Raw genomic sequence first — 275969 nt, 5'->3', positions numbered from 1 at the left:
AGCAGAGTTTTTTTTGACGATTTTCAACGTGGCTACGAGCATGTTGTGGGGTGGGACTGTAGAGGGGGACCAGAGGGATAGCCTTGCAGCTGAGTTCAGAGAGACAGTTTCCGACATGACTGAGCTACAGGGAAGGCCTATTGTTTCTGACTTTTTTCCAAGCTTGGCTCGTTTCGATCTCCAGGGCATTGAAAAGCAGATGCACAAGCTTGCTCACAAATTCGATACCATTTTCGAGAATATGATCAATCAACGATTGAAAATTGGCGGTGGGGAAGACGGCGAGAGTGCCAAGAATAAAGATTTTTTGCAGGTCTTGCTTGAGGTGAAAGATGTTGGTGACTCCAAAACTCCTTTCACCATCACCTGCTCACTCTGGCAATTCGGACAACCATCGTCCAAAGTCGCCGGAGGAGATGTGACAACGATAAAGAGCGGAAGGGAGGGGAGAATAACGCTCCAGTACCTATTATTCACGAAGGGTAACTACACAACATTGTTGATAAAGATGCGTGTTAACTTACAGACACAAGGTGTGTGGGACGCCATTGAGCATGATAACGACGTCGAGCAGCGTAGGGACAGGATGACCCTTGTTGCCTTCTACCAAGCAGTCTCGGAGGACATCATTCTCATGTTGACAGAAAAGGACTCTACAAAGGCAGCATGAGAGATCCTACAAATGATGCATGTGGGTGTGGAACGTATCAAGTTAACGAAGCAAAAGTGAAAACCTTGAAGAGTGAGTTCAATGATATCCACATGAAGGATGAGTCTAAAAACGTTGAGAGAAAAGAAATTGGTGCTTGATGAAAGGATTCTAATTTTACACTATGTTGTGGGCTGGAGATAGAGAAGCTCTATGAAGCTGGACATTCAGTGTGATCGTAGGGGAACCATACTAGAAAGAGATTAGAAAGGGCCTGAAAAAGAGAGCTAGTGAGTTATGGGCAACCATCAGTCTATACGTTGTTTGTGAGCCGCCAAGTACCAGTCTTGCAATAGTACTAGCGCAAAAGGATCAGTCCTTCACTTGCCATGAAGTTGACGATGATAGTCAGCGACATCCATTTGTTAGGTGACAAGGTGGAGAAGATTTTCGTCGCCAAGAAGTTCCTTCGAGCTGTTGCCCCAAGATTCATGCAAATTGTTACCTCCGTTGAGCAGTTCGGCGACCTCAAGAACATGTCAGTTGGGGAGGTCATTGGTTATCTAAAAGTCCATGAGGAGAGCTTTTGGGGCTACGAAGACAAAGAGGAGGAGAAATACCTCTTACTCACACATGAGCAGTGGCTCACACGGACGAAAAAGAAAGATGTGGTTGACTTTTCTTTTTCAGGTACAAGGGGACGTGACAACAGCCCTGACAAGGAAAACAAAGATTGTGGACGTGGTCGCGTACATGGCCACAGACTTGGTGGCAGAGGAGATCAAGATAATACCTCACAAATTCATGACCATTCCAACCCCTAGAAGGATAAGAGTATGATCAACGGTTACTCTTGTGGAAAATACGAGCATTATGCGGCAGAGCACCGTAACAAGAAGCACGATGAGAAGACAAACCTCATGGTCACGGATGATGAAGAACCCGCATTAATGTTGGTCGAAAAAATGCCCAGCTTGTTAATGCTCAATGAAGAGAAGGTTACGGCGAACCCCTTCATAGATGGAGAAGACCAAGTGGAGACGAGCATGTGGTACCTAGATAACATTGAAAGACTATCAACGTCTTATAAAAACATCCATTGGCATTGACAACAAAAAAAAAAATAAAGAAGAAATCAATGGGTCGAGAGACAAAGGGAGAAAAAGGAAGGGAAGAACAAATTTAAGAAGAAACCAAAGGTTGCTTCAATCTATAAGTCTATGTGTTTTATCAAACTTATCATTACCTATAAGGCCATGTGTTTTATCAAACTTATCATTCCAACCAAGGGAGTCTAGAAGTAAACCTAAAAAGAAGGTTGAAAAACAGGTACATTACAACAAACGTGTCACGTTTTAACCCTTTCAATATTATATATAATACAAATTTATCATCATTTAATTTTAATATATAATTTTAAAAATTTAAAGAGATTTTTTTTCCTTAAACGGTACTGATTGATCCCACTGGAAGATGAGAGCAGAGCCAAAGATTCCTGATCTGTCTTATCTCCACCGAATTTCTACGGTGACCAAAACTCTGCCGCCCTTCGCCAACATTACAAAACTCCACCCAATTCTCCCTCTTTTGCCACTCCGCCATGGAAACCACCTCCAATTCTCTTCAAACCCTCATAGATTCCCTCAATTTCTTGCTCCCATGGCGGTGGATTCACGCCGCCGATAACCAATCCCGTCTCCTCTTCACCGTCTTTTTCGCCGGTCTACTAATTTTCCTCTATACTAAAGTTACGCGTCGGCGCGTGACTCTGCCACCAGGTCCTCTGGGAGTTCCTCTGCTCGGAAACCTGCCGTTTCTCGACCCGGAACTTCACACCTATTTCAGAGACTTGGGGCAGAAATACGGGCCAATTGTAAAGCTCCAATTGGGTAATAAGGTGGGTATAATCGTCAATTCACCCTCCGTGGCACGCGAGATTTTGAAAGACCACGATGTCACGTTCGCCAATCGTGACGTTCCTCAGGCTGGGAGAGCCGCCACGTACGGTGGTTCCGACATAGCTTGGACCCCATATGGAGCCGAGTGGCGAATGTTGAGAAAAGTTTGTGTGGTCAAGATGCTGAGCAACGCCACTTTGGAGTCCGTATACGATCTCCGCCGTAGAGAGGTCAGAAACACCGTCGCTATCCTGTACGGGCGAGGCGGGTCGGCGGTGAATGTTGGAGAACAGAGTTTTTTGACGATTTTCAATGTGGTTACGAGCATGTTGTGGGGTGGGATAATGGAGGGGGACCAGAGGGATAGCCTTGCAGCTGAGTTCAGAGAGACAGTTTCTGACTTGACTGAGCTACTTGGAAAGCCTAATGTTTCGGACTTTTTTCCGAGCTTGGCTCGTTTCGATCTCCAAGGCATTGAAAAGAAGATGCATAAGCTTGCTCACAAATTTGATACCATTTTCGAGAACATGATCAATCAACGATTGAAAATTGCCGGTGGGGAGGACGGCGAGAGTGCCAAGAGTAAAGATTTCTTGCAGTTCTTACTTGAGGTGAAAGATTCCGGCGACTCCAAAACTCCTCTCACCATCACCCACCTCAAAGCCTTGCTCATGGTAACACTCATTTTAATCCCTCTTTTTATGTTATATTACAAGTTTATTGTGCTTTAACTTGTATAATTTTTAATTGATTCCTTAAAACAAGTCGGTAAATTATGGATCTTAGATGTATTCAACGAGTCTATAGCTTTGACCAATCTTTGAAATTTCATCTTAATGGGATAGATCATTACAATGGTTGGTATTCAACCCGGAATTCCTAGTACGCGAGAGTGATCAGCTCGTGTTGGCTATGCCTCTGCCCTTTGTACACACTGCCCGTCGCTCCTACCGATTGAATGGTCCGGTGAAGTGTTCGGATTGCGGCGATGTGGGCAGTTCGCTGTCTACAATGTCGTGAGAAGTCCACTTAAACTTATCATTTAGAGGAAGAAGCCGTAACAAGAATTGTTAGTAGATCTAGTAGAATAGAGTAACTAGTAGAATTATTAGCAGACTTAGTACAATTAATGCCTAACCTATACAACCATTAGTAGTAGTTTACAAATTGTGACCAAATTTTAGGTTTGTGGACCAAATTTTAGGTTTGTGGACCAAGTGCTTTAATTGTGAAGATTGTCGGTGATTCTTTCACTTCCTTAACTTCTAGTTAATGTTTGTGGACAAAAATTTGAGAAATGGAAATGGGGTTGTGTGGGCAGGATATGGTGACTGGGGGGACAGACACATCGTCAAACACCATAGAGTTTGCGCTGGCAGAGATGATAAACAGCCCTGCAACTCTGAAGAAAGCACAGGAAGAAGTAGCTGCCGTGGTGGGAGAAGACAACATGGTGGAGGAGTCCCACATTCATAGTTTGCCATATTTAAAAGCCGTAATGAAAGAAACATTGCGTTTGCACCCAATTCTACCCCTGCTAGTGCCACACTCCCCAAGTGAGACCACCATCATCTCCAAATACACAATCCCAAAGGGCTCTCGAGTGTTCATCAATGTCTGGGCCATTCAGCGAGACCCCAACCAATGGGAAAATCCATTGGTGTTCGATCCGGAGAGGTTTCTGAACAACCAGAAGTGGGATTTCGGCGGGAGTGATTTTCGTTACTTCCCGTTCGGATCCGGCAGAAGAAACTGTGCAGGGATTGCCATGGCGGAAAGAACGTTCATGTACTTGCTTGCTACGCTCTTGCATTCCTTTAATTGGAAACTGGAAGAGGGTAAGAAACTGGAAATTGAGGAGAAATTTGGGATTGTTTTGAAGATGAAGACGCCTCTTGTTCTCATCCCGACGCCCAGACTATCCGACCCTACTCTGTATCAGTAAGCTTATCCATGGCTTCTGCTTCTGCCATTGTTGTTCCTTCAAACCTTACAATTTATACTCTATCTAAGTAACTATAGAATCAAGTTTACGATTAGGGGTTAGATGACGAACCTCTAATTGTTTTCATATGACAGCTTTATTATTACATATATGAACAAATCGTGACATATTAAACATGAACTTTACAATCATTAATCTAAATCCAATAAATTAAGAATACTTTGACTATAGTATGATTACTTGAACTATACGTTGAGACATAAGAGTGGATCAAGTTCAAGTATATAGTCAAAATGATCTATAGTATAGAGTACCTTATTCTGAGGACACTATGGATGCGGCCCACTTTTGTATATGATATAAACAATGTGATCACTAAATTGTACATGTGGAGACATGTGAGTGGGGGCGTCCTATGCAATGAGTATTGCATAAGATCGGACCATGAAGAAAATCATTCTCACTTTATAATGTCATTTACGGTTGAGACTGATTTTCTTTTCATTCGATGACCTAGGTAACTCGATATTAATCCTGAGCTAACCATGAACTCCTGTTTATTCGGAATTATCCTTAGATTTGCATGGGTGAGAGTGACTCGAGTTTGCTAACTCAATAGGCCTCCCATTTCAGGGGTAAGACTGGGTGAATGGCTGGGGATATGAGGTGCAAGACGGAATTCACTCCTACCCACTTTTAGGGATAGAAGAGAGGTAGTTCCCTTAAGCACTGACTCTAGGTCTTGAACAAGGGGCCCCACCCTCTCATTGGCCTGAGAGGGATTTGATTTACTAGTTGGACCACAAACCAATTGTTCATTAGAGGATCAGTGAGACATAAGGAACAAGCAGTAACTTCAGGGGTAAAACGGTAAATTGACCCAGCTCTAGCTACGAACAACATGTGAATGATCGACTTACTAATCATAGTTATATCAAATGGACAGAAATTTATCTATAGTGAGGGGAGTGCAACTACTAGGCTATAGTGGAGTGTCCTAGTAGTTAACGAATGTTGGTTAACCAGGTTAATGAGTTTAACCGGTTAATCTTGGATCGTTGGAGCCCATGATCTATAGGTCCATTAGGTCCCTCTGCTAGCTCATATCGGACTAAACCATAAAACAGCGTGACGAGTGAGTTCGAAGTGTTCGAATTCAAATTAGGGAATATGCGCTACATATATATATGATATATTTAACCGCATTTTTGTTTTATTTACGAATTAAACAAAAAGAGAGAACCTGAGATATTTAAATAAGATTTAAATATCTTAATCAATTATGTGTCGGAATTGATTGAGATTGGCATTTGAATTAATATTAAATATTAATTAAATAGTTTAATTAATCACTTTAATTTGAAATTAATTATTCAAATTAATGGTTGTATTAAAATGAAAAAAGTCAAAATGTTGACTTCGTTTAATGGAAAAATCCATGTTAGTGGAATTTTGAGGTGTCAAAATTTGGTTTAACCAAACTTGCATACTTGCCAAATAAACCTCACAAGTTTGAGTGAAATTTTGAATGTCAAAATTTGGTTAACTCAAACATGCATGCTTCTTCACATAATCCCAAACATTTGAGTGGGATTTTGAGTGTCAAAATTTGGTGATCTCAAATTTGCATGAACATGCAAACATGACTCTTTAAATAAAGTGATCATGGTACACGGAAGGTCTTCTTCTTCTTGGTGAAAAACTTTGAGAAAAACTTTTCACAAACACTCACTTCATATATACAAAATCCCTCCCAAGTTTAGTAACTCATCGAATTCCACAATCCCGTTCTAAGGTTGGAGGATAGTGAAGAAGACACCAGTGGTGGTTCGAAACCGGTTCGTGAGGAAAAAGGAGTTTGAACTACAAAAGGTTAGTATTCAAACTCATTAAGTTTTAATACTTATGAACATACTAGTTATTTACTATAATTAATGTTGTAAAAGTGTCTAAGATTCAAATTGCTTTGTTATATTAACACCATCATTATTTATTATTTATTTATTATTTATTTTTTTTAGATAAATCAGAGGAATCAATTAAATTTTTTTAGATTTAACAGTATTTTTAGACAAGATATTTGGATTAATTTAACCTTATAACAGCTATCGCTTGAATTATTAAAAATATAATTCAAACAACCAACCAAACTTAGGAGTTAATGGTGTCTAATAAATTAATATGTCTGGAGGCAGACAAATTATCCCCAGTCATTATTACCTTTTAAATTAATAATTAAGAATATGATTGGTCATTTATTTTAGTATTTTAAAAATATAGTTAAATTACAAGTTGTTTTGTGTTTTTTTTTTTTTTTTAAATTAACTTAAAAAATGTTTAATATATTCTTACACTTTCAAATTTTTTATATAAAAAATTCCTAAAAATTAATTTTTTAAAAAAAAATAATTACTTTATTAAACATAAATTTAAAGCATATGTCAGACTAAAATTATAATTTAAAGATAAATTTAAATTTGAAGATTAAATTTATAATCTTATAAGAAAAATCGGTGTACGTCACATGTGCTTTTATGACGAATAAAACAAAAGTAGAGGACGTGTAGTGCCAGATATTTAGATATCTTTTAAATTATAAAATATTACATTTACGTAATCATTTATTTAAATTGGATAATGATTGTTGACAAAAAAAATTTTAAATTAAATTACAAAATTTAAAGTTTTTAATTTTAAATATTTTTAATTAAATAACTTTAAAAACTCAATTTCAAAATCTTAAATTTCATATCTAATTATTTTTTAACTATTTGAAATTTATAAATAAACTCAATTCAATTTATATAATTTTAAGAGATCATTCAAAACGTTTATATAAGAAATAGTTATAATTTAATCGCAAATTTATTCAACTTTAACAATATTTTTACACTTGTTAGTAATAAAATTAATTAAAAGTATCTTAACCAATTGGTTTCGCTTATTAACCCAGTATTTCAATAAATTTGTTACGACTAGGTCTCTTACAAAGTTGTCACATTAAATTTACTGTAGTAATAAAATTTGATTATATTATAATTTCGTTTATCTTTTTCCAACAAAAATTAAAAAAAGTAAATCAATCTTTGATTAAACAATAACTATTTGAAGAAAAAAAAACATGAACCGTTGTAAAAATATATCGACTTATGACTGCTCTATTAAATTAAATATTCCATATAAAGTCTAGACTTAAAAAGGATATAAGTTGCATATTGACTAAAATCATTAATTAATTAATTAATTAGTTATTAATTAACATGAGTTTGCTTAGAAAAATTGATTTTGAATAATTATACTAATCATTATTAATTATTTATTGTTCTTAATTTTGATGACGTTAATCTGACTAAGTATAATTTATTGATTTAAATTATAATTATAATTAATAATAATGGCCTATAATTAATTGATTTAAATTAGAATTAACAATAATTATTATTGTTTTATTTATATTTTTTCAAATATTTTTTTAATTTAGCTAAAAAAAAAACTCTATAAAAGGCTACTACTAGTTCGACATTTTCAAGTTGGACTCCAAATATCGGTAATTACAATGTCAATCTCTGCTTTCCTCTGCTCATTTTGGTCCCTTGATTCGGATGAAGTCAAACAAATTTCAACCGCCATTTTCTTAGTCTCCGTCGTCACTTTTGCTCTTTTCTGGTTCCGATCAAAAGTCCGGCGTCCCTCTTTGCCTCCGGGCCCCCGTGGCCTGCCGCTGGTCGGATACCTTCCATTTTTATTGCGAAATATCCACCGCACATTCGCCGATTTGGCCGAAATCTACGGCGCTGTTTTCAAGCTCAGGATCGGAAACAAGCTGTGCGTCGTTCTTAACTCCCCTTCCTCCATCAATGAAGCCTTCCGCCACCACGAAACTGTCTTCCCCAACCGAGATACCACCGTTTGTGCTCTTCTCTGCAGCTACGACGGCTCCGGCATTGTCTTCACCCAGGACGGCGACGATTGGAAGAAGCTGAGGAAAATCTTCGTCCGGAAAATGCTTAGCAAATCATTTCTCGATGCGTCTTATTCTGTCCGAAGACAAGAGGTGAGAAAAGTGATTAAAGGCGTGTTTGAATCGGCCGGAACCCCAATAGACATCGGCAAAGTGGGTTTCCTTGCTACTATGAAATCGGTTTTGGCAATGACATGGGGCGACTCCGGGCGGCTGATCGGAGAGGATGGGATTGATTTGGATGTTAAGTTCAGGGCAGTGATGGATGAACTGGCGGTGCTGCTTGGAACTCCTAATTTGTCGGATATTTTCCCGATATTGGGTTGGTTTGATTTGCAGGGAATTGCGAGTAGAACGAAGAAGGCGATGCGTGTTTGTGATGAGATTCTGAATACCGCCATTGAAGAACAGAGGAAGACGGGAGGAAATGGTGTGGTAAAGGGAGGATATTTGCAGTTGCTGTTAGAGCTCGAGGACGACCAAGATAATTCAAACCCCATTACAGATGACCAACTCAAGGCTTTGCTATTGGTACGATTTTAACTCGACTTAGTAGAATAAGTTACTAATTTATGGACTAATTTATGGAGTAAATTGAGTAGAATCGATAGCACTAAATAGATAACTAACTTATGGAATAATTATAATTGTCCGTAGATTTAATATAATAAGTTACTAATGAATAAACTCCAATAGAATTGGTAGTAGTTGACGAGGATGGTTGGGAGAAAGTCTAAGATCATCTATAAGTAAGGATATTATGAGGCTTTTTGAAGTCACAAGAGTTTATGCTCAAAATGGACAAACCATTGTGGAGGTTAGTAGTCTTTAACCGTTACTAAATTTTTGGTATTAAAAAAAATTTGGAAGCTAGTTAGTGTTTTCTACGTGTATGTTCACAACAAATACAACCGTTGATGCTCATATTTGGCTACACCAATCGAGTTATTAAGGACATGTCATTTGTGTATGGTAACAGGACATGGTCATTGGTGGAACCAAAACAACAGTGACAACAATTGAGTGGGCGATGGCGGAGCTAATGCAGCATCCAAACACAATGAAGAAAGTGAAAGAAGAGCTAAGAGAAGTGGTGGGTTTAGACGCAGCAGCAGAAGAATCTCACATGCCCAAATTAAGCTTTCTAAATGCAGTGGTCAAAGAGACGATTCGTTTACACCCACCTATATTTCTCTTGGTGCCTCGTAGCCTCACCAGCACAATCACCCTTGAGGGCTACTCCATCCCAAAGGGTTCCGCCATGTATTGCAACATTTGGGCCATTCTAAGAGACCCTAAAGTTTGGGAGAACCCCTTAAAGTTCATGCCAGAAAGGTTCTTGAATGAAGGTGGTGGGAAATACGAGCTTGGTGGGAGTGCCATGGAGTTCAGCCCGTTTGGATATGGCAAGAGGTCATGTCCAGGGATCCCTTTGGCTGAGAGGATGTTGATGCTCATATTGGCGTCGTTGTTGCATGCTTTTGAGTGGGAATTGCCTCAACATTCAGTGCTTGATTTCGATGAGAAGTTTGGAGTTGTCAACAAGAAGTTGAACCCTTTGGTTGCTATTCCTACGCCAAGGCTATCCAATTTGGACCTCTATTTGGTTTGAATAACGTATTAGTGTGCAAGTAATTTTAAATTTAGTAAAAATAAATCATAATGTTTGGTGTATGAATATTAGATTGTTGTGATTTGGCTATATGATGATCGAAGTATACAAGCATTATGATCGGGCAGAAGTAGCAAGTAGGCTTCAATCTTGTCCCGTTATAATGGTTGGATGCAACGATCACTATTTATTTGTAAACGCTCTCTCCCCAGCGGTGGGTCCAAATCAACAAGTTGGTGGCAGGAACTACCTAGATGACCCACCCGAATTTTCACATAAGGATTAACCGCATGAAACTTCGATGGGTTGTACTCAAGCCATGAACTATCACTAACTGATATGAAAGTTGAAGCGTGCTTGCATTTAATGAAATTTATGTAAAAATAGAAGAACAATAGGAGCACAATTTACAAATTGATAGACGACAAACTGGTAAAAATATATAACCGAGTTCATAAAAATATAAGGTATGAGAAATACAAGCCACTTATCTATCTTGATCCCTAAAACCCTGCATTTAGGCATGCTCTTGATCGCTCTATCTAGCCTTCATTTGAAAAAATAAGTAACTTGCTTATAGTTTTCTTAGTTCTTTCCTAAATCTTATTTTTATTGATCCATTCGTCGTGTCTTATTCATACTTACGAGTACATTCCTAAGTTATATATAGGCTTTCCTATGCTATTCCCGAGGTTCACTTAAGCTCAACTTAAGAAAAAAAAAAAAAAAAAAAAAAAACAGAAACTATAAAATTCTTTTCTCTTTGACCTTATTGAGCCATCAATTCTCACATATCAATTCTTCTAAGCTCATCTTTTTTAGAGGGTTTGTTTGTAAGGTTCTAAGGGTTTCTTGTTTACATATTCTACCAGTCCCTTTCATCATCGTTATCATCATCATAGACTTATAGCTAGTAGGCCCTCCAGGCGCAACCCCACCGTTTTAAGGGTTTCTTTCCATTTCTTGTTTAAACAAAAAAAATTTCTATTTCAATAGTTTTTGTTACCATGAATTTAACGAATATCTTTATTAAATAAATAAGAAAGAAATTTTTTTTTTTAAAAAAAAAAAAAAACTTCCAAAACGTGGAAGATAAAACAGGCCCATTTAATCAGGTAAGAGCATCCGGCCCAAGCCCAATACTTACCATTTTCTTTTTTTTGAAAAGAAAAAATCCATTTTTTACTCTTTAATTTCGATTTTGCCCTATATTCTGTAAACATTATTGGATCAACTTTCCTAAAAAGTAACAAATAAACATTTTTATAATCAGAGGGGCTAAAAATAAGTTTTTCAAAAAATGGAAGACAGTAAATAAATAAATAACTGGGGAGGAAATTGAAAATATAAAAAGTTGGAGGAGTGGTTTGATAAGAAGAAAGTATCCCAATCATAATAAATTAACAAATTTGGGGGATATTCAGAAACGAGAAGAATAAAAAGGTGTAAAAAGCAAATGCAAGAGGCGGTTAAAGGAAAGGGGGAAGGGGTTTTGTTGTGAAAAAAGAATGATAGGTTTGGAAGAGTGGGCCCACCCATCTGGCTTTCGCTTCGCTAGCTATCAACCCGAATTCCTCCTCCCAATAAAATCCAAGAATTTCTGAGAGGAAGAACAGAGAGGTTTTAGAGCTTTCAAATTATGGGAATCAAAGGCGTCTCCTCGGCGCCCGGCGATTTCATCTACTTCAAATCTCAGGTCCCTCTTCACCGGATTCCTGTAAGTTTCTCTATCGATTTTCTCCTCCGATTTCGAATTCGTAGGGTTTTCTTTATCCCCTGTGATTCTACAATTACTTGCATTGATTTCATTCGACGACTTTGTTTTCTCCTTTGTTTTTGTCCAATTATGATAGTTATTGATGTACGAAGGTTTCCGGATAGCTGTTTTTGAGTTTAGGAGTGAGGATTTTCTTTTCTGTTGCGGTTTTAGGTTTCACTCGGCTTTCTTTTGATTCTTATTCAGATGATTATGTCTACTCTTGCAGATTGGCACCAAACAATGGCGATACTATGATTTTGGTCCGAAAGTTGTACCGCCTCTTATCTGTCTTCCTGGAATAGCGGGGACGGCAGATGTCTATTACAAACAAATTATGTTTTTGTCAATGAAGGTACTGCTGCTTCACGTTGATATTTTCACCAAAAAAGTATATATATATATATATATATATATATTTGAAATATGTTGGGAGTCTATTCCACTGTCCCCGTCCTCGATTGCTATTTCGATTCGTGGTCTTCTATTTCAGTGTTTTCCGCTGCTCTGTCGAGATCAGAGAACATCAACTATGTAGGGTGTTTATTTTATGCTATCCTTCAGATTTACTGTCGGCATGAGCTAGAAATGCTCCTCAAGTATCAATGCAATTGGTCCTGCATTTTTTCCTTCCCTTGTAGAGAAAAGAATTTAGTATAATAAAGCCATTAGGCTAATGTCTCTGGGCAGTGTATACCGCTGCACACTAGGTTGTTAATGCCATAAGCATTTTAAGTAAAGCCGCCCTAGAATGACCTTTACCTATTCCTTACGAGCTCAACCCTTTCTCCTGTTGTGCAAACAGGTCTCTGCGTAGATTATGGCTTATGATAACTTGACTGTAGATACCTTTACCCAAATCAATTAATTTTGAAGTAGATAACGTTTGTGTCAAGAAATTTCATCCTGCATAATAATATGGAATTGCTGCTATCTGAGTGGCATTATTGAATTTATGGATTTCACGTATATATTTTCTTTCTTTTTCTTTCTTTTAGTTTTTGCTCGTGAATCTAAGGTGTTCTGTTATTACCATTACTTCTGAAGTTGTGCATTCAAATATATTGGGCGAATATTGCTGAATTACATCATTTCTTACATACAGGGTTATCGGATAATTTCTGTTGATATTCCACGTGTATGGAATCATCAAGAGTGGATTCAAGCATTTGAAAAGTTCTTGGATGCTATAGATGTTCATCATGTAAGGTTTTTGCTTATGTCAATCTCATAATGTTATTTTATTTTCCTTTGTCTTTCTTGTCATAAATACAACTCTTTTCTATTCTCTTGTATATTATCTGACTCATATTTTATTTTCTGTGTGAATGGGTGCATTTGCTGAGGTTGTTATATTTAAGTTGAAATAGCTAAGCTGTGATTTAGAAACAAAATTTTGCCGAACATGAACCACTATTTAGGATTTGTTATGATACATAGCCATAAACCTATGAGCGGAGTAGAAATATTTCTAGGTTCCATAAAGTTGAGCAGATTTTGATTTTAGAATGTATGAAAAGGAAAATTTTTGTAACACCAACTTCAGCTTATGAGTATCATTTGAATTTGGTTATTTATAATGTAATATAATGGATTTGGCTTATCCTAATGACCTCTAAAAAATTTGCATGATTAACTTTCTTGACTGATTTCATCTGTGATAGATTTGATATGGGGACAAAGTGACAATTTTGTATGATGATATAGTAGACGTCTTCTATGATGATAGCAGGTCTCTTCTGCTTCTGTTAATCAATTTGGTATAATAGATACTGACTTTATTGTTCATTATTGCAACTTATATACAATATTCATGGTTTTGAAATGATTGGCAAACTAAAGACTTCTAAAGCTTAACAGCTGTGCTTTTAACAGATACATCTCTATGGCACTTCACTCGGGGGCTTTCTAGCACAACTTTTCGCTCAACATCGGCCAAGACGTGTTAAATCTTTGATATTATCTAATTCGTTTATCGAGACTAAAAGTTTTTCTGCAGCAATGCCATGGGCTCCAATGTACGCTCCTGGTGCCATTTCTTTTCTTTCTAAATTTATTTTATTCATTACTGAGTACAGATTTATGAGATCTATAACTTTTGTTATTATGTAAGTTATTGATGCCAAAATATTTTCTATGCTACTACCATAGTCTCTGCTACTATAAACTTGGAAATGCAATTTTGGACAAATTAGATATGTTCCTATCTTGTCGAGTGGAGAAACTTGAGACTTTTTCCATCGATAAAATTTCAAGTATAAGAGAAGGACAACCACAAGGGAAGGGAGCTTACATGAAATGTCCGATTCTCATTCCTAAGTTTGTAGGGTTACAAAACGATTTGGAAAGAATGCATCATTTAGATGCCACAAAATTTGACGAAGTTGTAGATTTCTTCCTAATCTCTAGATGCTTCCCTGAAAATCCTATGGTTCCTCCAAAATCACATTTCCTAAAGAAAAGTTTTGTGGCATTGGACCACAAGCCCCATTTTCCTCTAAGATGAAATCCACATGGAAATTGCTCAAGTTCCTTTGCCAGAAAGCGGGAACACCAGCTAATTGCAAGTAACGGAAGCTTCTTCTGAAAACTAATTTTACAAGGACAGTGGCGAAAACAGTGGGCTTGTCTTTCAGACTGTTTCTACGAAGGTTTGCCAAATAGAAATTAGGGCTAGATAAGGATAGCCATTTTTAGCATTTCTGCCGTGTATAATTTCCCCGAAGCTTCTTTTCCGAGGAATAAATTTAATTGATTTTTTGGGCATTTTCGGCTTGTCTTTCAGACTGTTTCTACGAAGGTTTGCCAAATAGAAATTAGGGCTAGATAAGGATAGCCATTTTTAGCATTTCTGCCGTGTATAATTTCCCCGAAGCTTCTTTTCCGAGGAATAAATTTAATTGATTTTTTGGGCATTTTCTGCTTCCAGATTATCTCCATTTTGTGATACTAATAGATGCCAAAGAATAACGATTTACATGATAAAATGCCTGGCAGGACTATATACTAGCCATGTTCTAATCTCTCTCTGATTACACAGCTGGAAGTTTTGAATCTCGAATCAAACAGTCTATTCAACTTCTGAGCATCTTGATCAGCCCTATTGTAGCAGATACTTCCAACACATTGCTGGCTGGAGGATGTTTTAAACTGCTTATGTGGGCCCTGCGAGCCTCTCCTTTAGTGAGCCATTTAAAAACTAGTCATCGTTGGTTGCATTTACAGAATAATATTTTTGCCAATTCCTATCTGAGAAGGCTAAAAAAGCACCAGCCTGAAGGGAATGCATTCTGATGTGTGTCCCTGGGCTTTTGTTGATCCCCTATCACATTTTGGACCTCCATCCTATCTGGAATTTTCTGTACCCATGAAGGTGGAGACCTCTATAACTCTTTGGAAAGCAATGCTACGATCTTTCTATCCTTTATCCCCAAACCTCCGTTTTTGGAACATAAATCCTCGTGTGCGTTGATACACGGGAGATTCTGTATAACCATTTTCACTCTCAAGTTGCAATATCTGATCTGAAAGTGAAGGCATTGGCACACTTTACTTTATATTATACAATGGATTTAATACTGGCGACTTGGGCATATATATTTATTTCCTTTGCCCTTTCCATCTCCCTCAACTTTTTTCAACTCTCTCCAGAGAGTGTTCTGCTTTATTTTGTCCAATTTTTGTAGCCTTAGCTTTAATGCTGTAACAATATGTTGCTGACGTACCCTAAATTTGTAAATTACATGTTCCCGATCCAAAATCTTTCATTCAAATTTTTTGTTGTTATTCAGTATAAAATTTTCCTTCAATATTAACTCGCATGATTTTGGTATTGCTTTATGCAGTGTTAGTTGGGCCCCATCTTTTTTGCTGAAAAGGTATGTCTTAACAGGAATTCGTGATGGTCCGCATGAACCTTTTATCGCCGATTCTGTAGACTTTGTTGTTTCTCAGGTACTTCGAAGTTTGAAACCTTATTTTTAGTTAACTATTATCATGGTTTTTAATTATTAGTATCATTTATTTGATAAGATTGATTTTATGAAGCGTACTCAACTTTTCTTTTTAGCATTTAGCATCCATTTTGGCAAGTTAGTGATGTTGGGTTGGTTTCTGGTTCTGAAAACAATGCAACCATCTCAATTAAGCAGTTCATGTCTTAAACCTTTAGTCGCAAGTTTTTATTCCTCCTCCACTCTTTAAGAAACTATGTGTTGCTTGGGATCTTTCTCTCGCTCTCTCTCTCTCTCTTCCCCTCACAGTTCAGTTGGCAATGGATTAGTTCTATATGGTTCTCTATTTCTTGTGGATGTCAATATATTAGTAATTCCAATGAAGTATGTTGTGGATCCCTAATATTCTGTGTCATGGTATTAGCTCCCAGTATAAAAGTTGCATTTACAATAATGTTGTTGAACCTTCTCAGCTGTAGTTACCAAGTTCTCCGAGATTTTTGGTCCCTTATCTACATATAGACACCTCTTATGGATACATTAGCAGCTTTATTATTTGTGATATGAATTGTATGTATGTTCCTCTCTTCACCTTTAGGGCCTCATTTTTTTCTCAGTTAAAGATGATGGTACTTGTGCAGATTGCTTATACAATTTGATTGACTAGTTCCTTTAGCCCTGAATTTAATATCATCAGTTCAGGTGGAAATGCTTTCTAGAGAAGATTTGGCTTCAAGGCTGACCCTAACAGTTGATGATGCCTCAGTTGGACCTCTTCTTCTTCCAGATTCGTCTATTACCATAATGGATGTATGCCTTCTATACTTCCGATATATTCGTTAGTTTCTATTTGTAATTTGATGTCCTGATTAGATGATGCTATGTGCTTTTAACTTGATAATTCTGCCTATTAGCATTGAAAGTTTTATGTAAGGTGATTGAATAGCTTGTTTTCTGCCTCACTTTGTCTTTTTTTTTTCCATGACACGGTTACCTGACCCTCAAAGACAAATGACTATTGTGCGGTTCCACTGCAACTCAAAGATCAACTGAATGAAAGATATTCTGAAGCCAGAAGAGCATACTTGAAAACAGGGGGCGATTTCCCATTTCTTTCACGCCCTGATGAAGTAAACTTGCATCTTCAGGTAAATATGACGCCCAGTACTGCTTCTTTTTCTTTTTCTTTTTCCATTTTTACATTCATATGTGCTCCCATCTTATCTTAAATGGTCTTTGACAGCTGCACTTGAGACGTGTTGGGGTAGAAGCACGGCCAGATTTAGTTCAGGTTGTCCCAAAAGCAGATAGTGATAGTGGTCCTAGTGAAAAGAAGGATGAAAGAGGTGGTGATGATGATACACACGAGGATGACAATGAACGCAATGGAAGTTCACCTTCCGAAAACGAGACACCTCCAGCCCCAGAGAGTTCTGAATCTCATAGTATAGAGGATCGTCTACTTGTCAATGCTGAAGCTTGTTATTTGGCTAATGTGATGCTTTTATCTACTCACGGAGAAAATAAAGTGCTCGTGGCAGTATTACTACTACATTACATTCAGATGATTTATGTAGGTTGTTTGATGCTAGGCATGAAGGATGCTGGTTCAAGTCACCTGTTGTCATTCATACCGAACTGGTAGGAGTAGTAGACTGGTATGCTGCACATAGTCTTGGGTATCAACGTTTTCTGGTGCTCAATGTCGTCACGTGTTTTGTTTGTTTCACGCTGCCTCTAAATTCATTTGATTTTTTTTTTTCTTTCACATTTGTGAACCTTATTTGCTGTAAATTTTAATTCCCATGTCCTTTATTTCACTATTGCTGAAATATTGTAGCTCTTGGATAATCGGCAGTCATCAAAACAACATATATTAGAAGTGTTCCTCGATGAAGTGTACATTTCCATTGTTTTTCTTCTGGACTGTCATGAATTATTAAAAAAAAAGAAACAGAAAAGAACTATACAAAATTGATCAATAGTTCCAAAAATGGTGCAAAATTTAACTGCTTGGATGTAGGATTTTTCATCATATTGATAATTATATAAATAGACAACCTTGAGGCGTTAAATGGTGTGCCAACCTGGCAAGAATTGGTAGTCGTGCATCAAGAACAAAATGGGGCAGACTTCAGAATTGGTTGTCATGTATCAAGAACTCGTTAATAATTTTCGTTATAATCATAGAAAACCCTTTTATGAATAATTCAACAAAATCCATATAATTCTGAATCCAAAAACAAAATATCAAAATATTTTTCACAAGGATAGTTAACATAGGTGGGTTCGGTTGTTTCCTCAAAAGATCAAAGTAGTGCATGTCCATAAGAAGAATACTTGTGCTAGATTGATGGTTTCGATCGTATTGGCCATCAAAAGAAAAAATCCAATGCGCTTTCTTCAAACTTGCCTCAAGAAATTTATTAAAAGATCCACCATCTAAGCAACACCGTGTTTACTGGTTTTCTTTTCAAATCTGGCTAAATAAGTCTACAGATTCCATACTAAATAAAAACAGAAGTCAAAATTGATGTCATAAATAAAAATTAAGTCACAACTCTCACTAAATCACCTGACCTCACAAATGACTGAAGTCGATCACAGATTGAAGCTACAGATTCCATAAATAAAAACCAACTCACAACTTTCACTGATCCACCTGACCTTACAACGACTGAGTCGATCACAGATGGAGTCATATAGCCACCAATCACTCTAACTGAAAATTATGCAACCAGGGTGCTGGCAGTTGTTGACTCACTGCAACGAAAAACAAATGTTATAAAGCAGTTGATAATCAATCATGGACACATGTAAGCATATCATGAAATACCATATGTCTACACTTTTCTTAAGAAGCCTATATCCAACAATTCATAAAAGGAAAGAATCCAAGAAAGGCAAGTACACCAGTTATGGACCCATGAGGGGTAATCTTCATCAAAAGTTGAATCTAACCAAAAGTTCGAAGTTACAGAAAAATTAAAGCTGGATGAAAACAAAGGTCTAAATCCTAATTTAGTCAATAAGCTTTGGACGTTTTAACTATAATCTTGAACACAAATAAAAGAAAATTGCATCCAGCCCTTGATAATAAAACCACATATTGCAAATTTGATATCCACTCTGTTAAACATAGCAGAGAGAGTAGAAGTCCACTCATTTCATATGGTACATGAATATGTGACTTAAAACACAAGCCTAAAGGGAAAATTCATCAAAAGTTGAAGCCAACCAACTTTGCAATGATTGATTAGCAACTGGTTATTAAAAATAGTTGGCAGATTCAGAGAAACTGAACTCACATGAAAACAAAGGTCTAAATCCTAATTTAGTCAATAAGATTTGTACATGCATAAGCAGAACTCCCTATTGCACAAGTAAAATTTGAGGCCATCCATTTCCAAATTTGATATTCACTCTGTTAAACATAGCAGATAGAGGTATGCCGAACAAACCCCAAATTCTTTTTAAAAAAATGCTAACAAATCCACACTACTTTCCCTTGGATAACAAACAAAATATTCTTCTTTTCTGTTTCTTTCAAATTCTTTCTTCTTGTCAGATGTTTGAGTAATAGTTTGTGAGCCATAGCACATGTCAACATAAAATTTTATCTGGTCATATAAGTTAAATGATTCTCGATCAGTTAGATAAAGTAATAAGAACCCAAACTATAGACCAGGCTTAATACCAGGAGCTTCGGTGCAGGATAGTTCAAAATTAGAATGAAAATAGTTATAGTACAAAAAAGAATCTAAATTAATCATTTGATAGTTTCAAAATAAAGCACCACATCAAAGATAATCCATAACCATGAACTACATTCTTTAGATTGATCATATGAAATGTGGAATGACTCTCAGTCTAACCAAACAGCATACGAAGTAAACTTACTATTTCCAAACTGGTGGAAGCTTCTTGGTTTTCTTGTAGTAGCGAGCAAGTCTGTGGATTCTGCTCTCCACAAGAATCAATCTGAACTTGGAGTCCTTGTCCTTCCTGTTCCTCTCCAAATGCTTGCGGATGGAGACAGCTTTCTTGATTAAGTGATACAGATCCTCTGGAATCTCCGGTGCGAGCCCTACAGAGACAAGAATGCTCGTAAACAAACAAAAATCCCAGACGCAAACGTCAAGCAAGATATGGAAAAGAAGAATACCATGGGCCTTAAGAATACGCAAGATTTTGCTCCCAGTAACACTTCTGACCTGAGCGATACCGTGAGAATCACGAAGAATCACACCAATCTGAGAAGGGGTTAAGCCCTTCTTCGCAAATTTGCAGATATTATCTTCAACCTAAATTCAAATTTCAACAGATTTAAAAAAAAAAAAAAAAAAAAAAAAGACTCAGAACTTTCCCACAGCATTCACTATCAGGCAAACAGATAATAAGAGTGTCAAGAAATCACGTACATCAGTAGAAGAGATCTTGAGCCAACTCGGCGGCGTCCTCTTGTAGGGCAATGCAGAGGCAGAAATACCCTTACTGTAAATGCAAAAATGGAGTCAATGTTGTAAATAGTTTCATCCATATTCAACAAATGAAATCGAATTGAATCAGAAACAAATGGGGGATTAGAAACAAACCCACGACTGTGCATACGACCCATGGTTATCGTCTACGGCAGCGTAACTCTGATGGCCCTAGTTCTCAGTTCGACAAGAGCTGCTCTTCCGCGACGGCCGAATAACCAAAACCCTAGAAGGCCTTCGCAGAGCCTTTTATACTGTCACTGGAATGTGATCGGTCTGTAGCTCCAAGTATTGGGCTTTCATTTTGAAGCCCACATTTACATCACCGCTCCTTATTTATTTATTTTTAAAATATACATTTAATTTTATTTCAATTGAATAATTATATATGAAGTTTTGTTTTAAAAAATTATTAATTGTATTTTCAAAACTTCAAAATAATAATAATAATAATAATAATAATGAGCAAATTCGTTTTATATTATTTCATTTTCGTCTTTATATTTTGAATTTCATTTTATTAAAAATTAATTTTAATTTTCTTTAATAAAATTTAAATTTATAATAGACTAACCTACGTAAGTTAATATAAAATTTTATTATATGTATTTGCCATCGGTAGTGCATTAATATTAAAATAATAATAATAAATCCATTGCTTAAAAGGTAATTATAATAATTATTGATTAGACACCCTACATGCTTACAAAATTTCCAATCATAATTAAATTATGCTAAATTTACAATTAATTCAACTTTATATAATAAAGTGTTAGGTTTATGACATAGCTTATTGGGTCCCAAACTTTATTATTAAATCTAAACAAATTTTATTATATTAATATGAAATTCTATTAATTTTTAATTTTTAAAAAATACCACCGAAAGTTATAGTATCTCAACGTTGATCGCACAAAAAAAGTAGTATTTTTTTCTTACAGATCTCCTCAATAGTATGTTATGTCCACTTTGCTCTCGTATTTTTGTTATTTATATATTCATGATTTTCTTCTTAACCCGCTAATCAGGGACTTTAATAAACAGTTCTATTTAGCTAATAAGCCCGTGAATATCGAGGTTCGACAAGCGGTACTTCCTGATACTATATTTTAACTAGTTGTTGTCCATCAGCATCATACAACTTGAATTAATGTAAGATTACAGAAAAAACATGAAATGTCAAATAGGAAATAAAATAAAATAAAGTATATATAATTAATGTGTTTAATGATATGGAACATCATAGGATCATAGGATATGGTTGAATTGAGACAGTGACATGTGTTGTTGTAAATTTATTAGGTTTGGTTTTGTGAACTAAGGGAACAATGGGCGGTCTGTATACTTAGTCAAAGTTTGATGATGAATCTGCCTTTGCCTTTGCCATTGCCAGCCCTACCGACCTGAATCTCGTGATTAATTTGTTATTCAAAATCTTCAATCCTCCCAAATCTCTCTCTCTCTCTCTCTCTCTCTTCCTAGAAACTTCTATGTATTTTCCTCGTCACTATCAAATTTATGTTCTATCAAGATTTATGTGTGGGGTCTCTTTCGTTGACTGTATGCATGGTTTGTCGTTTTTTAATAGGTGGATCGAAAAGTAACACCCATTTGATTTATACGTGTTTTAATAGTAAATTTGAGAGTTCACATCGCTACGTTTAAATTAGATCTAAGTTTTGTGAATTATAATGATGTCTGTAATGATTCTATCTTTCATTCAACAGTAAGGTTGTTACCGTATGCATGATCTGACATTTCTTATATGGAAACATTCATTAAAAAAATCATAAACGATGTCATGGACTTACACATTCAAAACAAAAATATAATTCATCTAAAAATATTCAAGAAAAACGATATGAGAGCCACTTACTTGGTTGGCCTTAGCCCGTCCCTTAAGTTTGTTTCAACCTTAAATTCCTTTGATAAGGTCAAAATCAGTTTTGGAAGGATAAAAAATGTAGGAATCGATGTCAAAACCTTAGACCCGAGTTGTTCACGCTGTTTTCATGCCGCTAGAGTCATTGAGTCGAGTCGAAAATAAGTTGTCAATCAAGCCACTAAGTAAGTCGAGAGGGGGCACGCGCGCACGTGTAAGGGATGGGTCGTACAGGTTATCAAGTGGGTCGGTCACGTCACTCGGGCGCTCGGGTCATTCTTATGTCTGCATGGGTCTAGCGCACTAGGCTAGGTCGTGCGTCGTTCATTGGGTCACGTTGACGATTCACATTTTGGATTGCAGCGACGATCATCTTGGGTCATACGCGCTGGGTGGAGCCTGATTCCGCTCTGAGTTTGGATTCGAGAAGGATCCATGAATCCTTTCCTCTTCACCCAACAACTTGGAAAACATGATGATAAGAATCACGGTGTGTTCCAAATGTTCCAATTATACCTATTACACCCAACAACTTGGAAAACATGATGATAAGAATCACGGTGTGTTCCAAATGTTCCAACTGGACCTATTACACCCAACAACTTGGAAAACATGATGATAAGAATTACGGTGTTCCAAATGTTCCAACTGGACCTATTACACGAATCTACAAAATTGGATCGGCTCTGTTGAAGTTGGAAAACATTTAAATGTTCCAACTTGACCTATTACACCGAACCTATTACACCCAACAACTTGGAAAGGGTTTGAACCTATACACGAGTGAAGCCAAACAGATTTCAAGTCTGTCTCCTTAACCACTAAAACATACTAACGTGTAGGTTCAAACCCTGTTGTTGACATTTTAAAGTTTTTCAACTTCAACCGTGCAAATATTCAATTGTCCTTCGTCAATCGTATCAACTCCTAATTCTAGAAATGGTGGTTGAACCGAGTCGATCCAATTTTATAGATGAAGAATGAATGTTTGTTGAATCTTCTTTGTCTTAGATCGTGTAATAGGTCCAGTTGAAATATTTGGAACACCGTAATCCTTATCACATAATTCAACATATATTGGTAGGAAAATGGAAAGAATCCGTCTTACATAGACAAATTCTTTGAAGATAATTAAGGAAAAATGTTTTTTAAGGAAAAAAAAAAGTCAAGGCTGCTTAGTACTAACGCATGGGTCGGCTTAATTGAACCGGCTCTACTTTGAATATTTATAGGAAATTCTCTCGATGCTTCTACTCTATTTCTTATTTTCTATTTACTCTTTTAATTTTTTTTTTTTAGGTTTTAAATATATATATATATATATATATATATTTTCAACTCATAATTTGACTTTTCAAAATATAAAACTAAAAATGGTTGGAGCATCAATTTACCCCAAAAAAAAAAAATGAAATTTTAGTTTTCTAATATTCATGAATATATAATATTTAAAATAAAAATTACAAATTCTATAAGGAACGGCTCCCATTATTTTTATCGTGGGTAGAGACACCAAAGATCTCGAATAACCGATCAGAAAGTAATTTTGACAATTCAATAATATTATTACTTTAATTCACGATCAAATGCATCTTAATTTCTAGTAATATAAAAGGCTAAATTAATAAAAATAATATTTTCATATACTTTATACAAATTTTAATTTTTTACTAATTTGGCCCGTGTGATACAAAAAGGTGGGTAAAAACTACCTAGAGGCACGAGACAAAATAATAATACAGATTATTTCATCACATTTGGAAGGATATCATCTCATAACTATCTCTGATAATTTCCATCTCTAGCATGAAACCAGTTAATGAAACGGAGAGGAAAATGGGACAAATGGCGGAGACTATTAAAAATTTAGTATTAAATACATTCACTGTATTCATCCAAGCCTATAAGCATATTTTAGGTCACCTCCCATAAAAGTAGAATCTTCACAAGTTTTAATTGATTTTAGTTATAAAACAAATCTTACTTTTAATTTTACATTCTTAAAATTCGGCCACGTTTGCAACTACCCTTTTTTAAATTAGGTAACCTAACTGTTTTTTTTATTTTATTTATTATTATTTAAAAAAAAAAGACAAAAAAACATAATTTTGATTTTTTTAAAAAAATAATATATAATATTAAGTTGAAGGTCGGCGATATATTTAAATTTAGTACAGCAATCCCACAGTGTAATCCAACAATTTATTTATTTATTTATTTTTGAGATATTGGTTGACAAATTTGGGGGAAGAACGAAGAAAACCACGGTGGTAATCTAATCTATCCACGTCGGAAAAAATGTGGCAAAAGTCAACGGTCAACACATATATTATTTATTTATTTATTTATTTATTTATTTGATGCGTTAAGAGAATAAAAACCCTACCCCCGAATTGGTATCTTTCTCATTCACAAAAGGAAACTCGTTCCTGTTTTCACTATAACGGAACCGGGACTGCGACAGGGAGCGACACAAAACCCTAGATTTTGAATTCAATCGGCGGAGAAAAGAATCGCACCGGTGATTTTGATATGAAGCTTGTTTGGTCCCCTGAGACGGCTTCCAAGGCCTACATCGACACCGTTCAATCTGTAAGAGATTTCGTTTCGGATTTCCGATTTCTGTTTCGTTTTTTCTTTTTTGCGATTTTCTGGAGCTTATGATTGATTTATTTCAGTTTTATGTGAAGTGTGATCTCCAACAAGAATCTGGCGTTGCGGAACTGATTTCTGCGATGGCGGCGGGATGGAGCGCGCAGTTCATTGTGGAGACGTGGTCGAGCGGTGGAGCGATTGCGACGAGTATAGGTCTGGCGGTGGCTCGACGGCACGTTGGAGGGAGACATGTGTGTGTGGTTCCTGATGAGAGATCGAGGGGAGAATATTGTAGAGCGATGGAGAGAGCGGGATCGGTGCCTGAAGTGATTGTTGGAGAGCCGGAGGAGGTGATGGATGGACTGGTAGGTATAGATTTTATGGTGGTGGATAGCCAGAGGAGGAATTTCAGTCGAGTTCTGAAACTGGCGAATCTGAGTTCTAGAGGCGCAGTTTTGATTTGTAAGAACGCCAACTCGAGAAGCGATTCGAGTTTCAGATGGAAGAATGTTACGGATAACGGCACGCGGCGGTTGGTTCGATCGACGTTTCTGCCGGTGGGAAAGGGTTTGGATATAGCGCATGTGGCGGCGGGCGGAGCGAATTCAGGTTCCGGCGAAGGGAAGGGAAAGTGGATTAAGCATGTTGATCGACGATCAGGGGAGGAATTCGTCATTCGGAAGTGACTTCTCTTCCACGCCAAACGGTGTCGTTTCCACCCTTGTGAATACAGTTTTGTCATTTGTGTATAATAGAAGTTTTCTATTTTTCTTTGTCATTTTTTTTTTTTTTCAAATTGTATTTATCAGATTCACTTTAAAATTTATTGCATCATTATATGATTTTTTTTATATATCTATTTTAGATTAACATAATGCTATGTTAAATACGGCCATATAATTTTAAATGATTTAAATGTTCGATATTAAATTAGATATGTAATTATTTAATGTTTGAGAATTAAATGTATTATTAAATTTCAATCATTTTTTTTTTAATTAATAAAATTCCATCATGATGAATTTTCTACCTAATTTTTCTTCATCTTTAACTTTACTTTTTGGCCCCATATTAAACAATTTGAAATTAACATACAAATTTCACTCTATATTTTTAAAATTTTAATTACAAATAAATATAACAAAACCATCAAATATTTCATGCACATTTCTTAACTCTCTCCTAATAAGATAAATATATATGAAATTATTATATAGGTTTATCTTATGCAAAAATAATTTAAATTAGTAGACTTAATTTAAAAATATTTTAATTAACTAAACTATTTATATTAGACAATTCACTAATAATATAAATAATAAATTAAAGTAATTAAAATTAACTTGCATGTTAATAAAAAAAAATATTCAATGAACAATTTATCTCCTCTCTCTCTCCAATCCATTTGCCAACGAGAAAATCTCAAGAAAAAATTGACATCTGTATTATGAATCACACCTCTCCACAATGATATGATATTATTCCATTTGAGCATAAAGTCTCGTGGGTTTGCTTTGAACTTACCCAAAAAGACTTCATGCCAATGGAGATATATTCTTTTACTTATAAATTCAAATTCATGATCATTCCCTAAATTAGCCAATTTGAGACTCACTCTCAACAATTCTCAACAAGTTCATCGTTTAATAATGGTCAGAAATTTTGGAGATTTTGTTTTTCAAGCTCCAACTTATTGACGCCAGTTCTGTCTTTCCTCCCTTCACATGCACATGGAGGGAGCCAGCCGCCGCCCTGGCCATCCTTAACTGACTCACTGTAATATGAGGTTGAATAGATCAAGCAATTTAACAAATTATTACTAATAATAATCCGCAAAATCATTGGGATTGAACTCTGAGATTGATTTTAGAATTCCTGAAGTAGATTCAAGTCTGACCTTATTGGATATTCGATGCCTTGGAGATTATGCTTCTGCTTTAGGTCATCTTGAGAAGCTGCAGTGATAAACCAGTACTTCTAATCCATTCTGAACACCTGAATCATGAATTCATTTAGCATCACTGGCAAAAGAACTCCAGCATATTGCAAGAGATGAGAAATAGGGGGAGTTTGATCTGCTGAGAGCAGTAGAGTAAGTACTAGAGGAAGCAACGCTGGTGAGAGAGTAACAGCCTCTACAAACTTGGGTAGCTTGTAACTAAATATGGACATCAATATGGTAAAATTAGCGTCTAGCTACCAACAGAGAGATCTACCATCAATAAGTGAATAAGTGAATGTCAGCAAGGAAGAGGCCAGTGAGTTGTGAAGAAGATACCAGCTCAAAAATTTTCGGTGACCAAGGCCATGGTGCCATTTTTTAGTGGTTTTCTTCTCATATGCTTTAGTGGTTTTCTTCTCATATGCTTGGTGTCACAATCGCATTCTTACAAGATGCTTGCAAGCGGTTATGCGACACTTACTCTCACCACTGAGTGAGTCAACCAACTCGAAATCGTGTCGTCTTTGGTCGGGTGACGTATACTCAAGCCTCTGGTCCCGTTTTAAAAAGGTTTTAGAAAACAAAAAAGAGATTTTAGAATGAGAGTTTAAAAGCAAGATTGAGAGAAATGAAGAAAGCACTGTTATAGGATATAAGCAAAGAAGGCAACACAACAATTTAGATACTATATAATTCCGGGTAGGAAGAATTGACGACTAATCACATCCCCTATAGTACATTCTAAGGCATTTCTGATCTACCAGGTGTGGATAATTTTTTTTCGAAACGTCATACACTTAGAAAATACAATAAGGAAACTATACATCATGAATACGGTGAAGGAAAGCAATAAAGTGGTACAATACAAGGGGTTTGCCATGCAACCAAGGGCAAATATGCCTTGGACAAGCATGACCGTGACACCTAGCAATGGTGAATCAAATATCCAATAGACCAATTCAGCCCCTGTTAAATGTTTAAAAGCAAAGCAAACAAAATACTACTTCTAGAAGGCCTTACCTCAATTCTGGTGGTATTGACTGCTACCAGTGATACGTGCAATATCAGAAATCTCATAACACTCGGTGCAAATGGTAAATTCAAGACTGTATGGAACAAGCAGCTAAAATTAGAGATGAATGTTGAAATATTTTAACTATTGAAACAAGAAGAAGAAACATTTTCAACTACTCAAAGGATAAAACGTTGTTGTCTTACACAGATCATAAAAACAAACGTGATGCTACCATAACGCAATCAGAAAACATCTCTAAAGAACATTTAGAATATCTATGATGTCAGGTTACGTCAACGAAAAATTGCCGAAGATCTAGAATCCACCCATACACGATTATATAAGAGGCATCGAATGGGATATTATATGTAACAGCTCAAGTCCACCACTAGTAGATATCTCTTCTTTGGGCTTTCCCTTTCGGGCTTCCTTTCAAGATTTTTAAAATGCATATGCTAGGTACAGGTTTCCACACCTTTATAAAAAATGTTTCGTTCTCCTCCCGATGAGGGATCTCACAATCCACCCCTTCGGGACCCAACGTCCTTGCTAGCACTCGTTCCCTTCTCCAGCAAAGGCACTTTACAAAGTTTGAGGGGAAACCCGAAAGGGAAATCCCAAAGAAGACAATATCTACTAGCGGTGGACTTGGGTTGTTACATTATAGGTATCATAAGCGAGCATCCAACACAATGAGAACCATGGAAACAAGGAACTAGAGATCAGAAGGAAGCCAATAATCTTGTTGTGCCTACAAAATATAGCAGGAAGTACTGATAGTTCTTTGCTCCAACACGATTGACGACCAACACACAATGATGGTCCAGTTTCAGTACACACCTTCCACCTACCAAACAAAACATAATCAGTATTTATATCTTGTTTACCAGCTAGAATCATAGTAAACTTCTATAGGAAAACATCGAAGAACTTACAAACAAAACAGTGATGGCAACGGGGCGGTGGAACACACCTAGGATTTGTTAGAACAACAGAAAAGTAGCAACAGAATAGCATCACCAACTACATAAACAGATAGGTAAATTGAAGGTTTAAAGCTTTATGAAATATACATTTGCTATTCTAAAGATGAACATACAAATATTACCACAACACATCATTCCAACTTCAGAATTAGGCAAAGTGTTCATTCTCTTTTGTGTTATTCTGGCAAACCGAAAAGAAGAATCCCAGAGATACTCTATTCTCTGCATAACGCTATTCTACAAGCTAATAAATTCGTCTCAGCAGAAACAAATGAAGAAAAAAAAGCAAATGTAGAAGCTAATCTTAAGTTCGTACTCTTAAGAAATTGGAAGAATTAGGTCCGTAGAACTAAGAGAGGCGGACCATAGTTGACGACGAGCAGAGCGTAATAGGAGAGATCGACTATACCTAGAACATAGAGGATCATAATCGAAACCAATGCACCCAGCGCCGTGCAGAATTTGCACGCATTGCAAGACATTGCTGCTCCTGAATCCTGATCTCGCAAACCGAACCGATTTGAAAAATCACGGAGGGCGGAAATCGGTATCGAAAACAAGCCGCAAAGATGATCGGAATTCTGATTTCAGAGCCGATAAGAAACATTTTGGAATAATTAGGAGAAAAGAATTCAAAATGGAAGAAAGAAAAAAGAAATATCCGACGACCGACAATGGGATACCTCACTCAAGATTCTACAAACATGGTTCCTTATATTTGCTTCTTTATTATAATAAAATATTTTATTCTTGATAATTTATTTGATAATTATAAATAGAGAACTTTCACAAACAAGTACGTGTAGTAATTTTAACAAACATTTTCAGTTAGGACCACAATTTTTAACTTGTTTGTTTCAAACCTTAATCCGATTAGGACATTGCCTCTGTATTCTCAATATTCCTTTTATTTAGTTAATTTTAAGATTAGTCGCATTTTTAACACAATAGCTAGAAGCAATCGTCTCAAATTTTGTTTTAGATCACTTTCAACTTTTGAAAATAAAGACGTTCGCTCCATACTCAAACATGTATATATGCATGACAATTAGTGTTTATACGATAGGCGATCAAGAACGGTTGAGAATTGTTGGAAAGGATTTCCAAGTTGGCTGATCGTTAGAATGATCATGAGTTTATAAAGAAATCACACGTCTCCGTGGTAGACTTTTCCGAATTTGAATGGGGTTGGTTTGCATTCGTTGGTTTGTGAGATGTGGGGTGCCGTGAGGGGATTACGTGGGAGTCAAATGCAAGTGGGGGGCAGTGATGCGGATGCGGGAGAATACAACAAATATCCAATCCAGGGTTTGGGGGGCAAAGGCTGGTTGCAGTGGCAGAAGGGCTGGGGCCTGCGTCTCTGGGTGGGGCTGGGTTCCGTTATAAATTAGGACCAGCCGCGAGACCCAAAGGCCAGGCAGCTGCGTCAGAATGCAATGCTGATGGATGAGACGCCCACCCAATTCTCTCATAATTCTTCTCCTACAACAGAAACTAAACATCATAATTTAACGCTCTTAATTATCAAAGTCGTAGTTATTACCCATCTCTTTGATTTCTCGAGAATTAGTTATAATGTAGCGATCAAATTGAATAATTTTTATGGGTGAACTCTAATTTAATTAGAGATGAGAAAAAGGCATAATATTTTCCTTTAAGGCATTCTATTCTTCGTCGGTGTTTTAGTCAGCCCTGTTTATAGATACTTAGACGTTAGTTCGTGGGTATCCATCTTTTGTTGATAGTTTTTATGATTCAATGCATACTTTATTTGTTTCTAAGTCTTTGGTTTTAATACCCATTTTCATATCGAGAAATATCACGACGTATGAACATCATGAACTTCAATGACTATTGAATATAGTTTTTTGAAAGTGTAATTTATGTAATAGAAATGTTGAATGTTGTCTATTTATTCATTTTCAACTAATTCAAATTTTATTAAAATAATTTGAAATGTTAAAGAAAAATTCAATTAATTAACATCGAGTGATAAACCACATTTTATATTCTAAAAAATTAACATTTACTTGAGCTAAAAAAATATTAATGACATTTTCATCCAGCTAATTGATTTTAGCTGAGTTAATGAGCAAATGATTGAAGTTAATTAATCTTCAATTAATATTACCATTTATTATCCATCTTCCTTTCCAATTATATTTGAGAAGAAAATTACTAAATTGACGTAATTAACGTAAAATAATTACTTTTAAGTATAATAAACCAAAGGAATTAAAAAAATACATGTTAATTATCATTAAAATTTGAAAATATATAATTAAAAAAATATCAAAAAAATTAATTAACCTTGGCATTTATTTTTATTTCTTAAAATGTTTATAGGAAATAATTAAGTCCTTTTTATTATTTTTAGTGATATTTCTTTATATCTATAAAGTAGCCTCTTGAATTTTCCAAGGAGATATTTTTTAACTTTTGCCTCATTTTAACTTATTTGTAGATTAATAAATTTGATGAAAATTGACGATTTAAAGAGGTTGATGTTTGGGTTGAGGCGTAATATTTTTCGATAAAATTTTTAATTCAAATAATTTTTACTAAATAATAAATTCGATTCAATCCAATCATAATTTTTCTTTATCATTTTTTTTTATTAAGATTGGTTCCAGTCATTTATCACATTTTATTTTAAATAAAAATAAATATATAGTTCGTAAAATATTTATTTATTTATTTCTAACCTTTAATTCAATATAATAAATTTATATTTTATATTTTGAAATTATCCTTTTATGATAATATAAACGTATTCATATTTTGGGAGGAAAAAAGTGGATTCACCAAAGGTATTGTTGACTTTTGGTATAAATAATTAGTTTTTAAATAATGATCCATTGATAATATAATTTAGAACCTAATCGTACCGTATCTTTTCAAATTGGTTCTTCATATAATATATATATATAAATTTAATCTCCGACCACTTTTAAAACTATTTAGAATGTAAATTGAGTTGATAATTAAAATTAAATGTATTAGATGAACACGACTCTACACAGTGATATGATATTGTCCACTTTGAGCATAAGCTCTCGTAGTTTTGCTTTGTGCTTCCCAAAATGTCTCGTACTAATGAAGATAAACTGTTAGAATAATAAATGAGGAGAGATGGAGGGAGAAAAGCAGTTGTTTACATTGAATGCTTCCCAATCCCTTTTCATTTAACACTTCTACCATCCTCATTTATTTCCCTATCCCACCTTCCCCATCTTCTTTCTTACTAATAAATTTAATAATATTTTATAAATAAAAAATATAATATAATAAGTTCATCATCTTCTCGAACCAGCTACTAATCATCCTTGTACCTTCCTTCACCAATGTTCACATTTTTTGTCGGGATATACCCAAAAAGTGAGGCGAAGAAAATCTACACTTCTACTTACGAAAGACTACTTATTACCCCACTAAGCTCAAGGGAATATAGCTTAACTGGGTCATTTCGATTACAGGTTGGATGTCTAATGTTCATGTTGTCCCTAATTTCTAAACGTTTAGAATTTGAATATTAAAAATAAAACTTAAACGTGATTCCTTTTGTATGAATGAATGTGGCAAAATGAGGGATTGGGGGAATATTCTAATCTAGCGTGTAGCCGAAGCGGCCTATATAGAATCTCATTATTGAATCTCTTATTTTTTTTTAGCTTTTCTCAACTATATATCATTATTTAATTTACGGAATACTCGTGCACTTAAAGTTTGGACTCATTACATTTATCCAAAAATTCAAATTTAAATAAAATAAAACTTTGGATTCATTCATTACCTATCAAAAAAAACAAAAATATAATATTTTAAAATCACTTCAACTATTTCTTTTCAAATTGTTATATGAACACGAGTCTCCACAATCGTGTATGATATTGTCCACTTTGATTTGTGCTTTCCCACAGTTAGTATTCATCGCTTATAAATCCATGATTAGTCTCTAAATTAGTGGATGTGGGACTTTTATCTTTCCACACAAATTATTATAAACATAAAGAGAGTATTCCTTGATTATAAATTCAGGAGGAACTAAAATTTTAAAATTTAAATATATATTTTTATAAATTTAAGGATAATAATAATTTGGATTTTCCCATTGTGTGGGTTTTGGGGAATGGAAAATTGGTTCCATAGGAGTTATCATTTTCCGGTCTTCGGCGCCCAGAAAATTTCAGAGCGTTTTGTTTTTAATCTCTTAGGGTTGAGAAGCTCTCTTATCTCTCTGCTCTCTGTGAATCATAATCATGATTACAACACGACGAAACTGCAGCCCGAGAAAATGAGAGACAACCAAACGCCGCGCCAATGCCCTTAATTCCTCCTCCTCCTCCTCCTCCTCCTCCTCCTCTCCCACCAACCTCTTCGTCTTCTTCTTCTTCATCCATGGCGCCTCCTTCACCCACTTCCTTCCATTCCTCTCCTTCCTCCTCCTCTGCTGTTCCGACACACCACTCACGCCCCCACTTCACGCCGGTGAGTCTCTCAAACCATAAATTCTAAGATTCCCCCTGTTTTCTTCTACGGAATATCATGAGTTTCATTGCAGATTCAAGAATGCGAGAGGGAAGAACGGGAGGATGAGTTTGCTGCTCAGAATCGGACTCAGAACACTGCCGCTGTCGGATGTACGGACCGGGGAACGAGTCCGAACCTTCACTCTACACCGCTCAATCGTGAGACGGTTAAGAAACGGTCCGAGTCGGAGTCGGATTCCGTGTCGAGTTCCGATGGTCCGGTCTCCTGTAACCGGTGTCGTCCTCACGCGCGGGAGAAAATCTCCGTCGTTCCTTTGGATAACAACAATGGCGTTAATAAACAGACGTATTTCTCCATGGCGAGCCCTAATGGGATTTTCAAATCATTAATTTCGTCGTTGACGCGAAGGAGTCCGAAATCGATTAATGAATCTTCTGCTCTAACGGCTCGAGAGGAGCAATGGAGGACTGCCGTAACGGAGCTCTCGCAGAAGCTAGTTCAGGCGACGAGGAAGAGAGACGAGGCGATTATGGAAGCTTCTAGATTAAAATACGCCATGGCTGAACTGGAGAAGAAACTGAACAAACTGGAGACGTATTGCCACAGTTTGAAATCCGGAATCGAAGAATGTAGCGTCAATTCGCCTTGCCAAATTGGGAATTATCATCAAATCCAGGATTTACAACAGATGAATCAGAAGCAAGTAATAGAACATTTCTTAGTTTCAGTATCGGAATCTCGATCGTCGATTCGGCTTCTTAGCCGGTCACTCACTCTGCAACTCCGTCACGTCGGAGCCAAAGTATATGAACGAATATCCGTTCTTCTTCAACCTTACGATATCAAAATCTCGTTCTCGAAGAACCCTAGAAGTTTGCTATTCTACCTGGAAGCTCTCCTCAACCAAGCTTTCTTCGAGGATTTCGAATCGGTAGGGTTTCAAAAGAACGCCTCGACTCAGATTCTCAATCCGATTGAAAGATGCGACGCGAATTTCGGATGTTTCAATTTTCTCCATGAATTAACGTGGGAGGAAGTTCTAAGCAAGGGCACGAAGCATTTCAGCGAGGATTTCAGCCGATTTTGTGACCGGAAAATGAGCGAGATCGTGGCGATGCTGGGATGGAACAGAGCCTGGCCGGAGCCGCTACTCCAGGCGTTCTTCGGCGCGTCAAAGAGCGTGTGGCTTCTACACCTTCTGGCAAACTCCGTACATCCGAATCTGCCAATTTTCAGAGTGGAGAAAGAGGCGGATTTCGATTCCGTTTACATGGAGGACATGAGCGGAGAGAAGGCCAGAAAGCTGATTCCGTCGGTGGTCAGAATAATGATCGCCCCTGGTTTCTATGTATACGGCAGCGTAGTCAAATGCAAGGTGTTGTGCAGGTACAACGCCGCCGCCGCAACCGCCGCCGCATTGTCACCGTAGTCTGGTTTGTCTGTAGGTCATTTTGATTTCTTTGTAGTAGCAATACGAAGATGATTTCTTTGTAGTAGCAATACGAAGATGTGATTTCTAGAGTTGGTAGTGTGGTGGTCTGCTAATTAGTGTTGAAGACTAATAATAATAAATTAATGCCATTTTATTTAAGAACAGAGATCCTCCAAGGAAGAAGAAGAAGAAGAAGAAGAAGAAGAAGAAGAAGGGGGCGCCACCATGTGAGTGAAGCTGCGGTCTCTTCTGCAACTCTGTTCAATCTTTTGAAACTTAGAATTCATAATTCTCTCTTAACCCTTGTCTTTTCTTGTCTTTTCTTGTCTTTACTGCTTATGTCTTTTTTCTCTCCCATGGTAAAAAAAAAAAAAAAAATCATCCTTCAACCAAGGGCTCTCCTTGGTTCATTGGTTCCGAATTTATCTTAGGGTTCCAAGGCATCTCCATTAACTTATATATCATAGGTACTCGATGTGCCACCTCGTTCTGGTTCCAACTCATGATTCTCGTCATACCACTATGAACATTGTCAGTTGAGACAATTTTTATGATAGGTTTTAATTGGGGTTTCCCTATTAATCTCGGGTAGGGGAGAGTCATCATGCCTGAAAATGTTCGTTTACCAATGTGGTCCTTGTCTTTATCTGAACAAGTTCACGACTAAGAATTAGTGAGAGATCTTGTAATCAACCCCACTCATATTTATGTCTCTAAAAGGTCTATTTGTTTTAAGACCCGCCCTGTCTGTACCACCTCATAGTATCCTAGTTGATCAGAATAGTAACTAGCAATGGGCTAATAGTTTCCACACGGCACAAATCATTATAGGTAGTTACTGAAAATGCTGTGCAGACCCTCAATAGTTGAGTCAAGTTCACGATTAGAGGTACTCCTAATCGTTTTTGCCTAGCAATATACACATATCATTCATGGTTCACGTCATCAATAGAGATGACAGTAAAATACTAATCATGGATACCTAATCATGCTTTTGAAGGGAATGAACCATTCATATAATAGAAATATTAGATCCTAATTTGTAAGAATAAGAATAAAGTATGTAAATTAACCACGAATATTAAAATCGTGGATATGAAGTTTCTTCAATGTATTTCAACCAAACGAAACTTCATTTTTCCACGAGATATAGAACTTTCTCCACAAGATATTCTCGACTATAACTTGAATAGTGACAACATCTTCCTAGCTAACTTGAATAGTGACAACATATTTTCAGCTATTTAGAACCCAATAGTTATATTGGACTTTAATAAAATCTTTATCAAATTTTAAATAATATATTTGAATATATAAAATATCGAAGATATCTTATATACATTAATTATTAGTCAACTACAATAAATATATATTTCTCATTTTATATTTAATATAATTAATATATTAAATATTAATTTCAACTTTTTTTTATTTTATAAATTAAATATATTTTTCTTCTTTTATACATAACATATATATAATATATTGAATATTAATATGAACATTTAGAAGGTTTCTTTCAACTAAATCGATCATTTTAATATTACTATGAGCAAGAAGGAGACCTTATCGACCTACAAATTATGAGCCATGAATAAAAAAATTATTTAATTAATCAATTTTCATTCATGCACTCTTATACATGGTAGGATAAATTGTGTCAAATGATGTAATTATTACGAGCATTCACAAGTTATTCGTAATTGGGTCAAAAGTTTGTTTACCCTTGTAATAACATTTTATACCTAATGAACAATTTGGTCATGATCTAACCATAAACTATGCTTCTCTTGAGTCAATGACAGGTGTTTCATGGTTAAAATCCCAAAATCAGTACTTAGAGAACTACTAATTTACTTACCCTATATGTGAAGTAACGATTTACATGTGATGAAATTATGTTTCAAACTTCTTATTTAGTCGTCGCCAACTGATAGGTTTTTTGAATTGGCAACAAAAACCACTCACCCATGTGAGCGAAGCACACACTCGTAGACAATAGTTTATAACTCACTCAAAATTAAGATTGATTCATTTATGATCATCCATGAAATATTAATTTTATCTATTACCAGATTTATAAGGAGAGATTAAATATTTTGTGGTTCAACCTTATATAAACTCACCTCACATGTCTCCAATTAGTATACCTAGCTGAATTCATATGCTATAGATCTTTTGGGTTATTACTGGAACATAATCTTTTTTTATTATTATTAAATCATTAATCATCAGATTTTATAACATAAATTCCAAGAAAACAACTGTACCCGCTGTTTCCTACCATCTGCAACCCGATTCTGGCGAGCGAGCATCCAACTTCATTCCCCGTCTTCGACTCTCTCAATTTTTTACCTCAATGGATCGTTTCGTGATTCCTTCTATAAATATGTAGTTCTCATTGAACAAAATCAACGAGTCAAGATGAAACACTTTCAACTTCAAGAACAATTCCCACATGAATCATTACAAACCCATCTCTCCAATCTTTCCCTAAACTTAGTACCCCGTCTGCTGCCATTCCAAGTTGAAATCTGGCCTATGGTTATATCATTGCTTTGGTACAAATACTTAATCGTCATCAGCAAAAGGGAAGGATTGACACAACTATGGCTTACGAGTTACAAACTACAATGAGTAGTTAAGGAGCTATATATGTTCTCTTTCATGAAACTGTCACTACGGTTACTAGCATCGGAGTTCCTTTGCCTTTCTATCCACCACAACCTCCCCTGCTTTTCTTTTCTTCACTTCACCCACAACTCTCTTCACATAAGCAATGTAGCCATCCACATCGAATTTCCTCTTGCACCCAGCGAAGTTCATGTATCGTATCTTCCCAAATATGGGTCGCTCTTTCCAGCCCTTGAAACACCAAACATTGCAAAGGGAAAAGAATATAAAATCAAATATATGTTTCTCGTGTTCAAACTGAATATAAAATATATGTTGGTTATGTTAGAAATCACGAGTCTCCACAATGGTACATGGCTTTGCTTTTGGTTTCCCCGAAAAGCCTCGTACCAATGGAGATCTGTTCCTTACTTATAAACCCATAATCAACCCCTTAATTAGCCGACATGGGTCTCCACTCCCCAGAATCCTCGACAGGTTATATATAAGATGAGAAACAAAATTCTTGATTTCAGTGAAGCTGGGGTTGCTCAAGGAGAACAAGAAGAATGTGCAAGAAAATAATGAAGAAGAGTAGCTGATAAAATATAAACAGTGATGATAAACCTGGTCGTGAACGCCACAGATCGACCACATGCACCCGACGTATCCATTTGGATCCCTCCCATCAATTTCATACTGCACGCCGCGTTCTTGATTAGCAATTTTCACCACTTCAATAGAAGCACATAAAAGTGTAGACTGGAAACAATATACCTTGTCATTCAAGTATATGCAAATTTCCAGGGCTTCCTCAGGTCCTCTTGTCCACTCCAAAATCTTTTTGGCCCAGTACATCCTGTGCATGAATTTCACTATATGACATTCCAGGACTTCGGGAGCACAAAATTATCATCAAGGAACAAAGAAAGAGGAAAACAGAACAATAATGTTTCAAGCAGAGCATATAGCAGAGAGGTAAAAGGTAAACAATGCGTGTCATTGACTGGAAAATTCATTAATACTTGCCTCATAAAACCATGCATCTTTCCATGGAAGACCATCTCCAACTGAGAAGCATTCCAGAGCTGAAAAATGTTATGCCAAATGTGAGTTTTTTAACAGCAAAAATTGAAAAGAAAAGAAAATAATCTAATCAGTTCATATACTAACTGGGTCAGCAGTCTGCGCCTTCTCCAGTTGCTCCCTCCTGAAAATTCAACAGCAACTGCATAATTTCAAAACCAGTTACAATTGAATATTAGCACCAAGGCTCACCTACGTGTAAACATGTTCTCGCTTATCGGAAGCGTGATCCATCAAGGTTTTACGTGCCCATTCCCAAGCCCCGAGCAGTGAATCATAGTTCGGTTGGTAGTAGCAGTAATTATCAGCAAGTTCCCTTCTAACAATCAACTCCTCGAGAAACATATCAACGGCCTTATAAATGATGCAAAAGAGAAAACACAGAACGAATCATACAAAATATCAATTTTTTGAAACAGATTCACAAAAGAAACATTTTCAAGAAGGAGCTAACAGTGATATGAACATATACTTCCAAGCTCACACCGCCACCATAGTATTGCATTAAATGATAAAAATGGATCGACCAAACCCTTTTCTTTGCATTACCTGTGGATTGAGTTTACGAACATTACGAGCTTCTAAGGCACAGCGTTGTGCGGATATTTGACCAAAATGCAAATATGGGGAGAGGCCAGAGAGCCCCCTAGGTTTCAATGGATTGTTTCTATCTATTGCATAGCTCTTCAACCTCTTAGTCAAAAACCCATCTTTCCTGCCCATCAATACTTCCATTGCAGCCTTTTCCCCTGGTTTACACCATTCAATTTCAGGAACATCTGCTCCTTTCCTGGTAACAGGGAAATGTCAACTTAAATAAACTTTAAGCAATATAAATCAAAAGAAAACAATGCTCTAACCTCATGTTATCATCAATAAGTCTGTCCCAATCAATAAACTTATGAGTGGAAGGCCATTTTCTAGTTGGTATAAGCAGAGCAGGGAAGTCAATAAGGTATTCCGGGAGCTTTTTATTTATCTTGCCCCTTAAAGTTTTTGCACTATACTCCAATTTCTCAGACGCAATCCAAATGGGTACCACATTGTGTGCATCAACTTCATGAACTTTAACTGATTCATCTACCCTCTTACAAATTTCCTCTTTACACTTTCGAACTTCTCGTAACGGCGAGAAGTCTGTAACCAGTAGTGAAGCCTCACATTCTCTAATGAAATTTGGTATAGTATGTTCAGCTTCCCCCTTAAGAATGCCAACCCTGAAAATTATTAGTCATAGTGATACAAACTTGAAGCAATCAAAGATAAAGCTCTTCTGATTGCACCTCCAATGGCGCATGGCAACTTATCTTGCTAGCAGATTATCGAAATCTCAAAGAAATTAAAGATACAAAACCAGAAATCATGGTGATTTGTAAAGCATCGACAATCGCACAAATGTATTTCAGGAATTTAAACTAAATCAACAAATTAGGTCTTCCCAGGTTCTCTAAAACGGGATAATGATGAACATTTACGGCAAATTAACTCACCTGGAACAAGAAGAAAGGGATTTGAAGTGTTTCTTCGAGATCATACTGAAGTTGTTGCAGACCTCTAAGCATAAACCCTAACTGCCGAGATTTTGCCCCCAAAAATTGATCGAACAAATTGAAGGCAACAGCAACAGGAACTTTGGCTCTGTTGGCTTCATCAACGGCGTGCATCAACGCCCAATTGTCTTTCACCCTTTGATCCCTAAACATCCAATAAACCACCGGACCCACAGGTCGATCGAGAGAACCCGTTACATCTTTCAAAACCCGAATCCGACCCGATTGAACAGAGTTTGAGGGGGTTGAGGCCATAATGGTACGATTTAGGAACAGGCAAGGGAACTGGAAGAGTAGTCCGAGTCGCCGGTAGTTTGGTCGGAAAAACGCAGCGGTGGCGCGGCGGAGAGAGAGTTGGGCCAGGGTGCAGAAATTTGGAACCTGCGAGCGGTCATCGGTGCCCAGCAAAGAGGAGGAAATTGGAGGGAAATTGAGGAATGAAAGTTGTGGTTTTAAATGATAAAACGTGGAGTTTTTATTAAGCGACACGTGTCTGGTGGACGTTTTTATAGTTGTTTCATTTTCGAATCAGAATCCGCAAGAAAATAAATTATTTCCGTGTAAAATTACAGTTTTATCCTTCTACTTAAGTCTTTATATGAAATTTAAAAATAAATAAAATAAAATAAAAAATGTCGGTCAGTGTCAAAATGTTAACCTTAAACCTTAAAAAATATTGCAATTTTTAATATTCTATTTCATTCCAATATATATATATATATTATAGCTTTTTTATTATTATTATTATTATTTTATTTTATAAACTTTAGCAAAGTTATTCATAGGATAAAACTTATTTTAAAGTAAAACTTTATTGTATTAAAATTAATAAGATTATAAAGATTTTTATACTAAAATTCGTAGACGAATTAGCCGAAATTGATAGGAAGGTAACATTATAATTTAAGTTTAAAATTCAATTTAACAAAATTGAAAGTTTATAATTTAATTCAACCCAACTCAAAATATTTAGGTTAAAATATTTTTTTTTTATAGAGAAACTAAAGATGGTTCCGTTTGAAATTTATGATATCTTTGAATTTTTTTTATTAAATTATGGCGAAGTAAAGAATCAAATTATCTAATAATATTTTATTCACTGAACTATACTTAATCATACAGAATTAACCATACTATATTTAAATTTAAAAATAAAAAAGTGTTCTAAATTCAATTTCTTATAAAAGTTTGTACGTGATGCTTGTTGTAATTTGTGATTGTGGTGTTAGTTCTTACTTTTTGTGAATTTAAACGACACAATAAATTGACAAGCAACTAGATATAGAAGCACGAATTGACGTTCACTAATGTTTTTTTGCTCAACATGTGAAGATTTTTTCTGATACACAACTAGGGTTAGACCACACTTCTCTGATACCAATTGATATCGACACAAACCTCCACATATATTTCAAATTAATATGATATTGACATTTTTTGACATTATTCATACTAACAAAGAAACTAACGTGAGACTTTGTTTGCACTCTTTAGGCATTGAGCGACGCTCGTGGGCTTGGTCATCCAATCTTGCAAGCGCACCCTTCCGTTTCGGGTTTCTTGGGCCGTTCGGGAATGTCGGCCCATATCCACACCTATAACAACATCTTTGCATTATTAAGAGAGTGAAACATAGATTCTATCTATTTCCCCATAATGGAGGTGGTATTGAGAACTTTGACCTTGTTATAAAGCATATGTCCTTCAATCAATAATCAAAGGAACTTTAATAGTCCTAACAACCCTCTGTTCATCTAATCAACTTTTAACCTTTTCTAAAGATGGTCCCTTTAGTTTTCTTTGTCGTTTGATTCCGACTCAAATTTATTCTTTCTTTATAACGAGTTAATGAAGTAAGTATTATTTCTCGAGAAAATATAATAAACTAAGAGTTACCACGATCAATGTTGCGAGATTTCAAAATACTATAAGGTTTTTATAAAGTTGATCGTTATTTAGTCGAACTTGGTGAGATGCTGTTCAACAAGTTTGAAGGTTGTGTTTTGGTTTCGTCTAGTCAATAATAACTTTGTTACTTTGAAATAGTAGTAAGTAGAAACTATTATTTTATAAATCATTTAAGTTTATTTAAATTATTATTTTATAATTAAAAAAAAAAACAAAACAAAAATAGCCTCATTTATTGTAGATAGCAAGATATTTGATTTTTTTAAAAAAATATTTCGTTGGATTATATTTTCAGTAAATTTGTGTTTGAATGACCAAAAAGTAGTTTTAAACTAGTTAATTATTCTTCTCAAATGAAGGGTAGTTTGGTCATTTTATTTTATTTTTTTCTCTCATTATTATATTTCGATTCTGTTAAATATTATATTATATTTTTATTTCTACTTATAATTTATTAGAATGTTTTAAAAATTTTAATAAAATTTATCATTGAGAATTTCGACATGATTCCAGTGTAACAGTTCAAGCTCACTGTGAGTAAATATCATCAAATTTGGTTCATTATGTATCATCGTTAGCCTTACTATTTTAAAACGTATCTATTAAGGATAAGTTTTCATATCATTCGTTCTCCTCTCTAACCCATCTACGATCTTGCTCCCGTAAACTCAATCTCTAATAGACGCGTTTAAAAATATTGGCTAAAAAATGAAATACAAAAACATGAAACATAGGGTAATTAAGAGAGAGAGAGAAAAAAAGTATGATTAAGAAAACATTGGAAGGGGGAAAAGATTCTTTCGTATAAAGGAGAGGCTGTCGTCCAATACTAATCATTATATAATATTTTTATATATTTTTTAAATAACTTTTCTTAATAAATAAATAAAAAAAAAAGGAAAAAAGTGAGCTGGTGAGCAGTCAACGTTAGAGTGAGGTTTGCCGACAATTATTTGTCTGTCCACTAAAATCAGTAATTACAACCCTAAACCTAAAACATTATATTATTACTTTTTTTACTTCACAGTAAAAATGAATTTTAATAGTAATATTCACACCATTTTATTAGTTTTCATCTTTAAATTAATTTTTTTTTAAATCTTGGTATTAAAAAATAGAGTTTTATAAGCTTAAATTAAAAAAAATAATAATAATTAAAAAAATAAAGGATTGTTGGTTTAGAAAAAGAGATTGAAATTGGTTGATGAGTAGCCATTGTCAAATGACTCAAATTCTGTGTTTTGCTGTGACTCAAAGCATCAAAAATAATATTATTTACATTTTTATTTAATTTAGTGGATAAATTATTTCCCTTATGTCCTAAGCATAGGGCATTAGGCCCTAAACATGATTAGCCCTAATAATGCAATTCTTGAACTCAAATTAGAAAGCATCCATTTTTAATCCCATTTGAGTTTTGTATGGTAGTGACCAAATTGAGATACTTTCACGTGTTCAACAAACTACAGTATGACGTTTGAATAAATTAAAAGTACATGAATGAATTGACACTCTGAATATTATTAAGAACTTCAAACGTAAGGATGAAGTTGTTGATGATATTTAGCCTTCAATTACTATATATATCATATTTGACCATGGATCATAGGCTAACATCGTATTTCCTGTTTCCATTTATTGCTCTCTATTTGATTCTATAAATAATTATATATAAAGAACTTTCACCACCATCGTTTAGGTGGGGTGATTTTAGCAAATATTCTCAGAAATAATCTTATATTGGGCAACCTCCTGAAATTTTTAGCATGTGAGTAAAGACAAGATATGCTGAAGAAACTTGTGTTGGTATGTGGAGATAATATGGTCGTATGATGTAAGGGATGTAGAGAAATGTCAAGGTCATCGAGTATTAATAGGTAACGTGGTCATGTTGCAGGAGACGCAAGTGAATGTTAAGCGACCCATGTTGCAGATGATGTAGAAAAATGTCGAGATCATAAGGTGCTAGTAGATAACGTGCGCATGAAAAGAAACCGTCAAGAATTGAGGACTTGAGAATGTTAAAAGGCTTTGATTTGATGGCAAAACGCTTCCCTCTCATCCTTTTTCCCTCTGGTTTTTGTCTAAGCTTCGAAAATGACTTCCACTGCTTGATTACAATGGTGGGTCTCCACTGTCTTTCACAAATACACACAAAAAAAAAGGGACAATTTTGGACTCAGCTTCTAAAAGTATCAACACAATCACTCCCCAAGTGCTTCTCCAGCTAAAAAGCTTCCTCCTTTGCTTTTTCTCTGCCTTCCCTGCCCGTGCTACAGCCTCTCCCCCGTTCGCCTCGGCAACGATACCGCCTCGGCAAATGCCAGAATGTTCAACTTAGATATGAACAAGATATGGCTACTCTAAGGTCGAATGCGTTTCGAGGAATACAAAAGTGAATCTCATATGAACAACACTGTTGGTTCCACCCCTACATCCCCCAAAAATAGTGAAAAGAATTCAATAAATCCTAGGAGTCTAAAAAAAAGTAAGTATGGAAAATGGTTACACCGAGGAGGAATCGGCGAAAACTTGATTAAGCATATGATCGTCGTCGCCGTTGGGTAGGGAGAATAGCTGGGCATCCTTGTCTTCGTCGGTGGAAAAGTCCCTACGGTCGAGCTTGGAATGAGCCGAAATGAATATCAACTTGTGTGCCATGTCCATAGCAGCAGGGCTTTGGTGAGTATGAGAATGAGAAGACACCCATCTCAACAAAGACCAGTTGCATTTGAAGCCACAGGAAGTGGCATGAAGGAATATGAGGCGCACTGCAACCTTGCCCAATGACTTGAATTCTGTAAGGTAAGTTTCCCAAACAAGCCTACTGCTTTGTGGATTAGCCACTCTCATCTTCCCACTTACAGGGTCTCTTTCCTTCATTTGTACAGCTCTTGCATATACTGGATCAAGCCCTTCTGTCCTCCATTTCATTAGCTCCATCAATGCAATGTGAGCTTCCTCCCTCGACACGAGTCGAGTTATGAGCTTATCGACGTCCTTCTCTTGATCCGGGCTCAGGCATTTGAATGGTGGCAGGTACTTCCCGCTCCTCTCCCTTATCAAATACAACGGATCGAGTATAAACGACGCCGCCCATGCCGGGTGGTAGTTCTTTTTGAACCTCTTTTCAATCACTTTCTCAACACCCCCTTCACCAATCTCATACTTTGAACACCAATCTTTCACTTTCCCCCTCAGCTCATCCCACAATCCAAGGCATTGCCCAACCAGTGGCCTCTCTGTCTCTATCTCAGCAGCCATTTCTCTGACCAATTTAACCAAACTATGAACTGCCTCCAATTCATTCCAAAACCCCACATTCCCAATCAACTCTCCCACTTCTTTACCAATTGGGTCCTCCATGGAACCATTTTTCCATGCCTCATCCAGCACAACCAGCTGCAGAGCTCGAGAGTAGCTCAGAATGTCTTCCATTAATGTGAAGACAGCCCCAAATTTGAGGTTGTCGTGGTCTCGGGGTGGCACTCGGAGCAAAGCCGCATGCCCGTATTCTTGCAGCTGAAATTTATGGAAGGAATTACGAACCTGTGACTTGTAGTTAACGAAATTAGCAAGCTTTATGCAATTCTCTGTCGTTGTCTTGAACAATGGGAGCTGTTTGCTGAAATCCTTAACTAAACTGGAAAATCCCTGGAACTGACATGAGAGATTAACCATCCAGTTGTGTTGATTCTCCAAATTCTTCAGCGCTTTAGCCTTGAATTTGTCTGCTACGATCCCTACACACTGTTGAACGACATTGCCACTGATATCAGCGATGGTTTCCAAGAAGATTTCTTGAGCGTACGAGGAAGGAACAGAGCCAGTGACGAATACAGCTCGCCGGTACAAGCTTGTACCATTTGGGAGATTCACGGTGAGATTTACAAGCTTGTCGATTCCGACAAGGGCGTAGTTTTTGTCGTTCCACCCATCGGAGGCGAGCTGGAAAAACATGGCGTCTCGAATTTTAACTTCGGACTCTGTTTTAGCTTCCTCGAATTTGGAATTCAGTCGCGAAATTCTAAACTCCCGGCGAGGAATTGTGGGTATTCCAACTTGATTGAGAAAAGCCTTGAATTTGGGATGTTCGAGGCTTGAAAATGAGACAGAGCCGCCGGATTCGAACACCCAATCGGTGAGAAATTCAAGTGCGGAGTCAATCTGGGTCTTGCTCAGCGTTGGCCCAGGTGAAGTTTTTGGACTCTTCAGCTTCTTTACACTGTCCTCCAACATAGCCAGAGCCCCTAAATCCTCCTTCCCTCCAGATAACATCAAATGCGGCTGCTGAGCCAACAGAGCCCCACCTCCGCCACCGCCGCCAGAGAATCGCGAGGGATCCACAATTGCAAGAGGTGGGACTTGGTATGAAGACCCTCCTACTCCACCTGCAGCGGCGGCGGAGGAGGTTCGTTTGCGGTTGTTATGGTGAAGAGGAGGCGGAGAAGTGGAATTGGGCGTTAGATACGAGGAAGGGGAAACAGAGGAAATGGGTTTAGGGAGGGAGTTGAAATTGGGGCAAGTGCCGCGTTTGAGATGCTCGGAGGCGGTCCGAGATGGGTTTGAGGCGGAGAAAACGGCGTCGCATAAGGAGCACCGGAGTTTAACAGCCTTGGGCAAACCAGTGTCAGTGGAGTGGACGAGAACAGGTTCGAGGTGTGCCCAATACCAAGCCCCTTTACCCTTTATAGCCTTCGTCCGTACCGTCACCAGTCCTTCATATCGCTTGTGTACGGCTTTCGCAGCCACCTCATCCGCAGAGGAACTCCCAGACTCCACTGCCGGAGCCGCCGGAGCCGCCGGCGATGTAGACGCCATTGCCACCCAACAAAAAAAGCTTCAAACTTTCAAAAATCAACTCTGTTTCTCTGTCACGATCTAGACTTCATTCATTCCCCCCCCCCCCCCCCCCCCCCCCCTCCGACGCCGCCTCTGTATTTCCCGGCGAGTTTCCATGGCGGAAGCCGCCGATCCGGGGGTTTTGAGAAAGAGGGTGAATCTCAATTTTTGATTGATAATAATAAATTTTCAAAATGTTTTGAGACGAAATTCCAGAGGAAAATAATACTCCGAGGAAGAGAAATAAGAAGACCGAGACGATAAAAGAGCTCTATTTAAAACCTCACGCGTCAACGCGCAGACCAATGCGCGTGGAGAAACAACGCAGTGAAAGGAAAACTCTCCCATCAGCAATTACAGCATCTCAACCTCACGTACGAGAACACTGTATAAGTGTCATACTCACCAATCTCTCCTGATTGGAGAGTGTACTCCACGCGCTTCACTGGGTTTCGTTATTTTAGGCACTCCATTCATGTTTTCTTAATTAAAAAAAATAATAATAAATAATAATAATAATAATAACATTTTATTTTCTTTTATATTGTTGTTGTGGGTCTCGTGGGGTAGGGCTTCCTTTGTCCGTTTCTTCCTTTTTCATTTCTTTTATAAATATTTGTTTCATTTTTTTAATTATAATAAAGTCATAATTTGATCCTTTATTTTATTTATTAAAAAAAAAAGAATTTTGGAAATGATTTCTTTTAATAAAGTCATAAAATTTCTCCAATTTCATTTTTCCTTTTTCTTATTTTTTAATAAATCGGAAATTAAATATTTAACGTTAAAATTAGCATTATTCGTTTAAAAAATTAATGGTATATTATTAAAACAAATTAGAAGTATATTATTGGTATTATGATATTAAAAAAATGTGTCAAATCAAATAAAAGTTGTATATAAAATCCTACAAATATGATGACGTTACAATTTCTCATCCAATTATTATTTTAAAATAATTATTTATATATTATTTAAAAGTAGAAATATAAGACTTTTTATACGAACTTATACTTTTTTGGTATAAACACTAATTTTGACAAAATGAAATATAACTAAAATAGCAATGAGATCTTTTATGATGAAAATAGCAACATTTATTGAGGATACCTTATTGCCACGTGAGTTGCACGTGGCTTTCAAATTACTTTTTAATAAAATAACTTTAAACTTATTTATTATATTATTTAAAAATTTGCATTTTTTTTTTAATTATATTGTTCACCGAAAATACCAACTAAAAAACTGAGTTGGCTCATAAGTTGACATTTTGCCCGACCAACCAAAAATTAGGGTTATAACCCAACTGATATTAGTAAAAAGTTGACGAGATTTTACTTATTAGTGTAACATGTATGGTAAATAAGTAGAATTTTATTAAATAATTTAATAAAAAAATAAGTTGATTATCCAACTCAATCCGATCTGAAAAATATAGGGTTGGGTTGAGTTGGGTTGGATTGTGAACTCTATTTGGATTGCACGATTCACTAATACAACCAACCTAACCTAAAATTTTGGGTCGTGGTATTCTGACGCCCAATAAATAAATAAATAAAATAGATTAATATTTTTTTGAAAGTTCTAATATATTAAGATTGGGTAGTGAAATAAGAGGAAGGAAATGACTATATTACCCTTAAAAGTGGGACATAAAAAAGATGATTATGTAGAAGAAACAAGAAAGCAAAATGAAATAGAAAAATGGTAATAGGTAGATTTAGAACTAATCTTTGGTAGGATGTCTAAAATGGTACTTTCATAATTATCTTCTCTCTTTTTTCAAGTAAAAAATATTAATTGTTTATAAAAAACATAGGCTCCTAAATGGAATTGCATAAATATAAACAATGGTAGATTAGCCTTTAATTATTCTACCAAACAAAAAGTGTTTTAGATAATAATCACGATTAGACAACACCATTAACTTATAATACCATATAAATATAAATCTTTAAATAATTAAAAAAAAAAAGAATAATCCGATAACTAAACCTAACTCAACCCAACTTGAAAATAGAGGGTCAGATTGAGTTGGGTTAGCAACTCGAACCTAACCCAACCCAACTCGGGAATAGAGGGTCAGATTGAGTTGGGTTATGAACTATGTTCGAGTTGCTGTAGTCACCTATCCAACTAATTTAAAATTTCGGGTTCGTCGTTGAATAAGGGCGGTTAAATGGAGAAGGTGGAAGGTGGGAGTTAAGTAGGAGCCCTAATTGTAATCCACCTGCCTTTGTTGGCTGAAAATTGGAAGGCATTAAGGCATTAAGGCAGATAGATAGGACACTTTTTTTCCCCTAAATTGACTCCTCATTAACAAATCCCAACCATTAGAGACAGATTTATTTATAATACTCTTAAATATTTCACTTTTTAGTTACAAATAATAAATAAAAACTACTTTAACCTAGTTTTTGTAATTTTATTATTAGAATGGCTATTGACGATTTTGCCCCCACGAGGTTGGGCCGACATTTTAAACTGGGCTTTAACAACACTCATTCGGCCCATTAGATCAAGCAGACGTAGACCCATAAGCTCCATGGACCGAAGAAGCCCATTCTTCTTCTTTTTTTATTTTTTTACAAGAACTAAAAAATTATTTCTGCCAGCTGTCACAGTAAAAATGCCTGTATATTATTCTTGATTTCAATAATATTAAATTAAAAAATAGACCAACTTCGAGGTTAAAAACAGGTACACGGATCCACTTAAATTGGATTGGGAAAATCTGTTGGACCAACTTGAAATTTCTGTTTAGTTGGGTTGATGACCCGAGTAACATGGATAGAGTTCACAACCGAGCCCAACCCAACTTTTTATTTTCGAGTTCGATTGTCGGGTTATTTTTTTTAATTATTGAAAAAATTATACTTATACTGTACATGTTAAATTAATCATGGTCTCGGCCCATTATGATGGTTCTTAATTGGGCTTCTCTCTGTTATTGGGCTCCGATTCAATAAAAGAAGTAGGGCCCATTACCGTACATGTCGACTAGATTACCAAAGAGAAAGACACGTGTACGGCAATGATGAAGTAGCTGACATTATCCATGATAGCCTATAGGTAGAAATGCCGTAAAAAGTTCGGCAAATGATTAAAATAAGAGAATCATCTTTTATAAATCCGGTTTCTTTTATTTATTAATGTGAGGGGGTAATAATCATAGGATAAATAAATAAATAAAAAATAAATTAAGGGGAATATTGGCCATCCACTAGTTTATTTACCGCGCGGTTACAATCCCACGTCATAATTGCAACTTCCTACTTGAACAAGTGGATACCATTTTTAAGTAAGGATTATGATGATATGCGAGAGTATGCTTATATTTTGGTCGCTAATTTCTTTTAAGATTAAAAAAAAAATGACTTTTTTACCTTATCTATTATTTTTATTACATAAAATAAAAAATTAAATCTATTATTGACAATACTTGATTACTGTTGCCCTAATACATTTTATGTCGGGTTAGCGTGGCCCAACTTAAAAAGGAAAAGCCCAACAGGTTAAAAAAGAATGTAAAACCAATCAAAATAAATATATATTATAAACGCCTACCGTGGGGTTCGAAACCACGACCACAAGGTTAAGAGCCTTGCGCTCGACCAACTGAGCTAGACGGGCCCACACATAATGTACAACCATTTTTAATTAATAATCTAATTAGTGTCATTAATTGCAAAAAAGAATGAACGCCCACCGTGGGGTTCGAACCCACGACCACAAGGTTAAGAGCCTTGCGCTCTACCAACTGAGCTAGACGGGCTGGTTGATATGATAAATAAAATTTATTATTTATTTATTATCTAAGCAAGTATTATTTAATATTATTTAAATATTGACAATTGAAAATTTTATTGACTAATTCAAAATTTAGGTAGTCACTATTTCCATAATTACATATGCATTCAAATGAATTTAACTTATTAAAAAAAAAAAAAAATCACTACTTTTTTAATATTAATTAGGTAAAATGATTTAATTAAATAATAATAGTCACTAAGCTTTTATCACTCCATCAGTTGCAGTTGCTAGAATGTATTGCCCAAGTTTGCGAATTTATGCAATCTGCTCTGTCCCGTTGAGCGACGACTCAGATGAACGCAAAGCACGTAAATTCAAGAACTGCATCCAATTTTGATGCTCGCTTCCGAGCTAAAAATCTTCTTGAACAAACCTGTAAATGTAAAGCAGGCAACTCAGATTCATGCCCAAATTCTATTCAATGGGCTTCGAAATCTCGAGTCTTGCTTGGTCCGTCAAATTACTTGTTCTGAGTTCTCTTGCGCCAGAATCGTATCCCGTTATCTCCAACGGATCCTTCGTCATTCGCAAAACCCAGATTCCTTCTCATGGGGCTGCGCCGTTCGGTTCTTTTCCCAGAACGGCCAATTCATGGAAGCAATCTCCCATTTTGTTCAGATGCAGAGATTGGGACTGCATCCGAGCACCTTTGCTGTATCCTCGACTTTGAGAGCTTGCGGTAGGATTACCTGTAAGTTTAGTGGGAGCTCTGTTCATGCTCAGGTATATAAATTGGGGTTTTGTCGCTGTGTTTATGTGCAAACTGCCCTTGTGGATTTTTACTCAAAATTGGGTGATATGGGTTTTGCTCGGAAGGTGTTTGATGATATGACTGAGAAAAATGTGGTTTCGTGGAATTCAATCTTGTCTGGTTATGTGAAAATTGGAAACTTAGATGACGCTCAGAAAGTGTTCGATGAAATGCCTGTGAAGGATGTCATATCTTGGAATTCAATGTTGACGGGATTCGCCAATTCTGGCAATATGGATCGAGCGTCGTGCTTATTTCAACAACTGGGGGAAAGAAGTTCCGCTTCTTGGAATGCAATGATCAGTGGTTACGTGAACTGTGGAGACATGAAGTCTGCAAGAAACATGTTTGATGAAATGCCTAACAGAAATAATGTTTCCTGGATAACATTGATTGCTGGGTATTCGAAGCTTGGGGAGGTTGGTTCTGCTTGTGAGCTCTTTAATAATATGGGTGAGAAAGAGATTCTCTCTTATAACGCCATGATTGCTTGCTATTCACAAAATGGCATGCCTAACGAAGCATTGAAGTTATTCAACCAAATGCTTCAACCCCATGTGAATATCCAACCCGATGAGATGACTTTTGCTAGCATTATATCTGCTTGTACTCAGCTGGGAAATCTGAATTATGGTGCTTGGATTGAATCGTACATGGAAAAACTTGGGATTGAATTAGATGACCATTTGGCAACTGCATTAGTCGATTTTTATGCGAAATCCGGGAACATCGAAAGGGCCTTTGAACTGTTCAATGATCTGAAAAAGAAGGATTTAGTCTCTTATTCAGCTATGATCTTTGGATGTGGTATAAACGGTAAAGCATTTGAAGCAATCAGGTTATTCGAAGAGATGCTAAGTGTAAACATCTGCCCAAATCTTGTGACATATGCCGGGCTTCTTACGTCATATAACCATGCCGGTTTAGTCGATGAAGGTTACGTTTGTTTCTTGTCCATGAAGGACCATGGACTTGAGCCACTGGCTGATCATTATGGAATCATGGTGGATCTGTTGGGCAGGGCAGGGCGGTTAGAAGAAGCGCATGAGCTTATACAAAGCATGCCAGTGCAGCCAAATGCTGGTGTCTGGGGAGCTTTGCTTCATGCTTGCAGGTTACATAACAATGTTGAGCTCGGGGAGATCGCAGCTCGAAATTGCTCGAAGTTGGTGACCGATACAACCGGATATCGGTCTCTTCTAGCCAACATATACTCTTCTGTGGAGAGGTGGGATGATGCTAAGAGGCTGAGAAAAGCCATGGGTAATAAAGTATTTGCCAAGATATCTGGGTGTAGCTGGATGGAGCAATCTGAAATCTGAACATCTAAAAGTTTGAATCTTGAACACAAATTTTTAATTTACACGCTTTATAGTATAAGTTCACATATATAAGTTCGCTAAATTTTGACTTTAGGCATGCAGGAATGTGGAAATAGAGTTTAGGTGTAAAATATTCTGTGATATCGTTCATGGGTTGGGAGAGAAACTAAATATTTTTTATAAGGCATTGGCTGGGGAGAGAACTAAACATTTTTTACAACGGCATGAAAATCCCTCCCTAGCATACCTTTTAAAATTTTTGAGAGAATCTGTGATGGCGAACATTGGTTAGGGAGGACAACACAAACCACCGGGTGTGGAAACCTTCCTCTAGCAGACGCATTTTAAATCCTTGAGGGGAAGCCCGAAACGGAAAGTCCAAAGAGGACAATATTTGCTAGTGGTGGATCGGGGCCGTTACAAATAGTATACAGTAGCAACCTTAAATTAAGTGGAAAATTTCGGGTCGTTTTAGTTGGTATCAAAGCCAGACACCGGACGATGTGCTACAAATAGTATACAGTAGCGACCTTAAACTAAGTTGAAAATTTCGGGTCGTTTCAGTTGGTATCAGAGCCTAACACTGGACGATGTACCAACCTTCTCGCTGTTCTTTGAAGGGGGTAGACACGGAGCGGTGTGCCAGTAAGGACGACGATGTGCCAACCTTCTCGCTGTTCCCCAAAGGGGGTAGACACGAGGCGGTGTGCGAGCAAATGGGGGTGGATTTGGGGGCGGTCCCACATCCATTGGAGGAAGGAAAGAGTGTGAGCAAGGACGCTGGACTCCTAAAGAGGTGGATTGTGATGTCCCACATTGGTTGTGAGGAGAACAAACCACCATTTATAAGGGCGTGGAAACCTTCCCTTAGCATAAGCTTTTTAAATTAAACTAGTATACAGTAACGACTTTAAATTAAGTTGAAAATTTGTGTAAACATGCGTCATACAATTTATTATTATTTTTTATAAGATTACGTTATATAGATGTATAATTTAAAAGGTACTAAATTGCATTATTATGATATATCGCTATCACGTAAAGATTCATTATTTTAATTCAAAGTAAAAAAAAAAAAAAAAAAAAAAGGAATTTTCACTATCCTTCTCTCTATGTTTAATAGCAATAATACACATTCCTTGAATAATAGATTATTTTATAATAGATTTAAATACTCATAAAAATGTATTTAATTAAAGTCAAATATGCAATAATAATAATAGTAATAATTCGTTCATGTATAAAGAACCATTGTATTTTCTAACGTTCACACGTTAAATTCAAAAAAGAAAAGATTTTTTTTTAATACGAATATGACGGCACGGTCGGCTAGGTGAGGGGTCCACCTGGATGGTTAGATTAGACGTTAAGTAAACGACGGCGTTTCGGACCAAAAACAAAACCCCGCGGATGAAGGCAACTTTCATGTAACTCCCATTTGTCTCAGAACTGTCAACTACTTCCGCTTTCCCTTCCCGCAAACTTCAACTTCCACTCCCCCTTCGCCTCACAAACCCACCGGAACCAGTTACACCGCCGCGATTAATGTCGACCAGCAGTTTCCGTCGGAGAATTCCTGCTATTTCTCGTCTCACTAACAAGTCGTGCCGGAATCTCTCTCCGTCTCCCCACCGGAAAACTCCCCCGATGAATCGCGCTCCTTCTCTGTCCTCCAAGTTATCCAGATGCTCATCGGATCCCCAGTTTTGGACCGCCGCCGCCGCCAGTGGAGATGATCGGAATATGACGTCTGAAAAGGAAGGGGAAGAGGTTATTATTTTCCGTCCTCATACGTTTTCGGAAGCCTTTGCTTCATCCCCTCTGTTGATTCCTTCCCCCGCTCAAATCGTCGAGGTTAGGGTTCCGAATCTTACTGTTCAAGATTTTTTCTAATTACCTAATTTATCAGTCTCCGCGGAAAGAAATTCTTCATCAATTTCAATTGATTTCAATTGATTTCAATTGATTTCCAATTACGAATCCGTGAACTCTGCTTTTGATCAAATAGCCAGAAAAGGAGGAATAGATAATGCGTCATTGTTAATCTTACTCTTCGTGTTCGGTTTGTTTATTTCATTCTTCGACATTAATTCCTGAGATACATAACCTTTCTTCCTGTCTAAGTAATCATCTGATCTTGCCTTTTCTGCTCTGTAATCGTGTGTTCGGATCAATGATTGATCGGCTGCTTAGGGCTTTTCTGAAATTAGCTTCATAAATCCATTGTTTATTGAGTCAATTTTAGCATAGAAAAACACAGAGATTGAAGCGCGATTCTGCAATGCAGGGCTACAAGAAAGACGCCAAGGTAGTGATCAATGTGACTGTTGAAGGGAGCCCTGGGCCAGTACGAGCCATGGTTAAACTCGGATCCAGCGTGGAGGAGACGATCAAGCTTGTTGTTGCTAAATATAGTGAAGAAGGAAGGACTCCAAAACTTGAACGAGATTCAGCATCTTCCTATGAATTGCATCACTCATATTTCAGCCTCCGGAGTATGTCAAATTTTGTTCACTTTCAATTCATTGGAAATCTCTTACACTCTCCTGAGAAACCCCATTGAGTGGCAGTCTGAAGTTGATCCAATGTGTACTAAACGCTTCTGTTTTCTCCTCTGCCCAGGTCTTGACAGGGCAGAAATAATTGGAGAAATTGGTAGCAGAAGCTTCTATCTTCGAACCAGCAATAGCTCTCATGCCAAAAATGGCGGAGAATCAGCTGGCTGCACTCAAGAGATTACCAAAGAAACCATAATTGCTTCACCAATTCCTCCTGGGTTCTTGCTTTCTAGCTTCATTGCAAGGAAAATGGGCAAAATTGTAAGAAGAACAAGAAGGCTCTGGAACTTCATAATCTGCGTGAAATGAGTCTAACCCCAAGAATTAGACATGTTTCTGAAGAGTAACACAGAATATTAAATATGTCACTCTTTTCTGTATTGTATCCTCTCTTTTTTTTCTTGTCCACCAAACCCTTAGATTTATAGGAGGGGAAGCCTAAAACATCTTCAAAATAAACTGTACATAGTATATAGCATATTATTCTTATTTATAGACATTGTACTGTTGCAAGATTGTAATGGTATATAGAAAGTGAGTTCTATACCAAACCTTTTATTCACATTCTTTCAGCAAATTTTGTAATTGTTGGCCCGGGTCCATTTGGGAGAGGTTTCCAACCAATACTAGATCTTACAATCCATTTCCATAGGGGCTCAACCATTTGTAACTGCTCAATCCACTGCAAATATTATCCACTTTGTCCAGTTATCAACCTTACGATTTTAAAACCCTAGTGAGATGTTTTTGTTTTCACACCCTCATAAAAAAAAATGTTTCGTTTTCCTATCCAATTGATGTGACATCTAATTGATGATATAAAATAGGTAAGATTCGAACTTATGATCTTTTGGTATATATTTCAGCAAGTTAGAGCTATACTCAGATATTGGTCATTTTGTAACTATCCAACTTTTTCAAAATATGCATATTCTCTAAGTATATATAATGAACTTGTAAAATATGGACGTAATACACGTTCTTACCCATAAAGAGCAAGAATATAGTTCACATATGTTATCATCGTGTCAAAAGTTCAAATCTCCAATAAATAAAAAATGTTATAGAAAATATCCGATAATACCTCTAATTTTTTAAAATTATTATTAATAACTTGATGAAAAACGTTCATTAATACTTTTACCTTTATTTTTCTTTTTAAATACCTTCATTGAAAAACACTCCATCTTCCCCTCTTCCTGAATTCTTGGAATAAATGAAAATATTAATGTCATTTTGTTTCTTTTTCCAAAATTTTGTCTAAATTCATTTTTTAAAACCGTTTTTAGTATATAGTATAAATTATTAGTGTTTAAGGTTTCATTAATACAAGTAAAAATTTTATCTAAATTTTATTTTTAATGGAGTAATTATTAACATTAAAGGAAAAAAAAAAAAAAAAAATTCAGGAGGAATCGCCTCTACGACAAGGAAGCAGTTGAAAAAAAGGTGTTGTCGGAGACCTCCGGTCGCCTTGATAAATTTAGATCATCCAGAAGCGATCAGTCCTTTGCGCGTCGGGATTAGGCTCCGGCAGGGTTCACTGTGCACGGTTTTCTTTTATAATTCCTTCACCGCCTCCTTCAATCCATTTCCGCTTCCGCAGGCGCATGTGGGCCGGTAACGATGTGGCGGCGTTGAGGTTGATTTCAAATCGGACACACAGGGAGAGCGACGAGACACGGGCAGTTGGTTGAGGGTATTAATATGGCTGATATCTACGTCTGGCTCCTCTCCTTCTTCATTATCATTGCGCTTCTTATACTCGTCGTTTTCCAGGTTCTCTCTAAACCCTAAAATTTCTGTCTCTTTTTCTTGATTTGCTATTCGAAGCTCTGTTTGTTTAATTCTCATCTACAGACTTACCTGAATATTCTTATGTCATGCTTTCAGATTGATTTTTGATTTGAAGGCCCTTTGATTTCTAGATATAAACACTAGCTACACTTTCTTTTGGATTCTTACATGTGTTCATTGGGCTAGTTCTATAGAATTGATATCGTAATTCCCTACATATGAATAATTGACATACAGTATTGTTAATTGCCTAAAACAAGGTTGGAACTGAGGAACTTATGATGCTTTTGAAACTTGCTGCAGCTAATGTGCTTAGCTGATCTTGAGTTTGATTATATCAACCCATATGATTCCTCATCACGGATAAACAAAGTTGTTATGCCTGAGTTCATCACTCAAGGAGTCTTGTGCATCTTCTATCTCTTAACAGGGCATTGGATTATGTCATTGTTTTGTGTTCCCTACCTCTATTATAATATAAGATTGTAAGTTTCTCTAATTCTTACATCTTTGATCGGACTGTTTGCTATATTAGAGATATGGTTGCATAGTTTGGGGTATATGCATTATATTGATTGCCAATTTGACCTATCAGAACCTCATTTATCATTCTGGGCTTTGAATTCAATGTTTGAAAGAGAGGGCCTATCATGTTTTATAAAACAATACTAATGAGAGAGAAGGAGAGCTTATCATGCCTGCTAAACACTCGGTGGCCAAGTGCTGAGTGGATAGCTGGGGAAAGCATCTAAGTAGTGAACTCGCAACCTTTTTTTGTTTGAATGTATGTTGTGTTAAAGCACCAACAGTCTCTTCTGAGATCTAGATTAATAACATTAGCTTTCAGATAAGTTATCGTGTTGGGATGGTTGAGAATCTAAGGTCTCATGGCTAGTCTCCTTGGAGATTTATATTGTGAGATCCCACATTTGTTGGGGAGGAGAACGAAGCATTCTTTGTAAGGGTGTAGAAACCTCTCCCTAGCATACGCAAGAAACCCGAAAAGGAAAGCCCAAAGAGGACAGTATCTGCTAGTGGTGAGCTTGGTTCGTTACAAATGGTATAAGAGTCAGACATGGGGCGATGTGCCAACGCAAAAGGGGGTGGATTGGGGGGGTTCCACATTGATTAGAGAAGGGAACGAGTGTCAATGAGGACGCTGGGCTCCAAAGTGGGGTAGATTGTGAGATCCCACATCAGTTGAGGAGGAGAACAAAACATTCTTTATGAGGGTGTGGAAACCTCTCCCTAGTAGACGTCTTTTAAAAACCTTGAGAGAAAGCAAAAGAGAATAATATCTACTAGTGGTGGGCTTGGACCGTTACAAATATGTAGTATGACTGGAACTAACTTACGGTGGATATCATTTAAGATGAGCCTAACTAACATATTTGAGATTGGGTCATGAGCATATGCCTTAATACTCGAGTTTTTCGTTGCTGGTAATTCATGGCAAGCTTGTTGATCTGTCTAATGTGTGGTGTCCTCATGATCAGGTACACTCAGCGGAAGCACCTGGTAGATGTTACTGAGATATTTAACCAGTTACCTTGGGAGAAAAAGCAAAGACTTTTCAAACTCGTGTATCTTGTTTCTCTCATCTTCCTCTCCGTATTTTGGTAATCCAATTGGAGAGAGCGTTTTCTTATTTTGAATCCTAGTTTTTAACATCATTAACATCTTCTCTCTCTCTCTCTGCTTTGCAGGTTAATTTACAGTGCGTTGGAGGATCATGAGTCTTGAATAGATCAAGCAAAGTGTTGTCTTGTAAGAGATAAAGCCACTGTGCGCCTCACTACAAAGCTTGGTGTACTTACTCCCTAGGGTATCTTCTTGTGTTGTTATTCTAAAGCTTTTTTCTTCTTCTTCTTTTCATTCCTACTATATACTGATATCTTTCTCTGCTGCCTATAAATGAAAATTTTAAAATCTATTATCATGCTGTTCTTGTTATGCTTATAGAAAGCATTTATAAACAAATACCGGAGATCGGAGGTGGGAGAGGAGAACAAAGTATTTCTTATAGGGTGTGGAAACCTCTCCTTAGTGATGCGTTTTAAAACCTTGAGGGAAAACCGAGAAAGGAAAACCCAAATAGGACAATATCTGTTAGCGGTGGGCTTGAGTTGTTACACACGGGTCATATGGAATTGGCGTACATCTAAACTCTCGTTAGTATTCCTTATCGGTTGGAGAGGAGAACAAAATATTCCTTATAAGGGTGTGGAAACCTCTCCTTAGTAGATGCGTTTGGGTTGAGATCGGAGGTTCAACCTCCGACATTGTCTTTATTATTATTGAGTTATGCTCATGTTGACACCGTTGTTAGGGACATCTTGGTTTCGAATTATCATTATGTTTTAGTTAATGGAAAAAGGTTGAAAACAATCTTGTACCATCCACTTTGTGAGATCTTACCTTGGTTGGAGAGGAGAACAAAATATTCCTTATAAGGGGGTAGAAACTTTGAGGGAAAGCCGAGAACGGAAAACCCAAATAGGACGATATTTGTTGGCTTGGGTTGTTACACACTGGTTATATGGAATTGGCGTACATCTAAACTCTCGAGGCTCTTTCTTAAAATTTCAATTAATTTCTCTGATTCTTCACAAGCTTGCAGTTAATGCTTTCACGTCCATATCATGAGTACTAACTTGATGGGACGTTCAATAAAGAAACGTCTGCAACTCAGGTGTATAATCAGTTTATGTTCTTAGTTAGCCGTTTCAAAATTTTAAAATTTTAGAATTATTGTTCAAATACAAAACTTTATTTGGAAAAAATATTGGTTACTTAATTGAATTAAAAAAAAAAAAGAAATCAATTGAAAGGCTTATGGGATATGGGCCTCTGAAGCCCACCAACCATCTATCGGTCTTAGTGTCTGTCATAGAATACCAAAAGGCCCAATTTAGAATTCTGACTCCCCCTGTTCCTTCGGCACTGTCTCATCTTCTTCGGAATCAGACCCAAAAGGGGTCTTCCTCTTTCGCATTGTGTGCTCTGTTATCGACTAGTAATGGCAGTCTCTTCTGCTCAGTTTCTTCAACCTCAGATTAATGTTTCCCAGCCTTCTCTCAGGTTCTCCCTCTCTTCCGATTAACAGTTAAAATTGATGCTATTCGCGACGCTTGCCTGATTTCGTTTTGGTTTTTTTAATTTTGCAAGCGTTGCGACGAAGGTTTTCTCGGGACTAAAGCTTCAATCTGCTAGTGAGCTTGCTATCCTTTCCTTCTCGTGATGTCACTTACCTGTTTCACCGCTCGTTAATCAAATGCTTCTGTTTTTTTATTCAAATTTTAAGGTCCATTCGGAGGAGCAAAACCTAATATAACTGCTGAATTCTATGGAAAAGTTCATAAAAGTTTACAAGCCAGGTAATTGTAGCGCTATTTTTTTTTTTTTTTTTTTTTTTTGCTGTGTTGGAAGCACATTCTTCAAAATTAAATATCCTATTAAATTATGGTGATATTAAACAATTGAAAATCTTGGATTTCATGACATCTATGCTTTTCAAGGATGAAGAAGTGGAAGTACACCGTTGTAGTACTTATTTTTTATGCTGAAATGGCTTGCTTTATTACTCTCAACTCCTACCTCATATGACGGCTATTTACACATCATGTTTCACAGTTTGAAAAATCTTGCGGTATTATTGCACGGAGTCAGGAGAGATTGACTTGAAATCCCTTCTTTTTGCGTAGTGTGCAGAAATGATCGAATATTACGACTGTTCTACTGAATATAGGAATTGCACTACTTTTCTTGGGCCCTTTGAATGTTTTTTCTTTTCCTTCAGTTGCTGAATTTTAGTGTTTGGAGTAACGTGGTCATATGTTATGTACCTATTTGTGAACATTTAGGCCTCTTGGATAGTGCTTTCATTTTTAGCTTTCTGCTTTTGTAATTTATGTTTTTTTCTCACATTTTTTAGTACGGTTTTCACCTTTCTTAAACAAATATTTGAATTTTTAGTAAAATTCAAAACGTTGACAGAAAGTTGATAACATCAAAGAACGTTATAGGTGAAAGTAGTGTTCTAAATTAAAAACAAAATTATTATCAAATAGATCTTAGTTATTTTTTTATATTTTCCATTCAAACCTTTGTTAGTGTTTGAAGGGGATTCCGATTCTACTGGTTGGTGCTTTCGGTATTAGGATTACTAAAGTTAAAGAGAAATAAAAAGTTTTAAGACAAATGAAAAGAGAAGGCGTTTCAGTTGCATCCTATCCTACTTGTATTCGTATGGCAGTCAATGCATTTCTTCTATTCATACTTGACATGCAGGACGTATAACACAAAGACGACTCGTGCACAATTTCAGATGATGCCTATAGGGACACCGCGGGGTGCCTTACAGAGTGCCTGGCGAGGGAACTTGGCAATGGGTTGATTTGTGGAATGCCCTAGTAAGTGATAGATCTAGTTATGTAATTTTGCTCCACCTGAGGCTGAGCGAAATCTTAGATTGACATTATGGGACTCACCACCATGACACATGAGTTTCAATGGCTTCAATTAATTCATCACAAATTTACTATTAACATCAGTGTAAAACTATTCACAGTAGAATGCTGCTGCTGCAGGTCATATCATTTTGTTACTTCATTTCCTGTTTCTTTCCTGTCCAATTATACCAAAGTAAACTTCTTTTAGCTAGAAGTTATGAATGTCAAAATCAACTCTTTTTTTTTTTTAAAAAAAAAGAGAATAGAATGTACTGATTTTTTATAATCTCAACTTTCTTCTTGTGTTCAGTATCGAGAACGAGTTGTCTTCATTGGGCAAAACATTGATGAAGAGTTTAGCAATCAAATTTTGGCCACAATACTATATCTTGACAGCATTGAAACTTCCAAAAAACTCTATATGTACATATTTTGGCCCAGGTGGAGATGTGAGATACATATCTTTTATTGGGACAAGGTTCTTCGTAATTCTCTGTTATATTTCCTTCTCTTTTGGTTATATTCTAATGGTTCGTTTAGCATTATTTTCCTAATGAAACCATGCATCTTTGCAGCTAACTCCAAGTATGGCCATCTACGACACAATGCAGAGCTTGCAGAGTCCTGTAGCTACCCATTGCGTGGGTTATGCCTATAATCTGGCAGTCTTTCTTTTAGCAGCTGGAGAAAAGGTAAATACTTCAATTTGTATTGTCAAACAAAATTTAGTGCCGTAAGGCGGTAGGTATTGCACAAACTATGCCTTCGGAATTTGTAGGGAGATCTTCAGTATGGTAAAAGTGACCCCTATTTTTCAGCCGGTTAAATCATTTTAACTCCATCAAGAAATATTTTTTTGTGACTTGATAAACAAATCTCAACCCTTTATTTGCATCCAATAAACTTGGAAATGCTCATTACTTGTGTCTAGCTGCCCCCAATGTACGGATTTTATGGAATTTTCATGCTCTTAATGAAAACTGTCTCCCCGCTTGTTAGCCTCCCTTCTATCTGTGTGGTTGAACCTACTTTCTTGTTTCTTCGCTTTTCTCTTATAAATCAAACCACACATTTCCTTGTTTAGGGTAACCGCTCTGCCATGCCTCTATCAAGAATTGCTTTGCAACCCCCTTCCGGAGCTGCACGTGGCCAGGTATCCTTAATTTGTTATATAATGTCATGCAAATTGATCACATATGCCCGTCTTAAGTTTTGAACATTTTGTTCTGATACATTTTTGTTTGAAAATCCTTTTGGCAGGCTGATGATATTCGAAATGAAGCAAATGAGCTATTGAGAATCAGGGATTATCTTTATGATGAGCTTTCTAAAAAAACAGGCCAGCCTATTGAAAAGGTCAGTTCGTCCACACCTTAGCATATAGCATATCTTTATTCATAATGAAACATATTAGCAGGGAGATGACCAACACGGTTTCTTGTTTATGAAACTTGATCTTCTACGTTCATGCAAAATTATCACATTCATAGTTGAAATGTTTCTGAGGAATGTGAAGACTTTTGTTTGAACACGACTCTCCACAATGGTACGATATTGTCCACTTTGAGCATAAGCTCTCATGGCTTTGCTTTGGGCTTCCCCAAAAGACCTCATACCAATGGAGATAGTATTCCTCACTTATAAACTCATGATCTTCCACTAAATTAACCAATGTGGGACTCACTCCCAATAATCCTCAATCCTCAACAACCTTGTCAATGAATAAATGCAGATTAACAACGACATGAATCGAATGAAGCGATTTACTGCTCAGCAAGCTCTTGATTATGGACTCATAGACCGTATAGTTAGGCCACCTCGCATTAAGGCTGATGCACCTCGCAAGGATACCGGAACAGGGCTTGGTTAGAGTTAAACCAAAAGTTCACATGCTGTTCTTAGCCTCACATGGAGCACACAACTAATTAATTATAGTTTATGTCTGAAAGTTCATATCTTGTTAAGGGGGTTGAGATTGAAATCGGAATGCAATCAATGAGAATGAGAATACTATTTCTTTTGATGTTGTTTACGAGGTGTTGCTCTAATATATCTAGAATTGGAATGGTAATAGATAATTACCAAAATGTCCTTTTATATTTCTAATCATTTAAAATTCATGCAGCGAAATTTTGCGTATGAAGGTGAGAATTTCCTAAAAAGTGAAAGATTATTTTGCAATTTTGAAACTCATTTCGTATCTATTTTTGTGTCCAGTTTGACCAATAAATCAACAGAATTGTGCGTTTTCTTATTTAAATTCTTTTTTTCTATTTGGTTGAGTTATTTTTTAATTATTTAAAAAAATTATATTTATCAGTCACAACACATCACTAACATTAATGACAAAGTTATAATTGGACTCACAAAGTTATAATTGGACTGAGTTGAGTTGTAAATCTATTTTCAGATTAATTTGACCAAAAAAATGTTAACCCATAAACCAAATCAAAATTTCGATTTTTAAAAAACTCAATTCAGTCCAACTTTTATGATTTGAGTTTGATAGTCCTGGTTGATCCGTCATTAAATCATATAAACACGTAAAAAAAGAAATAATGATATAATAATAATAATAGTAATAATAATAGTAATAATAATAATACATGCATGGATTCACTCTTACTTAATTTGCTTAATCAATCTTTATAATATTGATTTGATTAGTTCAATCAAATTACGTAATTACACCAATCAAATCATTAATATATATATATATATATATATATATTATTGATGTTGATTATAGTTGACTTCATTTTTTTTTTTTTTTTTTGTTAATATTTTGAAATCAATTTCTTATGTGATCCTTCATAGCTTATGGATTGGCTTTTTGTTCATTTTAACGGTTTCTTTCGCTTCATCTTCTTAACTCGACCAAAAGAGTTTTCAATCTAAATCTAATGTGAATCCAAGCAAAAATGAACGAAATTTAAAATCACAATCCATTAGTATGAAACAGAGCAAAAGTCGTTCACATTATATCAAACTATTCTACTTGACTCAACTCAACACAGCTGCATCGGGGAGCCTATAACTACTCTACCAAGTGAAAAGCTAACCGAGGGGGATCCACAGGGGACGTGGGGCGGTTCGAAATTCTACATAGGAAGTACAATGGTAAGTTACAGAGAGCATGAACACAAGATGAGGAATCCACCAACTAGAAGCTTGTTGTTGATGGCAAATGAGGTATGGAGCTTAGATATCAAGCACTGGGTAGGGATACATTGATATCAGTTGGCTTATTATTCCTCGAATCGGTTGGCAGCGTCGACCAGTTATCGCCACGAAAGGGACTGGACGGCGAGAGGTTCGACTTAGGGTCGACGCAAGATATTGGAATGGCAGCAGTTGGCGGAGCAGTTGAATTAGTATCTTGTTTTGGCTTTTTAGGTTTCTGCTCATGTTGATTTCCAGAAAGAAAACTCCCTACTACAACCTATTTTTGCAAAGAATAAGCGAAATCTCAGTTTTTCGTAGCTCATAGGCCATATCGATAACGGATCGAACATAGAAATACCGTACCTGAATAGGACTTGCAGCTACTAATAGACCAGCAACTCCACCGCCTACGACACGCCCGTCTGGACTTGCTAAGGAAACACTCATTCCACCCGATCTACTTCTAGTTCCTCCATTGTCACTCGGCATGAACGAGCCAGATAAGGATAGTATTTCAAATCGACCCTGTGAATAAAAAGTGAAGAAGATCGATATGAGATATTTTCGACATTCTAATCGTATACTTTATCCTCTCTCAGCTGCGTTTTCACAGAGAAGTACGTGAGACGAACAATCGTGATTCGAACCCCACATCAGTTGGAGAGAAGAACGAAACATTCTTTATAAGGGTGTGAAAATCTCTCCCTTTTAGACGCGTTTTAAAACTTTGAGAAAAACCCCTCGAAGAGAAAGCTCAAAGAGGACAATATCTACTGGCGGTGGGCATGAACGGTTATAAATGATATCAAAGCTAGACACCGGATGGTGTGCCAGCAGGGACGTTGGCTTCTAAAGGGGTGGATTGTGAGATCCCACATAAGAGTGTGAAAAATCTTCCTAGTAAACGTGTTTTAAAATCTTGAGAGGAAGCCCTTAAAAGAAAAAGCACAAATAAGACAATATCTACTAGCAATGAGTTGTAACCTCGTACGGAATAAGGTTTTTACTGCCTATAACATGGGAAAAAACATTAAAGCCCCATGAATCAACTCGTAAACAGTCCCATGAACGAATCAACCACCTAAGTCAGAACATAACAAACATGATCGAACCAAGAAAAGCATACCAAGAAGATCCAAGAGACGAAAAACATCACAAACTTCATGAATTCATTCAGAACTGATTAACCAAGAGGATACAATAAATGCATCACCTCATATGTTAATGTTCCTCCAGACGAATCAGGCTGACGAAGAGTGACACTCGAGATCACACCATTAGCAGATAAAACGCATATCGCTCGAGGCCCTTGTTGAGAAAACGATATTATCTTCATTGTAACATCCTAAGTAACAAGAAAAACTTAGTCACATAGTTCATCCACAAAAGTATGGATCAAAGAGTTAAAGAAATGAATGATTTGAATGAGCATTTTACCTCGCCCGCATCGACAGTGATGATATGAGGCGTAAAATTTGCACCAACAGAACATGGAACCACCCAATCGCCTGCAAAAGACACGACACATTTAGTGACAAATCATGGAGTCTAATCAAACAAGAACAACAAAAAAGAAAAAGATCCCGACATTCTCAGATCAAATTAGAAAGCTATCAATCTTTTAAGAATCAGACCAACAAGAACTAAATCAAAGAATCCCAATACAGGACCCACATCCACTCCCATTACCTAAATTATCCACTTCGAATTTGGTTTTGCTCACACCACTCGCCAGCCGGACTTTCCCCTTATTCTCCGCCGAGAAGTCAATCACCGGCGGCGGCACCGACGACGATATCGGCTTGGGAGACAGAGCCATATTAACAGAGCCATCGGGTCCATATTTTCTCGGCCTCCCTCTTTTCTTCTTTCCCGGAACAGAGGAGGCCGCCGTGGGTGGCGTAGGCTGCGCAGGTACCTGCGCCGAGGCCGACAGCGTGGAAGTTGGTTGAGTCGCCGGTGGCAGCGTTGCTCCACCGCTCTGCGGTGGGCTATCGGAGGTCCTGGGAGCTATTTGGTACTTGGACGGAGCATCTGATCCAACTACAGTAACCCCACTACTTGCACCACCGTCCCTTCCCTCCATTACTTAAAAGAAAAAAACAAAAATAGGGAAAACCCAACAAATATTTCCTCAACTATTTATCAAAACTCATTTTTCATTCTCTAATTTCCATCCCCTCACGAAGAACACGAAGAACACGATCCTCAAAATCAAAACCCAGAAACACGAATATTAATTTTTTTAAAAAAAATTTGAAGAACGGAAGAACAGAGCAAGGAAATTTGAAGAACTGAAAAACATCAAAAAAAGACTGTTTACTTTAAGAGATTTGCTAAAAATAAACAGTTAAGCTCAACACAAAGCCTACAGCATGCTGATCTATTTTCAGGAAAATAAAAACATTAAAACATTAAAACATTAAAAATAGAATTTAAGAAAAAAAAAAAAAAGAAAAAAAAAGAAACTCAGGTTTTGATTTGAATGGGAAAATGGTCAGAAATGAAAACTTGTTTGTGCAGATTAGATAATTAGAGGCCTAACTTAACTTCACCAAAGACTGTCGAATTTAGATTCAAAATATTAATTAATTAATTAATTAATTAATTAAAAAGAATATTGAATTATGGCCATAAAGAAACCAATTTTCTTAAGGGTTTATTTTTTTATTTGTTAAAAAATTGGTAATTGAGTATAGTTGGGAATCCGGCAGAGGAATAATAATATAAAATTTATTTGATTTTTCAAAAGTGGGTGGGTGATTTTTTTAATTAATTAATTAATAATAATAATAATAATAATTATTATTATTATTATTTTGTTTCTGAAAAAGTAGCAATTTGAAAGAATAATATTAATAATAACTGGGACTACTTTTTCTAGAGAACCAACGCTTAATAATTATCGTTTTAATTTTAAAATAATATAATAATATTTGTTTTTATTATAATAATATATTGTTTTGGTAAAGAGAAAAGTAAATATGAGGTTGCCAAAGCCTGAAGGAATTCTCTTCCCTTATTTAATTTTTGTCCTTTTTTTTTTTATTTTTTTTATACTTTTAAATATTTTATTTTGATTATTATGTAAAAAGTCTAATGTGAATTTGAAGAATAAATTAAGTTATTTTTTTTAAAAAAATTAAATTTCAAATTATTGGAAATTTTATATTTTAAAAACATAATTTTCTCATTTTGTAAAAAAAAAATTAAATCAAGACCATGTGTATTGTTGTTATTATTATTAATTTTTCATTCATTTATTATAATTTACAATTTAAAATAATAAATAAATAAATTGTACATAAACATTTTCTTGGCCGACCGAACACGAAACGATTATTGGAGGAAAAAAGGAATCTGTTGACACTTTTTTATATATTAAAAAAATCAAGATTTATTTATTTATTATTATTATAAAAAGAAGCTTTTTTTTTCTTTATTTTTAATACAGCCATAATTGTTTGTATTATTAAGGGAAATAAATAATATAACTATTTTTTTTTAATGTAAAAAATAATTCGTGGTTGAATTGTCAAAGTACAGTTGCCTGAGATTGAAAATAATATTTTAAAAGTCGGTAAAAATATATATATTATTTAGGAATAAGACGAATTCCCATACTATTAATTAATTCAGATTTTAAATTAATCAATTTTTTTTTTTTTTAAATTCCTAAATTAACCAAGAAAATTAATTTTAATGGTTGCAATTTCATCTTAAAAAAGAAATTATAATTTAAATGTTTTTTTTTTATTATTTTAATAAAATTTCATAAATACCTTGTCTGGTTGGACGAGTGAAAGTTAGGTATATACATATTAATCAGACAATCTTTATATTTAATTGATCGTGTGGGTCAAATGGATGATTGAGAATACGGATTTAAGTGGGTCTTGAGTCAATGGGTTTAGATAGTAAATGAGATCTAGGGTTTGACAATCTAAGACGATGAAGATATGGAAAAGTCAATATGTTCAAGACCCCACCCATATTACTATCTAAACTTATGGACTCGAGAACCATTTGAATCCATTTTATATCAAACATTTTTTTATTTTTATCGAGTAAGCTACTTAGCCCACATAATTAGCTAAATACAAAAGATCTTATTGACACGTAGATAGTTCGTATGAAGTTTTACTTTAACAAAAATTAATTTTTTTATTACATAATTTAATAAAATTGTTATAAATACTTTTTGATGTAACACAATTTTTTTTACCGTTATTTGACTTTTAGATATTCTATTCTCGTACATTCTTTTTACTGACATTTTTTCAGACGTCTTAAACAAAATCTTTAACCAAACCGCTCATAAGTGTCACTCTTTTGTATTTTCAATATCATACGTTATTATTTTTTTAATGTATATTTTTATTCAATATAGAGTTTTGAAAATTATGATCTCAATTTCTTTTAATTATATATATATATATATATATAATTGAATTTTATTTAGTTTTTTTCTAATTATTTATTAATTATCTTTAATATTTTTAATTACTTTGATTATATATATATTTTTCTATTTACTTAATTTTGTGGTTGGGTACAATCATTTCTTTCACATGATTTTTAGCAATTAAAATTACTAAAGTGGTTATTATTCAATAAAAACACGATGTTTCATTAATTAAAACAAAAGCAACATAAGTTGTGGTGTAATTAAAAATTATAATCCCTAATAACCCAATGTCTATTTTAAATTACATGCCACTTATCCCGGGCACAATTTTGTATTGTATTGAATAAATTAGCGAACTTAATAGTCATTAGCTATTAGACATAAAATTAAAAGTTTAAATTATAATCCTACGAGCGTGTATAGTCGTTACTTCCTTATGAATGTTTGAAAAGACGTATAAATCTAAAACTCGTGATTAATTTAAAGAAATTAAAATAAAACAATAGTCAAACCACCCGAGCAAGAGAATGATACAACTTGCAATGACAAACACTTTTAACGATAGATGCTTTCAATATACATCAAAGTTGAGTCGGTAAAAAGCATAGAAATACGACATACTTATCTAGTCTAACCTCTATAACCCTGCAGCTCGTGTAAGTGCTCTGGCTCGACCACTTTGTCAAGCTTCATTTGAAATGGAAATTGAAGCAGCAAGAATGAGTATAAAAACATTCAGTAAGCAGTTTGTTGATTGTTCTTAGTTTGTTCTTAAGTCTTATGGCATTTTGTTTCGTTTCGTTCATTTATCCGTTAAGTATTTTATTCTTACTTTATTCTCAAGTACAAGTTTGCGAAAGGTATCAAAGTCTAATTTCTTGGTTCTATCTGAATATCTAGCTCTCAGAGTTCATCTTAAGTTCTTAAGATATCTTAGATCATCATTTTGTTAGTCCCTTCATTATCACGTCGTTTTAGACCTGTATCATAGGTCCTTGAGACGTGTCCTTGGCGTTAGTTCTAACCCATGATCTTGGTCTCACAACGGAGGTAACGACACTCTACTAATAGTTTTTCATCTAACTATGTAGTCTCTCACTCTTATCTGAACAAGGTTAAGATTAGGAAGTGAGGACTGGACAATTCCAACTGAACAACGTTAGACTTGTTGTCTTCCTCTTCTAGATTTTGGTTCTCCTCTTTACGTGTGTCTTTTTGTTTATATTTTGTCTTCTTCACGTTTGGTTTGCACGCTCTAAGTAAACGTTTGGTTCCTTCACAGAACTCTTAAGACTAGTCAAATAGAACCTATCGATATAAGAATCAAGTGATTTTATTGAAAAATGAGAGAGCTATCACTTATGAAAGTGTATAAAAATTCACTATTACCTTCTTTTGTTTTAGGCTCAATATTGCCTCCCCGACAGTACAATGTTCAATCAAGTTCAACCAAGCTTTGCTTTGTTCTCTCACGACGTCCCCCATCGAGACGAGTTCAAGTGTGTGTGGATGCCCTTCAAATCGGCCAACAAATCAACTTCAGCCATAATGGTTCATTGGTTCAATCTTTGACACTAACTTCTCCTTCTTTGAATGTCTTCCTTTCACACAGTGAAATTGTTGGTCCTATTTGTTGAGCATTATTAGGAGTGAGTCATGTTTAGCAGAAGATCATGGGCCTTTTGGTTAAGCCCAAAGCAAAGCCATGTGAGTTTATTATCATACTATCGTGGAGAGCCATGATTTCTAACACTAGCAATTTTTGCAACACGCCAGAGGACGATAGAGTTGAAAGGAGATACGAATCGACAAACTCGAGGTCATTAAGGATGAGTGGAGAGGTAGCAAAGTCCTCTTTCTTTTATTTATTATCATTATTTTATTTTTTAAAAAATAAAATATTAGAATTAGATTAGGTAAAAAAAAAATTAAAAAAATTAAAATTTAATAGATCTAATTTACAAAATAATAATAATAATATATCAAATCTAAAAGATCAAAACCTTAGAGACACCAAATAAACATAAATTGTAAATGTATATAAACAAAATTTATATTTCTTATTTTAATGTTTGCTAAAATTATTTTTTAAAATAAAGATGGGAGAAATCCAATTTCAATTATATAATAAAATATTTTAGTAATATGGCCATTACCATTGACGAAGTAGATATAAATATAAATATATAATAATAAATAAATAAATAATGTGTCGGTTTTTTTTATACATATAAATATTATCCAAAAAGTATCTAACTTATTTTTTAGAAAAAATAAAAAAGAAAAAAGAAAAAAGAAAAAATCCCCATACCCAATAAAATAATATTACTGATAAATTTGAATTAAAGTGGATTTAGATAAGATCGACGGTAGTTATTTTATTAATAATTATATCATATTATTAATATGTTTTATTAATCTTATTATATTATATTTCTTCCTTCTCACTCTACGTTACATTTCTTGTTTTTTTAGAGAAAATAAGGAGAGAAGTGTTTAATAATCATATCTTTACGTTTTTTTTTTGTTCTTTTGTTTACTTTATAATAAATATATAAAAATAAATTTGATAATCATTTTTGTTAAAAGAATAAATATTCACAATTTTATGTAATATTAATAAGAATAGAAAAAAAAAATAAATAATATTTTCTTTTTTTGTTATTTTTTCCATCTTAGCCATCTTATTGTAATCCTACCTAACATTTAATTTATTTAACTTCACAAACCCACCTAATTATTTATAAAATAAACCAGGATAATAATTAATTTATTAATTTCGATTAATTAGTGGAAAACTTTTCTTTATGAAAGAGAAAATCATTACTTGAAAAAGATTAATTAATTACATTTAAAAAAAAAAGAAATTAAGTGGTGCTTAGACTATTAATGTCTATTTCATGGCTATATAATAGCAATATCTTGTGGAGTAATTAACACAAATTCATAGTTATTTTATTTATTTATTTATTTGTAGTCTATATCAATTGCAGAAATTGGCCGAGGTGATGTTTTGGGCCTTGAATTTGAAATGAGCTTATGGGCTTTCAAAATATTTATCCAAGGCCCATTGTCTATGGGCCGAGGCCCAAAATCTAAATTTATTTTTAATTTTAAAATAATACATTGTAACTTAGATTTAAAAAAAGAAAAAAACAAAAGGTAAAGATTGATTCAAGTACTTAAAAAAAGGGTGTTATGTACAATGTGTTAAGCTGTATACAACCTATGCAAGCAGCAGCAGATGGCAGACCTATAACAATCAGTTCTCTTGTTCTTTCTCCTCTTCGCCGACCAAACCAGCCCTTCCCTTCCTTCAAATGTTGCTTCTTTTATGTACACAATATGACCAAACTTCAAGCAAAGAATATGCTAGGCTAAACTAGACATATGGACAAATCTGCTTTTTCCTTTTAACTTTCCATGCTCTGCTATTATATTATTCCTACGAGTATGACCTGATCAATCCCAAGTTGTATAGATTCCTTCTCAATATGCTCCCAAGAGATAACAACACGGCCCCACCAACACCCGCCGCCTGCTCCTCCCCTTCTGTCTTTTGTTGAGAAATCAACGGCAGTTCCTTCACTTTCAAGCTGCTCAACCCAATTTTCTCCCGAACAGACTCGATGGTTTTCGCATCTGCAGCACTCCCATGTGCATTCGTTACGTAGAAGAGGTTTAGAGCTACCTCTGCTGAAGTCGATACCTCTGCTCTTGTGACGTTTAAACCGTTCTCTCTAAATGTTCTGGTAACGTCCGCTAAGAGACATGGCCTGTCGGTTGTGCACAACTCCAATCTCACACCCTGTAGCATACACACATCATAAACAGTTAAGATGCCTGCAACTTTTGTATAATGTAACGAGGAATTTGGTTAATAACACGATCGAATAACGCATGTACCTGTGATGTCCTCCTCTCCACGGAAGCTTGTAAGCATTGGATGACACGCTGCCTTTCAGCCTCGGAGCTAATTGGAGTTCCATCAGTGTGCCTGATGTAAAATTCCTGATACGAAATGACGGATAGTTGATGTGAATAACCGGATGATTCAACCATCATATGAAATAATATGAACCCAGAAAGTAGGAAAAACATTTACCAGATATGCTGTATCCATTGCTGTAGTGATGGTGCCATGAAAAACTACATAATCCATGTCGGTCAACGTGCAAACAACGTCAAATAACAGCTTCATTCGATCTTTACATTGAACATTCACAACTGAGTAACCCCTCTTAACCCAATTCTGAACTGTCACTACAGGTGAATCATCATCACTATGCTGCAGAACAGGCTTCCTTTCATAGTCACGATCAGCAAACATCATCTGGTGTAACCTTCTTTCAGTATGGGTGACCGCCATGGAGACCGAGGTCTTGGCATATAGAATGTCATCATCGCCTTTCAAAACATTCCTCAAACGTCCAACAATGGTGTCTATTTTCTGGGAGTCATTGATAGGGGAATCAGAATTACAGTCCTTGACATATATTAAGGAAGCGATTCGGCCATTATGAGTCCACACTTTAGCCTCAACAACATCGCATCGAAGCTCAGCCAACACTGCAAATATCTCCGAAAGAAGCCCGACACGGTCTGTCCCAGTTAGCTCCAGGGCTGTGAAATCGTTTGAGGCAGCAGCTTTGCCACAGTGAATCGTTGCAAGTGACTACAAGACAACCCATCAACGCAAGTAAGTTACAATACATTAATGGAAACAGATCAAAATTAATTGGGGTTCGGATCCTATTAATTACCTTCTCAAGGTAGCTAATAACGCCCTGGTCGGTTAATTTATTTCCCTCAATATCAGTCACATGAAAAACTGCAAGCAAAATTAATAGAATGAATTTATTAAAAAAAGACTGAATCAAATGCATATTCATTAGCATTAAATGCCATTTAAGCATACCATCCATGAACCATCTTCCATCTGAAGAAATGTAAGCTTTCTGAATTGAAAGGTTCAAGTCCGTTAACACTTGTACAGCTTCCAAGAGGATTCCATGTCTTCTTGCACTGTCGACCTTGACCAGAGTCGCAGTTTCGCATACGGTATTGTCGATTATAACCCTGCAAAAGAGGTAGCAATCGGTCAAGTTACGTCAAGTTTAATTGTCATCTATATCCCTAGTTTTGAAGTTTCAAATACGAAGCCACATGGATCTCTGAAAAGTCTCGGGAAAGATGTTTGAATGATGCCGCTGGACAGGGTCAGACAAACCATAAATTAATCAAGACTATATGAAAACCGGTGCTATGTCTAGAATAGAGGCTTCCAAAATAGTCTAGAAAGTTTGAAAAGTTCAAAGATGGAAGAGAGGAGAAATTTCCGGTCGGTAATTTTAAATTCCTCTCAGTTGGAAGCATGTGAACGCAGAAATCGGAGTCGGACCGAATCTGAAAACGTATGGGGAAAGAAACCTCTCACAGAAGGGAAGTGAAGATTACGGTGCTGAAAATTAGCAAACGCTGTTCACCGATAAGGAAACCAGCAGATTTGCAAATCGAAAACTAATTAAACCCTAAAACTAAAAGATCGAAAGAAACGAGAGAAATCCCAAAGAACGATAAAAATACGGCAAGATTAACCTACTGTTGACCAGAAAATCATGCTATTACAGAAACAGAACATTCGTAAAGTGAACGATTGGCAATGGTTGCAACTGCAGGCAGGAGAAATCGCAAAAGATTGAAAGAAAACAAACCTGGGCGCGTTCATCCGATTGATAAGCTTTGAATATTCATCAAGACTCCCAGGCCACTCCATCTCCACCATAGTAACTTACAATTCAGGCTGTTAAGGAGAAAACAAGAGAGCAATTCAACCGCTCAAAACGCAAATTTCGCTCGTGATAATCTCTAGAAGCAGCAGCGAAGACAGCGATTTCTCCAGTCGACCGAAACAAAACGCTCTCTCAAAAATAGCTTAACCTTGGAACTTCCGTTCGCGTTACTTGTCCTAGCCGTCGGAGCAAACCACGATCGACAACAGCAACAGTCGCCGGAAACCTCCCGTCAATTTGAAAGTATGTTTTTCTCTCTAGAAGAGTCAGTATTCTCTCTCTTAGAAGCGCAAAGCACGCCTAGGCCTTGACTCCTTGCCTCCTGGATGGTCGCACTTATATTTACAACTAATTTATTATTTTCCCTTTTTTAAAAAATATATTTTTATATAAGGAATATTGGCTTGGGCGCTCACGCGTCAAAGGCGTGAGAATAGCCGCAGTGACTTGCGCGTGGCACTTTCATTTTAAATCCCCACGCGCGGCAGGGGACCACTCTCTTTTCCTAACCACGAAGGAAAGGGTTAGTGAGTCCAATAGGATTGAAGATTGAGTCCACGTAGGACGCCGCGTGGGATTTAATCAGAGACGTTTTCGCTTGCATTTGACTCAAATTTGGGGGGTCGGTACGGTACCAAAATAAGAAAATAAAATCGTGGCGGATTTGTAGAATTGAAGGTGATGGTGGGGATCGTCCACGTGGTATGAATGGGTCCCACTGTTCCCTTCAAGACCCTCTTTAGCTTCCTAATTAAGTTGGATTTTCTAATGACGTCCCCACGTGACAACACCGCCTTTTCTTTGCCCCCGACCCCTTCCTTGTCGTCCTCTTGCCCCGTTTATTTAATTTCTTTGATCTTACCAATACAATTTAAATATTAAAAAAGACATATGGATAAAAATAAATAAACAATTACAACTTGAATTGAAAATATGAATCTTCTCCGAGGGTAATTTCGTAATCTTACACACATTGCTTTCATTTTCAACGTGGCAGGTTTTGATTGGCTCGACGGGAGAAATACTACTCATTCTCGCTGACGTAACCCCGTTTTGCATCCGACGTGTGGAGAAGAGTGGGTCCGTTACGGCGCCCATTCCGGTTTCTTGAAATTAACTGCGAATTAACGAAAGAAACACGGCCGTTATGTGTCCGGACAATAGGACACGTGGCAATGAATGAGTGGCTGGCGTTCAACACAAGAAACTATAATAAAATAATAAAAAGAAATTGAGTTGGCGGGAGAATACTAGGTTGGTTCCCGCTAATTAAGGGGGCCCACAAGCTGAAGGACCCGACCCCTGGTGGGGGGTTGAGAAAAGATGAGCTGACAGGTAGTCAACAGCTAAGACGATGGAGGTAGTAGGTCCCAGTGGAGGTTTTCTTTTTATATATATATATATATATAATATATATATATAGGAAGTCCCGCCATTATATGCGGGTGGCGTGGACGACGGCACGGCTTTTTGACCGTCGATGATGGGAGTGGCGCCAAATTCGAAAAAACGATGGCGCCGCAGATTTCTCCCTATCTCACCATGTTTTGTTTTCCCCTCTCAATCACGTGATCAACGCATGCTTCCACCTCCGCTCTTTCTTGTCCAAGTGGCAGGCTATGGTTGGTTGGGGTTCGGATTGGGTGATAGAGAGCACTGGGGCGTTATCGTACGTACGGAATGATGGACCGTCTGATGTTAACAAGATGGAGGGTGTTGATTCCCCGTAAGAGAAGAAGATAGTAGAAGACGGGTGACGTGAGACTACTCTACTGAAGGAATGAAAGAAAGCAAATTCAGAAAACGTGTAACTCAAGCAAACTGTCACGTGCTTAGTTGCAATATTGCTTCCTTGCCTTCTAAGCTTCCATTACAAACCTAAATTATTAACATCACATATATTTTTCCATCAATAAAAATTATTTCAATATTTTCAAATTTAGATATTAATCATAAGAATAATTACTTATATATATTGAAAATTTAATTTATAATTGTTGAGTGGATTTGTGAATGAAAGTTGAAAGGTGTTGTTTAATTATATTATATTATATGGTGTGAAAGTATAGAGTAAAGAAGTACCCCCTTGCAAGCGTGACAATATTGATTAAAAATAGGAAGGTCACGTGACATTCACGAGACTAAGGTGGCAGTGGGACCAATTATGGGTGTGAGAAATAAAATAAAATAATGAAAAGGAAGTTACGAGTTTATCCATAATTGAGGGCATGGGCCAACGGTGTTTAAAGCCCATAACGTATTGGGCTTTCAAGACTATTAGCCCAATTGATATCTTTTTATTTTTCATTTATTTACAAATTAAACTTTATTTTTATACACGACGTATAAATTTAATATATGGTTCATACTTTGGCTTAAATTATAAAAATTGGTCACTTTTCTCCCAAATTAAAATCTCTCTCTCTCTCTCTATAGTTGTAAATAGATTTATAATATCCAACATAAAGATATGATTATTAAAATATTTCTAGAAATTAAATGGTTTTTTAATTGAGATTTCCAAATATTGTAGTTTTTTTTTTCTTTTTGGGTGTCCGTACAACGGATTAAAGATTTTGCGGCCGTAAATAACTTTTTCCTTTTTGAAATCCTTTAATTTATAATTTTTCTTTTCTTCGTTTATTTTATTTTATTTTTTATTTTATTTTTCTCTCCCCCAAATCCAAGTACAAAGAATGAAGCGTATCTTAAATAGTATTTTGGAGCTTTTAAGGTTAATTAATTGATTATTTATTTAATTAATTTAATATTATATGAAACCTCATTTTTTAATAAGTTAAACTATCAAATCATTATAATATCATTATATAATTGATTTGATAATTTCTATATTTCCTCTGTGTAAATATTATAAATAATAGTGGGAAACTAATTTAAAAATATTTTTATACTCTATTAATTTTTTTTTTCAAAATTGAAAATATCATTTTTTAGTATACTCGAGCATTAAAAAATAACATTAATATTATTAAACTTTAGTCATCATTAATATATGGACAGAAAATTATGCTTATTTTCTCACCATTTTTCTTAGGAATGAAGCGATAAGGACGAAGTTGGAAAAGAAATCATGTGGGTTTCTTGAGCTTTCAGTGTGGTGTAGCGGAAAAACGAGGCATGTTAGTGATAAGAACCGTAAACTCCCACAATGGTACGATAATTTAGTGTTTGGGTTATTTTTTGTATTCATTGATATGATACTTTACGAATAGAGATGTATTTCTTACTAGATCATCTTTTTAATTAATTAATGTAAGGCTCTTCCTCAAAATCTTCCACACTCAAAATATTATAATATACAATGTCTTGAGATGAGGAAGGTGCAGATAGATAGAGAAGAGTTGCAGAAAGCATCCCATAATTGCAGCCATGTTGTTGTTGCCTCTCACATGCCCACCTTTCCTCCATCTCTTACCTCTTCAAATCCACTTTTATTATTTACCCTTTTTAATTAATTACTTGACCCTTTTTTTTTTTTTTTTTTTTTTTTTTTTTTTTTTTTTTTTTTTTTTTTTGTAAATATGGATTCCTTTGTTCATAAATTATGGATACTTTCTTAATTCTTATGTTCAAAATTTAGTCTGTTATGTTTCGTCTTCGGTTCATTGTTTCCACGCTCTTATCAGAAATGTTTTGTTCCTCTCTCTAATTGACGTGGAATCTCACAATAATACAACTCAAATCTATCTCATTTTTAAAATTGTTATACAAGTTAAGAACCTTGGACGTTCGTAGAAGATGTTAGTGATATGTTGTAACTTGTAAATACGTAGTCCACGATGATGAATTGTGTGTTTAGAAAGTGTAAATGATAGGGGCATTGGAGGATGAGAAAGAGACCGACAGAAGGCATCTTTGTGGTGCATGAGTTTGCGTTCATGGAAGTTGCAGACACAAATAAAAGAGATATTAGTTTTAGGTGGAAGGAGGGTGGGAGCTTTGTAATGTCCCCCCTTTACATTGCTTTTATTCCTCTACTAATTTCGTATATTTGTTACCTGTGTACACGAGAAATTTTTTGGATCAACTCTAAATTTCAAGTTGGTTGGATGAGTGACTCGAACAACTGAAACAGAGTTCACAATTCAATCTAGTTCAACCTTTCTTTTCTGGGTTAAGTTGGGTTGAATTGTCCCGTTTTTTTTTTTTATAATTATTTTTAAAGCTTTAATATCCGAACAACAAAACTCAAATATTCTTAATGTTATAAAATTTTAAAAGTAAGGTAGGATTGAGTTGGGTTGGTCTGTAACCATATTTTTTGACTAATTAAGTAAAATATCAAGATAACTTATCAAAATTATGTTTACCATGATATATTGACGACTTTTTACTTTGTGATGTACGATAAAGAGCCCGTTAGCGTGTGTTGGTTCAACAAGCCAGATGTGGAGAGAGTGTGCGAGCCCGTCTGATAACGCATGCTCACACACGATAATCGAAGAAGGGAAAACAAGGCATAATTTAGGGTGGAGGGAATAATTCATTTGTTCGGTTGATAGAGATATAACAAAAATATATGAAAATTTAAAAATTATTAGACGGAATTCAAAATTTGAAAACTCAATAAATATATTTTTTTAAAAGGTGAAGAATCTATTGAAATAAAATAAAAATAAAAACAAAAAATTAAAAAATTTGTAAAAGTATTAAGAGTATTTAGAAAGAAAGGATGGGAGGGATTAAAATTAATATTTTAATATAAGCTTGGTGTTTGTCAGCGCACCCCACGCGTCTTTACCTCCCCCAACACTCTGGATTATGCGGTCAAACCCCCTCCCTTTCTCTCTCCTCATAATTTCCCACCTTTTTTAATATATATTTTAAATTCTTAAATATGAAATATATATTTATTTCACGTAATTAGACTTACAATTTTAATTTTCTATTTTTAAAAAGAAACCAACAATAATTATTTGATGATTGGAGTATATAAATGAAAAATATAAACAATTAAGGGACACAAAATAATATTTTAAAAACTATACGACTTTCCTTAACCAAATTTAGATTCTCTTCAAATTCCAACTTTACCTTTAAATTATTTCATTTTATGAGCAATTAATTAAAATTATAATCTCTCGATAAATGAACTACATTATCTCGAAAATTTGGTAGAAATATGCCTTTTTCGAGCATGCTGATAAAAAATTAAATTCATATTTATTTATTTGTGCATGGTAAAAGTAGATAATGTTATTTAATCTTTTTTAATAACGGGTCCGATATAAAAATTATAATTTTATATTTTATTTTAAAATTGGATAGAAAATTAAACAATTAAATTTAATATATTTAGGAAGAAAACAAACCGCCTATTTTTTTAAGAGAAGGAAAGAAAAAGAAAAGTTGTGTGGGGGATTCCGGTTACCGTGAAATAGACCCGAAACAAGCGGGGGATATTACACGTGGCAAAACGTTTATGTGGACCCAACTTATTTAATAATAATTGTTTTTAAAAAATAGTTTAATTACTGTTAAAGCATTGTCTGTACCCAGTGGCTTGACTTCGTCTAGCATTAAATTTCCGTGATGGAGTATTAATTGAAATTAAAATACATTAATTATTATTATTATTTTTTAAACAATCATTTTCTACTGCAGTTTAGTTATGTCTGTTTCATTAAAAATAATAGTAAATAGCTATTTTTTTTTTAATTCTTGAATTATCGACCTTTAAAATGATAATTGATATATTTATTTAAGTGATGTTTATAAGACGTTTAATCAATTAAAAGGTTCGGTGGAACGGACTAATTTAATGTATTTTTTTCGAAGAAAGCTTTATCGAGCATGTGCGAGCTACTTCTATATGGAAGTTTGTTGTCATATCTGTCAAGGCATCTCTAAGTTGTTAGTTCAATTGATATATTGTGGAGATTTAATTATTATTTTTTTAATTTTAAAATTTTAAAGCATGGATATTATATATATATATATATATAATTTAACTAAAAATTTGGGAAAAAACAATATCTAAGAAGAACAGTCACGTGGCAGTTGAATTGTTCACATTAGATGCACGTGTTTTCTGTCGTTTTCTTTAAAATATGATAGTGTTGTAACTTAATTGTAGCCATGTGAGGGTCTCCTTTAAGAAAAAATGTAAAAAATTAAAAGTAAAAAAATAATTTTAGGGGTTTTATTCTACAATATTTAACTTACGTGTCAACCGGAACCGTGGAGTTTTACAGTTTATAAGAGGACTTTTTGATTTGGATAAGGACTCCTAATATTTAAATACTTCAAAAAATTTACTGACCATGTGCCAGACGTTACATATGGTATTAGAGCGAGTCCTATCCTAATAGGATATGGCTCCAAGACAAACCAAGTTGGAAGCTAGTAAAAACATGGTAACACTTGAGTTAACGAGGATATGACTCGAAGGTGAACCTAAACATCATGCGTTACATATGGTATTAGAGCGAACCCTCTCCTAATAGGATATAGCTCGGAGATGAACCAAGTTGGAAGCTCGTACACATATGACACTCGAGTTAAGGGAAGTCGGACCCGAGATTAAGAGGTTGATTAGAGAGAGAAAAAGGAATTAACGTGAGGAGAGAGAGAGAGAGGGTCCCATGAGGCATAAGCACGCAGCTCTAACGAATCCCAACACATTTCCCATCTAACCCTAACCCAAAGCTCTTTCCTTTCTTGTTCTTCTTCTCTTCCAAATCTTCAACAATTGGGATCCTTTGTATGCATTTTGTACTAACTCCCAATTTGGGGTTTCTTCCATTTCTATTTCAAGTTTCTAAATTAAACCCTAAACTCCATGGATGCTCACTCCCTTCCTCCTCCCTTCCACACCCGAGATTTCCATCTCCAGACTCCGTTTCACCATAACAACAACAACCACAACAACAACAATTCCGAAGAGGAACATAGCGCCACCACCAGCCGTCTCAAGCGTGATCGCGACGACGACCATCACCCCAACAACTCTGCCCCCAACAGCGGTGGAGATCCCGACGGAGAAATCACTCGTCGCCCTAGAGGCAGACCTGCCGGATCCAAAAACAAACCCAAACCCCCTATTATCATTACTCGTGACAGTGCTAACGCCCTTCGGACCCATGTCATCGAGGTCACCGATGGCTGCGACATCGTCGACAGTGTTGCTACCTTCGCTCGCCGCCGACAACGCGGCGTTTGTATCATGAGTGGTACCGGCACCGTTACCAACGTCACTCTCCGCCAACCCGCCTCCCCCGGTGCAATTGTCAACTTACACGGTCGTTTCGAGATCTTGTCCCTTGCCGGGTCTTTCCTCCCTCCTCCGGCTCCTCCTGCCGCTACCACCTTAACCATTTACCTCGCCGGCGGCCAGGGTCAAGTCGTCGGCGGTAGCGTCGTCGGTACTTTAATCGCTTCTGGCCCTGTCGTCATCATGGCTGCCTCGTTTAGTAACGCCGCTTATGAACGGCTCCCGTTGGAGGAGGACGACCAGCCGCCACTTCCGTCGATGCAAGGCGGCGGCGGAATTGGGTCTCCCGATGAAATTGGACAGCCCCAACAACAGCAGCAACTCGTCGGCGACGGAAATGGGCCGTTGTTTCAAGGTTTGCCTCCGAATCTGCTAAATTCAATTCAAATGCCACCATCGGAAGCAGCTTATTGGGCAAATTCCCGTCCACCGTACTAACCCACAAAAAAAAAAAAAAAAAAAAAAAAAATGGAGATGAATTAATTTGGGTTTGTTTTTGTTTTGAATTATTTTTCCATGTCTCAAGTTTGTTCCTTTAATTCTCAGGTTATTTCTTGATCTTGTAGGTAATCATATTAGATTACATCCCAAATTTATGATCAAATTTAATGCACCCACCTCCCAATTTAGTTTACCCACATGAAAAAATTGGATCTTTTTTGAAAATTTACAATTTTTGGGATGTTTGTGAAAGACCCATGATGGAAAAAAGGAAGCTTTGGGTAGAAGAATTGGGGAAGTGAATGATTTAGGGTTTAAAATTATGAAGTGGGTCTGGTGTTGTTGAATAGTTGGGGAAGTGAGTTGTTGGTAGAGAAACAAAAAATGATAGGCATAGGTGTTGGTTGATTTTGAGAACTCTTAGCACAACTTCCTATATCCTTGCCGGCTCAAATTATGGAGATTGATTCTCTTGGTTTCTGTTTAATATTTCATCATTTCCACACTTTTAGTTTTGTTTTCATTTCTCTTTAATCAAACTTCTTCAAAAATAATTGGTTATCGAATGAAAAAGATTGGATGGATCGATGTATATAAACAGACGTGCCATTTTAGTAATCGATCATATTGTAATTTTATTTCATGTTTTGCATCTACGATGAAATTAAAAGTTTAGGGACTAAATAATACAAATTTCATAGTTGTTAAGAAAAAATTAGTATATGAATTTACACAGTTGAAGTTTGAAATTAGAGATGAGGCCAGCTTCCAAGTGTTCCTCTACACTACTTTGATGACAAGAATTGGGCAGCTGAGTTTGGTGCCATTTCAGAAATGATTGTGATAATAAAGGAGAATATTTGTGTCAAATCAATGATCTATTTGTAATCGTCTCATTTCAGCTTGAAATGTGGGGCTGGATATTAATGTTCGATGCGCAAGACTCCTTATGTCTTCCCGTGAGCAGTCCCGCGATATCCGAACCAGTTCCCACACTGCACCTCCATTCATCATGTCCCTTGCATTCACTTCTGCATTATCACCAATGTCGTGGGTTTGCTTCAAGTTTATGTTCTTTTTTTTTTTTTTTTTTTTGAGGTTTCTGGTTCAGCTAAGCGACATAATTCAGACAAGACAGAGAGATCGAGGGATTGAGGTTACCATGTTGTGCTAAATGACAGAGTGCCAGTTCGATATGTCGTTTGATCGTTGATGCTTCATTGTTGGCATTCTGTACAATCCATGGGAGTGCTCCATCTTCAATCAAGAAAGACTTTCCAGCCTTGCTCCCTGTTCATTTCAACAACCCAAACCACGATCAGTTCACATTATATTGAACCAGGCGACCGAGACGGTTGAGGATTGTTGGTGGAGAGTCCCACATCGGCTAATTAAGGGGTTGATCGTATGTTTATAAGTAAGGAATACATCTCTATTGGTATGAGGTCTTTTTGGGGAAACCGAAAGAAAAGACACGAGAGCCCATGCTCAAAGTGGACAATATTATACTATTTTGAAAGTCAATGATTCCTAATATGGTATTAGAGCCATGCTCTTACCATAGTCATGTCAATAGAATCCTCAAATGTCGAACAAAAAAGTTGTGAGTCTCGAACGTGTAGTCAAAAGTGACTCAAGTGTCGAACAAAGGGTGTGTACTTTGTTCGAGCTTTGCTTGAGGGCTCCAGAGAAAGGAGTCGAGTCTCGATTAAGGAGAGGTTGTTTGAGGGTTCATAGGCCTCATGGGAGGCTCTATGGTGTAGTTTGTTCGAGGAGAGGATGGTTGGGAGGAAGTCCCATATTCGCTAGTAAAAGGAATGATCATGGATTTATAAGTAAGTAATACATCTCTATTGGGGTGACGTCTTTTGGGGAAACCAAAAGCAAAGACATGAGAGCTTATACTCAAAGCGGACAATATCATATCATTCTGGAAAGTCGTGATTCCTAACAGAGACCCCGAACTTGAAGGCTTACCTTGTATAGAGGCCCTCGACTCGCACTTTGCGAAATTCGCAATTCCTCTAGCAACTTGTGCAAGAACATCAGGATGTCTGCATCTTACCATACCAAGCAATGCCTTGATACCACCTTCGCCCCTTAACTTCTTCTGCAACTTATCTGGATAACATAATATTATAACTGGTAGTGAGAGTGATGTCGGATTGTGAATATTAGACCAGCAGGAACAAATGATGAACATAAATTTGCATAGATCAACACATACCATTGCCGCACAGATTGGCGATTGCTCCGGCAACCATACGAAGGGTTTGGGGATCCTCAGCGTTGGCAGCCGTCATGGACAGTAAGCTAATGCCCCCTTGGGAAATAATCAGCTCTTGGTTGGTCTCTGATGGGAAAGACAAGGCAAAACTTAGGAGCTACGAAATCTCAGCCTAAAAAAGCAGAAAAGCAAGTGGAATCAAGGGTCCAACAAGGAATACAAACTGACCATTCATTGCCAGATTTGCAATTGCCCCAGCAGCAACTCTGTGTATCGTCTCATCCTCTGTGTTTCTGAGTAGCATCAGCAAGGATGAAAGGCCGCCAGCCTCTACAATCTTTTGCTGATTTGTTTCTACATATTTTGAGGTAAGCATATCACTGCGCTTTTCACAGTAAGAACTATAATACATTTGTTCATTGCTGACAGTTAAAATGCTGCATTCCAAAACCGGGAACTACAAGAAGCGTAATGGCCAAAGCCCACCGCTAGCAGATATTTCCCTTTCGGGTTTTCCCTTAAAAGTTTTAATACGCGTCTACGAGGGAGAGATTTCCACACCCTTATAAAAGAATGTTTCGTTTTCCTCCCCAACTTTGAATATCACAGCCACAGACCATTTCTGCTTCAATATTGACTTTAATCAAGCCTAACGATTTCAAGTCAGAGTATCTTTTAAAAGACAGGAAAGAACAGCAAAGAAGTAATGTAGATTGTCAGTGAACATTGTAATGATTTTTGGTACCTTCAGCTGCTAGATTTGCAACCACTTTCACAGCATGAATTCTGACGTCATAATCTTCAGCTTCCAGCAACGACAAGATCTTCTGCAGTCCCACTGTCAAAATATTATAGAATTAATGAACAGCTTGAAATAAAGTGATAGAAGTGTTGGGATGGATTACCGCATTGGCTAATTAAGGGAATGATCATACATCTCCATTGGTATGAGTCATTTCGGAGAAACAAAAAACAAAGTTATGATAGCTTATGCTCAAGGTGGACAATATCATACCATTCTGGAGATTCGTGGTTTCTAACATGGTATAAGAACCATGCCCTTAACTTAGTCATGTCAATAAAATTCTCAAATGTCAAACAAAGAAGTTGGGACCCTCGAGAGTGTAGTCAAAAGTGAATCAAGTGTCGAACAAAAAGTGTACTTTGTTCGAGGGCTCTAGAGAAAGGAGTCGAGCCTAAATTAAGGTGAGACTGTTCGAGTGCTCCATAGGCATCAGAGGAGACTCTATGGTGTACTTTGTTCGAGGGGAGGATTGTTGAGAATTGTTGGAAAGAAATCTCACATTGGCTAATTAAGGGAGTGATCATAGGTTTATAACTAAGAACTACATTTTCATTAGTACGAGACCTTTTGAGGAAACAAAAAAACAAAGCTACGAGAGCTTACGCTCAAAGTGGACAATATCATACTATTATAGAGATTTGTAGTTCTTATACCTTGCTCAAAGAGTTCGGCAACTGAAGCTTTCTCCCCATTTCCAGGCTCTTGAGCCTGTGAGTGCTTAACTTGTTGCACGAGAGAATCTATAGAACCGAGGACTTTCCCAGGCTCACCTCTGTCCAGTCGCCTACTGGTCTGCAAATAAAGTAGGCTGTTGTCAAAACACAAGGCTACACAAACAAGATCAAGAAACACTAACCCAAAACATACCTCATCAGCTTCAAAGCTCAATTGCAACAACTGGGTTTGTAGAACAGCTATATCTCCTTCTAGTTTCTTTTTCTGATTTTGCTCATCTTCCAGAGACTTGCAAAGCTTAGAGATTTCCAAATTGCAAGATGTCTAGCACATAAAAGCCACCATTAAAAGCCTTATGTAAAAAGTGGGAGAGGTGGGGCATGCCAAAACATACCTCTGATCTCTTCAGTTGGGCTACTTGAGTTCTTAGATTGCTAACTTCCTCTTCAGCTGCCTTCCTCAAAAGCGTTTCCTTTTTAACCAAATTCTTTAGCTCCTCAGCTTCCTCATCAGCACACTCAACCGAACCCTATATCATTCAAGAACAGACATGAAACTGTTCAATCTAAAAGGACCCAATATCATTCAAGGTCTTTCAATCTAAAAGGACCCTTGTTACCTCCAGTGCATTCGAATGACTTCTTTCAGCTTCAGATATGCGATCCTGTGCTTCTTTGGTAATTCTTCCAATTTCCATCTCAAATGATTTCTTCTGTCTTTCATGTTCGGCTATCAGTTTGTCTAATTGAATGTCTAATCTTCTTGATAAACTTTTGTAATCAAATTCTTCTTTTATCTTCACCATATTTTCCACCTTCATAGCCTGAGGGGTAAAAGGTTTTAGAAATTAGAATCTTGGAAATGGAATAGATCACACTGAGAGTAATGGTTATTAACCTGTCAAAAACTAAGCACCCATAACCTACCCGTTGGCCAAACATTATTGTGCTTGTAGTCTCTCCACGATGGCGAGGTGATGGACCAATAGTAATAACCAGTGAAGTTCTAGCTGTTCCTGTTAAAATTTTGCATGGCCAGATATCATGATTAGAATTCAAATCCAATGAGTAAAACCAAGTTCTAGCTGTTCTAGGAACACAATTAGAGAGGCCAATGTTTGGAGGTTGGGATATATTCGTAAAAATAATCCAATTGGAGCATGTGAACTCGAGGTGGGGACTCAATCTCGTCAGTCTCCTAAATTCGAACCATGTCTCTACCGTCCGTTTTCCCCTTTTCTCCGGCTAGCGTGATAAGGAGGGAGGGATCCCAACTCGACAATGTCCGCTCGATCATGTTTATATTGGCAGGACGACGTAGATTATGAGTAGGTAGATAATTGGTAGTTGGATTGGGACAGTTTCTAATCTTTAACCCAGATTCTAGCTATCTCTTCTGATAAATTCAAAACCAATGAGTAAATATGGAATGCTGATCCTTTTCCATTTAGATTCTGCTTTTCATATGAAGTTTAAGGAAGATGAATTTCAAGATTGGTGATCTATTGAGGAAAGCATTGAAGGGGCATGACCCTCTCACATAAAGGATTTTTTGAAACGAAATTGCAAACCCTTGCCTTTACATGCTGCTAATCCACTCTACAACACAATTATCCTTCGCCAGGTTGAACGGTAAGAAAAGAAGAAACCGAAAATCTGAACCTCGGCTTTGCTCCTTCACCAGATTGAACAAGATGTCCAAGATAAAAGGAACGAAGGGAAGAATTGACGAGTTTTTTAATCCCTCCCCACTCTCTTAATCAGTCAAACATGTAATTTGAATAGGGATTATGAACAGACCCTTATCTTAGCCTTATCCATTCCATTGATTGTTCAAACCGGATGCTTCACCATGATATTTGCAAAGTTGTTTTAAACTAGATTTTGCGTACACAAGAGACTATAAGAGTCACATTGAACAATAATGACAACATAATTTAGGATTATAAATTTGACCTGTAAAGATATAGCTAAAACAACATCAAAATCAGATCTTACCACCAAATGAATCCCGGAGTAACCTTGTAAGCTTTGAATCCCTAACTGGAACGTGTGCACTATTCTCGGCTAGTGCATTTATGCACTTCCCTAATGCACTCAGGGAGAGATTTATGGATTTGGCTTCTTCAAGTGTATGTCCTTCACTTCCTGCCTCAATAAACACATTGATATCATTGAGAAAGCAACTTTTCTTATGAAAATGTTGAAAGACAATGTAAATCTAAAATGAAGTAAGCACAAAAAGAATAGACCCTAGTTGGTAAAATTTGTTGAATAGACCCTAGTTGGTAAAATTTGTTTGGTGCGTTGAGGATTGCTAGAGGAGGAGTCCACATTGACTAATTAAAGGGTTGATAATGGGTTTATAAGTAAGGAATTCATCTCCATTGGTATGAGGCCTTTTGGGGAAACTCAAAGCAGTGTCATGAGAGCTTATACTCAAAGTAGACAATCTCATACCATTGTGGAGAGTCGTGATTCCTAACATGGTATTAGAGTCATCCCCTTAACTTAGTCATGTCAATAGAATCCTCAAATGTCGAAGAAAGAAGTTTGGACCCTTGAACGTGTAGTCAAAAGTGACTGAAGTGTCGAACAAATGGTGTACTTTATTCGAGGACTCGAGGACTCTAGGGAAAGAGTCGAGTCTCGATTAAAGGGAGGTTGTTCGAGGGCTCCATAGGCCTCACGAGAGGCTCTACGGTGTACTTTGTTCAAGGGAAGGATTGTTGAGGATTGTTGGAAGAGGAGTCCCACATCGGCTAATTAAGGGGTTGATCATAAATTTATAAGTAATGAATGCATCTCAAAGCAAAGCAATGAAAACTTATATTCAAAGTGGAGAGTCGTGATTCCTAACAAAGTGAGTGGTGAAAAGGCAACCTATGCATAGAGCATATACACACCTGACTTGTCGATGCGCTCAGAACCAGCAAGATCCACCACCACTAACTTTCCCTTCCGAACAATAGAAGCTTTCAAGGTCTTAACCAAATGAGAATGCCCACCAATATCACTTCCCAGAGTTGAATCCCTTCCCTTCAAAGACCGCTTTACATGTACCTTCAACAAGAAGTAAACATCAAATTTCCATGAACTACTAGCAGTTTTTGAGAGATTTAAAGACCTCAAAGTACCAGGAGAATTGCATGACTACGAGAAGATTCGGTGTTTAGTTTCGTATTCGCAGCAAAACGATGAGCTTCCCCCAATCTTAGTAGTTCCACAAAGCTCTCCTGGTGTCTAATTTCTACAAGGCTAGCCCCAGGTAACGAAACATCTCCCGTTTTAGGATCTTCAACAATGGAAATGTTATCATTTGCAGGGTCAAGAAGGTCCTGTATGCTCTCCATATAAAGCTGCAGGTAGGATACCGTGACAGAATCCGTCTCCAAAGAAACTTCAGCCAAGATGTCCTCCATAGCACGCACCATTATTCCACGATCAGCCGTGTCTTCCTCTCCAAGTCCTCCAAGAGTATACGTTTTACCAGTACCAGTCTGTCCATATGCCATAATTGTTCCATTGTAGCCATCCAATACACTCTAAGGACAAGAAAAATGGCCGGCCACTCAAAGGGAGTTGCACAAAGATTATGATGTCGACTGAAAATTTAATGCAAACATACCTCCACAACAGGCTTCACCACGGCTTCATAAACACGTTTTTGAGATGCAAACTCAGTTAGCACTTCATCAAACTCATAAGTATCTGAATCCCAGTTGTTCTTCAGGAGTTTCAACCTTTTAAGCTGAAATAGAGTGTGATTTTCTGATGGAATCCATTAAGAGTATAATAATGGTAAAGGTGTTTATTAGTGTAATATTGGGTTCATTGTACCTCTGGCTGTAATTCTACGCAATCAGCAAAATCAGCATCAGCTATCAATTCTTCTGAATTGCGTGGTCGCAATCTAACAGCTACTCGAACTCTTCCAGGAACTGCACTCAATTCATTATTTATCAAAAAACCATGAACTTAGAACTGTGTAGAACTGAACAATGTGTCAAAAAGGAAAATCACATCATTAAACTGACCCTTCTTGACTATGGAAAGCTAACTACTTATGAATTGAAAGGCTTGAATAACACCAATTCTTGTTCAAAAACGAAGTTCTTGCTTTTCAATGCAAGAAATCAACACAAAATCACCCTTTTTCAATAACCTCAATTTCAAATCACTTGGATGCACCAACCCACTCAACCCACTCAGATCATGTAACAACTCAAGCCCACCGTTATCAAATGTTGTCCTCCTCTTTGAACTTTTCCTTTTGAGGTATCCCTCGAGGTTTTAAAATACATCTTCTAAGGAGAGGTTTCCACACTCTTATAAGAAATGTTTCGTTCTCCCCTCCAACCAACGTGGAATCTCACAATCCATCCCATTGGGGCCCAATGTCCTTGCTAGCACACTACTTAGTATGCTTAGTATCTAGCTCTAATACTAATGGTAACAACTCAAGCCCACCACTAACGGATATTGTTGCTATTTCTTTTTTCTTTTTCCTTAGTTTATCTTTGAGTTTTCCCTTCTGGCTCCTCTCAAAGTTTTAAAACGCCTCTTCTAGGGAGAGGTTTCAACACTCTTATAAGAAATGTTTAGTTCTCCTCGTACACATCTAAACTCAAAACCTCCATAAACCATTTAAAAAAAAAAAAAACAAGACAAAAAACAGAAAAAGAAGCAGCAGAAAAGCAAAGAACAAACCTCCACCGTCATTCTTGGCAGCACCAAGAGATGCAGGGCTACTGCGTCTCAGAGCAGAATTGGGAAGAGACTTTGACTTAAGAGAAGAATTGGGGTTGGAATTAGGAGAAAAGGGCTTATCGAGCTTAAGAGAGTTTCTGGAATTGGCGCCATTTCTATTACTAGTACCCCCAGAAGCGGCCATTGCAAGAGGACATAGAAGATTTGGGAAAATGGGTTTACAAGATCATTGAAGAACAGAGTATTTTTGCTTTCAGAGAGACAGAGAGTGAGAGAAAAGAACAATGGGACCCAAAAGAAGAGCCCCAAAATGCAGTAAACGAAGCGTGGGAGCTGCAAGAACAAGCAGTAGAAGTGGAAGTGGACCTTCGCCGTGTGGGGGATGGATGAGATTCAGTCAAATGCAAATCCAATACCCTTTTTTGCTTCCCTCTCCAAATTCATTCAAGCTCCGAGACAGGACGAGCAAGAAAAGGTGGGTAAACCAGACGCAATTGAAGAAGAAAGCTCAGAATCAATCGTGTGCACCAACACGACGCCGTTTCATATTAACTAATTACGGGTTCCGTCTCGTGAAGAGTATCAACTAACAAAACCAATCACGTCGCATAACCCATTAACCATCATCATCTCATCATGGGCATCCGAATTTACCACTTTGACCTCACAGCATTTAAAAAAAAAAAAAAAAAATTTCATAACATAAAAGATTTAAAAATTAAAACAATTACTATTTAAAATTGTATTATTAAATTTTAATTCGACCCATTAGTCTTTAAATTATGATATTGTTTTTTCGGATGAAAATTTAAACATTCCAGACGTGTGTGATGTTTAAGCAAATTTTATGAAAAAAAGAACATAATGATTAGATCTCGATCAAGTTAGTTTAAAGGAGAAGTATTTCATTCTAAAAGTGACTTTTTTCGTTCTATTTAAAAAAAACAAAAACAAGACATAGTAGCAGAGAAACATGACAAGTGTTCACTCGATGTGTTGTTCGACACTAAATGTTTATAGTATCACGAACCTATCTTGGTTACATTTTTATTTTTGTTGGGTTTCGTGTGAGTTAATATAGTGATTGTGCAGAATTTCGAAGGAGGAAGAAGTTGTAATTCTCTAAGAGATTTCAATCCCTAGTTGAATTTGAGGGATATTCATTATGTAATTCTATGTGATTGTTGTTCTCGTGCTTAGAAGTCAAGGTAGTTATTTATTGTAGCTTCTCGATGGTGATTAATTATAGCGTGAGTTGAGGGTCGTTTATGATCTCCATGTTCGATTTTTCTTCCAACACGTTTGCATTATATCAATGTAACTCACTGATTAACATGCGTATCTTCGATCACGAAGTTACAAGTTCGATCCCTTGACATAACATTGTCAACATAAGTTTTTTACACATAAAATTATAAAACAAAGTGGAGATTCAAATCTTCGACGATTTCGTTAGAGACAAAAGCGTCATTCATAAGTATAAAAAAAAAAACGATGAACCCGTGTCCTATACATGTAATAGACATAAAACCAAACAAGTTTGGTTCAAGGTTTGTAACAGCCCAATACCACAACTGTCTATTAACAGACCCTCATAAAGAATATTTTGTTATCTCTTCAACCAATGTGAGATCTTACTACCCCTTTTAGGGCCAATGTCTTCATTGGCACATCCCACTTTGGGGCTCAGCATCCTCGCTCGCACACTACCCTATGTCCACTCCCGTTCGGGACTCAGCGTCCTCGATGACACACCGCTTAGTATCTGACTTTGATACCATTTGTAAAAGTCCACCCACCGCGAGTAGATATTATTCTCTTTGGACTTTCTCTCCAAATTTTTAAAATGCGATCCAGTAGGGAGAGGTTTCCACACTCTTGAGGTACGGCCAAGGCCGACTTCTGTCAAGTTTTATTGGCATTAGATTCTTTGAACATACCATGGCTATCAAAAAGAGATACGACCAGCCATAGCCACAGCCACAGCCAGACCCTTTTCTTCTGCTCCACCAATTTGCATACCTTAAGCATGTAGCTGCCTGATCTCCACTAAACCAAGTGGCCCTGCGCCCTTTATCATTTATTTCCTTTCACTTTAACTTTAAGATCACGAACTAACCCAATTCAAAATAAATGGTTGGGTTGGTGATTCGAATGACTCGAATAAGATTCGGATCACTAACCCAATTATTTCAAAATTGCATGTTGGTTCAATAAAAGTTAAATTCAATCCAACCCGACTGATGTATGCTCATAAAATATATATATATATATATATATATATATATATATATATATATATATATATATATATATATTATATATCTTCTTTGCTTGACTTAGAAGATAGATATGAATGAGATATTAAGAACAACCGACCTAATAGAGAAGAAAGGGTGACGTGAAAGTGAAAGCATAGAGACTTTATTGAGATATGCTTTTTATGGTGATGCCTTTATTGTTGATAGAAGCTTGAATGTTGAAAGATTTATAAGGAATCGTTCAGTAAAATTGTCGTTTTTTATTTTTTATTAAAGAAAATCTTGCTTTTGTTCGTTACATTCTATTAAAAAAAAAACATAAACATGTGTAGTAGTCATTTTTTTTTTTATTTTTTAAAAATTAAATATTAAAAAAAGCTTATATTATATTTATAATGTACTTAAAAGTAAAAATAATATATTTATTTATGTTTGAAAAAAAAAAAAAAAAAAAAACAAGAATCAATAAATTTGATTTTGTTGTTTTCAAAATTTTGAAAATGTTTCTAAATAATGAGAAACATCACCAAACCACCTTTAGAATTTAAGAGAAAATTGGGAGTTTTCAACCTAACCTATTGTTAGGGTCACAATCGCACTTTTAAAGCAGTGGACTTGGCGATTGTGTGTCGTTTGTTCTCATTCAGTGAACAAGTTAGTCATGTAAAAATTGAACTTTGCTGTCAATTCTAACGCATGGCGAGTCTCGAGCCACGTTTTGATAGAAAAAGTTATAAAAACGTGGTTGAGGGAAATTGTAGAAAACAAGTTGAAATTAAGTAATGTGAGTCAATTGCATTGAAAACATGTGGACAAGAGAAAATAGAATACTTGGTTGAGGGAGGTTCGATGACTACTTGGTCCCCTTATAATATATTTTGAGGCAATTCAGGTCTAGTAGACTCAAACATGATTTCTCCGAACGATCGTACAAACAGAAAATACGTAAAGCAATACAATATGAAAACAAATAAAGGGTTGACATGCAGCTATAGACAATACGTCCTAGACGAGCATAACCCTAACACTAAGCTCGATTGAATATAATTTATATATCCTTCGTCTGGTCGAAAAGAGAGAAAGTCCAATACAATAAACGTATAATAAACGTATACTATCAAAAACTTAATAGAACATGAAATATTGGGTAGATGGATAGGTAGTAATTAAGTATATGTTGACATATAATACCAACCACTTCAATTCATTTTTGCAATAATTGGCCTTCCATTTTCAAGCTTCTACAAATAATAATCTTCAATTATAATACTTTGTGTCACATAATTTAGCAAAAAATTCATTCATTTTACCTCTCCTAATAATATCATATCTAAATCACAACAACTATAAATCTAATGTATATATTCAAAAAAAAAAAAATTTAAAATTTTAATTGATATAATAAATATATATTTGAATGTCCCGATGGCCTCAATCCTTCGACATAATTAAGAACTTATATCAAAGATTCGAATGTGTCCCTATGACATGGTTAATACCTAAGATTCAAAATCTAGATTTGAGTACATTTTTCGTGTTGTGTCCCCTCACATGCTTTATGCGAAAATCAATCTCCATGTAACACACTTAATTTTAGAGTTCTTATAATTGAATCACCAAAAAAGATGCTTCATATTGGTATATATAACTTGTTATCACTCTCATTTTGATACCGTCCATCGTCCATCGTTACGAAAAGTCTCCACCAATACTTGGAACGTGCCAAAAGAACCTCCAACTCCCGCAGATGGGTTGCACACAACAACAAAGTCTCAACTTTCCGAAAGCCCATCGCTTCGAAATTCAAGTTTGATCGAAGAAGAACACGGAAGAATGCTTGATCGTGTTCATCTTCATATTCATAAGAACACCGCCTGATCTCTACAAACACTAGAGAAAAACGTTACTCAAAACGAAAACGAAAACAAAACCAGAATCGCAAGGAATCAAACTGCATATTATTGATCATAGTAGCTAAGTTTCCAGCAAACCAAGCAAAGAGCTTCCCCAAATCCACCGTGAACCCAACCAGCCCAGACAAACAGACGCAAAATAGAACCCAGAAGATGAATCATAGCAACAAACCCACTAAGAATTTACCCACTTCCATACCCAAATCCCTAATCAGAACCTTTCGACCTTGTCGGCCTTCACCACAGGATTGGCCATGGCGATCTCCTCCCGCCCAATACATTTGAAGTCGTAACAACAGTCGTGTTTCTCTGGGTACCGATGAATCCCACAGAATGTTCTCTCGCACTTGCACCTGAACCCCATCAATCCCACCTTCTTATTGCAGCTCCGGCACCGGTTAGGAACATCCGGCAACGGCGATTTGTTGGAACTGCTGAGGGGAATTCCAGTGGACGATGTCGATGAAGCTAATTCCACCGGTGATTCGGTGAAAACGACCGGAGAATTACCTTCAGACGGCTTTAAGATTTTCGACTGAAGGGATTTCTCCATCGCTGCTTTTGCCGAAGCCGCTTGCTCTGCTTCGATTCGAGAGTCTCTGTAGCACTTAGAGCAGAGATTCTCAGTACCGGCAGAACCAAAGAAGCCGCAGTTGTTCGCGCAGATCTTCGGCTCCGATGGCTGGTAGCTTGTGCCATCGTTCTGTTCCGAACCCATAGTTTACCAAATTCGCTGTAATTTTAGAAAAAACAAAAAGACACAAAAATCATGACTAAAATCAAACTTATCTGTAATCAATTCCCCTTTTCATGCTTGAAACCCTAAATTTATCAACAAACAAAAAAAACCCAATAAAATTCGATCCAGATACAGTAAGAAAATCCAGAACTCGTCAAGCAAGAGTACACCCAGAAAATTTCCTAGAAAAAATCAGAACTCGACCCAGTCCACCAGCATCATAACTTGCACAGAATCGCAGAATCATCAAACAGATCAAAACGAAAACACCCATAAATCAGAGTAATCAAAGAAGACGAGAAACCAAGAAAAAAATTCTAAGAAACCCAAAATTTCCTCACATCCAAACATAAGCGATCTAGATTATTCCGATTACATCAAAGTCAAACAGCGTTTGAAAATCCATACCTCTTAAGCTAAGAGATGATCAAAGGAACTCAAAACTCCAAAACCCTGCCTCTGGAACACAAATTCGAATCCGAAATTAGAATATAATCGAAGATTCAGAAAACCCACCGAGTGAACGAGGAATGGAGACGAAGAATCGCAGCAGCGAAAAAACGAGGCGAGTATGGTGAGGTTTAGGGGCTGATGGAACGATAAGGATAATTACCAATTCAACAAGCTATCCCTTGTTTATCATTATTTCCGCGTTTGGAGCGGGTAATGTTACAATACGCCAGATCTACGGTAGACTCAATTTTCAACCGTTAGATCGTTCACATTATTCTAATCACGGGATAATCATATAAACGGACGGTTGGGATGTCTGAATACGGACGGTTGTTTTTCTCATGGAGTTTTTCGTGAAGATTGCTTGGAGAACACGAATGGGCGTTTTGGTAATTTAATCTTTCGGCTTGTTGGTATGAGAATTAAATATATAATATTAAAATATTCTTTAACGTATTTTTATTTTTTTATTTTTTCTTTTTTCCTATCCACCCCACCTTTTAAACAAAAGTGTCTGAACCGCAAACAGGTTCGGTTCGAACTTAACTAATTAAACCGGTGGTTATGGTCCCACGTTTTGAGTAAGAGTTTTTTGCTTTATACAATCTTTAGCAGCTGCTCTAAAATTGGGGTTTTTATTTAATATTATGAATGTGTTAGAATGTGGCCAGTCACACGATTAGGGAAATGAATCTTATTATATTTATTATTAGATGTGTGGGGTCCATGTTATTGAAGGGTCGTGATAGCTAGGTGCTATTCTGAGATTGGCATATAACGTTTTTTTTTTAAAGGGTCGGGCTCGGATGGCCTAGAGACCGCGAACCTTTTGGTTTGAAGGGGAATTATTCAGAAATAGTTGGTTTTCGAGTTCTTCTTGTGAACCCGTTTTACCCCACATGATCAGTGTATTGATTTTCAAGCATTGGATTATACACGCATTAGTTTAATAATTAATGTAAGATTATATTTTTAATCGAAAAAGTATTACTTAGTAATTAATTTTTTAAGTTATTCTAGTAATTAATTATAAAATTTATTAAAAGGTTTATGTTATGCATTTTGATTATAAAAAAATTGTTAATTTTGTTAATAAGAAACATATATGGACACATGTTTGACATTTTAGAATATTTATGAAAATTTTGAAAATTACCTAAAAATTAAAAACTATTTTGTAAAGTTAAAAAAAAGATAAATATTATTAAGACTTTTAAGTACATATCAAAATTGTATATTTATCGTCGGCTTAGGCTGTTAAAGATTATAATTTAAATATATGTGTTATGTAATTAAGTTATTAATTTTTATATTTTGAAATAGAGGGTGTAAGGCTATTTTCGTAATTATGGTTTTTTTTTTCAAGAAATTACAATTTTGCCAATTATATAAAATTTATCTAATAGCATCACAGCATCACATCACAGTTTCATATATTAAATCACTAATATAGTGATAATTAGTAATTTATTTATTTATTTGCTGTCATTTTAATTATTCATGGTGTTCAATTATACTCATTAACTATTGCGTTAATTTTTATTTTATTTTTTATATCTAAAATTAAAGTTTCATATCCTAAATTTTCTTGGACAAAATTTTTTAAAAATGATTAAAATTAATTGAAAAAGAAAAAAGGGCAATTTTATTATTTTTAATGAACTATATGTCTTGCATTAACATAAATTTTCTTTCAATGTTACCTTATAATAACAAAATAAATAGTACATCATATTTGAAATTTCAACGTTATATTATTTAATTAAATTATTTTAAAGTATAATTTGTCCCAAATGTTGAATGTAAGCTATCAAAATAAAATAGGTTCAATTATAGAGATTTTCTGTACATTTATTTTTCTTCCTTAAAAAAAAAATAATATTCATGAAAAATCACAAATAAAATAATATACTATTTTATCATGTAACACCAACCTAAAATTTGACATACAACAATTTGAGTTAGAAAATCTTTTTGAACCAATTTTGGGTTGGTTGAGTTGATGACTCGACCCACTCGAATAGAATTCACAATTGTGAGATTCACATCGGTTGGAGAAGAGAACAAAACATTGTTTATAAGAGTGTGGAAACCTCTCCCTAACAGACTTAACTTTGAGAAAAAGCTCAAAAGAAAAAGTTCAAAAAGGACAATATCGGCTAATGGTGGACTTGGGCTATTACAAATGATATCAGAGGTGGACTGAGTGATGTACCAGCAACGACGTTGGGCTCCAAAGGGAGGTGGATTGTGAGACCCCACGTTGATGGGAGAAGTTTCATGATTTGAATTGGATAATCGAAATTAGTCCGATTCTCAAATCATATGAATACCCTTATTCTTAACAAGATGGATGATTAGAGATCTCTCGATCATTAACGCACCGAGCGAAGCGGAAATGGAAATGGAAAGAAAGTGGGAGAAAAGGAGAGTATGATTGAAATGGAAGAAGGAATAGAGAGAGGAGCATCATCATGAGCTTTGGTAATGTGGAAGGACAAAAGAAGGCTCATTGCAAATACAGTCACACACAAGTATACAAATTAGCATCATACCTTCATTCACACTGTGTCAAACACATCAACCCCCTCAGTATGGGCTCACCTCAAGGTCCTCAATGTTCCATTTGACTCTTCCCAACTTCATATTCAAAACCAAAATAATGAAGGCGTGCTCGGGTCCATCTTTTAAGCATCTCGTCTAATAGATACTTAAGGTAAAGAGGCACATAAAAGAACCGACGACTAAGATTAACTTTGTTGTTGGAGCTCCATCATTATATGGCAGTGTCACAAGTCACTAGTTATCAACAATGTCCAAGGATTTAAGCCTATATAAAGAATGCTTAATCAGAAGTCCACCAGCACATTATTAGTACAATTTGCTTTCTCTATCTCTCTTACTCGGTATGAGAAGAGGGGAACGAAACATTCCTTCCTCTCTTTAGTAGATCCGTTTTAAATCGTAAAGCTGATGACGATACGTAACAGGCTAAAGCGGACAATATCTACTAGCGGTGAGCTTGGGCTGTTACAAATGGTATCAGAGCAAACACTGAGCAGTGTACTAGTAGGTGGATTGTGAGATTCCACCTCGGTTGGAAATGAGAACAAAATATTCCTTCCTTTTCCTTGTAGACACGTTTTAAAACCATGAAACTGACGACGATACGTAACGAGCCAAAGCCGATAATATCTACTAGCAATGAGCTTTGGCTGTTACATGGTGTCCCGTGAGTCTACACGGTCTATATAAGTATTGGCTTTAGTCCTACTGTTTCCCCTGCAACTTCCTTACATTATTCAACGCAGAAAGGAAGGGCAAAAGTTAAGAAGCTGCATAGAAGAATAATGTGCATCAGAGCAACGCAGAGTATTCTATTCCATCAAATTCAGACTTCAAAGAACAAGAGACGATCAAAAAGATCCAAACTTCAAGTTCTAAGGCTTACCAGGTTGCTTTCTTACAGAACCCATTTCACTTCTTTTATGTTTTGGGGGCCTTTTGATTCATTTGAAAGTGATGGGGGTTTTGTTTTTGTGTTTATCAGGAGGAGATGTGAAGAGAAGCTGGGGAAAGACATTGAGCTGAAGAATCTGCAGCTATATCTGAAGAATCAGACCATAATCAAAGAGAATGATAAGCTGAGAGAGAAAGCCAATATCCTTCATCAAGAGAACATAGCTTTAATGACTGAGTTTCAGAAAAAATTCCCACATTTGAATCAGAGAAAATGATGTGATTATCATCAGGGTTGCTAGTCTTGCTTGTTTCATTGCTTTAGTACCTTTATTTTGCATAAAAAAAATGAAAAACTATCAATTTCGACGATTCTCTACTTGGGTAGATTAAGAGTCTTAGCTAAACACGGTCGAAACGACCGACGTTTCGAGAAGAAAGAACTCAAGTATAGTCCACAACATGATATCAACTGAGGAAGGTTCAGAAATATCCAGTTCTACTATAGAAAACTATGGAAGCTAAGAACGAACAATAATAGCAGTTCAAGTATAAGATTTACAAGCTTCGGAAATTTTTCGAATTCGGTCCATAACGATAGGTATTTCGTTATCAATCAAAGTTGTAAAACAGAATCCAAACCATCCTGGTTCAATACAACTACAGCTAGAGCCAGGGGTAAGATTAACTTTACCTATATCCAACAGCTTTTCCCAGAGCTCAAGTTCGCCTTTCTCGCTGTACGAGCCGATTAGCTTGCTCATATCTGCCCAGCAGTAGAAACCTCCATTGCTCTTGATACATTTGATGTCGAGTTCCTTCAGACCTGCAGCAAATTTACGATTCGTTTCTCCAAGCCTCTCTCGACTGATCCGAATGAACCTCTGGATGAATTGCTTATCTGAGAGCATAGAAGAAAGGAGGTTCTGGGTTATGGAAGAAACAGATGAGAACCTTGCCAGTTTTCTAGCAGCAGCTAGGATATTTTCGTTCGAAGAGTAGATTGCAGCAACTCTGAAACCAGGAAGTGACATGTCTTCGGATAGATCATATGTAATATGTACTCGTCCTTGATCGCTATCGTCTAAGTCGATCATTTCAGCCATGCTCACGAATTCTTCACTTCCATAACTTGATCCTACAAGTATTTCATTTGATATTATATGGATGTTTTTCTCCCTGGCAAACTCCAAAAGGTTGTAGAGTGTTTCTCTTTGTAGTTGGTTTCCAACTGGAATTGAAGGGTTTGAGATTATAATTCCACGAACTTTAAGGCCGCGATTCCTTGCCTGGTGGAACGCTCGATCAAGAGAAGTTGTGCTTAAACTGAAGTTATCGGCACTGCGACACGGAACTGGTACTATCTCCACCCCAGTTCGACACTTTACATCGTTGTCCAGACTGCGTTTGTGATTTAGAATATAAGTTTTGTAGATGAAACTATAAAAACATATCATGATAGAGGATGAACAAGTACCCCGGGTAATATGGCGTTGGAACGAGAAACGCTTGTCCTGGGTCAGCTATGCAAAAGCAAAGTGTTTCAATTGCAGAGGTCACTCCAGTTGTTAATACTAATTGTGAAGGGATGAATGAGACAGAGTTCCCTACAACTTGAGACATGAAACTTGCCACAGCCTGTGGTACTCACCAATCAAATCTTCCATTATAAGGAGCTCCATATGGTACTCACCAAGCAAATGCAATACAATAAACAAGAGGTACTAGTACTAGCATAACTCCAATGAGGGGTTGGGTGGGGGTGGGGCGGATAAGTAATCAAAATGGCAATGCCTACAAGTTATGGAGGAAGTTCTAACATCTTCTCTAACAGGTTAACAAAGAAAAGGTAACAAAGCTAACAGTAAAGTTATTAATATGAAAAAGGGAATGCTTTCAGGAGATATAACTATCTGGATCAAACATTAACATCGGAGGAGCGTTCGAAAAGTATTTATAATTTCCTTATATAGGAAATGAAAGGTCCTAGCTCAAAGGTGGCACTCAATTGAATACAATTGTGGGATCCTACATCACTTGGGGACAAGAACGAATCATTTTTATAAGGTTTAGCAAACGCGTTTTAAAAACCTTGAAGGGAAGTCCAAAGAGGGCAATATCTGCCAACGGTGGGCTTGGGCTGTTACAGATGGTATCAGAGCCAGACACCGGGAGATGTGCCAATGAGGAGGTTGAGCCCCGAAAGGGGGTGAACACGAGACAGTATGCCAGCAAGGATGATGGACCCCAAAAGGGGTGTATTGGGGGGACCCACATCGATTGGAGAAGGGAATGAGTGTCAAGGACTCTGGCCCCAAAAGGGGGTGAATTGTGAGATCTCACGTCTGTTGGAGAGGAGAACGAATCATTCTTTTTAAGAGCGTGGAAACCTCTTCCTAGTAGGCATGTTTTAAAAACCTTGAGGGAAAGCCCGAAAAGAAAAACCCAAGGAGGACAATATCAGCTATCGGTGGGCTTGGGTTGTTACAACAATAGAACATGTTAACCATTATACTCTTCATCTATATTGAAATCTCACCACTTCATTCAGTATAACTTTCACAATGGTGTTCCAAGGTTGATTCAACAGAGTTTCTGCAGTATCTAAACACAACCAAAGAACAGTTTCTGCAGTCTCCAAAAGCCATTCATAAATCATACTAAGAACAATAATAAAAAATGAATAAAAACAGAGCCAGTCAAACTTCTTCAGCTACTAAATCTCTCCATGTCAAAAACGAATTCATACAGGCAAGTGGCAACGCAGCTAATTCAAAACATTAATCACAGAGAGAAGACAAAAATTTGATTACCAGTTTCAAATCCGGCAATCCATCTGAAGGCTGGTAACGAACAGTCCCAGCTACACTCAGCTCATTATGATTCCCTCCTCCAAATATAGCATCCCTTCCATTCTCCGTCATCCAATTTTGCACCAAGTCGGAGGATAACTTCATCGTTTAATTAAACATCCACAATCATCAACACAGAAACCCAGAAATAAAGAACACTAATCTTGCTGACACATATTCAAACCAACAAAAAAGCATAAAGCCACCCACCTTATTCTCAGCAACAGATAGCTGAATAATCCCTGTCGGATTATCGAATTCGTCAAATGAGTCCTCCAGGAACCTCCTCATTCCAACGAACATCGAAGAATCCCCAATTCTAGCAATCGAATTAGCCCGACCCGAAACGCAAACATGCCCGCTCGACCTCGGCGAGAGGAAGGTCCGAGACGATGTTCGAGGGAGCACAGAGAGCTCCACTAACTGATTACTCGACGACAGCGATGAATTCCCTGAACAATCCGCCTCCGGCGACGGCGGAGAGTCCCGGGTCTGGTCGGGCCGATTTCGTTTCAAGTAGAGTTGAAGAAAGTAGAAAAGAACGCACGGAATAACAGAGCCCAAAACAACGCCGCCTCTTCCTTGAACGACGCTTTGCAGAGGTACTACGACTCTCATGGCGGCTCTTCCACCACAGCTTGTGGCGGGTTCTGCTTCTTCGTCAGGTTTAGAATTGTGCGTCCGGAATAATCGACTCTGGGTCATTGCAGAGTCATTCCAATTCGCCGGAACCGAAACCGCCGCCAAGATGGCACAAGGGACTTCGTTTCCCCGACACTCGACGGACGAGCAGAGTCCCGGCGGACAAGGTTGAATTATTCGAACATTTTCTTTCGAAAATAATTTCAAAAAAAATAAAAGAATTTATTATTTTATATTACATCGGGATTTTCCGCGCCGATTCTTTTGGCTTTAAGGCGGAGCTGAATTAATTCGGACTTGAAGGATTTAGTATTTTACGATAATACCCTTTGCGTAATCTTCAAATTTTTGTTTTGTCTTTTAGTGCGAGAGAAATAAGCTGTATAAAGCACATTTATTTTCAATAATCATTTATTAGAAAATATAAAATAAATATAATTACATTCCATAACAAATTTCATTTTTAATATACTATTTCTATTATTTTCCTAAAAATAGAGGTTTTAAAAAATGGTAAGTTGGGAAATGAATTTTGTAACAATTTAATATATAATAATTTAGTTCATAAAAAAAAAAATGTTATTAATATTTAATAAAGGTGTATTCTGGTTAGGTTGGACTGATTTTTTTTTCCTTTTTTGATTAACTTGTAATTTCGGGCTAGTTGGATTAGTGACTCAAACTCGAATATAGTTCACACACAACCTAGTGTACTGGGTTGGGTTATCGAAGTTTTTTTTAATCATTTAAAAAAAATCGTACTTATCAATAATACATGTTACAATAATATCTAAAATATAAAAAATTTATAATTCACAACGTTTAGTTCTTCTTTATAATATTAAAAATAATATACGAAACAAATTCTTTCTATGAATTTTTTTGTAATTAAAGGGCGTTTTTAAGGGTTTTCTATTCTTGTAATAGCGACATAATTAAAAGTTTATAGGAAATTTTTAATCGAGAGAGATAAAATTTAAAATATTGGATCGATAATGAAGAGGTACAGAAGTTGGAGCATAGTTGGCATAGTAATTAACAAATTATTAACATCCTTGGTTATGAACACACATAAGATGACATAGAAAAAAACCTTATTATATAAACCTTATTCGGTCCAAAACCGTAACCCTATCTTTTCTTGTTGTCGGGACCATGGCATGAAAGGGCTCAATAAATAGTGTCTATAAATACCCATGGCACCAAAATGGTATCTCAAAATGGCCGACCTCTCTCGTCTCCTCTTCTTCTTCCTCGTCGTTCCCATATTTTTGGTTCATGAGGTTTCGGCAATAACCAATCATACAGTCGGGGATCGGAGTGGTTGGACCACTGGAGTCGACTACTCGTCTTGGGCTGCTGGCAAAACGTTCTTCGTCGGTGATTTCCTAGGTAACTTTGTTCATGCTTTGTTGTTAGTTTGTCCTTAATTGGTATATTCGACTTTTTTTTTATTGTTTCGAGTCGAAATGAATCAAAGATGAAGAGAGAGTTTAATTTTCAAACCATAATTTTACGTTCTTAATTAAGAATTTTTAATATAAGCCCACGGCTAATAGATAGGTTTCTCCTTAAAGTTTTTAAAACGTGTCTTGAGAGATTTTCACAATCTCTCTCATAATTCACCCATTTTCGGTGCCAGCGTCCTCGTTGACACTCGTTCTCCTCTCTAATCGATATGGGATCTCACAATCTACCCCTTTAGAGCCCAGCACCCTCGTTGGCACACCACTCCGTGTTCTAGTGAGAGGTTTCTATTATCACTCTCACAATCCACCCCATTTGGCTCCGGTGTCATTGCTGACACTCGTTCCCCTCTTCAATTGATATGAGATCTCACAATCTACCCCTTTAGGTCCTAGTGTCCTTGTCGGCACAACACTCGATGTCTAGCTCTGATATCAACTGTATCAGCCAAAGTCCACCACTAGCCGATATTGTAATTGTTTGACTTTCTATTTTGGGCTTCTACTCGAGGTTTTTAAAACTTTTGTTATGAAGAGGTTTTCACACCTTATAAATGTTTTGGTCTCCTCTTCAACCCATATGGGATCTCACAATCTACTCTCGTTCGAGCCCAACGTCTTTGCAGTCGCTTGTTTTCCTCTCCAATTGATGTGAATTTTTTTTTATTTTTTGCAGTATTCAGGTACAAGAAAGGTGTGCACAACGTGCTAGACGTAGACGTCTCGACGTTCTCGAAGTGTGCGAAGCCTAAAGATCAACGGCCATTGAATACCGGAAACGATTTCGTTCCATTGACTCTTCCTGGGTTCAAATGGTTCATTTCAACCATTGGCCACGACTGTAAGTCTGGTCAGAAGCTCATCATTTCAGTGGAGAACCCGCCACCCCCGGCCAGCGTCCCACAGTTCGCTCACCCCCTGTCCACTCTTCCATCGGCGCTCGTCCCTGCTCTGCCAATACCCATGCCCCCCGCCCCTTCTCCTTCAGCGCAGTCGCCTGCTCAGAATCAAACTACCCCACAATTGCCAATCGTTCCAGCTCCAAGCCAAAACATCCCACCATCGCATTTGCCTGGTCCGAGTGCCACCGCTCCGCCGCCGTCCGGTGCCGCTGCCAAATCCCCTGTTTCCGCCTATCTTGGGGTTTTGGTGGTGGTGGCTGCCGTTCTTGCTGGCATTATTATATGATCATGGGATTGAAATTTTAGGCATTTATTTTCAGCATTGTATAAATATATCAAGACCAATAAATTTGACTGTTCTTTCATTTATCTAAAATTTTGATTATACTTCAACACTTTTAAAAGAATATTTAAAAATGATCATAAATTTATCCTTAATTATATAAAATACTAAAACATGAAGCTCCAAAATGTCCAAATTCATCTTTGGGATACCAAAACTATAAATATAATTAAAATAACCAAACCCAACCGAAAAACATTCAATAAGTTTGAAAGGTTGACCTATTCGGAAATTTTCGAATCTACACTTATTTTCAACTCCCCGAATCATTGTCGCTTACTATGCGTCTCTGGGTGCCTAGGTATCCATGGTAAGTCTTTATTCGTTTGAAGGTTATGTCATCCTAAGGTGCTGCTAAATGGAAGGATCCTTATCAATGTCCATGAATGATAAATCATAGATCGAACTGCCGAATTGGAAAAATGGAGTTCTATCATATAGCTTTGTATCGACTAAAAGTTCACGAGTTGGAGATAAGCGGACTCGAACCGCTGAAATCTGCCATAGGGTAAACCACCGCCTCTCAAGCCCCGATTGATTCTACCATAGAGGCCAACGATATAGTTTGCTTGAGCCACGAAACTCTCATGGTTAGCGTTGGAAATTCAAATATATAGCATAAAATTGATTAATTATATAATCATTCTTTTTGTTGGGTTTTTTTGAAAAATAGTTTAGATGACACCGAGTAAAAGAGGGGTATGTAAATAAACCGATCCCACATCCGAATGAGAGCGATTTAAACGACTAAGAAAGACTTAAAAGAAATCTAGTACCTCAATCATAAGAACTCTATAGTTAAGGGCGTTTAATGGGGATAATTTTCAGTCTTAGAAGCGAGGAGTAAGTAACTTGATCATATTGCACAAGATGTAGTCATAGGAATGCAGAAAAAACGTTGGGGCCATCAAATGTGTCACCGAGCTTTATTGTTTCCTTCCAAAACGTTGAAATAAAACAATAAATTAATATTTAATTAAGAATTCAAATGTATTTTTGACTTATTTCATCTTTCCACTATATTTTTAAGGAGTAAACTCATAGAGATCCAAGTGTTGAAACAATGCAATTAGAAGTATATATATATATATATATATGCCTTTGTAAACATCTCCAATAAATTTTCTAAGCAGTTGCATTGCCGCTGGCGTTTCTCCACAAGCTGTCAAAAGCCACCCCCACCCGTCTTCTTGTATGCTTCAGCGCCCATTCAGCAGCCCGCAGCCCGGCCGTCCATGGCCGGCGCCCCCCATCCCACACACACACCTATCTTTAAATATGCCTCATTTTCCATCTCCTCTCACACCCAAAAATCAAACCCATTTCCAAATCTCACAACTTCATCAATCTCCTCCCATGGCCATCTCCACCTCTCATCTCTTCCTCTTCCTCTCCATTGTCGCCATTTTCACCCCTTCGGCTCTCGCCACTAATTACACTGTCGGAGACGACGCTGGCTGGAACACCAATGTCAATTACACCGCATGGGCTCAGGGCAAGACATTCTACGTCGGAGATTTCCTCAGTAAGTTGTTCGTAAATAAATTTGACTTTTACATTATTTAGTCACAAATTGACTAATTTAGGAAATCATCAATAAGTAATACATCCTCCCCTCAAACACTATAAGCCTCAATGGCCTCCCCTTAATCGAGGCTTGACTCCTTTCTTTGGAGTCCTCGAACAACGTACACTATTTGTTCGACACTTTAGGCACTTTTGACTACACCTTCCAGGCTCATAATTCTTTGTTCAATATTTGATGATTCTATTGTCATGGCTAAGTTTAGGGCATATTGTTCAATTTAAGCATAACTTCTCATAACTTTGCTTTGAGCTCCCAAAAAGTCTCGTACATAACATTTCTCACCTATAAACTTATGATCTTCCACTAAATTAACTAATGTGGGACTCACTCCTAATAATCCTCAACACTTAAGGCCTCTTCACAAGTCCAAAGTAAAGTCATGAGAGCTTAGGTTCAAACTAATAATATCATACTATTGCGGGGAGTCGTGATTCATAATATTTACTGATTTATTTATTTATTTATTTTTCAGTTTTCAAGTACCCAGCAGGAGATCACAATGTGTACAAGGTCAACGCCTCTGACTTCCAGAATTGCACAGTCCCAGCTGACCAGACTCCATTCAGCACTGGAAACGACCCCATTTTTCTGGCAAAGTCTGGAAAGAAATGGTACATTTGTGGAAAAGATGGCCACTGTGGGCAAAGTCAGAAGCTTGTGATTACAGTGATGGATATGGCTCCAGCCAATTCGCCAGCACCGCCGCCACCATCGGCAGCAACCAAAGCGGTTCTCTCCGGCCAAATTGGGTTCGTCGCGGTGGTGCTTGCCATTCTTGGGATGATGATGGCTTAGAAGGGAATGTTTATGTCATTCATCTATTTTATTGTTTTGCTTTTGATTGTTTGAGCATCGGATATTTGATTACGTTTTGTTTCGGGTTTTATTGGGTCGCTTTCCTAATTTGACGAGTCATGAATAAATTTAGTTTTTTCTCGATTCTTTCTAATGTACTATTAACGTGGCGTCAACTCTTTAGAGTTTGACTTTCCATGGTTATGATTAACTCTTTTTTTACTAAATATTCCTAATTATGTTTTATCTTATATCCTCCGAGCTCATCGTTTAAGATTTACTCTCGACCATTTAGAGTTAACTTTTGTGAAATAGCATGCCGTTCAACGTTAAATACTTATATCCCTAATTTACATTTTTCCCTAATTTAGTATAATTAGATGAAATAAAAAATTTAGGATGAAAGTTATATAATTGATTAGAGGTAAAATTATTTTATAAAAAAGTGTAAAAATGATTTATTAATTTAAATGTTTTAAAATTTTATTATAATTTAACTTATGAAATATCATCATTTTATTATAATCTTTTTATCTTCTTCTATTTAAATAGTTATATTAGGAATTATTTTTGGAAGAGTTTTTATTTTTATTTTATTTTTATTTTTATTTTTATTTTTATTTTTATTTTTATTGTTATTATGCTTGAGAATAAATTTAAAAGAAAATAAAAAAAAAATAAAAAATAAGGGAGAAGAGAACAATCGAGTAAAATAATGACGCAGTTTCTTCAACCCTCCATTTCTCTGCGATTGCGCAAAGGGTTGCAATTTTCATCTTCTTCCTCGTTCCTTCACACTGGTTCCTTCAGATTAAGATACTTCTCTTGCCGAATGTCGGCCGATTCTGCAAATCGAAGCCAATTCATCACCATGCCCTGCCAACACGAGCAACCTGTGCAGATTCTCGCTGCAACCGGTCTCTCCGATTCCGATTTACGGCAAGTTCGATTCCCTTTTTCCACTCGTCTTTTTCTACAAGAGAAGAACTATTTTGTTGAGGCACTATTTAATTCTTGATATTGCAGGAATGCTGTGGATTCATCGTTGTTCAAACAATGGCTGATGAACTTGCAAGGTGAGAGTGGGATTTTAGCCCAGGGAGCCATGTCTCTGAAGCGCGTTCTTATTCAGGTGGTGGAAAATAAACTCATCGAGTTTTAGCTTTGTTTTTTTTTTTTTTTTTTTTTTGGGAAATCCACTTTTGGTCGAATGTAATGGAGGAATTTTTTGTTCAGGGAGTTGATATGTTCGGAAGCAGAATTGGGTTTCTCAAATTTCAAGCCGATATCTACGATAAGCAAACCGGGAAGAAGGTATTTGGCGATTTTGATAGATAATCATTACTCGGGAAGTGAATTTTAGCAATGGTTATTCAAAATAACTTTGGATTATTTGGACAACACTTTGTGAAGTGTGGAGCTGTTTAACTCATTTAGTAAGCAATCATAAATTATAATTAGATCACTGTTACTACTATCACTTATTAAAAAGTTCCTCTGAAATATGCTCTATTCTTATCTCTTCCCTTTATGTTAATCAGAATGAAGCCATATTTGTTGGTATTATGCTAAGGAAATCAATTAGGCACTAATGTAATTAGATTTACTCTCATGATAAACTTGGGGAAAAACAATGCCCTTGTTTATAAGGGTGTGGATCGTGAGATCTCACATCGGTTGAAAAGGGAACGAAGCATTCTTTATATAAGGGTGTGAAAAGCATTTTAAAAACCTTGAGGGAAAGCCCGAAAGGGAAAGTCCAAAGAGGACAATATCTGCTAGCAGTGGGCTTCGACTGTTACAAATGGTATCAGAGCCAGACACCAAGCGGTATGCCAGCGAGGATGCTGGGCCTCGAAGGGGGTGGACAACGGACGGTGTGCCAACGAAGACGTTGGGTCTCGAAGGGGGTGGATTGTGAGATCCCACGTCGGTTGGAGAGGGAAACAAAACCTTTTTTTACAAGGGTGTGGAAACCTCTCCCTGTTAGATGCATTTTAAAAACCTTGAGGGGAAGCCTGAAAGGGAAAACCCAAAGAAGACAATATCTGCTAGCGGTGGGCTTGGGCTGTTATGACATAGCTGTTGTTTTCCACGAACTAAATGTTGTATAGGTTCCAGGTATTGTTTTTGCGAGAGGACCTGCTGTTGCTGTGCTTATCCTTTTGAGTTGCGAAGGAGAAACTTATGCTGTCCTCACTGAGCAGGTAGATGTTTATTTCGTTTTATATGTTATATTTCTTTGAAGTTTATGAGTTTTGTTGAGAATAAATCGTTAGCCATGTAATTGGATGCTAATAACTATCAGAGGTCACAATTTTTTGGTTGTTTATATTGTGAAACACTGCTTGAAAGTTGAATCTTGATCACACAGAGTTGAAATTTTATGTTTAAGGTTAGAGTTCCGGTTGGGAAGCTCATGTTGGAATTGCCTGCTGGTATGTTGGATGATGATAAGGGGGATTTTGTTGGCACTGCAGTTCGTGAGGTCCAATCTCTCTCTCTCTCGCTCTTGATGTGATGCAACTTTATGTTTTTGTAATGTGGAAAAAAAAAAGAAAAAAAAAAAGGTTCCCTGAGTTTATGCTGATATACTAATATGTATGGTATTGATTCTCTTTTCTATAGGAAATCTTTGTATTTTCTATAGAAGGGTGAAGGGTTTCTTTGGCTTTTGATGTGTGCTTTGACGTGGTAATCATGGCAGGTTGAAGAAGAAATTGGCATTCGATTAAAGCTTGAGGACATGGTCGATCTTACTGGCTTCTTGGACCCATCGACGGGATGCAGAGTCTTTCCTTCTCCCGTAAGTTCGTTTTCACTGATATCCTTCAAAATTTGCCAGTCGTGAGTAGGCTAGTCTTTTCCTCCGTAACAGTCAAAGCCTACCGTTAGCAGATATTGTCCACTTTGGTCCGTTACGTATTGCCGTCAGCCTCATAGTTTTACAATGCGTTTCATAGGGAGAGGTTTCCACACCATTATAAAGAATGTTTATTTCCCCTCTGCAACTGACATAGGATCTCGTGGATCTTTAATCTGCTGTTTTACTGCAATGTTTTATTAAGAGCTACTGTCTTTTGGGAATATAAGGTAGGCTGGCAAGAAACTTCTTAATCTAAGTTAAGTTTCTTGCCAAGCAGAGTTATATGAGGAACTATTATCAGCTTTTCCTCTCTTTTCCTCTCAGGCTTTCCTTCAAGGTTTTTAAAATGTGTCTATTAGGAATAGGTTTCCACACCCTTGAATGTTTCGTTCTCCTCCCATCGATGTGAGATCTCATAATCTACCTTTTTCAGGGCCTAGCGTCCTCGCTGTCACCCATTCCTCTCTCCAATGGATGTGGGATCTCACATCCTCACACCAGCCTATAACATTCGATTGGGTCTCACTCTCTCTGCAGAACATTCGATTGGGTCTCACTCTCTCTGCAGACGATGATTACCCAAAAAGTTTCCTCTCGTACACGTCGACTCTTGAATGCTCTAAAGAAATCATTACACAAAAAGCATATCCAAATATCATCCTTAGTTTTGTACATTGTGGGTTGTTTTGTGTATGAGCAATACTAAACATTATGTTACACGTTGGTGGCTAGGGTGGATGTGATGAGGGAATTGGTCTGTTCTTGTACCGAGGATCTGCAAGTAAAGAGACAATTGCAGAGCTGCAAGGAAAGGAAACCGGACTCAGGGATCATGGTGAGCTGATTAAGGTTCATGTTGTTCCCTATGAAAAACTGTGGCGAGTTACAGCAGATGCGAAGGCTCTAATGGCCATTGGACTCTATGAAATGGCTAAGAAGGAAGGGCTTTTGCCTTCTTTGAAACAATGCTAGCGTCTTCTCTTCACCTTGAACCTTAGACACATGTTTTCCTTCTTCAATTCAACTTTTTCTGCTTAATGTAAAAGGTTAACTAGTTCCTTAAGGAATACAATTGTGCTTCATGAAGTTGGACTCATTATTAGAAATGTCTATGTCTATAGGGCGGGGACGGAGATGAGGAACAGTTCCCCGTTTTGTACCTCATCCCCGCCAGCTATTTCATTCTCCTTTTGTGTGAAATTCTCGAGATAGGGTTGGGAATTCCAGCCGGGAATTTGCCGAGATTGGACTTTGGTAATGTTCCTCATCTCCGTCAGCTATTTCATTCTCTTTGTGAAATTCAACGTTTATTTTTTTGGAGATAGGATTGGGAATGCCAGCTGTTGCTCTCTTTGAGCATTTTCTATTCATCATTTCTTTAGGATCATTTTTATTCAAAGGTTGTTTTGGTTCTATTCTGTACTTTTCATTTCTCACTCATTTCATTCAGGTTTCCTTTTAAGTTTTTCAATTATTCATAAATTTTGAAAATAATTATTTTAGTTTCTACATTTTAGTCACTAACTTATAAGAACATGTTTGATATGGTTAAAATAACATTTATCGTTTTTAAAATAATTTCGAACAAATTTTTAATAATTTAAAATCAATTTTGATGGTATAAAAATTGTGTTAAAATTATAAAATTAAATATAAAATTAATTTTGAATACGTGTTTAAAAGTGATTTTAACATATGCATTTTCAAATATGCTTTTATTTTAATAAATAAAATTCGAAGTTAAATTAAAACTCTGATTAAGGTGTTCGTTTAACCATTAATTTAAAGAATTAGAAAATAAATCCATTTATCATTCTCCAATGGAAAAAGAAAATAGAATTATAAATAAATATATTAAAATTGAGTTAGAAATTTTAATTTCCCTAAAATAAAAATAGATATTTTATATAATAAAAATAAAATATTAAATAAATGATGAAAATAATTTTAACCAACTTTTAAATTAAAAAAAATTTACAATACAAGCAGTTGAGTCTGAGTCTAAAGAAAACATATCAAGTCTGAGTCTAAAGAAAACATATCAACCTGATCTGACTTTGATCTGACCGAAGTCAACTTATGATTACTCCTACACTCAATAGGAAACGTTTATAAATTTAGGGTAACATACAAGACACATATCCTAAATTTTTTTGCTTGCTTATTTAAAAAAAAATAATAATAATATTTGTGTCTTCTAGTTGTAAGTTAGCCTAATTTTTTTTCCAATTAATATATATATATATATATATATATATATATATATATATATATATATATATATATATCAATTTACAAATTAAATTGAATATTTCAATTTTTCAAAATTTCAATTTACTTCTCTATTTAAATATTTTTACATAATTATTTTTTTAATCTCGATATTTGTACCACATGTACACCTCTTAAATATTCTATTTTTATGTCGGTCACTAATATATTTCTTGTAAGTTTATAACTATAAACAAGGTAAATATTCAAGAGAGATATCCGTCCACCGAAAATGATATATTGCTACTAATAATTTACTATTATATTTTTCACGCTATTAATATTATATTTTCTATTATAAAAATTAATATGACTAAAGGGTGTACGAAAGAATACTAAATTAGTACTTTTATTTATTTATTTATTTTACTTAATTAAAAGACAAAAATAAGTTATTATGTAACAAGTATGTCTTGGAATTCGGATTCCCGATAACCTTTACATTCTCTTGTGACAATTACTATTTGTAAGAATGAAGACATTGTCAATGTTTTGTCTTCGCCTACATGTTGTTAGACGAACACGACTCTCCACAATGGTATGATATTGTCCACTTTGAGCATAAGCTCTCATGGCTTTGCTTTGGGCTTCCCAAAAGGCCTCATACGAATGGAGTTAGTATTCCTCACTTATAAACCCATGATCATTCCCTAAATTAGCCGATGTGGGACTTCCATCATCCAACACCTCCCCTCGAACAAAGTGCGCCTCCCCTTAATCGAGGCTCGACTCCTTTGGAGTCTTAGTCATTTTTGACTGCCTTCGAGGAGGGGCTTGACTCCTTTTCTTTAGGAGTTCTTTGTTCGATATTTGAGGATTTACCAATTTATTGGCACGACTAAGTTTAGGGCATGGCTCTGATACCATGTTAGACGAACACGACTCTCCACAATGGTATGATATTGTCCACTTTGAGCATAAGCTCTCATGGCTTTGCTTTGGGCTTCCCAAAAGGCCTCATACGAATGGAGTTAGTATTCCTCACTTATAAACCCATGATCATTCCCTAAATTAGCCGATGTGGGACTTCCATCATCCAACACATGTAAATACCATAGAGTTACTACGCTTGGACCATCGAAAAAGAAAGTGCACATTATTTGATATAGATAGTAACTTTCGTTTCGTTTAAGTCTTTTTTAATTATCTTATTCTCAGGATCGCTTTCATTTGGATACAATCTCGTTTCATTCATGTATCTATTCTTTACTCGAACATCACAACGTGTAAGCAAGAAATTCATTATTCAAATTGATGAGCTATGATCTCACCCAAATCCCCAAAAATGGCCTCCCGACACGCCCGACGACGTCGAACACAAAAAGAAGAAGATTATCTATAGAGATGTTGAGCGCCAAAGAAAGCAAGAATTGTCCACTCTTAACGCCGCTCTTCGCTTACTTCTACCTCTCGAAAATCTCAAGGTAAGAAAACTTACAAAAACATCACCCACCCAAATGTTTATAGAGTAACTTTAGGAGAATATGCGAACTTGAATAAGTTACTAACTTATGAAACAACTATAGGAGAACCGGTTCTAATTGCCAATTATATGACAGATTGTTGAGCATTGTTGAGAGGGAGTCTCATATTGGCTAATTAAGGAGTTGATCATGTGTTTATAAGTAAAGAATAGTCTCCATTGTTACGAGGTCTTTCGGGAAAACCAAAAGCAAAGCCACGAGAGCTTATACTTAAAATGGACAATAACATACCATTATGGAGAATCGTGATTCCTAACATGGCATCTAAGACATGCCTTTAATTTAGTCATGTTAATAGAATCCTCAAATGTCAAACAAAAAAGTTGTGAGTCTCGAAGGTGTAGTCAAAAGTAACTTAAGTCTCAAACAAAGGGTGTACTTTGTTCGAGGGCTCTAGAAATAGCAGTCGAGCCTCGATTAAGGAAAGATTGATCGAGGGCTACATAGGTCTCAAGGGAGGCTCTATGGTGTACTTTGTTCGAGAGGGGGATTGTAGTTGATTATGAGTTTATAAGTAATGAATAGATCTCTATTGGTGCGAGGCCTTTTAGGAAAACCAAAAGCAGAGTTATGAGAACTTATTCTCAAAGTGGACAATATCATATTATCGTCGAGAGCCATGATTCCTAATAGAGTTCACATCTTTTTATTTTTCTTGTTTTGAAATAGGGAAAGCGATCAATATGCGATCACATGCAAGAAACAGTGAAATACATATAAAACATGCAAGCCAAGATTCAAATGCTGACCAACAAAAGAGATGAACTTAAGAGCCTTTTTAAGGACGATTCAGACACTCATACTGTCGAAACATTGCAATTCTCGAAAAAGGACTTTGTGGTAGTGAAGCCAAGATTGGAAGGATTTCAAGTTGTTGTAGACACGGACACCCAACATAGCTTCCCACTTTCAATGATTCTAAAATCTCTACTTACACAAAATCTCGAAATCATCAGCTGCATTACGACCAAGATAAACGGCAGGTACCTTCACACTATTGAGTTTGAAGCTGTCAATGCTGGAACCATCGATACGTCCAAGATCCAACATAAGTTGACTAACTTGAAATACTCTTCTTAGATTAGATCACTACTCATTTGCATGACTTCCTTAATTATTTAGTAGACATGTTCTAAAACGCCATGCATATTGTAGTAAAATTTATAGATATTTTTGTTAATAGTTTATAAATATTTTTATTTGATTTCATTTAAAATGAAAAAATACACCCTTCACTCTAATTTATAATAATTTTTACATTTAGTAAAGTTTATAATTATGCATTAACGTTTTTAAATTGATTAGCTTATAAAAATTTAAAATTTCGATTTATTTATTATTATATTGCCAAAGAGAAAATAGAATTATTAATAATAAAATCATGAGACGCGGGGATGCGTGCCAAATATGGGCATTTTGGGAGAATGTGTGGATCACATAATCAAATATCTATGCTCTTCATCACTCCATTTTCAGCGCATATTTTGTATGTTCCAGATAAAAAAAAAAAAATTAAAGTCCCACGTCCGCTAATTTATGGAATGATTATGAGTTTATAATCAAAGAATACTCTCTACGTTAGTATAAGACCTGTTGGGGAAGCACAAAGCAAAGCATGAGAACTTATACTCAAAGTGGACAATATCATACTATTGTGGAGAGTTGCGTTCGTCTAACATAAAGAATTGGTGAATTTTCTTAGATTTCAGGTAACAGATGCGTTACTCGTCAGAGTAAAAAAGAAAGTTTAACCCGCTTTAAAAACTCGTGGTTATAAATGGAGTATTGTTTTGTACAAGTTTTTGATGAACCCTTTAACATTGGTTAATCTGTGTCGGGCTTAAGAAATGGAATTCAATATTGAATCACCATTTTCATTTGATTTGGGAGATGAACTCTTCCCTCTCCCTTCAATGTCTTCATGCATAGATAATATCTCTGTTCCTCAGTTCCCCTCCATCTCTTCCTTGGAGAATGATAAGAGTGCGTCCAAAAGGCCCAAAAGAAGCAGCCGGACAAACCCACCGCCCAACGCTTCCAACGATGACAACCCCAACGAACAAAAAAGGAAGAAGCTTATGCATAGAGATGTGGAGCGCCAAAGGAGACAAGAAATGTCCTCTCTTTACTCCTCTCTTCGCTCACTTCTCCCTCTTGAATACCTCAAGGTACCATTTTCTTTAATGGGTTATGTTCTTTTTCACAAATTAACATCTTTTTGTCGTAGGGAAAGCGCTCTATATCCGACCACATGTATGAAATGGTTAAGTATATTCAATCTATTCAGACAAGAATCCGACAACTGTCTGATCAAAGAGACAAGCTGAAAAGCCTCTCCGGCGAGAATATGGTCGTCGGTACGGCGGAAACGCTTAATTCCTCACGGAGGGATTCGGTGGTGGTGAGGTCGAAAAATGAATTAGGAATTCAAGTTGTTTTAGACACAGCCATCCAACATAGGCTCCCTGTCTCCGACATTCTTCGAGTTTTAGTTGCCGAAGGACTTGAAATTATGAGTTGCATTACGACCAAAGTAAATGAGAAGTACCTTCACGCTATTGAATGTCAAGTTGTTGAAAATGACGGTTGCTATCCAAGCATCGATGTGTTTGAGCTTCAACATAAGTTAACCAATTTAGAATATCTTCCCTTAGATTAGAAAATTATTAGTACCCACCGTCAAAATATGTCAAAACAAATAAGTGAAACAGTAACAATAACTTGAGGGGAGAGAGTTTTTGAATAGAGGATGGTTTTCAATTCTTTTTGTTGTTAAAATATCATACATCTCATGAGTTTTTAGAGTGTGAGATATACACTTTGTAAACATTTTGATTATTGAGATTGGTTGTTACCTATGCATGTAGGGGAATTTCTTCTCTCCGAACTACGTAAATCTTTGTGTCTTTTTGTTTAATTTTTGTTTGTGGGTGTGTGAGTATGATCGATCTTGTTTTTGCGCTTCTGTTACAACACCAGTATAAGAACATTTCTTACCTTAGGTGGTTAGAAAATGCATATTTAGGATTTCATAAGGGCATTTTTGGATGAGTATGGTAAAATTACTGGTATGCCCCTAGGTTGAAATTTTCGAGAAGCATGTTGTTTTATGTATTATGCAAAGCTAGAGAGAGCATATGCATGACTAGAATACAAGTTAGACAATATGGATGATTATTTATGCATGATGTGAGATGTTACCAAAATGCCTCTATGATTAAATTTGTGATGAATGTTGATTTATAAGCTTTCTGCTGTATTAGAAGGGAGGATGAGCTATTGTGATATATGCTCCAGGTGATTAATGGACGTTATCTCTCCATTGAACTTGTTTTCTTATATGTGTGGATGATATAGTATGTGTTAGCTCTAGGTGTTTGACTGTATTCTCCTTTGTAGAGAGTGTTTATCTGCACAGAGCTCGGGCGTTAGAGTTAGGTTGACTAGATGGTGACCTACTTCAGGACACCTCTAATAGAATGAGAACCTTAGGATCGTGAGTGATAGTTAGAGGGTCTAGACCCTAGTGCTCCCAAGTTAAGAAAGACTCGAGGAGTCAAAACAGAGCAACCTGGAGCTAGAAGTTCGTGTAAAGCCATCTAGATGCCTTAGGAATCCAATAGACCTCAACCCCTAGATATGACCAAGATGAAGTTTAAATTATGCCATACGTTCTTAGGTGATCAATAGGTATAACTCCCTAGTAAAGCATGCATGAGAGAACTAAGTTAAGATTTGTATGCTATAGGTAGTGCGATTTACATGTTGACCTAGGTCGAACGTTTTCAATAGATCCTACACCTTAGGATTGTGAGCAGCGATTAGAGGTCTGGACTTGTGTGCACCTAAAGACTTGGATTAGCTCTGAAGAGCTAACCCCTAGCATCTTGAAAATGAGAGATGAGATTTAAGTTGCCTAGAAGCCCCTAAGAATCTCGTAGGCCTCCACGAAAACAAAAAATGACCAAGGTAACTCATCATGTTATAGTAGTGTGAATAGTGTCATCAGTCTGTCCACTACCATTTTCACTCTAGTACCGTACCTCAAGACTCTACTCTTGTTCCCATATTGTGGAGCTAGGCGTCGCCGATTAGGGTAACACGACACATGCCACAACCTAGTAGAGATGACTAGGGGTCTCCTAAATAGAACCTCTTTGTTGTAAACCCGTTCCTGAGCAGGGGAGCGTGGGACCATGTAGGTGACCTAATAGCTGATCGGCACACAGAAAATCGCTTCTCCCAAACTTCGGCAACGTTTGGTCCAATGGGAGGATCTATCAACTAACCCCATGGACATCGGTCCCATGGGAGGGTTTGTCAGATTGTTGTTCAAATTTAGAACTAGTCATACTGTATCACATCTTATGAGGTCGTATCTCAACCCAAGATACTGGTCATTCATTACATAAGCAAGACAACCCACTTAAGTCATAGGAAAGAAAGATCAAAACTAGCACATACCCCTAGGGGTACACTTCAGTTCAAAGACGTGTTCGAAACATTGAGGTACCTAGTTGCTCAGATAGCAGTGGAACCTAGGCACGAACTTCTTAGAGTCCTAAGGAAAGCTCGTGGATATTTATTAGGATAAAGATGCGATAATAGCCTACAACCAGATTGCTTACGGAGTATATTAAAGTACTAAGAAAATGAAACTAAAAGGCTCAAAGAGAGACAACGTGAAACGCTGTCAAGAGTTGTTTAAACACCAAAAATTGCATCAAACAAGTCGAGCAATCTCCAGCAGCATCACAATGCTACGAAAATAGTGTCATGTGTCGTGTCACGTTGCACACAAAAGAAAAAAAAAACATTCATGCACTCAAGTTTTTGTCCATAGCATCAAGACGTTGCCTACGACATCTCGACACTATCATTCCTCATTAGAAATTCGTAGAGTTTTTGGGACAGCGTCTCAATGCCAGCATGCCACAGCTACCTAAGCTGAGCTATCAGTCTTGAACTCAATCCAATTCTGTTGGTACACCATCAGTCAACATTGAGCCTACCAATTCAATACATATTCATCAACCAATCACTAGGAGAGTGACCAAAACATATAGGACAGCATTAAGGTTGCCCCATTGAAAGGTGGCCACGGATGAGGAGCTCATAGCCCTACACGAGAATCATGCTTAGAAATATGTCGATGAATCGAGCATATAATATAAACCTTAAAAATTATTATTGGAACACGAATTATACTAATAAGATTTTGAAATCATGCAAATTATTCATGTAAAAATAATTTTCAATTTTAGAACATAAACGAAAATTTCGAAGATGAATAAATTTATTTCCTGATATAAAATCATCTAAAAATTTAATTAGACTATATCTGTAGTTAAATCGTTCGCTAAACAACGAAAAGACAAACAACGAAAAGACTAGTGAAAGTTTCGACATAATTCGACATAATTTGTCGGGACTACAAATATTCCCCATTGGATAGAATTATTGGTTCCACATGTTTGTTGTCTCAAAGATGTTGGGGTCGTGTGGGTAAATTAAGGAAAGTGTGGGGTGGTGTTGTTAAATACATATTTGTGGGCGAGGGCTTGTGAGTAAATAATTATGGGTGTGAGGGGGTGGTGATTGGCTAATATATTGATGTACAAAAATGGTAAGATGTCTACTTTCTTCCTCCCATTCTTCCCTCAACAACATCCTCGTCATACTCAAACAACGTTCTCCTGCACCCCTTACGATATGGTCACGTTACCTACTCCTCGCTTCTTAAAAGTCAAGACTATTTCTACAAACCAACACGAGTCATTCCAGCAAGTACTCATCCTCCAACGTCATTCTCCTGCATCCCTTACGATATGGTCACGTTACCTACTCCTGGTTTCTTAAGAGTGAAGACTATTTCTACAAACCAACACGAGTTATTCCAGCAAGTACTCATACTCCAACGACATTCTCCTACATCCCTTACAATATGGTCACATTACCTACTCCTCACTTCTCAAGAGTGAAGATTATTTCTACAAGCGAGTCATTCCAACATGTTTTGTACTTATTCACCCGCATCTTACAAAAATTACTAGGAGGCACCGAACATAAACTACTCCAAGTAAAGTAGACTCAACCATGAAGTTTCTATAATTAAGCCCCCGAAAAAAAAGGTACAACTTGTTAATATAGGGAGTGACTTTCAATTATCACGCAAAAATCAACCACAGTCTTATACACAATTATTCTTGTGATTGAGCAATTTTGTCATTATAAATAATAAGGTTGAATTTGATTTAAAATCTGTCAAATATTTCAATTATTATGTCATTCATCTAAAATAATTCAAAATTTTATGGCTTAAAGTCAAAAAGTAGAATTGTTTTATGAGAAAAACAACTCACTTAAATAAATAAATTAATACTTAAACACCTATTTGGAATTTGCAATACATAAATAAAAACAAATTTAAATTATTGAACCGTTTTATTATGACATCCAAATTTTTGTATTTGTATATTTTAGAAAATATTTATATAAGTTTTTTTTTTTAATTTCTTTAATTTTCAAATTTATTAATTTATTCAACATTTTTCTTAATTTTAGAGATAAAATAAAGATTTAGGGTCTAATTACGTATAAAATTTTATTTTATATATTTAATATATCAATTTAAGTTTTTAAATAATTTAAATTTATCAGAGAACATATAAAATACAACATTAAAAATGGATCACTTATTAATCATATTTTAATTTTAGAGACATTTTAAATTGTTGGCTTTTTTTTTTTTTTTTTTTACCCTTAATTTCAAATTATTTATTTTAATTATTAAATTAATTAATATTTTAATTACAAACTTACCTTTAACTACTAATAATTTTAGTGCTTTAATTTATATCACTCAAATCGAAGTTAAAGAAAAAAATAGCCGAAACAAATTGAATATTAAATCAGGAATATAATGATGATATGGCGACTAAATTGACATTATAAACTAATCAAATGATTACATATGTAGTTGGAAAGAACAACCGTGACTAGAGTTTTTGTCTTTTTTTTTTTTTAAGAGTATTAATAAAACCTTTGAAAACTTTAGGGTATGTTTAAACCGTTCTAGACGTTAAAAAGTATTTTTTTAGATCATTTTAAAAGTTTAAAGAAATTTTTTAAACAAAATATTAAAAACTCAATATAGATACTGTAATTTTCTAGTCATTCGTTCAATAATCAAATAAGCATGGAAATAATAGACCACTCAAGTATACAAATATTTTATGCATAGTGATGGATCTCACATCATTCTCGTAATCACATGTGAAATAAGAGGAACTAGAAATTTCTCAAAGATGATTGTAACTTATCTAAGTATAAAGAGAAGGGAACAAATCATTCTTTAGTGTGAAAATCTTTTATGAGAAGATCCATTTTAAAACTCGAAAGAAAAAGCCGATAATATGTGCAGTAGGCTTGAGTTGTCACAGAAAGAATAAAAGACAGTTTATAGTAGCAACATAAGTTAGAACAATGATCGTCAATTTGCATGAGACATGCTGAATGAGATTGGAATTGATCGATTGAACTGTTACAGAATGAATACAAGACAAGACAGTTTATGATAGCCACATAATTTAGAACAATAAGTCGTCAATTTGTATGAGACATGCTATTGAAAAAAAAAAAGTAATGCTTTTGTCACCCTCACCAAAATTATTTATAAAGGACAAAACTATATTTGAAACCTATCTTATAATTTCATAACACTCGTACACTTTATTCTAAAAAGCAAACAGAAACGAAAACGAAAAGGTGAAAGAGTGTCTTGTCCACAATACATATATTATTGACGTAATTATTTTTATGAATATGATTAATATATAAACTCTTATAACCGTCAATTACTAAACAAAAATTTATCATACCACAAATACGACTATTCTATAGTTTTGTAGAAGAAAAAAAAAACTATCAATTTGAATATAGTTCAACCGAGTATATAGATACATATTTTCAGGCAACAAATACGTTGTTTAAGTTTTCACTCGCTCACGCGCTAAGAAACTCGTCCTTATAAATGGGTGATTTTCATGAACCCTTTAGCATTGGTTAATGTGTGTTGGGCTTAAGAAATGGAATTCAATATTGAATCACCATTTTCATTTGATTTGGGAGATGAACTCTTCCCTCTCCCTTCAATGTCTTCATGCATAGATAATATCTCTGTTCCTCAGTTCCCCTCCATCTCTTCCTTGGAGAATGATAAGAGTGCGTCCAAAAGGCCCAAAAGAAGCAGCCGGACAAACCCACCGCCCAACGCTTCCAACGATGACAACCCCAACGAACAAAAAAGGAAGAAGCTTATGCATAGAGATGTGGAGCGCCAAAGGAGACAAGAAATGTCCTCTCTTTACTCCTCTCTTCGCTCACTTCTCCCTCTTGAATACCTCAAGGTACCATTTTCTTTAATGGGTTATGTTCTTTTTCACAAATTAACATCTTTTTGTCGTAGGGAAAGCGCTCTATATCCGACCACATGTATGAAATGGTTAAGTATATTCAATCTATTCAGACAAGAATCCGACAACTGTCTGATCAAAGAGACGAGCTGAAAAGCCTCTCCGGCGAGAATATGGTCGTCGGTATGGTGGAAACGCTTAATTCCTCACGGAGGGATTCGGTGGTGGTGAGGTCGAAAAATGAATTAGGAATTCAAGTTGTTTTAGACACAGCCATCCAACATAGGCTCCCTGTCTCCGACATTCTTCGAGTTTTAGTTGCCGAAGGACTTGAAATTATGAGTTGCATTACGACCAAAGTAAATGAGAAGTACCTTCACACTATTGAATGTCAAGTTGTTGAAAATGACGGTTGCTATCCAAGCATCGATGTGTTTGAGCTTGAGCATAAGTTAATCAATTTAGAATATTTTCCTTTAGATTAGAAAAATTATTGAATAGGGTCGTGTTTTTTGATTCATCATGTTTTGTTTTTTTGTTTGATTTTTGTAGTACGAATGTTTTGTGAAATTATAATGTTGTCAGAAATTGAAGTGGGACATGAATGGTTTTGTATAATATTGTCCATTGAACTTGTTGCTAAGTTTACACTGTCGTTTCTTAAAACCTTTTAAACACAAACTCCAGCTTCTTTTCACTTACCTAATTCATCCTATGTTGGTGGGGTATTTATTGTTGTGTGCCTAATACTACAACTACAAAATTATGATACCGATTGTTGTAGCGAAAGCGGAACGAATGTACTCACAATCATAATGAACGGAATTACACAAAGAGACACCAAGATATTTACGTGTTTCGGAGAGAAGAAGCTCCCCTACATCTACGGGTACCAACTAATCACAAATAATCAAAGTGTTACAAGTGAATACCTCACTCTTACCCTACAAAGACTCTCACCAAAATGTCACTCAAGAATACAATGTGACACAGAAAACTCAATCATACTTCGATATCAAATTCTGATATCAACATCCTCCTAGACAAGCCCATTATATAGGAACAATTGTTTGAATCATCACTACAGGAGTTATGACCATAATGGCAAGTTCCATAACTCCAAACTACTCCTTCAAATGACCACGAAGTTATGAAATTAAAATAATAAATAAAGTTTTCAAATAAATTATCAATCAAATGTTATTTATGTCAACCACATGTTCCACTTCAATTTTGTCCATGTTAACTTCGAGAACTCCAAATGGTCTTTTTTCACTCGAGTCAACTTGTAACATAGGAGCGGAGGTTGAATCAAGTCAAATTGGAGGGTAAAGTTTTTGTGAAAATTATCTATTTATTTTGTCATGCCGATCATGTTGAATGGCTTTGCTTCGTTGACTGGGTGTCAATTCCTATCGATTAGAGTAAATTCCACCCAGAATCGCTCACATGTACCTTGACAAATTGACACATTCAATTATGGGTTAATCGACCAATTTGTTTGTTAGAACATTTTAGGTTCCTCAAGTACACATGTATATTTTTAATTGTTATGCATATCTAACCCTAGCATAGGGTTACTGAGTATTTTTAATACTCACATTTTCAGTACAAAGTAAGAAATGACTTCGATCCTAATTATGCCATAAAAACCGTGTTGTTTTTGAAAGTTCAGTTGAAAAATTGTATGAAGCTTATTTATCTTATGAATATTAATATTTTAAAAACTTTCATGTCGTTTTTTTAAGTTTTAAGTGATATCGACATGCATTGTCACAATTTCATTAGTCTAGACCTAAAAAAGTCGTATCGAAACTTTTTAAAAATATTTTGATGTGTGTTTTCTAAGTCAACAAGTTGATTATTAATATCTATTTTAAAATTTTCCATTTTGTTAACTCTGATAATTAATAAAAATATGTAAATTTATTATTCAAAAAAGAATTATCTGACACAATTATTGGTAGAGAAAAACTAATTAATATCATTAATTTCACCTGTTCTTTATATTAAGCTTCAATCCAATCAATATATATACATATATATACATACATATATATATATATATATACAAGGCTAAGTGGGTGGCAGACTTTATATGGAGATGAAACCTGCGAGCACGTTGAACCCAAAATTTGAGGTTATTTTCCACTAATTATACTTCTAATTTTTATTTAATTTTATTTTGTTTGTCTCAAAATTCATGGTCCAATCCCAATCTCCCACGTCTCTAATTAAAAACCTTTTTTTAATTTTATTAATTTTTTCGTTTATAATATGAATTGACTTCATAAAGTACACACAAAAATCTTCGTGAGGGTCACGAAGGTGCACTTCCCTTTGGTCGTGGCTTAGAATATATAAAGGGCCTGCGAGTTCCAGGTCAATGGGCAAGAAATGGCTTCTTCTTTAGGCTTCAATTTCTTCTTCCTGCCATTGGTTTTCGCCATCTTCACCAGACCAACGCTCGCCGTGTTCAAACCAAGCGCGTGGAAGCTCGCTCATGCCACCTTTTATGGCGACGAAACTGCCTCCGCTACCATGGGTACGCAATCATCGTCATAGCTTTCACTCTCATTTTACTCCTACGTATATAAGCAATTAACATTTAACATCATGTCATCATACAAAGAAGTTGCCCTTGACCTATTCTCGGTCTGCCCATCTCGCTAATGGGTTCGTGCAGAAGAAGTTACACCCTCGAATTCTAGCTACTACGTCAGATGAACTTGATTTAGTCCATTGTTTTCTTTTTGTAGGAGGAGCTTGTGGGTATGGAAACTTGTTTACGAACGGTTATGGAACCGACACGGTAGCGTTAAGCTCGACATTGTTCAACAATGGCTACGCTTGTGGGATATGCTTTCAGATCAAATGCGTGCAATCGAAGGCATGCTATGCGAACGTGAAATACACCACCGTGACGGCGACAAACCTATGCCCACCAAATTGGTCACAGGACTCGAACGCAGGCGGGTGGTGCAACCCACCAAGAGTTCACTTCGACATGGCCAAGCCGGCGTTCATGAAGATCGCTTGGTGGAAGGCCGGAATAGTCCCTATCGCATACCGTAGGTGAGTTGTCACAACACCCACGAATAATCATGGGTTTATAAGTAAGAAATACAGGAAAGCCTAAAGCAAAACTATGAGAGCTTATACTTTAAGGTGGACAATATCGTACCGTTATGGAGAGTCGTGATGTCTAACTTAGTGAGCTATTTGCATAATGTAGGGTTCCGTGTGCGAAAAAAGGCGGCGTTCGATTCAGCTTGCAAGGAAATGGGTATTGGTTATTGGTGTACGTGATGAACGTAGGCGGCGGCGGCGATGTGTACTCAATGGCGGTGAAAGGAAGCAAAACGGGGTGGATAACAATGAGCCATAACTGGGGAGCTTCATACCAAGCTTTTTCATCATTGGGTGGCCAAGGCCTCTCTTTCAGAATCACTTCCTACACAACAAGAGAGACCCTTACTTTATGGAATGTCATTCCTTCAAATTGGCAAGTTGGGTTGACTTATAATTCTAATCTCAACTTCCGTTGACTTGTTTGAAGAGGATCAGTTTCTAGCTCTTTGGTTTTTGGTTTGATGAGCTGTTTGATTGTTTGTTTATGGAAGAATTATCAGCTTCCGAACATGAAAGAGGTCGCCTTTAAGTTGGTGTTTTGTACTGAAACTCTCTTTCGTGTAGTTGATATTGACATGTCTCTGTATTTGTTTTCGTAATTATACAACGTTGTTTACTTCAAATCTAAACCTGGGTGAGTTTGTTCCTCGTATCAAGTCTCATAATTGTCCATTTTGAATGAGATATTTGTTACTTATAAACTTGTGATACAACCCTCTTAATTAGTCGATGTGATTCTTCTCTCGAACAAAGTACACCATAGAGCTTCTCTAAAATCATATGGAGCCCTCAAACAACTTCCTCTTAATCGAGACTCAACTTCTTCTCTGGAGCCCTCAAATAAAGTACACATTTTGTTTGTTCGATAGTTGAGTCACTTTTGACTATACTTTTGACCATAGAGCCTCCCTTTGAGGCATGTGGAGCCCTCGAACAGTCTTTTTTTAATTGAGACTCGACTCCTTCTCTGAAACTCTCGAACAAAGTATACCATTTGTTCGACAGTTGAGTCACTTTTGACTACACCTTTGAAGCTAAAAATTTCTTTGTTCGACACATGAGAATTTGATTAGCATGACTAAGTTAAGGACATGGTTCTAATACCATGTTAGGAATTATGTGGAGCTCTCAAACAATCTCCCCTTAATCGAGGCTCGGCTCCTGCTCTGAAGCCCTTGAACAAAGTACACCCTTTGTTCAACAGTTGAGTCATTTTTTACCACACTTTTGAGGCTAGCAACTTCTTTGTTTGACACTTGAGAATTCAATTAGTATGACTAAGTTAAGGGAATAGTTTTGATATCATGTTAAGAATCACGAACCTTCACAATGGTATGATATTATCCACCCTGAATATAAGCTTTCATGTCTTTGTTTTTTGTTTTTCCAACATACATCGTACTAACGAAGATGTACTTATAAATTCATGATCGACCCTTTAATTAGTCGACGTGTAAGTCCTCTCCCAACAATTTTCAACCGAAGGTCTGAACTTGATCTAAATTAGATTGGTTCAAGCCGCTCACTCCTCTCATAAAAAACGAATGAAGTTTAATAAAGAATATAGGTCTAAAACTGAATAAACATTACATTCTCAAATCTCAACGACGACTAGACGGAGGCAAGTACTCATTTTCAATCGACGGCGAAGTCCGAGTCCCCGGAGCTGTCGGAGCTCTGACATGTCCAACCATCGAAACCTGCAGAGCTTCCTCTTCATAAGCCCTAATTTCCATCTCTTCCATTTTCGTCCTCTGTTTCACTCGCACAAACATCGCCACCAAAAGCAGTCCCAAAAGAAACGCTCCGATCGCCGCCCCAATCGAGCTTCCGACAGCCACCTTCCATGGCCGCTCCTTCTTCCTCAGTTCAACCGGCTCTGCCTCCTCCACCACTAACCCAAAATGCCCCTGTCTCAAAGCAGAGCAAACCAACGGCGAAATTTCCTTCGCCAATGTCACTCTCCCATCCCTTTCAAAGCTCGCACAAATCGGCCTGATTCCCGAAATACTTCCCGTTCTCGTCGAATTCCGGAAATCTATGGTAATGGGTTTTTCTCCGGTGGAAATTCCGACCTCAAATGGAACAGGGGAGCTTGAAGTGTTAGTGTAATTTCCAGGGTTGTAAGCCAAAAGCCCCAAAATTGAAGAGACTAATTGGTACCCAATTAAATGGTAGTTGTTGAAGTAAATCGAAGACCAATTGGAGCCCAAATTTTGCCGGATGATTACGATTCTCTCTGCACATGGGTTCAGAGAAACACCGACACCCAGATGGAATTCTCCTACCGACGCCCCGTACCGCCGTAAACTGCCGCATCGGAACCTGGCCGTGTCGACGGTGATGCCTGTTAAATTTTCCGGTAATGGGACGGTGTGAAGTGCCCCTGTTTTGATTGTATTGTCGAGGGAATTCAATGTGAAATCTCTGATGTAGAGATCAAGAAGATGGGTCGATTGGAGTTTGTGGGGTTGAGTTTTGAGGGACGCCATTGATGAGGCTGATGAAGTTATGGTGAGAAGCAGAGGGAAGAAGAAGAAGAAGAAGAAGAAGAAGAAGAAACCCATTCTTCCTTTCAATTTGTGAAGGTTATGATAGTGAGATGTAAGGAATAGAAAAGCGAAGGAAAAGTTGCCTTTCTTCTACTATTTTATTGTTTCGATCTTTCCACTTCACGAACCAAATGAGAAAGAAGAAACGAAAGAGGAAACTGATGAGATGTAAATAAACGAACCTATTTAAGCATAGCTTGTGTAACAACTCAATTCCATCGCTAGTAGATATTGTCCGCTTTGGCCCGTTACATATTATTGTCATCCTCACGGTCACATCTACTAGAGAGAGATTTCTACACCCTTATAAGAAATGCTTCGTTCATCCACCCCCTTGAAGGCCCAACATCCTCGCTGGCACACCGCTCAGAGCCCTGATACCATTTGTAACAACAAGTTCACCACTAGTCGATATTGTCCGTTTTAGCCTGTTACATATCGGTGTCAGTCTCACGATTTTAAAACACGCCTATTAGGGAAAGATTTCCACACCTTTATTATAAGGAATGTTTCGTTCCGCTCCCCAATCGAAATGGGATCTCATAGGTCAATATGTAGAGGAGAAATTGGAACTTTTAACCCAATTAATTTCTATTAAACTTTTTTTAACCTCATTAACCTGACCTTCTTTAAAGTCTTAAAGTTTGAATCTCGGTTCTTATATTACTATACCATATAGTAAAAGAAGACATTATACATAACGCTAATATGTTCATCGTATAAAATTTTAGTTAAATTCGCTTGGTATGGTATGTCGGTAGCTTGACGGATAACAACAATGATAAATTCTTGTAGTTTAAGCATTTTGAAAAGGGTTAGAGATTTGAAGGATGGAGTCCAAATGTAGGGAAATTGGAATGATTTAGGAGTGTGGAAGATGATAATGATGCTTCTTCAAGCCAAAAAAAAAAAAAAAAAAAGGCTTCAAAAAGAGGCTAAGGCGTGCTAGGGTTATGCAATACTCTCTTTATCTTACATGTTTTCCAATTCAATTGCCTTATGGGTCTTACTTAATTGGTCACGAGATCCCGCATCGATGGTGGATTATGAGATCCCACAACGATTGTAAAGAGGAAAGGGTGTCAGCGATGACACTAGCTCCGAAGGGAGGTGGATTGTGAGATCCCACATTGATGGTGGATTATGAGATCTCACATCGATTGAAGAGGGGAACTAGTGCCAGCGAGAATGATGGGCCTAAAAAAGGAGTGGATTGTGAGATCTACATCGATTGGAGAGGGGAACAAGTGTCAGCGAGGACGTTGGGCCTCGAAGGGGGTGGATTGTGAGATCCCACATCAATGGTAGATTGTGAGATACCACATTGATCGGAGAGGAGAATGAATGTCAGCGAAGACGTTGAGCCCTGAAGGGAGTAAATTGTGAGATTCTGCATCGATTGAAGAGGGAAACGAAGCATTCTTTATGAAGGTGTAAAAAAAACTTCCCAGTAGACGCATTTTAAAAACCTTGAGAGGAAGTCGGAAAAGAAAAACATGAAGAGAAAAATATCTGGTAGCTGTGAGATTGGACTGTTACATTAAGAAAAAAAAAAAAAAGCTAAATAATGGCTAAAATACATAGGTGGTCACACTTTTTTTATAGGTACTCAAAAATGGCCCTAGGCTGATTAAGGGTTCACATGAATGATTCAACCACTTACCTACCTCTCATAACTAAAATAAAATAAATAAAAATCGTTGGTACATAAATGAAATGATACCATATCTAAATGGGAGGTATCTTGATAATAGGATGACTAAGATGAATATTCCAGAGAGCCCAAGTCACTGCTAGCAAAATTTGTCTTTTTGGGTCTTCGCTCAAAGTTTTTAAAATGCATTTTGGTAGGAGTAAGTTTCCATATCTTATAAAAAAATGTTTCGTTCTCCTCTTCAATCGATGTGGGATCTCACAATTCACCCCCTCCTTCTTCATAGCCCAACGTCCTCACTGGCACCCATTCCCCTCTCCAATCAATATCGTTCCCCTCTCATGTGGGATCTCACACTTTCCATCAATCAAGAAAAAAAATTAATAAATAAAAACTTGATTTTAGAAACATTTACTAACCGCAAAACCTAACTCACAAGGCTTCCTCCTCGCTCACAACCAAAGAGGCCTAACGCCCATTGACAAAATCAATAGTTAGAGACGATACTCTTAAAATCCTCGAATTGGCTCAACCCAATGGTTAACTCCAAGGCCCAAATGAACAATTATTTGAAGGGTCGGTCGAAAAAGGGCCCAAATGAACAATTCTTTGAAGGGTCGGTCGAAAAAGACAATCCTATGTATAGTATATAACTCAACCGTGTAAAATTTTCAACGTGAGCATTGAACTAATTAAGGGGTCATTCATTAGAACATCTCACCTTCACCTATTGTTGATTTTTTTTTTTTAAATAATTGTCAACATGGGTAAAAAAAATTATCAGTACTAAATAACTTCTTCATTTTTTAAAATATATAACAAATAAACAAAAATAAATCGAAAATGGGAAGGAGGGCTGATAAGGTTGGAATTATTTGGGCTGTAAATATGGGCTGCAGTAAATATGGGTCTTTATTGGGCTGTAAATATGGGCCTTGGTTGCATGGGCTGTTAATTTATTGCATTTTAATCTTAATCAATTATTTCTTTACATAATTTCCAAATTTTTTTCCTTATTTTTATTAGATCAAAAAACTAAATTAACCCATTTCAAATATATATATATATATATATATACGCATTAATTAATTTTTATTAACCAAAAAATTGATATTTGATTTAGGCTGAACAGAAGTGTCGCTCGAGTTCGAAGTTCAAATTATTCTACTTTCCTTTATCGTTTTGTAAAATAGATGTTTCATCATATTATTGTTTGACTAACATCTCTGCACATGTGATCTTATTTTCGCAATATGTCATTTGAAATAAATAGAATTTATTATTAGATCAGATTTTACTGATAACACTTAAATTTCATCAACCACGTTGCATTACGACAACGTTCATACATTTAAATATATCGATAAAATAATTATGTCGAGATCTATATTTTTTTATTAGAATATTTAAGTAACTTATATGGAAAGGAGAATATTTATTACATAAAAGGTAAGTTTGAGAATCTAACAAATGAACCAAATTGAGAAATGGTTAAATTAATAATTTTGTAACCATAGAATAAAGAATAACCTTTTTTTAATAAAATAATAATAAAATTTAATTTAAAAAAAAAAAAGAAAACTCCACTCACTTAATTATTATTTTAAGATAACCCATAGTTGAATTTAATATAATTATAATATTCTAAAAATAAAATTTATATCTTAGTAGAATAAATGTAAATTTACAAAATAGTTTAGGCATTAATATTCCTCTTAAATGTCGGTCATGAAGTTAAAAAAAAATTAAAATAATCAAGAAATTATATATTAAATAAAAGGAGTTTGTTGAATATAAATTATAAAATTTAATAATTTAGACCACTTTGTTTCATTTAAATTAACTCAAAATCTTTTTAAAAAGTTATTCTCTTCTAAAATTCTATAAAAGGAAAATTACAATTTAATTATTTTTTAAAAAATCTTAAAAAAAATAAATAAAATATAGAGGATAAAAGAATGAAAAGTCATTTTTATCCCTAGAATTCATACATTTAAATATAAAAAAAATTAAAACAAAAATTATCTATTAAATTTTGATTATACATCTTTTAATTAAAATAGAGAGGTGGGATTATTATAAATATTTTTCTGTAAATCGACCAACCATGTTGGAGAATTTAGGATGGATATAAATAATAGTAAATGAAAATTAAAGAATGATAATTTATTAAATATTAAATAAGATAGAGTAATTAATATTGTGCATTATTAAATAGTAATTAAAGAAGGTAGAGTTGGGCTGGGCCTGAGTCGGCCGAAACAGTTTGATCCAATAAGAGGGCAAATGGGGTCATAGATTTGCCGGGAAAAAGGTTATAGCTTTTACCTAAGATTTGCCGGGAACTCCCTGTTTCTCTCTCTTACATCCAAGCTGTCAAAATTCTCTCTCCGTCTCCGTCTATTACAAGCCCCCTTCTCCTTTTCATATGCTTCCTTAGTCCCTTTCCTTGTCTCTCTATCACTGTACTTCTCTCTCTTCACTGTCTTTCTCTCTCTTCCTCCAATTTCATCCAGATCTCTTCCATTGAAGAATCAATGGAAGATCAAGCCCGGACCCCTCAATCATCTGCTAGGGCTTCACCTCCTTCTTCTTCCTCTTCCTCCTCCAATTTGCAGCTCAATTTGCCTCCTTCCATGTCTAGGGCTGCTCACTCACTTGAAACCCTAACTCCATCTCGCCAAATTGGCCGCATGATCAATATCAATCACCATTTGTCTCCATCCAGAGCTATCTACTCTGATAGGTTTATACCAAGTAGATCTGGTTCCAATTTTGCCCTATTTGATATTTCCCCTGTCTCTAATTCCGCTTCTGATGGTCGCGAAGATACTTCTACTGCTTATGCTACGCTTCTTCGGACGGCTTTGTTTGGCCCTGATTCTGGAGTAGTTCCTCCTGCTACTCCTGAGAAGAGAAGCTCCCCAATGTGCCTTCCTAATCATAATATTTTTCGCTATAAAACCGAGACTAGGAGGTCAATGCACTCCCTCTCGCCTTTTGGGTTTGATGATGCGGCTCGTGGGCTTAGTCCTAGCCCTGTTAAGACTCCACGGAAGGTTCCTCGATCGCCTTATAAGGTGAATTTCTTACGAGGATTTCGGGATTATTGGTCTTTGGATTCTCTAACCATCTTTTTTTCCTTATCTGCATTGTTAGGTCTTGGATGCACCTGCTCTTCAAGATGATTTTTATCTGAATCTTGTGGATTGGTCTTCGCATAATGTGCTTGCTGTTGGGTTGGGTAATTGTGTTTATCTATGGAATGCGTGCAGTAGTAAGGTAATCCCCTGCCTGCCCTTTGATTTTTCTTTCATCTCTGTGCGTTGATCGATCTGTTATGACCTGATCTCGACCCTCTTGAGTTGCTTCATTGTATGTCTAAATCTATGTAGCTTATGGATGTCTAGTTATTAAGAACCATTCTATTTGCAGGTCACCAAGTTATGTGACTTGGGACTTGATGACAGTGTGTGTTCAGTGGGCTGGGCACAGCGTGGAACTCATCTTGCTGTTGGCACTAGCAATGGAAAAGTCCAGGTTAGTGGTGATTAGTTTAACTCTATGTATGTTCTTGCATATGAACTTCAATGTGTGTTTTTTTTTTTTTTTTTTTCCTTTTTTCCTTCAGCTCTTGTGGAAGTTTAATTTCTTGAGATTTGCATAACTGAGATTCCGATGGATATGATTATGTGCCTGCTTCCAGTGTTGATTAACCCCTGCCCTAATGATCATCTCTCTAGATTTGGGATGCATCACGCTGTAAAAGGGTTAGGACCATGGAGGGTCATCGGTTACGAGTTGGGGCCTTAGCTTGGAGCTCGTCTCTTTTATCATCCGGTAGCCGGGATAAAAGTATCCTTCAACGAGATATTCGAGCTCAGGATGATTTTACTTCTAAACTATCTGGCCATAAATCAGAGGTGAGGCTTACAGACATGTTATTTTCCTCCTGGCTCCCACTTAATTACAGGGTCTTATGTTTCCCATTGAATCTTTTGGACATGAGTCTGTATTTACTCTTACTGCTTGAATGATTTCTTCTTAGGGGCAATCTGCATTTCTCTTGTTGTTTTCTTTAACCTGTTTCTCAGCCAGAGATTGCAACTGTTCTATTGTAGGTTTGTGGATTGAAATGGTCGTACGATAACCGTGAATTAGCATCAGGCGGAAACGATAACAGAGTATGCTATACTGTTTCCTTCCATCTATCGTCGCAGTTTTTTTTTTTTTTTTCTCCTGCCACGATGACCGATATTCGTTATTATCTGCTTTCAGTTATTCGTTTGGAATCAACATTCAACCCAACCAGTACTTAAATTTTATGAGCACACAGCTGCTGTAAAAGCTATAGCATGGTCTCCTCATCTTCATGGACTACTCGCATCAGGGGGCGGAACTGCAGACCGATGCATTCGTTTTTGGAACACAACGACCAATACACATTTGAGCTGCATGGACACTGGAAGTCAGGTAATTAATTTTCCTTACATTCTTCTGTGATTCAAGCATGGATTAGAAGGAATCTTCTGATGCCAAGCTCCACCTAAAGTAATTAAAAAACTATCTATTTGAAATGCAGATCAAATGCCGGCATAAATTAATAATTTTTCTCGATTGTTGACTTCTTGCTAGTAGTAATATTATTAGGCTGGATGTTCTTGTAATTGTATTGCTCCCAATCTGGCATATATGCTGTCTGGTTTCATCAAAATTATACCATTGAGGTTGTTGTTCAAGTGTCTACTATCAAGATTTGTCTTAATCTCCTTATACCTTCTTCATCCTGAGGTTTGGATGTATCATTGAAGAACCTAGTCGGAATACATAAACCTTCTTCGTTTTACGTGACAGGTGTGCAATCTCGCGTGGTCTAAGAATGTTAATGAACTTGTTAGTACTCATGGGTTCTCCCAAAACCAGATAATAGTCTGGAGATATCCAACTATGTCTAAGGTCCGTTGTTTTTTTCCCGTCCTTTCTCGACCATAATCATATTCTGCTATTTCCCAATCTGAATTTAAGTATGCTCTAATGCAGTTGGCAACATTGACCGGCCATACTTTCAGAGTTCTTTATCTTGCCATATCTCCTGATGGACAGGTAGCTTATTTACTTGTTTGTACTGTGATCTCGACCTCGACCTCGACATTTCTAACTATGTGAAGAAAGAAGATAATTACTTGTTTTTTGATCGAGTTCTTTTCCTTTGCAGACCATTGTAACAGGGGCAGGTGATGAAACACTGAGATTTTGGAACGTCTTCCCGTCGCCTAAATCGCAGGTAATAAATCATCTACTTGCATATGTGATCTGAAATACTTGTGATTTGTTCTAGATCAGATCAAGTTAAGTAAGTTATAGTGAGACAAAACGAAGAGCTGCTACTGAGCTGTCTTGAAAACTTTTAAATGATACACACATGTTTGTCTGACATTATGTTCTTGGGATCCTTATGGAAAGGACTTTCTTGTGTTCCATTTCATTGTCAACTCAAACTCACATCTGGGTTTGAATCATAATGCAGAACACGGACAGTGAAATCGGAGCATCATTCCTAGGACGAACCACCATCCGTTAACAATCGAAGAAGAACGGTTCAACATGGCAGCTCTTAACACATACCCTTCAACGTTGTTGCAGCATATGTTTTTTTGAGGAATAATAATGACAAGGATTTTGTCTGTGGTTTACAAAGATTCAAAGTGAAGAACTTAACCAAATCTGGTCTGCATTAGCCAAAGCAAAGGTAGATGAGATCTGAGAAAGCTGTAGATGAAAAAGGAAGTGAGGATTTTGTTGTAGTCTTACACGAAGAGGAGATTGATCCCAAATCTCCCTTATTCTCTTCCCCACTTCAATACAAAATATATATATATATATATATATATATATATATATATATATAGTTAAGTAAATAATTATCCAATATTTTGATTATTACTTCAGTGACTTGTAAATTTAAGTGAGGAGAGATTTTTTATTCATATGATTCATTCATACATATTTGGGGTATAATTCATGTATATATGTATTATTCTTTTCCATTATAGTTTCAAATCTTAAATCTTTTTTTTATAGGATTCATAATTATTTAATATATATATATATGTGAAAATTTTGATTTTTTGTTCAACTTCAAAGGTTTTACATAATTTTGAAAAATATTTCTTTTTTTTTTTTTTCATTTTTAAAATGAAGTTTGTAGGTTATATCATACTATATGAATGGCTAACATGTATCAATGTAGTGCTTTTTAAATGACCCACTTAATTTATTTACTTTAATTCTAGAAGCCTTTTTTTTTTTTAATTTTATTATTATTATTATTTTGGTTATATAAAAAATAAAATCATATATATGGGAAAAAAATAATAATTATATGTGAGCGAATTAATTTAGAACTTTTATTAAAATTACCTTTAAAATTCATAATAATTTATAGGGAAAATCACAACTAAGCATTTATATTAATTTTGTATTGGTTGAAGATATTGATGGGGACAGGATATAAATTAATATATTTTCCAAAAATAAACTAAATCTCCTTCCTAAGCTATCATCATTATCTTCCAATTCAACTAATTAATGTATTATTTATTTTATTTTAGATAAATGACACCAACCAGGCTAAGTGAAGCACTATAAACTCCAAAAGCTTGCGTGGCATTTCACGTTTCCATTAAGCATTTTCTCTATTTAAATTAAAGTTTCAAATAATTAAAAATAATAAATTTATTTTATAATAAAAGATTTATAAAATTGTCGCATTGTCTTGTTGTCGTGTTGGTTGATGTACTTTTGTTGAAGATTTGATAGGAAAAAAATAATAATTATATAATTAGTTCAATAATTCCCTTTTTGATGGGTCCCACATGAATTATTAATATTATTATTATTATTTTGGTATAGGGTTTGAATATTAATATATTTAAAAGCAAAATAAAGAAAAATAAAAATAGGTAATAGATATAATAATATATGACAAAACCACCAAATAAAGTTGATTTAAAGGATTAATTTGTTTGCATTACTGCTGCCGTCCTTTAAAAGAGTTTCCAATGCTCAATAAATCATTCTTTAAAACAATACAAATTTAATAATATGCTTTTTTTTATTTATTTTTCTTTACATTAAATAATATTTTAATTCTTATTGAACTCATTTAATCATTATTTATTTTTTGCTTTGGTTTTTAATAAATAAATTTATAAACACTAAAAAAGTTTTTTTTTTTTTTTTTTTTTTATTATTGTATTTTTGTTTTGTTTTACCTTTTTAAGGAGTGAAATCTCTTATTTGCCCCTGGGTCAAAGACAACACCGAACCTCCGACCCATTTTGGTGGGTGGAAAGAAGCCCAATGGAGTCTTCTGGGCAAGGTTTGGGCCACTCAAGACGGCCCAAATTCAATATGGACTGACTTTGAGTGGGCTTATCTGACTTGAGCCCATCCAGCCCAGTTAAAGTGGGCCCCAAATTCGGGAATTTTATAGTCGACGTGTCAATTAAACTTCAATTCTTAAAAAAAAAAAAAAAAAAATCATAAGAAAATACGACACTGTAAATTGAAATTTAACTTTCAATTAAATTTTTTTTTATTTTTCTCATTCTAAATTAAATCCTACTTTAGTGTCCAAATTACATCAACCTACGTGTTTGTGTGTTCATGTCATGTGGAGCCGTGTATGTGTCATGAATAAAGGGTTTGACATAATATGGGCATACAACCATAGACAACGTGTCTTAGACAAGCATGACCATAACACTATGTTTCCACTCCTACCTATTCGTTCATCTTCGACTTCTTCTTCTCGGCTATGTTTTCATTCAACTTCTTCCTTAATCATTGAACCCAACTCGAGGTTCAGTGGGTTTGGTTGCTCCCTCCAATAGAACAATCGAGATGGTGAATAAAGGATGAACTAACTCAACTCAACCCCGTTCATATACCTCTTGAATTCAAATTCTAATTTGACTAAAAATAATAATAATAAAAGAAAAAGTAATTATGGTAAGCTTCATAATATATATATAAACAATTTCTAGTCAAATTTAGACATTCATTTAAAGTAAAATAAGCCATAAAAAACATAAACATGAGCAGAACAAGACAGAATCCAACAAGGAACAGTTCCTAAATATGCACTTAGTTTCATGTTTATACTTTGCCTCAAAGTATTTAATGAAACATTTTATCAGAAACCATTTTCTGTATTTTTTTTTTCTTTTTTTGTTTTGAAATATAAATTTTGAAGGGTTTTTGTTTGAAAATCTAGAGGAAGCCATTGGTGGTTGTTCTTCTTTCTGGGAGTCCTATGAACAGTTCAGTTTCCACATCCATTATGTCTTGTTCCTTTGATTCTGATCTCTGCTTCGTTTCTTGTTTTTTTAACGATTCTCTTCCGATCTGAAAAATTTTAAGAAACTATTAAGTAGCTTGATAATAACATATTAAAAAAAAATTAAACGTCTAAAAAACGATTAAACCTAATAAAACAACGTTTTTTAAACTTCCAAAGTTAACAAAGATGGAATTGAATGCACGTAATTTATGATGCAAAATCAAACTGGATAATGTAAATTAGAGGGGATCCTTCGTAAATGTGAAAGGTAGGTTTTAGAATAAGGAACCGAGGTTATAAGAGTAACTGAAGTTGAGTGAGCTGCTCTCCCGATACTCAACATTCGAAATTCAAACAACCGAATTAATATTTTCAATTTTAGTTTTCTTCTGTAGTATAATTTTCACTTTCTTTGAATTTGAAAAACGTTCAAAATCACCTTAAATTTTAAAGGTTTCAATAATACTTTTACAATTTTCAAATACCTTTTTAAACTTCAAAAAACAAAATACTCTAATCATTAATTTTGGATAAAACCTATAAATATTTTATTTAAACTGTCAAAAATGTTTCAAAAATACCCTTGAGTTTTCAAAAGTTTCATATAACACTCTTAAATTTTGTAAAAAAAACTTCAAAAACACCTCCAATTTTTTTTTTAAATAAAAAATAAAAAAAAATTACACTGACTATTAGTATCACATTTCAAAAATATTCTTAACACTCCAACTTCAAAAAAATAACATTAAAAACTTTGAAGATAATCTACTAGGTGTTAATAGACAATTTCGCCCATATATTGACAGTAAAAATTTTAAAATTTCATAGTTATTTTTTAAACATAGTAGTAACGGAATAAGTTGAAACAGTAAATTAGGGTTAAAAATAATTGACATAATGTAAAGAAAGAAGATTGCATAACCTTCACCTGCAGTGCTGCATTTTCTTCCAGCAACAGTTTCTCCTGTGCCAAATTAAAATTGCAATAAACCTTTTATTATTTTTATTAGATTAAAATATATATATATATATATATTACTGAAAGATTTATTCATTATTCATATAAATAAATAAATAAATAAATTACCTCTTCCTTCAGCTTCATAATTTCTTCCTTCAAAATTTGATACTGAGAATTGACAAAATGCAATTAAATTAAAATCCGACGTGGAACGATTACAGTAAACTCAGCTATGAACATGATGAACTACCTTTCTTGACCTAATCTTGCTTAAGCTTCTTTCAAGCTGTCTTTCGAGCTGCTGCAACTCGTCGATTGAACACGAATCCAACCCACCTCCCAACAGTTTTCTGCATTAGTTCGAAAATATCGATCTTCATTTTCGTCTCTCGAATGTTTTGATGAATTAGGGTATGTTTGGAAGTGATTCGGAAAGCGTTAAGATCACTCGTAAACATGATTTTAATCATTTTGAATGATTGAATGCATGTTTTTAAGGTGATTTTAACGATTTCGATCGAAATAATCACAAACCTTTTACTAACTTCAAGGTGCTCCAACTTCTTAGTGATGGTACACGAGTCGAGTTCCTTCTCCAACTTTCAGTCCAAATAAATTCATCAGTTCATATCGTAAACATGAAGCTAAAAACGGAACAAGAACACATCGAGGTATCGTTTTACGAAAAAATTATTGGATGAAACTGTTACAACATGATTAACCGCTGGATCATATCTAAGAATCTAGACTTGTTATAACGACTATTGGATATAGATTCATAATACATCGAATCGTCTCATTAAGAAGAAAAGGAAGTCTCATTAGATAGCCACTCGGGTTTTTATTTGTTTTCTTATAATTTGTTTTATGAGTTCCATCTTGAATTCTTAGCCAAATTTGTAACAGCTCAAGCCCACCAGTAGCAGATATTGTCGGCTTTAGCCCGTTACATATTGTCATCAGCCTCACAGTTTTAAAACGTGTTTGATAAGGAATATTTCGTTTGCCTCTTCAACCAACGTGAGATATCACACAATCACAAAACTAAAACACAGCTTCTAAAAACTATTTCAGATTAATCCGTGGAAGTTTATAAGCTTGATTTTCTGAAACGAAAAGTCCAAATCCAAATGGGTTTTAAACGGAATCTTAAAGCCTCATTCTTTTTTGTTTTCAAAATTTGATTAAGAATTCGAACGATATAAAACAAGCACAATTTTCAAGAACCAAATGATTATCGAACGAGACTCTGATACACGTTTATCTTTCACTTTCTCTACTTCTAAGCAACACATCAATTTGTAATAGGAAGAAAACCAACCTGCAAATCTTCAACAGCTGTGTTGTTACTCGACATCAAATCTTTGGTCCTGTTCTGATAACGATCAATTGTCTTGTTCATACTGAAACAAACAACAACAACAAAATCAGCTCCACATTTGAACTTGAAAGTTGATATTAAACACATCTTGTTCTTCTTAGGGCATACCCTAAGTATGATATCTATGAACAAAACCATAATCTTTTAGCCTTAGATTACCACAAAGTTTACAACTTTAATCAAATGAACGATCAAGATTTCCCGTGTTCATCGGGATATGGCCATCAAAGCCATGCGTGGGAATAAAAAACCAAAATGGAAAGAAATTTTTAGCTTAGATCGATAAAAAGATAGTTTTTTTCTCATTATTTTTGTTTGTCCCATTGGATTTTGAAGCCAAATGTTCCAAATCATGTCCCTAATAGAGTATAGCTTCCAATTTTGGGATGGCCTAGCATTTCCTTAAATTACAACCTACTAATCTTTACTTAAAGCAAATTTTTGTTGATCTACAAAGTCCGAGCCTAACCTTGGAGAATGAAAATGTCCTTTCTTTTAAGGACTAGTAACAAACGTCGAGAAATAAACACGAACATATTCCGTTACAGATTTAGAGAGTAGATCTCGATTAAAGAAATTATTTGAAATAAACTTTGAATGATTATGATTTCACAACATTAACAAGTTCCTAGATTTAACCAAAATCAAATGGGTTTGACATGAAATATTATCTCAATTCGAAGACGGTTCGTGCTACACCAAACACAGTTATCTTCAATTATCGAACAAGAAACAGAATCTTCCAAACCAATAAGCCTCAAATCAATAAGAGGGCTCCTAATTAGTACTATTGTTAGGAATCACGTATCTCTACAATGACATGATATTGTCCACTTTTAGTATAATTTCGTGTGATTTTTGCGAAAGATCTCGTATCAATGAAGATGTATTCGTTACTTATAAACTCGTGATCATTCTGGGGTCTGAACCAAGGGAAATAGAGAGTAACCAAAAGGAAATAAAGAGGTACAAAAGTTTAATTAGTAACCCAAAAAGGACGATGATTTGAGAGGTTTGATGAGTAAATTTTGAACATTAATGGAGAGTGACTGAAACGGGAAAAAAGAGAGAAAAAAAACGTACCTGAAATTGGAAAACTCGTAAAGTTTGCCTCTTGGAGAGAAGATTATAAGGGCAACTTCAGCGTCGCACAGAACTGATAGCTCAAAGGCTTTCTTCAGCAGTCCATTTCTGCGCTTTGAAAACGTGACTTGCCGGCTTGTGGCATTCTCTATGCGCTTCATTTCAGTCTTGCCTCGCACCATTTTTGCCTCAAAGTCGCCTCCTTTATGCATAAAAAGTGTCAGATTTCAACTAAATTTCACTAAAAAGGGAAGAAAAACACCAAAATAATCACAACCCAGATAGCAAAAATGAAAACCCATTTGGAAAAATGGAAGAAAATTGAAGAATTTGCAAAAAAAAACGCACCAAATCGGAGAATCCCAGATGGAAGAACAGTGAGTTGAGTAAATTTATGGGGTTTTTGGGTGTGGGTTATCTTGGCAAGAAGAACCCTAGAAATGGGGTATAAATAAGAAAAGAACAGAAAAAAAAAAAAGACACGAAATTTAGAAGGAAAGAGAATTTGAAGCAAAGAAGAACCTGATCTCTTTCTTTTTTGGGAAAACTCAGGAAAGAAAATAAGAACTTCCCAAAAAAAGAAACCAAACAGAATAAATACGACCACTTAGAAACCCTTTTTTTTTTTTTTTTTTTTTGGCTCGTCACATTTGGGTGCACGAGGGTTAGTGTGCTACTAGCTTATGTGGTGACACGTAATTAAAGTGAAAGACAACCTCTGCGGCCGGTGACCCTTGGAGAGGCAAAGGAGGCGTTTGAAGCTGAGGAGTGAGGACAGCAAACATTCCTGTCGGTTGCCAGTTAAACGGGTGAATGTAAACGGGGGGGAGGGGTAATTTGGGGAATTGACTTAGGTAGTTCTGGGTTGCAGGTAAAATTTGGAGCACTCGTTGGACACCGTAAAAGCTGTTTCGGTTTGGGGGTTTAAAACAAATATTTGTCCGTACGATAAGTTTTTTATGGGGTTTATTGTTCCGTACGATTCGCTTCAGACCTGGACCAATCAAATTCATCCACGTCACTCACCGGGAACACCATCGTCCTCTGTCACGTGGCTCTTCCATATTGATTGGTGCGTCTCTTTTTTTTTATTTATATTTATATTTTTTTTAGTGCCAAGTGAATATATCGAGAATAGTTTCCAAAATTTATGAAAACAATTTTAAAATAGAAACCTCAAAAATAATAAACATTTTTTATTTATATTATATTACATTAATAACACTACTTGCTCATCTTTTATATTTATTTTTTTTTACTTTATTTAAAATCTCCTATATTGTTTCGTAACTATTTTAAATATGCTCAATAAAAAATCATAAAAAATTGAAAAAAAATTCTTACGATCGTTCGATAACTTCACATAAAATGAATTAAATAAAATTATAACCGATATGTTTTAGTTTATAATAAGTTGGGAAAAATATTCGAAATGATCTAAATTAATTATTTAATAGCTGAATGTTTGTGTAATGGGTTGGAATAATTTTAAAATATTATTTGGCATTAAGGAAATTTTATTAATTTTAACGGAAAAAGTACCAAAACAAAAAGTTAAATATGCATTCACTTTAAACTGAACAAAAAGTTGGACTTATAGTTTATGACTTTAATAAAGCAAGTTGGTGTTTAAATTTCAGAAATCGAATATTTAGAAATTTGTTCTGCTCCTTAAAATTCTTAATTATAATGGGATGAATTCTTACCCATATTTTTAATTTTTAATTTTATATTTAATATATTATACATAAAACGAGTGCTGACGGTGGCCTCAACGAGGAGTGGATCGTGAGATCCTACATCGATTGTAGAAGGAAACAAAACATTCTTTATAAGAGTATGGAAACCTTTCTCTAACAAACGCGTTTTAAAAAATCTTGAGGATAAGCTCTTAAGATAAAATTCAAAGATAACAATATCTACTAGTGATTGACTTGAGTTGTTAGAACACTTACTCCAAGACACTTGTGTTGTTGTTGTTGATCAAATGAATGACTATGTGATTGATACGATAAGGTATCAATCGATTCTTCAAGACTTGATCGCTTAGGCCTGCTCAATCCTCTAAGGAGCTAGTCTCTTGGCTTAGCCAACCTCTTACGTGTTTAGCATAATCAACCCTTGCTTGACCCCATAGAGGACCGACTAAATGGGTCATAGCCGACCCCTTCGTTCCTAGTAATAAGGGTGTTCGTTAACGATCACGTTTTTTTTGTTTTGTATTTTCTTAAATTGTGTTTTTTTACTGATAATTATTTTTTATTTCGTTGAATTCAATGTTTTAATAAATTTGATCTCAAATTGATTATTGAATTTAGCTAATTTTGAAAAATAAGACAACGACTCATTTTGATTGGGCCAAAAGAAGTGGGTCAACATTCACTTTTAGCCCAAATCATGGTTTTTTTTTTCAATTGTTTTTTATAGGTAATTACGTAAATAAGTTAATTTAGAACTATTTTCCAAATTCTCAAACCATTTCGATTTTAAAATATAGTTATTTACCTTTCTTGATAATTAATCTAGGCCTTTAGATATATAGAAGAGAGTGTTTCAATAAACTGATAATTATATTTTCTAGTGTAATTTCTATTATAAAAAGGTTAATATTTTAACCCTTAAAAAAAAAAAAATATATATATATATATATATATATATATATATTTATTTATTTACTCCGATGTATATATATTTATATATAAAAGTGGGACGAGTTCAAGAAATATAATTCTCATCTTCTATTCTCCAGAGATTTCTCACTCTGTTTGGGGTAAGTTCTCGCACAGTGTCATGGTGATGCTTGTCCAAGACATGTTGCCAGTAACTGTATTTCAAATGTCTTGGTCATGTTTGGTCAGAACGTGTCGTCCATGATCGCATATGCATTCCAAACTTCTTTTAACTTGCTTCCATGTATAGTTAGATTTTTATTATTCTTGTCGTGTCAGTGCTAAAATGTCAAAAAAATGTATTATAGGGGACGTGGCTAGTAGTCAGCTTTCATTACCCATGTCAGTTTTTATTTGACTTACGATTTCAATATGACTGACTTTTTAAGTTAGAACAAGTGTAGTATAACTATTGTCTGACACATTACATTTGAAAAAAATTAAATTTAGATGAAGAAAATGAATATCAATTACGGCTGAGCTAAGCTCAAACTCCTCTCTCTTCCCACGCACCCAATGCCTTTGCTCCCTCTTCTCGTACCTCCAGCTCCGACGTCACTCGGTGTCGAAAAATAAAAGTGGTCGAGTTTAGAATCTAGCCGCCATTACACATTTTATGCTCTTAGACCCCAAAAAAAAAAAAAAAAATGATATTATATAAAAATTACACAATATTTATATAAATAAATTAAGTTGAGATTTCAACTTTGTTTTGTTTTTTTTTTATTGAATTTATTATTTTTTAAATTATCCACTAAACCCACTATAATTTTTTTATCTTATTTTATTTTTTAAAATCCCAAAATATAATATTAATAGTTACTTATTATGAAATTGAATATATTTTATTTTATTTTAAGATTTATGTTGTACTGATACCACGAGAATCTTGAAATTTGTCTCTTTTTATTTTAAATATTTGTTGAAAAATGGGACTACCTACTTCAACTAAATTACAATAATACCGCATTTAGATTACATCATGGATGCATGTTGGGGTTTGAATTATAACCTTTAACCTACTCCATATACGAATGTCGTTACTTCTTTATTAACAAATTGAATTTTTTATCGTTCGATAAAGACATAATTAAACCGAAGATAATACAACGGAAAAATGGGCCCGACACTATTAAACTTGAAAACAACAAAAATTCGGATTTTAGAACACGACTCGAGACCCAATGTAGACTGAAAAGGAGGCCATACCCTTTGTAAATTATCTCCAAACTTTTTAATGTTGTTTTTAGGTATCAATGTTACTTTTGAAAATTTATGGATATCTTTTTAAATTTGTTAATACCAACAGTCAGTCTCGTACTTGTTCAACCGTGCGTAGTCGTGATCTTGACACGCTCACGACTAGCCTTGAGGAGAACTCAAGTCTCATATTCATTTTTCGCCCGATTTTACAGCTTTGTCGGACCTTAAGTGAGATTTGTTTTCGCTAAACGAACATTGCTCGTGTAGAATCCAAGCTTATTTGACCACACATGCCGCCTGCGCGTGCATGCTTAATCATCTGTGACACTACCGACTTGCCTCTACACTAGGTCTCTCAATGCAACATTTTCCCTGGTAACGAGAGAAAGAAAATCATTTATTTACCCTTCATAAATTATCTCCAAACTTTTCAATATTGTTTTTAGGGTATTGATGTTACTTTTCAAAATTTATGGATATTTTTTTAATTTGTTAATAACAATTGTCATGGTCGTACTTTTTGAGCCGTGTGCAGTTGTGATCTTGACATGCTCACGACTAACCTTAAGGGAAACTCAAGCCTCATATTCATTTTTTGCCTGATTTTGCAGCTTTGTCAAACCTTAGGGGAGATTTGTTTTCACCAATCGAACATTGTTTGTGTGGAATCCAAGCTTATTCGACCACACACACAGCCGCACATGCATGGTTAATACTCTACATTAGGCAAAGTCATTCAATTCAACTTTGCCTCTACTCGAGGCCAAAGTCTCTCAATGCAACGTTGCATCCAACATTATCTAGGTTCCCAATCAACATGATCCTCATATCTTAACACCATCCCAAGTCATAGAGGTGTCGTCAACCATTGTAGCTTACTTGATCATGCCATTGAGAATGGGCTCACGTGTCGTTCATCTCATTGGGATATTTCGAATATCTATTCATCTGTATTTTATCGAGGCATTGGTCCTCTCATGTCCATGCCATGTCATCTACGGATATAGGATAGCTGGTGCAAATATTTTTTATTGCAAATTTAAAAGTAAGAACTTAATTAATTAATTATTTATTATTTAACGCGTTATAAATTTATTTTTATTGGAAAAAGGAGAAAGAATAAGAAAATGTAAAAAGAAATTAAATAATAATAATAATAAATAATAATAATAATAAAAAAAATAAACCCGGGTGGTCGTTGCCGTCACACACGGCCATTGCAATTAACAATCTGAAATCCTTCTGTCGTCTATTGTACATTTCTTTCTTCTTTTATCATTTCTGGGCGTAAGAGACTGTGAGAGCGAACGGGACTGCAATTCCTAAGAGATTATCGGCCATGGCGTCGCCCTCTTCCTCTGACGAACCTCCAAATCAATCACAGGAACAGCAGCAACCGCCAGTGAAGGAGAAGGAAAAAGAGTGCGTGTATAAGACCAAAGCTATTCAATTTCTGGGCCGCCCTACGCCTATTGTCCTCCAGAACGATAATGGCCCTTGCCCTCTCCTCGCCATATGTAATCATCTCTCTCTATCCTTCTTTACCTTCCGCATCTTAGGGTTTCACTTCTCGATTGCTATCTTTTTCTGCTGCCGCTACATTTTTGCTTGCTTTATGTGAAAGTTTTCGGATGCCCGGAGTTGATTTAGTTCTGCGGCGGATGGTTTTTCTCGGATCAGTTGCATTTGGAATTGGATTTTGTTTTCTTTTTCTTCTGCTTCTGTTATTCCTTGTGCTTTTCTGATCGCTGGATGTTCTTGTGCTCTAATGAGTCCGTCTCCTCCAATGCTAAATAGTCTTAGAGATCATGTTTTTCTAAGGGACGATCGAACACTCACTCGCCTATAGTAGGATTGCTTTTAATTCCATTCACTCTGCCTACTAGTTTATTCATTATTTATATATTGAATAATAATAGCCATTTTTAGGGTTTATTACTCTTACTCTCTTCCCCTTCCCTGATAGGCATTAATTCATGTATTTTGGGATTTGTTTTTAATGTTATAATGGAAGCGAAAGAATATGAGCATTTTTTGAAAAGATATAATATATATTTTTGATTCATCAGAAATAGCAATCTAGTAAGGTTAGATTTATTATTAGCTTCACTTTGAAATTAAGACCTCAGGATACCATATGAAAACATACCATTGTAGATTAGATTTTTATTATCTGTACATACAAATATTGGAATTCGCTCAGCACTTACTATGATTTCAAAGTGTTTAAAGTTGAAATGTAAAGGGCATAAACTTGAGGGCAAATGGTTTATATTTTCGATACCTTAATGTTCTCTTGGTTGCTCATTTGCAAACTAATGCACACACAACGAGGCTCGTTCTATCAAATTCTAACTGCTAATTTCATCCAAATCAGTCCAACTGCTTCTTAACAGTGTTGAAGAATCACAAAATGAAGAGAAAGCCATTGAGACTTTCTCTCATTAATTGTGATGAGATGTACAGTGCAGCCATGTCTATAGCCTGAGGAAAGACCCCACTCACTGCTCTTTTAGTGTAACATACTACTAATTACAACTCTAGTAACAAATAACAATGTTGAAACTGAAAAATACTATCTTAACAGTTTAATACTAAACAAAACAATGAACTAATAACACCCAGTGGTCGGTAGATGTTGGAATCCATTATGTTCTGTTTTGAACTTCCAATTGACGGTCTTCTCAAATCTCATCATAGAATGTTCTTTTGTTCAAACATTCTGAATGAAGAATTTTTACTCGTGCATTTGTAGAATTTATTGGCAGGAGAACAAGAAGCTGTCTCAATGACCCTGGAATCTCTAAAAAAATAAAGAACTTTTTTCATACATGATAAATTATGCATTAAAATATTGTATATGCGGTGTCTGGCTTATCAGAATATTGTGCACCTCTTTTATGTTGGATTTTGTTGTTTTGCTATTTTCTTGGAAGTATTAGAAGCAATAGTTTCGAAAATTTCGATGTTTTTAGCTAGCTTAATATTGATGAAAACTAAAAGGAACAAGTTTCATGCAATATTCAGGCAACCAAGGAGACTCATTCTATAAAGATTCTTTTATTTTATTATTATTTGGTTTCTTTTGTCGTTCTTTTCTGTTAGACTAGCAAAAGTCCACGTTGGTTCTTCATGTTGGAGTTGTTGCAGGTAATGTTCTCTTGTTGCGGAACAACTTAAATTTGGGTCCAGATGCAACAGAAGTGTCGCAGGAGAAATTGTTATCTCTGGTTGCTGAACGGTTGATTGATTCAAATAGTAATGTTGATGTAAATAATTTTCTTCTGCATACTTTATGAAAATTTTCTCCCACCCCTTTTTCACCTTATTTGGTTCTTAGATAGTCTCTTGTTGGGTAACAGAACAAAGATGCTGGTTTTGTTGAGAATCAACAACAGAACATTGCTGATGCCATTGATCTGCTGCCACGGCTAGCAACAGGGATAGATGTAAATATTAAGTTTAGGAGGTAGTATAGGCGTTAATTCTCTCCTAGTCTTTTTGTTTTCGTCTCCCTTTTCTGAACTAAGTTTAATGTTGTACTTGCAGGATTGATGATTTTGAATTCACTCCAGAATGTGCCATTTTTGATTTGTTGGATATCCCTCTGTATCATGGTTGGATTGTTGATTCTCAGGTTCTTATATACTTTCTTTCTAATTACTAAGATAAATTTAATTAACAATACTATATAGTTTCTTGTGCTCTTTTTTGGTTTTCATCCCTATTGCTGAGTTGTAGGCATGTGGCTTTATCAATGTCTTTTTTTCTTTTAACGAGAAATGAAAATTTTAATTGAAGAAATGAAAAAAAAAAAAAAAAAAAATCCAAAAGGAGTGAGAAGAAATAGAAAACAAAGTTACAAAGGGTAAACGAAACCATTCCAATTTAAGCAAAAGCTCTACACAGAAAAGCCAATGAAAGAATTGGTAAGAGAGCCCCAAGGAGAAGCTTTGAGATGAATTAACTCAAAACAATCCATGTACAAACATTACTCGTCTCTCCAACCATAATTCTAAAATCAAAGCTTTGACTGCATTGACCCAAAGTAATTGAGAGCGAAGGCAAGGAAAGACCTAACCAAGTTGAAGGATGTTACTTTTGGCATCCAAAGAGAAAATCCACAGCAAGCTGCAAATGCTGAAAATTTTGAACCAACAAGTCGAAGAAAACGAGCATTCAAATTATAGATGATTAAGAAACATGTAAAGGAAGCATTTCTTGGATTAAGGTAGACCAAGATATAAGAATGGCAGAGATTCAATGGAGAATTAAGGATTGTGAATGTAGCCCCAAACCCATTGAATCCATTTCGTGTTGAAACACTTTAATTTCGTTACTTCAAGAAAGTCCCAATCAACCGAAATAGAAACATTTTTCAATGTCAGGCGTTGAAATCCAAGCTTTTGGCATCTTAACCCTATAAGTACTCCAGAACTTCATTGGCTATTAATTTGGGATCCAAGATTTTCCTACCTCAATAAAAGCACTTTAAGAAACTGATATGATTGAAGGCAATGCTCATCAGTAACCTTAGGTAGGACCTTCTTAACCGGTGATGTTAAACTAATGGGATGAAAGTATCTAATCGAAGAAAGGGACTTTTTTATTCTGAATTAAACAAATAAATTTCTCTCTTAAACAAAATTTCACATGACCATTGGTGTAAAATTCCTTGAAAAGTCTAGAAAAATTCCCTTTCTAACAAATTTCATAATTTAATAAAGAATTCAATGGTAACCACCCTGAGTTGACCTAGTGGTCAAGAAGGGTCATGCAAAATAAAGAGCTTAGAGGGAATGAGTTCAAGCCATGGTGACCACCTACCTAAGATTGAACAATATATGAGTTACTATGGAAACTAAATGCAGTAAGGTTAGAGGCTGTCCTGTTGAGATGTGCGCAAGCTGGTCTGGACATTCATGGTTATAAAAAAGAAAATAATTCAATGGTAAATCTATAAAAAACCAGGGCTTTATTTAATTATTTTTTCCAGACCTTTAATAGCTTTTTATATTTCCTCATCAGAGAAAGGAGTTATTAACAAACTGTTTTCTGCTTCTGAAATAACATTCCAGTGAGATACTGGGGGATGAATCTAGCTTGATGTATACAGAAGAGAAAAAACTAGTAATCTCAGCTTCAATTGAACTAAAAGGCATAAATGAGTTACCATTTGCTGAGTGGAGCTCTGAAATCAGGAGCTTTTTTTTTTTTTTTTTTTTTTTCACAGCCAAAAAACTGTGGTAAAAGCTAGTGTTCTCATTTCCAGATTTTAACCACTGCAACTTACTTTTTTGAATCAAATTTCTTTCTTCCTTCAAATAGTGGTCCATCACTCGCCTTTAGCTAAAGAACAAGAACTACTCTTTTGAGAAGAAAGAAACCCTGATTCTGATTTCTTACCAAGAAAATCAATTTACGCAAGCAGATTTTTTTCTACAACATTTCTCTTTACTTGATCAGCCTGGGGGGGTACTATTTAAAAAATAGAAATGTGGGATTATGAAGGCTTGGTGGTAGCCTTCGGGGTTCACCGTCACTTGGATTCTCTGAACTTGACCACTAAAGAACTATGATGGATACACCATGTCTATGACCTAGCTTTTTATTTCTTGATATGGAACCACCATAGAACTTGTTGGCAGTTGGCACAAAGACATGTTTGTTACCATTTTTAAAACTCAAATATATGTTTTGAAAATCTTTTCAGACACTTTATTGATAGTGGGAGTAGAGCAGTCTGCTATCTTTAGCCCGCCATTTGGATTACCTTTTCATTTAGCACCCCCTGCCCCCATTTGTTTCATCCTAGTCCTTTCTGCGTGTAGGATCATGATACAGCTAATGCAATTGGTTCCAAGTCCTACAACGCCATTATGGAGGAGCTCGTTGCTCTGGAAACACAACACATGGAGGGTCAGTGTACGAACAATCCTGAAGATGACTGTATTGATTTTGTAGCTGCAACAACAGCAACACTTGGGGTACCATCTCCAAGTCTTTCAAAAGCTCGATCTTTTGATGAATCACCTCGTTCAGTCTTTGATGAGCAACAAATGAGAAAAGGGGATCTTGAAGAAGAGGCAGAGTTATTGAGAGCCTTGAAGTTGTCTGAATCTGAAACACCAATCTTAATGAGTAATCATGGTGTTGCCAACGCTGAGGGGGATACTAACTCCACTAAATTGGATGAGGAGCTATCTCCTGAAAAGGTTTCAGTCATAGATTCTGTGGTGAAGACCGTAGCAAAAGACACCTGTGCTGCAGACAATAATCTTAGCCAGCAGTCAGATTCATCCATTGCAGATTGTAGCAAAATTTCATTGAGCAAGACTGATGAAGATGTGTCCCCTATTTCCAATGCAACAGAGCTAGTAAGCTCTTCACCATTGACGACTGATGCGGGAAAGCAACTTGATCGGACTGTTGAGTCTGAAGAGCATAAGATTTGCCCTGACTTGCTGGAGAAGGACAATCATGAAACATTGACTGAGACTGTCACCAGTTCTGGAAGAGAGGGTGCCTTGGTGAATGATAGTCCTGAGGATATTTCTCACATGAACGATAAAAGTGCTTTTTCAGCTGCTTTTGAAACAGTTGACCATAGACCGGTTGATAAGGAAGGCCCAATTGAACTTTCTGGCCTCTCTCCATCTGTTACTTGTACAGATTCAGCAGGTGGTAAAACTCAATGTATTGATGTACCTGAAGGTTTGACTTCAATTGTTGGTAGCGAACCCATATATGAAGGAGAGGAATGTATATTGGATCCAGGAAGTTCAGTTCTTGAAGTTCGAGAGCCTGTATATGAAGGCGAAGTAGTTATTGCAGAACAAGGTTGTGGAAGCTCTGTAAATTTCTGTAGTCCACCGTCAAAGGATGAAATTAGTCCAAAACAAGGTAGAAGTGATTTATACCAGTTAATGATCCTTCCACTTACCAATATTATATTTATGCCCTTATACTCACCAGGGAGAAATTTCTTCTTAATTGTTATCAGGGGAGCTGATTAGGAATTTTTTGAAGAATAATGCTAGTCAGTTAACTTTTTACGGGTTGGTTCCTGCTTGTCGTTCTCAATTTCATACATTGTTATCGTACAGTTCCTCCATAGTTATTATTATTGCTTTTGCAGCCTTTTCTGTTTACAAGATGGCCTTAAAGAGCGTGAGCTTTGTGTTTTTTTCCGTAATAATCACTTCAGCACCATGTTTAAGGTCAGCAAGAATTTAAATTGTATAATTTTTTTTTCCGGCTCCTAGGGCTGTTGGCTTACAGTTACTAATATGAAAATGGTGGGTTCAGCTTTTACATTTAGCTGACCCCGTACTTTTAGTTGAACAATCGATACCAATTTTTTCTCATCACATCTTCAGCTTGATCGCCAGCTTTATCTTTTAGCTACAGACCAAGGTTACATTCATCAACCTGATTTGGTGTGGGAAAAGCTAAATGAGGTAAATCTACGCAGTGAACTTTCTACATGGCATAAATAACTTGGGGCACTTTGCTTCATTAAAATAGTAATAACAATAAATTTTAAATGAAAACGAAGTAGACATGGAAGCTATAATGATAGTTTAATGATTTGAAAACGTCCTTCGCATGTTCACCTTGATATTTCTCTTAGCTATTTCAAACACTAATCAGGCCCCGCAATTGTACTAATGAACCTTACTTATTTTGCAGGTAAATGGAGACACTTTGTTTATGACGAGCAATTTCAAAGAATTCAAAGTAGAAAGTCATTCAAATGAGTCTTGGGATGAACAGAATGCTTTGACAAGCACAGCGGTTTGTGTTTTAAATATACAAACAATTTTTTACTGCTCCAACTTTTTTTTCTTCAGTAATTTACTGATTATTTTGTACATGCTACAGGACTATCTTGCTAGCATTGATGCTGCGAAACATGCCGGATTGGATTTTAAGTAACTTCCTATCTCGTTACTTGTAGTATTATTTACTCTTCTCACAAAAACATGTGAATTAATGCTAGGGAAGTATAACTTTTTTTTTTAATATGAAATTTTGTTTGTGTAGCCCTTCCTGATAATCTTTCAGTGCATATTTTCTTGTGTTTGTGTTTCTTCGGATTAGATGGTCTTAATCTTTCAGGGAACTAATCAAGTAATGGTTTTCTCCGCCTAATCTTTGTTATGTGTGATTTCATTCCTGAACTGTATAATAGTTTGGTTAGCTAGAAATTCTAGTTTTGCCAGTATTTAAAAGTGGAATTGGATTTTATAAGAAAAAGAATACCGAATGTTCTTTTCAGTGAAAAAGCATTCACCATAGTGTTTTAGAAATTCACTTGAAACTCCAAGTACATGCCAGTTCCCGTCAGTTGTTAATTAATAAATTTGACGCATATGATTTACAGACTAGGGCTTACTGCTGAATGATCATACTGATATTAAATTTTTTTGCTTTCATTTTTGTCGCAGTTCTGACCTACAATTAGCAATAGCCCTGCAACAGCAGGAGTTTGAACAACAACCACAGCGACAAAATGTGCAGCAGCCATCTTCAGGCGGCAGTTCAACACTGGTTGTGGGTCCTCAGGTAGAGTTTGCTTATGCTTCTACTTTATCTTCATGGCATAGATTCTCAGCATCCATTTTTTATTTTTTATGGTATATTTCATCCGGACCTGGTCACTTATGATTTCCATAGTTGTGATCTTGAAGGAAACTAGCAAAAAGACATGCCCCCCCAATTAAAAATCTTACAAGTTTAGTTGAACTTTCAAAAATTGGTATAAGAAGTCTCTAAAATTTAAGAAATATTTAGTTAGTCTCTAAACTTTAAACTTCATCAAGTCCTTTAACTTTCTTAAGTTGGCTAAGTTGTAAAATAATACCTTTGAAATTTGCCATTTATTTTAAGAATACTCTATTCTTTTAAAAGTTGCAATATTATTCTTTTCCTTTTATAAATGTTTCAAAGCCTCCATTGGAGTAGAGATCGGTAGAAATCCGTTAGATTGTTAGACAAAAATTGAGACATATGGTGGTGATCTAGAATGAACATTGAGACCTGAACAAGTCCTATGCATAGTCAGCACTATAGCGCCAATCATGGCTACTAATAAAATCAGACTAGAAACCAAAAACCAGACGGAATAGTAGGTATAAAGAACTTGAGAGAAATGTACTGTTCTATTGGAAATCAACAATGTCAACAATGTTCACCGTATAATATCATCAGCCAAACAGTTCGAAAACGCAAGGAAAAGCTGAAGAACAAAATACTCCTGGGTCCGGCTATTCAAGAGAGCCGGTTCCTCTCCTCCCAAAAGGCAATCAGCCACTTCAAAATTCACGTACCTTTAGCTAGCTTCCCAAGTCCACATAAACCCACATTTTGGTCCCCACCTTATTGTAAGCGTTCAGCCACTCATCCCATTAACCAGCTGTATCATGTAGATTTCCCCCTTTTCCCTTCGTTGCACATGTCTGTATAATTAGAGGCCTCAAGGGTAATATTATATTTTAAAATATGAGTATTTTTTAAATGAAGGACGAAGTTGAAAATTAGAAAAATCTATTAGATACTTTTTATGTTTGAAAACTTTATTAGACAGTTGAAAATTCAAATGATTTATATCATACACTTGTTGAAGTTTAGGGGATCTATTGAACTAGGTTGGGAACTAAACTTGTAATTCAACCAAAATTCTATAAGATAACTTACAAAAAGAAATTGTCAATCTAATCCAATTTATTTTTCTATTATTTAATTTTTCATTAGTAAAAAGAAAAAGCATATTTCGTTTAGGTCTTGCATCTACTTGCACCATATATTGCAACATTCTTGCTCGGAAGTTTTCTTTAGGTTTTTGGTCTTCTCAAAATTTTGTAGAACCCGCCCCATTTCTATCTCCATTTCCCCATTTACTTCAAAAAAAAGAAAAGAAAAAAAGCAATTGTATCTGAGAGTCATTTTGCAGGTGCCTGGAACCAGTGGCAAAACCCCGCCATCTTCTTCGTCAAGGACTGACACGAAATCGAAGGAGAAGTGCAGTGTGATGTGAATTTTGCTTTGCAGATTCCGTAGGAAATCATTTATATTTTGTTCCCTGTAAATGGTTTGTTGTCTTCTCAATTGAACCGCATGCTGTTGACTAACCTAATTCCTTACGACAGTTTGGATGCAGTTTTCCATTTTGTATATAAAGGAGTATATATCCCATTCCCCCATTTCTGTAGGCTCGTAAAATCTTTTCTTCTGGATATTAACATCAGAGGATATGTAAGAAACGCAGAGCTATGTATCTTAAACATCAATTGGAAAACCAAGTACGCACTCTCTCCCTCTTTGTGGTATAAATGATTATTTGTTTCTTTCATTGCACCTATGAAGACTTCTACATTCCAATATTACAGGGAATATAATGTTTACTCTTTTAAGGGTTCAACCCAAGGCCACCGTTGGCAGGAATTGTCCTCTTTGGACTAATTTCTGGGCGAACCACTCATCAGGTTCTTCCTCAAATTTGCACTGAAACTAGCAATATTAAGGCTCGTTGTTTTTTAGTTTTTTTTTTTTTTTTCTGAAATTTATGTGTATTTCTTCTTGGATTTTGTTCTATTATTTTCATCTTTCTGAAAGAAATGTTCGAGTTCTTGGTCAAATTCGTCGAACACTTGTTTAAGCATAGATAAACCTTCTTCTCTTAGTTAAGCGATATGTGTTCATGATCCTTGTGAACCCTATATTCCTCATTAAGAGTTTTATTTTTTTATTTTACTATTTTATACACTTAAAATTTAGGTGATTTTCTGTGTTGGGCTTTTCTTTCCCTGTGTGGGTCAGAGCCTAGCCCAGAAGAGCTTTGAGCTTTGGGCCAGAAGGCCCAGAGTAATCGCAGGCCGGGTCCGCCATTCAAATGGATGTTGTTGCCGTCCTCTTTTTCCTTATCCCATAAAATCCCATACACTTAACACTATTACTATATAAACTAAAAATAAAATAGCAATAAATGGAAGAAGAGGGTTTTAATGCTTTTAAATAACTTTTAAAATATAATTATTCAACCATATTTTTCAGCTTAATAATATAAATTAAAAAAAAAAAAAAAGGGTTTGATTTGACTTTATCCTACCAAATTAGCTCTATAATTTACTCCCACTTCTATTTTATTGGCTAATTATTGTTTTCAATTAATTTAACCAACGAATTGACTTTGGAACATTCATTAAAGAAAAAGAAGAAAAAAAAAGTATTATATTATATATATTTGGAAGCCGATGAAACAAATAAAATGAAAGCTCAGACATGGTGTGGGTCCCACTCCCTATTTTGACCACTTTATTTACTGTTAATTAATATTACCATTTTATTTATTTATTTTAAAAGTGGGGACCACCGAAACACGGTCGCTATCTAGTGGGGTCAGGGGATGTCGAGTACGCGACAAAAGAGCAAAAGCTGTGAGAAGTGGACCCCACCCACTACTTGCCGCCATCTCCACCACCCACCATTTTCTTTTTTCTTTTTTCTTTCAAAAGTTTTATATATTTTTTCACGCAATCGATGAAATCGGACGGCTCAAAATGGTGATTACATATAGATTAAATTTTAATGCAAACTAGCTAAAGGACAAAGAAAATTAATTACATTAATTCGTTAATTACTTACTTATGATAATTATGTTATTTTAGCATCTAGATAATTAATAGATTATTTAGTGGTCTAAAACTAATATTCTAAGTAATTTTTCTCTTGAGATTGGTTAAGTAGGTTTAAGTAAGTAATAATTAATAGTTTTGTTGCTTTGTTAACAAATAATAATAATAACATACATAAAATGAAATGTAAGTGAGTTGATGAGTACGTAGAAACCTCTACTAATAGACGTATTTTATAATCATGAGACTGACGACAATACAGTCAAAATAAGACAATATCTATGGACTATTAATGCTCCTTAAATGCATATGAATTAAAATAAAATGGAAATAAAGGCAATAACGAAAATTTTATTTTACTTTTGTTTTTATTCTCGGTCTTTTTGTTAGGGTATTCGTGAGTTAGGATGGGTCGAGTTGAGACATTTTTTAGACTCAGCCCATTGTTCAAGTTTACACTTTTTTTCAACCCAAACAACATTTATTTGAGTAATTTAATCAAATTTTTATTTTTACTAAACAAAATATTAATTTATAAAATATTTAAGATTTGAAATTCAATTTAAATATATATTTTGGAGGTGGAGAATATTGTTTAAGAGTGAGTTAAAAAATAAATAATTATAAAAAAATTTATATATGTATATATATATATATATATTTGAATATATTGTATATTTATAATATAATAATAATTATTATTATTTAATCTAAAACATCACATCTAACATGTCCCATCCGATTTGCCCAATTAATACTCCATTCAGACTCGCGAAAATAATTTTTAAAAATTGAGAGAAAAAAAAAAAAGAAAGAAAAAAGGGGCCAATCCAACGGCTTGTATCATCCCATCAAATCAAGAAACCTGATTATCCGGTAGTTGATGGAAGTGGGGCCCTCCCACCCTACCAACTTCGCGCGTAAACGCTTGTTACGTAGTCGTTTTGTGTCTAACCAACCCTTCCCTTAATTTTTAATTTATTCAAAATTTAATTTGATTTTTAGATTTTTTTAATTAAAAAAATTCAATTATCTATCATATTCCTAAGTTTCAACACGAATATTAATATTAATTACAAACTTAATATTTTTAAATCTTTATAATAATTTTAAAAATAAAATTGGGTTGAGTTAGATTGTTACGAATTAGTCGAGTTGACTTGACAAAAAAATGTCAACCCACTAACTAACTTAATTTTTTATTTTCTAAAAATTCATCGATACCCGATCAAAAAATACAATTATATTGGTTTTCAATTCATATGAATACTTTAGCGTGCAAAATATACACGAGAGGAAAAAATGGAAGAGAGAGAAAATGTGAAAAACAAATATATATCTATATATATATATATATATATATATATAATTATTATTGTTATTTTATTTCTCTCTATTAATTTCAAAAAATGACTTCGAAAATCAACCATTTTTTAATTGAGGCATAACTTTAATATAACATAATCCTATTTTATTTCGTGTATTTTTCACGAAATATTATTTTATATACATTTATAAACCAACCCTCCTTTTAGCTTATTTGAGTAAAAATATTAATAGCTTTTATGAAAAAACGAGGATGGTTGAATAAAGATGTGGATACCAATCATTTCTTTATCGGACCAATAATTTATTTTATTTTTAAAAAATATATATCATTTTAAATAAATAAATAAATAAATAAATAAAACTCTCCAATAAAATTTAAAAAAAAACCAAAATAAACACTTATTGAGTATTTAATTGGTTTGGCAATTTTAGGTCTTTTTTGGACGTCTCATCTTCCCTAAAGGCTAAACCTAACATAATTAATTAATTAATTAATTAAATTAATTAAATACCAAAATTAAAAAAGAAAAAGGAAAATGTGTCAGGGTGCGGGCATAGAGAAGAGCAGCTTTTATCTTCCTTTAATTAATTAATTATTTTTTTTTTTTTTAAAAAAAAATAAAAAATTAATGATTCGGTAGCCTCTGTTATCAGTGACCCCTTTGCCATAACACAAAACAAATTCTCTTTCTCTCTCTTGTTCTTCTTCTTCTTCTTCCTCTGTTTGTACAATTTTCTGAAATTCTCAGAGGTGTTGCAGAAAGTTTTGTCTCGGATCCCTATATACTCCTCTCTTTCTCTCTCTCTCTCTTCTTCTTCTTCTTCATTTCACTCCATTAACGACAAACTGTCTCTTATTCATCATCAAATTCGATCAAAATTGAATCCCAACAATTTACACTATCGATCTCACCTCGCGGCTTCTGTTCTTTCTAATTACTGTTGTTTTTTGTGTTAATTTTACTCTACTGCGGGTTTTGTGGGGTTTGAAATGCAAGAAGCTGGGTTGGGAATCATGAATGCTGGTGTGTCTAGCGGTGATGTTTTGGTTTCCGGTGAGGGGGTTCATAATGCCCAACTCAAGGCGGAGATTGCTACTCATCCACTTTATGAGCAGCTTCTTTCCGCTCATGTTGCTTGTCTTCGTGTTGCTACGCCGATTGATAAGCTTCCGATGATCGATGCTCAGCTTTCTCAATCGCATCATGTTTTGCGCTCTTATGCTTCTTCTCATCAAAATGCTCATTCCTTGTCGCCTCATGACCGCCAGGAACTCGACAATTTTCTGGTGATTTTGTTTTTCATTTGGTTGAGAGTCTTGATTGTTTTGTGTTCTGGGTTGAAATTGGGTTTCATTTTATGATGGATTCTTTTTTTGTTGTTCAGGCTCAGTATATGATCGTTTTGTGCTCTTTCAAAGATCAGCTTCAACAGCATGTGAGATTTCACGCAGTGGAGGCTGTTATGGCCTGCCGTGAAATTGAAAGTACTCTACAAGCTCTAACAGGTATATAGCTCATGTCTGTTCTTTTAAAAACCCACTTGAAATCCAATAAAGAAAAACGAAGCGAAACCCATGATTTGAACTTAGATATGGATTCTTTGTGTTATAGTATTGAAGTTATAACTTAGAACCCGTTTGAATTTGGAAGCATTTGGGGAGATGGGGTAAGGAAGTAAATAGGAGTAATTTGAAAGGGAAGGGTATAGGGGGTTGGTTTTGGGGTTTGAAGGATGAAGGACACTGTGAGAGCAGGCATGGAAGTGGGTGCAAAAGGGTTCTTACTTGGCCATACCAAGATTGTAGTTGGGTTTGGTGAGGACACCAACCGATAAGGTTGCTTGCCTTGCCAATATTTGTTCCACTCTATACAATATTAATATTCTTCCTATTATTATACTTGTTCATCTTTTTGCTTTGTAAGGATAGTGCATGAACCTAGCTAGCTACTCCTTTTCCTCTCTCTATTCTATGTGTGTATGTACATATGAACCGTCCAACGCTACTCAGATTTTGTTTTTTTTTAAGCTTTTACTTTCGGACTTTTTTTAAAACGCGTCTAGGTAGAAGTTTCCACATCTTTGTAAAGAATGTTTCGTTCCCCTCTCCAACCAATATGAGATCTCAACCCACCCCCTTGGAGGCCAGAGTCCTAGTTGCCACACCACTAAGTTGTCTAGCTCTGATATCATTTGTAATAACTCAAGCCTAATGTTATCAGATATTGTCCATTTTGCCATATTACACATCGTCGTCTGCCGCATGATTTTAAAATACGTTTACTAGAGAGAGGTTTCCACACTTTTATAAGGAATAATTTGTTCCCCTCTCCAACCGATGTGGTATCTCACAATTCACCCCCTTGGGGCCAGCGTACTTGCTGGCACTGCCCGATGTCTAGCTTTTATACTATTTGTAATAGCTCAAGCCCACCGCTATCCGATATTGTTCTCTTTGTGCTTTCCCTTTTGGGTTTCCCTTCAAAGTTTTTAAAACGTGTCTATTAAGGAGAGATTTTCGTACCCTTATAAATAATATTTTGTTTCACTCTCCAATCATTGTGGGTCTCCCAACATATATAGATGGTAAGAGCTACACTCACCCTGTATTCACCTTAATCACCAATGGGTCCTTTTTAATCATTCAAGTGGCCTAATATTTTTGAGGATATCGATATACCCAACCTAGTGAACTTTTTAGTTACATGATTAACGAAACAATTTGCTGAAAGTGTTGCCATCGAAGTAGTTGATTGGGAGGATTAAAGGAAGTAGACATGTTATCATAAAGTAATCTGTTGCTTATTGATAGGTTTGCCAGTTTTAGACCTGTCCACCTATAATGGTCCCTAGGTTCTCAATTTATATACCGCCATGTTGCTCATGATCAGTTATTTTGCTTTGTAGAACACATAGAAACTATTCATTACTGTGTCTGCCAATGGGGTGCTGCTGAGGACCTAAGGGCTGTGGTGTAGGGTTTAAGTGCCTACACAAGCTTTTATATAAAGGACCCTATGCCGCCTAAAGGGCATTGGAGGCTCATCCTGACAGTATTTAACTAAATGGCTATACTTTAGGCAGCTTTTTTGGTCTGCTAAATTTGGATCGGTTAGAAAAAGAGCCCAACATTTGGTAAACAAGTCAAACAAGTTATTACTATCATTCAAAATGTTTAGGCATTTAAGTCGTCCTTTTTTAGCGGGAGATTCAATTTTTCTCTTCCTCTAAGATTCTACCTCGATTGGAAGAGAAACAAAACATTCTTTATAAGTGTGTGAGCCTCTAGCTAATAGACGTGTTCTAGAACCATGAGACTGTTAGTGGGCTTGAGACGTTACAATTACGGGTCAAAGCGGACAATATCTGCTAACGGTGGGCTTGAGACGTTACAAATGGAATCAGAACCAGACACCGAGCTGTGTGCTAGTGAAGACGCTGACCTTTATGGGGGTGGATTGTGAGATACCACATCGGTTGGAGAGGAGAACGAAACATTTATAAAGGTGCAGAAATCTCTCTTTAGTAGACACGTTTTAAAACTTCAAGCGCGATACGTAACGAGGCCAAAGCGAATAATATTGGCTAGTGGTGGACTTTGGTGGTTACCATTTCTGAAACCTACCCTACTTAAAGTAAATTCAGCTGGGTTTTCTTTTTCTGTAAAGCTTTCAACAATTTTGTGTGGGGGGGGGGGGGGGGGGGGGGGTTGCTTTGATGAAAGTTTGGACTCTTGAAAATTTGAAGCATTTCCCATTACCAAACATGTATTGATTGTTAGACGAACACGACTCTCCACAATGGTATGATATTGTCCACTTTGAGCATAAGCTCTCATGGCTTTGCTTTGGGTTTCCCCAAAAGGCCTCATACCAATGGAGTTAGTATTCCTCACTTATAAACCCATGATCATTCCCTAAATTAGTCGATGTGGGACTTCCATCATCCAACACCTCCCCTCGAACAAAGTGCGCCTCCCCTTAACCGAGGCTCGACTCCTTTTCCCTAAATTAGTCGATGTGGGACTTCCATCATCCAACACCTCCCCTCGAACAAAGTGCGCCTCCCCTTAACCGAGGCTCGACTCCTTTGGAGTCTTAGTCATTTTTGACTGCCTTCGAGGAGGGGCTTGACTCCTTTTCTTTAGGAGTTCTTTGTTCGATATTTGAGGATTTGAGGATTTACCAATTTATTGGCACGACTAAGTTTAGGGCATGGCTCTGATACCATGTTAGACGAACACGACTCTCCACAATGGTATGATATTGTCCACTTTGAGCATAAGCTCTCATGGCTTTGCTTTGGGTTTCCCCAAAAGGCCTCATACCAATGGAGTTAGTATTCCTCACTTATAAACCCATGATCATTCCCTAAATTAGTCGATGTGGGACTTCCATCATCCAACATTGATAATAAGGGTTGAAGTGCCTTTTACCAACTTCGTATGCTATTTAACATGTTCCTTCAGGAGTAAACCTTGATGAAGGCACCGGTTTAACAATGTCCGACAATGACGACGACGACGTTCCAATGGATTTCGCACTCGATCAATCTAGCACTGATGCACACGACATGATGGGGTTCGGGCCGCTGCTTCCGACCGAATCCGAAAGATCATTAATGGAGAGAGTTCGACAAGAACTAAAGATTGAGCTGAAACAGGTTCTCTTTTTCCCATTACATTGGAGATTAAGAGGGAAAAACAAAGAACTAATGGAGGAACATGTTTTGTAGGGTTTCAAGTCAAGAATTGAAGATGTGAGAGAGGAAATATTGAGAAAAAGAAGGGCAGGGAAGCTACCTGGGGATACAACTACAGTTTTAAAGAACTGGTGGCAGCAACATTCTAAGTGGCCTTACCCAACTGTAAGTACTAAACAAACAAACAAACGAACAAACGAACAAAACAACCCTCTTTTCGTTTCGAAACGATGAATTCTAAGTTCGAATCTTTACAACGTCACTCGTCTTCCCGATTTTCAGGAAGACGACAAGTCGAAGCTGGTGGAGGAGACGGGTTTACAGCTGAAACAAATAAACAATTGGTTCATCAACCAAAGGAAGAGAAACTGGCACAGCAACTCTCAGTCAGTGACATTCTTGAAGTCCAAGCGCAAGAGATAATAAAAACAACAAATTTCATCAAATTATATGAAATATTTTTATAGCTTTGGGAAAAAGTTCCGACAAAAAGAGTGACAGAAACATAGGATTAAGAACATTGTGACAGAGATTGGATTAACATGTCTTTTGTTTAAGGTTGTAAATTGTTCCTTTTTAACACATCAAATTCAATGCAAAAGGAAAAATAAGTGAATATTAAAGAGATAAATAATTTTATTAATGGTTTGGAAATTAGGTTTATCCTGAAAATATAATTTATTTACTATTTTCTTTCAATTACAATGAAATTAATTAAATTTATAATTTGAACCAATTATAAGTATATATGATTCAAGTTTTTTCTTTTTTTCTTTTTTTGTCGCTTATTGTTACAGCTACAATATATTAAGAATTAATTTAGGATTAAAAATAATAAATTATAATAACTAATAATTGAACCATTTTTTTTAAAAAAAAAAAAAGAAAAAGAAGTTATATTAATATTTTGGGAGAGGCTTTGCGGGCCAATAATGGGCTTCCATGGTTGTCATGGGCCTCAAACCAGCCCATTTTACTCAAATATTTCCCCTAAACACTTAAAAAACTTTTAAATTAGATAAAAATGGGTTAAAATATAATACTCATTACATATATCAATCATCTTTAAATTTTTTTCCAAAAATTTTTCTTTGATTTAGGAGTGAAAATAAATTATGAAAAAAAAAAATAATAATAATGTTATTTTTATTTGATTTAGAAACTTGGGATGATTCAATTATAGGAATTTTGATAACGAAATAAATGATTTTTTATGGAATACATGAGCCCGTCACATTATTTCTATGAGCATTTCAGTAAGAAATGAACGTTTACAAGATAGATAAGCTCGTCACATTATTTTTATGAGTATTTTCATAAGACCAGTTTTGGTGGTATACTCACCCATGAAAATTGATATATATACCGTTTTTCTTTTGTTGGAGATTCAAATATCAATACTTCTATAAGATTATTATTTTATAATATTTAGTGCAATGATGCATTTTTCTTATGTCTCGGAGTGAAATAGGTTTGGTTTTGGAGTCAAACCATCAAATATATTAAGAAAGTTATAAAATCAAATCGTGAGAGATCCACAACACTAACCCTAACCGTTCTAAATCGATTAACTAATGGTTTGGTCGATTTGATTTGATAGTGCATTGCAAATAGATCTGCTAAAGTTCGCATTGGATGAGTTAGACGAAATTAATGAAGACATATACGAAAAGATGCAACACTCTAGATCGAACTTGTAACGGCCCAGATCCACAACTAGCAGATATTATATATTATCCTCTTTGGCTTCCTCTCAAGGCTCTAAAACGCGTATGCTAGGGGAAAGCTTCCACACCCTTATAAATGTTGGTTTGTTCTCCTCCCCAACCAATGTGGGATATCACAATCCACCCCCCTTTGTGGCCCGGGGAAAGTTTCCACACCCTTATAAATATAAATAGTGATTTGTTCTCCTCTCCAATCAATGTGGGACATCACAATCCACTCCCCTTCAAGGCCCAGCGTTCTCGCTGCCACTATTTCCTTCCTCAAATCGATGTGGGACCGCCCCTAAATCCACCTCCCTTTGGGGTCCAGCGTCTTTACTGGCACATCGCCTCGTGTCTACCCCCCTTCAAAGAACAACGAGAAGGCTGACACATCGTCCGGTGTCTGACTCCGATACCATTGTAACGACCCAGATCCACCGCTAGCAGATATTGTCCTGTTTGGACTTTCCCTTTCGGGCTTCCTCTCAAGGCTTTAAAACGAATCTGCTAGACGAAGGATTCCACACTCTTATAAATGATGGATTTGTTCTCCTCTCCAACGAATGTGGGACACCACAGAAGTTGTGCCGTCAAGTTTACATCAACTTGACTAAATTCAGTTTATTTTTTTGGAAACCCAAAACCAACCAAACCCATCAAACCGAACCGAACCGAACCAGCAGCGATATGATTAAACAAAATTTCGATTTTTCTTGGTCTTGGACGAGAGATGAGAATATAAGCAATCATGGGTGAACAGGTCATACAAAGTGAAACGTCATCAGTGCCACGTTGTGGATCGTGGATCTATGTCACCAATCCAGACAACTCTGAAACGGGACCCAATCCACTAACTTGCCACGTTTCTTTTTAATATATATTTTTATACATTTATTATAATAATAAAATTCGATTCGACTTTAATTATATCTGAAATTGCAAAACGCATGGTGCATTAAAATAAACTTATTTAATAAAATACAATTAAAAAAAAGTTGGAACAGGCTGGAGTCAACATTGCCACAAGAACCACAACAAAATAATAATAAAATATTAAATTTAAATCAATAAGTTATACATTTTTTTAATTTTTAAAAATATTATTGAATTTTGAAAACATTTATGATCAATAGTTTTTACATTAACGATTTAATTACTATTAAATTAATGAATAATTCCTCCGGATTCAGATGGAAGACAAGAACTGAGCCTCTTCTTCTTCTTCTTCTTCTTCTTCTTCTTCTTCTTCTTCAATCCTTAATCAATCCAGTTCCTTCTGCTATCAGCCATGGGTGTTCTTGCTGACAGTGGCTCAGCTCCGTCGCTCAAGTTCTTGATTTACGGCCGTACCGGCTGGATTGGCGGTTTGCTTGGGAAGATCTGTGAACAACAGGGAATTCATTTCGCTTATGGCTCTGGCCGCCTCGAGAACCGTGTCTCCCTTGAGGCCGACATCGACGCCGTTAAGCCCACTCATGTCTTCAACGCCGCTGGAGTCACTGGTCGCCCGAATGTCGACTGGTGCGAATCGCATAAGGTCGAGACCATTAGAACCAATGTGGTTGGAACCTTGAGTTTGGCCGATGTGTGCCGTGAGAGAGGGTTGATCTTGATTAATTACGCTACTGGATGCATTTTCGAGTACGATTCGGCGCATCCTCTCAATTCCGGGATTGGATTCAAGGAGGATGAAATCCCTAACTTCATTGGATCGTTTTATTCCAAGACTAAAGCTATGGTAAGTCCCTGATTTTCACTGCTTGATTGTTGTTGTTGTTCTTGTTTTCCTCTTCTGTTGGAACTTCGTGTTGTATGTATTTAGATTCATTCTGAATTTTGATTTTAGATCTATAAGACCAGAGTGAATTGTTTTATTTAGAGAAATCACAACTGAAATCCGCCATCATTGTGTTTGATATTAGGGATTTGTTTTCCAAGTCCAATAGGTCATTTTGAGATTGGATTTTTGCTTGGCGGAGTTTGTGAATGTTCTTTAGATCTGGATTGCTATTACATTGATTAGAAAGCATTATACTTAGTTGTCTTGAATATTCTGATCATTGATCGCTGTTTTGATGAAAATGCATCAAATGTGTTCTTTGAACCCGATGGGCTGATCCTATTTTTATGTCACTTTCACATTTTGGGGGTTAAAAAGGTGGAGGATCTGCTGAAGAACTATGAGAATGTGTGCACCTTGCGCGTTCGGATGCCCATATCCTCTGACTTATCTAATCCTCGCAACTTCATTACGAAGATAACCAGATACGAGAAGGTTGTCGACATCCCGAACTCGATGACGATCTTGGACGAACTCCTCCCGATCTCAATCGAAATGGCGAAAAGAAACCTCACTGGAATATGGAACTTCACCAACCCGGGAGTGGTGAGCCACAATGAGATCTTGGAGATGTACAAGCAATTCATTGACCCCAATTTCACATGGAAGAACTTCACTCTGGAGGAGCAAGCCAAAGTGATCGTCGCTCCACGGAGCAACAACGAGCTCGATGCAACCAAGTTGAAGAATGAATTCCCTGAACTCCTATCCATCAAGGAGTCCCTAATCAAGAATGTCTTCAAGCCAAATCAGAAAACCTCTGCAGCTTAAGATCATTGGTATTCCTGATCCATATGTCATCTTCTTTGTGTTTCTCCTTAGCCACTTCCTGATCAAAGCTTTCCCCTTGATTTCCCATACAACATAGAAGCTTGATTATTATCCATATTTGAATACCATATCTATTATTTTGTTCATCATTTGAATAAAAGTAGCTTGAAATCCTATGTAGAACAAGATGTAGCATATTGGTATCTGTAACTTTGCTGATTTGGGTATAATATATTACTGAGAACTTATGTGTTTCATGAGTAAGGATTTCTATATTACAGGTTGAAATTGTTCTTGAATGTAGTTATCAATGATTCCCAACTGCTCTCAAGCCTCATAAACTCTGTCTCCTTCTCTCTTATGAAAATGAAATATTTCCTTATTGTTATCTATTCTTTGATTTCTGTAGTTTTCTGGTTCTTCTGGAAATGGAAATGATGATGATTAAACTTTCCATGAATGAAACATTGGATTTCTTGATGAACAAACAGCCAAACCCTAATGGGTTTTCGCCAAGAACTTCAGGCTTGAAGGCTTATGATTGATTGATTGATTTAGCATGATCATCTTCTGATAAGTAAATTCATGAACTTCATGATTCCACTTGGGATTCTGGTATCAAATTCTGATTCTTGACCACCATTCCCCACCACGGATTTGGTTTCACTGTTCTATGGGAGACGTTGAACAACGGCGATTCCATTGATATATGCCCCAATCTACGACTCTTCAATGGTAAAAATTTTTTAATTCATTCCTTTATTGATTTTTGAAAAAAAAAAATTATTTGTCCCGATATAATTTCATAATTATAGATTTAGATTCCATTTGGTCCATTCGTTTTAAAATGTTACATTTTTACTCGAGTTTTGATTTTGATTTTCATTTAGTTCTTAAATTCTTTACTCGTTCTTAAATTCTTTACTCTTACGCTCTTATCCCCGAGTAATTAATACTTGTTTCTTTGTCTTTGAAGTTAACTTTTAATCAATTCAAATAAGAAAAAAATAGTATTACAGAATTTTCGAGAATAAAAAAGAGCATACTCAATGTTATGATTACGATCATAATATCTTATTCAATAGTCAACAGAAACCATAAACCAGAAAAGAACTTGTCTAATCCACAAGTAAATATGGAGCTATAAAGATAAAAAGACCGAAGAGTAATGATAGTAAGTGATCGATTTCTCGGTATAAATTAAGTCGTTTGTGTTTTCTTCTAACAACTCTCGACGAGATTGAAAGAACTAGAAAGAGATAGAGAGTGATTATTTGCTGACTCTAATAATAAAACCTTCAAAATTTGTAGACAAGATGACTCTATAAGAGCACCCATCAACGAGTGCATAAGGTAGGATCCTTAGATCTAAAGGTCGATGAATCGATTGATCTAAAAACGAAGGCCGAGGATGAACCCGTTTAGCATTCATTAAAAGGTAAAGCAAAACCAGACGAAGGGCAACTCTCCTTTGGCAGGACATGAAAGGGTAACAACCCCATTTGCCTGCCAAAAGGAGAGAAGCCCTTCTGCTAGTTGGCTTAATCAATGATCCAAACGATGAAGGGAATTGGAGAGCTTATACTTTTATGCAGCGCCACGACTTAGACACCTTTATAGGGAACTCAAATTTATGGAAACCAAAGAATATTGGATCCTAAGCATATGCCATTGGATATCCTTTTCTTTTGTTCTCGCCCGAAAAGCCCTAATCTCTTACGAACATTATTCTTCTCCTACTGATATTGACCCATCATCATTTTCATCTCGCTCGTTCGTAAAAATCAAGCGGCCAAAACGAGCAATGGCGATAAAAAGTGACTTATTATTGGAGAGAAGATAGATAGATGCTTTTCTTTATCTCAATAAAACTCGACCTCTTTCATTTTCTTCTCTTCCGTTTTTCTCCTACTTCCACTCAAAATTATCGTGTCTTTGGGTGCCAATGCTTCAAATGGTTCGTGACACATTATTGAAATATTTTTTTTACTCTAGTTGATATCTTAGCATAGTTTAATTGACGAGATATTTATTACTAATCAATTGCAGAAGATTTTATTGACCCTCTACTAAATAGTTTGAATAAATAATAATAATAATAATAAAAGACGAGGTTAAGCGGACGAAAATAAGAAAAATATTAAAATTAATGAAAAAATATAGCATAAATATTACATCTAAATTATATTTCATATAAAAAAGAAAAATAAATAAGACATAAATAATTTATTGTATAATGTTTTAAAATGAGTACAAATTAGATATATAAAACTAAGGGCACAAAGAAAAATATATTAGATAAGGGCATTATGGTAATTGTATAATATTTTTCTCTTCGCTCTCATTTTATTTTTTCAGTGCTTCTCTCAAACCTTTCCCTCAATATTCTGACTCCCATGTACCTGCAAAATTGCCAAAAATAAAAGAAAATAAAAAAAAAAAAATACAATTAATAAGGTTTAAATCATTAATTTGATCCAAAATTACGATTTTCTCCCTATAAGTATACTTTCAAGACTTTCAATTTAAAAAACCAATTAATACTTTTTTTTAATTAAAAAATGGAAAAGAAACAAAGTGTATAAAATTTTTAAATAAATAATAAATAATAAATAACGAAAAAAAAATTGTTAAGATATAAAAAATAAAAAATATATTTTTGTTTTTAAAATTTAATATTCTTTAATAAAAATAGAATAGCGTCTAATTTAGGTATATATAGTTGGGTTGAAAAAATCTTTTAGACTAATTTAAAGAAATTCACACCTGACCCAATCAAACTCTCTAATTTTTGAGTTGGTTCAATTATTTTATTTTAATAACTAATTTCATTAAATTCAAATATTTTACTAGTCAAAATGAATCATTAAAAAGTTAGAATGTTTTTAATATTTTTAAAAATATATTTGAGTTATAACACTATTTTCAGCTTGACTCGGTTAAGAAAATGTCAACCTTATAATTCACTCAATCTAAATAAATATATATATCTATATATATATATATATATATATAATATATTTGAGTTATAACAGCAGCTTGGCCAGTTAAGAAAATGTCAATCCTATAAATTTAACCCAATCCAAATAAATAAATAAATAAATATATATTTTTTATATATATAAGTTAAATGGTATAATTTGGATTAGCAAATTATCGAGTCATATGAACACTACTAGTCTCATCACTAACTTTTTATTTCGTAATATAGAAGGTAATTTTAGTTACTTTTTTTTTTTACGTGAATGGTTCGATCTTAAAATCATAAGAACCAAATAAAAACCGAACCCAAAAATTATAGGGAGAAATTGGTAATTTAGGTGGAAAAGGAATGAAAGAAAAACATACCTGCCGAGCATCATGACAGTAGCCTGAGGGTTAGTTCCAGGGGAATCATGAAAAGTGGAGCCATCAACAACCCGTAACGAATCCACTCCCAAAACCCTGTAATCGGAATCCACCACCGACCCCGTCTGGCAGCCGCCGTGGTAATGCCAGATCGTCATCACCGTGTCTCTGCAGTACTGCTCCGTCGACCTCGACAAGTTGTCGTGCTTCGGCAGCAGGTTGATCGGAGCACTCGCCGTCGTATTCAGAAGCGTCGCCATCGACACGTTTTGGTATCGGAACTTGGCGAAGGATTTTGACTCGATAATTCGCCGGATTATGTTTATGCCGGCGACGCAACGGTGTAGGTCAGTCGGATCTTTGAAGTAGTTGAATGTGACGGACGGGTTGTCGTTCGGGTCTCGGGTTCGGAGCTCCAAATGACCCGAGGAGAGTGGGCCCATTATCTTTTCAAGGATGAAGCCGCCTCTGAATGCGGCTTCGTCCAGTTTGTTCATAAGCTCCCAGGCTTCGGCTATGGCTTCTGGTGTTCTTTGCTTCGGTGGCACTGTCGATAGCTGACCGATCTGCCCACAACTTTATTTCCTTAAATTACTAATCAATTTTTTAACTTTAATATTCAATTAAAACACAAAATTCATAAATTTTATGAAAAAAATTTAGTTTATAAAGTCTACAAAATTAAAAAAAAAAAAATATATATATATATATATATATATATATATATATGTATGTATGTATGTATGTATGTATGTAAAATCCATACCTTAGGAGAGAACATGCCGAAGTCTCTGGAAGAAGGGCCGCCGGCGAAGCTCTCGCCGCTGGCGGCTTCGATGTACGTTCCGTTATGGGTAATTCCGACGACCTCAATCAACGACACCTCCACCGGAACGGGGGATGGAACGAAAACGGCGTTCATTGGGTTATCGGACACCCTCTGCCCGACCATGGGCTGATCCAAAAGCACAGTTATGTTATGGGCCTTTAGATGTTGGGCCGGGCCCAGTCCACTTAGCATCAGAAGTTGTGGGCTTCCAAGACAGCCCGCTGATATGATTACTTCGCTCTCAGGCCCATTCCTTAGGTACGCTCTGTGTTTGATTCCCTTCGAGTCTTCGAAGACCACTCCGTGGGCCCTTGGCCTTTTGCGTCCTATTAAAAAAAAAAAACGGAAACCAGCATTTAAATTTATTTTAAATTAATAATTATATTACAAAATAACTTTTAAATAAATAATTAACTTGACTTCTGAGTTTAAAAATTTATAAATATGGCAATTCCAACAAAAACCCGTGGATAATTTGGTAGAGTCCCAGCAACCCGAGCTAAACCCATGAGCAGTTGGGCATAGTCTAAAAAATATAGCAACCCGTGAACAATTAGACAGAGTCTAAAAAATATCGCAACCGGAGTAAACCCCGTGAACAATTGGGTGAGACTAAAAAATATGGCAACTCGAACAAAACCCATGAACAATTGGGCAAAATCTAGAAAATATGGCAACCCGAGCAAAACTCATGGACAATTGGGCAGAGTCCTGGTAACTCGAGCAAAACCCATGAACAATTAAGCATAGTCTAAAAAAATATGGCAACCTGAGCAAAACCCGCAACATAAAAAGTATGGCAACTCGAGCAAAACCCCTGAACAATTGGGCATAAAAAAATAGGGCAACCCGAGCAAAACTCGCAAACAATTAAACATAAAAATTATAGCAACCCGAGCAAAACGGGGTAATTTGAGTTACCTTTAGTTTGGAAAAGGATGGTATGTGCAGTGGCGTAGAGGAAGAGGGTTAGATTAGGAGGGTTGGCATAGGTCAAAAGATCAGCAGCCGTGTGTCTATGTCCGTGACGATCGAAAATGGTGCCACCCACTTTAGTACCATATAAGTGGTCATAGGTGAACCCATTATCAGGCACCACACCCACATCAACCAAACCACCCCTCACCGCCGACTGCCACTTCCCCATCCGCGGTTCGAACGCCACCACCCTCTCCACCCACTCATACGACTCGTTCACCAACTTCGCGTCCCATCCCGCCTCCCTATCAAACAATTCCAATCACAATTTCATTTCAATTACGTTTTTAAAAATTATTGCGTGTACTTTTGTAGTGCGACGAGAACCTGACGTAATCAAGTGACGCACGTGAGTAAAATCCGGCATTCAGGCAGCTTCCGCCGCCGAGGACACGTGCGCGAGCGTTGATCACGCCGTCCTCCGACACGAAACGTTGCGACGGCGAAGATTCCGACAGGTCGGCAAGTGCGGCGCCGAAGGCCGATAAGTTGGTGATATTGGAGTTTCCGTACGGAGAACCACCGCGTTCTAACAGCAATACCTTGTGATTTTCCGACAGCGTCGCCGCCAACGGACATCCCGCCGTCCCACCTCCTACGATTATGTAGTCGTAGTGTGACACCGCCGGAGCCTCTGCTGCATTTCGCATGAAATCGAATTTGGGAACTGCAAAAACAGAGGAACTTTTAAACAGAGAATTTATGGCTCTTTATTTTCATAATTTAGCTAAAATTTGAAGTAATAATATATAGAATTAAACTCAAAGATCAAACTGAATGAATGAATTAAAATAATTAGAAGTTAAAAGGTATTGAATTTCAAATTTGGGACCTTTTTGAGCGGAAGAACAGACATGGCAGAGGAGAATTCCGGTAAGAGCAGCAGAGAAGAAATTCCGCCATGCAAAACCCATTTCTTCTCTCTGATTTCTAATTTTAAAGGAAGAACAAATTTGTTGGTTTATATAGAAGCTGCGGAGGGCGATTGCGACGGGGAGGAACTGAAGAGAGTGCAAAGAGTTCCTTGGACGCCTCTCTGTATCGCCGGAGAAATCGTAGAGAGATTTCAAGAAAATGCAGAGAATGTGAAATTCCTAAATAGTCCGACTGGTTCGATGTGTAATTTAATGTGAAAGTCCTTCATTACCTGCAGCTTGAGCTTGTGGAAGGAAGAAGAAGCTTTTGGCTATGGCGGATCTAGAGAGAGAGAGAGAGAGAGAGATGTTTGTAGTAATTGCTTGTAGATATTGGGGTGAGTGATTTGGATTCATCTGCATGTCAACGCAATGAATTGGATGAATATGATTTTACGATCCAAATAACTTCATCTTCACTGTCTTTTTTTTTTTTTTTTTTTTTTTTTTTTTTTTTAATAAAAAAAGTGATATAAAATGTAATAAATTTGTCCCACCAAACGCATTGCTAATTAGGATAAAGTTTATGTTAATATAAAAATAGGATCTATTAATGGCGTATGAAACTGCATTAGTATAGTTAATCAAAACGTTAAATAACCGAGTTTTGAAAATATGAGATTATCTCGAAAAAAAAACTATTTTGTAAGTGTTAAGGTATGATATTATCTGGTTTTAGCGTAGCGTAACCTTTTACGACTTTACTTTTGATTTTCCAAAATGCATCATACTAATAGAGATAGACATCTTTCCATTTAATATTTATCTAATAGAACTCCTTCGCCAATCCAATAAATCTTTGCTATGGATATATGGACATGAATAATTCAAATTATCTCTACAATAGTAGAATATTATCCATTGTGCATAAACTATGGAAACATTGTTTTTATTTTTCTAAAATGTCTAGATTAAGTTTCACTTATGGACTTGAACGGTTACAAATAGTAAAAAACAAAAAAACAAAAAACAATATTTGATAGTAGTAGACTTCGACACTAGTGAGTAATGAGTAATAGTGAGTAATGAGTAATAATGGTGAGTGAGACAATTTCAACTTATAGTTCATTAAATGAACATCCTAAAGGTCATGATTTGATTGATCCCCACCGAACATAGATTAAGAAAACAAACAATTGTGAAGTACGGTAAGAGGAGGCTTTAATTGAAATCAACAACCTGATTAGAAAGTAGCTCACTTTCGTCTCAACATGTCCCCTACTGTTCTGCTAGGCAGAACTAGCCTTCCATTCCCTTCGCATTAATTTCTAGTTCCAAGAAACAATAAATGGTAGTAAAAATCTGTTGAACTCCACCTGCCAATTCTCGTCTCCAAATGTACCATATATTAATTAATCAGCTGAAATGTTAGCTCAAGAATAATTACCATGACGCTTCTAATACATTCCATGAAAATTTACAATTAATCACGTTTTCTCTAACTCCTCATTCACTCAGAGACGGTCCCCTGCTTGTCAAGACCCAAAAGTTAGCATGAGATTATAGTTTGGATTCCCTACATTAATGGCAGCATCCATCCAGCTAACAGGAAAGGAATGGAGATCCACTCCCTCTTTTTCAACCACAGATTCAACTAAGCTTTTCTATTAGGTAACTCTAAAGCGTAAATGAGTGGTCCATAATCTCTCGGGGTGTTTTTCCAATATAAGCAGGCAGTTAAGGCATTTGCTAGGAGCAAGAACAATAAACTTTAAACGAAATCTCACAAATCTGCCTAACATAGGCATGCACATAAATATCATCTCTACTTCTAAGAGGTCGAAGCTTCTCTATTCCCATATATGTGAACTATATGTTGGGGACAAAATGTGAGAACAATAAACTTATAATCCAATAGATGATCCAAAGGAGTGAGATAATTTCCTGCAAGACATGGCACTAGCAAGTGCAAAAAATGGAGGAGGGATGGACAAGGAAAAGAATTATGGATTTTGACGGATAGAAGAAACCATATCACTATCAGTATAGAGAGTTGTAAGTGTAGCAGGTGGCAACAATGGAGACTACACAAATGAAGAGGGAGGGAATGAGTGTAACATTCAAGAGCATACTTCGGCCCAAGTAACCAGCAAGGGTTATAGTTCCATCTGCAATCACTCGTGCAATAGTCCCAGCTTCTGTCGATAGCAATCCACCATTGTAGGTACCACGAGAGAGCCGAGATGACATGACTCGGGAGAGAAGTGCGAGGTTCACACCTGTGTTAGACATGATCAAAAGAAAAATTGTCATTCTCAGTTAATAAAAGACTTTATATCCATTGTTTTCTCTTATTGGACGCCAATTCCTTGTATGTTCTATTTTTTTGGTTTGTTAAGTAAGAGATTCCAGTAAACTTTTTTCGCCCAGCGAACATAATTCCCAGATTATTTTTTTTTTTTTTTTAATTTAAATTTTAGATTGGAAGGGTGAGTTTAAGAACCTTTTTAAGTTTCCTTGTATAAAGATTTTCCTTACTAGCTTTATTGGAGAGGGAAAAGAATACATGTTAAGTGTTTTCTAAAATGCTTTATCACTCAGCAGCTTTTATAGCACATTCAAATAGCATTAGAAGTTGAAAAATGTTCAGAATTAATTAGAAGTTCTGTAAAAACTCGAGAACTTTTAGTAGGTTCCTCACCTTCAAGCACTTCTGCCGACACAAACATGATAAGTCCAGAGCCCACATATTGAACCACAGAGTATGGAATTATTACATTGAAGCTCAAGAGGATGCCAATCAAGACAAGAATTTCAGATACCAATAGTATTTGCCTGCAAGGAAGATAAAATGAAATAGGTGAGAGAAGTTCCAAGAGAGAGATGACATAGTTCTTCAGGGGAAGGAAAATTTTAAATCAACAAAACATGTTCCCCATAATCCTTTCGAAGTATTACCTATCTTCAAACATATTGCTAATGTAACTACCGACAAAAATATTCACTGGGAGAACTGTTAGGCCAAGGCATGCCAGAAAAATTGCCACAGAGCTCGTGGACCAGCGAAAGTAGTATGTGGTAACAACACTAGACTCCGAAAGCAGAACTTCCATTGCATATTTCAGCATAAAATATATCAATAGCTGAACCTGTTGACATCAAATCTTCAGTTAAAATATGATGACATGCAAACTCGAGAAAAAAAAAATCATTTCAAAACAACAGTTGCTAGCAAGATAGATAGGTTATCTTAAAAAAAAGAAGAAAAGGAAGTATTAAGTGCCGTTTCACAACAGTAGCTAGATTGTTATATGTACTTGGGATGTGAACCACGCTTTTCAGTTGTACAAATCCCATGGGAACTATAAACGGTTTCGATTTCGGCTTTAACCATGCCTATTATGAATGGTATGTGACAATCTGTTTGAGAGCATTTCAAAATTTCTATTTTAAAATGCTCTCAAACAAAATGTAACTTCTAAATTTCATATCTAGAAAACTTATAGTGTCACCAAAAGTTAAGCCACAAACCCAAAACTCATTGAAATCCATTGTTGGTATGGGAAAGACCGGCACTTCAGTCACCCAATTTTCAGTACTTGATTAAAATCTTCTAATGCTAAAATTCACCATAAAGACACCAGATATAATAATCAGTCAATCTAATGAAAATGTATGATGTGAAAGCCCAAGTACTTTCTACACTATAGCAGATACCTTAACAGAAGGAGTGAGTAGTCTATACGCTGCGCCAAAAGAAGTCACTGGTAGGCGAGATTCCTCAGGAGCTTCTTCACTGTCATCAACTTCTGGGTCATCATCTTCAACTGATGGCTTCTCAAGCGAAGTAATAAGTAATGGTTGGTGAAGACCATTCTCAAGAGTGTCATTTTGAACTGTTCATTGATAATGATATATAAATTTAGCATGTTTTGATGATATGTGGAATAGTTGATTCTAAATAAATGTTACATTACAAGTATAGTCAAACCTTTTAAGTTTGTATCAAAGTTTAGGAGTTTAATAGATCTTAATAAATCTATTCATTCTTTTATAAAAATAGAAATATTTATTTTTAGAAAATGTTAAATATGTCAATGTCCTATTAGAAAAAAAGAAATTTGAAAGTTCGATGAGTCGCTTTTAAAATTCAGATACCGAATAAATCAAAACTGAAAATTAGAAACCTATTAACTTTTTGAAGTTCAAAGACCTATTAACCACGAACGTGAAAATTCAGTGACTAAGTTTGTAAAAGAAGCTAAAATAAATTACTATTCTCCAAAAGAAATATGCAATTAGATGTCCTAGTGACGTCTCTAACTTAATACCAGGAGTACTCGAGCAGTGAAAAGTTTCAATTGGACCAGATAAAGTTTATTTTTACTTTGATAAAAACACATAAAGGAAATTGGACATAATAACAAACATGCAATTGACCTAACCGTATGAAAGTGCCTACCAGAATAATAGAATGATAAATTAAAATGTGATGCATTCATGTAAACATTTACAACATTGAACAATTATCATATAAAATTACCTTGATTTGATTCCTGTGGTGCATTCTCTTCATTTTCCCGTGGAGGTTCACGAAATGAGATACACAACCATATTAGATATATTAGCCAAGCCACAGCCATAACCCATCCAGGCAAAGTGTTTTGATTAAAAGTGAGCTTGTAAATCTTAAACTTCGTTTGAAGTAACCCGGCCAAAGCTGGACCACAAGCCATTCCTAGAGCACTGGCACTAACAAATCCTGCTGATGCTTGCATTCGAATTTTTAGTGGTACACAGTCACTGATATAACGCCTATTAACAGCTCGAGCCGACCCCAGTCTGCATTAAAAGAGTACAGTTCTGTTAAACGTCATAAGTACGTATTAACATTTCCCAACTCACTGCTTTGTTGTCCCCACTAAAGGCAACAGGGATAGTTCAAAACCGTTCTAAATTTGAGAGTCTCAGAATATTTGTGCCACACAATATAACAAAATAGTTTAGACCATTCTGAAAAGACTGTTTTTCATTTTATAACTCAAGGACACATTTGTACAACCAATAGAACAGGTCCCGACTAAAATGGTTAACATAACAAAAACAAGCCAAGTATTATTATTTATTCCCTACACTAAACACTAATATCAGAAACAGCACATCAACTTAGAGACATTAGCATCCTTAGATTATTGGTAGTCAGATGCCATAAAACACTGTGGATGCATATCCAAATGGAATGAACCATATATGAAATAACAAACAATTTAGCGCAATTCCGTGCAATCATTTCCTTATTGGGTATGGTTAGTGACGAGCAGGTAGAACTTTATGGAGGTGCAGATGCATGGAGTCCATGGCCATATGAGGTTCTGAATGCTAAGGAAAAGGACATCCCCGAAGACAATTTATATGGAATTGTAGAACACATTGAACATTAATCTATGACGAGAGAGAAAAAAGTGGACACCATAAGAGACTGTATTTTAATTAAATACTCAGTAAAGAAGAAAATAAACAACAAAAAAATTAAAAATAAAATAGATTACCTACCCACAGCAAAGACGTCCAATTAAAAGAACCCAGAGTGATTGAAGATCATAAGCAAGAGCATATAATGTGTTTCCGAGAAAGAGAGCAACACTGCTAAATATTAGAGGTCTGAAGTAAGATCTATTTGACCATGCACTGAAGTAAACTGACGAGAACACTTGTGCAACTGCCATTGCTCCAATGACAATACCACATACAGTTGCCGCAGCTCCAAGGCTCATGGAGTAGTCATCGGCTGTTGGGACCACAATATATGTATTGACCATGTATAGGAAGGTATTTGCTAGGTTCAAGATAAGAGACATGAAGTGGTAATTGCTATCATCAACTTGTTCCTCAATGGGAGCAGGCAATTCTTCTTGCATAATGAGGGCATGTTGTGCCAAGAAGTTTAGGAAGTTTGTTGAGTTACTTAACCTGTCCACAGCAGCTTTAATTGAATCGACTACAGGGTCCTGCATGTGGGGATTGGAATAAATAACATAGCTCAAGTAACCTTTAGACTACTGTTAGATTTGTTAGGAAGTCTATGGGAAGCATTGACAACTAAAGCAAGTAGCAACAAAATGAGCTTAAGTCCTACCAACCTGGAGAGGGATCACAGGCTGGTCATATATTGATAGATAGCTTCTTCCTTGGCGGTCCTGAAGTTCATGCAAGTTACGTGATATGGCTCCAACAACAGCTCCTATTCCCTACAAGTTCATTTCTAGCCGGTGAAAATTCATGAAAATTAAGCTTACGAGTTTTTCTGCCTGTAATCACGACGCCTGAACCAAAAATCAGACATACAATTTGGAATGTAGAACAATATTGAAAATTCCAACACATTATATCTGAAGTTCCTTGAAGACTATTAATGAGACAAGAAGAATACAAAAATCAGCATCAGACAATGAAATATTACCACATGTTTGAAAACTTGCTGCAGCTGGGAGTAAGGATGGTTGGCACGTGTTTTGACATAGTAGTCAGTAAATCTATAGCCGAACCGCTTGTCAAACTTTTTCAAAATTTTACGCAGACCAATTGCATTTATCTCAACAAAATATAGAAGCCTTAAAAGATCTTGGCCTGCTGCTCTGTAAGCTTCTCGCAGTTCAGTGATTTGGGATATTTCAGGTTCTTCTTGGAGAGCATCAAGCCGTTCATCAAGTTTGGCTATACGGCTTGCAAGAAGGCCTTGTTGCTCCAACAGAAAAAGTACAATCTTCTCAATCTGATTTGTCAGAAAATGAATTTCAAAGTTGTTAGCAGATGGGAACATAACTTAGATTTACACGATCTCATAATATAGAAAATATTCAGTTCCAAAGCAGCACAGAAACAGTATGTGCTTTTCAGCTCAGAAAATAATGCTAAAACCTATATTTATGATTTGTAGTCATAGAAGTATTCCACCACGTAAATTAGAAGGAAAGGGGTGGTGCATTGTTGAGTACATACAGCATACTATACAAACACACAATTGCAAAAAGAAAGGGGGAGCACTCCTGAGACTACTATCCAATTACCACACAATTTGTTGCACTTTGCTTCCTGTCATATTCAAAAGGTTTATACACGGTGTGTGTGAGTGTTGAAATTGATGACATGATACCATATTCAGTTCTTTTATGCTTACAGCATAAAGAACAATATCAAATAAAATTTAGAAATTCCTAATGCTGATCAGTTAAATTAGAGATTCAGGATTTAAATAATATACCAGCAAGACAATAAATTAACAACAAATTTTTAGGGGACAAAAGCATGACAAAGAGATTAATTATTAGCATACACCATCACTTATCAAAGCCTTAACTAATTCTTCTCAAGAAAAGGGATGAGCAATATTCACCTGGTTGTCCAGCATTCTTGAAAAATCCTTGAGAACGTGCCGACGATCTTGTGTTCCAACTTCCATTTGTTGTGCATATTGTTTTACCTTCTTCTTCATAAGCTTATAGTTGATGTAATATCTGGACAAAAACAAAATTGTGAAACAAAGGAAAAGCAGCAATAGCATAATTAACAAGCAAATATATACTTCAAAAGATAAAAAATATGGAAGTATCATAAGCATAAAATTCCAAATCACATTTAGAAAGTAATATTTACCGTCTCTTTCCTTTCCTTCTAAAATGCAAGGACAATAGAAAATTCATATTCCATTTTAATCAATCTACTTCAGCTGAATTCTTAACTCAACTTCTTACTCCACATTTATGAAGGGATAATCCTGATGATGAATTAAAGACTATTGTTCGAGTAAAATGCAAGTCTAACCAAGGACCATTGGCCTCATTCTTATAAGTGGTCAACAGAGTAAAGACTAGAAAGACTATGACTAAACTCAAGAACATTATTTATTGAGATTCTGCATAAATGATTGTCATCTTGTTAATATAATAGAAATCCACAATGGAAGTTAAAGAGTATCTATATGTCGACATGAAACATTGTTTAATTTCTATTCAAGAGACATTGTTTAATTTCTATTTATTCCCATCGATTAAAAGACTGGTTGCTAGCACACTCCACCAAAAAAGATAACTGAAATAATGCAAAACAGATATTGGTGCATCACACTTACCCTTGCCATTCTTCAAGCTGTCTTTCCTTTAACTTCTTTCCAAAGGCAACCATCTCTTGCTTTGTAAATTTTGGTACTTAAAACCAGGCCAAGAATACACAGAGATACAATCTGCAAGGAAGAAGTTATTGATAACACCACAGTCAAATGCCCATTTACTAGGATCAGTTTCTTGAACTCTTCTCAGCACTTCCTAAACATAAAGTGACCCAAATAGTTAGGTGAGATTCCATTGTACCAACAATAAATTAGGCTGGCATCTTTTACCCCTTAGAAAACTGGCAGATCATCTGTCATCTTTGTGTGAAAATAATGAATATATAGTGCATACATATTAATATAGTTTAATTCACTCACAGAAATTTATATACCATTTGAAAAACAATGGACATCTTTTGTAGATACATGAGCTTAACTAGTCATTAATCCATCGCATAATTATCAAAATAGAAAATGTACAGATCAATGAGCCATACTAGTTCTAACAATACATCAAATACTCTCCATCTAATAATTACAGAAATACAAAAATTTAGTATCAAGTATCAGGGGAAGAAGTTGAAATATATGAGAGTGAATGCTATTACTTACTAAACTAGTTCATATTCATGGGAGTTCCAGTTCATTTCACTTGATAGTGCAAAAGAGCAATCCAATCGACTAAGATTATACCCAAAAAAGGGACGAAACATTTTCTCTCATAAAAACTACGATGAGACAGATTCCGCGCTGTTTATTTTATCTTCTTTTTGACACACCTATTTAGTTTATACTTCAATACACTATTGAGAAAGACGCCTTTGTCTTAAAATAAAGGATTGAGAAATTTGTATTTCATTAGATCGCAGTATCTCATAATTTCAAGATTAGATCGACAAATTGATAAACGACCTCACACGCCAGGCATAAATGAAAGAAAACATGAGCGAAGTTAAGACAGTATAAGAAGCTAAAGCTGAATCAATGCTTAAATATCCAACTCCATAGCTGAACGAATGATTCATGAATTTGAAGTTTAACTAACCTCCAAAAATATCCGTTGTTTGGTTGCTAAAACACTAAGAAGAGCATGCTTATTCATACGCAACAATAACAAAGTATTAAAACAGACGAAACGAAGAAAAAAAAAGGTAAAAAACAACAACAATCAAACATTCCACAAGCTCCGACGATAAAATCTTACAAATCAAGTCAAACATAAGAGAGAAAACGAGAGAAGCGCCCTTACCTGAGAGATAGAGGGAAAAAAATCGAAACTCGAATTCAGAAACGGCTGCAAACGAAAGCTTAGACAACCATTAAGGAACTTCTACAAACGGAAACAGAACGAAATCAAGTAAAAGACGAAAGGCAGAATCATTTCCTGCAAAAGAGAAATGATCTACATTAGCATGCAAAACGAGTAAATAACAGCGAAGAACAAAGCGCGTACCTGAAAAATGGATCAAAACAGCCCGAAAATCACACACCAGGATCCTTCTCCAGCAACTTGATTTTGTTTTGATACACTTTTCTACCGGCGATATTGAAATTTGAAAAATGACGAATCAAGAGGAGAAATTTTTGGAAAAAGAAAACCACCGGGATGGGGATGTACGTTATGTTGTCACGGTGTTGGCGTCGGGTTGGATTTATGGGTTTCCGTAACAAATAATCAGACGCCAGAAATCTACTTTACTCATGGATATGTAATACAGAGATCTATATCATTTCTTATCACGGCAACAAGTGAGTTAAGTCCATTCGGTCCTTGTGTTGCCTACAGTACAGCGACATATGTTCGAGCCTCTAGCCCAGTTCAAGAAAAAAGTTTTAGATAACAAGACAGACAGATTTTGAAAGAGAGTTTGAAAGCAAGATTTGAATTATAGTTTCACCCGACCCATTTAATTTTGACTTTTATTCTACGTAAAAAAAAAGTGTAGAATTGAAATTAACTTTTACATTTGTATGCAGTGGATAATAAATACATATATATTTATTAAAGTACTCATATGAACATTCATTAAAGTAATCATTTTGACGTAACTCCATTTTATCTTACTTTTCATTAATTACATTTTTATTATGATTTTTTAATCTTATAAATTTATGGTTTAATAAACGTGACGTTGGAGTGTACAATAAATTTATTAAAATTATAGAATCATATAATTTTATCAGCAAAATATATTTTTGAAATTATGAAAAAATACGTAATAATAATAATAATAATAATAATTGCAATTCCCCAACTTGCAATAAGTCTCTATCACTGCCTTTTTATTATTTTATAATATTGAGGAAATTAGCACTTTCCGAAATTGTATTTTATAATATGCTTTCCATCGTCTAATCATTTCCATCCATTCCCTTTATAATCCTTTCATTGCCTCTCCACATGCGTTGTAAGTACAAACCCTTTCTTTTCTCTTAAAAGAAATATAGCTTTTTATTTATTTATGTATTTATTTAAATACTATTTTGAAATTTTTTTATCTTATTTCAATTATTTCATTATTTTGTGTGTATTCTCGTCCATATTCCTAAGCTTTAAATAGGATACAAGCTAGCAACTAATACGAAAATATAAACTAATTAAATATTGAAAATAAAATAAAATATATTATAAATCAAATTATAAAAGAAATAATATTAATATATAATATCTAAGATATATTTCATAAATAATATATTCTCCAAATATTATATCGGAACACGTTTTAATTTTAATTTTCATTAGCATTTCCTTTATATATTTTATAAATATATTCACGTCGTATATTTTTATGCATGAAAATTAATATTAGTATTTAAAAGTTGGGTTTAATTTGACTTATTTTAACCGACATCATCTAATATAAAATTGTTTCAAATTAAATATTTTTAATTTTGAAGTTTTTAGGATCATCCACACTTGTATGTGGTCTCAAATAAGAATTGAGATCGTTGATGTATTTTTTTTGCAAAAAAACAAATCAAGTAACATATTGGAGATCGATCGAGCAACCTTATATTCAATAAAATACAACTAATTAAAAATAAATAAATAATATTTTCAATGACTATTTTAATGATAATGAGTTAGAAAATGAGCGTATCATATTCCACCTCGCTATTAATAAAAAAAATAATTGGATAATATTTTTCCTAAAGTTTGGATTTTTCCCCCATTTTTTCAATGTAAAGTTAGAACATTGGCCCTACCAAAGAAATAATTGGAAGCCACACCATATATTATATAGTTTTATATATATATATATAAATTACCCAACAAGGAAGTAAAAGAAAATTTACCGTAGGGGAGACACGGCATGTAGGCTCATTAAATGTTGTATGATGACAGGTGGAAGCCATGGAAATGTTGTCGGTCTGTTATGGTGGGACCCACTGTCCCACCTGTCTGAAACGAACAACAGTGCAATCTTTATTCCAAGTTCCGACATGGCGTATGGGTATAGGCCACGTGGGTGAGCCATATGACCTTTATTTATTTATTTAATATTAAGATTCCCAAAATAAAAACCATCAATTTTTCAAAATAATAATAAGTGGGGTGATTACAAATTCAACCAAAAAAGAGTTAAAAGTCTTCGCTCGTCAATTTTATTAATTTTATTAAAATAAAGGTTTTCACGTGTTTCAACGATTAATTTATTTATTTAAGAGATTCGTTATAAAGTGGCTCGAGATTATTACGACTAGTGTACAACTTTTTCGTGTTAATAGGCTACTCCATTTGAGTTATCTCTTATCGATCGTCTCATTCTCTTAATAAATAAAGTTCATAGTTAAAAACATGCAAATATCACTTTAGATCAATAAACGAAATGAGGTGATGAAGTGACTTGAGATGATGTGATTTGTAAGATCTCATATTAGTTGAAAAGGGAAACCAAACATTCATTCTAAATGTGTGGAAACTCCTCCTTAGCAGATGTGTTTTCAATAATATCTGCTGACAGTGGACTTTTGCTGTTACATGACTAGTGTACGAATCTTTTTCGTTTACAAATTACCTCTTATCAATTATTCCGTTCTTAGTTAAAAATCGGTATGAGTTCGGTGAATCTTTTTGGTCGAGATTGGGACGTAATGATAGAGGCAAAAATAAATAATTGTAAGAATGTGGACCAATTTCTACATGTGGATGCCAAAGATTCAAAGCTGCCCCCACCACCTATATTAATCAATTATTTGATAATTGAGGAACATTTTCTACCTTCCTTTGTTATTGTAATAAATACATGTACTTCAATATCTCAACAATAAATCATAAATAAACAATTTTGTTACATCAATTTCCATAAAATAAATTCAGTATTTTAAAAATGTTTTTAAGAAAACAAAACTGTTGTCTATTTAGTGTGTTTTATAGTGTTTTTTTTAATATAATTTTATATTTTAAGGCTTAACTTTATAAAAATACTCATCCAAACAAAAAATAAACGCCCTTAAATTAATAGATATAGTTATTTTTTAAAGAAATTATTAATATTTTTATTTTTAAAATACTCTTAAAAAAAAAAATTAAAAGTACTCTTGAGTATTTCAGACATGCTCTTGAATTTTCAAAAGTTTTATTAATATCCTAAAACGTTTTTTAAAACTTTAAAAATATTTTTAAATATTTTAAAATCTTCAAATATACATTTTTCCGTTAGCACCGGAACGGAATTACCATGTTTAAAAAATACTCATAAATTTTCGAAAAATAACATTCTTAAACTTTTAGAAAAAAAATTAAAAAGTTTGGAAATGATTTTAAGACATAGGTAGATGATTTCCGTACACTGACAATCAAATTTTTATAAACTTTTTTTTAATAAAGGTTAAATAGTATTAATGTTATTTTTAAAATTTTGTGATTATTTTTTAAATATGGTATTAACGAATATTTAACGTATTTTTGCAATACCATTCAAAGTTTAAGAATTCTTTTTTACACAAAATCTTAATAGTTTTGATTCAAAATTAATAATAAGGATTTTTTTTTTTAATTTTTTAAAAGATTTAAAGATATTTTTAAAAATTTTAAAAATTTATGGGGCATTTTTATTAATTTAATATATATGAATAGTTTGTATAAATATTGTTTTTTCTACTGAATCTTATATTGCACGTTGCTTGCAAAACGCAACGTTTACATCCATGAACAACATGGATTTTATTTATAAAATAAAAAGTAATTTCAAATATAAATACAAAAATCAAAATAGAAATTAAATAAAACGTGTAATACTTTGTTTTGGTTCGTCTGTTAGGCCCAAAAGAGCTTCTGGGCCCTAACAGATTGGGGACATTAAGGGCCCAACCCAAAATTTATCTATAATGAATAAAAACTAACATTCATACGATCAATTATATCTTGAAAAATAAAAATATGATAGAGACGTATTAAACGTAAAAATCGAAGCAATAAAAAAAAATTAACACCTTATTGTACAAAAATTCAGATCAACCCAGAAATAAAACTAAAATTAAATTAATCTTATTTAAGAGTAAGGAGTCACTACACGATTAAATGTGATCAAAACTATTAATCTTATTTAAGAGTAAGGAGTCACTACACGATTAAATGTGATCAAAACTTTATTGAAGGGCTGAGATGCCACCACAAAAATTGCTTGAAGGTTAGAAATGACAAAAGTGATGCTCAATTTGCCAAGACTGAAAGTCTCACTTGAAGAACTCAATTTCATTCCTACAAAAATATGTATTTGACATCCCGTGCTATTTATAGCAATCTCATCATTTGAAATATTCAGTTTAAAAGTTAATTATGATCGTTCTCAATCGAACAAAGAACGAGGTTGAATCGAGTCTATCCAATATTAGGGTCGTCATGGGTCATACACCTGAGAGAATTTGATTCACAAAAAAAGGGAACAAAATCAAACACATCCCCCGCTCCCTTTCGTTTCCCATATCCTTATGTTTTATTCCGTGTCTCTCCCTCTCCGACATAATCTTCAAAATTCCTCAAACCTCTCCTTTTCTTTTAACGGCTCAAACCTAACCAAAAAAAATTTAAACTCCCCCATTTTGTTTTTTTTTTTTTTTCTTTTTTAAATTTAATTCAATCCAACTTTTTCCTATTTTTAAAATTAGACTAAATTAATAAATAAATAAAAAATACTGTATCTAAAAAATATAACTTCTAAAAATTAAAATATATATATATATATATATATATATATATATATATTTTAATCAAAAGTTCAATAATACTTTATGGTTAGTATTTTTTTTTTTTTATGGAAAACGTTAATATTTTGTTTTAAAATCACCTTTTGACTTTCAAAAGTGTTCAAAAACTATCTTTGAGTTTTGGAAGGTTTTGTTAATACTTTTAAATTTTTTAAAAAATTAAAAAATATTTTAACGGTTAGTACATGTTTTAAAAATACTCAGAAACTTTCCAAATTAACATTAAACGTTCTTAGATAATCTGTATGGTGTGGATAGACCGTTTCCATCTATATATTGACAATAAGATTCTATTATTATTATTTTTTAATAAAGATAAGAGGATATCAATGCTACTTTTATAAATTTATGGGTATTTTTTTAAACACAATTTTAAAAGTAATGATATATATATATAAAGTCGGGTATTAATGAAATTTTTTAAAATTCAAGGGGTACTTTTGAAAAAAAAGTAGTAACAATTTTGTTGAGGATATTTAGTATTAAATTATAGTTTACCTGTATTATATCATATTTGATATTTGATTAGAAGGCAAATATCTAGATATCATTTTTTATTTAGTCTTAAAATTATTAAGAATATTTGACGTTTTTAACCGATGTAATAGTAATGTTTTGTGAGTTGTAAATATTTCATATTTGAGTTTTAGGGCGTTTTCGTTATTACAGTGATATGTATTGTAGATAAATAATTTTTTTAAAAAAAAAATTAATAATATGATCCAACTCAATCCAACTAAGGTTGTGAACTCTATTCCCATATTCAGTCACCAACTCAACCAACATGAAATCTATTTGGATCATTCAATCACCAACCCAATCGAGCTTGTGTGTACTTCTACTTTATTTTTTTTTCATTTTAATCCAATTTTGGTTCCTACCGACTTTAATTAATTTAAATTTATGTAATTTATATTAATTTATGTTTCAAATTATTAAATTCACTCCGAATTATATGAATTAATTCAGTTTATGATTTAAATTGATAAAACCCTAAGATAATTTAAGGCGCTCAAAAGCCTTGTAAATGATTGCGAGTATTACTCTTGTTCTAGAATAGTGACGAATCATTATTAAAACCAAAAAGCTTACGTGGATGGATTGAGATATTTTTTTAATCCATATCCCTAAAGTGAACTCAACTTCTAAGTCAAATATTTCTGGAATGTGGAAGTCAATTTAATTTGGTCATATTCATTTGATCTTTAAAATAGACGCAAGATTGTCAAAACCTTTGACCTAATTTATTATAAACCAAGTTGAATAGTTTAATAAAGTCAAAGAAATTTGTTAGATTTAATTTAATTATTCGAATCATTAATTTTTTATACATATTAACTAATTAAATCACCAACTGTTTGAATTATTTAATTCAAAATTTTATTTTTAATAAAAAATAAAATATTATTATGTAAAAAGAAAAATCTATTTATTTATTTTTAAATATTAAATTAAGAAAAAATTACAATTTAATGACTTGAAATTTTATTATTAAAATTTAATTAGAGAAAAAATAACTATGAAATTAAAATAAATATATGTATATATAATTTAACAATAAATTCGTTTTTTTAAATATATCTTGTGTTTTTTTTTTCCCGAAAATATCCTTACAAATGTAGGCACATTTTGATACAAAATGTTATTTTTATTTTTATTTATGGAAACATATATAATTTCCCATTCGAGTGGGTTCGTGTAGTACTAATCTCACGAGGACGTACAATCAAAAGGTTCGACAGCCACTGATATTCTTCCACGTGGCAACATCACATGACAGAGATGTGTTATAGCTCATGTCATGTGACAGCTACTGTACTGTGACCATCCAGTTTAAAAGTTCCCCACAAAACTCTCGTCATACCTGAGTATAAAACAGCAATATATATTTATTATTATTTTTTAAAAAATATAAAATTTAAGAAAAAAAAAATATATATTTTGAGTTTTGATATTTATACATTTAAATATAAATAGCCGGGACAGAGATTTAAGTAAGAGTCGGGGAGATAGGAACGGATAATATTATCCACATCCCGATTACTTTTAGCTGAGCGGAGAAATCTCTCTTCATTTTCTTCTCTCGTTTTCTATCCCGAGCACAAATATAAATGAATATATATTAAATAAATCACGTAAAATTATAAATTTTTTATATTAAAATTGAGCAAATTATTATTATTTTTTAAAATGAGAAATAATAGTATCCATAAAAGTGTCGTTGAATTTAAAAAAGGAGAGATAATGTTCATAAATAAATAAAATAATAAAGTAATGCTGTTTCCAGTTGTATTGCAACCAAGGCCATCATTTGGGCACATGTCCATGTGAGGATAAAACCGTAATTTTGCTAAGCTTATTTGTATGGATAAACAACAACTTGACGACACGTGGCAAACTTTTGTGGCGTGATTTCTTTTTCCCTCTCTCTTTATGTATCTGGCTTATGTTTTATTTTTATTTTATGTAATGATTATTTATATATTATAATTAATTAATTAATTATAAGTGGGGGGAAATGGGGTCGGGTTCAGCCGGTAGCCGGTGAAGAAGGAGGTAAAAGAAAGAAGAGCCTTTTTGAAATAGTGGGAAAATGAAGACTGGGTTTGAACGATGCAGGTTTGATGGATTGGACTTGTTCCACGAAGCCATTTCGATGAGTCCTTTCTATTATTTCTTCAGTTCCTTTGATTTTCCGGTTTTTCAACTCTGATTCTTGGTGTGTTTAAGTCATTTGATTGAAGGAGGCGAAAGAATCGAGCTCGGATTATACTTCTGGTACGCCCTTTGTGTTTTTTTCTTTTTCTTTCTCGTATTTGAACTATTTTTTCTCACTCTGGACTTATGATGGCGTTGTTTTTGTGTTTGGATTCTTCTTATGATCCGAATTTGGCCTGTTTCGATTTTCATCTGTAGTTGAAGTGCGTGTGTGATTCTGGGCGTTTTTTCAACTTTTGAGTTTGAATTTTGTTTTAGTGGCTCGTGATTCTGGTAGTGTTTTTATGGAATGAAATTTTGTGTCTAATTATTTGTTGAATTTCGATGATGTTGTGTGTTTGAATTATTAATTTTGATTTCTGATAAATTTTGGGGAAATTGAGCTATCTGAATAGTTATTCTTGCGCCTTACTTGCTAGGTTATACCTGGAAGCTGATGGTTAAACCTGGATTTCGTATGCCAAATTAACTTGGTAGTCTTAGCTCAACCTGGTTGGTCGAGGATGAGGTTATGACTCTGTATTGTTCTATGTTTGTTCTGTAATTTTCATGGGCAGATGTTTCAGAAACATTCTCTGAAACATCATCGAGGGTGATTTGATAGTTGAGGATATACTAGTGAGGTTCTATTCAGCTGTCCTGCCATTAAACTCTGTTGCCCTAGTATGGACTTAGCTGAAACTGAAAGTGATCAGAGTGGGCAATCTGTACAATTCTACAACTGTTTCAAAGTTTCAAGCCTTAGTGAAACAATTTTAGAAACTACCCTAGTTGCAAATTTAAAAGATCGGTACGTTTTGGGGGAACGATTAGGTTGGGGACAATTTGGTGTGATTCGATCGTGTTCTGATAGGCTGACTGGTGAGATGTTAGCTTGCAAGTCCATTGCCAAGGATAAATTGATGACAGTTGATGATGTTCGAAGTGTTAAGCTTGAGATCGAAATAATGTCTCGATTGTCGGGGCATCCAAATGTTGTAAATCTAAAGGCAGTGTACGAGGAGGAAGATTGTGTGCACTTATTAATGGAGTTATGTGCTGGTGGGGAGCTTTTCCACCAGCTCGAGAAGCATGGCAGGTTTTCGGAATCTGATGCTCGGTTTATTTTTAGGCATCTAATCCAAGTGGTCAAATATTGTCATGAGAATGGTGTTGTTCATAGAGATCTAAAGCCAGAAAACATTCTATTAGCCACAACCTCCTCCTCATCTCCAATTAAGTTGGCAGATTTTGGTCTTGCAACCTATATCAAACCTGGTAAGCTTATCTACAAGTTTCATCTCCAATTAGTATTTAACATAAACTGAAGAAAACCATCCTTCAAATTATATATTATGAGCATTTGTTCTCTGAAAACAGGTCAGTTTTTGCATGGTACTGTTGGGAGTCCATTTTACATCGCCCCAGAAGTCCTTGCAGGAGGCTATAACCAAGCTGCTGATGTTTGGAGTGCTGGAGTTATTCTTTACATCCTTCTCAGTGGGATGCCCCCGTTTTGGGGTAAGACGAAATCAAGAATTTTCGAAGCTGTTAGAGCTGCAGATTTACGTTTTCCTTCTAATCTTTGGGATAATGTGTCGACATCTGCCAAGGACTTGATCACCAGGATGCTTTGTATGGATCCATCAAAGCGGCTCACTGCTAAGGAGGTTCTAGGTAATCTTATGATTTTTTTATTTGGCTGGATTTCTTTTTAGATAACTAAGTAAAACGTGAGACAAAGCATGTAAAACGTGAGACAAAGCATGTAACAGTCCAAGCCCACCGCTAGCAGATATTGTTCTCTTTGGGCTTTCCCTCTTGGCCTTCCCCTCAAGGTTTTAAAACGGTCTGCTAGGGAGAGGTTTCCACACCCTTATAAGAAATGCTTCGTTCAACCCTCCAACCAACGTGGGATCTTACAATCCATCCCCCTTGGGGGCTAGCGTCCTTGCTGGCACACCGCTCAGTGATTGGCTCTTATACCATTTGTAACAGTCCAAACTCACCGCTAGCAGATATTGTTCTCTTTGGGTTTTCTCTTCTGGGCTTTCCCTCAAGGTTTTAGAACGCGTCTGCTAGTGAGAGGTTTCTACACTCTTATAAGGAATGCTTCGTTCTCCTCTCCAACCAATGTGGGATCTCACAAAGCAACAATCAATCACTTAGAGAAGAGGACCAATAGATTTATTTCTGTTTCTTGGATCCCTTAGATGCATCTTCTTTTGGCGCATTGCCAAACATCGTGTTGGAAGGCTGTCCAAAAGCCATAGATTGTCCTAGCTGTAACATTGCCTAGTTTTCTGCAGGGTCTGGGAATGGGAACATGGCAGACAAATTCAGTCCTTGAGCTTTCCTGTTGATATATATTAACCTAGGCTTAGTGTTATCTTTCAATTTTGGAATAAGCTCAAGCATTACATGCAAACAAAATGTGCTGATCTTAATTTCTCTCTAAAAAAATAGTACTTTCTGTTTCTTGTAGCTCATTCATGGATGAAAGATGCTGCCCAAGTATCTCAAGAGCAGGAAAAGTTGGATGCCCGAGATTTCAGATGGGTGGAAACGGGCATAAGTTCTTTGCCCGCTCCATTCATCGTTAGAAATCAGGATTTTAGCTTCAGTGATGGAACTGCTGTTATTTGTGAGGACCAAATGGGGCATTCACCTGTATTCACGTGCAAATCATCATTCTCTTCGTTCCTTTTGGATACCGGTGACACGCCTAGTTCTGTTCCCGGAGGATTTTCTTTCAGCAGTTGTGTTGAGTTAGATGCAGCCACTGAATTCTCATCCCCAATTCCAAAGCTTCCCAGCTTTACCTTCTTCAGTCCATGTTCAACAGCTGATCAAGGAAACGGTTCGATCAGTTTCAAAGCGAATTTGTCACTGTCAGAAGCTCTTCTTGAAGGTGTGTTTTTTTCTCACTTCTAAGCCCCTTTCATTTTATTGATTATATGGTAAGGTCATAAAAAATGAAAAAGAAAAACTCCGAACAAACATGAAAGAAAAGCCTTTGGATGGAATTTCCTTCATGTTTGGAGTTCTATCAATAGCTCGTTCAAAGCAAGAACTAATCGAGCTTTCTCTGAATATCATTTAGTCTTACAATGGACCATGTTATCTAAAATGCAGAACCAATCAAGAGAAAGCTCTCTCTTCTGCTAGAACCCATAATTCCAGCCAAGCACAAGTTTGGAGACATGGAGTGGAAAGAAACTCGAAAGGGAGGACTAGGTGGGTCTAGAGCAACCAACATTCCCAGCAAAAGGAATCATTCAATCGGACTTGGCGAGCTCGATCAGTTTAATCTCATCGTGACCGAATCAGTTATACGATGGGCATCATGCACACATATCCCAACAACTCCATCCCTTAGGCTATCACTTGTCTGTTAACATTTTCGTTACGTTATAACTATTCACCTACCAACGAGTCATACCGAGGAATGCCGAAAGCAGTGGATGATACCAAGATTGCTCAATGTTTCAGTCTCAGGAAAGTGAAACCTGTTCTCGTTTCTTGTTTCGTAGTTTTCAAAGAGGTGGTATTGGGACTGTGATGCTTGTTATATTTGGAAGTAGTCAGTAAGCGAAATGTGAGTTGTGCATTGACTTGGCGGCCCTTTCGACAACTCCCCTAACTCACTCTAGCCTTGTTGCTGAAATTTAGTTACAGGCTGAGTGTATTGATTTCTTTTCCCTCGTTTGGGTGTGGTCTTAGAGTTTGAGAGGAAAAAGAAATGAGCTTTTTATTTAATGAACGAACATGACTACTAGATCTTCTAATCATAAATCTTTATAAAGCTGTGAATCTGATTTTGATTTTGTTAGGAATTGGCATTAATTAATTACCCCAATGAAATTCTTCATTGATGAATATTTGAGTTGAAACTTTTAGGTTTGTCGTTTAGTCCTTGAAATTTTTGTTAAATAAGTTCTTAACTATTTGATATAATATCTAAATTTACAAACTTAGCATATATGAGATATAAAATTTAATTTTATATCAGTTTGATTCTTAATTTTTTAATATGTTAGAAATTTATCTGACTCAAAATTATTTTTTATTTTACATATCTTCAAAGTGAAAGTTTAAAAGTTTATTAATTTTTTTAAAATTTTTTTAGGAGTTTTTCAATAAGTTTTAAAAGGTCATGGAGTTTGGTATTTATGATGAAAAAGTTCATTTTGAATTTAATTTATACCTTAGAAATAATATTTAGAAGCCATATTTTACTTAGCAAGATTATTACATCACACAAACTACTGTAATATTTCATATACAATATGCTAAATTAGTTTTAGAAAAATCCCTCAACTTTGAACAAAGGAAATAATTTAAAAGAGAAATAAGTGTGCCGGGAGTCGAACCCAGGTCTATTGCTTGGAAGGCAATTATCCTAACCGTTGGACTACAAACGCTTTTGTTGTAAGCTTACTAAGTTTTATAATAAGATAACAATATTTGTTAAAACGACAAAATAGTCGGGCTCCTAATCTTGGTTGCGAAAATTATGGCAAGAAATCGATCGCCACTAAATTACAATTATAAACAATTGATGGGTAAGGGGAATTTGAGAAACCAAAAAAATTAGGATTATTGTATTACTACAATAAATAAAACAGCATTCATTCTCTTTATAGTACATGTGCGTCGGCCTCTCTTAAGTAGATTCATTTGGTAGAGATCAATTGATCTGGTCTTCTGAAGAAACCCCCCCTTCACCAATGGGGGAAAAGAAAATAAACAGACAAAATTCTTCTGATATAAACGACCTCTAAACACTGCCACCTTCAATAATCACTGTCATGGAGCGGGAGCACATTCTTGAATTGCTGTTGCTAGCTTATTCCGATCATCTTCTGTTTTTAATCGAATCAAGTACGTGCGTGCCACCACTGTATCTTTGTCACCATTTTCGTTCGTATCACCTTCGCTCTACAAAAGAAAAGAGATTTTTGTAAGTATAGGCCTACCCCCAACTGCATTTCTAGTTCTGAGTGAAATTGTTCCATTCCATGTTATTCAAAGAAAAAAATAGAACATGAGATTGAACTGATCAAAGTCGTTTGTCAAGGTGGTAGCAAGATATAGCCATAGAAAACAACTATCGGAACTCTTCAGCAGACTAGAAGTTCAACGCTACTTGTTTGATGCATATGAAGCAGAATTGAACAAACCAAATAATAATTCAATAGGTTGGCGAAAAGTAAGAAGATGCTGATAAATCCTTACCGAAGTATGGAATATTGCAACAAGGGAATTCTTTTGAGTACTTGTTTTGATCCCTGGATAGATCGAAGCATTCAGAAGCAGTCTCCCCACCTATAAGTAGAATATTCAACACAATCGTTAGATAAGGGAAAAAAGAAAAAAAAAGAACAAACCGACACCGAAGAAAACGAGAGCTGGGAATAGCAATAAGTATTATCAAACAGTAAAGATTAAGCACAATAAACCTTACATCATTTCGAATTACAATTGTTGGTTTGGATTCCTTTGTACCCTTGCTGATACCCTCCTTGCACTTGATGGAAAGATGCCCTGTGCCCTTGTCTTTCCATGCATCTTTATCTGTTGGATCGGTTGACTGGATGTACACAACAGACAACGTGGTGTCATGAATACTGTAATTAATCCAGATCCTAGGACTACTAAAAACTGAGAAACTTGAATAGGATTGAACGCAAGCTACTTACTACTATCATTATGCAACAACTACTAATCAACAGTAAACAAAAGAAAAATACTAATCAACAGAAAATTTTCTATATGGAAATCATTCATTATGCAACAACTACTATCATTTTAATTTTTTTTCCAGTTTTACTTCAGAAATTCATCAGCGTTTGAGGGACGTAAAACTGTTAAGCCGTTGGATCATGATAAACCAATTATATTTAGAAAGCTTGTCCTACAGCAGCCACTACTATAACATTTTTTAAACCATTTTTACATCAAATACCCACCATTCCTCCCTTACAACCACCACAAAATAATATACCTACTAAATTTATGCTTTCTCGTACATTAAACTATAATCTTTGTTTGGAAACAAGTATATCTCAATCAAGCTCTCCAGTCTCAACTCTCACAGTACAATGCATTTTAAGTGCTGGTCCTCATCTACCTCTTTTCTTCCTTTGAGAGCATGAGATTACCAGAAGGTAATATCAAACAAAAGGGATCCCCCTTCCAGTAAGAGGTCATAAAATCAAGTCAACACGCATCTAACCAAAAATATATATAAATAAAATTAAGAGCAACAAATTTTCACAATGCAAACGTTGAAGAATACAGCTCAAAGAGAAATCGAACAACTTCCTGCGCTGTTGAAGTTCATGCAGAAAAGAGACATTTAAATTCCACTTTTCAGAAACAAATACCTTCACATAAAGCTTGCACTTAACTTCATGCACTACAACCACCCCTTTCTCTTCAGACTTCTTTACGGATGGGCTGCTTGGCTGCTCCAAGTCATTTTCTACAACCAAAACAACACCTCAAATTAAGAAAGCGGCACTTTAAAACTAAAAAACAACACTCAAATATTCTCCAGTCCAGGGAAGATACCCTGAGGTCAATTAAATTGAATCTTTTTAACAAAAAAAAAAAAAGAAAGAAAGAAAATCCTTAATCTTAATATGAAGTTTTCAACTAAGTGCCAGAAATTTTTTGCATAGTTGGACGGTGAAATGAAGTGACAAGTCTCATCAGCTGGAAAGAAAAAGACATGTACTACAACTCCCAATTAAGATCCTTGATCCTCTCAACACCATCTTTGGATTTAAAATACCCTCCCTCCCTCCCTGAATTTACATGCGTTTATAGGCATTCACACTGACTCAATAAACAAATCCTAACAGATTTCCCACACTCCTTCCCTCCCCCATAATTAATCCTTGAAAACTATGATTTTATAAGATGTATCCTCGGTTTGTTTGAGTTTTTCTTGGGATTAATACAGAACAATTAGGATTCATCAAATACATTAGCAACTCCTGTACGCAAGAGAAATCTCTTTAATTGGGCACTGTAAAATTTGAGTCCAACTTTTCTGTAAAAGAAAAGTCAAGAAAACTGAAATGAACTAACAATAGATGATCTATAATCCATTTAACCATTTTGAGCTCAAAATTTGAAAGTTAAGTACCGTTCATATCAAGTTAAATCAATCTTACAACTTATCTCATTTATAATTTGCAAGTCTCAATCATCGTTGGTGCAACATTCTATAACAGTTTGACCTTCACATTAAGATTAACCTATAGACCTACTAAATTATAAATATGAGCAAGGTAGCTTACAGAGATAAGAATCAATCAAGAAATAACTAAAAAAAATGGGCAAAATCTCAAGAATCTCACCGTCATCCGCATTCTCTGAATTCGAGACTGCAGTTTGACCAATAGAAACACCATTGGCAGGAACTGAATTTTTTAATCCTTGCCAAAGAGAAAAGAAAAGGCGTTAATTTAGAACCAAACTAAGGAATTGTTGGATAGTTTAATATTAGTTGCATTGCATAACAAAGCATGCTACTTTTAGTTGTCTAAGAACTTAATCATACCAAACAAAGGAACAGAGGACAAGTAATCAATGATAACTAAATGTTAAAAGATAATAAATCACATGCAAAAACTTGAATCAGCAAATAATAAAAAGTATGGTCATTGTCCTAGTTACTATGAAAGATTCATATCATTAAAAGAAACTAATCCTAGCCTAACCAAATATAAACATTTGGGATAAATGGTAATTCAACAAAGTGTCAGTCTTTCTTTATTCAATGAGATCACATCGTAACCAGGTAGTAGTCAGGAGACTTGACAGATATTTGAAGTTCAAAGTGGGCAGCCCTAGCTCCGAAGGGCATTTATACTCGTGACATTTCCTTTAAGTTGCCATGAGGGTGGTAACATTTTTGGTATCTAAAAACATCACGAGATCATATGTGAAATTACTGAAAATAGGGTCAAATCCAATCTCTTACAATTTTCTATGGTATCTAACATAAAATATATATATCATTATAGGGAAAAAGAAAAAAAAAAAAAAAAAAAAAAAAAAGGAAAATCCTCTTTTGTATTACAATTTCTCTAGTTATCAAATTTGTCTTACTACTCATGAAAATAAAGCTTATATATAAGCCATAACACTTCAAGTGAAGTAACCAAAGTGATGAACAAATATGGTTCCCACTTTGTTTTTCATGTTACACAAAATTCAGCACATGGAACACCCAATAAAGACACCAAAATCTTTAATAAAATAATACTAAGAGCTAGCAAAGTAATGTTACCAAATATGCTAGGGGCTTGATGGTTGAACAATGCCCCAGAGGTCCATGAAGTTGCAATGCTCGTAGTTGCACTAGCAGGTGCGAAACTAGTTTGTCCTTGAAATAGTTTTACATCAGTCTTCTTGTGTTCAGTTTCTGTTTTCTTTTCAGACTTGAGAGATCCAGTAGGAGGTGAACTTTCTCCTTCAACAGCTTTTGCTTTGAGCCACTCGACAATATCACTAAACTTTTCCTTTGAATACAAAAAGAATAAAAATAAATAAGTCATGGATACAGATTTGATAAATAATTTGGATATGCTAGTCTGACACTTGGTGTAAAATTCAACTTCATACGCTTTAAACAAATGAACTCATGAGATGCAATAAATTTACAGCAAATAAAGTAGGGTGCATTTCATTCTGCCAGATCAAAGAGGAGATGAGTGGTTAATAAAAGTTCACAAATTCTTAAACAAATCAAATTGATTCCTAATTGTGTTAAAGATGTTGCATGTCTCCAAAATTTCTGAGGGGCATGATCAAAGCCATAATACAGGACTTATATAAAACAATGCTGGAGTTTAGATAAAACAGAACAAAACATTATGAGCACTTACCATAATACTTGAGGCATGAGTCAAGTAATCACGGATACCATCTTCCCAAAGTTCATCTGGATGATTTGTTAATTGTGACTGCACCCAACTGTATGCAAAAAAAAAAAAAAAAAAAGTGTCATATACATTGAGTATCATATGGGTTTGGAATCCAAATATTGACACTTCTAACATTCTAAAATCATAAACTGTAGCAAGTACAACAAACTTCTTTCTAAGAAAATTCAGGAAATCCAAAATGATTAAGAGGTTCACTTGAATTTAACAATATATGGTCAACGCATGTATAGCAAAACATAATGAACTAAAAAGCAGCGCTTTCGAATTATGGTATTCACAGTTAGACCTTGCGAATTGAGTGTTAAGTGCTCTCACATGCTGCCGAGAAGACTCCGCCCGGCGCACATCAAGTGTAGGTGTTTTTGTCTTCTGTTGTTGAGATGGTTCTGCTCTCTGAATATCGAACGAGGATCCCGCCAATATTCTTTTGTTACCAAACTGCATTAAATTTTCGGGAAAAAAAGAGAGAAATTTAAATTAAGCTTTTCAGACATCGTGTAATTTAATCCGGAAGTGCTTTAAGAAACGGATGTTTGAAAAACAATTAACGACAAAACCGTCGTCCATTGACTCCCTATTCTGTAGTAGAAAACTGGAAAAACCAACACAACTGAATGAAACGTAAGCCTTGTAACTTAAACCCCCACAAGCTAAGATTACCATTCGCATCCAGAAGCCAATAGAAGCAGACAAAAAGCACCGACCAAAAACGAAATTAAAGTACATGGAACTATTCTACTCGTTAGAATCCAAAGATTGGGGAAGAATGCTCAAGCATAGTTACGAAAGCCATGAAACATAGCAAAATGAAGCAAAACACGCTCTATACAAATTCATACCCGAACAATTAGTTCAAGATTATCATTGAAGCTCCCAAATATATTGAAAATCTAAAGTACGAAAAATGAAGAACAAACTAGGTTTCAGGGGATTGTGGAGAAAGAAAACTATAACAAAAGGAACATACCACAGAATCGTTAGTGTCGGGATTCGAATCCGATAAGCCAGAGCGCTTAGTTCCTCTCATGATTTGAACAAATCTTGTAAAAGCGGAAAACAGTGAAAGATTTAGGGTTTTCCAAAATTTTACAACTTTTTTGCTTCAGAGCAGCTTGCTCAAAAGAGGAGAAAAGGAACGTTTTCGGAAGTGGGGAACTGAGATTTATGCAAATTAATTAAATGCATTAACGTCACCCGTTGGATCAGGTGCGCATCAAACTTTCAACTGGAGCCGTTGGATCTGTTCATCGAGAAGAGAAAGACCACGTGGTCTTCGCCTTCGGCTTTGCTCAACTGTTTGTCCTCTCTTCCCATGTGGAGCCCATCCCCTTATCTGGCCCACCAACAACTGGGCCTAAAGCCCACAACCTTGACCTACTATAAAATTTTATTATATTATATTTTAAATAATTAATTTTATTTAAAGAATAAAAAAAATGAAAAAAATATTTTTTCTCGTTAGCTAGACGGGGTCAAAGACGGAGATTGTTTTCCTGTCTCCGTCTCCGAGATTATTTTCTCTGTCTCCGTCCCCGTTTTTTTGTTGAATCTATCGTTAACGTCCTGATTTTTATATATAAATATAAATAATTATATTATGATATTGAAATTTAAATTTTAAATATTCTTGTAAATACAAACCTAAACAATGAAAAATAAGCTTGTTGGTATTGTAAATATTCTTTCCTTTTTCTAAACTTTACATTATATTTCAGTTAACTTTGTAAAACTGTAAAAAAAAAATAATAATAATAACCCCTTAGGAAAACCTCAGTAAAAAAAAAAAAAAAAAAAAAAAAAAATCTAAAACAGCTCTTTATTGATGAACAGACTGAAAGAACTCTCCATTAAAGGATTATATATATTCAAACCAATGGCCTCTTCTCTTCATCTTGTGTGTTTCCCTTCTCATCTTCTTCTCTGTGTGCTGATTTTGGTGTTCTTGAAGGCAACTTACTGTCAGGCAACATCTTCAGTACAATTCCCATGGCTATAAGCAGCAGCCCACTCCCATGCTGTTCTGTCATTGGCTTGGTGAATATCAGGTATGAAAGTAGAAGAGTCACTGCTTTTCTTGCTGTTGTTATCTGCGCACACGTTAGTAAACAATCATAACCCGAACCCGGTTGGTTAACGGTAAAACCCGTCGCTTGAACGGTACGATAGAACTCGAAGAAGAACGTACCATTGCGGTTGTGGCAGCGCCAAAAATGGCAATTAGAGACAAAACCGACACTTGCCCAACGAACGTCGCCATGGCTTCGAACACCAAGACTCCGTAGACATACGGGTGCTGCGATACATTAAGAACAAGTCAAGATATGAGCTAAGGGTAGATGTTGACTAAGTTGCAGACAAGACATGCTAACCACAATGAGCTAAACAAATGGATAGTTGACTAAATAAACAGTTGACTTAGAGGAAAAGAAGAAACATGGAGGCAAACATCAAACGAGAAAGTAGAAGACATTAACAGAGTTGGGTGAAGGTATTTACTTCAGCACAGGAAGTCCAGGCACGAAATAGCTCGCCCGTTAGCACCATCGGTACTACTAAGAAAGGGAGGCCAACTACGGTCGAGCAAAACAACATCTCGGTCTGCCAAAGACAATATCAAAAGGTTATATCAAGAATCGAAACAACATAAACACGTTACAAATCACGACTCTCCACTTTGAGCATAAACTCTCACGGCTTTGCTTTGGGCTTCCCCAAAAGACCTCATACTAATGAAGACATATCCCTTACTTATAAACCTATAATAATTCCCTAAATTAGTCAACGTGGGACTCCCTCCCAACAATCCTCAACAAAACGACAGTTGTTTCACAATACAAACATCTAGCACGCTTCTTGAACGAATTGAATACAGAGAAATGATAATCAAACGTAGATTTACGAACGCAATCGAAGCTTACCTGTGTAGTATCAGGATTCATAGTAAAAATGGCTTCCTGCAAATTTCCAAGAAAGGCGTCCATAACAAGAGCGCCGCTTATCATAACAACACCAAATATACTGAAATTTGGAGAAGTCTGTGCATCTGCTAAGGTGAAGAGAATCAATCCAATCACTAATAGAAGAGCAGAGATATACTCATGAAGAGGGTATTTCCTTCTCAACCCAGGAATGAAGGCTCCCATTATCATAACAGGAAGCACCTAAAGTTTTACAAAGCAAAAGGGTCAATTTAAAATGGCAAAATCTAAACATTTCATTGAAAATCTCAACAGGGTTTCCTGAATGAACACATGCCTTGGTAGATTTGAACATAATTTGTGCTGGATAATTCAGAAAAGCCAAGGATCCTTTGGTTAAGCCATGAGATCCCATAAGAACAGCTGAGAGCTTCACATATGTCTTCCATGGGTTAACCATTTGCTTGGTTGTGAACCCTTGGAGATAAATGAGAGCCAGATAAACAAAGCCTTGCACAAATGTGAAGTACCATCCATAACTACAGAACTAAAAATTGGTAAGAAAAGGGATTCAGCATAAAAACACAATAACTCAATTGAAGCAACAAGATAGATTAATACCTGAATTTAAGACGATTATACACATATTCCTACAAATCAAGAACACCCATTATCAAAAGATTCAAAACAAAGAAACCCCAAAAGAAGATTGAAAGAAACAAACCTCGCAAACGCCATTAACAAGGTAGCCAAAGAAAAACCCAGAAGAGCAAATGAGAAACTGCTGCCATTTGGGTCGATCAGTGAGCGAAATCCCAAACAGGGACCTCGCTTGATCTTCGTTTTTCATCTTCCACAATCGTCAACGTCGCAAAACAAAGAAACCCCAAGTTTAATTCGTTTAAATCGCTGGAAATGTTTCTTTAATTTGAAAAAGTAGTATCAATTACATTAAGAAGAAAGGAATCGGAGCAGAGGAATCAAAGGGAGTATCTAATTTTATCTATTTTTTTCGTTCACTGCGTCTCTGTAAAGAGGCGTTGAGAGGCTTAAGACACACGTAGAAACGATTGCACGACGCTTGTGGGTGGGCCTCGCGGTCTCTTGTAAAGCTGCCTGCGACCGGAAGGAACCGAGTAAGAAAGGAGGCGGAGGGGGTGTGTGAAATTACGAATATGGGTTTTTGTTACACGGCGTGTCTTTCGGTTTGGCTTCATGTACCACCGATTTTTTGGGCGGAAATTACAGAAATAGCCTTGCCTGAGAAAAAGTCTTGGATTATTATTATTTTTTTTTTTTCAAAATCAGGTGGGCTGTTTCGGTGATAGTTCGGCAGCCGCCTGTGAAAATTGCATGGCCAAGTCGCCGTCGTTTTGGAAATTAATAAATATATTTTAATATATATAAAATCATCAATAATTTTAGAAAATTCTTAATTTGATAATTATACAAAATATTTTGGATTTTGTCATTTTTAACCTCGTTGACTTGTGTCTATTAGAGCTAAACATGCCCATTAGATGAGGAGAGAAATGTCATTTTAATTAGGGAGAGTACTAAAACGAGTCAAGGACGGGATTATATTTTTTCGTCCTCGTCTCCACCTTTACCCTGTCCAAATCTCTGTCCCACCTCACTTATTAAATAAATAAATAAAGTTTTTTTTAAATGCGGAGAATTCTAGTGTAATACTGAAATTTTAAGTTTTTAAAAATTATATTTTTTTTTTGCTCATGCAATATTGTTCGATTTATTAGGATGTCTTACATTTTTTTAATAGACATTATATTAAAAAATAGAAAATATCATGAGGGACGGTTAAAAAAATATATAAAAAATGGAGAAAAATTCTTCAGGAGAAACTCGATCCTCGTGAATTCCTTGCATAAAATTTCTATCCCGAATCCCAACCAAAGATAGTAAAGATTTTTCGTCTCGTCCCATCCTATAGACATCTCTAATTTACAGGAATAATATTGTAAATGATATTGTACGTATATTTTAATTTATTCCATATTTTAATAGAATTTTTTATTTGTTAGGTCAATAGCTTAACTTATTTACTAATTTATATTGAGTTTTTAGTCCTATTATAGAAAATGATAGGTTAGGAAAACAATATAAAATTAAAAATTCATTATATTTTGGATTTGGTTTAAGATTTATTCCAAATTAAATTGGAATCAATTATGAAATTTCCAAATAAGGTAGAAAATCCCATATTCCTCCCCAAATCCAAATCTCCTCATATTATGTATAATTAGCTAATTAATATGATTTTATTACGCGTGATTTAAGATGATAGCTATGTGACACCCGAGTAAAAAAAAGAGTATATGAATAACAGCGATTCCGAATATAACATAGCTAAAAATAACTTAAAAGAAGCAACGTATAATTTCATTAACATTTATGAAATTTAATTTAAAATTTTAACCGAATTATACATGAAAGTATATTCTACGCAAATATGTGGTATGGTTGAGGAAATTTTAGCGTTCTATTATTACGATTTACCATAAATATCATATTTGAATTTTTATTATAATATTTTGTGGGATTGATATCTGTTTATTATAGGTGACCATTTATTTGGCAAATATGGTATATCCATTTATTGCTCTTTCCATTTTTTTTTTTATAATTTATTTGGTTCGGTACATTATTATAAATAGAGAACTTTGACCACCATGTAGTTGTTGTAGTTTTAGTAAATATTCTCAGGTTATTAGAGCCGTTTCTTCAGTAACTCTGTTCCTTTTTTCTTCATGGCTTATGAATCCTCTTCTCGTCTTCTTCCTTTCGACACTCTAATCCATATGATCACCATTAAACTTTCTACGTCAAATTATCTTATTTGGAAAACCCAACTTCTCCCTCTCCTTGAGAGTCAAGACATGCTGGGTTACGTTGATGGAACTTTGGTTCCACCACCTCACTTTGAATCAGAAACCTCTTCAACACTTAGTACCAAATATTTGGCGTGGAAAGCAACCGATCAACGACTTCTCTGTCTTCTACTCTCTTCTCTCACCGAGGAAGTTATTGTTTTCGTTGTTGGTCTCTCCACTGCACGTGACGTTTGGCTTGCGTTGGAGACTAGGTTTAGCCATCATTTGAAAGCTCTTGAACTAAGACTCAAGGATGATTTGCAACTGATGAAACGCGGCACCAAATCTGTTGCTGAGTATGCCCGTACCTTTAATACAATCTGTGACCGACTTCATGGTATTGGCAGACCAGTTGATGACATTGATAAAGTGCACTGGTTCCTTCGTGGAATTGGCACCGATTTTTCAACTTTTTATGCTGATCAAATGGCTCTCTCCCCTCTTCCATGTTTTGAAGATTTAGTCTCTAAAGCTGAAAGTTTTGAGTTGTTTCAACTCTCCCTTGAATCTTCTAACTCCACTTGCATGACGTTCACACCCACTAATTGTGGTCGTATCTACGGAAGTCACCATGCATCATTTAACAACCAGCGAGGTCGTTTTCATTTTCACAACAACAACTCTTTCAACCGAGGACGAACCCACTCAGGTCAAGGGCGTCGACCACCTCACTGCCAAATATGTCACCTAGAGGGCCATTATGCTGACCGTTGCAACGAACGATATGTTTGAACTAATTTTGCTCATGCTCACCTTGTTGAAGCTTTCAACCGGTCTTGTTCTATTGTTGGACTTGAGGTTGCTGTTTAGTTTTTAAACACGGAAGTTTCAACCCATATGACCACCAATCCATCTATTATGGATTAGTCTAAAAATTACCCACACTCGTACTAAGTTACAGGGATGCACCAAAAAATATCGAAACACACGGGTACCAAATTCAGATATTGAATCTTGACCTAAATCTTGGATATCGTAGGTTACAAAAATTTAATTTAATTATTAATTAGTTTCTATTACCGATATTTATTGTGGCAAATAAAATATTTCTTTCCATTTAAGTCCAAACCCATATATACATCAATTTATTCATTTAAAGAACAACAATGAACCAAAAATCAAATTAAAAAAGAAAATGAAAAAATCAATTCCAATTTCATTGAGATTTATGAAATGCAGTTTGAAAATTTAAAATCCTAGTCAGCAGCCAAGCCTACTTGCCACCTGTTACAATGGCAACGCCGCCATAATCCAATCAAAATTCCATTTTTTATCCTTTCTTCTACTTAGACTAGTAGATTTGGCTGCTAATTAGCTCCAAAAAAACGGGAACAACAATAATCCAAGAAGCTAGGAGAGGTCGATTAATAGCTCATCAAACAAAGACATCCAAACCTCAGCTTCAAACTCCGCCGCCAACTCTTCCTTTTCTCCGGCGACACTTCTCCATTTCCCGGCAATCTCCATGTCCTTAATGTACAAAACCCGTCCCTCCGGCGACTCCCATCCCGTCGCCATGGCTTCTCCGACATCCCCATTGATCCAATCTTCAGTGAATTTCAAGACCTGTGCTTGATCAAAATCAGCTCCTGTTCTTGCAGTTGCGTCGTTTTCTTCGAGCTTCTCGTGGAAGAAATCAAGAAGCAGATTCTCTATCGATGTCGTAGTTGATTTGACAAGCTTTAGAAGCTCAAATGCTTTCTGTTCCCTTTGGTGTTCTTTTCTCGAGATTGAGCTGAAATGTTGACGACCAACAATAATGTCTGCAAATCGTTTCGTTAAATCTAGAGGTTCAAATTCAACTCCATTCTCGAATCGCTTCGGCTTTTGTGCATATTTTTGCTTCTTACCTGTTAAAGCAATGAACCCGAATTAAGACATTTGTTAGACCCAACTCAATTGTTCATAACCCAACTGAAACTATATGGATCGAGTTGAGGTAATCAAATTTTTTTAGTACTCGTCATTAAAAGTTTCAAACTTTGAATTTTCCTACGAAATATTTTTGAATTAAAAGAAAATAGTCGGATGATAATCTCATACGACCAAATACTCGAGAAAGGTATTATCAGTCCTAAACGTTCGGGGTTAGGGGCAAAATTGAAAATATATAATTATCCTAGAGAGAGAAGAGGAGAGAGAGACCTTGGACGAGGTGAAGATTGCAGTTGAAAGACGAGGGGGTGTCTTGATCTTCATCTTCAAAAGGAAAATCCAACACTGAAACTGGACTCAACTGTTCCTTTTCTTCTTCATTTGGCCATTGCTGTTATGATCAGAAATAAACACAAATATTACAAATTTACAAACAAAAATAAAATAAATCTCATTTTTTATTTTTAAAAATTAACCAATTTGATCATAGCTCATCTGAAATCACCCATAAACATTGATAACCTGTTAATTTTCTTATTTTAAACTTACTTCTAATATCTCTTTAAAAAAAAATAGATAATGTTTATAAATAAAAAATGTCACAAAATAGATAATATTAGTAAAATAATAATAATACAATAAAAGACAAAAAGGAATGCCCTCATTTTTTTTTAAATAATAATTTGGTTTTTTTATTTTTTTAAAAAAGAAAAAAATCCTAATGATTTTCTTACCGACACATAAAAGCCAGCAGATGACAGACCAATAATATTAAAGATTAGTTTTCAATGGAATGGCATAATAGTAAATATCTTCAAAAAGTTAAGACATGGGGAGAAATCTAGTATCATGCGTACCATGAAATAGAAAGGTGTTGCAGGTTTGAAAGCCGTAGATCCCGCTGTATGGACACATGGCGAGATCTGAAGCCTCGAGGAACTCGATTTATTTAATTTGCGTGTTCCTGAGTTGTATTTTTACTTTTCCCAAGATATACCCCACACGTGAAATTAATAGACTCCCGCAGTCCAGCTGTATTTTCTCTATGTATTATTTTATCTACGCGAACTCTATAATTTAATTTTATGAATATTTTAAAAATTATTTTGAAAGACCAATTTTCTCCCGAAATTTAATTAAAAAATAAAACAATTTTAATTTAAAATCAACGGTGGAGATCGAATGGAGATATTAATCAGAGACGGTTATCAAATGCACGCAAAGCATGTGATTGAAAACTAAATCCTGACCTTAACGATATCCTCTCGGAAACCGGTGGTGGAAGGGGTGGTGGGGGCGGCGGCGGAAGGGGCGGTGGTTGTTTCCTCCATGGAATCTTTACCGAATGTTACGCCATCTCTTTTGCCAATGAGATTACCAGGTGAATCCTTATCGACTTTAACGGCGTCGTTTTCGCTGCAACTCTCGGAGTTACCGCTCGAAGACGACGGAATCATCTCCGATGTAAATTCGCTCTCCGTCCAACTGATACTATTACTACAGCTACTAATCGAGTTTCTTCCGACGACAGTCACGGCGGTGCACACAGCGGAATCAGAGCGAGACAACGGCGGTTCTTTCTCATCGAGAAATTCCTGAAACGATTTACACCGTCTGGTGTTCACATCCACAAAATCCTGTTTCTTCCAGAACGCTCGCAGAATCACCTTCCGTGAAAAACTCCTCGAACAAAACGGCTTCCGGTAAGAAGGCAAGGGGAATTTCTTGAAGGCTCTGACAACGGCATCGGAGGCTCTCTGCAAAGTGGAGATCGTGGAGAGAGCGATTTTTCGGGAGGCAGTTCGAGGAAGGAATCTTTTAGTTAGGGAAGAATCTTTAACTTTGAGATCGATTTCGAGAAGAAATCGGACGGTTGTGGCGCAGCATTGGCGGCGAGGAAAGGATCGGAAGCCATTGGAGGAGCAGGAACTGAAATCGTCGAGAAGATAATCCTTGAGCATGAAGGAGGTAGGTTTTTCCGGCGGAGGTTTGGAGATGATGCTCCAAGCGGAAGAATCAATGGACGCCATGAACAGAGAAATCAAATCTTAGAGAGAAAAAGGGAGAAACAGAGGATTTGAATTTGTGAAGAACAATGAGAGAGAGAGAGAGAGAGAGAGAGCAGAAGAGTACTAATTAGAGAAACATTCAGTACTGAGAGCATTAAAAGCAGAGTGAAGTTCCATTAATTTGAGGAAGAAGATGAAGAAGAAGAAGAAGAAGAAGAAGGTGAGAGGATGGTTCTTAGTGGGAGTGAAGTTCAAAAAATTTGAATCTGAAATGGAAATATATATGATTATTTTTTTTTTTGTTTTTGAATTTCAGTGAAGAAATAAACAAATAAAATAAAATAAAATATTTCAAAATTAGGGCTTGGAAATGGACAAAGGTGAGACCCCTAGTTGACCTTCTAAATCTAAAATGAGGAATATAATATAATTTCTTCGCTTTATTTTATACACTTTTTTACTGACTATTTCCACTCTTCACGCGCGGTAGCACGTGTGCATGCATGATGCATGCCCTATTAAATAAAACCCATTTTTTCCTTTTTATTTATTTATTTAATTATTTATTATCTTTTTTTAGGAGTTTCAAGTAAAACTTTTATAAACCCTAAACTCTCTTTAGAGTTTTTTAAATTAAAAAATGGTTTTTAATTAAGAGTAATATTGTAAATTTTAAACTTTGTTCATTGGATCAAAGTTCGACATAAATTACGGGTTTCAAATTATTTTTATTCATGTCATGTCAATATGAGATGATTGATGGTTCATCAAAAGCACGTGTATACCAATAAGGCTAAAATACCCAAAATTACTATAAAGGAATATAATTAGTCTTCGATTATTTGTGGAGAATCTGAATAAGCTAAAAAAATAAATGAATAATTATGTGAAGACAAGAAATAGGAGGCATGAAAGGAGATGGAGATGAGGATGAGAAAGGGTTCCATGCCCTCGCTCCGCCCATGGACAACTTTATCACAAGTGTGTGTATATATATTATGAAATTAATCTTTTGGAAGACCAAATAACCGATTTGAAATTGCAAGATTAAATTGTTAATTTAATGATATAATTTTTAAAAGAAAATACCCCTAAACTTTGAATTTTGTCCTAACAATATATTCAAACTTTAAAAAATTTCAATAATACCTTTAAAATTGAAAAAAAAAATCTAAAAAATACTTTAAACTAAAAAAAAATAAAAAATACCTTAAAAATACGTTAGACTGTTAGAAGGGTTTAAAAAAATATCCATTCAAAAAAACAACTTTTGAGTATTTAAAAATTTCATTAATACTTTTCAATCTTTTTTTAAAACTTGAAAAATATATATATATATTTATAGAAAAGTATTCATAAACTTTTGAAAAAGTAACATTAAAAAATTTAGAAATAATGTTTAAACAGTTTTCGTCCATATTTAATGTTTTTTTTTTCTTCATAAAGGTAAAGAGGGTTGACGCTACTTTCAAAATTTATGAGTATTTTTTAAATAAAATATTAATAGTAAAGGTATTTTTGTATTCTTAAAAAAAAAAATTGTAGGGTATTGATATTTTTTAAAATATACAAAAGTATTTTTTGGAGTAAATCACTAATTATTTCCTTCTCAAACTATTTTTTTAAAGACTTTTAACGATATTATTACAAATTTAAAAATATTGTTAAAGATTTTTATTAATTTAATATATTAATCCCAAAAAGCATTTTTAATGAGTTTAAGAAGCACTTTTACGAGTCTAATCTCTTCACGTACCTCAACTTTTGGTCGTTAGCCAAATGACACTGCCTGTCCAACAGAAAAGCGGTTTTCGTTTCTGATTACTAAGAGGCTACAAGGGTATAATCGTAAAATCATGTCCTCCCGCCACGGATTCTACACGGAACGGAGACGCCGTCTGCCACCTACATGCTCCACGGTTCCAACACATAAAACGGGTTTCTTCTTTTTATTATTTATTTATTTATTTATTATTATTCCATTTTAAGTTAAATTTCTTAGTGGATAAGGTATTTGACTTCCTACTACTTTAAAAAAAAAAAAAAAAACTAAAATAAATTATTGAAATTCAATTTCATATGAATAATGAAGTTGGTTTTATAATTATTATTTTAAATCATATTATTTAGTCTGCAATGGTATTAGAGCAGTATCTTTTCTAACAAGATATGGTTTGAAGACAAATTAAGACAAAATTTTGGTGGGCATGTTTCGAGTTATTCAACGATCTTATATACATGAAATGTTTCGAGCGGTATCTTTCCTAACGATCTTATATACATAAAATGTTTCGAGTCGTTTGATATGGAATGAAAATTTTATGGTACAAAAATAGGCCGATGCAAACTTATATACATGAAAATTATATGAAATTTGAGCGTAAATTTATAATCTAATACAATCAACTAAAACGTTAGAGGTTGGAGTCTGTTCTAAAAAGTTAGACAGGATACTCACTCTATAATATACTAAAAGTTCCACAATGACACATCATGACTCATGGCCACATCATCCCACTCCACGTCATCATTTACACAAAAAGACGGAGGAGAAAGAAGAAGTCCTTCCGCCATGTTGGCAAGCAACATAGGCATATTCGACAAAGCTTCATCGTCGACATAAACCGGGCGGTCAGGACTGGCCGTGGGTTGACACAAAACGACGTCGTCCTCTTCCCGACACGCATTACATTCCTCATCCTTGCACTCATTCGCCGCCATCGCTGCTGCCGCACGGATCACAGACGGGTCATCACTAGCCGGAATCGGAAACCGCCACGCCGAGTCAGCAAAATTGAGACAAGCCGACTTCCCTCTCAACGCGAGTGCAGCCACATCGTGTGCACGCGCCGCCATTTCAGCCGTCGGGTAAGTCCCGAGCCAAATCCTGGTCTTCTTATTCGGCTCCCTCATCTCACAAACCCATTTGTCGTTATTCCTCCGACGTACTCCTCTGTAAACCGGATGCCTCGTCTCTTTAAAAACCCGCCGACCCGCCGGGCGCTTCGGCTGGTTCGACGCAAGTATCACTTCCTCGTCGGAGGTAGCCACCGTGAGCGGATGCGTTCCGGCGTCAAAAAACGGCGACGACGATTCCGAATTGTAATTACAATTACCATAATAAGGAAGAGGATCAGAAAATTGAGAGAATAAATCCATTGGATATCAGATTCAAAGAAATTGGGTTTCTGGTTTGAAAATCGGAGACACTGGAGCTCAGAAGTTTATATAGTTTCGGCTGCAGGGGATTTTAACACGTGGTGCAAAGCAGCGAAATGCACACGCAAAATGCCCACAAAAGAGGGAACAAAGCCTTCCTTTTATTTTTTTCCCTTACAAAAAGGGGACCACACTCAGGAGTTTGACCGTTTGACCCAGTTTTTTTTAAATTTTGTTGCTGACGTGCCAGTAAGCTTCGAGCGTGTGAACCACGCATGGATTCTGTGTGTGTGTGTGTTTCTTTTTTTTTTTTTTTGTCTTGTCGTTTGATGAACCATGAGCATGAAATGATCAAATTTGGTACTTGATTAGGTTTTGTTTCGGGTTTTTAGTTATTTAAGTTTAGCGAACTTGGTCGAAAATTGGGCTATTCTCGTATTGGAATAATTATACATTTTCGACCTAATCGGCTTATTTTAGCATGATTGAATCAATTACATACGTATTACGTCTTCTCAGATAATTATACATCAGTTAACTTTCGTTAACGAGAGGAGAGTTTGCTCTGGACAAAGTTAATGACTCCCATCAAATGACGGTTAATTCATTCCCTCTCGAGAAAGAGATCTTTCTCTTTTTTAACGTTGGTGAGACACCGTTAGACACCTAGATAGAGTGCTACTAAGACCCACATATCTTTTTGTTTTAATCTTGCGTTTTTCTCCGACATATAACCTATGTTTAGACCATAGCTTTTATATCAACGGTTAAGATCAACGACCCATTTGTTTATTTTCATAATAATATGATATTGTCCACTTTAGACAAAAAAGAATCTCGTCCCCGATTATATATCTCATGTTTAACATGCTACTAAACGGTAATAATTCATATTTAAATTTGGTTTAGGATAGAATCTCATGTTTAACATACTAATAAATGGTAATAATCATATTTAAATTTAAATTAAGGAATGAGCTGTTTGTTTGTTTACTGCGCGTTCACACGCGCCCTTAGACAGCTGTCATACGGTTGGCCCACGTAGTTACGGGAAACACGTCGGCTAAAATTTAAAAAATAGTTTAAGTTGGGCTTTGAAAAAAAGCCTTTTAGACTATTTTGGGCCGTGAGCTCATTGGTCAAGCCAAGGCTGGCCCAGTGAAAGAGATCGTTGGGCCCACTTAAAAGTGGAATGAATTAGTGTATCCCAACCAACACTAATAACCATTTTAACCAATTGCTGTCTTAATTCTAGCAACCTAACCCGACCCAACTCACAACATACAAAAAGGATAGTAATGGGTTAACCAACGTTGAAATTAAAAATGAATTGGGTCATAATGTTTCGAAAAACGACACGTCGCGAAAGATGCGCATGTGACTAAACATTTGAAAAGTGTACGAAAGGACCAAAACTCTTGAAAGCAAAGCAAAGAAAATAGAAGAAAGGATGATTAGGTGATATATATATATATATATATATATATATAAGCCCAAAGAGGTAATGATTGAAATTGATAGGGAGAGGAAAGGGTAAGGGAGAGGTTGTATTACCAAATTTGAGGGACCTTTTGAAGAGAGATTTTTCAGGCTTTTCAATTAAAAAATGCCCAAATAGGTACAATTTTGGGTCAATCTTCTCCTCTTTTCCTCTTTTTCTTGCACACAATTTGAGGACCCCAACATTGCAAGCTAACTTTTCCTTGGTTTCTTTAGTTGCCTCGGTTAAAATTTGTGTCTATTTAGTTTTGGAGTTCTTTAGCGCATGGCTCTAATATCATGTTAGACGAACACGACTCTCCACAATGGTATGATATTGTCCACTTTGAGCATAAGCTCTCATGGCTTTGCTTTGGGCTTCCCAAAAGGCCTCATACCAATAGAGTTAGTATTCCTCACTTAAAAACCCATGATCATTTCCTAAATTAGCCGATGTGGGACTTCCATCATCCAACACAATATATCATTAAACTTAATAAACTGAAATAAAATTGTTATAATTGGTATTAGAGTCATGCCCTTAACTTAGTAATGTCAATAGAATTATCAAGTGTCGAACAAAATGTGAGTCTCGAAAGTGTAATCATAATGACCCAAGTGCTTAATAAAGAGTGTACTTTGTTCGAGGGTTCCAGAGAAGGAGGCCTCAATGGAGGCTCTATGGTGTACTTTATTCGATATGAGAATTGTCCCACGTTGGGTAATTAAGGGGAATATCACAAGTTTATAAGTAAAGGATAAAATCTTAACTTCATGAACGTCCCAACGTAACCAAGATATTGATTGTACGGTAGTTAGGAGCTCTCTCTTACGGCTGTCGGAGTCAAATGAAGGTCCCAACATAACCAATTATAGAAGCTCAACTGAAAAAAGGTCGTTCAAAACGAGAGCACTAAGACGAGATTATCGAACATTATTACTAATAATCCAATATTTTGTCAAATCTTTCATTAGATGCTTTGTCCCACCTCCCTTTACTTTTATTCCACATTTTCTTACACAAATTTTGAGAAACCCTAAATTACAAGCTAACCTTTTTCTTTTTTTAAAAGAGTTTTGTTTTTACTCCATTTAAAAAAAAAAAAAAGAAAAAGAAATGGATATTTTCCGACCAACTTTTGTTGAGAGTCATTGATACCTGTCTTGAAAAGTTGAGATTTAAAGTCGGTAATATAATATATATCTATATATATATATATATATATTTATTTATTTATTTTTCTTGTGCGAAAAGTTTGACTAAATGCTTTAATATGGTTATATATTCAACGATCTTGACCTTTTTGTTTATTTTTTCCTCAAACAATTTATTATGGGTAGATCGTTTATAGTTAATTTAGTTAAAAGTGTCCCCTCTAAGTTCGGTTTACCTAACCATTCAGAAATGGACTATAATCGTAATGAACATTATTGGTAATGAATATGGTATTTCGACTGATGTTGTAGAATCGTAATGGAATACTTTAGTGTTAAGGCTCTCTTAAATTTTTGATCAATTTAATTACCAGATATGCTACAAGATTCATATATACGGAGCGTTTTTGAGTTCTTAATAATATGGATAGCAAGGTGAGATACAAAACTTTCGGGTCATTTAGAATGCGTGTGCCAAGAGATTGATGATTTATATAAAGAATGCAACTAAAAAGTTCGAGACCCATTATTGAAATACTCAGAAACCCTAACTCGAGCAAATTGTTATGCTTTGAAATGGTGATTGATGTCGTGTCTGTTGAGTTATGCTTGAATTGGTAGCTTTCATATTTCAAATCTATTGAATCTCGCATTGTTAAATTTTTATTGAATTAAGTGAATTGTCGTTTTCCTTATTTTACGCATGAATTTTAAATTCTATGTCGGTATTACAAAGACGAGAGATTAAAATGATTAAAAAGAAGATATCTAAAAGTTTGAAAAACTATAATAAAATAGACATGATGAAAGTTTAGATATTAAAATAAAAAATCTCGACTTTTTACTTGATTTTCTTCGCAACTTTTAATATATTTTACGCGATCTCGTTCCCACCTAAAAAAAACTCAACTCCTCCATGACCACCAAACCTTTGAGCTATAGTGGAGTGTCTCAACTTTTATAAGAAATAATTCTTTTCCAATCGATGTGGGATCTCATAATCCGCTCTCTTTTGTGGCCCAACGTCCTCATTGGCACACCTTTTGGTGTCGGGCTCTAATACCATTTCTAACCGCTAACAAATATTGTTAGAATTTGGCCTATTATGTATCGCCGCCAGCCTCACGGTTTTAAAACCCGTCTACTAGAGAGAAACTTCCACATTCTTATAAGGAATATTTCGTTCCCTCTATAACCGGTGTGAAATCTCACACAAGACATGCTAAATAGACCCGTATTAGTTTGTGGGGGATACTTTTTATTCTTAGAAATACGTGAAGGCTCTCATCAAATACATGAAACTTAAGTGAAGCAAGGATTGTGTCTATTCTCTAAAGAGGTCTGTGAGGACCGTCTTTACTCTCAGCAGCGCTTTAAAACAAATACATAACGTGGTCATGTCGCTAGAGAGAGAAATTGAATGTCAAATGGAAGAATAAAAGTGGGGATGTCGGCCAACCTCTATGTCTCTCTCTCTTTAGTCAAACTTTCAAAAGTCATTACATAAATCTCCATTTTAGATTCATTTTGTTGTATTCATATGATCCTCTCACGAATTTGACGTAGCACATGTCTTTCAAGTGAAGCACGTTTAATTATAAAGTTTTTATGATTAAACTATCGAGACGGAAGATGCACCTTATTGATATAGGTCGAGATTCTTAATTTTTTCAAGTCTTTTTTTAGTAATCTTATCCTCGTGATCGCTCTCGTTTGGATGTGATATTGATTCATTCATGTATCTTTCCTTTACTTGGATGTCACATGCTCACTAACTTCCACTTTGGTTCGTCACCGAACCATATCTTATTGGAAGTTTAGTTCTAATGGCTGACCTTCCTGTGAGAGAAGGTCTAAGAATATGCAACACACCATGGGTGCAGAAATTAGTTATCGTTTTTAAAAATCGACATGTCGGTGGGTTTGTCGTTCAAATCTAAAGAGGGAACAAAATAAAAGGGTCAAAGATTATTGTGAGTGGTGAGCACATTTCTTATTTTGTTTTTGCATGTGAGTACCGTCCGTTTTGGCCCATTACATATCACTCTTAGAGAGAGATTTTCACACTCTTATAATAATGTTTCGTTCCTCTCTTCAATCGATGGGGGATCTCACAGTTCACTCCCATTGGAGGCTAAGCGTCCTTACTGACATACGCCCGGTGTCTGGTTCTGATACCATTTGTAACGGTCCAAACTCACCGCTAGCAGATATTGTATACTTTAGTCCGTTACGTATCGTCATCAGCCTCATGATTTTAAAACGCGTTTAGAGGTTTCCACACCCTTATAACGAAGACTTCATTCCTCTCTCCAACCGTTACGAAATCTCACAATTCACCCTGTTTGGGGCCAACGTTCCTCTCTCCAATCAATATGGGATCTCACACAAATTTTGCTTATAAACTTAGAAATTTGTGTCCCTAGTATCTTAAACTTACAAAACTTTAATAATCTTTTAAACTCTCATTAAAAAATTAGAAAATATAAGATTTATTAGATAATTTTAAAAATTAAAAATTTATTAAACACAAAATTAAAAAATAAAAAAAATAAAACATGAAAAATAGAGAAAATTTAACTATTAATTAAAAGAATAAAAATAAACATTAATCCCTGTTTTTTTAAGGATGAATAGGGAGGGGGTAGTGATGTGATGTCTATATGTTGTCTGATGACAGTTGAGCGGTGAAACAGTTAGAATAAAGTTTTATAATAATGTTTGTGACAAATAATTATTTTTATTTAAAAAAAACGGTTTGTCACAAATAATTTTAATTTAGTACAAGAATCTTTTTATGAATCAAATAATTTGACTTTTTGAATGGAACAATGGGACCCCACGAAGTTTTTGACTCATCATATCCTTTCTCTTCACCTTTTTCCAACACAAAATATCATTTTTTTAATTTACATAAACCCTTACTACGAAATTTGTGGGACTCGATCTTCATTACTTCACCAATAAATAAATATACACACACATGTATAATACACGTCAATCTGTCACGACCCAAATCCACCGCTAGCAGATATTGTTCTCTTTGGGCTTTCCCTTTCGGGCTTCCCCTCAAGGCTTTAAAACTCGTCTGCTAGGGGAAGATTTCCACACCCTTATAAATGGGGATTTGTTCTCCTCCCCAACCAATGTGGGACATCATATAGAAATTCTATGTTGGGTGACTTCTTGCGTCACCTTCTTTTGCTTGGAGCAATTCTATGTTGGATAACCTCCTGAAAATTTTTCTACGATGCATGTAAGTGAAGACAAAAAATGTTAGAAGAACTCGTGTTGATTTATGAGAATAGTCTTCCCTCTTAGAAGCAGAGAGTAAATAACGTGACCATGTCATTAGGGATGTAAGGGAATGTCCAGACCATCCGGTGCCGAATTCAGATACCAAACTTATTGATAGACGATTTTCATCTGTATATTAACGAATATTGTTTAGATAAAAGTACGAAGTTTAGGATATATTTTTTAAAATTAATTTAACGTAAAATCAAATCGACCCGAATTAATAATATTATTATTTTGATAAAGTGTGTGAGGTATGATGATGATTGATTGGAATGAAAATTTCCAATAAGTAATTGTGTAGAAATATATTGTGGGTGGGGGTACAATAAGCATCTCAAAAAGTTTCCATTATAACACACAGTTTATTGTAATCTCCAAAACCATCGACCCGAAACCACTTTTATTATTTCCTATAACGATTAAGAAACAGTACAAAATATGTTAAAATGATTCGTCACCTCTTAAAAATAATTTAAGAGAAACATGTAATGTGATTATGCCGTAAAACTGCAATAGAATGTTGAAAGGACAATACCCGAATTTTGGTCTTAGGTTGTTGTAATGTAATGTTTTAATGTTTTAATGTTTTAATGTTTTAATGTTTTAAAACCAATGAATAGACCAAAAAAAGTATACCACAAATCAAAACTTTGTAGTTAATCTTAATTCATTATCATCACAAGTAGCTCCATAAGCTTTCCGTTCCATCTGAATTCTCTATCGAGTCATCGGACGGTGGCGGCGAGTTTATTCTCGGCGGCGACACCATCATCCCCTCAGCCATATCAGCCAACAAACTCGGCATACCAAAAATCTCTTCTTCATCCACAAACTCCTCCGTTTTCAACAACGTCGTATTACTACAATCCTCAACCGTAATAATCTTCGTATCTTCAATATTACTACAAGCGCCTTCAACTTTCTTCAACGTATTAGCAGCGGAAGCAGCAGCAGCAGCAGCAGTAGAAGCAGCAGTGCGAATATCGATAGGAGACGTCGAGGCAGGAATAGGGTAGGAGGGAATGGAAGCAGGGAAGTTAAGGACAGCATCGTCACCCCGAAGAGCAAGTGCAGCGACGTCGTAAGCAGCAGCAGCCATCTCAGGCGTCGGAAATGTACCGAGCCATATTCGCTTCGTCTTACGTGGCTCTCGAATCTCCGACACCCATTTGCCGCTCCGGCACCGGATTCCTCTATACAAAGAATGCTTCTTAGTTGATGAAGAAGAAGAAGAAGAAGTGATTGAAGAAGCCATGGATGATGGAGGTGGTGGCGGCAGTTCTTGAGGCAAGGCTTGTGGTGCAGCCGCTTGGGTGTTTGGATTAGGACTTTGGGATGTGGGGACAGAAGGAACAAGAGGGTCAATTGGTGTTGGGCTCAGCTCATTCATTGGAAGCTTTTGGTCACCCATATATACTCAAAAGAGAGGGATTTAGAAGAGAATGGTATTAAGAGGAGAGATTTAGAGACCAAATATTTAAGAACAAAGGAAGAAGCGTGGGGAATTCGTGGGCAGCGATTTAGGGTTTAAGAGACAGTGAAGAACAAGCACACGCTTTAGCAAGGGGTTTGGATAGCTAGCGATTAGCTGTGTTTATACGGCTGCCTTCCATATGGACTCAATAAGGGCCACCTCTATCCCTTTCGCACTAAAAAAGTATGCTTTATTCCACACTAGGGCTTTTGTATGTGTAATTGTCTCTATCAAAATTCTTTGTCAATCTACTCAATTTTGTAAAAAGTTTTCATTTTTAGAATTGGGTTTCCATCATTTATGTCTAATTTCGAAGAAATTATTCGATGAGACTAGTAAATTTTTCAGTGTTGGATGTACGAGAGAAAAGTATCTTGACTTTTACAACAATAATAAACCATCGATACTTCTCATAATTAGAGTTAGTGAGCCATGTATTAGGCTACCATTTCGCACGTTTACAGGGTGTAACGCCCTAGATTCACCGCTAGCAGATGTTGTTCTTTTTGGGCTTTCCCTTAGATATGTGATCCCTTACAACGTGTATGTGTATGTGAAATCTCACATTAGTTAGAGAGCGGAAAGAAACATTTCTTGGTGTGGGAAATCTCTTCTTAACAGATGCGTTTTAAAGCCTTGAGGAGAAACCCGAAAGGAAAAGTCCAAAGAGGACAGTATCTGCTAGTGGTGGATCTGGGTCGTTACAAATGGTATCAGAGGCAGACACCGAACGATGTGTCAGCCTTCTCGTTGTTCTCCGAAGGGGGGTAGACACGAGGCGGTGTGCCAGTAAAGACGATGGGCCCCAAAGGGGAGTGGATTTGGGGGTGATCCCACATCGATTCGAGGAAGGAAAGAGTGTCAGCGAGGACGCTGGGCCCTGAAGGGAGTGGATTGTGATGTAAGATGCCTGTGCTCGACTGCCTCTTAACCCCTATTCAATTTTTGGGCCAATTTTTCCACCAAAAAATGAGATTTTTGTGGAATTAGAGTGACCATTACCAAACCAATATCTATTTTGTTTAGTAGTTCAGTTCCATTAATAACCCGTATCACCGGCCGGCCGGGGATTTGTGGGCGGGGAGCTACCGGCGGCTACCAAATGAGAAGCCACCATGTGGGTTAATTATTAATAAACGTAATTGTTTTTACTGAAAAAGCGTAAGGAATAGGGCCTTAAATGCTACACAAAACCACATGCTTCTGTTCCCTTCTTGAATCTTCCTTTTTTTTTTCCTCTTCTTTTTAGAAACTCTTTCCTAATTAAGAAAAATTAGTGGAAGCACTTTTTAAAACCACATGATTTTTTTTTATAAATTCAAAGATAAACTTCTAATCTTTATTGGTTATTAATTATTTTAATAAATAAATTATATTTTTTTTAATGTTAAGTAGGGTCGTAATTTAATGGCTTTTATCATTTAAAAAAAAAAAATAGACAGAAGATTTAATTGACTCAATTGTATTGGTTAGTTTTGATTTAATTATCTTCTTCAAATTCTATAAAGGTTCAAGAACTTACGACGTTCAAGGGATATCTTTGATTTGAGACACTCTACCTCGTGAAAGAACAGTTCAACCCTAATTCAAGAAGAACTGTTTGAAAGATAGATGAGAAAGAAGCAAACGAAAAAAGCTGCTACTGAACCTTATTTATTAACCTGACCTTACTTCCTACGAGAATGATGATTTTATTACGAGACAAATTCTACTTTTATGACGAGAATTTGAAAGGAAGAAAAAGAGAAAAAACCGTTATCAAAGAAGCTTGATGAATAGAATAAATTTCGAAAAGAACAGAGATCGGGGTTAATGAGATAATCTGAATATTGATTCAAAAAAAAAAAGGTGAAAGAAAAAGTAATTAAAAATTATATATTAATAAAAAGTTTATTTCTTTATAAAAAAGTAATTAAAAAAAATAAAGTTGGTGAGGTCAAGGTTAGTGATTGGGTTGGTTATGGTGGCTATCTTTTTTGCCATTATTTAGCCACCAAGGTAGATTATTTCAAATTGCTTTCCATTTAATTTTTTTTTTTTTTTTAAAAAAAATTAATTTCTATGCATTGAACCCATCCCTCAATGTTTTTTTCTTTTTTTAATTTTTTTTAATTTTTTTTTTAATTTCCTTAAACAATGCCTTTTAGTTTAGATACCTTTGGTGGGGTTGGTGTTTTACTGTGGAATTCTTTTTGAAATCATGTCATTGTTTATGGGTTTTTATTAAAACATTCAAATGGATTACTTCGTAAGTTATCAAAAGATTGAAATTCGTTCATACAAAACTGTTCAAAAGAGTCGATGGTTCAAAGAATTTGATCAACTTAGCATAACGTTAGTTGATGGTTTAGAAGTAGAACGTTAGTTCTTAAAACATCTGTTTATTTAGTTTCAAACATTTAATTGTCCTTCTAAATAATTAAAGATTATTTTAAAGCATAAATAATTATAAAATAAAATAAACCTAAAAATTATTAAATGGAAATAAAAGAAAATAGTTAAAATGGTTTGGGCCGGCCACTAAACCGTTATTTTGGATTGGGCCAAGATTTGGATAAAGTTGAAATGGGCCGTGTTTTTCACAAATGATTAGAAATGGATAATTTCAACCTTATATTTCACAAATTGGCAATATATCGACTTTACCATTGGCTCAAAATTCATATATATATATATATATTCTTTGATAATACAAAGTAGGTTTCAATATGTTTCAAACGAACATAAAACCAAACATTCCTATAATGTTAAAACATGTTTTGTACATTAATGTTGAAATCGAGACAAATATTCAAGGGTGACAACTATTGAACTGTCAAAGCCCGCAGAAAATGCATGATGAAACTTAAGGGTTCGTGATTAGACATTGGTGGCCCTTGAGCTCCCAAATGTTCGAGAGTCAATCTCGTAAATGTTCCAACATATATGAACCATGTAAATCGAGACAGTTTACTATTAGGGATTAGTTGTCGATTCTGTATACTAATCATAATTTGGAGGGAGCGACCCTCGTGCCTCCCAACTACTAAAATACTATACAGAACTTTATCGATTCAAACAGTTTACTACTAGAGATTAGTTAGAGACCCTATAACAATTCCCACGTAATAACCTGATGACACTGCATATCACATGCATCTAAGGCATGATCTTGTATCTACCCAACTCGTTTGATACGTACGTGGATCATGTCAACTTATTTATTTATTTTTTTTGGAGAATTTTCAAAATGTGTTCGAATGTTTGGGTGGTTGTACTTTATATTTTGTATACTTCCACAAGTCATTCCAAGCTACATAGCTATCCCTATTAGTTCTTCCTTTGAAAAGTGCATAATTTCAGCAACCTTATCTTTCTATTTCAATAATTGGTATGAATGATTTTGAATTTGACACGTGAAATTAAAAAATTGACATATATTTCTGTTTGATTACGGTTAACATGAACATAGCTCAATAGTAATGAATATATATTTAACGTAAATTTCTTTCTTTGAACTTGAAAGTTCAAATCTTCAAATACAATAATTTTATTGCAATCGAGCATAACTCAATCCTAGTTGACATATATTTATTTTTTGAACCCGATAGTTCAAATCTTCAAATATACAAATTTTATTATTGTTAACATGAACATAAATCAATGGTCGAAAGTTCATAGATTCAAATCTCTATTTATCCTTAAACCCTGTTCAATAGAGAAAATAATCATCACGATCTCTCGAAAGTCAACAACATGATTCAAACTTGTCGTCAAAGTGTCATACATTTCGTATAAGGAAAGAACGTGAGAATCAAAATATGGATTTACATTACGAAAATGGAAATGATTCACCCAACAATTATTTATGTATAATATGAACGTGTAGATACATGAATGACCTACTTGCCTTTTACCTTTTCAAATTTTGGTTAATTTTGATTTTGCAATACTTACCAATTTTGCCCCAAGAATGCATGCATGTTCTTTTTCAAATTTTTTTTATTTTTTATTTTTTTATTTTCACACGTGTTATAATAATTACCATTCAAAAAATCAATAGTTATCGCGTAGAACGAACATCACAATCAAAAGACCTTCAACTTTGAACTATTTTGTGTAATTTAGCCTCAAATATCAAAACAGTAAATAGTTTACAAATTAGTCAATGAAACGTTCAAAATATCAAATGACAAAAATACCCGAGTTTACTACAAAACCAAAGGTAAAAGATTTAGGGGTTTACATGGGTTGGATTGAAAAAATCTTTTTGGCTAACCTGAAATTTCGGGTTTGTTGAGTTAGTGACCTAAGCAACCCGAGTAGGGTTCACAACCCAACCCAGCTCAACCCTTTATTTTCCGGTTGGGTTGAATTATGAGATTATTATTTTTAATTATTTAAAAAAATCATATTTATTCATAGTACATGGTATATTAATATCTAAAATTTCATAAAACTCAAATATCAAACATTCACAAGTCACATACATAAGTAATATCGATTACAAATGTCAAATATTCTTAATTTTCATAATAGCCTTCAAAGTAGAGTATGACAGGATTAGATTGTAACTCTATTTTAGAGTTAAAAACACCAACCTGCAAATTGAAAAAATCTAACCCAACTCAATATTTATGATTTAGGTTAGATAGTTCGAGTTGATCGAGTTCTCGGGTCATATGATGTAACGACCCAGATCTACTGCTAGCAGATATTGTCCTCTTTGGGCTTTCCCTTTCGGGTTTCACCTCAAGGCTTTAAAATGCGTCTGCTAGGAGAAGGTTTCCACACCCTGATAAAGGGTGATTTGTTCTCCTCCCCAACCAATGTGGGACATCACAATTCACCCCCCTTCGGGGCCCAGCGTCCTCGCTGGCACTGTTCTTTTATCCAATCGATGTGAGACCGCCCCCAAATCCACCCCCCTTTGAGGCCCAGCGTCCTTACTGGCACACCGCCTCGTGTCTACCCCCCTTCGGAGAATAGCGAGAAGGTCGGCACATCGTCCGGTGACTGGCTCTAATACCATTTGTAACGACCCAGATCCACCGCTAGCAGATATTGTCCTCTTTGGGCTTTCCCTTTCGGGTTTCCCCTCAAGGCTTTAAAATGTGTCTGCTAGGAGAAGGTTTCCACACCCTATTAAAGGATGATTCATCACATATAAACACCTCTAAAAAGATTTGAATCAACGCTGTAACTTGTTAAATAGGTAAGTATTCATGTAAGATTTAAACATACAAAGATTAGAGGAAATATAACATTACCCATTTGAAATATTTAGTTAATGTCTTTACTTAAAGTAGAAAGATGAATGGGAATGTAATGAAACAAATTCATGCACATACCAAAGGGAATACTATGAGTTCCCCATTGCACAAACAACAAAATCCTTTCTCTTTCACCCACAAACAAAAAGTTAATCAAAGTCAAACCTTTCTAAATATTTGATCCATAAATTTAATGCCATTTTTTGTTCTTCAAAGTCCCCACCATCCATAAATTTAATGGGAGATGAATTCCCTTTGAAATTTGCATCCCTTGGATTAAATTTGTTTGTTTATTACTTACTAGATTCGTCTCGGTTTTCATGAATCTTCGAGTCTTGATTTTAGAAGATAATCAGGCTCGAACTGATACCTTTCGTCATAGACGACGCCCTACCGCTAGTTATATTGTCTCTCTCGCCCTCATCCAAGAACTAATTCTAAGGCAAAGGTTTGAAAATTTGAATGTCGTTATTCGAACACATAATCAACTTGATCCAAACACCGATTTTTGCAACCAAGAAGTTACAAAGAAAAAATAGAATTTATAAATAAAAGTAAAATATTAAAATATTAAAACTTTTCGTATACTCAATAGTTAGAGGTGACTTTCTACGAAAGATAGCTAGGTCATAAGGTTTATGTCTGGAAACAACCATATACTGGAACTAAATAGACGTGTCCCATCAATATCAACCACTTGATATGACCCGATCCCATCAAATCAACTAGTTGATATGACCTGAGAAGTTTGACCGACAATAGACATTTGCTAATCGATGCACTACAATAGACACGTTAACTCGAAAGTTGAAGATAAGAGGAAAGTAAAAGTAATTATCCGTTCTTAATTTCAATTTAACATATTATATTAGATTATGTTCAAATTGAACATCGACATATTTAATTAGTAAAAAAATAGGTACAACGTACATATACAATTTAAAATTTTATTGCACGTTAAAACAATGGTATTTACTTTATCAAAAGTCAAATTTATTCTAAAAAGCATTTAAATGATTATGTTATTTAGTAGCACATTCATACATATCATATACTTAAAAAGTCTATTTCAAACCATTATTTTGAAAAGAATTTGATTTTGTACTTCTTTTATTAAAATATAAAAATAACTTGATATTTTAATGGTTCTCATTTTAAAAAATTAATCATTTTAAAAACATATATTATTAGAGTTCTCGAGACGTGTTCAGTTTTTTAGATTCAACCGTATGAACCTAATCCAACCATAATTTTTTTTTTTTTTGTTAGATTAGTCTGGATCAGACAAATTAGTTAACAATAAAAAAATATGATACGTCCAAGAATTTTTTTTAAAAAATAGTCAATTCAATTAATATTGAAAAGAATAAAATAACCGAGAATAAAAGAATTTGTCCACTATTGAACCATGGAATGAAAAAATATATATATATATATCCATATATATTTTCAACCAATAAGATAAAAGCCAAAAAAAACAAAAGTAAAAACAAAAACTACAACTAAAACCAAAACAATTTGGTCGTAAATCACATTTAAAATGCTATCAATATGAAATTAGGGTTTTGAATTGTCTTTTTGGTGTAATTAAGAACATAAAACATAAACAAGAACAAAAATAACAAAACCTCAAATATTGTCGTGACATGAAAATAGTTTTGGCCACCTTTCCGCCGTCTCTAATATAATAATAATATATAAACTTAATTTGAGAAAATATTTTTTTCTCTCCTTTTTACGTATTTTAATTTTTTTTTTTTTAATAAAAAGGGTTACATGTGTCCAAAAAGTATAATAAACTCGATCCAATCCAACACATTTATATGGTTTGAATTGAGTTATAAATTAGGATGCTTATTGGGTTAACCGAACCAACCCGAACTTTTTGTTAATTATATATATAATTTGAAGCGTTAAAATTAATATTTAATATATTAAATATATTAATTATATTTGATACATTAAATATTAATTAAACAATAAATGTATATTACTTCAATAAAAATATATATTTAAAATTTGAATGAGATTCAAATGAGTTAAATATATATATTAGATATCGATATTGTATCTTAATATATGAGATATTCAAATATATTATTTGACAAATATTATACAAGAGTCCTCGTGTATATCACTTAGACCAACTTAGTTTATTGTGGACAATCCAACCCAACCGTTATATTTTTAAGTTGGGTTGGTCAAGCCCTTCGATTTAACCACAAATATTGAGAGAGATCAATGTCGACAAACTAGACAATAATGACAGTGACACTCGTACAGTGAACAATAGAAGTTGGCATATGATGAACGAGAGAAAAATAGAGAGAATTCACCAAAGATAGGTGACGAGTCCAGTTTAGTGGTTATGGCTCTCACCGTAGGGGAAATGAGAGTAAACGAGAAGGAGATAAGATTTGTAGAGATCAATAACAATGAAGGTGGAAAGGTTATAGTGAATGGTACATTATTAATATTATGATAATAAATTAAAATGCAAAAAACATAAAGTAAGTGAGAAAGGAAGAGGAAAACGGCGTGGGTCCAAAGCTATAATAATTATGATCAACACTTGAATGAATTATAATTGTTGAAGTTTTAGTGGAAAACAAGATAAACAGGGCATGTCATGCACGTACACGGTTCCTCCTCGGAACCAACTTAATATCAAACAATAAAAAAATTGGGACCGACTTAACCGTCCAATCCTTTATATTTGTCCACTAACAGAACCACCAATGGCAGCATTTCCTGCGTTCATGACGTTGTTCGTGACAGAAGGGTGTTCTTTGTTTTTTTACTGGTCTTTGTTCGGCTTGACTCGTAAATTTAAGAAGAATTTTCTTGCCTATAAATACTGTCATAACCCTTTTGATTCCTTCGCTCTGACCCATAAAAGATTTGGTCTTTGAAATCACTCTTTCTCTCTCTTGTTCTGTTTTTCTCTCTCTACTCGGAATTTTCGTAGTTCTTCGGTTGCAGGCCCTAACAGTGATAAATTTGGTGGTCATATAAGGCCGCGTGAAGAAAGATTCAAACCATATTTCAGTTGAAACTGTGACGGATTTCGATTTCAATTCAAAAAAGACACCTTTTTTGTTTCCGACAATGTCTGGTTCTGGTTCTGTACTTTCCGACCAGCCAAAGATTCCGACCAATGCTACTACTTCGCTTAATGCTCCTCTGATCTCCGAAACAGAGAGATTTCCAAATCTGTGTGTTGTTCTGACAGAGCTCAAATGCATAGCCGACATCGCACTTCCGATGATTCTTGTCGGCTTTTTGATGTACTCTCGTTCGATGATCTCCATGTTGTTTCTCGGCCGATTGGGTGGTTTGTCCTTGGCTGGTGGTTCGCTTGCGATTGGGTTTGCTAATATTACTGGCTACTCTGTTCTCTCTGGTCTCGCCGTCGGCATGGAGCCCATTTGCGGCCAAGCTTTTGGGGCTAAAAAATTCAAACTTTTGGGCCTTGCCCTTCAAAGATCAGTCATTCTTCTCCTCCTTTCGTCAATACCCATTTCGTTTTTGTGGTTTAACATGAAGAAAATCCTCCTCCTTTGCGGCCAAAACGATGATATTGCCAGTGAAGCTCATTCCTACATACTCTGTTCTGTCCCTGATTTAATTGCTCTGTCTTTTCTCCACCCTTTACGGATTTATCTTCGTAGTCAATCAATTAACCTCCCTCTCACATACTGCGCTGGATTAGCCATTATATTTCATATCCCAATCAATTATCTACTCGTCTCTGTTTTCGATTTGGGAATTTACGGCGTCGCTTTGGGAGCTGTGTGGACCAATTTCAACCTTGTCGGATTACTGATTTTGTTCATCGTAGTCTCCGGCGTGTACGAGAAAACCTGGCCGGGAATGTCGTCGGAGTGTTTGAAGGAATGGAAATCGTTACTTGAATTGGCGATTCCGAGCTGTATTTCGGTGTGTTTAGAATGGTGGTGGTATGAAATCATGATTTTGCTAAGTGGGTTCATGATGAATCCTCAATCAACAGTGGCTTCCATGGGGATTTTGATACAAACCACTGCTTTGATCTACATTTTCCCTTCGTCATTAAGCTTTGGAGTATCAACCAGAGTGGGAAACGAATTGGGTGCAAATCGTCCAAACAAAGCCAAATTAGCAGCCATTGTTGGGCTCTGTACAAGCTTCTTCCTTGGGTTATCAGCTTTGGCGTTCGCTTTCAATGTCCGGAAAGTATGGGCGAAAATGTTCACAAATGACACAGGAATCATCGAATTGACATGTCTGGTTCTCCCAATCATCGGACTCTGCGAGCTGGGGAACTGCCCACAGACGACAAGCTGTGGAGTATTGAGGGGCACCGCGCGGCCAAAATTGGGGGCGAACATAAATTTGGGATGTTTTTACATGGTGGGCATGCCAATTGCTATATGGCTGAGCTTTTACGGCGGGTGGGACTTCAAAGGGCTGTGGATTGGGCTGTTGGCGGCGCAAGGGTCTTGTGCCATAGCGATGCTGATGGCTCTGGTTCGGACCAATTGGGAAGAACAGGCCGAGAGGGCTAAGGAGCTGACTGGAAGTGGGTCGGACGATGATGATGAAAAAACAGAGCTTTTGAATGCGTAGATCTTCTTCTTTTGTTTTTTTAGTAAACAACTTAGCTTTTTTTGGCCCTTCTTTTGTATAGGATAGAAGAGTACAACATAGATAAGATAAAAAAGGACCAATTTTATTGATTGTGTTATCATGGTAGCACTATGAATACAAAATTCAGCAACTCTTACGTTTCTTTCAGTGAGCGTTATTTGTTTGTTTATCTTGAAAAGAAAGTGACGTTCTATATTGAATTTGAACGCACGATCATAATCAATAGTGAACATAACAATGGAATTGTATTGGATGTTTTACCGTTGTAGAAGATCTTAAACAAGAGGAGGTAGAGATGTTGAAATGTTGGATGTTGTTAAAATGGAAGCGATCGTTGAGGATGAACAATTGAGCGTGCAAGTACTAGATATGTCGAGAAATGAGTATCAAGGTAAACTAAGACAAGAAATGTGTTGTGATTAAGGTGATATGAAGTGAGATAACTTGAGCGAGCGACATTTTTCTAATATAGCGTGGATTCTTTTACCAAATAGGAGTTTTAGTATTCAAAAACATGCAATAAAAGACGGCTCCTATTTACGCAAATCAAAAAATGTGTACCGAAGGTGATAAATACGAGAAATTTGATTTGGCCAATTGAAGCAAGAATCTTGAAGGCTTAGATATTATTTTCTATGTCGAAGTCACACATTTGTCGCATCCAAACGTACACGTTATTTGAAACGTATATTTTTTAGAGACACTATTTAAGAACTTTAACGCAGCTTTCCAAAAGAATGCGGCTATTAAAACGACGCTTCATTGTATTTAAACGAGCCACACATAATTAACGAGCCATGCCAATAACCCATGCTTCTGTTTTTCTACTTTATTTAATTTCTTTTTTGTATTTTGTAAAGAGCCATGCTTCAGTTATTCTACTTTACTGATTTTTTTGGGTTAATTAAAATATAAAATAAACAAAATTAAAATTTAAAATTTAAAATAATTGAAGCATGGGAACAGTAATGGGCAAAGGCTGAAGCATGCTGCCATTTGGCTTATTATTCCATGTAATAAAAATAAATAAATAAGGATCTTATTCTTCAACAATCATATTTAAAAATTATAATATTTTAAATTTGGGATTTTCTATTTCCTCTAAAAAGTCGATACCCATTATGATCGAAAAATGTAACGACTCAGATCTACTTACCACTAGCACATAGTGTTCTTTTTTTAGCTTTCTCTTCCTGACTTTCCCTCTGACCTCTAAAACGTGTCTGCTAGGGGAAGGTTTCCACACCCTTATAAATGATGTTTTGTTTTCCTCTCCGACCAAAGTGGGACATCACACAAAATTATTTTAGCTACTCACCAAAACTTTCCTTCAATCTATCCAATGAGCCGACCCAACAAACTTATCAACTAGACAAGTCGTCGAATAAATTAAATGAAGAAAAAAAGTCAATTTAATCCAAAATTCTTACCAAGTCAAACATTTTGGTTGAAATATTTTTTTTTATAAATGGCCGATCTTATCCTCAAATATAAATTTAATAATGTTCATTTAATTATTTATTTTGAAATTCACCTAAAAATAAAAATAACCGTAGATGAAAAATTAAGTCACTTAATTTAATTTTAGGTGCCACGTAGACAAAAATCCGTATTTATCCATATTGAAAAAAAACCACGTTTTTAATATGCCTAAAAAGAATTTAAAAAATAATAAATAATAAAAGTTTCTTTTTCTTTTTCCTTTTCCTTTTGTTTTTCATGGAATTTTGACTTCTTCTTCCGTGTCGCGACCTACCAACCTAAAATCCAACCCCGTGGACTGAGCTATCGACATCTATCTACGTGGCAAAGACATATTTCCACGTGTCAAAGTTTTTGTGGTTTCTAATTCCAACATATTTTAAATTCACTTCCCATAATTAAACTAATTTTTTCTGTCGGTCTTTTCAGGTTTTTTTTTCCCAAGACCATTTGAAATAGCTCAAAAAGAATTTTAATAGTATAGAATTTTTGGTAAGTTTGATTATTTATTAATTTTTTAAAAAAGTTAAATAAATATAAATACATACTTAATCTAAAAAAACAACTTAAATTTTCAAAAGCTTTCATATTATCTTTGAGCTTTAAAAAAAAAAAATCTAAACAAATACTAACTTTAAAAAAAATTAATTAAAAAGGCTTTTATTCGTCAATATTTTATTTAAAAAATACTTAAAAATTTTCAACAATATCAATTTTAACTGTTAAACTCTTTAAAAATTATAAGAACTCCCTTAAATTTTTGTAAGAGTTTAAAAATACTCTTACCGTTAGTATGGCATTTAAAAATACTCACGAATTTTTTGAGTTTTTTTTAATAGAGGCAAATGATGTAAATACTATTTTGGGTATTTTTTTTAATATAGTACTCATGGTAATAACAACTTTTTAAAAGATCAATTAAAAGGGTATTAATGAAATTTTTTAAAGTTTAACGAAATTCTTGAAACGTTATTAAAAGTTAATGGTATTTTTTAAACAAAATACTAATAATAAGAGTATTGTTTTTTTCATATTCTTTTTATATTTAAAGTTCAAGAGTATTTTTAAGACATAATACGAATATTTTTATTAATTTAGCTTATTATATTAGTCTGAGTGTCAATGGACACTCAAAAACTCATTGAACCACAAATTAGGTAAAAATTCAAAATTTAAAAGGTTAAGTTGGAGAACATATCCATTCATGCATTGAACCAGTCTATTATTTCATCTAAATAATAATAATAAAAATAAAACTGTTCACAACAGCCGACATTGATCGCCTAAGAAAATGTCAAATAAAACAGCCGGCAAAATTTTATTCCAAAATTTGTCTTCTATTATTTATTTATTTATTTACTTTTTAGGCGGCTTAAAAATGCACATTTAGAAAAAAAGTAAATATATAAAATTGAAGGTTTCACGTGAAAATGACGTAGAAAATATTATTTAAGCAATATTTTATTTTTTAAAACATGATTTATTATTAATTTTATTTTTTTAGAGAGGTATAATTCTAGATCTATTAAATGATTAGTCACGAGTTTAAATTATTTGCTTATGCATGCATGTTCCCATAATTAATAATTTCAACTAGTGAATAAATAATAATATATTGATTTTGTGATTATAAATTTTAACTTTAGTGTATTTAATATTAATTAATTTTGTCCCATTGTTATTCCCATCCAAATCATATTTATGGTTAAGTTAGGTTAATAATATTGTTAGTTGTTAATATAATCACTTCATTTTCTATAATAAAAACCCATTATGGTTTGGATATTAATCATTATGTTGGACGATGAAAATACACTCTCCACTCTCCATTGGTACGAGGCTTTTGGGGAAGCCCAAAGCCCAAAAGCTCAAAAGCCCAAAGCAAAGTCATGAAAGTTTATGCTGAAAGTGGACAATATCATACCATTGTGGAGAGTCGTGTTCGTCTAACATGATATCAGAGTCATGCCTTAAACTTAGTCGTGCCAATAGAGGAAGTGATGAATCAGCCTCCTTATTCTACATGTAAACTAAGGTAAGCATTCTACACCCTATTATGGCCCCCTTTATCTTTCGTCCTATGCACATGGTGAAGAAAGTGATCAGTGTCTCTGTCAGAATGCTTGTGCTTTTTGTGTGATTCATGGCTTCTTCTCTTGTGGTATCCACTTCCATGATTCTGGTAATGCCTGCTACCATGCCTATGTGATTGGGTATGTTTTCTTTCACCTCTATGCTTCCATGTTGGCCTTGTGGGATGTCTTTTGGCCCCAAACATACCCTCCCACCACTCATACACAGGGTCAAATAACCCCTTCTGATGTAGGATCCATATTACTACAAGAACTGCACAAACAAATTAAAATGTCTCACAAAAGTCGTTCCAAATATGCCTTCTTTAGTTCACCGAAATAGTTACCTGTCGGGAAAATGGCCAAAAAGAGACCGAACAACACCAACCAACTCAAACATAGATACTGTATGTGACAGCTGAAGTCGAAAAACCGTGCGCATTCTTTTCTGTGCAAAAGTGCCAAATATAACTAACTGTTGAGATATATTATTTATATCTTAATATTTTTTTCCTTATACCATACCCTAAACTTAATCGTGCCAATAGATTAGCAAATCCTCGAATATCGAATAAAGAACTCCAAAAAGAAAAAGGAGTCAAGCCTCCTCTAAGGCAGTAAAAAATGACTAAGACTCCAAAGGAGTCGAGCCTCGATTAAGAGGAAGCGTACTTTGTTCGAGGGGAGGTGTTGGATGAAAGTGTCCCACATTGGATAATTTAAGGAATGGTCATGAGTTTATAATCTAAGAATACACTCTCCATTGGTATCTTTGGGGAAGCCCAAAACAAAGTCATGAGAGCTTATGCTCAAAGTGGACAATATCATACCATTGTGGAGAGTCGTGTTCGACTAGAATTTGATATCAAATACCTGCAAGATTTCCCGATGACAAAGTCGACGATGTTTCCCCATAACCTCTTCCAAACGAGTTTGATTGAATCGACGAAACCATTTTCCTTTTTCTTGGGGAGTTGAAAAGGGGTAATCTGTTGAAAAATGACCAAACTCAAGGATATTGGATCCACAATGATTCTAAAACTACAAAAGGAACAACCTGTGATCCATTGTCAAGGACAGTAGAAGTAGTAGCAAATTGACACTCAGCTCTGTCAACTTCACTAAAATCAGCATCCTTAAGTATGGCTGCAGTATGAACAAAGGCAGCTTTGCACTAAATAATCTTAATTTAACAAGAACAGAAGCATAAACAAGTACTTATATCTTACCAGAACACACATATTTAGCTGCTTGATCAGTTGTTGGGTAGAGTTTAAACGAACGGCTAGCAACTTCTTTTGGCTTCATGAGGAAATACTGTTCCTGGAATCACATGAACTCTCTTCAACAATTCTTAACATGAACAATATTACACCAAAATGTCAAGATTAAAGACAGTACCTCCATGAGACTGACTTCTTTTGAACAAGTAAACTGCAAAAAAGAAGAATCATTTGCAGAAGAACAGAGGTTTCAGTGTAATAAAAGATTTGTATGTACCGTTAAGCTATAAGATGCTTCCAATTCTCCAGTATTCTTAGTTGTTACTGTAGCTACTCCAAATTGTGTAAGGGCTTCAAAAGTTGGGATGTTGATGCTCATAATCTTCCCGGGACTCCTAGGATGAACAAATACATAGCCCATTGAAGAACAGAGATGATTGCTTGAATTACTGATGATTGCTGAAGTTACTAACCTTTGGTAAACATACTCAACATCATCAGCTCGCAGTTCTATGACCAGATTTGTATTAAGAACTTCAGTGATTCCTATGGAGAATGAATGTGTCCCAGCATTCTGCATGCACCCAAGGAACACCAAGTTTAGCCATATATAACGAAGAATTCGACCCTCTATAATGGTATGATATTGTCCACTTCGAGCATAAGCTCTCATGGCTTTGCTTTGAGGTTTTCCAAAATGCCTCATACCCACGGAGATGTATTTCTTTACTTATAAATCTATGATCATTCTCTAAATTAGCCCACGTGGGACTCCCTCCCAACAATCCTCCGACTATTGAGCCTCCCCTTAATCGATGCTCGACTTCCATACTTAACTGGATGTTGATTGATTCTCTCGAACCTTCCTTCCACTCCATATAAAGGCAACTGATTTCGACCAATTCGACTTAGATCGGCCTGTCAAATTCGAGAAAATGTATCGGGATCATATCAATGTTGGTAATGTTGATAATACCTTGTTGATTGTAAATGCTTACCTCCCGGAAATTCCATAATTGATTGTGTAAACAACTCCAAAATGGCGAGGTGCAGAAATCAGGTTGGCTATTGAAAGTCTCATAACCAACACCAATTTTGTTGCATTCCAGACCATCTAAAGTAAATCTCACTCTTTCCAGTAGCATCCACATAGAGAAATTGTGACCCATATTCTGAGGTTGACCAGGGCCACCCTTCCAACAATTGGCAATTTCAGCTTAGCAACACAAGATTTCATTGAAGGTTTCATTAAAATTTCTGTAACCACGTACCTGCCTGGGAATAACAAGGTAAAAGTCCTCGAATGATGGTATATTTGTATACCCAACAAGGTCCCCAATGAGATTAACCCTTAAGAAGTTATCATTTGACACCACTGTTCTATTTTCCGGACCCACAGACACTTCCTGTAGAGTTATCAATCACTTGATATCAATCACTGTGTTAAGTATTAAGAGTTTTCTGTATTAAGTATGAAGGAAAACGTACTGAAGCTTTGGATCCTGACTTCACATGAATCTGAACGCTGAATCCCAGTGACCATTGTCCAATACTAAAAACATGAAACCTAAGACACGAACTTAAACAGAGCTTAATTGAAGAGATTATATTCGTGATTAAAATGAGAAGATGTTAGAATTGAAACATAGGCCATACCAGTCACCTGGAAAACGTAGGCAATGTGCAGTGTTTGCCTTTCCCTTAATCATCTTGTCAACTTATGCACAAAGGATTTAGAATAGCAAATGAGGGGTGCTTTTGTACCATAACAATTTCTAAAATGTACATATGTTTACCTATGAGATTTAAGGGAACTTACAAAAATTCCCACATGAGGTAGGCATCCGACGCTTTGCCCCACAAGGACAACATATAGGCTAAACAGAGTTAGTTAATACCACACAGACAAGAATGAATCAATAACTGGGTCGAAATAAATGAAAATAGTAGAAGCTCTTCTGAAATTGGTACCTGAGTGCTCTGAATTATATGTCCACTTTCGTCTCTTAGCCTGCAAGACAGAATGAAGTAGATTACTGTGGTTCAAATGGTTTGGGGTGGTGTGGATGGGTTTGCCTTACCTCTCACATATGTGTACCACTCTGGCGGTAGCATCTGGCTCACATTTGCGAGTTCTAACATAAAATTCTTCGGGTTTATATGGAACATCCTGAGCATATTGGGTTTAAACACATTAAACATGTACCACACAGAGATTAGATATGTATGGAATCAAAATGATAAGTGGGGAATTACACGAATGTATGTTAGCTCATACAAAACATAAGCGGCTGATTTGCTGACAGTGAGAACAGGGGGGGTTCGCAAGGTTTGCATCTTATTGGTGGAGTTCTCTTCCACCTCTACTATTTCTGCTATAATGGAGGCCTCGCCACCACTCTGCAACATAAAAATCTTCTTTACAAACTATTTAAAAACCCCATAAATTAAGGGTCTTATATAAGGGTCTTACAGAACCGCTAGGAACGGCCATGTTTAGGACAATTTTCTTGGTGCAGTTGAGGCTGTCGGAGGCAGAATTCCGCTCGCACTTCTCAAGTTTTGACTTGGACAGGATTTGAACTCCGACAACGTCTTGAGTTGCCAGAAAATTCAGAAGGCATAACGCAAGGAGATTGCAGTTACCCATTATTTGGCTGTCTGAACTTGTGATACTCATGTTTTTGAGTTCTGAAATAATGAGAAAGAAGGGGCGGTTCATGGCAGTTTTATAACTTCCAACAAGGAGGTTATTATATTCTTGTCCTTTTTCAAATTAAGTAATCAAATACAATTATTTATATTAATAATCAAGGTGATTAACCATACTAATTTCATTTTCGTTTTTTGCTCTGTTCTATCTATACCAGTAGCCCAAAGCCCAAGGGCCCAGATTCGTTAAAACCCAAAATAGATCAGACTAAGACCAGCCCAATCTCATAAGCCCAAAACGGCCCAGTTTCGAACCAGGACTAAGCCCAGCCCAATATAGATAAGCCCAATCGACACACTAGTTTAAACACAAACACAGACAAGACTAAGCCCAGCCCAATATATAAGCCCAATGGGCCCACTTTCGTTAAAACCCAAAACAGATCAGACTAAGCCAGCCCACTATGTATAAGCCCAATCGGTCCAGTTTCGTAAAACCAAAAACAGATCAGACAAAGCCCAGCGCAACATCTATACGCCCAAATGGGCCCACTTTCGTAAAACCAAAAACAGATCAGACGATTCCCTTCCCTTTATATATAAGCCATTGGGTTCAGTTTCGAGCCCATGACTAAGCCCAGACCAATAAATAGAAGCCCAATGGGCCAAGTTTCGTGCCCCAGTGACTAAGACCAGCTCAATATATAAGCCCAATGGGCTCAGTTTCGTCAAAACCCAAAACAGGTAAAGCAAAAATAGAGTTCGGAAGCTTTTCTCTATCAGAGCCAGGTTTCGATCCTGGGACCTGTGGGTTATGGGCCCACCACGCTTCCGCTGCGCCACTCTGATTTGTTGAATATATGGTTAAAATTATTCTATATAAATATAATCCATAGAATTTAGAAATTTGAAAATTTCGTTTAATTTCAAGTATTTGTCTATAAATCGAAGCAACTATTTATTTATATTATATATTTTATATTGCTTTGTTCTTGATTTATAAAATATATATTATGAAAAAAATAATTTCAATATATATATTTTTAATTTTCTAAAAAACTTGATAACTCAAAATTCTTAATCCAACTTATGCTGTTTGAGTTGATTTGTATTTGAATAAATGAAAATTTTGTACAACAGTCAAATTTAAAATGAATTCTATTAAAATGAAATTGGATTCAATCAAAATTAACCCGATTTTAATCTAAAATTAAATTGATATACAACAGTTAAATTAAGTAAACCAAATTCACTTTCAAGGTACATATTCTTGACCAAAAGATCAAAAAAAAAATCTGTCTCTCACCCACATATTATTGAACTAAAAAAAAATAGTTAAAACTCGATAAATTAAAGTAAAAACTCCGTCACTAAAATCATATTTTAAAATTTGGGTAAATATATAATAATATTTAGTCGATCATTATTATTAAACAACCCAATTAATATTCATAGAAGAATTTTATTGATTTTGTTCACATTTACATCTATACTGGGTGTTTGGATTTTATCATATGATACTTGTCTACATATTTATTATAATGCCAAAATGCTAGCATGAGTAGGACACATTTAATTCATCCATGCATTTAAAATATTCTTTTTATCTTATTATATCATATCATTTCATCTATTTAAACTCATATCATATTATATCATATATTATATATATATACACGTGTGTGAGAATCGAATTAAGTCGGACTAAGACATTTTTAGAAAATTTATGTCGTAAAATTCAAATTAATAATTATATAAATTTAAATCATAAATTTTCATATTGAATCAATTTATTTCCATTTAAAGTCAGTTTAAAATCATGTAAATAAAATTAGTGTTGTTTCAAAATTCTATTAAAATAGTAAGAAAATTGTCATATAATTATTATGATAGAAAAAATACAATAAGATACCAAATATATCCTTAAAAAGATATTATCTATTTAATTTCAGTATTTTTATATAATATTTTATGGTTTGTTGAGATAAATTAAACGAAATAAATATTAAATAATAATGAGATTAGCGAAATTATTTTAATTTTTTATAAATGTTTCAAAATAAAAATATTCTAACTCCTATGTTTCCAAATATGTTGGGAGGCAATGGTCAAGAAAACGAATATTGGGTGGCTAATTAATATGTTAATTAATATCAAGATAAAAAAGGACTCACAAAATAAATATTTTAAATATTCAAAACAAAAAATGAAATAAATTAGCTGACGTGGGACTTTCATCCAATACCTTCCCTCAAACAAAGTATGCCTCCTGTTAATCGAAGTTCAACTCTTCTTCTTCTGGAGTCTTAGTAATTTTTTACTGTCTACTCCTTTTCTTTTGGAGTCATTTGTTCGACATTTGAGGATTCTATTGACATGGCTAAGTTAGAGCAGGATCATGCATTTTAAAAACCTTGAACAGAAGCCCGAAAAGGAAAGCTCAAAGTGGATAATATCATACGTTATGGAGAGTTGTGTTCATCTAACATGGTGTCATAACCATTCTTCTAACATGGTATCAAAGTCATGCTCTAAACTTAGTCATGCCAATAGAATCCTCAAATGTCGGACAAAGGACTCCAAAAGAAAAAGTCGAAGGCATAGTAAAAAAATGACTAAGACTCCAAAAGAAAAAGGAGTTGAGCCTCAATTAAGGGAAGACATACTTTGTTCGAGGGGAGGTGTTGGATGAAAGTCCCACATCGACTAATTTAGGGAATGATCATGGGTTTATAATCAATAAATACTATATTTATTGGTATGAGGCGTTTTTGGGAAGTCCAAAGCAAAGCAATGACAACTTATGCTCAAAGTGGACGATATCATACAACTACGAAGAGTCGTGTTATCTAACATGTTATCATAGTCCTTCTTCTAACACTTTTAACTTATCCACTCTTTCACTAACCGACAACTTCCACCTTCTTCCAACAAAAGTTCTCTAATACCGGCCTTCATGAATTCACACGAGCCTCCTCCCAACAATGACATATTCTTTTGATTGCGACGTCAATAGCCAATCAAGAAGGCAAAGTAAGACTAAGTCGACAGACTGGGCATATTTTTTTCACTTGTTATCTTCTATGATATTGTTGGTATAACATCGGTTCATTGGTGTCTCCTTCGTAACTTGTAAGACTGTCAATGGGGGCAACACAAGGTTGGGTCAGTGAACTCACTTGGTGTGGCCGCCTCGATGGATGTTGTCGTTTTGGATCTTCCTCACTTGTGATCATAGGTAACGACATCAAAGGTTATTGAAACACGAGTGTATTTAAGGATTAAATTAATGCAATAAAAAGAAGGTATTTTCAATTGTGATTAAAAGGTGTGGAAAACAAAATAGGGAACGTGGGAGGTAGTACAGTCACCGACGTGCCCAAAAGGGCTTCGGCTGTTCCCACCTTCCCTTACCTTTTACTCCTTTTCCATATTTATTATATATAATTTTTTTTTTTCTTCTTCTTCTTCTTCTTCTTCTTCTCCATCCTCCATTTCTTCTCTCAAAACCCACCCACTGCAACCATTGCTCCGACCACCGCCACCCATAATTCATAACCCCCAAATGGGCAAGGCCTTCAAATGGTTCCGTGGCCTTCTGGGTCTCAAAAAACCAGACCCAGCGTTCACACCTTCTCCTTCTAAGCGCAAGCCCAAGTGCCACTTCGCCAAGTCCTTCAAAGACAAGAACAAGCTCCGCCACCATGACGCCCTCACCCCCTCCCTCGCCGTCGTCAAGCTGCCCAGCAACGGACAGACCGTGCCCATCACGGCGGTTCACACCCTCACCTTCCACGAGGCCGACTTTGCCGCCACCAAAATTCAGGCTGCATTTCGTGGATTTCTGGTTTGAAATTATTCTACCATTTCATTCTCTTTTATTTTTTGTTTAGAATCTCAATTAATTAACTTACATTATCCTTTCCCATTGGGATTACCAAAATGAATCCTTTTTTATTTTTTTTCTTTCAATCTTAGCTGTTGGGTGTGATCCACACTCATCTCAAATCAAATCAAATCAAATAAATAAAATTAATTGGAATTTTGAAACATGAAAGCTTCTTCTGGACGGCGTCGTTTAACTTAAACGGCGTCGTTACCCCTAACCTTCAAATCCCTTCCAATGGTCACCGGATTCTCTCCTTTGTACTTGCATTTATTTATCTATTTATTTGAAAATTCTGTAAAAGTAAAAAATAAAGTAAAATCCATTTCTCTTCTTCCTTTCCAGCTTTGATGAAAGCATGGTCTATTTCAAGGAAAAAAAAAAAGTGATTTTTATGGTAAATAACTTACCTTTCACCTTTTTTACATTAACCCAACTGAAAATATCAAGGATTATAGGGACCCATTTGAGATATAGCAATAATTGAGGGGTCAAACCTAATAGAATTTGAAGTAAAGGGTTGTGGTTGTTGTACCGTCTACGTCTACTGCTAGCAGATATTTTCATCTTCGGCTTATAAGAAACTATTCGTTCTCCTCTTTAGGCAACTTGAGATCTCAATATGGTTCGATTGTTTGGTTGTTGCTGTGCATGATTTTATGAAGGCAAGGAAGGCATTGAGGGCACTAAGAGGGTTGGTGAGACTTCAGGCATTGGTTCGAGGCCATATCGAGAGGAAGCGGACGGCTGAATGGCTACAACGAATGCAGGCGTTGCTAAGAGCACAAACACGGGCACGAGCGGGCTGGAGTCGATCGGCTTCTGAGTTGTTGCATTCAGATATCAAATTTTCGTGTGAAACACAGTCCTTTAGTGCATTTGAATTCCCTCATGAAGTTGAGGAAAGCTCTTTCTTTTCTGGTACGAGTACAAAGAAAAGCCCCGTCACCCCGACCAGTACGAGGAGCTATTTTAGTAGCGACTCGGAATATCCGAGCTACATGGCCTGCACTGAATCCTCAAGAGCCAAAATGAGATCTCATAGCGTTCCAAGACAGCATCCTCAATATGAGAGATCGAGCTCCGCTAAGCGGAGTTCTATGTACGTCGTTGAGGATTCGAGATTACAATCAAATATTGTTGGGAAAGCCTACCCTGGTTCTGGTCTACTGGACAAACATGGCATGCCTGTGAGTTACAGATACTGATGCCAGTCCTAATAATAATAATTGGTGTGTCGATGTCGATCGGATTCGAACTTTGAGACTCGGGGACGGTCGAGTTTATATCTCTAGAACTAGATATACATCATTGTTCTTACAATTTTTCATGTTAGTATGCTAATGTATATTCTTTTGTTCTCTACCTGCCTTAGTTTTTCTCTTATTGACCCCGAAAAGTGACTCGACGACGATCATTCGATCTGCCTCGATTTGCGAAAAGTTTTAGAACACACACAAAATACCAAAAGAATGTATAAAAAACCTCATCAAGAATGGCTAATTTGCACAGTCCCATTTTGAAGTTGGCACACAGCTCAGGTAATGGCACCAGCTGCAGTGCTTGTGTCCACTGTCCCCCTTGAATAGCATAGCCAGCCCCATGGTAAAGCTGTGCAACACACAACAAACTGAATTAGTTAACTCGATTCGAACATGTCGTAAACGGGATACAAGAAGCAACAAAGAATCCAACGCTATCTTGTTGAAAGTAATAAGTTGTAACATCTCTACCGCGAGTACATATTGTCCATTTTGGCCCGTTACGTATCGTCGTCAACCTCACGGTTTTAAAACGTTTATGTTAAAGAAGAGGTTTCCACACCCTTATAAGATATATTTCGTTCTCCTCTCCAACCGATGTGGGATCTCACAATCCTCCTCTCTTGGGGCCATGAGCCTAGCTCTGATACCATTTGTAACAGTCCAAGCACACCGCTAATAGATATTATCTGTTTTGGCCCATTACGTATCGCTTGAGTCTACTAAATGATCAAAAGGCAAGAGTTTTGAGGGTTTACCCAACAACTAGTAGACTTGCAGCAGCCAGCCAGAGAATATACTGATAAGTTTTATATTTGGATACACGACGACTACACGGTGGTGGGAGATGGTGGCGCTCGGCCCATTTGAACGGCGGTCGTATAAGCAACACAAACCCGACAAGTAATCCTGTTAAGAATCCTCCAATGTGGGAGAAGTTGTCCACATGAGGCAGCACACCAACTGCCAAGTTGATTACTACGATCACAATGATGGTGAAGAGTGAAGCAGCCTATAAAAACACATCACACCAAAAAGTAAACAGACAAAGCTATTACAAACATAAATATTCAATGTCGGATTCAATGTCTGGCAGCTAACCTTGTTGGAGTAGACTGTCCAGTTCACTAAAAGCTCGGATAGCATAGCTCCAAGAAGTCCAAAGAGGGCACCAGAAGCACCCACAGAAATATTAAGACATTATAAACGTGTCTACTAGGGAGAGGTTTCCACACTCTTATAAAAATGCTTCGTTCTCCTCTTCAATCGATGTGGGATCTCACAATCCACCCCCTTCGGGCCCAACGTCCTCGCTGTCACTCGTTCCCTTCTCTAATCAATGTATAACAAGCTACATAGGACCATACCAAATCCAAATTGTTGCTCAAGGCGGATCCCAATCAAAGCCAAACTCAACATATTTGCAAGAAGATGAATGATTCCAGCGTGCAACCAGATACAGGACATAAGTCTCCATACTTGATGCTGAGGAACAATCTTATCCCATTTCAAAGCTCCCAATTTCAACAGTCTTTAGAGCAAATCAATGAAATTAAGAGGAACGAAGGATCAAACCAAAACAGAGCAGATGGAGATGAAATAAAGGGGGTAAAAACAGAGCAGCCGCAGAGACATACGTATTTGAAGAGGGACCCAAGAGGGGATTCTCCTTGAAAGGCTGCAACGAAAACCGCCCAAGAAAAGTGGCCACACACTTATCTCCATAACCCAGATTGGAAGTGGGGCAATTATTGAGGTACATGATCATAATGAACATAGCAATATTAGCCACAACAAACATAGGAACCAACCATGGCGTCCATTGCTTCTCAGAAGAAGAATAGCTCGCATTCGAGTCACTACGTTCCAGTTCTTGATTCGACATCGTCCTCTTTAGCCCACAAAACCACTCTGTTTCTCTGTTTTTTTTACAGAAGTTAAGGTTTCTCAGTGAATCAGTTGGAGCTGGAATAGCCGAGCTCTGTAAGTTATTTCATGGTGACTATTTGGAGAGGAATTTACGATTACACCCCTCACTTGAGATGGAATAATCACAGAAAGCGGAATTTATTTTAATGGAAAATTGCTTTAATTATTTTCCATATATATAGTAAATATAAGAAATTTTATATATTTAAAACAAGTTTTAAAATTTAAGCTAAATTATCTCAATTATTATAAAATATTTATTTTATTCTCATAGAAAAAAAAAGTCAAAACTCTTAAATGGTTATTTTTAATATAGAAATTAAATGAAATATTTATTATAAATATTTATTTTTATTCAAAATCGATGTGAATTTAGTAAATACTATATTTTGAAAAAATATCTGTATCAAATAAAATCTAGAATATATTTACCATAAATCCCTTAAAATTATATGATATTACCTTTGAGCCACGTGGCAAAAAATAATTTAAAAAAAATTAAATAAATAGGAGAGATTAAAGGGGAGAGGGCATTTATGGTAATTGATAAACGAATGGAAGTCAACGTAGGTGTGGGGGTTCGTTATTTTCACACGCGCCGATAACGCGTTATATATTTTATAATTGTTTATTCTTTAACTGTTTTTAAAAAAATAAAATTACAAGTTTTTTTCTTTTTTTTCTTTTTTTTTTTTTTAAATGTCATTTTCTAGAAAAATATATATACAAATTGAATGGTAAATTAAGGCTTTAAAAAGGAATAAATAAATGTTTTACTAATTAATATTTTATTCCCTTTCTCTTAAATTTCTCTACTCACTTAGTCTCTATCTCAGTTTACCATAAATGGTTCCCCTCAAACATTAAGCAATAGTTAGCAGCTACTTCGATGAAATTCCCTCTAAGTTTTTTCGGGCATACGTAGAACCATCAATGAAAGAAGGATCACCGTTGGAAAAAACCATTACGATAAGTTGAATTTCTAAATTTCTCTTTTTCATCAAATTTCATTAATTTGATTACAATTCTCTTGATCGAGACGGAAGAATAATATTAAAGTTGGTCTATGAATTCTAGAAAATCTCATATTGGATTCATTATAAAAACAAAAGGTCGAAACTTGACCACAAGTGGCAAAAGGTCAGCATAACCAATAAAGAACTATAGAAAAATCGCGATAGGAAAAAAAAATTGAAAAAGAATAGTTGTAGGTTCGTAACTTAGGTTTGAGATCCTAGCCTAAATTCGAACTTGAGGCTTGACAAGCATCCCACTCGAGCCATAGAACTCATCCCAAACCTAACCAAGTTCAGAAGCCCAAACGACCCCAATAGAAAAATATTGCATTGACTCAACCAATGCTTACAATGTGAGATTTCACGTATTTTAATTTATACAATCTAGAATTTTAAGCTCCATTGACTCAACCAAAGCTTACTCGAGTAAGGCACCACTCAACCAAAGCTGTAAAAATAAATTTATTAAGAAGACATAATTTCATGTGTTTAATTTATACGTTTCTCAGTTGTAATAACCTAAACTCTCTATTCACATAAAAATTAGATTATATTATAATATTAAAATTTAAATTTTTAGAAACTCTCTATTCACATCAAAATTAGATTATATTGTAATATTAAAATTTAAATTTTTAGAAATTGTGTTGAATATTGTATGATAAAATTTTTCATTGAAACATTATTGCATCTATTAAGTATATTTTTTAATAGAAACTATGTATTAAAAAATTTGTTTAACTAAATAATTTTTTTCAAAATATACTTATACAACATAAGGCTTGCTTTATATATATAATCCCAACAAATATATACATATATATATATATATATATCTTTTTTTTTCTTTTTAATTTGTTGGAGTAAGTAACTTAAAAAGATTGAAATTAAAATTGAAGAGACTAGGAAGTAACAATTACAAAATACCCATTGTCATTCTTCCAGGGGTTTTCCGTCATTTTACTCGTTCACCAACCGACCCAGCCCGGTTCAGTTTCCACGGTTTCGTCTTCTACAAGGACCGACCGACCAACCACCCAACCTAAGCCCGTCCCCAAAAGCTCAAGAAAGAAAATTACAAAATAAAACAAATAAATATTTTTAATTTGTATATTTTCCAGCTCGCGTGTCCGGCACGTGATATTCTTCGTCCGGTCGGGACCCGGTTCTGGTCTCCTCTGGTCTCTGAAATCTCTAAAATCTTTTTCTCATTCATGACCTCCGACGACGACGACGCGGTTTAATGTCAGGAGCATTGAGTTCCGAGTTCAAGCCATGGCAACGCAGATCCGTCTGGATTTTCAGAGTTCTCATCCAACGGCTCAGCATTGATCTCCCACAAGGTCTCACCTTCTTCCGACAGTACGTGATTCTGTCCCACCATCTCTTCTGCTTCTTCGTCTTCGTCTTCGTCTTCGTCTTCTTCTTCCTCCTCTCTCCTGCGCTTCACTCCGATTGAAACTCCGAACAGTTTCGGCGCCGTTCGCTTCGCCGGCGATGCCGTCGTTGTCTCCTCAACCTTCAGTCTCACCTCCTGAACCCCGTCGCTGACGGCGCCGTCGTCTTTCATCGCCTGTCTCGCTGGCAAGAGCTCCAGCGCCTTCATGTCTCGGACGCTCACCGACTCCAACTGGTGGTGGTGGCCTGAAGCGTAATTCGTCATCAACGATAGTATGTTGTTACAGAGCCCTTTCAACTGAGTCAACTCGTGACTCAGTTGCATGTTCTCCTTTCTCAACCGCTCGTTCTCCCCCATAAGTTCCGGCGTGGTGGTGCAGCTCGTACCTCGCTGAAATGCCATCGGCGATGAGTTCGAGGATGTCACCTGCTCTTCCGCAGAGTTCGACGGCGATATCACATGAGCCACCACTAATGGAGACGCCGCAACTAACACCGGCCCAGATACGGCCGGCGTCGTCGTCGTCGTCGCTGAAGACAACGCCACTTTCCGCCGCTGAATGTCTCGGAGAAGTCCTTTCTCACCTCTCCGGAAACAATCATTCGCAAATTCCCATCGGTCCGGCACAACCTTTCGAAATCCCTAAGCCGTATTTTAAAGAACAATAAGACGGAAAATTCCAGAAACAAACAACCATTGTTCCAAAAGAGAGAAAAATTGGGAAACGGTTGAAACGGCAGAAACTTACGTAAGTGTTAAGCTGACGAACGAAACTAGAAAAATTATTATGTTTAAAGTATTTGGGAAGTAAATCTCGAGCGAATTCCGCAGGTCGCCAAACTATGAAGGTAGATCCGTCATCGTTCCACGAGATGAAGTCGTCGACAGCCGAATCATCAACCAACTGATAAGTTTTCGTAAGAAACGGCGTCGGAATAGATCTCTGAGAATCTCCTGATCCAGAGTCGACGATCGGTTCCGCCGTCGCGGAGCCATCTCCTCTTCTCCCAGATCTAAACCGTAAGGATCTCCGAATCAGGACAACTCTGGCCTCAATCTGATCAATTAAACCTCCCTCCGAATCCGAAGAAACAAAAAAAAAAACACACTAAAAAGAAGAAATAGTCAAAATCGGGCAATGGAGCAATAGTTTTTCAACAGTTACTCGAAGAACTCAGAATCCAGAGATGATAAAACACCCAGTGTTCTTGTACAAAGAATTGAAGTTGAATGATATAAGAACACAGAAATAGACGTCAAATCAATCGAATTAAAAGTTTCCATAGTAATTACCCCGGGAAGATTGTGGAATCAGAATCAGAGGAGTAAAAACACCGCCGTGCCTGAAAATGAACCTCCGCCACTGCAGCGCCAGAAGCTCCGCATAGAGAGAGAGAGAGAGAGAGAGAAGTTTTGTTGTTTCTAGAAGTTTCTGGGTAAGGAAAAGAATATGATAAGGAAGAGAAGGGAGGTTCGAGAAGGAAAAGGGGAAATTTAAAAAATAAAAATAAAAAATAAAAAAATGGAGGTGGGGACCACAACAGAAAGGATAGGGATAGGAAGGTACCAGAAGCTTGCGATGTCTCTTTATCCCTCGTGGATTTTCTTATTTCTTTATTTATTTATTTACCCTTTTTCGTTTGGGCCGTTTTGTGGGCTTAGAGTCCGACTATTGGCCCAATTATGAAACCTAACCCATTGAGCTAAATTAATTTTACACTTCCCTTTGAATTCCATTGGTAGATATGAAAATTGATTTTTCATTTATAAATTTTGCAAGTTGGTCCCCATTATAATTTATAAATATTTACCATTTGCCCCTCTTACACGAAGATGTATTTTAGAAAAGTTGTCGAAGACAAAGACTCGTGTGTCTAATTTGAAGAAGGATATTCAAAATTTTGTCTTTTATTAAGTATTTCTAGAAGGATTTCCGAAATTTTGTCTTTTCTTAAAAAATAAAAATAAAAAAAAAAAAACTTTTTAAATGAAAATTAGAATCTGAAATGAATATATCATTGTATTAATCCCAATTTCTATCATTGTATGTACTCTGAGGAGGGAAACGAAGCATTTATTGTAAGAGTGTGAGAACCTGACGGTAAAGCTGACAATTATATATAATGGGCCAAAATAGACAATATTTGCTAATGATAACTTGAATGATTAAATATACTATGACAACTTTTAAACAAAGAGCAGACCCGAGAAGTACTGCAAATAACCGAGCACAATTGTAGCTCTTTCTAATACAATAAAACAAGCATAAGAGAAGATATCCAAACATACATGTCTACAAGGAACAACATTCAGTTTGTCCGACCAATAGATACATGGTTATAAGAATGACAAGCCGCATCACAGCAACATTGTGAAGTAAATTCTCATAACCATTTCAGAAACTCAAACAGAAAAAACCAGTAGAGGAGGGGATAAATACCCATTAAAGTATATATTGAATAATGATGAACCAAAGATGTGGTGTGAGAGGCTTAAAAACTTGAACGCCAAAGCAAGTAAGAACTCTTCCTTCTAAGCTTTTTATTCAATACCTCTGCATTATGTATGGAAGTAGATGTACGTTTTAAGCCTTCTTCTGGTAGCCCCATGGATTGTTGTTTGCCCAATTCCATTGGTCCCTGCACATTTCATCTACGCCATATTTTGCCCTGAAATCACAGCACCAAGCAAAAACCAAACCCAAATGAACAATGTGTTTCGAGGACGCTGCCTTGACAAAGACTAGATTGAGTACTTACGTCCAACCGAGTTCTCGCTTGGCCTTCTCCGTTGATGCATACACCGCCGTTGCATCACCAGGCCTCCTCGGGCATAGTTTTACAGGGATTTTCTGGACAATAAAAACAACCAAATCAAGATTATGTATAATTCTTAACAAAGCATAAAGGGAGAGACGAAAGAGGACAGGACGGGCATAGACCTTGCCGGAGGCCTTCTCGAAGGCTGCAACCATTTCTAGCACAGACGTGCCTTGTCCAGTCCCTAAGTTGTAGGCAGTGCACCCTAGTAGAATAGGTCGATATGCGTCAACCAACGTTCTTAAACAGAAATTTCTCAAACTAGTTCGATATGTAGTTTAAGGAAAATGGCTACCTATATCTTCGTTCGTAAAAAGCTTTCGAAGAGCAGCAATGTGACCATCGGCTAGGTCCATAACATGGATATAGTCTCGAACCTTTTCGTAAAAAAGTATCGAATTTCAAGTAAGTTACACAACTATGGCTACCATTGGATTGGAACTCATAACAGCAAAAGTACTTACAGCGCTGCCATCCTTCGTTGGATAGTCATGACCATATACATTAAGCTCCGGCAGTCTTCCTACTGCAACTTGCTGAATGTAAGGCATGAGATTGTTAGGGATACCCTTTGGATCTTCGCCAAGTTTACCACTCTCATGAGCTCCAACAGGGTTGAAGTATCTCAACAAGATTATGCCCCAATCGGGCTCGGCTTTTTGAATGTCTCGAGCGATCTCTTCCAAGAAAAGCTGTAAAAAAAGTAAATAGGAGAGGAACAACACTTTCAATCAGAAAATTCCCAGCATTTTCAGATCCAATTCTCGCACGGGCGGATAGAAACACGAACATGATTAAGTGTAACCGAACCTTGGTTCGTCCATAAGGATTCAGTGCCACTAAACCAAAATCCTCAACACATGGAACTTTCTCAGGCTGACCATAAACAGTTGCAGAAGACGAGAAAACCATCTATTCCCAACACATTCAGGAGCAAAAATCAAAGCATAAGCAAATTGTTCAATTCAGAAAGATTTTAAAGCATCTAGAACAGGAATATCTACCTTCTTACAACCATATTTTGCCATAACCTCATAGAGATTGATAGTTCCAACAAGATTATTATCAAAATATCGTCGTGGGAAAGCAACGCTCTCCCCAACAGCTTTAAGGCCAGCAAAATGTATAACAGCATCAAATCTTACACAAGAAAACCCCCAATTCATAAACATTAACTCAAAACAGAATCATCAAAGCTCTCTGGATCATTCATTCATTCATACCTCGTTTTTGAAAACAATTTCTCTAAGTCCTCCTTATTCCGCAGGTCCCCCTACAAACAAAAACGAGAAAATCCAAAACCTAATTCAAAATCAAAACGAAAGAAGATAGCAAAATCATTAATCGTAACAAACAGTATACCAAATTAAACTCGAGTCTGTCGGAAAGATTAGGGCCAGCTAATTCCCGGACACGATCAACAGCTTCAACAACCGAATTATCAAGATTATCAATAATCGAAACCCGAAATCCTTCTTTAAGAAGCAGAAGAACAGTGTGGCTGCCGATGAATCCAGCCCCACCGGTGACGAGAATCGTCCGCTCTAAGCTCCCCATTTTACACAGAAAATGACAGCAATTCGACGGTCCAAAATCACTTTTTGTCTCGGGAAAGTTACAGAATATCTTCTGTGAGATGAAAATGGTAGATGGAGAATGAGGAAATATTTATGGGGATTTGAAACCTCTGAGATTCGAACCAACGGTGCAAGAGAATTAGTTTCGATTTTCTTTTCTTGGGGGATAAGAACGCCCAAAAAGAAGAAAAAAAAAAAAAAAAAAAAAAAAAAAAAGCTTTTTAATGGAAAATTTCAAAATCTGTTTTCACAGAGCTCGTTTTTGTTGGCGCGCTAATTAATGTGGACGTTGTCCATGAACTTACCAACTCGCTCTTCCCGCGTGTACTTCACGTATCAATCCCGCATCTGACAAAATCCGAAGATTCTTTTGGATAATTCTTATCCACATATTTCGAGAAAAACTTGTTATTGGTTTCCTTAATTTTAGATTCCCTAATTTTTAATTCATTTTTTTCTATTTGAAACTTTAAATAAAAAATACAAAATTCACAATTTTTTTCATTTATTAAAAATATTTTACGTTTGTAGTTGATATTAATGATGCGTTCTGTTTTACAAATGTTTAATATTTGAACTTTATAACATCTTAATTATTAATTTAAATAAATAGTTTTTTTTAAAATACTAAAAAAACAACCCGACATCTCAACCCAATAATAAAAGTTTGATTGGATTAGGATCTCTATTCAAATTGTTTAGGTCACCAAACCAAAATTTTAGGTCATCTAAAAATAGTTCAATTCCTCACTTAACTCTCACGTGCCAAATTCACAAAATTATGAAAGAGTAATTAAATAAAATAAGCAAAAAATTTTACTTGTGATTATCCTCTAGGCATTCCATAAAAAATATTTTAGATTCCTCATTTCTAAATAAAGTTCTAATGATATAAAACCACATGTTTCACATGCCATAAAAAAAAATATAATTATTATAGTATTTAAATAAAGATGGTAACTTGTTATAACAACGAGTTAAATCATTTTTTCTGCCTATTTATAAATATATATTAAACTATAAATAGTTTATCGAAAAATTCTTAGATAATGGATCCCAAGAGTTGAAGCTCTATTATATTAGCAAAGGGGATGTCGATGAAACTTTTGGGCACTCTTGGAGTAATGTATTTGGTGTATAGCTAACCGAGTAGCTTTAAAAACATGTGTATACGCTCGTAATACAATGAAAATTTTTACCTCAACTCTTTTTCGTACCTTCTTGGTTGGAATCATAAATGAGTTGTCTCCTTATTCATCATTTTCGGAGTACAGAGTTATTGTGAAATATGTAGGTGGTGGAACCCTTCAAGTTCGTTGGTGGAACCTTTCATAATTCATGTTGTTTTCTATTTGGTCTCGGCAATCTTAGGTTAAAATAATATTTAAAACTGTCTATCATATTTTTAGAAGAACTAAATTACATATTTAAATTACATGAGTCGAACAAAACTCCTATTTTTATCAAAAATTTTAAAATAATTTTTAAAAAAATATGATTCAGATTGTTCTACTAAAATAGAAAAATCTCTTAAAGGATTTATTTTATTTTTTAAAATATTATAATTAATTATTATTCTAAAAAATTGACCAACTGTAAATTTTGGGGGTCCGATTGATACTTGAATGATAGGGTTGACAACTTAATCTAAATTAATCCAACTCGACCTTCTATTTTCGGATTGGATTGGATTAGGTCATCGAGCTGTTAATTTTTTTTTAATTAATAGGTATTTTTAAAACACGATAATAATGATTATATTTATAACAACTGTATTTTTGTAATTTTTTTAAAAAATATTTAAATATTAATGAAACTTTTGAAAAGTCTCACGTGTATTTAAAATAATATATTTCAAATAAAGTATTAACAATTTATTTTTATTAATTTTTATAAACTAAACTCTTTCAAATTAATGACACTTTTTAAAATTAAATTTAATTAATTTTCCACACCCATGCAGTTACGTTTGAAGTCCGCAACAATTGTGTCTTCACTGTTTGGGCTGTTGTAGTACCGGGCGGTGGACGACAGTTTAATCAAACAGATGTTTGGACATTCGAAGTGAAACCCGACCTTAAGGGTGTTCGTATTTGGGCTCGAACCAACTGCAGCTTCGATGAGTCAGGTCACGGTAGATGTGAGACGGGTGACTGTGGTGGCCTCCTCCAGTGCCTAGCTTATGGTACTCCGCCGACCACCCTCGCAGAATACACATCGGACCAATTCAATTTGTTCAACTTGGACCTATTTGATATATCTCTCGCCCATGGCTTTAATGTTCCCATGGAGTTCAGCCCAACTTCTTGCAAGTGCACGGGTGGTGGCGTCGGTGGCATAAGGTATATTAAATTAATAAAATATTCCTAAACTTTATATTTTATTTAAAAATTATAATAAAAGTTTTCAAATATTAAAACCACAACTTTGCTCCGATTAAGTAACCGCTCCCATATTCATATATATATGGAGTAGTTGTAATAAGAGCTCGATGGGATGGAAAATTAGTACAATAATATTTTCAACGGACCATAAAAACATTTTTTTTCTCAATTTATATGCATATATTGAAATTTCGAACTAATAATTATATCAATCTAAACTTTAAGCAACTCTCGTACTCAGGGATTCGAGTAACAACGATACTTCACCATTTAAGCTTTTATTGAAGTAAGAACCGTCAAATTAAAAAAAAAAATTAACATTTCCTCCTACAAAATTGAGATCAACTAAATAAAATTAGAATCTTGTTTTAAATTGAGCCACTGACTCATTCAATCAAGCAGGTTATGATGTCCCAGTGGGAGAGGAAAACAAAACACCATTTATAATAGTCACTATATTTATTCCTTTTTCTACTTATTCTTTCCTACGGGATAAAGAAGCCCAGCCAAATTTCGTTTAGCCCAATGGGCCCAGCTTAGAGCCCTGCAAAATATATAAGCCCAATGGGCGCACATTAGTTAAAAACCCAAAAGCAGTGCAGACAAAGCCCAGCCCAGTATCTATACGCCCAAATGGGCCTTCTTTCGTAAAACCAAAAACAGATCAGACTAGCCCAAGTCCAATATGTGCTGGCCGAATGGGCCTAATTTCGAGCCGAAGGACTAAGCTCAGTCCAATATATAAGCTCAATGGGCCCACTTTCGTTAAAACCAAAAACAGAGCAGACGAAACCCTGCCCATTATATATAAGCCATTGGGCCCAGTTTTGAGCCCATTACTAAGCCCATACCAATATATAGAAGCCCAATATGCCCACTTTTGTTAAAGCCCAAAAGAGATCAGACCAAGCCTAGCCCAATATGTACAGGCCCAAATGGGCCATGTTTCGTGCCTCAGTGACTAAGACCATCTCAATATATAAGCCTAATGGGCCCAGTTTCGTCAAAACCCAAAATAGGCAAGGTAAAGCAAAAACAGAGTTCGGAAGCTTTTCTTTATCAGAGCCAGGTTTCGATCCTGGGACCTGTGGGTTATGGGCCCACCACGCTTCCGCTGCGCCACTCTGATTTGTTGTACATATGGCTACAATTATTGTTATATAAATATAGCTTAATTTAGAAATATGAAAATTCGTTGAATTTCAAGTATTTGTCTATAATCTAACCACCGTGAGAATAAAATTAAATCCTTTTTTCACCTCCAATTATTTATTTCTATTATATTGTTTTTTACTAACATTTTACATTCCTGGTTCTTGCTATTAATTTAACCTTTTATAAACTAAACTCAATTATTTCTTTATTATTCAAATTAATGATTTTTTCAAAAATTGAATCTAATTAATTTATAACATATTTTTTACCTTTTTTTTAAAAGTTATCTAACTGTGGTAATAATTATATATATATTAAATAAACTTTAAATTATTCAAATATGGAATAGTATTGATTAAAAAGGGACAAAATGGGGAGAAAGTCTCTACTAGAATTATCAATGGATTATAGATTATAGATGGTTGAGAATTATTATTATTATTATTTAAAAGTAATTTTCAATTTTTCAAATATTACATGGACTAAATACACACTAAATTAAATATCAACCATTTTTATCTTAAATTATTTTGACCATTATAATAAAATATACATAGCCTTCCATATATTTAATAAGAATTATAAAAGAATTAATTCATAAAAGAAAGAAAATACCAAAATTCTGTCTATTCGATCTCTAATAAATATCAAATTCAATAATTGTTTTCAACTAGACTTTCTTTAAAAGATTGAAATGTTCTTCGATCTCTAGTTAACTACGACTATGATCGTGTAAAGATGCAAGTTAGGAAGATGGAAACAAAGACGAAGAGGATAATTATGAATATTTGTTTTCTTTTTTCTCTTCTTTCTTTTTGTTCTCACACCCATGCAGCTATCTTTGAAATCTGGAACAATTGTGACTTCACTGTTTGGGTTGCCGTAGTGCCAAGAGGTGGATGAGAGCTTAATCAAACTGATGTTTGGACACTTGAACTGAAACTCGACGTTACGAATGCTCGTATTTGGGCTCGAACCAACTGCAACTTCGATGCGTCGGGTCGCGGTCAATGTCAAACTGGTGACTGTGATGGCCTCCTCCAGTGTCAGGCTTACGGTACTCCCCCGAACACCCTAGCCGAGTACGCATTGAACCAATTCAATAACTTGGACTTCTTTGATATTTCTCTCGTTGATGGATTTAACGTTCCGATGGAGTTCAGCCCGACCTCTGGCGGGTGTACTCGTGGCATCAGGTATATTAAATTAATTTGAAATAATAAAAATACTCGTAAACTTTATATATATTTTTATTTTTAAATATTTTAAACTTTTAAAAAGTTCGGTGGTTTATTCATATTCTTAATAAAGGTGCACAGCCGACATCAACGGACAGTGCCCAAATGAGCTGAGGGCTCCCGGAGGCTGCAACAACCCTTGCACGGTGTTCGGTGGCGATCGGTACTGTTGCACTGCCCCAAACAGCAGCTGCGGGCCAACAGATTACTCCATATTCTTCAAGAATCGGTGTCCAGATGCGTACAGTTACCCAAAAGACGATGCCACCAGCACCTTTACTTGCCCGGGAGGAACCAACTATAAGGTCGTTTTTTGCCCTTAAAACGCTACAATATAAAAATCCAAACTTGGCTCATAATAAGAGCTCCCATATGGAGAGCAGTTGTAATAAGAGCTGGATGGGTTCGAAAATTAGCACATATGATATCTTCAATAAACAATAAACACTTTTTTAACTCGATTTAGACTTTAAATTTTGTGGATGTAGCTACTAAAATCTTATACTAATAATTGTATTTATCTTCATAGAACACAAAATAATATGAAAAATGAAGTAATGTTTCCATACAATTACTAGACTTTTGGTATGAAATGTTTGACATATTTTCTTGGAAATTTTCGAAAGTGTCCCACAACCCGAATTACCTTCGAGTTAAATCACCCTAAACCTTGTTTGGATGAATCCAAAGACCAAGACTTAGTCCAAGTCAAGCCAATACCCCAAATTTCACTCTAAATGAAAATTCAAAGCATTTAATACTCTTAACGCGTTGATTGTACTAGTTCATCTTTAAATCCCAGCCCATTTTTGTCTTTCCGAGCACCAAACTTGGGCATGGGAGCCTCCATTAATTGCTTCCTCATCTTCCTCCTTTATCTCTTCTCCTTCCATGTCCACTCCAACGCAGCTTCGTCTCAAGCCATTTCCGACACTCAAACCTTACGGCAGCTTATAAGTGACAAAGATAATAATTGGGCATTCGTCGTGGATCCCAGCTCCGGTAGCTCCTGGATTTCGGTCGGAACTAGGGACCCCGGCGGCCTCCTCCAGTGGCGAGCTTATGTGGATCGTGGCCGTGGCAGCCTCCTCCGGTGGCGAGCTTACGTAGATCAATTATTGTGATGTTGTTGTTATTAATTTGTAACTTTGTTTTGTTGCTCAAATTTTAAGAAATAAATATGTTTCTAAATTATTGATCTCTCCTTCCTCTTTTTTCCTCTCTCTCTTCAAGTTAATACGAAGTATTATAATGTATTTTAAAAATTGTAAAATATTTATTTCATAATTTTAATATATATATATATATATATGGTTAATTTTGGTTTTATTATTATTTTTTTCAAAATTATTGATCAAATTTTAACCAATACCATGGTTAGTTGAAAATTGACATCGTTGCAAATAGTAATTGTGACACTCGAGTAAAGGAGGAATACATTAATTAACCGAGACCAGATTGAAATGAGAGCAACGTTGAGAATAGAATGATTAAAATAGAGTTAAAATAATTGAAAACCACTTCTTGTATTAACGAGGTGCGTTCCTTTACGGTGGCTCAATCATAAAAACTTTATGATTAATGTTTTATATGGAGCAATTCTATGTTGGGTGACCTACTAGAAATTTTCCTAAGATGCATGTGAGTGAAAACAAAGCATGCTAGAATGACTCGTATTGCAAGAGAACATCTGGATCGTCATATACTGATCCTGGGCTGGGGCATGGGGCATTACAGTCATCCTAAATGATGACACAAGTTTGTGTTAGTTCTGACATCCTAACTAACCATCATCCTATTATCATCATATTCTATCATGATACGTATAATGTAACAACCCTAAATTTATATTAACTTAAAGTTGCTACTTTACACCTAACATAATTATTTTATGCGAAAATAATTATTTGAAATATTATCATAAAACATTGTCGTGGACTTATATGTAAATTAAAATAACTATTACCTATAGTTATAGACAAAACAAAGAAACTCGATTCGAAATCTTTGTGACCCTACAAGAAAAATTTGGAAAGACCATGACTATTCCAATTCAAACTGGCTCTATACTATCGAGTTCTATCTCTATATTATCGAGCTCTATATTCAACAACATGGACTTCTTCGATATCTCTCTTGTGGATGGGTTCAACGTTCCAATGGATTTTAGTCCGACTTCTGGTGGGTGCAGGGGCATCCGGTGCGGCGTAGACATCAACGGACAATGCCCCAACGAGCTGAGGGCTCCTGGAGGCTGCAACAACCCTTGCACCGTGTTCAAAACGGACGAATTCTGCTGCAACTCCGGCAACTGTGGGCCGACCCCTTTGTCTAGGTTCTTCAAGGATCGTTGCCCCGATGCGTATAGCTACCCCAAGGACGATCCAACCAGCACCTTTACTTGCCCCGGTGGAACTAACTATAAGGTTGTGTTTTGCCCTTAAAAAAATATATTTATAATAATCACAAAACTATAGTCTAAATAATTAAGAGCTCATATATATATATATATATATATATATATATATATATATATATATATATATATATACATGAGTCTTGCTTCATTTCCGTATGCTTTAGTTTTCTTCTATTATATATGTATGCGAGTATTTGAGTGATTGTAATAAGTTAATTATATTTCGATTTCAACATTAATCTCGTCTCTTTTATATATATTAAAGTTTTCCATTTTAATTTTGGACGATGATAATAATAATAATAATAATAATAAAAAAATAAAATAAAACAAATACATTTATGGTTAGTATACGGAGGAAACTCTTAATTTCATATTTAAAAAATATTTATAAACTTTCGAAACTAACGTTAATACTCTTAAATATTTAGAAAAAAGTGAAAAAATATTTACTCCTAATTATTAAAATTGAAGATGGAAATGGTCTACCAGAGATAGGTTGATAGTAAAAATATTTTATAAGATTTAAGGGTATTATTGAAATTTTTAGAAATTTAATCCGATAGGTAAAGATTAAACCATCAATATTTAAGATAATGATTAATATTTTATCCATCTAATTATGCTTTTACCAGGACACATAATTTGAATATATTGTTTTTTTTTATACTTATTCAAAGTACTAAATTTTAAAATATTTAGTTGTATATTTAAAAAAATACTTGTTATGTCTCAAAATCATTTCTTTTAGCTTAACAATTGTGTGTGAAAATTGAGTTAATCAAGCATTAAAATTGTAATTAATATTTTATTCATCTAACTATTTTAGATAAATTATAGTATTATTATCTTATTTTACTCATTACATTTTGAAAAAAATATATATATTTTTTTTTTTGTGGTGGCTTGTGGACTGTACCAAGTCAAAGTCAGACGATAAGTCGTCCTCCTAATTCACTGTACCCAGTCAAGCCAGACGATAAGTCGTTTTCTAAATTTCCAAGCAATCTTAGTACATAAATATTTAAAGAAGAATTCATTTGATTTTTAATAATAAAATTTTAAATCGGTAATCATTTGATTTTTAAAGTTAATATTTTAAAAATCTTAATCAAAATTTGAAAACTAACAAAATAATTTAATTCTCATAAGATTTTCTATTTTTTTTATTTTATATTCTTAAATTTTGAAGAACAATAAATTTTTTGTTTTGATTTTTATTAAAAAATTAATCTTATAAACATTATTTTTAATTCTTATTTTTGTTTTTAAAATTTAGTTAAGAATATTAACCGGGAACAAGCTTTTTCTCTAAAAAATATTTATTTTTACTTTTATTTCTATATGTACTATATATATATATATTTTAAATTTTGATTAAAACATTAAAAGAAAAAAGAAAAAAAGAAAAAAGTACTAAATTATTATAAAATTGATATTAATTTATCGACGTGGACCACTATTTTTGGTTAGTGGGGAACTCTTTTCCAAATGGGATTTGTGTTTATATTCCAAACCCACTTTAAGCTCGTGATGTTCTCTAATTTCCTATATAAACCTCATTAGATCGGTTGTTTAAGCACAAAGCTTATGAAGATCACCATTTTCTTTCTCCTTTTCTCCACGCTTTTCTGCGTCAAATATGCGGATGCAGCCACTTTTAAAGTCCGCAACAATTGCCCTTTCACCGTTTGGGCGGCCGCTGTACCGGGCGGCGGACGAAGGCTCAACCGTAATGAGGTATGGACATTCTGGGTTAACCCCGGCACTGCGGCCGCTCGCATTTGGGCTCGAACCAACTGCAACTTTGACCAGTCTGGCAACGGACGATGTCAAACTGGGGACTGTGGTGGTCGCCTCCAATGCCAAGGCTACGGCGCTCCGCCCAACACCCTAGCTGAATACGCATTGAACCAATGGAACAACTTGGACTTCTTTGATATCTCACTTGTCGATGGGTTTAACGTTCCAATGGAGTTCAGTCCCACTTCTGGTCGGTGCAGGGGCATCAGCTGTCGGTTTGACATCAACGCACAGTGCCCGAACGAGCTGAAGGCTCCGGGAGGCTGTAACAACCCGTGCACTGTCTTCAAGAGTGACCGGTATTGCTGCAACTCCGGCAACTGTGGAGCCACCTGGTACTCGCGATTTTTCAAGGACAGGTGTCCCAGCGCTTACAGTTACCCCAACGACAATCCAACCAGCACCTTCACTTGCCCCGGCGGAACCAACTATAGGGTTGTTTTCTGCCCTTAATATCTTGGGGTGCCCTTAAACCAAACATGCAAAAATAAATAATGGTGCGCTCATCCGCCCTTCATATATATATGATGTTTAATTTCCTATGTTTAATCCTTATTACGTGGTATGGGTTGTGTTTTTAAAGATAATATATACATGTGCGAGTCTGTTTCAACTATGGTCGACCCTATTAACAATTCACCTAATTCTCTTAGTAAATATCATTTTTCTAATTTAATTCAATTTAAATTGAGGAAGCAAACTCCGACCATATACAAACATCATTTGCCTGAGCTTCCGAACGGTCAAAAATCTAAGAAACGAAATATTAATGTCATGCGAGATGAGGGAGTCGGCGTTTCCATGCGTGACACGTGTCACTTAAAGGAGGTGGCGCGTGTCAGTGTCGTTCCGGGTCAAGGTGGACTCCGGGTCGCGTCTTCAGGTTTCGGGTTGCAGGCGACTGTGGGTTGGGCCGTATCCTCAGGTGGGCTTCAGATTGACTTCTGCTGGGCCTACTCACTGGTTGGTGCAGGCGGGCCGAGGATGGCTGTTTTGGGTCGCGCATCCGAATCTCCGACTGGGCTGCACGCTTCTGGGCTGTTTATCCCATTGGGCCGTTAGCGTTTCTAGGCCGTATGTACAGATAGGCTTACGCCGTGGGTTGGGTCCGACCCGGATCCGAGTCCGGTGGACTTCATCTTCTTCACCCGTTTTCACACGATTTTCCGACGATGTTTCCGGCGTTGTTTCTTTACCATAACGGCTAAAATATTTATAACCTTATAATTAAGATTTAAAGAGCAAAAAAAAAAAAAAAATAATAATTTAGAGATGAAAAATAACCAAAATATATATAATAGTCAATAATTTAATATTTAATATTTTTTCTATAAATATTTAAATATTATCCTTACACTTCATTACCTATCATTTTCTACCAAAATATATTTAGTCTGTGATAACTGAAATTTAGGGTGACTCATACTCTAAACTATCATCTCGTCATCTTTATCGTACTTCTTGTCGTCGTCACTCACACCTCGATGGTCGCTTCTGACTAGAACTTGTTTTATCAACGCTTTGGGGGTATATCAACCGAGATGAAGACGGGTGGTGTTTATTTACTTTGAAGGCTCTCTGCACGAAGTTTCGGAGGGATCAAATCCAATTCATAATCAAGTTCCTCCCCATCTTCTAAATTATTCCCACCAATTTACTGTTGAATTCTTTATGATATCATATTAATAAAAATTGGTGGTGTTTTTCATGGAAACTTTTTTTTTTCTCTCGTTCAATTTTATATGTGATAAATTTTATATCTTATAAGTAGTTATCATCCGTGTTACGAGAGAATATGAATGTTTTTTGTGGTTCTCTCCGTTAAGTTTCAATGGACGGGTCCAGACTGTAATAGTTCAAGTCCACAGTTATCCCATATACTAATAAATTTTATACCATTATAATAACTTATTAATAAAATAATAACATACCTTACATTTTAATTTATTAATAATTATAGTAAAATGTATTAAATTTTAGATTTTTGTGTTTGTTTATTCATAAATATTGTATACACTAACAAATATGTTATTTTAGTATAAGGTTTTCTATTTAATTTTAAATACATTGGTTTTTAGATGAAAAAAATAGCTAAATTATTTAAAATGACCAAGAATTCAACCAATTAATGAGAAGAGAGCTTACTTCTTTACTTAATAGGTCCCCTACTTTCCCTCTAAATACTTCAATAATCTCGTTATAATATTCATTATCCGGTTTTTTCTCTTTTTTTTATTGGGTTGGTCGTTAATAGAATTATATAGTCGGATGTTCAATTTTATATCTTATAAATCTTTAACACTCAATTGTATTAATTAAATATTTTTCAAAATTTTTAATCTCTACGTTAAAACTTTATACAAATATAGTATTAGAAACTATACGAGACATATATATTATTCTATATTTTGATAAGATAAAAATATGGTACCATATTAGTGAAGATTTATAATATAATCTTGGTAAGAACAATATTTTTTTTATATAGACTAGCGCACCACAAAGGTTCATTAGGTATATACATAACAACCAAGATATAACAATTAAGATATAACAGGTAAGATATTTAAAGTGATGAAGAATTCTACCATTAGGAGAAGATTTTGTTGATTCAGAAATTAATTATTTTCTGTAGTCAAGATATAACCGTTAACATATTTGATATAACCGTTAACATATTTGATATAACCGTTAACATATTTAAAGTGATGAAGAATTCTACCATTAGGAGAAGATTTTGTTTATTTTGTTTATTTTGTTGATTGAGAAGTTAATTATTTTCTCTATAAATATCTTGAATATTCTCCTTATAATATTCATCATCTATTTTCTTCTACTAAATACCTCTTGTTTTTTATAATTGGAAGTCATGGCGGCTCATCATTTTGTCATCTTCATCGGACTTCTCATGGTCGTTACCCATGCCCCGGCGGTCACTTCTGACCAGAGCTTGTTTTACCGACGTTTTGGGGGAATATCCACAAAGATGAAGATGGGTGGTGTTGATTTTTTTGGAAGATCTCTACCCGTAGTTCCAGGGGGTCCAGACCCAATTCATAACCGTGATCCTCTTCCACCTGCTCGGTTCTAAATATATATTTGAGAAATTATTCTCACTAATTTACTAATGAACTCTTTATGGTGTCAATCAACATTGGTGGTGGTGTACACCTAAACTTTTTTATTTTTTTTATTTTTTTTTATTTACCACAGTATGGCTAATAAAAATTTATTGTCATTGTTCAATTTATATTCTATATGTCGTTATCATGGACGGGTCCAAACACTCTTCCGGTTTAAGTTCAACATGTTAGGGAGTGAATTTTCAAATCACATACATTTTTTAGAAAATTTCTACTTCAGAAATAAGAGAAAAAATTGGAATAAAATTTTCTCTATTGGCTAAATGGGACATAATGATTGTTTGGATCAAACAAAGAAAGACTTTCAACAAATGACAAGTCATGCAAGACCGGGTCTAATTGCTGCTTTTATGGCGGAGCATTGTCCGTTCAGCTCGTTAGATCCTTTCGACGCCTCTATATATATATATATGTTTGCACAAACAATTCTCTTAAAAAAACGATGAGATTACAATTTGGAATATCTTTCTTTCAAACTTCTTCTTTTCGTCATCGTGAAAATGCCGGTTGGAACTCTTGAAGTTCCTCTTATTTCGGCCCATGGGCTCGAAAATACGAATTATCTCTGTAAATTCTCGCTTCCTCTTGGGATCAATAGATGGATCATTTTTAATTTCAGTCCTATTTTCCAAGCCATTTTAGTGTTTATTAAACATTTTGATTGTTATTTTGCTTTGATCAGCTAACATGGATCCCTTAAGTTATTCTTTGGTTTATGTTCTACCATTTTCATAACTTTTTTTTAAGTGTTTTTACATGACATTATATTAATAAAAATGGGTGGTGTTCGCCTTTTTTTTTTCCTTCTCTCGTTCAATTTTATATCTTATAAGTACTTATCATCGGTGTTTTGAGAGAGTATGAATGTTTTTGGTAATTTTTTTTTCGATTCATCCTGCTCCAATTGATGTGAGATTTAAGACCTCAAAATATGCTCTTCATAATTAAACTCCTCTCCCATATACTCCACTTTAAATATTTATTTACAAATTTATCCCGACAACTTTACTAAATAATCGACTCTCATGATATTAATAAAACTTGTATTGTTTCGCCAAAACTCGTATTGTTTCCCCAAAACTCTTTCTTTTTTCTTTTAGATTTTGTCAACTAAATAGTTTATATTATATCAATTTTATATTTTACAAATCTTTAATATATACTAAAAGCCATAATTAATGGTTAGGAAGTGAATTTTTGAATTTCCAACATTTTAATTATACGATGCATTAACTAATTGCTCCATCAGCGAATCGACCCAAGTCTCGGAGTATTTTTTGTATTGATTATATTAACTATAAGTCTATAATACACGGTAAATGTGTTGGGTTTTATGTCCTAAAACTCATAGTTTGTAAACAAAAACATATTATATTTTCAATAAAGTTATTATTGTTGTTTATTCAGTAAAGATTGTTATTGAATAAAGTGAACTTTACAATCATTAATCTAAATCCAATAAACTAAGAACACTCTGGCTATAATATGATTACTTGAACTATATGTAGAGACATAAGAGTGGATCAAGTTCAAGTATATATAGTCAAAATGATGTATAGTATAAGGATAAGGCTGAGTACCTTATTCTGGGGACACTATGGATGCGGCCCACTTTTGTATATGATATAAATAATGTGATCACAAAATTGTACATGTGGAGACATGGGAGTGGGGGCGTCTTATGCAATGAGTATTGCATAAGATCGGACAATGAAGAAAACCACTTTCACTTTATAATGTCGTTTACTGTTGAGACTGATTTTCTTTTCATTCGATAACCTAGGTAACTCGGTTTTAATCCCGAGCTAACCATGAACTCCTGTTTATTCAGAATTATCCTTAGATTTGCATGGGTGAGAGTGGCTCTGGTTCACCGACTCAATAGGCCTCCCATTTCAGGGGTAAGATTGGGTGAATGGCTGGGGACGTGGGGTGCAAGATGGAATTCACTCCTACCCACTTTTAGGGATAGAAGAGAGGTAGTTCCCTTAAGCACTGACTCCAGGTCTTGAACAAGGGGCCCTACCCTCTCATTAGCCTAAGAGAGATTCGGTTTACTGGTTGGACCACAAATCAATTGTTCATTAGAGGATCAGTGAGACATAAGGAACAAGAAGTAACTTTAGGGGTAAAATGGTAAATTGATCCAGCTCTAGTTACGAACAACCTGTGAAGGATCGACTTACTAATCATGGTTATATCAAATGGACAGAAATATATCTATATTGAGGGGAGTGCAACTACTAGGCTATAGTGGAGTGTCCTAGTAGTTAACGAATGTTGGTTAACAAGGTTAATGAGTTTAACCGGTTAATCTTGGATCTTTGGAGCCCATGATCTATAGGTCCATTAGGTCCCTCTGCTAGCTCATATCGGACTACACCATAGAACAGTGTGACGAGTGAGTTCGAAGTGTTCGAATTCAAATTAGGGAATATGCACTACATATATACGATATATTTAACCGCATTTTTGTTTTATTTACGAATTAAACAAAAAGAGAGAATCTGAGATATTTAAATAAGATTTAAATATCTTAATCAATTATGTGTCGGAATTGATTGGGATTGACATTTGAATTAATATTAAATATTAATTAAATAGTTTAATTAATAATGTTACTTTAATTTGAAATTCATTATTCAAATTAATGGTTGAATTAAAATGAAGAAAGTCAACCTGTTGACTTCATTTCATGGAAAATTCCATGTTATTGGTATTTTGAGGTGTCAAAATTTGGTTCAACCAAACTTGTATGGTTGCCAAATAAACCCCACAAGTTTGAGTGGAATTTTGAGTGTCAAAATTTGGTTAATTCAAACATGCATGCTTGCCACATAATCCCAAACATTTGAGTGAAATTTTAAGTGTCAAAATTTGGTGATCTCAAATTTGCATGAACATGCAAACATGACTCTTTAAATAAAGTGATCATGGTACATGGAAGGTCTTCTTCTTCTCGGTGAAAAACTTTGAGAAAAACCTCTCACAAACACTCTCTTCACATATACAAAATCCCTCCCAAGTTTAGTCACTCACCAGATTCCACTAATTGCACCTCTTTGAATCGACCCAAGTCCCAGAGTCCCCAAAGCTTTGAGACTGGGTAAAATTCTTTGTTACAAGAGTTCTTCACATTCAGATTCTCATGACGATGCCTTTGTTATTCCTCCACCGGCGCATTGTTTATAATAAAGTGATATTATATTTTCAATTCATTGTATTGATTATATCAGTCTATAATAGACGGTATGGTAAATGTTATTATATTATTAATTTAATTTTAACTAATTAAAAGTTAATTTAATTTAAGTTTTTGAGATGATAATAAATCTTAATAATTATTCTTAAATAATAGATTTTAATAAAATTATATAAATTTTTAAGGTTAAATATTTAGTCTTACCCCTATTTCAAAAATCGAGTGAAATAAATTAGGTTAAATGAGATATACTTGTAAATCTTATACTATTAGAATAATTTATCGATAAAACAATAATATGCCAAAAATTTTAATTTAATTTCATTTCTTAAAAACTATACTACAATGAGAATACAAATACAGGGTTTAAAAAAAATTGGTTGATACAAAAAAAAATTTAGATAAGTTACTAAATTGAGTTGGTTTTTTGGATTATTATACATATATATTTAAAATTTAAATAATATTCCAATTAAGGGCCAGTCACGAAAGAGAAATTTATTTCATTTTTAGGTTATTTATTAAGTGTCCAGGCCAACCACAAATTTATTTCATTTTTAGATTGAAAATAACCCTAAAATATTTATAACATTGAATAATTCAATAACCATTTGCTCAATTAATAGCTAATGAAATGGAAAAAAAAAAATTATTTAAAAAAAAATTATATAGAAAGTAAATATTTATAACAGTCAATAGCACTCATCATCTGAACTTTCATCTAGTCATATTTATTGGACTTCTTGTCATTGTCACCCACACTTCGGTGATCGTTTCTGACCCGAACTTGTTTTATCGACGTTTTGGGGATATATCCACTGGACAAAAACTAATGGTTTTGATCGTGTTGATCTTTATCAAACTTCTTGTCGTTGTCACCCACATCTCGGTGATCGTTTCTGACCAAAGCTTCTTTTATCGACATTTTGGGGGTATATCCACCAAGACAAAAACTGGTGGTGTTGATTTTTTTGAAGGCTCCCTACACGAAATTCTAGAGGGATCAAACCGAATTCATAATCAAGTTTCTCTCTCATCTTCTAAATTATTCTCACCCATTCACTAAATGAACTATTTATGATATTATATTAATAAAGATGGGTGGTGTTTTCCACGGAAACCCTTTCTTCTCTCGTTCAATTTTATATGTGATAAATTTTATATCTTATCAGTAGTTATCATTGGTGTTACAATAGAGTAGGAATGTTTTTTATAGTTCTCTCCGTTAAGTTTCAATGGACATGTCCAAATTATAATAGTTCAAGTCTACAGTTAACCGATATACTTATAAATTTTATATCATTACAATAATTTATTAATAAAGGAATAACATGCCTTAAATTTTAATTTAATTTTATTTATTAATAACTATAGTAATATGCATTAAATTTTAGATTTTTTTAGTTTGTTTAGACCATCATATTAATATTATTCATAAATATTAATATGAATAATATTAATTTTAATGCATATAGTTATTAATAAATATTAATTTTATAATATTTATATGTTATTTTAGTATACGATTTTCTATTTAATTTTAAATACATCAATTTTTAGATGAAAAAATAGTTAACTTATTTAAAACGACCCAGAATTTAACCAATTAATGAAAAGAGAGCCTATTCCTTTACTTAATATGTCTCCTAATTTCCTTATAAATACTTCAATAAAGTTGTTATAATATTCATTACCAGTTTTTTCTCTTTTCTTATTAGGTTGGTTGTTAATAGAATTATATAGTCGTATGTTCAATTTTATATCTTATAAATTTTTATCAGTCAATTGTATTAATTAAATCTTTTCTAATTTTTAATCTCCACGTCAAAATTTTATATAAAAATAATATTAGAAACTATGCAAGACATATATATTATTCTATATTTTGATAAGATAAAAATATGGTATCATAGTGAAGATTTATAATATTTCGTAGTAAGAACAATATTTTTTTCAGGCTAACGCACTAAGGTTCATCAGGTGTATACCTACTAACAAATGACAATTAAGGTATATACCTACTCACAAATAACAATTAAATATAACAGCTAAGATATTTAAAGAGATGAAACCGTTAGGATATTAATTTAAAGTGATAAAACAGTTAGGATATAAATATTTAAAATGATAAAACGTATAACAGCTAAGAAATTTAAAGTGATGAAAATATAACTGCTAACAACTTTAATTCAGAAATTAATTATTTTCTCTATAAATATCTTGAATATTCTCCATATAATATTCATTATCTATTTTCTTATCCTAAATACTTTTTTTCTTCTACTAAATACCTTTGGTTTCTCATAATTGGAATTCATGTCGGCTCATCATTTGGTCATCTTCATCGGACTTCTCATGGTCGTCACCCACGTCCCGACAGTCACTTCTGACCAGAGCTTGTTTTACCGACGTTTTGGGAGAATATCCACAGAGATGAAGACGGGTGGTGTTGATTTTTTTGGAAGATCTCTACCCATAGTTCCAGGGGGTCCAGACCCAATTCATAACCGTGTTCCTTTTCCATCTACTCAGTTACCCATAGTTCCAGGGGGTCCAGACCCAATTCATAACCGTGTTCCTTTTCCATCTACTCGGTTACCCATAGTTCCAGGGGGTCCAGACCCAATTCATAACCGTGTTCCTCTTCCATCTACTCGGTTACCCATAGTTCCAGGGGGTCCAGACCCAATTCATAACCGTGTTCCTCTTCCATCTACTCGGTTACCCATCGTTCCAGGGGGTCCAGACCCAATTCATAACCATGTTCCTCTTCCATCTACTCGGTTACCCATAGTTCCAGGGGGTCCAGACCCAATTCATAACCGTGTTCCTCTTCCATCTACTCGGTTACCCATTGTTTCAGGGGGTCCAGACCCAATTCATAACCGTGTTCCTCTTCCATCTACTCGGTTCTAAATATATATTTGAAAAATTATTCTCACCAATTTACTAAATAATGATGTCAATCAACATTGGTGGTGGTGTTTCACCGAATCTCTCTTCTTATTTACCACAGTATTGCTAATAAAAATTTATTGCCATTGTCCAAAGTTATATCTTATAAATGGCGATCCCACCCTTCTAAATGGCCATCCCACCCTTCTTTATGATATTATATTAATAAAAATTTATTGCCATTGTCCAAAGTTATATCTTATAAATGGCGATCCCACCCTTCTAAATGGCCATCCCACCCTTCTTTATGATATTATATTAATAAAAATTGGTGGTGTTGTTTCACCGAAACCTTTTTTTTCTAGTTCAATTTTATATTTGATAAATTTTATATCTTATAAGTGTTATCACCGATGTTAGTTCAATTTTATATTTGATAAATTTTATATCTTATAAGTCGTCGGTGTTCTGAGAGCATGGATGTTTTTGGTGGTTCTCCTCAATTCATCCCTACTCCAATTGATGTGAGATTTGAGAACTCAAAATATGCTCTCTATAATTAAGCTCCTCTTCCATATACTCCACTTTAAATATTTATTTACAAACTTATCCCGACAACTCTACTAAATGACTCTCATGATATTAATAAACATAGCTAGTATTGTCACCAAAACTCTTTTTTTTTTCTTTTTGATTTTCTCAACTAAATGGTTCATAAAAATATATTTAATATTTACTAAAAATGATTTATAGAAATATATTTAATATATACTAAAAGCGATAATTAATGGTTAGGAAGTAAATTTTTGAATTTCGAATATTTTAATTATATAATACATTAACAAATTGTACCATTAGCAAATCGACCCAAGTCTCGAGAAATATTTTTTGTATTGATTGTATCAACTATAAGTCTATAATACACGGTAAATGTAAATGTTATTATATTTTCAATACATTATTACGTTCTTTAATTTTAGATATTTAATAATTCTTAACAATTTTACTTTTATTAAGTCGTATTATTAATTTAATTTTCCTTAAATTTTAGGTTTTTGATGTGTAATAAATTTTAACAATTATTCTCAAATAAATTATTTTAATAAAATTATATAAATTTTTAATATTAAATATTTAGGGAATAAATTTTTAATGTTAAATATTTAATTACTCCTTTTTCAAAAATTTAATATTTGGTGTCTTATGTTTCATCCATTTCTTTATTTATTCATTTACTATTTATTTTTTTAAATTATTTTTATTTTAAATTATTATTTTTTCATTAAAATTTGTCACATAGATTTAAATATAGCAGAGCTTTAATAATAATAATAATAATAATAATAATAATAATAATAATAATAATAATAATAATAATAATAATAATAATAATAATAATAATAATAATAATAATAATAATAATAATAATAATAATAATAATAATAATAATAATAATAATAATAATAATAATAATAATAATAATAATAATAATAATAATAATAATAATAATAATAATAATAATAATAATAATAATAATAATAATAATAATAATAATAATAATAATAATAATAATAATAATAATAATAATAATAATAATAATAATAATAATAATAATAATAATAATAATAATAATAATAATAATAATAATAATAATAATAATAATAATAATAATAATAATAATAATAATAATAATAATAATAATAATAATAATAATAATAATAATAATAATAATAATAATAATAATAATAATAATAATAATAATAATAATAATAATAATAATAATAATAATAATAATAATAATAATAATAATAATAATAATAATAATAATAATAATAATAATAATAATAATAATAATAATAATAATAATAATAATAATAATAATAATAATAATAATAATAATAATAATAATAATAATAATAATAATAATAATAATAATAATAATAATAATAATAATAATAATAATAATAATAATAATAATAATAATAATAATAATAATAATAATAATAATAATAATAATAATAATAATAATAATAATAATAATAATAATAATAATAATAATAATAATAATAATAATAATAATAATAATAATAATAATAATAATAATAATAATAATAATAATAATAATAATAATAATAATAATAATAATAATAATAATAATAATAATAATAATAATAATAATAATAATAATAATAATAATAATAATAATAATAATAATAATAATAATAATAACAACAACAACAACAACAATAGTTAGGACAATTGAGAATACAAATAAACGTAGTTTAAATCATTTGTTTTCGCTTAACAATTATGTGTGAAAATTGAGTTATGGAGCATTAAAATTGTAATTAATATTTTATTCATCGAACTATTTAGATAAATTATAGTATTATTATCTTATTTTATTCATTAAAAAAATCTACACAAATTAAAATAATAATAATATATATATATATATATATTTTTTTTTCCTCGGGTGGCTTGTGAACTGTACCAAGTTAAAGCCAGACGATAAGTCGTCGTCTTACGTCTTCTAAATTTCCAAGTAATTTTAGGTACATAAATATTTAAAGAGAATTCATGGAAACACATCAATAAATAATAAAAAAAATTAAATTTATAATCATTTGATTTGTAAAGTTTAGAGTTTTTTATAAATATTTTAAAATTTTAAATCAAAATTTGAAAACTAAAAAACAAATTTAATTCTCATAAGATTTTCTATTTTTTTGTTTTATATTCTTAGATTTTGAAGAACAATAAATTTTTTGTTTTGATTTTTATTAAAAAAATTAAGCTTATAAACATTATTTTTAGTTCTTATTTTTTTTTTTTAAATTTAGTTAAGCAAGCTTTTTCTCTAAAAAAATTATTTTTTACTTTTATTTCTATATGTACCCTTTTTTTTTCTCTTTAAATTTACTATATGTATTTTAAATTTTCTTCGGTATCCATTATTGCTGCAACTCCAATAACTGTGGAGCCACCTGGTACCCGCGATTCTCTAAGGACAGGTGCCCCCATGCTTATAGTTACCCCAAGGACGATCCAAGCAGCACCTTTAATGCCCCGACAGAACCAACTATAGAATTGTTTTCTATCCTTAATATCTAGGGGTGCCCTTAAACCAAACATGCAAAAATAAATAATGGTGCGTTCATCGGCCATTCATATATTATTTGTATACCAAGCAGCATTCGAGAAGTCAAGCCGTTAATGTCATGCGAGATAATGGAGTCGGCATCTCCATGCGTGACACGTGTCATTCTTGGGAGGTGACATACACTTGAATAATATTACAATTAAGCCTTTAATTAAAGGCCAATAAAATAGAAAAAAAAAAATTTACTAATTACGACTAAAATATTTATAACTTGAATAATTCAGCAAGATTCAGTCAGAGCTAAAATAGGAAAATAAATTATTTCATAGATGGAAAATAACCATTGATATATATAACGGTCAATAATTTAATATTTAGGAAAAGATCGGTAATTAGAGTTAATTATTTTTTTCCTATAAATATTTGAGTATTATGTCACAATTCATTTATCTGTTACCAAAATATATTTAGTATGTGATAACTTGAATTTATGGCGACTCATCATTTAAACTATCATCTCGTCATTGTCATCGGACTTTTTGTCGTCGTCACTCACATCTCAATGGTTGTTTCTGATCAGAGCTTGTTTTATCGACGCTTTGGTGGTATATCAACCAAGATGAAGACGGGTGGTGTTGATTTTTTTGGAGGCTCTCTACACGAAGTTCCAGAGTGATCAAATCCAATTCATAATCAAGTTCTTGTTCCATCTTTTAATCGACGCTTTGGGGGTATATCAACCGAGATGAAGACGGGTGGTGTTGATTTTTTTGGAAGCTCTCTACACGAAGTTCCGGAGGGATCAAATCCAATTCATAATCAAGTTCCTTTTCCATCTTCTAATCAACGCTTTGGGGGTATATCAACCAAGATGAAGACGGGTTGTGTTGATTTTTTTGGAATCTCTCTACCCGAAGTTCTGGAGGGATCAAATCCAATTCATAATCAAGTTCCTCTTCCATCTTTTAATCGACGCTTTCGGGGTATATCAACCGAGATGAAGACGGGTGGTGTTGATTTTTTTGAAGGCTCTCTACATGAAGTTCCGGAGGGACCAAATCCAATTCATAATCAAGTTCCTCTTTCATCTTCTAATCGACGCTTTGGGGGTATATCAACCGAGATGAGAACGGGTGGTGTTGATTTTTTTGAAGGATCTCTACACGAAGTTCCAGAGGGATCAAATCCAATTCATAATCAAGTTCCTCTTCCATCTTCTAATCGACGCGGGAGTATATCAACCGATATGAGGTCGGGTGGTGTTGATTTTTTTGAAGGCTCTCTACACGAAGTTCCGGAGGGATCAAATCCAATTCATAATCAAGTTCCTCTCCCATCTTCTAAATTATTGTCACCAATTTACTGATGAATTGATTATGATATTATATTAATAAAAATGGGTGGTGTTGTTTCATGGAAATCTTTTTTTTTTCTTTTTTCTCTCTCTCTATATGTGATAAATTTTATATCTTATATGTAGTTATCATCGGTTTTATGAGAGACTATAGATGTTTTTGGTCTTCGAGGCCAAACGAAATCACTACACTCTTCCATATACTTCATTTTAAATTTTATTGACAAATTTATCCGGACAACTTTACTAAATAATCGACTCTCATGACATTAATAAACATAGGTGGTATTGTGTCACCAAAACTCTCTTTTTTTGTCAACCAAATCATTCATAGAAATATATTGTCCTTATTCAATTTTATATCTTACAAATCTTTAATATATACTAAAAGCGAAATTTTGATTATATAATACATTAACTAATTGCACCATAAGCGAATCGACCCAGGTCTTGGAGTCCCCATAGCTTTCAGACTAGGTGAAGTTATTTGTTACAAGAATCTTCCCATTTAGATTCTGATGATGATGCCTTTGTTATTCCTCGTGCATTGTCTATAATAAAGTTCGTGTATGGTAAATGTTATTACATTTTCAAACGCTTTATAATTTTACTTTTATTAAATTATATTATTAATTTAATTTTAAGTAATTAAATGAATGTTAATTTAATTTTACTTAAATTTTAGGTTTTTGAGGTTGTTGAGATGGTAATAAATCTTAATAATTATTTTGAGATAAATGATTTTAATAAAATTATCTAAACGTTAAATATTTAGTCCTACTTCTATTTTAAAAATCAAATATTGAGTAGAATGAAATAAATTATATTAAATGAATCTTATACTATTATAATAATTTATTATAATAATTTTTAATTTAATTTCATTCCTTAATAACTATTCCACCAATAATATGCATTAGGTTTTAGATTTTTTTTTAATGCTTCATCAATTCCTTGATTTACCCTCTCCTATTTGTTTTTTTTTTTTTTTAATTATTTCAATTTTAAATAATATTCAAATTAAGTATTCAAGGGGAAACTAAATAGAAAAAAGAAATTTATTTCACTTTTAATTAAAAATAACGCTAAAATATTTAATTAGGAAAAGAATAGCTAGAAAAGGAAAAAAAAAATTATTTCAATAAAAAGTAAATATTTATAAATTTCTAATTCAGCTAATTATTTTTTCTATAAATATTTGAATATTCTGTTTATCATTCATCACCTATTTTCTTCAACCAAAATACATCTTGTTTGTGATAATTGGAATTCATGGCGAATCATCATGTGAACTCTCATCTTGTCATCTTCATCGGACTTCTTGTTGTCGTCACCCACACCTCGATGGTTACTTCTGACCAGAGCTTGTTTTATCGACGTTTTGGTGGTATATCCAACCAGATGAAGACTGGTGGTGTTAATATTTTTGAAGGCTCTCTGGTCAACGTTCCAAACGGACGAGACCCAATTCATAATCAAGTTCCTCCGATGACGACTGGGGGTGTTAATATTTTTGAAGGCTTTCTAGTCAACATTCCAAATGGACCAAACCCAATTCATAATCAAGTTCCTCCAATGACGACAGCTAGTGGTGTTAATATTTTTGGAGGCTCTCTGGTCAACGTTCCAAACGGACCAGACCCAATTCATAATCAAGTTCCTCCGATGACG

At 35.1% G+C, this 275969-nt stretch overlaps 46 protein-coding genes, 1 long non-coding RNA gene, 3 other non-coding genes and 4 pseudogenes across 68 annotated transcripts; 28 read left to right on the top strand and 26 right to left on the bottom strand.

Annotated features, from left to right (window-relative positions):
* Nucleotides 1–2111: 2111 nt before the first annotated feature.
* Nucleotides 2112–4672, top strand: LOC111809384 (geraniol 8-hydroxylase). Its single transcript, XM_023695835.2, has 2 exons — nucleotides 2112–3221; nucleotides 3869–4672. The coding sequence occupies exons 1-2, from the start codon at nucleotides 2250–2252 to the stop codon at nucleotides 4490–4492; spliced, it is 1596 nt and encodes a 531-aa protein (XP_023551603.2). The 5' UTR covers nucleotides 2112–2249; the 3' UTR covers nucleotides 4493–4672.
* A 3358-nt stretch (nucleotides 4673–8030) lies between these two features.
* On the top strand, nucleotides 8031–10195 carry LOC111808656 (sugiol synthase). Its single transcript, XM_023694773.2, has 2 exons — nucleotides 8031–8984; nucleotides 9433–10195. Exons 1-2 carry the CDS (start codon nucleotides 8049–8051, stop codon nucleotides 10063–10065), a joined length of 1569 nt encoding a protein of 522 aa, XP_023550541.1. The 5' UTR covers nucleotides 8031–8048; the 3' UTR covers nucleotides 10066–10195.
* A 1333-nt stretch (nucleotides 10196–11528) lies between these two features.
* LOC111809385 (uncharacterized) lies at nucleotides 11529–17676 on the top strand. 2 transcript variants are annotated; one of them, XM_087116833.1, is made up of 8 exons: nucleotides 11529–11782; nucleotides 12051–12176; nucleotides 12927–13025; nucleotides 13697–13839; nucleotides 15667–15775; nucleotides 16477–16584; nucleotides 16782–16922; nucleotides 17018–17676. In XM_087116833.1, the coding sequence occupies exons 1-8, from the start codon at nucleotides 11705–11707 to the stop codon at nucleotides 17417–17419; spliced, it is 1206 nt and encodes a 401-aa protein (XP_086972959.1). In that variant the 5' UTR covers nucleotides 11529–11704; the 3' UTR covers nucleotides 17420–17676. The 2 variants fall into 2 exon arrangements, with proteins under 2 accessions (XP_086972959.1, XP_023551605.1); XM_023695837.2 differs by having other exon boundaries at nucleotides 13697–13850; nucleotides 15714–15775.
* A 541-nt stretch (nucleotides 17677–18217) lies between these two features.
* LOC111809388 (small ribosomal subunit protein uS15) lies at nucleotides 18218–20528 on the bottom strand. The gene is made up of 5 exons (XM_087116834.1): nucleotides 20370–20528; nucleotides 20196–20268; nucleotides 19940–20078; nucleotides 19675–19861; nucleotides 18218–18537 (listed from the first exon to the last, which is right to left on the bottom strand). Exons 1-5 carry the CDS (start codon nucleotides 20390–20392, stop codon nucleotides 18504–18506), a joined length of 456 nt encoding a protein of 151 aa, XP_086972960.1. The 5' UTR covers nucleotides 20393–20528; the 3' UTR covers nucleotides 18218–18503.
* A 3995-nt stretch (nucleotides 20529–24523) lies between these two features.
* LOC111809386 (ankyrin repeat/KH domain protein (DUF1442)) lies at nucleotides 24524–25581 on the top strand. Of its 2 annotated transcripts, none has more exons than XM_023695839.2 (2): nucleotides 24524–24729; nucleotides 24828–25581. In XM_023695839.2, the coding sequence occupies exons 1-2, from the start codon at nucleotides 24670–24672 to the stop codon at nucleotides 25416–25418; spliced, it is 651 nt and encodes a 216-aa protein (XP_023551607.1). In that variant the 5' UTR covers nucleotides 24524–24669; the 3' UTR covers nucleotides 25419–25581. The 2 variants fall into 2 exon arrangements, with proteins under 2 accessions (XP_023551607.1, XP_023551606.1); XM_023695838.2 differs by having other exon boundaries at nucleotides 24527–24729; nucleotides 24816–25581.
* Nucleotides 25582–26152: 571 nt separating this feature from the next.
* On the bottom strand, nucleotides 26153–29376 carry LOC111809219 (putative protein S-acyltransferase 14). Its single transcript, XM_087116935.1, has 6 exons — nucleotides 29014–29376; nucleotides 28625–28712; nucleotides 28418–28536; nucleotides 27695–27826; nucleotides 26630–27225; nucleotides 26153–26506 (listed from the first exon to the last, which is right to left on the bottom strand). Exons 1-5 carry the CDS (start codon nucleotides 29155–29157, stop codon nucleotides 27106–27108), a joined length of 603 nt encoding a protein of 200 aa, XP_086973061.1. The 5' UTR covers nucleotides 29158–29376; the 3' UTR covers nucleotides 26153–26506; nucleotides 26630–27105.
* A 3406-nt stretch (nucleotides 29377–32782) lies between these two features.
* Nucleotides 32783–34902, top strand: LOC111808108 (IRK-interacting protein). The gene is made up of 2 exons (XM_023693916.2): nucleotides 32783–33163; nucleotides 33237–34902. The coding sequence occupies exons 1-2, from the start codon at nucleotides 32996–32998 to the stop codon at nucleotides 34593–34595; spliced, it is 1527 nt and encodes a 508-aa protein (XP_023549684.1). The 5' UTR covers nucleotides 32783–32995; the 3' UTR covers nucleotides 34596–34902.
* Nucleotides 34903–37017: 2115 nt separating this feature from the next.
* PHR1 (photolyase 1) lies at nucleotides 37018–40271 on the bottom strand. 2 transcript variants are annotated; one of them, XM_023695883.2, is made up of 9 exons: nucleotides 39788–40271; nucleotides 39158–39498; nucleotides 38847–39087; nucleotides 38494–38651; nucleotides 38385–38421; nucleotides 38241–38299; nucleotides 37989–38070; nucleotides 37839–37910; nucleotides 37018–37463 (listed from the first exon to the last, which is right to left on the bottom strand). In XM_023695883.2, the coding sequence occupies exons 1-9, from the start codon at nucleotides 40100–40102 to the stop codon at nucleotides 37287–37289; spliced, it is 1482 nt and encodes a 493-aa protein (XP_023551651.1). In that variant the 5' UTR covers nucleotides 40103–40271; the 3' UTR covers nucleotides 37018–37286. The 2 variants fall into 2 exon arrangements, with proteins under 2 accessions (XP_023551651.1, XP_023551650.1); XM_023695882.2 differs by having other exon boundaries at nucleotides 39158–39514; nucleotides 39788–39979.
* A 3496-nt stretch (nucleotides 40272–43767) lies between these two features.
* Nucleotides 43768–46837, bottom strand: LOC111808617 (uncharacterized). The gene has a single exon (XM_087129483.1). The coding sequence runs from the start codon at nucleotides 46574–46576 to the stop codon at nucleotides 44261–44263; it is 2316 nt and encodes a 771-aa protein (XP_086985609.1). The 5' UTR covers nucleotides 46577–46837; the 3' UTR covers nucleotides 43768–44260.
* A 3320-nt stretch (nucleotides 46838–50157) lies between these two features.
* Nucleotides 50158–50230, bottom strand: TRNAK-CUU (transfer RNA lysine (anticodon CUU)). Its single transcript has one exon. It is a non-coding gene; the product is annotated as a tRNA-Lys (tRNA).
* Nucleotides 50231–50299: 69 nt separating this feature from the next.
* Nucleotides 50300–50372, bottom strand: TRNAK-CUU (transfer RNA lysine (anticodon CUU)). Its single transcript has one exon. It is a non-coding gene; the product is annotated as a tRNA-Lys (tRNA).
* Nucleotides 50373–50626: 254 nt separating this feature from the next.
* LOC111808268 (Tetratricopeptide repeat (TPR)-like superfamily protein) lies at nucleotides 50627–52524 on the top strand. Its single transcript, XM_023694149.2, has one exon. It carries the CDS (start codon nucleotides 50747–50749, stop codon nucleotides 52481–52483), a length of 1737 nt encoding a protein of 578 aa, XP_023549917.1. The 5' UTR covers nucleotides 50627–50746; the 3' UTR covers nucleotides 52484–52524.
* A 1373-nt stretch (nucleotides 52525–53897) lies between these two features.
* On the top strand, nucleotides 53898–55592 carry LOC111809050 (PPR containing protein). Its single transcript, XM_023695377.2, has 3 exons — nucleotides 53898–54337; nucleotides 54771–54978; nucleotides 55106–55592. Exons 1-3 carry the CDS (start codon nucleotides 54029–54031, stop codon nucleotides 55348–55350), a joined length of 762 nt encoding a protein of 253 aa, XP_023551145.1. The 5' UTR covers nucleotides 53898–54028; the 3' UTR covers nucleotides 55351–55592.
* An 844-nt stretch (nucleotides 55593–56436) lies between these two features.
* LOC111809046 (protein cornichon homolog 4) lies at nucleotides 56437–58777 on the top strand. The gene is made up of 4 exons (XM_023695371.2): nucleotides 56437–56820; nucleotides 57142–57323; nucleotides 58335–58457; nucleotides 58545–58777. The coding sequence occupies exons 1-4, from the start codon at nucleotides 56749–56751 to the stop codon at nucleotides 58579–58581; spliced, it is 414 nt and encodes a 137-aa protein (XP_023551139.2). The 5' UTR covers nucleotides 56437–56748; the 3' UTR covers nucleotides 58582–58777.
* Nucleotides 58778–58930: 153 nt separating this feature from the next.
* On the top strand, nucleotides 58931–63319 carry LOC111809045 (ATP-dependent Clp protease proteolytic subunit-related protein 2, chloroplastic). The gene is given in 11 exon segments (XM_087116964.1): nucleotides 58931–59919; nucleotides 60007–60050; nucleotides 60143–60215; nucleotides 61129–61189; nucleotides 61191–61250; nucleotides 61600–61719; nucleotides 61721–61738; nucleotides 61865–61981; nucleotides 62374–62442; nucleotides 62550–62645; nucleotides 63022–63319. Coding segments are annotated over 11 exon segments (858 nt in total). The 5' UTR covers nucleotides 58931–59857; the 3' UTR covers nucleotides 63160–63319.
* Nucleotides 63320–64211: 892 nt separating this feature from the next.
* LOC111808175 (AT-hook motif nuclear-localized protein 1) lies at nucleotides 64212–66963 on the bottom strand. Its single transcript, XM_023694004.2, has 5 exons — nucleotides 66144–66963; nucleotides 65892–65962; nucleotides 65668–65799; nucleotides 64818–64979; nucleotides 64212–64731 (listed from the first exon to the last, which is right to left on the bottom strand). Exons 1-5 carry the CDS (start codon nucleotides 66538–66540, stop codon nucleotides 64498–64500), a joined length of 996 nt encoding a protein of 331 aa, XP_023549772.2. The 5' UTR covers nucleotides 66541–66963; the 3' UTR covers nucleotides 64212–64497.
* A 5299-nt stretch (nucleotides 66964–72262) lies between these two features.
* Nucleotides 72263–74983, bottom strand: LOC111808093 (ACT domain-containing protein ACR8). The gene is made up of 6 exons (XM_023693897.2): nucleotides 74577–74983; nucleotides 73781–73941; nucleotides 73626–73693; nucleotides 72968–73537; nucleotides 72769–72873; nucleotides 72263–72670 (listed from the first exon to the last, which is right to left on the bottom strand). The coding sequence occupies exons 1-6, from the start codon at nucleotides 74645–74647 to the stop codon at nucleotides 72308–72310; spliced, it is 1338 nt and encodes a 445-aa protein (XP_023549665.2). The 5' UTR covers nucleotides 74648–74983; the 3' UTR covers nucleotides 72263–72307.
* Nucleotides 74984–81243: 6260 nt separating this feature from the next.
* On the top strand, nucleotides 81244–82764 carry LOC111808655 (AT-hook motif nuclear-localized protein 24-like). The gene has a single exon (XM_023694772.2). It carries the CDS (start codon nucleotides 81457–81459, stop codon nucleotides 82324–82326), a length of 870 nt encoding a protein of 289 aa, XP_023550540.2. The 5' UTR covers nucleotides 81244–81456; the 3' UTR covers nucleotides 82327–82764.
* Nucleotides 82765–83009: 245 nt separating this feature from the next.
* LOC111808710 (kinesin-like protein KIN-UA) lies at nucleotides 83010–91262 on the bottom strand. The gene is made up of 17 exons (XM_087117050.1): nucleotides 90746–91262; nucleotides 89876–89976; nucleotides 89664–89786; nucleotides 89173–89580; nucleotides 88942–89098; nucleotides 88034–88183; nucleotides 86963–87051; nucleotides 86656–86859; nucleotides 86431–86565; nucleotides 86229–86360; nucleotides 86015–86153; nucleotides 85302–85394; nucleotides 84785–84910; nucleotides 84557–84682; nucleotides 84307–84450; nucleotides 83491–83619; nucleotides 83010–83360 (listed from the first exon to the last, which is right to left on the bottom strand). Exons 1-17 carry the CDS (start codon nucleotides 90927–90929, stop codon nucleotides 83200–83202), a joined length of 2601 nt encoding a protein of 866 aa, XP_086973176.1. The 5' UTR covers nucleotides 90930–91262; the 3' UTR covers nucleotides 83010–83199.
* A 3680-nt stretch (nucleotides 91263–94942) lies between these two features.
* Nucleotides 94943–96272, bottom strand: LOC111808709 (zinc finger A20 and AN1 domain-containing stress-associated protein 1). Its single transcript, XM_023694857.2, has 2 exons — nucleotides 96067–96272; nucleotides 94943–95652 (listed from the first exon to the last, which is right to left on the bottom strand). Exon 2 carries the CDS (start codon nucleotides 95635–95637, stop codon nucleotides 95131–95133), a length of 507 nt encoding a protein of 168 aa, XP_023550625.2. The 5' UTR covers nucleotides 95638–95652; nucleotides 96067–96272; the 3' UTR covers nucleotides 94943–95130.
* A 2568-nt stretch (nucleotides 96273–98840) lies between these two features.
* Nucleotides 98841–103301, bottom strand: LOC111808008 (putative aminotransferase ACS10). Of its 2 annotated transcripts, XR_015411598.1 has the most exons (6): nucleotides 102633–103301; nucleotides 102384–102521; nucleotides 101048–101208; nucleotides 100265–100971; nucleotides 99563–99719; nucleotides 98841–99446 (listed from the first exon to the last, which is right to left on the bottom strand). XR_015411598.1 is itself a non-coding variant. In XM_023693762.2 (4 exons), the coding sequence occupies exons 1-4, from the start codon at nucleotides 103125–103127 to the stop codon at nucleotides 100116–100118; spliced, it is 1650 nt and encodes a 549-aa protein (XP_023549530.2). In that variant the 5' UTR covers nucleotides 103128–103301; the 3' UTR covers nucleotides 100053–100115. The 2 variants fall into 2 exon arrangements, 1 of the variants encoding a protein (XP_023549530.2); XM_023693762.2 differs by lacking the exons at nucleotides 98841–99446; nucleotides 99563–99719 and having other exon boundaries at nucleotides 100053–100971.
* On the top strand, nucleotides 99424–99942 carry LOC111808009 (uncharacterized). The gene is made up of 2 exons (XR_002817014.2): nucleotides 99424–99565; nucleotides 99662–99942. It is a non-coding gene; the product is annotated as an uncharacterized LOC111808009 (long non-coding RNA).
* Nucleotides 103302–107131: 3830 nt separating the features above from the next.
* Nucleotides 107132–108158, top strand: LOC111808652 (blue copper protein 1b-like). Its single transcript, XM_023694768.2, has 2 exons — nucleotides 107132–107300; nucleotides 107836–108158. The coding sequence occupies exons 1-2, from the start codon at nucleotides 107132–107134 to the stop codon at nucleotides 108156–108158; spliced, it is 492 nt and encodes a 163-aa protein (XP_023550536.2).
* Nucleotides 108159–108861: 703 nt separating this feature from the next.
* Nucleotides 108862–112209, top strand: NUDX14 (nudix hydrolase homolog 14). 2 transcript variants are annotated; one of them, XM_023693937.2, is made up of 7 exons: nucleotides 108862–109097; nucleotides 109185–109290; nucleotides 109395–109472; nucleotides 110273–110365; nucleotides 110554–110646; nucleotides 110866–110964; nucleotides 111757–112209. In XM_023693937.2, exons 1-7 carry the CDS (start codon nucleotides 108874–108876, stop codon nucleotides 111994–111996), a joined length of 933 nt encoding a protein of 310 aa, XP_023549705.2. In that variant the 5' UTR covers nucleotides 108862–108873; the 3' UTR covers nucleotides 111997–112209. The 2 variants fall into 2 exon arrangements, with proteins under 2 accessions (XP_023549705.2, XP_023549706.2); XM_023693938.2 differs by lacking the exon at nucleotides 111757–112209 and adding an exon at nucleotides 111458–111750.
* Nucleotides 112210–114578: 2369 nt separating this feature from the next.
* Nucleotides 114579–115859, top strand: LOC111808651 (transcription factor bHLH126-like; annotated as a pseudogene).
* Nucleotides 115860–116612: 753 nt separating this feature from the next.
* Nucleotides 116613–117599, top strand: LOC111809190 (transcription factor bHLH118-like). The gene is made up of 2 exons (XM_087117110.1): nucleotides 116613–116947; nucleotides 117007–117599. Exons 1-2 carry the CDS (start codon nucleotides 116627–116629, stop codon nucleotides 117436–117438), a joined length of 753 nt encoding a protein of 250 aa, XP_086973236.1. The 5' UTR covers nucleotides 116613–116626; the 3' UTR covers nucleotides 117439–117599.
* Nucleotides 117600–122728: 5129 nt separating this feature from the next.
* Nucleotides 122729–123794, top strand: LOC111809124 (transcription factor bHLH118-like). Its single transcript, XM_087117088.1, has 2 exons — nucleotides 122729–123187; nucleotides 123247–123794. Exons 1-2 carry the CDS (start codon nucleotides 122867–122869, stop codon nucleotides 123676–123678), a joined length of 753 nt encoding a protein of 250 aa, XP_086973214.1. The 5' UTR covers nucleotides 122729–122866; the 3' UTR covers nucleotides 123679–123794.
* Nucleotides 123795–125590: 1796 nt separating this feature from the next.
* Nucleotides 125591–127014, top strand: LOC111809410 (expansin-A7-like). The gene is made up of 3 exons (XM_023695860.2): nucleotides 125591–125738; nucleotides 125953–126268; nucleotides 126429–127014. The coding sequence occupies exons 1-3, from the start codon at nucleotides 125591–125593 to the stop codon at nucleotides 126739–126741; spliced, it is 777 nt and encodes a 258-aa protein (XP_023551628.2). The 3' UTR covers nucleotides 126742–127014.
* Nucleotides 127015–127648: 634 nt separating this feature from the next.
* Nucleotides 127649–129022, bottom strand: LOC111809150 (uncharacterized). Its single transcript, XM_023695516.2, has one exon. It carries the CDS (start codon nucleotides 128890–128892, stop codon nucleotides 127927–127929), a length of 966 nt encoding a protein of 321 aa, XP_023551284.2. The 5' UTR covers nucleotides 128893–129022; the 3' UTR covers nucleotides 127649–127926.
* Nucleotides 129023–132882: 3860 nt separating this feature from the next.
* Nucleotides 132883–136455, top strand: LOC111809416 (B-type cell cycle switch protein ccs52A). Its single transcript, XM_023695870.2, has 10 exons — nucleotides 132883–133611; nucleotides 133691–133813; nucleotides 133967–134071; nucleotides 134275–134454; nucleotides 134653–134715; nucleotides 134810–135004; nucleotides 135386–135487; nucleotides 135572–135634; nucleotides 135747–135815; nucleotides 136059–136455. Exons 1-10 carry the CDS (start codon nucleotides 133069–133071, stop codon nucleotides 136110–136112), a joined length of 1497 nt encoding a protein of 498 aa, XP_023551638.2. The 5' UTR covers nucleotides 132883–133068; the 3' UTR covers nucleotides 136113–136455.
* Nucleotides 136456–138539: 2084 nt separating this feature from the next.
* LOC111808310 (agamous-like MADS-box protein AGL19) lies at nucleotides 138540–142894 on the bottom strand. 6 transcript variants are annotated; one of them, XM_087129503.1, is made up of 9 exons: nucleotides 142823–142873; nucleotides 142649–142734; nucleotides 142301–142502; nucleotides 141158–141239; nucleotides 140371–140435; nucleotides 140087–140186; nucleotides 139963–140004; nucleotides 139795–139839; nucleotides 138540–138937 (listed from the first exon to the last, which is right to left on the bottom strand). In XM_087129503.1, exons 3-9 carry the CDS (start codon nucleotides 142480–142482, stop codon nucleotides 138806–138808), a joined length of 648 nt encoding a protein of 215 aa, XP_086985629.1. In that variant the 5' UTR covers nucleotides 142483–142502; nucleotides 142649–142734; nucleotides 142823–142873; the 3' UTR covers nucleotides 138540–138805. The 6 variants fall into 6 exon arrangements, with proteins under 6 accessions (XP_086985629.1, XP_086985630.1, XP_023549985.2 ...); XM_087129504.1 differs by lacking the exon at nucleotides 142649–142734 and having other exon boundaries at nucleotides 142823–142894; XM_023694217.2 differs by lacking the exon at nucleotides 142823–142873 and having other exon boundaries at nucleotides 138540–138940; nucleotides 139798–139839; nucleotides 142649–142802.
* Nucleotides 142895–147395: 4501 nt separating this feature from the next.
* Nucleotides 147396–156531, top strand: LOC111808133 (uncharacterized). 2 transcript variants are annotated; one of them, XM_023693946.2, is made up of 12 exons: nucleotides 147396–147689; nucleotides 149323–149441; nucleotides 149535–149641; nucleotides 149722–149809; nucleotides 152004–153075; nucleotides 153176–153230; nucleotides 153311–153392; nucleotides 153552–153632; nucleotides 153865–153969; nucleotides 154057–154106; nucleotides 154623–154740; nucleotides 156128–156531. In XM_023693946.2, the coding sequence occupies exons 1-12, from the start codon at nucleotides 147512–147514 to the stop codon at nucleotides 156209–156211; spliced, it is 2139 nt and encodes a 712-aa protein (XP_023549714.2). In that variant the 5' UTR covers nucleotides 147396–147511; the 3' UTR covers nucleotides 156212–156531. The 2 variants fall into 2 exon arrangements, with proteins under 2 accessions (XP_023549714.2, XP_086973112.1); XM_087116986.1 differs by lacking the exons at nucleotides 147396–147689; nucleotides 149323–149441 and having other exon boundaries at nucleotides 149535–149621; nucleotides 156128–156476.
* Nucleotides 156532–159801: 3270 nt separating this feature from the next.
* On the top strand, nucleotides 159802–164404 carry LOC111808132 (homeobox protein knotted-1-like 7). Its single transcript, XM_023693945.2, has 5 exons — nucleotides 159802–160425; nucleotides 160524–160644; nucleotides 163606–163799; nucleotides 163872–164003; nucleotides 164121–164404. The coding sequence occupies exons 1-5, from the start codon at nucleotides 160129–160131 to the stop codon at nucleotides 164259–164261; spliced, it is 885 nt and encodes a 294-aa protein (XP_023549713.1). The 5' UTR covers nucleotides 159802–160128; the 3' UTR covers nucleotides 164262–164404.
* Nucleotides 164405–166739: 2335 nt separating this feature from the next.
* Nucleotides 166740–168415, top strand: LOC111808131 (bifunctional dTDP-4-dehydrorhamnose 3,5-epimerase/dTDP-4-dehydrorhamnose reductase). Its single transcript, XM_023693944.2, has 2 exons — nucleotides 166740–167285; nucleotides 167706–168415. Exons 1-2 carry the CDS (start codon nucleotides 166836–166838, stop codon nucleotides 168156–168158), a joined length of 903 nt encoding a protein of 300 aa, XP_023549712.1. The 5' UTR covers nucleotides 166740–166835; the 3' UTR covers nucleotides 168159–168415.
* Nucleotides 168416–170369: 1954 nt separating this feature from the next.
* LOC111808292 (Glucose-methanol-choline (GMC) oxidoreductase family protein) lies at nucleotides 170370–174283 on the bottom strand. Of its 2 annotated transcripts, none has more exons than XM_087129602.1 (6): nucleotides 174146–174283; nucleotides 173663–173980; nucleotides 173257–173558; nucleotides 172273–172661; nucleotides 171507–172072; nucleotides 170370–170560 (listed from the first exon to the last, which is right to left on the bottom strand). In XM_087129602.1, exons 1-6 carry the CDS (start codon nucleotides 174214–174216, stop codon nucleotides 170500–170502), a joined length of 1707 nt encoding a protein of 568 aa, XP_086985728.1. In that variant the 5' UTR covers nucleotides 174217–174283; the 3' UTR covers nucleotides 170370–170499. The 2 variants fall into 2 exon arrangements, with proteins under 2 accessions (XP_086985728.1, XP_023549952.2); XM_023694184.2 differs by having other exon boundaries at nucleotides 173641–173980; nucleotides 174146–174277.
* A 1774-nt stretch (nucleotides 174284–176057) lies between these two features.
* LOC111808955 (Major Facilitator Superfamily with SPX (SYG1/Pho81/XPR1) domain-containing protein) lies at nucleotides 176058–183946 on the bottom strand. 5 transcript variants are annotated; one of them, XM_023695209.2, is made up of 12 exons: nucleotides 183728–183946; nucleotides 183524–183658; nucleotides 182296–182488; nucleotides 181561–181681; nucleotides 180628–180939; nucleotides 180308–180415; nucleotides 179721–180175; nucleotides 178711–179009; nucleotides 177885–178063; nucleotides 177126–177316; nucleotides 176869–177002; nucleotides 176058–176446 (listed from the first exon to the last, which is right to left on the bottom strand). In XM_023695209.2, the coding sequence occupies exons 3-12, from the start codon at nucleotides 182346–182348 to the stop codon at nucleotides 176208–176210; spliced, it is 2091 nt and encodes a 696-aa protein (XP_023550977.2). In that variant the 5' UTR covers nucleotides 182349–182488; nucleotides 183524–183658; nucleotides 183728–183946; the 3' UTR covers nucleotides 176058–176207. The 5 variants fall into 5 exon arrangements, with proteins under 5 accessions (XP_023550977.2, XP_023550978.2, XP_023550976.2 ...); XM_023695210.2 differs by having other exon boundaries at nucleotides 182296–182484; XM_023695208.2 differs by having other exon boundaries at nucleotides 182296–182406.
* A 7091-nt stretch (nucleotides 183947–191037) lies between these two features.
* On the top strand, nucleotides 191038–195013 carry LOC111809174 (calcium-dependent protein kinase 17). Its single transcript, XM_023695554.2, has 5 exons — nucleotides 191038–191262; nucleotides 191622–192459; nucleotides 192562–192858; nucleotides 193667–194092; nucleotides 194317–195013. The coding sequence occupies exons 2-5, from the start codon at nucleotides 191868–191870 to the stop codon at nucleotides 194577–194579; spliced, it is 1578 nt and encodes a 525-aa protein (XP_023551322.2). The 5' UTR covers nucleotides 191038–191262; nucleotides 191622–191867; the 3' UTR covers nucleotides 194580–195013.
* A 750-nt stretch (nucleotides 195014–195763) lies between these two features.
* LOC111809414 (Pleckstrin homology (PH) domain superfamily protein) lies at nucleotides 195764–201292 on the bottom strand. Of its 3 annotated transcripts, none has more exons than XM_023695866.2 (9): nucleotides 201112–201292; nucleotides 200431–200582; nucleotides 200085–200172; nucleotides 199487–199718; nucleotides 198552–198629; nucleotides 197571–197668; nucleotides 196649–196774; nucleotides 196420–196509; nucleotides 195764–196122 (listed from the first exon to the last, which is right to left on the bottom strand). In XM_023695866.2, the coding sequence occupies exons 1-9, from the start codon at nucleotides 201169–201171 to the stop codon at nucleotides 195991–195993; spliced, it is 1056 nt and encodes a 351-aa protein (XP_023551634.2). In that variant the 5' UTR covers nucleotides 201172–201292; the 3' UTR covers nucleotides 195764–195990. The 3 variants fall into 3 exon arrangements, with proteins under 3 accessions (XP_023551634.2, XP_086985621.1, XP_086985622.1); XM_087129495.1 differs by having other exon boundaries at nucleotides 197571–197669; nucleotides 198556–198629; nucleotides 201112–201291; XM_087129496.1 differs by having other exon boundaries at nucleotides 200460–200582; nucleotides 201112–201272.
* A 501-nt stretch (nucleotides 201293–201793) lies between these two features.
* Nucleotides 201794–204177, bottom strand: LOC111808186 (UDP-galactose/UDP-glucose transporter 4). The gene is made up of 7 exons (XM_023694025.2): nucleotides 203787–204177; nucleotides 203684–203712; nucleotides 203400–203601; nucleotides 203063–203305; nucleotides 202641–202742; nucleotides 202330–202437; nucleotides 201794–202231 (listed from the first exon to the last, which is right to left on the bottom strand). Exons 1-7 carry the CDS (start codon nucleotides 203910–203912, stop codon nucleotides 202010–202012), a joined length of 1032 nt encoding a protein of 343 aa, XP_023549793.2. The 5' UTR covers nucleotides 203913–204177; the 3' UTR covers nucleotides 201794–202009.
* Nucleotides 204178–207091: 2914 nt separating this feature from the next.
* On the bottom strand, nucleotides 207092–210129 carry LOC111809098 (GAR2-like protein). Its single transcript, XM_023695445.2, has 3 exons — nucleotides 209079–210129; nucleotides 208099–208219; nucleotides 207092–207803 (listed from the first exon to the last, which is right to left on the bottom strand). Exons 1-3 carry the CDS (start codon nucleotides 209856–209858, stop codon nucleotides 207304–207306), a joined length of 1401 nt encoding a protein of 466 aa, XP_023551213.2. The 5' UTR covers nucleotides 209859–210129; the 3' UTR covers nucleotides 207092–207303.
* Nucleotides 210130–212172: 2043 nt separating this feature from the next.
* On the bottom strand, nucleotides 212173–213038 carry LOC111809243 (dehydration-responsive element-binding protein 1E). Its single transcript, XM_023695662.2, has one exon. The coding sequence runs from the start codon at nucleotides 212994–212996 to the stop codon at nucleotides 212307–212309; it is 690 nt and encodes a 229-aa protein (XP_023551430.2). The 5' UTR covers nucleotides 212997–213038; the 3' UTR covers nucleotides 212173–212306.
* A 6423-nt stretch (nucleotides 213039–219461) lies between these two features.
* Nucleotides 219462–220410, bottom strand: LOC111809266 (ethylene-responsive transcription factor ERF027). Its single transcript, XM_023695699.2, has one exon. It carries the CDS (start codon nucleotides 220339–220341, stop codon nucleotides 219607–219609), a length of 735 nt encoding a protein of 244 aa, XP_023551467.2. The 5' UTR covers nucleotides 220342–220410; the 3' UTR covers nucleotides 219462–219606.
* An 8031-nt stretch (nucleotides 220411–228441) lies between these two features.
* Nucleotides 228442–230426, top strand: LOC111809195 (protein DETOXIFICATION 49 pseudogene; annotated as a pseudogene).
* Nucleotides 230427–233783: 3357 nt separating this feature from the next.
* HAP2 (hapless 2) lies at nucleotides 233784–237729 on the bottom strand. The gene is made up of 18 exons (XM_023694766.2): nucleotides 237536–237729; nucleotides 237319–237462; nucleotides 237144–237232; nucleotides 237034–237073; nucleotides 236882–236939; nucleotides 236719–236779; nucleotides 236551–236629; nucleotides 236334–236468; nucleotides 236061–236255; nucleotides 235900–235980; nucleotides 235536–235636; nucleotides 235340–235457; nucleotides 235241–235273; nucleotides 235069–235162; nucleotides 234897–234985; nucleotides 234713–234828; nucleotides 234187–234287; nucleotides 233784–234113 (listed from the first exon to the last, which is right to left on the bottom strand). Exons 1-18 carry the CDS (start codon nucleotides 237710–237712, stop codon nucleotides 233812–233814), a joined length of 2013 nt encoding a protein of 670 aa, XP_023550534.2. The 5' UTR covers nucleotides 237713–237729; the 3' UTR covers nucleotides 233784–233811.
* Nucleotides 237730–238491: 762 nt separating this feature from the next.
* On the bottom strand, nucleotides 238492–238563 carry TRNAM-CAU (transfer RNA methionine (anticodon CAU)). Its single transcript has one exon. It is a non-coding gene; the product is annotated as a tRNA-Met (tRNA).
* Nucleotides 238564–241178: 2615 nt separating this feature from the next.
* Nucleotides 241179–242927, top strand: LOC147789628 (protein IQ-DOMAIN 22-like). The gene is made up of 2 exons (XM_087129591.1): nucleotides 241179–241561; nucleotides 242266–242927. Exons 1-2 carry the CDS (start codon nucleotides 241280–241282, stop codon nucleotides 242806–242808), a joined length of 825 nt encoding a protein of 274 aa, XP_086985717.1. The 5' UTR covers nucleotides 241179–241279; the 3' UTR covers nucleotides 242809–242927.
* Nucleotides 242928–243009: 82 nt separating this feature from the next.
* Nucleotides 243010–244023, bottom strand: LOC147789627 (RHOMBOID-like protein 3). Its single transcript, XM_087129590.1, has 3 exons — nucleotides 243964–244023; nucleotides 243621–243874; nucleotides 243010–243211 (listed from the first exon to the last, which is right to left on the bottom strand). The coding sequence occupies exons 1-3, from the start codon at nucleotides 244006–244008 to the stop codon at nucleotides 243100–243102; spliced, it is 411 nt and encodes a 136-aa protein (XP_086985716.1). The 5' UTR covers nucleotides 244009–244023; the 3' UTR covers nucleotides 243010–243099.
* Nucleotides 244024–244194: 171 nt separating this feature from the next.
* On the bottom strand, nucleotides 244195–244747 carry LOC111809361 (RHOMBOID-like protein 2 pseudogene; annotated as a pseudogene).
* A 1924-nt stretch (nucleotides 244748–246671) lies between these two features.
* LOC111809351 (heat stress transcription factor B-2b) lies at nucleotides 246672–249766 on the bottom strand. Its single transcript, XM_087116931.1, has 4 exons — nucleotides 249759–249766; nucleotides 249383–249452; nucleotides 247955–248314; nucleotides 246672–247848 (listed from the first exon to the last, which is right to left on the bottom strand). The coding sequence occupies exons 1-4, from the start codon at nucleotides 249764–249766 to the stop codon at nucleotides 247054–247056; spliced, it is 1233 nt and encodes a 410-aa protein (XP_086973057.1). The 3' UTR covers nucleotides 246672–247053.
* LOC111808017 (bifunctional UDP-glucose 4-epimerase and UDP-xylose 4-epimerase 1) lies at nucleotides 249419–251790 on the bottom strand. Its single transcript, XM_023693775.2, has 9 exons — nucleotides 251388–251790; nucleotides 251249–251298; nucleotides 251030–251165; nucleotides 250836–250937; nucleotides 250490–250717; nucleotides 250321–250402; nucleotides 250148–250230; nucleotides 249966–250057; nucleotides 249419–249875 (listed from the first exon to the last, which is right to left on the bottom strand). Exons 1-9 carry the CDS (start codon nucleotides 251580–251582, stop codon nucleotides 249791–249793), a joined length of 1053 nt encoding a protein of 350 aa, XP_023549543.2. The 5' UTR covers nucleotides 251583–251790; the 3' UTR covers nucleotides 249419–249790.
* A 1759-nt stretch (nucleotides 251791–253549) lies between these two features.
* LOC147789626 (thaumatin-like protein) lies at nucleotides 253550–254276 on the top strand (the record flags this gene model as incomplete). Its single annotated transcript, XM_087116929.1, has 2 exons — nucleotides 253550–253944; nucleotides 254228–254276. Coding segments are annotated over 2 exons (444 nt in total), but the record flags the coding sequence as incomplete, so codon positions are not given.
* Nucleotides 254277–255921: 1645 nt separating this feature from the next.
* LOC111809128 (protein P21-like) lies at nucleotides 255922–256702 on the top strand (annotated as a pseudogene).
* A 1716-nt stretch (nucleotides 256703–258418) lies between these two features.
* On the top strand, nucleotides 258419–258887 carry LOC147789625 (thaumatin-like protein). The gene has a single exon (XM_087116928.1). It carries the CDS (start codon nucleotides 258419–258421, stop codon nucleotides 258821–258823), a length of 405 nt encoding a protein of 134 aa, XP_086973054.1. The 3' UTR covers nucleotides 258824–258887.
* Nucleotides 258888–260388: 1501 nt separating this feature from the next.
* Nucleotides 260389–261217, top strand: LOC111809180 (protein P21). The gene has a single exon (XM_023695562.2). It carries the CDS (start codon nucleotides 260389–260391, stop codon nucleotides 261052–261054), a length of 666 nt encoding a protein of 221 aa, XP_023551330.2. The 3' UTR covers nucleotides 261055–261217.
* Nucleotides 261218–275969: the final 14752 nt, after the last annotated feature.

Source organism: Cucurbita pepo, chromosome 13 (genome assembly GCF_057944985.1).
Source record: "Cucurbita pepo subsp. pepo isolate OVF chromosome 13, ASM5794498v1, whole genome shotgun sequence".
Lineage (NCBI taxonomy): Eukaryota > Viridiplantae > Streptophyta > Magnoliopsida > Cucurbitales > Cucurbitaceae > Cucurbita > Cucurbita pepo.
The sequence above is the reverse complement of the archived record's forward strand: the minus strand, read 5'-3'. Positions and strand labels throughout refer to the sequence as shown.

Coding starts and splice junctions, on each gene's coding strand:
- LOC111808292 (XM_023694184.2), bottom strand. CDS start 174,227: ATGGGTTTTGCATGGCGGAATTTCTTCTCTGCTGCTCTTACCGGAATT. Junction 173,559..173,640: donor GCGTCACTTGATTACGTCAG/GTTCTCGTCGCA, acceptor ATTGTTTGATAG/GGAGGCGGGATGGGACGCGA. Junction 172,662..173,256: donor CATCCTTTTCCAAACTAAAG/GTAACTCAAATT, acceptor TTTTTTTAATAG/GACGCAAAAGGCCAAGGGCC.
- HAP2 (XM_023694766.2), bottom strand. CDS start 237,712: ATGGGTAACTGCAATCTCCTTGCGTTATGCCTTCTGAATTTTCTGGCA. Junction 235,163..235,240: donor AAGAAGTCAGTCTCATGGAG/GTACTGTCTTTA, acceptor ATGTGATTCCAG/GAACAGTATTTCCTCATGAA. Junction 234,288..234,712: donor GTCATCGGGAAATCTTGCAG/GTATTTGATATC, acceptor ACTTTTGCACAG/AAAAGAATGCGCACGGTTTT.
- LOC111808656 (XM_023694773.2), top strand. CDS start 8,049: ATGTCAATCTCTGCTTTCCTCTGCTCATTTTGGTCCCTTGATTCGGAT. Junction 8,985..9,432: donor AACTCAAGGCTTTGCTATTG/GTACGATTTTAA, acceptor GTATGGTAACAG/GACATGGTCATTGGTGGAAC.
- LOC111808131 (XM_023693944.2), top strand. CDS start 166,836: ATGGGTGTTCTTGCTGACAGTGGCTCAGCTCCGTCGCTCAAGTTCTTG. Junction 167,286..167,705: donor ATTCCAAGACTAAAGCTATG/GTAAGTCCCTGA, acceptor GGGGTTAAAAAG/GTGGAGGATCTGCTGAAGAA.
- LOC111808310 (XM_087129504.1), bottom strand. CDS start 142,482: ATGGTGCGAGGCAAGACTGAAATGAAGCGCATAGAGAATGCCACAAGC. Junction 141,240..142,300: donor TACGAGTTTTCCAATTTCAG/GTACGTTTTTTT, acceptor TGTTTGTTTCAG/TATGAACAAGACAATTGATC. Junction 140,436..141,157: donor CAGCTGTTGAAGATTTGCAG/GTTGGTTTTCTT, acceptor TTGGACTGAAAG/TTGGAGAAGGAACTCGACTC.
- LOC111808710 (XM_087117050.1), bottom strand. CDS start 90,929: ATGGCCGCTTCTGGGGGTACTAGTAATAGAAATGGCGCCAATTCCAGA. Junction 86,154..86,228: donor TGAGCTTTGAAGCTGATGAG/GTATGTTTTGGG, acceptor CTTTATTTGCAG/ACCAGTAGGCGACTGGACAG. Junction 84,911..85,301: donor TGCAAATCTAGCAGCTGAAG/GTACCAAAAATC, acceptor CAAAATATGTAG/AAACAAATCAGCAAAAGATT.
- LOC147789628 (XM_087129591.1), top strand. CDS start 241,280: ATGGGCAAGGCCTTCAAATGGTTCCGTGGCCTTCTGGGTCTCAAAAAA. Junction 241,562..242,265: donor CTGCATTTCGTGGATTTCTG/GTTTGAAATTAT, acceptor GATTTTATGAAG/GCAAGGAAGGCATTGAGGGC.
- PHR1 (XM_023695883.2), bottom strand. CDS start 40,102: ATGGCCTCAACCCCCTCAAACTCTGTTCAATCGGGTCGGATTCGGGTT. Junction 38,422..38,493: donor AAGCGAGAACATGTTTACAC/GTAGGTGAGCCT, acceptor TTGAATTTTCAG/GAGGGAGCAACTGGAGAAGG. Junction 37,911..37,988: donor GCATATACTTGAATGACAAG/GTATATTGTTTC, acceptor CGCGGCGTGCAG/TATGAAATTGATGGGAGGGA.
- LOC111808655 (XM_023694772.2), top strand. CDS start 81,457: ATGGATGCTCACTCCCTTCCTCCTCCCTTCCACACCCGAGATTTCCAT.
- LOC111808652 (XM_023694768.2), top strand. CDS start 107,132: ATGGCCATCTCCACCTCTCATCTCTTCCTCTTCCTCTCCATTGTCGCC. Junction 107,301..107,835: donor CTACGTCGGAGATTTCCTCA/GTAAGTTGTTCG, acceptor TTTATTTTTCAG/TTTTCAAGTACCCAGCAGGA.
- LOC147789625 (XM_087116928.1), top strand. CDS start 258,419: ATGACTATTCCAATTCAAACTGGCTCTATACTATCGAGTTCTATCTCT.
- LOC111809351 (XM_087116931.1), bottom strand. Junction 248,315..249,382: donor TTTGTTTAAAAGTTGTCATA/GTATATTTAATC, acceptor TCTTCTTTTTAG/TGTGTTTTTTTTTTTGTTTC. Junction 247,849..247,954: donor TTCGTCAGCTTAACACTTAC/GTAAGTTTCTGC, acceptor AATACGGCTTAG/GGATTTCGAAAGGTTGTGCC.
- LOC111808132 (XM_023693945.2), top strand. CDS start 160,129: ATGCAAGAAGCTGGGTTGGGAATCATGAATGCTGGTGTGTCTAGCGGT. Junction 160,645..163,605: donor TACTCTACAAGCTCTAACAG/GTATATAGCTCA, acceptor ATGTTCCTTCAG/GAGTAAACCTTGATGAAGGC. Junction 164,004..164,120: donor CTAAGTGGCCTTACCCAACT/GTAAGTACTAAA, acceptor CCCGATTTTCAG/GAAGACGACAAGTCGAAGCT.
- LOC111809386 (XM_023695838.2), top strand. CDS start 24,670: ATGAAGCTTGTTTGGTCCCCTGAGACGGCTTCCAAGGCCTACATCGAC. Junction 24,730..24,815: donor ACATCGACACCGTTCAATCT/GTAAGAGATTTC, acceptor GATTTATTTCAG/TTTTATGTGAAGTGTGATCT.
- LOC111808186 (XM_023694025.2), bottom strand. CDS start 203,912: ATGAAAAACGAAGATCAAGCGAGGTCCCTGTTTGGGATTTCGCTCACT. Junction 203,602..203,683: donor TATAATCGTCTTAAATTCAG/GTATTAATCTAT, acceptor TTAGTTCTGTAG/TTATGGATGGTACTTCACAT. Junction 202,232..202,329: donor GCGCTGCCACAACCGCAATG/GTACGTTCTTCT, acceptor ACGTGTGCGCAG/ATAACAACAGCAAGAAAAGC.
- NUDX14 (XM_023693937.2), top strand. CDS start 108,874: ATGACGCAGTTTCTTCAACCCTCCATTTCTCTGCGATTGCGCAAAGGG. Junction 109,291..109,394: donor TGAAGCGCGTTCTTATTCAG/GTGGTGGAAAAT, acceptor TTTTTTGTTCAG/GGAGTTGATATGTTCGGAAG. Junction 110,965..111,756: donor GCAGAGTCTTTCCTTCTCCC/GTAAGTTCGTTT, acceptor GTTGGTGGCTAG/GGTGGATGTGATGAGGGAAT.
- LOC111809243 (XM_023695662.2), bottom strand. CDS start 212,996: ATGGATTTATTCTCTCAATTTTCTGATCCTCTTCCTTATTATGGTAAT.
- LOC111808709 (XM_023694857.2), bottom strand. CDS start 95,637: ATGGGTTCGGAACAGAACGATGGCACAAGCTACCAGCCATCGGAGCCG.
- LOC111809098 (XM_023695445.2), bottom strand. CDS start 209,858: ATGGCGTCCATTGATTCTTCCGCTTGGAGCATCATCTCCAAACCTCCG. Junction 208,220..209,078: donor TCCGAGAGGATATCGTTAAG/GTCAGGATTTAG, acceptor TGATCATAACAG/CAATGGCCAAATGAAGAAGA. Junction 207,804..208,098: donor CAATCTTCACCTCGTCCAAG/GTCTCTCTCTCC, acceptor TTGCTTTAACAG/GTAAGAAGCAAAAATATGCA.
- LOC111808008 (XM_023693762.2), bottom strand. CDS start 103,127: ATGACCCAGAGTCGATTATTCCGGACGCACAATTCTAAACCTGACGAA. Junction 102,522..102,632: donor TATCTGTTGCTGAGAATAAG/GTGGGTGGCTTT, acceptor TAAACGATGAAG/TTATCCTCCGACTTGGTGCA. Junction 101,209..102,383: donor GATTGCCGGATTTGAAACTG/GTAATCAAATTT, acceptor TGAGTACCACAG/GCTGTGGCAAGTTTCATGTC.
- LOC111808175 (XM_023694004.2), bottom strand. CDS start 66,540: ATGGAGGGAAGGGACGGTGGTGCAAGTAGTGGGGTTACTGTAGTTGGA. Junction 65,963..66,143: donor ATTCGAAGTGGATAATTTAG/GTAATGGGAGTG, acceptor TGTCTTTTGCAG/GCGATTGGGTGGTTCCATGT. Junction 65,800..65,891: donor TCACTGTCGATGCGGGCGAG/GTAAAATGCTCA, acceptor CTTGTTACTTAG/GATGTTACAATGAAGATAAT.
- LOC111809414 (XM_023695866.2), bottom strand. CDS start 201,171: ATGAGAGGAACTAAGCGCTCTGGCTTATCGGATTCGAATCCCGACACT. Junction 200,173..200,430: donor CTTAACACTCAATTCGCAAG/GTCTAACTGTGA, acceptor TTTTGCATACAG/TTGGGTGCAGTCACAATTAA. Junction 198,630..199,486: donor TCAAGCCCCTAGCATATTTG/GTAACATTACTT, acceptor CTCTTTGGCAAG/GATTAAAAAATTCAGTTCCT.
- LOC111809180 (XM_023695562.2), top strand. CDS start 260,389: ATGAAGATCACCATTTTCTTTCTCCTTTTCTCCACGCTTTTCTGCGTC.
- LOC147789627 (XM_087129590.1), bottom strand. CDS start 244,008: ATGCTATCCGAGCTTTTAGTGAACTGGACAGTCTACTCCAACAAG. Junction 243,875..243,963: donor GGACAGTCTACTCCAACAAG/GTTAGCTGCCAG, acceptor GTGTTTTTATAG/GCTGCTTCACTCTTCACCAT. Junction 243,212..243,620: donor GCAAGTCTACTAGTTGTTGG/GTAAACCCTCAA, acceptor TGTGTTGCACAG/CTTTACCATGGGGCTGGCTA.
- LOC111809388 (XM_087116834.1), bottom strand. CDS start 20,392: ATGGGTCGTATGCACAGTCGTGG. Junction 20,079..20,195: donor TCAAGATCTCTTCTACTGAT/GTACGTGATTTC, acceptor ATTTGAATTTAG/GTTGAAGATAATATCTGCAA. Junction 19,862..19,939: donor GCGTATTCTTAAGGCCCATG/GTATTCTTCTTT, acceptor TTGTCTCTGTAG/GGCTCGCACCGGAGATTCCA.
- LOC111808617 (XM_087129483.1), bottom strand. CDS start 46,576: ATGGCGTCTACATCGCCGGCGGCTCCGGCGGCTCCGGCAGTGGAGTCT.
- LOC111809050 (XM_023695377.2), top strand. CDS start 54,029: ATGTCGACCAGCAGTTTCCGTCGGAGAATTCCTGCTATTTCTCGTCTC. Junction 54,338..54,770: donor CCCCCGCTCAAATCGTCGAG/GTTAGGGTTCCG, acceptor TCTGCAATGCAG/GGCTACAAGAAAGACGCCAA. Junction 54,979..55,105: donor CTCATATTTCAGCCTCCGGA/GTATGTCAAATT, acceptor TCCTCTGCCCAG/GTCTTGACAGGGCAGAAATA.
- LOC111809410 (XM_023695860.2), top strand. CDS start 125,591: ATGGCTTCTTCTTTAGGCTTCAATTTCTTCTTCCTGCCATTGGTTTTC. Junction 125,739..125,952: donor AACTGCCTCCGCTACCATGG/GTACGCAATCAT, acceptor TTCTTTTTGTAG/GAGGAGCTTGTGGGTATGGA. Junction 126,269..126,428: donor GTCCCTATCGCATACCGTAG/GTGAGTTGTCAC, acceptor TGCATAATGTAG/GGTTCCGTGTGCGAAAAAAG.
- LOC111809384 (XM_023695835.2), top strand. CDS start 2,250: ATGGAAACCACCTCCAATTCTCTTCAAACCCTCATAGATTCCCTCAAT. Junction 3,222..3,868: donor ACCTCAAAGCCTTGCTCATG/GTAACACTCATT, acceptor TTGTGTGGGCAG/GATATGGTGACTGGGGGGAC.
- LOC111808133 (XM_023693946.2), top strand. CDS start 147,512: ATGGCGTCGCCCTCTTCCTCTGACGAACCTCCAAATCAATCACAGGAA. Junction 147,690..149,322: donor TTGCCCTCTCCTCGCCATAT/GTAATCATCTCT, acceptor GAGTTGTTGCAG/GTAATGTTCTCTTGTTGCGG. Junction 154,741..156,127: donor CACTGGTTGTGGGTCCTCAG/GTAGAGTTTGCT, acceptor GTCATTTTGCAG/GTGCCTGGAACCAGTGGCAA.
- LOC111809150 (XM_023695516.2), bottom strand. CDS start 128,892: ATGGGTTTCTTCTTCTTCTTCTTCTTCTTCTTCTTCTTCCCTCTGCTT.
- LOC111808108 (XM_023693916.2), top strand. CDS start 32,996: ATGCCCTTAATTCCTCCTCCTCCTCCTCCTCCTCCTCCTCCTCTCCCA. Junction 33,164..33,236: donor CACGCCCCCACTTCACGCCG/GTGAGTCTCTCA, acceptor GTTTCATTGCAG/ATTCAAGAATGCGAGAGGGA.
- LOC111809124 (XM_087117088.1), top strand. CDS start 122,867: ATGGAATTCAATATTGAATCACCATTTTCATTTGATTTGGGAGATGAA. Junction 123,188..123,246: donor TCCCTCTTGAATACCTCAAG/GTACCATTTTCT, acceptor TTTTTGTCGTAG/GGAAAGCGCTCTATATCCGA.
- LOC111809190 (XM_087117110.1), top strand. CDS start 116,627: ATGGAATTCAATATTGAATCACCATTTTCATTTGATTTGGGAGATGAA. Junction 116,948..117,006: donor TCCCTCTTGAATACCTCAAG/GTACCATTTTCT, acceptor TTTTTGTCGTAG/GGAAAGCGCTCTATATCCGA.
- LOC111808017 (XM_023693775.2), bottom strand. CDS start 251,582: ATGGGGAGCTTAGAGCGGACGATTCTCGTCACCGGTGGGGCTGGATTC. Junction 251,166..251,248: donor AAATTGTTTTCAAAAACGAG/GTATGAATGAAT, acceptor TTCTTGTGTAAG/ATTTGATGCTGTTATACATT. Junction 249,876..249,965: donor AAGCGAGAACTCGGTTGGAC/GTAAGTACTCAA, acceptor CTGTGATTTCAG/GGCAAAATATGGCGTAGATG.
- LOC111809385 (XM_087116833.1), top strand. CDS start 11,705: ATGGGAATCAAAGGCGTCTCCTCGGCGCCCGGCGATTTCATCTACTTC. Junction 12,177..12,926: donor TTATGTTTTTGTCAATGAAG/GTACTGCTGCTT, acceptor TCTTACATACAG/GGTTATCGGATAATTTCTGT. Junction 13,840..15,666: donor GCAATGCCATGGGCTCCAAT/GTACGCTCCTGG, acceptor TGCTTTATGCAG/TGTTAGTTGGGCCCCATCTT.
- LOC111808268 (XM_023694149.2), top strand. CDS start 50,747: ATGCTCGCTTCCGAGCTAAAAATCTTCTTGAACAAACCTGTAAATGTA.
- LOC111808955 (XM_023695209.2), bottom strand. CDS start 182,348: ATGGTTGCCTTTGGAAAGAAGTTAAAGGAAAGACAGCTTGAAGAATGG. Junction 180,176..180,307: donor AGCCTGTGATCCCTCTCCAG/GTTGGTAGGACT, acceptor CCCCACATGCAG/GACCCTGTAGTCGATTCAAT. Junction 177,003..177,125: donor AGCAATATGTTTGAAGATAG/GTAATACTTCGA, acceptor TCTTCCTTGCAG/GCAAATACTATTGGTATCTG.
- LOC111809266 (XM_023695699.2), bottom strand. CDS start 220,341: ATGGGTGACCAAAAGCTTCCAATGAATGAGCTGAGCCCAACACCAATT.
- LOC111809219 (XM_087116935.1), bottom strand. CDS start 29,157: ATGTCTTGCAATGCGTGCAAATTCTGCACGGCGCTGGGTGCATTGGTT. Junction 28,713..29,013: donor CTCTCTTAGTTCTACGGACC/TAATTCTTCCAA, acceptor CTGTTTATGTAG/TTGGTGATGCTATTCTGTTG. Junction 27,827..28,417: donor CAACAAGATTATTGGCTTCC/TTCTGATCTCTA, acceptor TTCAATAGTTAA/AATATTTCAACATTCATCTC.
- LOC111808093 (XM_023693897.2), bottom strand. CDS start 74,647: ATGGTGGAGATGGAGTGGCCTGGGAGTCTTGATGAATATTCAAAGCTT. Junction 73,694..73,780: donor TGGAAGATGGTTCATGGATG/GTATGCTTAAAT, acceptor TTTTGCTTGCAG/TTTTTCATGTGACTGATATT. Junction 72,671..72,768: donor TGGAGAGGAGGACATCACAG/GTACATGCGTTA, acceptor TGTATGCTACAG/GGTGTGAGATTGGAGTTGTG.
- LOC111809046 (XM_023695371.2), top strand. CDS start 56,749: ATGGCTGATATCTACGTCTGGCTCCTCTCCTTCTTCATTATCATTGCG. Junction 56,821..57,141: donor TTATACTCGTCGTTTTCCAG/GTTCTCTCTAAA, acceptor AACTTGCTGCAG/CTAATGTGCTTAGCTGATCT. Junction 57,324..58,334: donor CTCTATTATAATATAAGATT/GTAAGTTTCTCT, acceptor CCTCATGATCAG/GTACACTCAGCGGAAGCACC.
- LOC111809416 (XM_023695870.2), top strand. CDS start 133,069: ATGGAAGATCAAGCCCGGACCCCTCAATCATCTGCTAGGGCTTCACCT. Junction 133,612..133,690: donor TTCCTCGATCGCCTTATAAG/GTGAATTTCTTA, acceptor CTGCATTGTTAG/GTCTTGGATGCACCTGCTCT. Junction 133,814..133,966: donor GGAATGCGTGCAGTAGTAAG/GTAATCCCCTGC, acceptor TTCTATTTGCAG/GTCACCAAGTTATGTGACTT.
- LOC111809174 (XM_023695554.2), top strand. CDS start 191,868: ATGGACTTAGCTGAAACTGAAAGTGATCAGAGTGGGCAATCTGTACAA. Junction 192,460..192,561: donor TGCAACCTATATCAAACCTG/GTAAGCTTATCT, acceptor CTCTGAAAACAG/GTCAGTTTTTGCATGGTACT. Junction 192,859..193,666: donor CACTGCTAAGGAGGTTCTAG/GTAATCTTATGA, acceptor TGTTTCTTGTAG/CTCATTCATGGATGAAAGAT.